At 36.7% G+C, this 231,567-nt stretch overlaps 7 protein-coding genes and 2 long non-coding RNA genes across 12 annotated transcripts in view; 5 read left to right on the top strand and 4 right to left on the bottom strand.

The window, feature by feature from the left end:
- Positions 1-40,527: 40,527 nt before the first annotated feature.
- LOC140137824 (uncharacterized) lies at positions 40,528-97,106 on the top strand. The gene is made up of 15 exons (XM_072159614.1): positions 40,528-40,747; positions 44,513-44,587; positions 48,005-48,124; positions 49,296-49,424; positions 50,075-50,269; positions 52,386-52,577; positions 53,296-53,543; positions 54,698-54,841; positions 55,643-55,779; positions 57,237-57,369; positions 58,265-58,381; positions 59,305-59,448; positions 59,853-59,933; positions 94,315-94,632; positions 94,790-97,106. The coding sequence occupies exons 2-15, from the start codon at positions 44,563-44,565 to the stop codon at positions 94,895-94,897; spliced, it is 2,091 nt and encodes a 696-aa protein (XP_072015715.1). The 5' UTR covers positions 40,528-40,747; positions 44,513-44,562; the 3' UTR covers positions 94,898-97,106.
- Positions 61,230-63,205, top strand: LOC140137826 (uncharacterized). Its single transcript, XR_011856903.1, has 2 exons — positions 61,230-61,856; positions 62,568-63,205. It is a non-coding gene; the product is annotated as an uncharacterized lncRNA (long non-coding RNA).
- On the top strand, positions 75,815-92,130 carry LOC140138262 (uncharacterized). The gene is made up of 12 exons (XM_072160176.1): positions 75,815-75,839; positions 76,589-76,708; positions 77,258-77,359; positions 77,494-77,688; positions 77,880-78,053; positions 78,528-78,784; positions 79,847-79,987; positions 80,976-81,112; positions 83,066-83,198; positions 84,779-84,895; positions 89,186-89,329; positions 92,017-92,130. Exons 1-12 carry the CDS (start codon positions 75,815-75,817, stop codon positions 92,128-92,130), a joined length of 1,659 nt encoding a protein of 552 aa, XP_072016277.1.
- A 4,746-nt stretch (positions 97,107-101,852) lies between the features above and the next one.
- On the top strand, positions 101,853-112,777 carry LOC140137825 (uncharacterized). 2 transcript variants are annotated; one of them, XM_072159615.1, is made up of 15 exons: positions 101,853-102,249; positions 102,650-102,721; positions 103,519-103,638; positions 104,206-104,307; positions 104,547-104,741; positions 104,927-105,118; positions 105,896-106,143; positions 108,437-108,577; positions 109,040-109,176; positions 109,587-109,719; positions 110,581-110,697; positions 111,167-111,310; positions 111,469-111,549; positions 112,184-112,502; positions 112,651-112,777. In XM_072159615.1, exons 2-14 carry the CDS (start codon positions 102,697-102,699, stop codon positions 112,370-112,372), a joined length of 1,824 nt encoding a protein of 607 aa, XP_072015716.1. In that variant the 5' UTR covers positions 101,853-102,249; positions 102,650-102,696; the 3' UTR covers positions 112,373-112,502; positions 112,651-112,777. The 2 variants fall into 2 exon arrangements, with proteins under 2 accessions (XP_072015716.1, XP_072015717.1); XM_072159616.1 differs by lacking the exons at positions 101,853-102,249; positions 103,519-103,638 and having other exon boundaries at positions 102,307-102,721.
- Positions 112,778-117,943: 5,166 nt separating this feature from the next.
- LOC140137827 (integrator complex subunit 5-like) lies at positions 117,944-143,642 on the bottom strand. The gene is made up of 20 exons (XM_072159617.1): positions 143,554-143,642; positions 139,883-140,081; positions 138,455-138,558; positions 137,736-137,844; positions 135,324-135,456; positions 133,737-133,929; positions 132,619-132,733; positions 131,608-131,837; positions 129,963-130,120; positions 129,206-129,314; positions 128,389-128,499; positions 127,179-127,458; positions 126,438-126,556; positions 125,214-125,417; positions 123,819-124,078; positions 123,285-123,355; positions 122,751-122,899; positions 122,194-122,298; positions 120,618-120,690; positions 117,944-119,432 (listed from the first exon to the last, which is right to left on the bottom strand). Exons 1-20 carry the CDS (start codon positions 143,617-143,619, stop codon positions 119,329-119,331), a joined length of 2,892 nt encoding a protein of 963 aa, XP_072015718.1. The 5' UTR covers positions 143,620-143,642; the 3' UTR covers positions 117,944-119,328.
- Positions 143,643-143,825: 183 nt separating this feature from the next.
- On the top strand, positions 143,826-157,687 carry LOC140137828 (uncharacterized). Its single transcript, XM_072159618.1, has 6 exons — positions 143,826-143,983; positions 149,597-150,568; positions 151,801-151,889; positions 152,637-152,828; positions 153,714-153,783; positions 154,805-157,687. Exons 1-6 carry the CDS (start codon positions 143,906-143,908, stop codon positions 154,976-154,978), a joined length of 1,575 nt encoding a protein of 524 aa, XP_072015719.1. The 5' UTR covers positions 143,826-143,905; the 3' UTR covers positions 154,979-157,687.
- Positions 157,688-163,397: 5,710 nt separating this feature from the next.
- On the bottom strand, positions 163,398-201,191 carry LOC140137829 (dual specificity protein phosphatase 12-like). Of its 3 annotated transcripts, none has more exons than XM_072159621.1 (8): positions 201,052-201,191; positions 188,244-188,512; positions 186,913-187,026; positions 178,565-178,683; positions 174,242-174,338; positions 167,940-168,144; positions 166,465-166,513; positions 163,398-164,017 (listed from the first exon to the last, which is right to left on the bottom strand). In XM_072159621.1, exons 2-8 carry the CDS (start codon positions 188,489-188,491, stop codon positions 163,914-163,916), a joined length of 936 nt encoding a protein of 311 aa, XP_072015722.1. In that variant the 5' UTR covers positions 188,492-188,512; positions 201,052-201,191; the 3' UTR covers positions 163,398-163,913. The 3 variants fall into 3 exon arrangements, with proteins under 3 accessions (XP_072015722.1, XP_072015720.1, XP_072015721.1); XM_072159619.1 differs by having other exon boundaries at positions 200,950-201,191; XM_072159620.1 differs by having other exon boundaries at positions 163,399-164,017; positions 201,012-201,191.
- A 1,983-nt stretch (positions 201,192-203,174) lies between these two features.
- Positions 203,175-206,334, bottom strand: LOC140137830 (uncharacterized). Its single transcript, XR_011856904.1, has 2 exons — positions 204,997-206,334; positions 203,175-203,503 (listed from the first exon to the last, which is right to left on the bottom strand). It is a non-coding gene; the product is annotated as an uncharacterized lncRNA (long non-coding RNA).
- A 3,241-nt stretch (positions 206,335-209,575) lies between these two features.
- LOC140137833 (medium-chain specific acyl-CoA dehydrogenase, mitochondrial-like) overlaps positions 209,576-231,567 on the bottom strand; it is a 28,151-nt gene continuing 6,159 nt past the window's right edge. Inside the window, exons 2-11 of the mRNA XM_072159624.1 lie at positions 225,815-225,911; positions 223,905-224,002; positions 223,020-223,089; positions 219,540-219,640; positions 219,165-219,245; positions 218,399-218,638; positions 217,162-217,302; positions 216,205-216,300; positions 214,555-214,803; positions 209,576-210,481 (exon numbers count right to left, since the gene is read on the bottom strand). Coding sequence (XP_072015725.1) covers positions 210,401-210,481; positions 214,555-214,803; positions 216,205-216,300; positions 217,162-217,302; positions 218,399-218,638; positions 219,165-219,245; positions 219,540-219,640; positions 223,020-223,089; positions 223,905-224,002; positions 225,815-225,911 — 1,254 coding nt within the window. The 3' untranslated portion in view covers positions 209,576-210,400. The remainder of the gene's footprint in view (positions 210,482-214,554; positions 214,804-216,204; positions 216,301-217,161; positions 217,303-218,398; positions 218,639-219,164; positions 219,246-219,539; positions 219,641-223,019; positions 223,090-223,904; positions 224,003-225,814; positions 225,912-231,567) is intronic.

Below are 231,567 nucleotides of genomic sequence, written 5' to 3' on the forward strand. Positions count from 1 at the left end.
ATAGCATTAAATTAGTATCACATAGTGACCTCCGTGCAGTGGAAAACCTTAATTCTTTCATCAAAAAGAAATGAAAATGACAAAAAAAACCGGATCCACCTGTACGCCTATAAAATGGGCACAGAAATTTGTCTCAAATATGAATGAATTTTAAGAAACATACGGGATATGATGAACCAATGACCTGACGCCATGATAGTAGGATCTATTAGTCGTTTTATATACAATGTATATACCGTGTTGTCATAATACCAATATTTGACATAATATATAACGAGTAATATTTAGTATTGTAAATATGCAGTTCATATGCACAAACGAACACTGATCTTTATGATATTCAGGTTGTTGTACATCTCATATAACATGTCATATAGGAGGTCATATGTGTTGACCTTCTCCTATTGTATTTGTTCATCTGTGTATGGAGAGGATTAGCGCCATTAAAACTCCATCAGTATTTGGGCGTAGTTCAGTGAACTCACCAGATTGCTATTCCAAGTACTTTGATAAATACAGATAATATGTATTAATGGGTCGAGGCGATTGCATTGAAAAACTAATAAATTATTCATAACAGTTACGTAATCAATCGATAGTGCGGACACTTTTCATTTACAAACCACCAAAATTCGTAATCTTTTAGCGTTGGAAAAGAAACCACGTGAATAGAGTGTCATCCCCCTGGTAACCGTATCAACTTGTTTATTTCCCCATTCAAGCAGTATCATAGATGAACTCCTGGATGGGGCAGCTTTAATTAGCATGAGGCCGCATTGATATGTAAATAGCGTATTGTTATTTAAATTTGCGCCCAGACGTATTGAGGGCGACAGTCATGTTATCTAGACGGAGAATGGCTGTATATGCCGGGCATGTCAATTTGCTGAGTGAAGGCTGATAATCACCTTTCTGTATAGGTAATAAGCTAGTATATTTCGTGTACCAGTTGGTTATAACAAAAAATTAGTATCATATTAAATATATTAAATGTATAAACTTTGAAATTTACATGAATTTGAAGAGCAGAGCTTCGAAATGTAGCTATGTCAGGTGATGTGAAATTCTGCTGCGTGACCCCCTCTGCGTGGTAGAATTATATTCATAAAACATTGAATTTAACAGATATCATGGGTAGCCAACCACGATTTATCAGCATTTAAAATATATGTTAATTAACAAAGATAAATAATAAAGAGTACAAATGGCAATTAACTAGTAAACAAGCCTGAAATCTTAAAATGTTGCCACGTGATTTCCCGAACACATGATATGTTAACATGTGACCACTATTCAGATTTACCGTAAATATTTGGAGTATGCTTGCACATCATGCACATACACTGTGCATTTCTTAACTTCCGTATAAAATCAATAATTCATGCTGGGAGCCAAGTAACATTGTCTGCTCAGAGCAGATTGGTATTTTATTTTACTTGAGAGCATAATAGAAATACATAAAGACGAATAAGGCGCCATGATGGAAGGTCAGGTCGGGTATCAAAGGTTATTATAACTTAAATACTACTTGTATTTCCCACCTTGCCTCTGTCACATATTTCCTTCATATTATTGAAAGCAAGTCCTAATTTTGACTTTGCTATTGCAAAATGTCATTTCATATCAATTAGTAGACTTTCTTTGAAAAAACATATCACTGGTGCCTGATGGGAATACCCGTCCGCCATTTCATTAAACTGGATCGTTTTCGCCTGTTTTGTGCCCAGATGTATTGGGGGCGCTCTATACTCTCATTGAACAGGCAAAGTTCGCAAAACTAACAACGTTGTTATTTGCCAAACTCAATTAACATGATCCAAGGGGTCGAACATGAATTATTCATAACGAGCTATAACGGATCGATAACTGGCCTCACTTTCTAGCTAGTAAACCAGCTGAATTTTCATAGATTTTGCGTTGCTAATAGAACAACCGTGAATTTAGTGTCACCCCCTTGGCAGTATACTAAGTATGGCTTTGCGATGTTTGCCATGATTTGAATATAAGAATGCGTTCCAATAGGGTTCGCTCCACGTCTCAGAATTCGCGACATTTGTCATACATTTCAGAAAACTTGTTAAGCAAGAACGTGGAGGTGACCACAACATGACACGAATATAGCCTATATATCAAGGCCAAAGACCCGGGCCAAAGATTCGTCAGGTCAGTGGTCAGTGCAGGTGAACAAATTCTAATCGACGGAGGGCATTTCAGCTTGACCACAACCACCAATTTAAAGCCAAGATAAAAGAGTTTGTTTGCCCTTTCAAAGTTTCAAGGTACACAAAGGTGACCCTTGGAAGTGTTGTGCTTAGTGCCCCTATTTTTTGTTTAATCACAAAGGCGCACAGCGATATTTCATCTATTGACCACGTACCAAATTATTATTTCTCTACTGGACTCGAACCCAAGACTGCATTGTACTTTATTTCAAGGTTGTACCAAGCACGGCCAGAGCATGTTCAAGAGACAATACCAGGCATTTATCATGAGGGCTACCATGCTAGTTTCATGAATACTCGGATTTACTCTTTTGTTCATATTGCTAACAGAGTATTCTTGTGATGAGTTTATAAAAATCGCTATAGGAACTTTAGAATTTAACTGATACCATGAGGTATAGGCCTATTTACATTGCATGCTATTATTTAATAATAACTTAACTGCAAACTGAAACTCCCTTCTATTAACCTCTACTTTTTCAAGTATGTCTGTGTACTGTAATACATCCGAACGCATGCCGAGGTGTGGAATATGTAGTAAAAGGCAGGGCCGATAAAATCCGAAGATATGACCAAATTGATGGTTGAAGGCGGAAAAATCCGCTAAAAGGCGGAAGATGTCATATGCATGTATGTGTGCATTGTACTTGCATACACCCTAGAAAACTTCCAAAATTCTCAACAAAACTCGAAAAATATTGTTAAGGAATATAAAATGTCATCATCATATTGGTCTTTGATGAAAATTTTATCAAAATAGCCCTTCGGAAATTGCTTGAATCTATTCAAATATCAAATATTTTCTACAATACAGTATGTATTCTTGGGAATATGAGAGTTGTAAAATGATCTTCTACATGAATGGTTTTGTTTTTAAAGTTTTGCATAGTTCAGTTACTCGGGATGTTTCGGAAGGGCCTCAAATATCGCCGTCAAACATATCCGTATATCAAGAGATGGCGCTATTTTTTTGGGTAGGGAAATATCGCTGTGAGGCGTTCTTCAATTGTTTTTTGATTTAAAAAAAAAGATATTCTAAAAACTTTGGTGCACAAAGGAGCGAATGCGTGGAACATTAATTGAATGCAGTATGGAAGATTTGATATACACAATAAGATTTTGTTTCATAGGTTGAGATTACATTGTCAGTACAACTATATAGGCACAATTGGTGATAGCTAAACAAGCATATAAATTATATACCTAAATGGTTTGTAGCATGTATTGCGCCGGGTGAGTGAAGGTGGTGGTGCTGGTAGGGGGGTTGGTATATGAACAGTTCGATACATTAGTACTGATTTACTCACTTTCATGAGAACTACCATAGGACTGTCATGTCAGTGTGGTTTACTTTTGGAACCACAATTTGGTGCACTACCTTCCACCCTTATGGTTACAGGACCAGAAACCAGGTCAGATTTCACGTTAATTTTGTGGAGAGGTACACTAAGTATTTCTAATTCTTTCAATTTAACTGCATCCCCACCGATTTCAGTTTGAACCTCTTTTTTTTCTTGTCCAACAGTGATTCCTCGAAAACCTATTCATGAACCAAAACATCAATCAAGGCATTTTTGATTACATGTTTTCTGTTGGAATGCTTTGTATTCAAGTTGTAATATTTGGCCAATTCCAGTAATGCAGGCTTTTTCAACTCATCAAACTTCTCCCAAGTTAACTTATAGTTTTAAGAAATTCTTCTGCATTAAACACCATACTGTACTTTCACTTTTGAGACTCAGTAAATTAATGTCAACTTTCTTTTTACAGTGAACTCCCGGACGAGCCCCCAATTGTTACGAGTAGTTAATGACTCAAGGCTAAAAAGAAAAAAAAAGGCTTTTACCTAAATTCACTTCAGAATGCACAATTAAACACACTGTTTGATTAAGTTAACAATAATTTTGTGAGTGAACATAAATCATACATACAATCAGTCAGAATCAACCAAAATAATACACTGTATTGTAATGTTACTTAACCAGCAACCTTCTTCTTGTTGGTGATTACAGAGTTTTGATGTATATCGTGATTCACTTGTCCTGCGAAGATCACTGTTCAGCGAAGTCCACTGAAAACTTTTATATCCTTTGCATCTAAAATCTTCCCACAAATCTCCAAAATGGTTCTCTTTTCACCTTTCACACAATTCTAATAGAAAACAGGCTGCCTTGCATCCGCCTATTTCCACTTACATTGTCAGATGGGTTGTTTCATAACCCAGACTTACAGCAAGTCGACCGTATATTCCTTTCTTGGAAGAGGTACGCACTTTGACGTATTCTAGATCTTTTCCGTTATTACTGGAAAGTAGTACTACATAAGGTTATGTCTGGTTCGCAAGTTCTTTTCTTTCATATGGAAAGGTTTGGCTGCTAAACGATTTTCTTATAAACCATCTATGCACCGTTTCCACCTCGATACACTTGAGCACACAATTTCGTCCAAGAGCTTCCAAGCAAGCAGTTAATTGTCTCTACACAGTCTTGATTACACTACACGGCTGAGTGCATAGCATCATAAGAGCTGTGTGAGCTTTGTGACTATTGGAAAATAGGGATCTGTGATTGGTTTTTTTACATCGAACGAAAGCTAACACTTCCCCCTTAAAACACATTTTACCATTACGTCAACAGATAACGCAATTTAATGTTTATAGCAAGGCGACTGTGGTAGGCACAATTTTTAACCAAAATTTAGGTTTTAAAAGTCAAAACCTCAAATGATCATACATAATTTTTCAGATATTATGTCATTAAATGAAAGAGCACGCTTATATTGTCCATATACTAGCTTCATTTCAATGAGCAATGGCCAATTCTCTTAAAATGCAAATCTTGTGCAAAAAGGTACTATTTTCGCCTGTTTTGTCATACGGTTGTAAATTCAATGAACTATGACTTTGCTGAAGAGCGCTTACAAATTGATTCATTTCATTCATTCATTCATTCATTCATTCATTCATTCATTCATTCATTCATTCATTCATTCATTCACTCATTCATTCATTCATTCATTCATTCATTCATTCATAGTATTTTATCAAGTACGTAGGCCTCCAGCCCAGAGTACAAAGCAAACAATAATTACACGATATGGAAGGCATATGGACTGTCAGAACTTAAACTGGCAAAAACACCTTACATTTTCTTATAATACTAAACACCAAAAAAAAACCCCAATTACTTCATTCACAACATGTGATGTAATCTGGAAATTCCCAAGCCTAATTATAAACATTAACCTTTCACATTACATCACTTCCTGGGTGATTTTCAATATGATGTCATATCCAATTTACATTGTAAGTAATTCCCACTCCATAAATAGTCCTGGCTTTGTTTACTGTGATTACATGACAAAGGGGATTCCAATAATGTCATTACATACCAACTCCTGCAACTCTTGCAATGATTGTAAACAAAGATGAATGATCAAATTAAATTACTCATGGCACATCACAATATACCTAATTAAAGGGATAAGATCAACTTTAATGATAAATCCCACAGGAAAATAGCCGAAAACGGCTTTTGCCCCTCCTCCAATTAGGTCCAGTGCCCTCCAATCATGGTCGGTGCCCCAACCCCAACCCCATAGGATAACTCACGCTAGTTACGCCACTGGCTGTGGGCCTACCTCATATTTCAGAAGCGAAGGTAACCGTATCAACCTATTTATATATCCATTTATCAAGCAGCATACTAAGTAGGGCCTTGCGATATTTGCCATGACTGGAATATAAGAATGCGTTCCAATAGGGCTCGATCCACATCTCAGAATTCGCGATATTTGTCATACATTTCAGAAAACTTGTTGAGCAAGATCGCGGAGGTGACCACAACATGACGCGAATGATGTCCGAATTTTCTTTTGCCACGGCCATTATTGTTTGTAGGTATTAGTAGGCCTACTTCTTGATCGATGTGGCATTATATTATCAAGGCAAATTATCAGTCGGGTTGGAACAAAGTCTAATCGACGGAGCGCATAATGTTAAATGTTCGAAACCACCAATTTAAGGCCAAGAAAAAAAAGTTTGTTTGCCTTTTCAAGGTGCACAAAGGTGAGCCCTGAAAATGTTGGCCTTAGTGGGTATGTCACAGTGGCTGCACAATAATTCTGCCACACTGTGCATGCAAGCATAACAGTGAATTGAAAAGCGCGCGCTTCAAAGTTGACCAATTTTAGAAAACATCTATGTCAAAAAATGACTTTCCTCAGATGCTTCATTTATCCAAATTGTTTTAATTTTTAATATATGGTGTAAGAAAATTTCCGAGGCTACCATCGGGTCCGCAAAAATTAAATATTGTTTTGTTTAAGAGCTACTGCCTGTTTTTATGGATTTTTGAAGATCGCTCATAAATCAGTAAATAGAGGCCTATTGAAATAAAGGGACCTACCACCATTTAGCTGAAATATTAATCTTTCTTTGCATGTAAATTATTTCCGTCGACAACGAATGAAACACTTGCCTTGCCTTGAGTAAAACTAATTAAAAACAAAACATTATCAAAGAAATTTTTAGGGAGTAATTTTCCAAACCACAATAGCTCTAAGCCATTGTGTGTGCCCAAGGCCATACTATTTTTGTATACGCGATACAGTAGAATGACTGTTCCTTTTACCATTTGTCTTCCCATGTTAATCCAGATAACAAAATGTTCATTTAAAGTCTCATTGCAAATTAATTTTTATTTTTACTTTTCGGATTTAGCTTTGAGCAATGGTGACACATACCATGTTTACAGAAAAAATTAAAATTCTATTCCAGACATCGTCAAAATGTCAAACTTTGTATTTTGTGTATTATATTTAAGTAATTAACTGCAGTTTCTTTATTCAACATCATAACAGGTTCATACTTGAGAAATTTATGGTGAATGAATAGACTTTCATTAAATATTGAAAAAAACCCAAAATTACTCATGCCTAATTTACATAATAATATCATGAATACATAATTAGCTGTAATTAGCTAATTTGCATAATTAATTACTTTTTGTGTATTTTTTGTTATCAATTGAAATAACTTTGTATACATATGTGTGCAAAAAACCCGCACCCTGATATCATGTACGGTTTTCTATTGGCATCAATTTTGCATATTAATTGAACTTAGTCATTTTTTCACCTTTAATTTGTCTGCAGATTGGCTGAAATAGCTAAAATAGTATATTTGGTTAATATATTATAATTATTCAATGATAGATTTTTAAATTTTGTTTTCTTTAACGAAGTACGGAAAGATAGGCATTTAACCTGTGATACTTAAATTAACGCTGCTTTTTCAAGCAAGGGTCCAAATAAACCTTCAAAATCTCGAAATGTGCCAATTTTGTCATTATAGCCATTTGTGGCAGGTTTTAAATTCCATTTATGAGCATCTTAAAATTGACACTACATCACAATGCATTGACCGATTTCAATTCCGTTTTTTGATTTTTGATACTTTAATAAAGCTCATTCATATAGAAACATTAAATAACGTGTTTCTGCTGCGCTTATTTTTGGGGTGATGCCTACTTTTAATCAAAAAGGCGTTCTTCAATTGCTTTATTAAAATAAAAAACAACAACAAGGTATTCTAAAAAAAATTGATGCATAGAGGAGCTACTGCGGGGAACATGTTATTGTTAATTGAATGCAGTGTGGGAGAATTGATACACAATAGCATTTTGTGAGATAGGTTGAGACTACATTGTCGTTAAAACTATCCTTAAAAATAAAATGTCATACACAATATGATACCTAAACGGCCACCTAAATGGTTAGTAGCATGTATTGTGCCGGGTTGGTGGGATGTGAATGGTGGGATGTTTGAACAGTTGGACACATTAGTGCTGATTTACTTACTTCTGCTGCTTGGGGCTCTTGAACAGTTTGATGCATCTTCTCTGCGGTATATCGATTTACCGAATCCAGCCTTTCCATTGCTTAACGCTGGAGATGGGTTTTGGGAGCTTTGGGAAGAGCAATTTTGTTTGAGGACATCCACAAACAGGAAAGTGTCCTTTGCTCTCACTATTGCCTTCATCACTGTGAGGTGTGTGTGTGTGTGTGTGTGCACTTGTGCGAGCATTCTTCTGGAGTACTGTGGAAGTTGCAGTAATAGCTTGTGGGGTACAATTACTTTGTGGGGTATAAATCATGGATCCCACGAAGAAAAAAATAACTTATAGGACCCTCGGTCTGTGTGAAACTACGATCCCCACAAATAATTTGTTTCGTACCCCACAAGAACAGTGTGATAAGAAATACACTACCCCAGAAAGAACCACTGGCCCATTTTATACACATAATGCTGGAGCGCACAAGAATCTTGGTGTAAGTAGGGGTGCTGGGGTGTACGTGTGTGGGGTTTGTGCATGGGGTGCGTTTGTAAGGCGTTTGGATGTGGACAAGTGTATAGGCATGGGAAAGAGTTTTTGTGTGAGGACATCCATAAACGGGAAAGTCTACTTTGCTATGACTGTTGCTTCCTTCAGTACATGACTGTACCCACATTCATTCTTCTGATATTGTCGTTGGGTCAGAGGGGCGCTTCTTCCCAACGAATACTGTGGGTCTGATGTCAACCAACTTATCAAGATCACTGGCTTATTATTTATGTACCTAATTAAGGGATACGATCAACTTCAATTGGCTCTTTTTGTTTCCCGCAAAAGTATGACAAATGTTCGCCAATTTAATAGGATGTTTTTGTATTGTAGATAAATCTGGGATATTTGCTATCCTCCACAATTTCCCAGCGATCCGCCTCATTTTTCTCCCCCGCACATGCAGAGATTGGAACAACCTGGCTTTTGATCCTGCTGATCTAGCTTCCCTCAACACATTCAAGACTGCGTTGCTGGGGTCAACTACTTAGCCTGCACCAGAGGACCAGGATTTTTACTTGCACCTGTACATATTTAGAAGGAGGAGGAGGAGGAGGAGGAGACGATATTATTTGCAGGTCAGCGCAATATGCTTTTATGTCATTTTTGTGGATTACGTCATTTTCCGCGAAGCTCATTGGACCATGGAGATCAGATGATTTAGTGCGGCTGTTTCATCTGAACTTAGAAACCAAAAATAAAAAATTTATAAGGACAAAAAAAAAATAAGTGTCGAAAGTGCGAAGGATTTTCATTCTCAAATATTACACTTGAAATAAATGATTGATGGATATTCTAAATGGGTAGTGGTTGTATGTTCGGTCATGATAGCATTATCGTACTTCACGGTACTTCAGTAGAATTTGTTTGTTCTTGTATTTTCGGTTAATGATTAATGATCATCATTTCGATAATGCATACAAGCCAGCTTTAGAAAGGACAGTATAGATTTATTAAGATTAATCTTAGTTGTCCACATTTTCAGCTATAGCATTATAAAGCCATAAGTTTTCCGTGATACGGAAAACGGACGAATTTCATGAAATCGGAGGTAGAAAACGGAAAACAGGATTTCATAAACAAAATTGAAATAATTGCAAAAAGTGAATAAAATACAAAGAAAAAATAGCACAAAATATGTGTTTGTTGTCGTTTTCAATAAAATAAACGTGTGAAATGACCCCGGAAATGTCAGGGAAACAAAATAATTTGTTCATCTCTGCATGCATGATTCATGTAATCATGTGCGGTATTTTATTCTGAGATATGAGATGTTCTTTCCCAGAGCTCCAAAGGCAAAGGCCGCATTAAAAAGCTTTTAATAATCGTGAAAATAATACTGTAGGTTAGCCGACACATTTAAGCGTATGCATTTTTCTATTACATCAAAGGTCCGAAACAGTTCTGACTTGAATGTACAATCTTGATAGATTACCTGTTTCACATCACAGCCGTCTGCTTCCGTATCAGCACTGGAATGTACGACATGTTTCGAGTTAATGATTTTGAGGATGTGACTTTGTTTATTAAAACGTAATCAGAAAGAAAATCACAATTTTATATACTTTGTTTTTGTTATCTGTGCTCTTTTCTTTAAACGATGTTATTCCTGTTTTCTCGATTTAAAAAGTAAAATGAACAAAGCAAACACAAAGTGGTTTAAATGTTGTTGCAATTAAGGGATGTATAAAGGGCGGGAACCTGGTTTGGATTCCAGAGGGAGTGTACCATCAGAAAAGGACCAGCTAAGAGCGCGCGCCACATAAGTTAATGTAGCACCCGGGATGTAGCAGTTCAGAAATTGCAATTTTTCCCAGCCTTGAACAAAAATAGGAGCTGGGAATTGAACCCGTGACCTTTCAGTTATTAAATAAATAAATAAATATACATACATACATACATAATGCTGAATGCAGTTAGTATTTTAGTTACAAAATTCCAAACATTCTATTATTTATAATTTTCTGCTATACACGTAAAGGACCTGTGCTTTTAATATCCGCGTCTGATCAATAATGGGTACTTCACTCCATAGTTTAATTACTGTGTTCCCTGTAGGATTATGTATTGACCAGCTGCTAAACCAATCAGTCTTTTATGCTTTATGGCAGATTAAGAGTGTCCAATCACTTCTATAACAAGGTCAGTCATTGGCCGGCTTGCTGATAGGTAGGGCATTATACAAAGAGATGTCTCAAGCATGTGCCAATCACAGCACATGTTTGATAATGGCCAACCAACGTATCCAATTTATATAGGTGTATACCCGGGGTGTATACCCAAGCTTTCATGCGGGAAATATGAAGACACTCTCGCTAGTCGTGCCCTTTTTTGAGATATTGATACGGCACCAAAGACTACAGCTTTTCCAAACGCAGCTACGAACCCTGTATACAGGTAAATTATAATTTTGTTACAATGAATTCAAAGTAATCATATCGTAGAGTAGAGAGACCCACCTAGAGGAATATAACATTCATCGTGAGCCAATCTGCATTATGTTGCCTGCAAAAGCCGACAATCAGACTGAAATTCTAAAAGGAGCATTTCCAGATATCAGCGTTAATTTCATGGTAAGCTTAAAACGCATTGAAAACGATAAATTGCAGTCACAAAATATATTATATTAGTAAATCACCAAAGCAAGTGGTAACGTAGCTTAGTGGAAAAGAACTGTATTAACAATAACAAAGTATATTCCCAAAGATTTGTCTTTGGCATGTCGCTTTTTTTTATTATTACTAAAAATATCAAATTTTGGAAAAACGTCCCAAAATTTTAAACAAACATGAACCTTCCAAAATAAATACATATTCGCACTACCTGCCGCTGTGATCTGGGGTAACTCGTTGCTTCCTCTCTCTCCTGTTATCTGTACTTCAAGTTTGTCCATACCCAGACCTTAAGACAGCATTTAAAGAAAGTCTGACGAGCAATATCCGAATTTAAGCATTGCAATATATATACAAAAGAAGCCACTATAGTTATTTACTTAATTATTATGATTACTAGTATCTAAATTTCATGCGCTGCTGTCATTGGTATATCAAATCTGTCTCTACTAGTACTACCATTTGTTGGCAATTCAAATGACGAAGATTGTTGGACACGAAAACACACGGCGAAAGCTTCTCTATATCGTGGGTTGATGACATTATAAATGATTGGATTAATTGAACTGTTGATAATTGCTGCTATAACTCCAACCCAAAGCAGATTATAATAAGTACAAATATCTATTAAATAATAACCAAGGTGTATTTCCATAATTTGCATAATGTTAATTATATGATAAAATCCATGAAAAATAAAGAACACGACATTGTTGACGATCAACATTTTTGCAACTTGATTTCTGACAACCTTCATTCCAGATTTGGAGGTTAGCCGATGGTTTTCATGGCGTTCCGTGAAAGACATTCTTCGTGTTAACTTTATGATAATCTTGATACCCATGATTGTCGTGACTATCAGTGATGTCCAGTAAACAATGGCTTTCAAGTACATTGCTGCTAGTTCCATCCAAGGACTCATTGCTTCACAACGGCTTACTATTGATGGTAGTACGACGAAGATATCATCATCTGGCCAGTCGATACAGACAGATTTCAAAATGGCTGCCGATGGTGTGTAAAGTGCGGCTGATATGGCGCACAAAAGCCAAGTTGCAGTTACAAGTTTAATAGAATGTTTCTTACCACTTACAAGACGATGTTTAAGTGGTTTACAAATGGCATAATATCTTTCAATCGTTACCAAGGTAACGAAAGAAAAAGAAGAAAACACTGATAAATACACCACAAATGTTGACGTTACGCAACCAAAAGATGACTTGTACGAAACATCAAAATCCACGGCAGAGTTTGCGTAAAACCAAGTGTAGCGCAATGTCATAATTGTAATAAAAGACAAATCGGCAACCGCTAAATTTCCTAGGTAGAAATTGGTAATGCTTCTCATGTATTTTAAACGAATAAGTACGATGAGAAATCCAAGATTACCTACAAATCCTATGATGAATATAATGGGAATGATTACGATGACCAAAAGTTTCTCGTACGTACTATATAATGCTTCCAGAGAAATTTCAAATGGTAGTCGAAGTGATACATTGGAGCCACATGTAAGGAAATTGTCCCTTTGTGCCAAATGAGAAAATTCAGCTGAAGAAATCATCTTGATCTTGTAGTCATGGCTCGTTATTGCGAGCTCAAGTTAAAACAGGCTGGTTCCGTAAACGTTATGCAAGTAAAATAGCTTAAAATGTGTCTATATGATACGATGACTCTTTCAGAATAAGCTATTCATACGGTGAACTGCAAAAACTGTTGCCAAACATGTTCAACTCCGTAAAATCATTCGTTGTGCCCCGGCGTTGTGCCTAGATTCATGAACCTTTTTAACAAATTTCAAGATAAACGTCATATATGCCGCTTTGTGTTCACATTCAAACGCTTTCAGCACAAGTTTTATAATTTCAGGAGACATATTGCTCCCTTTATCTTCAAGTTCTTATTTGCTGCAAATATCGTCACCAGCCAAAGTCATAACAGAATTGCAGCACGTAAGTTCACGCATTTCTAACTCGACATGGTGTTAATCATAAACTCCAATGATTCTTAAAGCAAGTTCATAAGATTTCAAATCACTTTCACGGTTTGCTTTTTCACTTGGCAAATGCGATCAATTGGTATACCATGAATGCGGAGAAATTTATATGGAATGTTTCATGATTGATTGATGATGATGAGATTTTTCTGAGACGTTAGCCATAATTATCGTTTCGTCATCTCTGCATCGTTTATCGGTTGAACTCTCCATACGTGTGTCATCGTTTCCTGTAGTCTTATGGATGGCCAAGAGTATCAAAACGTACTGCAGTTACTGTCCGTTTTCCTATACACAATACACAGTGCTCTCACCATTGACGCGTGACCTCTACAAATGATGTATGTTGGAAGAATGGACACTTGCCTAGTTAACATCACTGTGTGAAAAATAACCAGCCAATATTTTAACTATTCTCCAAACTTCTATGTTTCTCTAACATGACCTAAAATTACAGCTAGGTTAGATGTTCAGAAATGGTCGCACTTTTGTAAAATATGAGTGAGGGCAAAGCATAGCTAGCTCATAGCTAGCCAACTCCCCGTGTTAATTGAATGGAGATTTGACCGAAAATATTGGTAACGGACCGCTCCATTCTGAAGGATGCCACAAAAAAACGGTACAAGCTACATTTAAACTATTCTAAATAGGTTCTAGAAAATATAGTTTTGTAACATGTCCTAAATTTTTAGCTAATTTAGATGTTTGGAGAGGGTCGCACTTTTGTGTTTTAGGAAGGATATGTAAACGACAGATAACACCAAAAATATGAAGAAATTATTTCCAAACCGTGTTAAGTCAACAATCATTATGTTGCTCATTTTCAAGAATGCTGGTTAACAAAAAGCAGGTCTTTGTCTCATTTCGTGAACAAAGGTACACATACCATTGTTTCCTTTCGTTTCCTTTATAATCGGTTACCCAACTGAAGCTATAATACCAGCTTTATTGCGATGTCGCACATTGAAAACAGACACTTGTGCACAACCAGAGAAGATCTGATTTAATCAGTTGAGCTGCTTCAATGAGTGTTATCTTGGTTTAATAGCTTTTAATGGGGTTCAAGTCCTGCAAAGGTCGAGATGAATTCTACTGTAGACATGACTGCATCATGAGACGCCTAAGATCATACGCCTAACCTTGGTTTCTAAGATGCATTCTTTGATAGATGTCCAAGATTGCAAACGTCCAAGGTTGGGCATCATAATCCGTTACTAGGCTTTTGTGATACTGTTGGCCATCTAAAGTCTGCACAAAAAGTAATGCAGCTGTTATAAATACGCCTATAGCTTCAGAACCAATAATTGTTTTCACAATATTTTAACATAAAAAGAAGGACGATTTATTTACGCGCATTTTGATACCCAATTTGACCAATGTTGTTCAATATTAAGAATACAGCAGAAAATACCCGAATATGAAAGTTGCAGCTATTTGTATTGATTTGAAGTAAGTGCGAAGATAATGGCGGGCTTTACGTGCTACAGTGCTGGCATAATAACAATTGATCGCGGTAAACCGCAACTTTTAAATTCGGGTATTTTTCTTTAAAAGCACTACTGTGTTCTTAATATTAACGACATTTAACAAATGGGGTATCAAAATGCGAGTAAATAAATCATCATTCTCTCTATGTTGATATATTGTGAAAACAATTATTAGTTCTGAAGCTATAGGTGTATTTGTTACAGCTGCGTTACTTTTTGTGCAGACTTTATATTCCCGGATCCGTATAACCACATCGCGTGCAGAGTAAATATGAATGTAATTGCAGCAACTAAGCCATGGGTACTGTGATTTGTTTTATATAGGGGAGTCCATTATTCTCACAGTACATGGGACTTAACTTTAAGGGTAGATACGGTTTAATTGCTGGTCGAATTAGCAATCAATTATGTAAATCAATATATTAAAAATAACACTTTGATGTTTTGCAAAAGTTCATTCTTGACCGTTTGAGGGCACATGCCTTCCTCACGGTGGGTGAGTTTTGGGGCCTCCAAATTTTGGCCTGGCCCAGGGCCTCCAAAAAGGTAAATCCGGCCCTGCTTGAAAGGCTTGCTTCGATTTAAACAACATAGCAAACACACCTGCATTTAAGTACACAGAGAGAATAAAGAAAAACAAGCATTAATGTTACAGCTCATTTATATGAACTGAACTTTGGAGCTGGAGGATGTAGGACGAACGTTACAGTATTCATCATATCCATCATCTACAATACATACCAGTTTATGTTTGAAAACAATTTCCTGTCCGTATGTGACGTCAGGCGAGGGTGGGTGGTAGTAAACGGATACACATGTGACATAAACATGAGATATGATAGAAGGACAGGAGCCAGTCTTTGATTTCCTCCAGGCTCCCCGACACAGCGTCAACACCAGGTAAATAATTATTTTTGTACAGGCGGCGAATAGAAATACGTCCTGCAGCGAATCACCTGTGGGTGGTAATAGTAAACGGATACACATTTGACATAAACATGAGATATGATAGAAGGACAGGAGCCAGTCTTTGATTTCCTCCAGGCTCCCCTACACAGCGTCAACACCAGGTAAATAATTATTTTTGTACAGGCGGCGAATAGAAATACGTCCTGCAGCGAATCACCTGTGGGTGGTAATATAATTGAAGACCGAATTGAAAAGACTAGTTTGCGTATGACGTCCTGTCAACCAGACCAAAAATGCCGTACTGCGCAGGTCAGTAACCAATCACGTCGCGCCTTGCCCTGACGTCAGACACAAACTAGTCTTTTTAATTCGGTCTTCAATTATAGTAAACGGATAAACATGTGACATAAACATGAGATATGATAGAAAGACAGGAGCCAGTCTTTGATTTCCTCCAGGCTCCCCGACACAGCGTCAACACCAGGTAAATAATTATTTTTGTACAGGCGGCGAATAGAAATACGTCCTGCAGCGAATCACCTGTGGGTGGTAATATAATTGAAGACCGAATTGAAAAGACTAGTTTGCGTATGACGTCCTGTCAACCATACCAAAATGCCGTACTGCGCAGGTCAGTAACCAATCACGTCGCGCCTTGCCCTGACGTCAGACACAAACTAGTCTTTTTAATTCGGTCTTCAATTATAGTAAACGGATAAACATGTGACATAAACATGAGATATGATAGAAGGACAGGAGCCAGTCTTTGATTTCCTCCAGGCTCCCCGACACAGCGTCAACACCAGGTAAATAATTATTTTTGTACAGGCGGCGAATAGAAATACGTCCTGCAGCAAATCACCTGTGGGTGGTAATAGTAAACGGATACACATGTGACATAAACATGAGATATGATAGAAAGACAGGAGCCAGTCTTTGATTTCCTCCAGGCTCCCCTACACAGCGTCAACACCAGGTAAATAATTATTTTTGTACAGGCGGCGAATAGAAATATGTCCTGCAGCGAATCACCTGTGGGTGGTAATAGTAAACGGATACACATTTGACATAAACATGAGATATGATAGAAGGACAGGAGCCAGTCTTTGATTTCCTCCAGGCTCCCCTACACAGCGTCAACACCGGGTAAATAATTATTTTTGTACAGGCGGCGAATAGAAATATGTCCTGCAGCGAATCACGTCACATTCACGTGTGTATTGTGCCCTGAGTAATTTAATGTTGTTACGAGCCGCAATGACTCAAGACCAAAATTGCCTTTTACCCAAATTCGCACGAATGCACAACAAAAATACACTGTTTGATTTAGTTAACAAAATCTAAGTCTTTAATTGAAAGTAATAATATAATATAATCACACAATCACAGTTTTAACTAATCAGTACTTAACCAGCAGTCTTTTCTTGGTGATCATAGGGTTCTTGCAATGTTCTGGACGGCTAATGTATATATCAATATTCACTTGTCCTGCGAAAATCATCGAAGTCCATTGTACACTTGCATACATGTATCCTTTCGAATAAAAATCCTCGCACAGAAAAAAATGCTGCTTCAGGCCTTGCCGTCTAGATTTTAAAGGCGAGTGGTTAATCACTCGCTAGCATGATGCTAGGCGAGTGGTTGAATTTTTACAATACACTTATTGGGGTATAATCAAGTAGAGCTTCGGTTTTAAAATGGTATTCACGTTCAAATGCGCGCAAAGCGCGCTAAAATTTGTACCTTTCGTCGCTTTGAGGGGTACAAAATCGATTAAACACTGAATTTGCTGATTCGCTGGCTGATTTTGTGAGATTTGCAGCAAAGAAACCGAGTTTGTGCGATCAGTGGCGAGCGAGAGCCATTGCTCGCCTCAAACGGCAACGCCTGTGCTTTCTCCAATTACTTAACTCCTTGTGCAGTTCTCCAAATACTTAACGCCTTGCGCAGAAGGCAATCCAAAAAAGTGGTAAAAAGAATCCTCGATATGAGAAAGTTAAAAGGGGTCATCAGGGGTCAAATAGCATCGCTATCAGTTACTCTCACAGCTACGGGTGAACTAGTGTCTTTAAAGAAAGGTACTTGCGAACCAGACATAATCTTATGTAGTCGATGTACTACTATCCAGTAATAACGGAGAAGATCTAGAATACGTCGAAGTACGTACTTCTGCTCAGAAAGGAATATAATATATTCTTCTGTCGACTTGCTGAAGTCTGGTTTATGAAACAATACATCTGTCAACGTAGGGGGAGACAGGTATGCATGAAGGCAGGCCCTGTTTTCTTGTTTGAAAGGTGAAAATTTGGAAATTATCATTTGTGCGAGGATTTTATACGCAAAGGATATATTCAAGTCAACAGTGGACTTCGCTGAACAGTGATTTTCGCAGGACAAGTGAATCAGGATATGCATCAGTAGTCTAGAAACATGGAGAGTATCAGAACTTTGTAATCTACAACACAAAGAAGGATGCTGGTTGTAACATTCCTAAATCTATCTATGTGTATTTGATTGATTCTAAATGATTGTATGCATTTATGTTCATTTGAAGAATTTTGTTTAAATCATACTTTTTCATTAGATATTCAGATATTGTTAACGTAATCAAACAGTGTGTTTTGTTGTGCATTTTGAAGTGAATTTTGGAAAAAGGTGTTTTTAGCATTGACTCATTTTAACAATTCGTAGCACGTGGCTCTGCAATATACACCGCCAGACGTTACTGAGTTACAAAATAAGCTGAATTTATACTCCGTCGCTAAGCGATTGATATTTAACCAATAAGGTAGCTCGCTGATCCCAACGTAACAAAAGAAGTTCTATCTCATTGGCTAAAAACCAATCGATATCGCTCAGCGATGTAGTATAAATTCAGCTATAGAGTTGTCTTTCCAATTGAATATATGAATACAAAAGCCACCTAAGTCCATACTTTGGCCAAATTGAGTTAAGCATGGGAAATTGTTGCTATACATAGGCCTGTCATATGTATGAAAGAACAACTCAAATTCATTCTCTGTGTCTATTAAGCATGTGAAAAATAGCATGTATGAAAGAATCACCCAATTCCATGATTTGAGTCTTGTAACACATTGATTGAAATCCATTATGTATAAAAGTCCACTTGAAACACATTCATTGCTAGAGAGTGACTTTTGAACAAAAAATGGGTTTAATAAAGGAAAGTGTGTGGTTTATATTACATGGCAGAATGCTTATCAACATTATACATACCTGTGTGCTTTATTTTGTATTATCTTACTAGTGGTAATCTCATTCTAACATTGTTGTCTTTGTATATGATTCAAAAACCACCTAAGTCCAAAATTTAAAATGAACCCCACGAAGTCCCTGAAATGCTAATCGTCATACCTAATACAGGTTAATCCACTCATTTGCACGTAAAACTTACCATATTGACCAGGTAAATCTAACTGAAGGAATTAAAATGATACACAGGTTTTTCTCTCAAAATCACTTCCTATGGACTTAGGTGGCTTTTGTATTCATGTATTCAATTCCAGAGTCAAAATCATATTGTTGCAGAGGACAATATAAAGCTTGTAGTGTCTCATTGTCTTTATAGAATTGACAACTCTTTGACAATAACAGCACATTCCTATGCTGTTACGCTTTTTTATTCTTTACTTTGAAATAAAAATGTAATTGTATAAAAATGTTTGTTACATCCTATTAGAACCTTTAAAATGAGTTCTGCATGACCTTCGTTTAGACTTGGAATCAAGATCTCTGTAGGCTTAATTTGTTTCAAATAATTAATGCACTGAGCTGATGGATCCTGTAATGCGAATGAACCAAAATGGCTTCCGCCCCTGGAAGGTCTACAGCATCACAAATACTGGCCTTGAGAAGAATTATTGAAGAGATAGGGCCCTAAACAACAACAATCAGCAAGCAGCACTGTACTGGTCTTCATTGATTTTAAAAACGCATTTGACACTATCCATCGAAGGAAAATGCTAGACATTCTAAGAGCATATGGAGTACCAGAGAAACTGGTGGCGGCTATTGGAAACACCTATGAGAACACTGTTGCCCATGTTACCACACCAGATGGAATCACCGACGACTTCATAATTCAGGGTGGAGTACTGCAGGGGGACACACTTGCACCATTTCTACTTGTAGCAGTCCTCGACTATACTCTCAGGAAAGCACTACGTGGGAATGAAGATCGTCTAGGGCTCACACTAAAAACAAGGAAAAGTCGGAGGATAGGCCCGCAAACAATTACAGACCTCGACTTCGCTGACGACATAGCACTATTGGCCGACAGTCTCAGAGATGCCGAAGAGCTACTCCATCTTGTTGAGACTGCAGCACTAACAGTCGGTCTCAGCATGAACGCCAAGAAAACCAAGGCAATAGTTTGCAATATGGCCGCATCCCTAATCAAAACACCATGGAAGCGAGCTTGAAGTAGTCGACGACTTCAAATACCTTGGGGCTTGGATTGGCAGCATTGAAAAAGACTTTAACATCAAGAAAGCCCAGTCATGGATGGCTTGCAACGGCATGAGCAAGATATGGAAGAGCAGTCTGCCTAGAAATCTAAAAACCAAGCTTTTCACCACCACAGTCGAATCAGTTATGATGTATGGTTCAGAAACCTGGACAATTACATCAAAGTTTAGGAAGGCGCTTGATGGTTGTTACACTCGACTGCTGAGAAAAGCACTAGACTACTGATATACATTTTGTTTTGTTGGTCACTTGTCGGGTGTTAGTATAGCCGAGTAAAATCTGGTGTCCCATTTTGCCTCTTAGGTGGTCCCGAAATTGTCCCGTTTCCCCCTACATTATGCATCAGTCATCAACATCCTCTCAGACTCGATCGACGGCGGATGTAGCAAGAATCATGGCTTATCATGTAAAATACAAATTTTTGCTCGTATGGTCTCTTTAAAAACAAAACCGGTATATATATAAAAAAAAAATTATGTATGTATGTTTAATCAACTGCAATTGTTTTTCGTCTGTGCCCCCGAAATTTTATTTTGCCCCCCATGACCAAGAAAGCTGGCTACGCCCCATACCGACATCGCCTGGCTAATAATTATTTGGTGCAGCAGAGACATTAAAATGAATACACGGGATCGATACACGTGAATTGCTATGCACGATTTTGATATCAGACGAAAATCTTCGGATACTGGTTTAGAAAATGATGAATATCTCCCGTAAATGAATTTTTCTCAAGAAACCAGATGTGGTCTCATACACTTGAAAATACGTGTTGAACAGATATTATAGTCGTTAGCGTGCGCTTCGAAAATTGGCCGTGCGCTCTGAACTCAAAATTTGACCAAAACTCTCAATTTTATATTGCGTTGGTCCTGTAGGCCTATGGACTACAGCGCGCAGCAGGCTATAGCGGCACTCACTCAAGTGGAGACAGTATATTAACCATTGACCGCAATGTCGTATACAAGCTTGCTCACACAGCGAGAAATCAATTACCCCGTCTATTGTCATAGCCTTAGTCAGGTCACTTCGCTAATAATATGCATCTCATAAGGTCCGAATAAAATAGCCATGTGTGGCTGTGGATTCAACCTACCATGGCGATTTCTACTATGAAGATATCGGGGCGATGTCACTGTGCGCCCCTGATACATCCATGAAATAACTTGTGAGACCTGGTTTGAAAGCAATATATTCTATGATGTCATGAACTTATGGACAATTTAGGCCTATAGACATAAGGCCTGTAGGACTTTGAGTGACACTGATAATGATAAATGTATTGCAGATCTTTTTGTTTTAAAAATTGGTAACAAGGTCGAAACTGCTTTTGTAAATAAGTTTTATCCACTAGTTAGTAAAATAAAGCATTACATAAAGCAGAGTATTGTAAGACCACTTGACATGTGACGTCATTGCCCGGCAGTATGCGAACGCATTATGGTACTTTCCATTGTTATTTGCCCTGCAGTGTGCGTGCGCATCGTAGTCTGCTCAGGGCATGTGTATTTTAAATCTCCCACCACATTTCATATAGTACAAGAAAGCCATTGAACAGTGAAGCGGTTCGTTCGGGCATATCGACAGACCAATCCCTCGCCTTTGTTGATAAACAATGATTATGTTTGCAGGTGTGTGGGGGTGTGGGGGTATGTGGGGGGGGGGGGTACAAATGTTTGGGCGTATACTAAAGGGGGGGGGGGGCAAAAAAGTTTTGAGTCCATAAAGAGGGGTTCTAAAAGTTTAACATACAGACAGGGTGGGGGTCCAAAAGTTTTGAAATACCAAAATCAAAATTTTCCAGCCCTCCCCCCTACCAAAGTATTTATGAACGTTCCTTTATATTTAGATTCCTTGATGTCTTGCCGTTCAAAATGTATACTTTTATACGTCTTGCGTGAATAATTACAAAGTTATGGCACTTACGTGCATGTCTGAGAGTACAGCTTCAACTTTAAAAAAAGTTGAAGTTGAAAAAAGATTAAAATTTTGCATTACCATTTCCTGGAAATATTCCAAAAACAGAACGTGTAAAAAACTTAACTTTTAAGGTATTAGACCTGGGATTGACTTATTTTGGTAACTATAAACATCACATCATTGTTAGGTTATACATATGATGACCATATATATGGAGAAATACATTTGTGCATAGTTTTATGAATATTAATTAGCTAATTTGCATGCTTAATTAGCTGGAAAACCGAGAAACGCCAAAAACGAGGAGCAAGAACTAAACATCGTATGAAGTCATTAAGAGGGTATACACCCCTGCCCAATTTTGTGCCTATTTTTGCATTTTTCTCAAAAATGATAGCACATTGGTGACAAGTAAGATATTATATATGTATATTATAGGGCAAGGACTACAACTACTGCACTGGAAATTTTATTTCAGCACAGACAACAGTTGTGGAGTTACAGTCAAAAATGAGGGAAAACCAATATTTGATCAATAAATCAATAACTACTTGTCTTGAGTTGCTGAATTTTCAGAGCAGTCGTGGTAGTCTTTGCCCTATAATATCCATATCTTACTTGTCACCAATGTGCTATAATGTTTGAGAAAAATGCAAAAATAGGCACAAAATTGGCCAGGGGTGTAGTACCCTGGGGTAGTACCCTTTAAGGTATCAAATTAAAGCTCTCAACGAGATCTGTGCATTGAGCCTATTTGTACAGACTTAGGTGTGTAAGGCTATCAACTGTGTCCAAGAATCATGTCATGTAAAACAATTTTCGTCATGGGCAACTTTCGCATGGCAGACATTTCACATTGAAGTACCTACATGATGCATGCATGTCTACAGTAGAATTCACCACGACCTTTGCAGGACTTAAACCCCATTAAAAGCTATTAAACCAAGATAACACTCATTGAAAACAGCTCAACTGATTAAATCAGATCTTCCCTGGTTGTGCAGTGTGCACATGTGTATGTTTTACATGTGCGGTATCGCAATGAGCTGGTATCATAGTTTCAGTTGGGTAACCGATTATAAAGGAAACGCAAGGTAACATAGGTATGTGAACCTTTGTTCACGAAATGAGACAAAGGTCTGCTTATTGTTAACCAGCATTCTTGAAAATGAGCAACATAATGATTGTTGACTTAACACGGTTTGGAAATAATTTCTTCATATTTTTTGGTGTTATCTGTTGTTTACATATCCTTCCTAAAACACAAAAGTGCGACTATTTCCAAACACCTAAATTAGCTAAAAATTTAGGACATGTTACAAAACTATATTTTCTAGAATTTCATAGAATACTTTAAATGTAGCTTGTACCGTTTTTTTTTTGGCATCCTTCAGAACTGAGCGGTCCGTTACCAATATTTTCGGTCAAATCTCCATTCAATTCAGTATCGAAGTTACGTAATGTTACTATGTCAACGAGATCACGCACTTGAGTAGTGAACCACGATCGAAACAATCACCACGTAAAGTATATGGCACTCGAAGGCATACCAAAATAGCGTGATCCGGTAACCAAGGGAATTACGTAACCACTTCGATGGTGAATTAACACGGGGAGTTGGCTAGCTATGAGCTAGATATGCCTTGCCCTCACTCATATTTTACGAAAGTGCGACTATTTCTGAACATCTAACCTAGCTGTAATTTTAGGTCATGTTAGAGAAATATATTTGCTAGAAGTTTGGAGAATACTAATATTGACCGGTTATTTTTCACACAGTGATGTTAACTTGGCAAATGCATATACTTCTAACATACACTATTTGTAAAGGTCACGCGTCAATGGTGAGAGCACTGTGTATTGTGTATAGGAAAACGGACAGTAACTGCAGTATGATGCAGTTAACATTTTCAAAATTAGGCTCAATGCACAGATCAGGGATTAAGGGTGGTGGTCTGAACCCTGTAATTATGGAAACTATCGGGCCTCATAACTGCTAAATTATTAGTCTAAAGAATATAAAAGTATACATTTTTAGAATGGAAATGACTTGATGAATTCATCTGTGAGGTCCAATTTGGGCTAAAATGCTCATTTTTGGAGAAAATCACAAAAACAGGGTTTTTCTTTATTAATTTTTAAAAACTAGATAAAAATATCTAGGGACAGTTTTCATTTTTTTGAATTTTGACCAACTTCACCAAAAATATTTGAAATTTGGGCGAAAATCAGGCTTTTTTATGATTTTTTGACAATTTTGCATTTTTGACCATTTTGGTGCAAATTTCTCAAAGTTGGTCAAAATTTACAAAAATAAAAAACGGTCCCTAGATATTTTTATCTAGTTTTAAAAATCAATTAAAAATTCTCCAAAATGAGCATTTTGGCCCAAATTGGACCTCACAGATGAATTCATCAAGTCATTTCCAGGGGCGTAGCAAGATCATCAGGGGCCCCATGGACAAGGAGCAGTACGGGCCCTTTTAACCAGGGCGGGATTTAGCCTAACTTTTGGAGAAAATTTGGAGGCCCCGAACTCGTACTCATGTGCATTTAAGTCAGTGGCCAAGTTTTGGTTTAACTAAAGGGGGACAAAGGGGGGGCTAACATTTTTGTTCAATTCAATTTTTTGAATGCGCGCGAAGCGCCGAAAATTTTACAATTTTGCCCTATTTTGACCATAAAACATGCTGTTATTGGGGTTAAAAGAAACATGCATGAGGCAATTTTGGGGCCCCAAAATTGCCTTGACCCGGGCCCATCTGTCCCAATGGTATAAAAATCCGGCCCTGCTCTCCATTATCAGCCCTTATTTAATTTTCGCTTTCGTGCTCAGGGCACCCTGAGCCCTCAGGGGCCCATGGACTTCGTCCACCCTGTCCCCCGGCCCTGTCCCCCCGCTTGCTACGCGCCTGGTCATTTCCATTCTAAAAATGTAGCCTATAGACTACTTTTATATTCTTTAGGCCAATAATTTAGCAGTTATGAAGCCCGAAAGTTTCCATAATTCCAGGGTTAAGACCAGCCTTAAAGCATATTCATTCCAAATTTCAGAGACTTTTCAGGCCAGTATGGGGGGGGGGGTGTATTTTTTTTTTTTTTTCGGCGTTTAATGTCCGGTGTGGCGTGCCATAATACGACTACCACTGCATTTATTATGATGCCCGAGTGCTTGACAACCACACAGTGTCTTCGACCCTATATCTTCATGGCAGGAATCGCCATGGTAGGTTAAATCCACAGCCACGATTAGCCATTTGGTTCAAACCTTTAAAGCTCTTTTAAACTAATAATTAGTCGAGGGACATAACTAAGGCTACTCACAATAGCCGGGTAATCGATCTTGGTTGTGCGTGATTAAGCTTGTATACCCCATTGAGGTCAATGGTCATCGACTTTTATACTGCCTACAGTGAGTGCAGCTGTACTACACGCTGCACGCTGTAGTCCATAACAGGACCAACGCAATATAAAATGGTCAAATTTTGAGTTCAAAGCGCACGGCCAATTTTCAAAGCGCATTCTAGCGACTATCATATCTGTTCAACACGTATTTCCAAGTTTATGAGACCAAATCTGGTTTCTTGAGAAAAAAATCATGACGGGAGATATTCATCATTTTCTAACCCGGTATCAGAAGATTTTCAGGCCCCATGTCACAGGGGAAGTTGCTCAAATTCGTCCGAAATTGTCAAATATGACCAAAGTTGCACAAAGTTGCATTAAGTTGCCTAAATATTTTGCAAAGTTGCGCAAAGTTGCTTTAAGTTGCTTAAATATTTTGCAAAGTTGCGCAAAGTTACATTAAGTTGCCTAAATATTTTGCAAAGTTGCGCAAAGTTGCTTTAAGATGCCTAAATATTTTGCAAAGTTGTCCAAAATAGCATTATGTTGCCTAAACATTTTGCAAAGTTGCATTAAGTTGCCGAAACATTTTACAAAGTTGCGGAAAGTTGCATTAAGTTGCCTAAACATTTTGCAAAGTTGCGCAAAGCTGCCCATAGTTATGCAAAGTTGCCCAAAGTTGTGTAAACTTCTCATAAAATTACGTCAAGTTGCTGCTGGTTTTGCTGACTCACCCCAGAAGATTTTACACCCCTAAAATCAACCCCAAAACACCCCCCCCCCCCCGTACCTGCCTACATATGCAATATAAATATTTCAAATGCTGTCCTCGAAATATATAAATGATTTGACTTGCATCACTGTCACAATTGGAGACTCAACTCACATGTTAATTGCCTTTAGGATGTATATCGATACAGCCTTCCTGTGTTTTCTTTTCCCATGTTTTGGAATTCAGTGCACAAGTCTGATATTGCACCCGTCCAGCTCTTTTTTGCCATTTTAGGTGACTGACCATATGTCTCACCTAGTTTAAATTTGAAAATGGGCCCGGTAAACACATGCGAAATTTAACCTTTATTAATTGTGATAAAATGCTATAGTGTAAAATTGAAAATGGTCCGGTATAATTAACTTTTACAACATTTTTACCTTAGTAGTTCTCTGCCATTGTATGCCCAAGTTTATTTTTAAAATATCTACTACGTATTGTACTTTAATAAGTAATAACTTGCATCTCGGTCTACAGTACATGTGTGAATCTGATATAGTGCTACTAAGTACATGAATTTTAAGTTTGAATTACCCGGCGCCTGTGCCCAGCCCTATGGTTGAACTTGGCGGGGTCAGAGGCTAATGGTATTTTCAGAGTTATTGACACTATGGTAACCATATCACCATGGTAACACTTGGAAATACTTGGGTATAAATGAAATGTAAATTCCCCACTTCATTGTGATCATAGATATATGTGAATCTATGTTGTGTTGGAAGAATATAAACATGTATGAATGAAGGTAGGCCTAGTTGTTGGAAAAAACATTGAGAGAAAAGAAAATATAATAGTCAGTTCCAATGTAATGGGCACTGAAGAAATTAGTTTCTATTTTAAATATTATCTAGCCTGGACCTGATATCAAAATTATCCAGTACTATATACAGGTAATAGTGTGTGCATGAATTTCATCTAGGCCCTTCATAAGTTTATGTGTATGCTCAGAGTATGGATGTCTTTATCCAATTATTTTGTTTTAAAAGGGAACTACATGATCTTTAACATTTTCTGTAACATCTTGGAAGTAGATTGTAAATCCACTTATTGACTTATTGGCACAATTATGCCAAAACAAGTCCCAGTCCCCATAGCTGAGATACAAAGTTCTTTGTACTGATTTCCTGCCCCCCCCCCCCCAATTTTGGTAATCTCTCACAAAATGAGTTTTTTTTGGTCTAAATTTACTATTATGTCATTATTTTTCTTTGTGAACATTTATATTTTGACCAAAGATGTTCCCAGTTTAGTAAGACCCTTTTTTTGGGTAAAATATTCCCCAATGCAGTCTCACATATTAGGCCCCTAACAGTCAATTTTGAGTTTCACGTCACATAATTTCTGAAAACAAGTGAGGTAACTTTTTCATTATTCATTATTCATTATTTGTCTGCCTTTCATTATATGACCAACACGCATAAAATGTGTTATTTGCCGCTCACTCACTTGAAGATGGATGTTTAGCCCAAATGAGATTCAAAAATATATATTACAAAGAGTCTGCAAGGTTGACAGCAAAATGTATGTTTTGATTTTGATTTTTCCACAAAAAATAAAGGGATATTCATATTTTTTGCAAATATAACCAGTTTTTATTGCTATTTTTTTGGAAAATCACAATAATGAATTCATGTGAGGGTCAGAAAATGAAGTGAGGGCGGGTGACGGGAAAAATCGACTTTCCTTGGCCTTATGATATGTAAATGATGATGCAGAGTGAAAATTGAATTGTGCATGAGAAACATTGTATTTTTTAGGGCACACTCACAGGCACACGACTAGTCCCAATGGGGCATTTACTCCAGGTCACACAGTTACACTTGTAGCTGATATTAAAAGCTACTGGCTGTATTATTTTGCTCTAAAGTTCATAGTACTAGTAGCAATGTATTGAACTCATTTTTCTGCAAGTAAACTACACATTTTTTATGTTCAACTATAAAACTGAATTCTCTGACTGGAAACTTTAAAATCCCATTTGCTTCATAATTGTCAGATTTAATAAAAATTCCCCTTAAAAGGGAAAGCCAGCCTCAATGTAGAAGAGGTCTTGTAATTAGTTTTGGTCAATGTGAAAGGCATTTTTAGGATCACGGCTTACATCCATGTTACATGACAGTCCACCAAACCATCAACGATGAGAACTATACACTGAAACAGCAGAAAACATTAACTCCTAATCTCCTGTCAACTCTTTAATTCATTATTGTTCATTATTGTTAATTCATTATTGTTCTCCAAATTGTTCTGTTCTGGTTTTTTTTTCAGCTTTTTACCCACGATATCTCAATTTCCAATTTTTTAATACCATAACTTACGAACTCAATATCTTCGCTTAGGAATGTCTGATTTTTATTAGGGAAAACTGCGTTGTGAAGCAAAATAGCTCTTTATGTAAAAGCCTCAAAATTTATAAGCTGCCCAAAAGATGTCTGTTTTTGACATGATACGCCACATTTCTTAAAGACCCAATTCAGTGATTCCAGCGCAAGAGTAAAAAAATTAAAATTGAAGGATAAGTCATTCAAATTGTCATTTGGTGTTTTTAAAATGCCAACTTTGGCAAAAAGCGAAGAAAACAGCAGTATGACGAAGTTGAAGCACCGCCATTCAAATACATGTAGCTAATTTATACACTGTCAGTATCTAAAAATACAGATTCGTATAATGTCTTATTTTGTCTCAAATAGGCCTATACGGCTTTTGGCTGAACCATTCGCAGGCTATGTTAGCACATCTATGTAATAACAAAGGTACCAAAATTTTGATGAATTTTACGATCGTCCGGATGAGCAAATCACTGAATAGACCTTTAATATTAATAATAGATAAGCTGCCTTTAAAAATATAATTGACAATGTTGAGAGTAGGAATTACCTTGAAAAATGTCTCAAAAATACAAGATGCCATGCAGTTAATATTCCGGTCTGAAACGATCACACAATATTTTAAACATTAATAACATCATAAACCCAAATCGTGAAAAAATCAACCCGGGCAGATTTTTGGCTATTTCTTCATTTACAATGATTTACGATCCTGCCCAAACGTGTCTGCTTTCGATATATTAGTCACAAATACACTGCACTGACTGCAGGTTTTAGTTAATTCGTCATATAACATGATATAAACTCACCTTACATGTACATTTTATTTTAAAATAATTTGATATTAATTCGCAATGTATAGTTTACTATTTGATAGATGGTGGCAAGCACATTTATAAAGAACTGATTACTCACTGCAATCTTCACTCTTGTGTGTTTGAATGTCAGCTTTTTGAATGTAAGTTTATGAATCAAATAAAAAAGACGGTAGCTTCACTTACGTTATGTGTCATTTTATTTATAATAAAGAAGTTATTAAATTAATAAAATAATACAATTTATTTATCTATCAGTGCATGTCAAATGGGGTACATTGTTCAATACTATAGGCCTACATGCATAAGTCATATATTTATAATAAAGAAGTTATTAAATTAATAAAGTAAGACAATTTATTTATCTATAAGTGCATGTCAAATGGGTACATTGTTCAATACTATAGGCCTACATGCATAAATTATGCCTATATTATAGCTAGGCCCTAAAAACTTTATTTTGCATCGGATTTTTCCCGTTGAAAAGACAAAACTAATGTTTATGATAATAACTATTTCATCAATAACATTTTCAGTCATTTTTATCCATAAAACGACACAGGATAGGATAGATAATTACTTTGACGTCAATATGGTTCATATGATGAAGATTTTGATTCTTAGATCTGTTATCAACATGATATCACACTGTTCAGTGGTCGAAGGACCCCGGGGCAAGGACACTGAAATGACATAATTGGTGATGTAATTTTCTTCTGCTGACCATGATGCTGTATATTGACTATTATTGTTACATTTAGGCCTATACCTAGAACTTTTAAAGTCATAATTACTTCAAACATAACTTTGGTAATACTCACTCGTTTTCATTCGTTGAAACGGCAAAACATACTTACTGTTCCTTACAAATCGAATTACGATAATTTAAAAAAAATTCCACCACAAGAAAAAAAAAGTCATTCCAATACCAATAAAAGTTTAATCTCTTGAGCAACCTGACCCCATCCATGAAACAGGTACCAGCCCCGAATGGGCTGGCGAAAATAGCTATAAAGAAATGTAAATTACTCATTGATATTACTGCACACATTGACTATTTAGACAACATGTTCCTACTACATTGGTGATATACATACACAGCTTCAAAAATACAAAAATACAATCAAGTTGAAGTTTACTGGGATTTCAATTAAATTTGATGACGTTTTGGATTCACTATTTAAACAGGGGGAAGTATCACTTCCCTACAGGATCAAGGAACACCTATAAATTTCTATAGATTGGAGATTAAAACTGCATTTTCAATTTAACCACTTGGACCTGCAAAATTGCTTTATCTGTGGAAGATAGCAAATACTTCCATGTAGTTACTATTGAGGATAAATCAAATGTCATGGGTTGAGTCTGAAGAAATTAATTTCTATTTTAATATTATCTAGCCTGGACCCGATATCAAAATTATCCAGTACTATACATGTAATAGTGTATGCATAAATTTCATATAGGCCCTACGTAAGTTATGTGTATGCTCAGAGTATGGATGTCTTTATCCAATTATTTTGTTTTAAAAAGAAACTGCAATCTTGTACATTTTCTGTAACATTTTGGAAGTAGATTGTAAATCCACTTATCGGCACAATTATGCCAAAACAAAATAAAACTCATCTTTCTTGTTCTGCTTGGCCAAGTTTTCAACTTGTTGGTCATTGAGGAATACCCCGGGGAAAAAAGTTCTTTGTATTATATGATGTATCCCCTTTTTTGTTTTACTGTCACCAACACCCCTCATCCTCATTTTTGATAATCTCTCACAAAATGAGTTTTTTGTCTAAATTTACTAAATGTCATTATTTTTCTTTGTGAACTTTTATATTTTGACCAAAGATGTTCTCAGTCTAATAAGACCCTCTTTTGGGGTAAAATATTCCCCATGCAGTCTCACAGAATGACAGGGGGATTTCATCAAATGACTCCTTTTTGGTGTCAAATCTCGCCTAAGTTGGTTTTTGCAGAATATCAATTGTAAATGTCTTATTTTCTCAAAAAAGGAGTCATTTTCATTGTCCTCATAATATTAGCTTGCCAATGATATGATGTTGTCCGAGCAATATCCTTTAAACAGTTAATTTTTTTGTCATGATGAAATTATTACAGTAAAAGTAGAACACATATAACACATCATTTGTGGTTGGCCTTTTGAATGTTGCCACTTTTAAGTATGTTAATCAACATAACCAACTTCTTTCAAGTCCTGTGAACCACATAAAACCTATTCATATCCATTCATACAGTCGTGTCATAAATGATAACAGCTATGGGATATATCCCAACATTCCTTGCCGTAAAAACAACAAACAAGCTGTAGAGTGGATTAATGAAAATGTAGGCAATGTATGCAAATAAGCTCATTAATATTCATAAATATGCTAATAACACTACATAAAACTATACAGCACACCAGGCCACCATATCCAATCACCTAACCACTGAGTTTGAAGTTGATCGGTTATTGAACTGAAGGCCTATAGATAATAACATCACTGCTCTTCTCCATCCGACTCATTAGCTCAGTTGGTAGAGCATCGGTCCGGTGATCTGAAGGTCCCAGGTTCAAATCCTGGATGGTCATTGAATTTTTCACTGGCTGCTGTCATTTATGTATGTTTTAAAAACCTTTTTCATAAGTTGATCGGTTATTGCGTTTAAGCTGCAGAGTGGATTAATGAAAATGTAGGCAAAATCTGCAAATAAGCTCATTAATATTCATAAATATGCAAATAACATTACACAAAACTGTACAGTACATCAAGCCACTATATCCTATCACCGTACCAAGTTTGTAGTTGATCGGATATAGCATTGGAGCTGCACAGCGGATTAACGGAATTTGCTTCTGCCCGGACAGCCAAGCAAACAAAGAACCAAACAAAGAAACAACCAAACAACCATCTGGATGATAACATAAGCCCTACATACGAGGGGGTATCCAAAACTTTTTGACATCACCCAGAAATGAAAGAGCTATATCGATAAAATTTGGTCAGTGTAATCACTGGTCCTTATGTACACCATGGTCCAAATTGGTCTCATAAACTGTATGTTTACTTTCTAACAGGTGGCGCTAGATGGGCAGTAGGCGCATATCCATTTCATGATAAGATCCTCCACTTTCTTGATTTTTTTTCACTGTGGCCGCATCATCCGTAAAGTGATGGACGTCCACTTCTTGATTCATCTGTGAGGGACATGTGACCAGTTTGGAATTTTTTTTCAAAAAGAAACAGTGCCATATGATGGGCAATCATCACCGTAAATAGCTTTCATTTCATCATAGATTTTCTGAGCATTATAGGCTTAACCCTTCAAATGCAGAAACTTAATCATGCTGTGTGCCTCCATTTTCACCATCTTGCAGGTTATGCACCTACTTCCCATCTAGTGCCGCCTGTAAAGAAAGTAAACATACTTATGAGACCATTTTTGGATCATAATGTACATAAGGACCAGTGATTACACTGACAAAATTTCATCGATATAGCTCGTTTCCTTCTGGGTAATGTCAAAAACTTTGGATACCCCCTCGTATGAATGGGGGCCAAAAAGAAGCTCAATGCTTTAAATAAGTTTTCAGAAGCTATCCACATGCCCCAATATCTGAGTCTTAGTTATTTTCAGTTTTGTACGTTTACTCTTCAGATCCACTGCAATGCATGCAGGGATAGCACTTATTGGTGAGAGGATCCTTGTCCCATCTGATCACAAATATATCCTACCTGTCTCAATATGCAAGAGGTGTCAGGCTCAAGGGTAGCGCTAGGTCCAAAAGCTCAGGGGTCCCTTGGGACCCCTGAGCTAACAGAAAATGCAAAAATGGGGGTCCCTAAAGAAATATCGGGGTCCCAACTATTGTCTAGCCAATTCAATTTATTTGTGTGATACCATACTATTTTTTTTTTGGGGGAGCAGGGGTTATTAAATATTATTGTATTTTTTTGTTTGTTCTTTCATTCTTTTTTTTTTCTTTCTTTTCTTTTTTTTTCTTTTCTTTCTTTTTTTTTTTTTTTTTTTTTTTTTTTTTTTTTCTTTTTTTTTTCTTTTTTTTTTTTTTTTTTTTTTTTTTTTTTTTTTTTTTTTTTTTTTTTTTTTTTTTTTTTTTTTTTTTTTTTTTTTTTTTTTTTTTTTTTATTTTTTTTCAATCAAATTAGTATAATTACCTAATATTTCCCGCCCGCCACTGCCTGCCCAATAATACTTTTAATTCTGCCCTCTATTGTCGGTATTTGCCAGTATACAAATATTAACTGTCTATGAGTGTGATGGTCGAAATATAATCACGAGGTGAAAGATGGATTGTTCCATTCCACGAGCCGGAACGGCGAGTGGAATGGAACAATACATCTTTCACCGAGTGATTATATTTCGCCCATTCCACACATTTAAGACAATTTATATTTGTTTTATATCACTCATGCATAAATTCTATTACTAAAATACTATTTAAGGTAGGAAATACATTTTTTTATCAACATAACACCATGTTTTGCCGTGATATATTTCACATTTTGGGGTCCACCCCATAACTAAATCGGCGAGTCCAAGAGTCAGCGCACGGCTTGGCGCAGGCGCACTACGCCAGAGCACATGATGGTAAAGACTATCACACGGAGAGGGTGATAGTAAAAATGGCAAATGGTAATCAACCAATGAACTGTCTAGAATTTATGTATGAGTGATATAATAAACAATGGCAGCCATAGCCAGAGATCTCGCCGTATTTTCGCGATATCACTGCTGTTTTGCTGTCAAAATTTTCACTCACAAAGCAGTATTACTGTGCATAATATTAATTATTGAAGTAAATTAGGCCATAATTTTGTATTTCAGGTGTTCAGTTGCTTCGAAAATGATGTGCATAATGCAAGTTGAGGAAACTTTTGAGCCTAGTTTTATGAAACCTGGATATAGAAAACAACATGTGGGAATTTTTGTTGCGTACGACGGGACGCAATAACTCACTGCTTTTGCAATATTCATGCGTGAGATTCGGATTTTGGTGGGTCCGGGACGCAAAAACGCAGCCTAGCGCGACCCTTGGTCAGGCTAATATAAAATTACTATAGCAAATAGATCTTTTCTGCCCCATAACTTCTTATCTAGGTTGTGCACGCACAAACAGAATATTTTGCTCTATATGGTCAAGTGCATGGTTGTAATGATAAAAAGGAAGGTAGAGAGCCTGCAAGTTTTGGTAACATTGTAGACTCATGTATAATACAAGTGAAGTGAACTTGCTATCTACCCATGATAGCACTCTCCATTGATTGATGGACTGACATAGGTACATGATGAAAGTCTCACCCTGAGATGGGTAGGCCCTATCTAATACCATTATATAGTTTATACTCACAAATACATACACGGAATGGTTCTACCTGGTAGCACATTCAGAAGCAACATAGAAAGTATTTGCTATCTACCACAGATACAGATAGATAACGTTTGCATGTCCAAGTGGTTTAATTTGGGGTCCGTGACTTCTGTGAAATACATTTGACTTCTGTGACATCATATATCTTTATTTTAATCTCCAATCTCTCTAACAACTTATTGGTATTCCTTGGTGTCAAATACAGCTGTATAGTGAATCCAAAATTGCATAAATTTTAATTGAAATGTCTTTTTTGAATTTCAACTCGGTGTAAAATATTTTTGTAGCTTTTATATTTATATAAATGTAAATAAGATATATTTATGTAAATAGGAGCATGTTGTCTATATATATAGTCAATGTTTACAGTGTACATTTCTTTACTTCATAGCTATTTTCAAATCTAACAATATTACTTTCCAGTCAATGAGTCAGTCAATGAGTTCAGTTTAGTCTTGACCTAGAGTAAATGTCCCATTGGGAAATATTGATAGTATTTATACAGCCCAGTCGTGTGCTGGTGTTGTGTTGGTCGTGTGTCACAATTATTGCCCTCAAAATACCATACAGTTTCTTATGCACTCATCAAATTTTCACAGATGAATTCGTGTTGTTCAAACGTGTCATTTTGCTGGAAAAACGGTATCAGGTCTTCCACAAAAAAAGTTTAGGGCTACTTTTGTCATGTTTGCTGTGATGTGCTTACATCAAAGTATTGATTTGATTTTGACCAAAAATTATGTCTCCTGATTGACCTGACAATTATTGATTGACACGATGGTACGATTTCTTCACAGATGTGCGGTTTTCACCTTGGTGACTCCGCTCCCCCCACCTATTATGGAGCTTTATGCCCAAAATATGCACAGTGCACTTGTATTTAGGGGTGGTTCAATAATTATGTATAGGCCTACGCCTAGGATGGTGAATAAGGAGGACAGGAGGCCGATTGTTTGGCAGGCCGAGGGGGGGGGGGTACGCCTATTGCTTAAAATTGTATTGTGGTAATTTAAGATGGGTTCTTATAATTCATATTGTGCTGACTCTGTGTTATTCGCTATACTATTTAATACTATACTACTGCTAAAATATTTGTTTGCTTAAAATTGTATTATGGTCAATAAAGATGGGTTCTTTGTAAATATTTTTTTTTTATGTTTATGTGTATAGGCCTATTCGTAGTTTTAATTAAATTATAATTATTTGTTAGTTAAAAGATACCAGGTCTCGGCTTTGTGATGTATCTACCTTCATCAAATCTTGTTAATACACAATAATTGTATATAATAATGCTATAATGTTTGTATGAGATTGATGAAAATAAAGATTGATTGATTGATTATTTGGCAGGATAAAGGGGGAGGCAAGCGATTTTTGGCATAGATACTTGGCACAATTTCGACATTAAACCTACAAAGATGTAAAACATGTTATGAAATGTTCTGTTTGATGCACTCGCATCACATGATTAAAGATAATTTCAGGTTTTAAATTGGGGTTCCCAAAAATCTAGCATGTGTAAAGAAAGGGCAAAGATGTTTTGGCATGTCAAAAGGGGTGTGGCAACTGAGATCTTTCAGCATGTCAAAAAGAGCAGCAAGGACTTTTTGGCATAATGAAAGGGAGGAGCAAGCAATTTTTAACAGAATCACTCCCTAGTACACATAATCATGCACAGCCCCTAAAATACCTTGCAGAGGATTGTCTTGAAAATTCAAACAGGCTTGTCTTTAATTCATGTCCACTTGAAGACCTAAGCGCAAGAAGACAGTAAGTCCATATTTGGCATAAGAGATATGATCTTTAATTTAAACTTTTTAAAATAAGGTAATTTGAAACCAAAAAGCCATACATGGGTATAGGCAAGAATCATATTGATCGATTTATCATTTTTGGACTCAGGTCTTCACTTTCACATAGCATTCATAAGGTCAATGATACTAATGAGTTTTCTACTAGCTTCTACTAATGCAAACAAAAATCTACATTTTGATGTGGGGAATATATGCTGTGGATTTGATCATCCTCACCAACATATGAACAGGCACTTTCACAGACATACAAACATAAATAGCTATAAATCACCCCAGTACCCCAGTACAGTAAAAATGATAAGGGGTGCCCATGCTGTGGAAGATGACAGAGCCCAAGAATACTTTGGGGATAAGCCCATACATGTATGCATTGACAGGGGTGGTGGTTTGGTTGGAGAACTGTATGAGGGGTAGGAGGAGGAGTTTAGCAAGAATGTAATCATAGAGGAAATTTAAGAAACAAGTTTTTGTGAATAAGCCTTTAATAACACATTATGATACAGGGTGACCAAATGGAAGGATTTGACAGGTTTCGTGTTTTGTTTTTGGTGTTTTTTTATTGTGTTTATATTTTTTGTGTTTATTTTAATAAAAAGAGTTTGGAAGATATGGCGATGTGCACAGACACCAGTTTGACACTAGACGGTCTCGATGAGATACTTGACACCCAAAGATGGAGTCATTAGTATATAAAATATAAAAGTTGACAAAGTTTGGATTTTTTTTTTCAAAAGCCATGGAAAGGTTTAGGAGGAAATATTTGAAGAAAAATACTTTTCTTACAGAGAAAACAGGGTCACTTCATGACAGATTATCAGAAATGAGGGGGGGGGTGTGGTGTGGTGTTTGGCGAGGCCACATAAATTGACAATTTGTTTCACGTCCCAACATTTATTTATTTTTTTGCTAAATAAAAAATACTGCAGTTTCCATGTGATATTGACAGTGCTAGCAGTTTTCGATCAGCATCTAACAAGAATATTGCCCGGGAATATTGTCACGGAGGTATAAGTGTGTTAGTGTTATAGACCTGACGGGGAAGTCCTCTTTTGGTCTATACGCTAGCGCGCTCGCCTCTTAACTCCAGGGTCGTGGGTTCAAGTCCCGGCAGGACCGGAAGTGGCTCGAGGAGGCGCAGGATATTTCTGTGAGGGGTTTGTGCATTGGTGGTCCTGAGGCTGGTGTTTCTTAACACCAGGGGGATCCGTCATCGGAAAGGGTTAGGCGTTAAAAAAAATGGCTGGCCGAGTATTATATCAAGGACGACCAGTCTGGCCGAGTATGCCTTAATTGTATCAAGGACAACCAGTTTAAACAGAGGATGTGCCTTACGAGGAGGGGGAGCATGTCACGGAGGTATAAGCGTGTTAGTGTTAATGTTAGTGTTGTAGACCTGACGGGGAAGTCCTCTTTTGGTCTATACGCTAGCGCGATCGCCTCTTAATCCCAGGGTCGTGGGTTCGAGTCCCGGCAGGACCGGAAGTGGCTCGAGGAGGCGCACGATATTTCTGTGAGGGGTTTGTGACAATATGATGAGGCCCTTTTTATATTTAAGATTATGAAGGATTAGACTCTTTTAGAGTTCCAAAAATACTTGCAAGTGATTCATGGTGAAAATTTAACTTGTTTATCAACATTAGGCCTAGCCTTAGGGGATGGGGTATGAACATTTGGACAGTATTTATTGTAATTTATTTAATGTAATACACATTTTATGGCAATACATATTTTATGGCACTGACGGGGAAGTCCTCTTTTGGTCTATACGCTAGCGCGCTCGCCTCTTAATCCCAGGGTCGTGGGTTCGAGTCCCGGCAGGACCGGAAGTGGCTCGAGGAGGCGCACGATGTTTCTGGGAGGGGTTTGTGACAATATGATGAGGCCCTTTTTATATTTAAGATTATGAAGGATTAGACTCTTTTAGAGTTCCAAAAATACTTGCAAGTGATTCATGGTGAAAATTTAACTTGTTTATCAACATAAGGCCTAGCCTTAGGGGATGGGGTATGAACATTTGGACAGTATTTATTGTAATCTATTTAATGTAATACACATTTTATGGCAAATTAATATTTTTGATATTTAACAGTACTCGAAGTAAACTTTATTAATCTGATGATTTACACTTAAAGTGTATGTAGGTGGGATGAAAAGACGACGATCAATTGAAGATATGGATATGGATTTCCCCAAAACACACAAAAAAAATAGGTCTTTTGGGGAAAAAATCCATATCTTCAATATGAAAGGTCAAAATTTTCAATTGATCGTCGGCTTTTCCTCCCAGCTATATACACTTTAAGAATAATATAGCATTAGATTTATGAAATTTACTTCGAGGACTGTTATAAATCAAAAATGAGAAAAATATCAAATTTTTAATAATTTGTCATAAAATTTGTATTATATCGTGAATTTCAAAAAATGAAAATTATTTAATATCAGAAAGACATTCTTCGTATTCAGTTTCAGATTCGATATGGCTGATGTGCTCCCATATCCCACAAAAAATGCTGTCGAAACGCTCAAAACGATGAAAATTTAGGAAAAAATATGGACTGATCCCAGAAATTGAGGAGTGGACGCGAAATGAATTGATTGAAGGAATCATTTGATGGGAGTCAGTTAATAAAATGGGGGTCAACAAGTTGAAAACTTGGCCCAGAAGAGCAAGTGAGATATTTTGTTTTCAAAAGTTATTTCTTTCATCACACAAAAAGGAAATTTACATTCCATTTATAATATGCTCCAGTATACACATTTTACCATGGTTATGGTTACTCTAGCTCTGAAAATGCTATTAGCCTTTGACCCCTAGCCAGGTTCAGCACAAGGCCGGGTAATTCAAAACCGTCTATACATCTATGTAAGCTGTAGAAAAAGATGAATCAAGTTATGACATCGGTTCTTACTTTATGCAGACTGGCAGACTCAAAATGATGGGAAGGGTAATGTTTTTATTTGGTATTGCAGTGAAATATAAATGTTTTGCCTTTTGCTCTGTAACTTTTTTGTCACAGAGAAACGTCACTTTACATGATAAATTTAATTATACCTGTTTTAGATGAATGGCATTTTCTAAAATGTATTGAAATTATTTGATGAGAATGAAAATGTGTTAAAACATGAGCAAAACTATTTCTAAAATTTATACATAAATTAAATTGCAAAACCAGTATTTGTCCAGGTATTTACTACTATAATTCCAATGTTTACAAGTATTTCCCAGTATATATTCCAGTATCAGAGATACCGCCTTTCCTTCTCATGTCTGAAGTCAAAATGTCTGTACTTTTAATATATTCAGCACATTTTTGGGACTTTTATCCAAATTTACACACTATTCCTATAGCATGTGTAAATAATTTTTCCAAATTGTTATGTTGAATCTTTGTTTTCCATATACCATATATTTCTTAAAAGCTCTTTTGTTACTTTTGGATCCAAAACATAATAATGATAAAATTGGATACTTTATGCCCAATATTTATTGGTCGAGCTATGAGTTTTAACTCGAGTACGCCTCGTCCAATATTTTTAAAACTCATAGCTCGACCAATAAATGTGGGCTCAATCGATCCAATTTTATATCAAAGTTGCACAAAGGTCTGCAAAGTTACGTAAAATTTTGCAAAGTTGCACAGAGTTCCTCAAAGTTGCCTAAACATTTTGCAAAGTTGCACAAAGTTCCGCAAAGTTGCATAAAATTTTGCAAAGTTGCTCAAAGTTTTGCAAAGTTAAATAACATTTTGCAAAGTTGCGTAAAATTTTGCAAATTTTCACAAAATTGTACAAAGTTGCACAAAGTTGCACACAGTTACTCAATGTTAATGCAAAGTTGCACACAGTTACTCAATGTTAATGCAAAGTTGCATAAAGTTGCACAAAGTTCCTCAATGTTAATGCAAAGTTGCACAAAATTGTCAAAAATTTTGCAAAGTCAAATGACAACTTTGAGCGCTTTTGCGCAATTTTTCGCAACTTTGGTTATTTTTGACAATTTTGGACGAATTTGGGCAACTTCCCCTGTGACATGGGGCCTATTTTCGTCTGATATCAAAATCGTGCATAGCAATTCACGTGTATCGATCCCGTGTATTCATTTTAGTGTCCCTTCTGCACCAAATAATTATTAGCCAGGCGGTGTCGGTGTGAACCATGCCAATGACCTTTGCTCAGTAGCAAATGGCGGAAATGATATGTGTGATATATGCCCACTTGCCCAGGTCATAGGTAATATGCTCTTCCAATATTAAGACATCAATTGGGTAAGTCACTCAAATCTAATGTTATTTTTTATGTGAATAGGTTAACATGCTGACACCCGAGTGCTGACACTGGCATGGCCGTGAGACTGTGCTTCTTGATGAGGAGGTTGAGTAAAATCTAAGGATATAAGCTTAAAATACATGAAATACAATATAGCCTACATACAAAATTCATAGCGTTCCGTCGACGGCGATATAGAGATATTTGATTAATGTGACATTCGTTTGTGATAATAATTCCCTTGAATAGTGTAGGCATATAACATGCATGCATGTATTAAAGGGGCACTTCGTGATCCACAGCCTCATCCCCCACTTTTCTCAAAAAAAGTTGAGATTTTTATATCACTGGAAACCTCTGGCTACATAATGTTTATGTACAAAATATTTCTTGCAGATTAATTCGCTTAGCAAAGATATCGTGAAATTTGAATATCGCTCTGGTGCACCAGAACGAAATTACAACGTATTGTCTATGGAGCAGTGTAATACACATATAAATCATGCATAACTCGCAAACGAAATATCGGAATCAACTGAAATTTTGGGAATATGCTTTTTTCGTGGATATGCACTGAAAAATGTCATAAAAAGAGGATGCTAGTATCACGAAATACTCCTTTAAAGGGACTGTGCAATTATGATATGGGATATTGCATTGGGGGGGGGGGGGGTAATTTTTTGACAGAGCTACAGGGGGGGGGGGGGGGATTTTTGGCATAGGCCTACCATTTGGACATTTTACCTCCACTGGGGGCTCATAATTATTGCACAGAGTTTTTAAACCACTGCTTCCAAACAAAACCAATTATATTTCTAATTAACTCTTTTTTGTGACATTAGGGTTCCCTTCTACACCTTGAAGTTGAAAAAGATTTTTAAATAATTTTGTAACGGTGCCCTAGGGCACGGTTCGATTTAGAGGGGTTTTACATGCACAAATACATGTAACTTTGGCTCTGTGCATGTAGAATTTTGCCTGTGCATGCAAAATTTTGTGTTATTTGGCCCATTTTGAGGGAAAAATCGGAGTTGTGCATGTACATTTTATTTTCTAAATCGAACCCTGCCCTAGGGGTTCAAAATGACCTGACCAAAGTTACCCCGCCTTTGGGGCAACTTTGGTCACAGTATTACAATCCACGAAGGAAAAAAAATCAAAAAAATTGATCTACGCTGAATATGGGCAAGTTGTTGTTTTTTTGTGACATTTGACACCTTGCAAAATTAATCAAACACACATCCTTGCTCACAAATATCGATTTTTATTTTTTCTGAAAAAAATGTAAAAAAATGCTGATTTTTGGTCAAAAATCCCACTTTTTTCGTAAATTTCAAGGAAATTACACATGAGCGACTATTATTTCTTCCAAACATATTTCTTAACAAATTGACACCAAATATGACTAAAAACAATGCTGCTGTACGAAAATATGACCAATTAAAAAAACATATTTGACCGACCAAAGTTACCCCTGCTGACCGAAGTTACCCCATTTTACGGTATATCATAGGGGTGGTGCAATAATTATGTGTAGGCCCTTCCCCATAGGATGGTGAATTGTAGGGGTCAAAGATTTTTGGCAGGTCAAAGGGGGGGGGGAAGCAATTTTTGGCAAAAAATATTTTATATTGGCTATTAATACGTTAGAAACACAGGGTTCAATATATGCAAAATTCCCTCCGAGCACATTTAACTTAATTGAGAAGATTAATTTAAGGTTCTGCATGTAAAGGTGGGGGGGGGGGGGCAATGATTTTTTGGCATGCTAAAAGGGGGGCAAAGATTTTTAGCACAGCTGGGGTGGGGGGAGCAAGTGATTTTCAGATCATTTTGAGAAATCACTAAATATTGCACAGCTATTAAGTCAATATTAGCAATTTGCTAATATAATTAATATAGTTATAGAGGTCATTTCTCAACCATGTTATGCATAGATCCCGGATATAGGCCTACATGTAGATAAGATAATTGTCCTGAGTATTAAATTGTGTAGGGTGCCCAGTACCTTGTACCTAAGACACACAGCACATGGCATTTTCATTGAACTTATTATAATTTTAAAATGTGTCATTATTTAGTATTGTTAACATAATTATTATTTTTGGGTGCATGTCATGGCCTGGTGTATATGTGTGTGTGTGGGGGGGGGGAGGGGGTGCTTTAAGGGTATAGTCCATACAAGATCCCATGAATCCGATTTTTCTTAAACTTCGCACCAATTAAATTTCATCGATATACTTGAATATCTAAAATAAAAAGAGGGGTCACGGAGTTAGTTTTCGAGAAATAACCATTTTAAAAATGCTGTTTTTGGGGAAAATTAGTACAGGCGTCTATGGGAAAGTGGCAATTTTACACATGTTTTCGATTATAACAAAAAATGTACCTGAACAATTTTGCTTATTTTTTGATATAATATGCGCACTGATAGGATATTTCATTAAAGCTAATAAAAAATAGGGGTCACAGAGTTACTTTTTTCGTAATTTGAGCAGAAATGGCATATTTTTTGGTTCAAAATACCAGTCCGATATCATAGTGCGTCACTCGCAAAAAACTTGTCGCAGCTCATACGCGCTAAATTGTCCGCGTATACAGGTGATATCGCAAACACCTGCAACATGACAGTGGGGGTGATTTTCTTCGGTTTTATTAACCCTCTTGATTCAAAAGTTCTTTATAAATCGAAAACCAAAAGTGGTTAAGCCATGCGCCAACAAACAAAATGAGATATTTTACATAAATCTGTAATTTCAAATTGAATTGAATTTGACCTTTGTCAATGCTGCCGCTTTTTGGCCTTGTAGGCCTACCTATGACAACTTTATGACTTATTCTTCACTCCTATGCAATTTATAAACAATGTTAATTTTTTTGCAGGCTATCACTGAATAGGCCTTTAATTATTAACTTAAATATTAGCGGATCCCGTTATTTATCATGTTTAGAATGATATTAATATTTTACTCAAATATCATCTCATTTTGGGTATGTACCCAGCAAACACAAAACATTTTCGACATGATTCGCAAAGGTTAGAAAAGGTTGCAAACGTTTAAATTTCGGGTTATTTAAAGGGTTATAAAGGGTATAAAACGTTTTCAAAACACTCAAAAACGTTATACTGCAAACATTCTAACATAATGTTGTTTTAGTGTTGACAAAATATTTGGCAAAAACTATTTGCAAAACATATTTTTTACAATAACACTTGAAAACAATAATTTAGAAATATTATTGTAGTGTGTTTTCATACAAAACGTATTAAAACGTTTTCATAATTTTTATATAACCCGACATTTAATTTACTTAAATCAAAACCCAAATGTTTAAACGTGCTCGATTGAACGACTCGCGCTACGCGCTCGATTCCTCGCGCTACGCGCTCGCTAAGTCCGTGAGGGCCACAGACTGCGGCTATATGTACAGTGTGTCGTTGCATCAAATTAAGATAGGATCTATGTGTCTTTTTGCACGTATGCCTCACGGGCTAATAACATGTAGGAAATCATCAAAGGAAATTAGCGGGAAATGTTAACCTCTAGATAGTGTCATAGGCTCTATTACTTCCGGTGTTCTAACACAATATTTGGCACAAATTGTGTGAATACATCCTACGTAATCATATAGCTTCAATTTGATTCCGTGAGTTGATTGAATTAACTACTGGTACACTGTAACAGTTTAATTTTATATATAATTCACCCAACAAACTATTCATTCATCCTTTAATATACCTGTTATATATCATATATCTACAGCATAACGAGCTATATATAACGTTCATACTGAAGCAACATCCGTCTGGAATATGGCCACCTCCCAAAATGATAAAGGTAAGATACAGTATAAATAATAAACAAATGGAGCTCAGGCAAACTGGCACTATTCACTAAGGAGAGAAAAATTAAAGTTGGTCTCCTGCAATCATAACATTATACCTTATATGTTAGAAAAATAATTATCAAGCACGAATCACAAGAAAAAAACAAACTCATATTGACCATAAAACAAATAAAACAGTCGCCCCCCACACATGTGATATTCAAAAGTGCCGCGCCGAAGTGCAATGACGTAATGCTTGTTTGTGCTCAATTGTCATCAGCCTTCATTGTATTACTGAGACGTCATTGCACTCGACAATTTCGCACACAGGAATTTTGAATATCGCGTGTTGAGAGACGGATGTTTTTATTAGTTTTTATGGTCACTATGAGTTTGTTTTAAATAAAACCACAGGATTCGTGCTTCATAATTATTTTTCTTACATATATTATAAGGCATAATGTTGTGATTGCCAGAGACTCCCTTTAAAAACCAGTGCAGTGCACACTCACTATGTGTCATTGAGTTCATAGCCACAGGCCACAACAACTCATGGTGGATCTGCCATGCCATCGCGCCAGAGAATTAAACATGTAATGATTTTAATATTCTCTCCTTTATTATAGTGCCAGTTTGTCTGAGCTCCATTTCTTATTCATTGTATATTTTCTCAGGCATGTATCCTCTCCTCGCATTTAATATTTATGAATGTCTCACATTGACTGATGTCCTTCTAGGACACCACATAGGCTGTCCCTCTATTTCTAGTGTATAAATAATACATTCAATCATTCTTCTTGTGTTACAAACACATCATTATTCCTTAATTTGTTGCTTTTCACAGCCTAAATTCCTTTTTGTAAAATATTTATTATTTCTTATTCATTCTTATTTCATTGATTAGTAAATGCTGTTTGAAAATAATAATTAAGCACGCTTGTGGTTTCTTTTTTTTTAAAATTATTTTACATCTTATTCTACTCCTAGAAACAAAATTCCAAAGGAGTTGAAAGTGTCCTCATGGGAGAGCCTTCAACTTGAACTCTCAAAAAGTAATCCTGAAAAAAAAAACCTTAAAGAGAACCATTTCAGGTTCTGCAGCTTCTTTAGAGAACCAAAATGTTCCTTGTAGTTTCCAAAGATCCTTTCAAGAACTATCAATTGTTCTTCTGACATGTCTGAGACTAGAGGACAAAACTGTTAAGAAACTATTTGTCTTTCTAAGAATGATCAGCAGTTTGGGTTGTTGATAACCACGGATTGATAACAAGCAACCTGGAACTTTTATTCATTACTTTTGTATTTTCCCAAAATTTCTCTCCTTCCCTGGCATAGATGTCATGGTGTATTAAATCTGTTATTATAAATTGAGCTTCTTTATTCTGTCGGTCGAACATCCGGGCTATCTCTAGTCTCGGGCCCAAACTGCATGTGGCGCACGGTTTGTTGTGAACAACAGAAACCGGCTGTGAAGGAGGCTACATAGCGATGTTGCTGGAGTGGCATTCAATTTCGAAAAAACGACACTCGACCATGGAATTTAATTTTAAGTTTGTTAGTATATAAACGGTAAATCAAGTAAGTTTCTTTCACTCTTAAGACTTAGAAACGGTTGTTTGATTCCACTGACTATTTGCGATCGAAATTTACATAACACCAATGACAGAAATCATCAACAAAAATCAAATCAGGGACTTGTTTTCACTCGTACATCATCAACCGGAAGTGACGTGACACGGACCGACAGAATAGCATTAAGCTGTTGAATTATTTAATTGAAATGTTATCTGCATGGAGGGAAGAGGGAAGTCTACCTTTAATAGTGTCAAGTGCAAGCCATAAAATATTCTTTTTCTTTCTAAATGGTTTGTAGTGTTTGTATGAATATTGAATGAATGCTTGTGTGTATGATACGGAAGAGAGGAGAGAGAGTGAGAGAGAGCGAGAGAGAGATGGTGACTGGGGGAAGATTGTTGGGTTAAACATTTTGAAGAATGTCTTGTGAACAGATAATTGTGATCTACTTTGATTGATTGATTGATTTTATTTGGTTCCATAATACAAAATACATAAAAATATTATATTGCACAGTTTAAAATACATTACATAAATATAACACTTGACAAAATAAGAAATTAAAGATATACAATGTGAAGATAAAAATACACTAGGAACCGGATAACCCATAAAGCCAATGTTTCAGGCTTATTTCCAATGGGGTCCTTGAAAGAAAGATTTTGGCAAAAAAGGCAAGAGTATAAACAAAAGAAGAAAGAAAGCACACAATGGACAACAGACCCCACTGGAAATTAGCCATTACTGAAAAGTTTCCTGATTGCACTCTTGAAATGATTAAGATTGGGGATGTTTTTGATGTCATTTGGAAGCATGTTCCAATCCCGAATTGCACTGTAATAAAAAGTAGTGCCAGCTGAACTTTTGATTTTAGGCACATGGAAATTAAAAAGCCGCCTTCTAGTATTATAGTTGTGAATTTCTGAGGTTTTGGTAAAACACTGGCACAGGTAGGGGGCACTTGACCCATAATAAATTTTGTGCACATGACATAATTTTAAAATTTTACTCGACACTCTACATTTAAAAAATTCAGACTGTTAAGTTCGGTTTGACCAATATGTGACCGGGGTTCTAGATGTAAAATATAGCGCACCATTTTATTTTGAGTGATTTGAAGTTTGTTTTTAAGCCGTTGACTGAGACCAGAATACCATGAAGAAGATGAATAATCAAAGTGGCATTGAATTAAAGCCGAACACAGAATTTTTACAGTTTTGGTTGAGACAGCTGCCATTGCGATACATAAATTTCATCCTGAATTTGCCTTTTGAATAATATTGTTTGCAATTGCTTCCCCAGACACAGATTGGTCAATGTTAATACCCAGATATTTCACAGACTCCTGGCCTTTGATAATCTGGCCAGAGCATTCAACAGAAAAATTGTCAACATTTTTTATTTTCCTTTTGGATCCGAAGATAATACTTTCAGTTTTGCCGAGATGTAAAGACAATTTGTTGTCTACCAGCCAATTGCTGCAAGACTCAAGAACTTGGCCTAATTTTTGTGATATGACACTAGGATCTGTATGAGAAAATAGGATTGTACTGTCATCTGCATACAACATCAATTTACAGTCTGGGTCTATACTAATGATCATATCATTAATGTAACATAAAATAAGAGTGGCCCCAGTATGCTACCCTGGGGCACACCACATGAGATATTAAGGGATTTAGAATTAGCATTGTTAATTTGAACTATTTGTTACTTCAGTTCTCTTGTTTAACTAGGTTCATGCAATGTGTGATCATTGATTCAAAAGTGAGAATTTTATAAAAGTTTAATTTTATAATTAGTCTATGTTGTTTCATAATATTATTCTCTTTATTTTTACATATTGTTTACAGTATCTCCTACCAAACATGTGATGATAAGCTACCAATGGGATTCTCAAAAGAGAATGATTAAACTCAGAGATAAACTAAAAGCAGCCGGATATAATGTTTGGATGGACATTAATCACATGGGTAATTAATTACAATTACATGTAGTATGAATTTTTATCATTGTTGATGTTCTACATTACTTTGTCCCTAATGCCCTTTCACCTTTTTTTTTTCAAAGGGGAAACAAAAGAAGAAAGGAAGAAAGGTTATTTTCTGGTCTGGTTTTGAACCATGGACCCCATGGGTGCAGAGTACAGGACCGTGGATAGCAAGAGTGTTAAGCTGCATGGCCAGCATATTTGGGCATATATACTTACAATTATGTGCTCTTGGATGATTGCACAATTGGATTATGTGTGATGTTTGTGCTTGCTATCCCCGTTGCTATCATTCTGTGCTGTGGTATTTTATGGTATTATTCAAGCTATGATAATCATGATTTTGTGGTTTAATTTTAAAGGTATTCTTTGTTAATACTAAGTTGATCTAAACGCTTGTGACAAAAAAGAGTGGAAATTTGAACTACGTGCACTGTAACTTGTTTTCACTCTATTTTCTTACCAATTCTAACTACTCTGGACAATTGTCAGTGACAAGTCATACTAACTTAAGGAAACAAATCAAACATCTATAATTTCTACATGTACTAGTTGTATGTGTGAATGTATTTATTGTTCCTACTTACCAACTTCAACCAACCTGTCTACTGAAGTACTTTACCTTCAATTGTACCTACATTCCTACCTTATATCTACGTCACTCAGGACCTCACTACCCACATCACTAGCTACTTCATTACCCACCTCTACACATTTGCCTATATGCAGTATCTACTTATAACCTTCCATCTTCATTACCAGGAGCATAGCCAGGGTGACAGGGTGTGGGGGATACACCCCCATTGACAAATATTTTATGTACCAAGAAAGTCTAAATTATGAATTTTTTTATGTTAAACTGTTCAAATTAGCCAGAAAAAGACAATTTTTAGGGGTTAAGACCACTTTGATTTTGCATGTAAGCAAATTTATTTACAAACATGTAGGAAAATAGTTCACTTTATGGAAATGAGAAATTCTGCCCCCTGAAAACAATCCTGGCCATGCCCTTGTTCACTAACTATCCCCCCTATATAACTACCTCAACCACTACATACCTATTACCTACCAACATCACTACCTACCTTTCTATCCATGTGTGTGTGTAATGTGTCTGTCTATGTGTTTGTCTGTTTGTATTATTTAATATTAAGGACATAGTACTCCTGGTGACATTGCAGCTGGTGACACCCTCGCCTGTATGGCAGATGCAGTTGAGAATGCTGATGCAATCCTAATGTGTGTGTCCAAGAGATATCAAGACAGTAAAAGCTGTAAGAAAGGTAAGGGGCTATCATTTTCTTCGAAAGGGGGAGGGGGTCCCAAATATGGGGGGGTGGGTCATAATTTTTGGAAAGAAAAATAGGGGGGTGGGTCCTACAATTTTGATGACCAAAATGTATGGAGTCACAAGATGACCACGGATAGTGTTTATCTTTATTCAAAAAGACTGGTTTTAATACAATTGTAACCTGTTTAGGGGGTAAGGTGTATCGGTGGTGGGGGTCATAAAAAAAATTGTTGCCGAAATAGGGGGGGGTCACAATTTTATTGATGCCAACTGGTTGGTAAATTTGTGACCCCCTTCCAAAGAAAAATGATAGCCCCAGTAATGAAACATTCAGCAGGGGGGTGGCAGAGGGGAAAACTGCTCCTCAAAAATATGTGTGGGTAAATCATGCAGAAAGATTGAAATTTAATATAACATCAGTTCTTTTGGGGTTCCATTTACATTTTTGCATAGTATTGTACAGTGCCATCAATTCTGCAGTATAAAGTGACAATATCAACCATGGCAATGGTGAAGTGGATCAGCACCAGTATTCACAAGATGAATTTTATTTACTTCTGCTATTGAATGATGCAACTATTCAACTTAAAAACTTTGATTTGAACATTTATCATTGGATCTACTTATCTTCTACATTTCCAGAGGCTGAGTATGCATTCCAGAAGGACAAGGTTATCATTCCACTGAAAGTAGAGGAGAATTTCCAGCCTACTGGCTGGTTAGGTTTACTCATGGGTACAGCATTGTACTATCAAGCTCATTCCGATGAAATGCTCGATAAAACCTTCTCTGATGTCCTCAAAGAACTTGGTGATAAAGGCAAAATGGCTAAACAAGGTGAGATTGATTGTCAAACACCATAGTGGTGTACCTAGAATGCCTGTAGTCCTTGGACAAAAGCAAGTGAAGGGGAGATCCAGGATTTGAGAAAAATGGGCTATTACAGTTGAAATCTATCCACCCCCTATGGAAGACATGACCTTTTTTAAAAGGAGATTAAAATCTCACACACACAGCGGGTGTAGGTTTCAAATGGAGTCACCCATTTAGGTAATCCCATATCCTATTTGAAGTTCACACTCCTTAAGATTACGGTACACAGTGTCATCGCCCCGATATCTCCATGGTAGAAATCGCCATGGTAGGTTGAATCCACAGCCACGAAAGGTCATTTTATTCCGACCTTATGAGACGATATAATTAGCCAAGTGACCTGACTAAGGCTACTGACAATAGCCGGGTAATTGATTTCTCGCTGTGTGAGTAAGCTTGTATACGACATTGCGGTCAATTGTCATACTGCCTCCACTGCAATATAAAATTAGCGATTTTGGTCAGATCATATCAAAACGTTTTAGCTGTGAGAGACCCATTACAAACTGCGACTTATAACTTCTTTCCAACACTGCAATCTCTGTGTGTAGTTCAATGCAGTCTCAGATTACCATCTTTAACCTTTGTGAAACCTCAACATACTGAACCGCTCACTGCACGGACTGTGTACAGAATGCGGCAAAGACCAGTATACCTAGTTCAAGCAGAGGTGATTTGGGGTTTTTGCTCGTACCAATTTTTTTCAGATTTTTCGCTGTACGCGATCCGGCGAGTGAGATACTTGACAAATCAGATTCTTTCTTAGATGATAAGCTTGGAAACATCCCAAGCTTCAATTGGATACCTCGACCAGGTATACAATGGTTCCATGTCATTATAACGCTTTGAGATCAATGGTCAAAATACGTAGAAAATCATAGAAAAGTTGAAAACATGGATTTCAGGCAGAAAACGAAACATTTTTAATACAAAGGTGGAGGTGAATAAAAATTATTGGCGAGTAAACAATATCATCTACATTATTTTCGATCACGATCATAAATTGCAGGACATTCTCATGTGTGTTTTGGTATATCGACTGTGATATATGACTAATAATTTCAAAGTTGTGATTTTAGTAATACAAATGTTTTGAGAAAATGTTTGATTTTTGTTGATGTCAGTGGACGGTACGCGCGGTTGTTAATGGAATGAAATAAGAAAATGAGTAATGATGCTTATTAGGGTACCCTAACGTTTTGATATGATTGAGTTCAAGACTCACGGCCGCTTCTCAAAGCGCAAACTAACGACTATCATATCTGTTCAACACATATTTTCAAGTGTATGAGACCAGATCTGGTTTCTTGAGACGAGAGCATTTTTACGGCAGATATTCATCATTTTCTAACCCGGTATCCGAAGATTTTCGCCTGATATCAAAATCGTGCATAGCAATTCACGTGTATCGATCCCGTGTATTCATTTTAGTGTCTCTGCTGCACCAAATAATTATTAGCCAGGCGATGTCGGTGTGCTGTATTGTCTTCCATAGGGCGTGGGTGGATTTTAAGTGGAATAGCCCTAAGCTAAAGAGTTACCTGGAGTGAGAGAGTGGTTTTGGTTTCCCAGAAATATGCTGATTTTGGAGATTTGACAGGGTGGGGTTGGGGGCTTTTACCTGGCACAGTCCCTTGGATCCACCTCTGTTACAGAGTCCGCTTGGTGTGCTTGAGGATTGGAAAAAATTTCAATGTATAGGCCTATTCCACACATCGTACTCTCACACCAGTGGTGTAGCTACTTAATGGGAGGTAAGGGGGAAAGCTTACCCAGATGAGAGGCAACCTGACTTTCAGGGTGGAAAGAGTTGGCAAAATCTGCCTAAATAAAATATCACAGCAGTCAGCATCCCAGGTGGTGGGGTGCATGGGCGAGACAGGTGTAAGTTGTCCTACATGTGGACAGCTTCCCCCTTGCCCCACCCCAAAGGCTATGCCACTGTCTCACACTTAACACTTTTAAAACTGAACTTCCTCCACCTGTCTTCCATTTAAGCTCATTGAATACTAAGCTCTAAAACTAACATCACACAAACTCTTTTACTGATCCCACACATCAACTCATTCTTATTTCACAGAGAAGTGGCTACCAGTTCAGCGAGGAGGCAGCAAAGCTTTGCAATGTCCTATCTGTCTTCTCCCATTCAAGAACCCCAAAATGTTGCCATGTATGCACAGATTCTGTGAAGAATGCCTAGTACCTCTAGCTCCAACTGGGACCAAGTACATATCATGTCCACTATGCAGAAAGGAATCATCTGTGCCTAAAGGTAAGGGTCATAAACATACCGCTATGTCCTATATGTCTTCTCCAACCCCACAAACCCCATAATGCTAGCTGCAATATGTTTGCATAGATTCTGTGAAGAGTGCCTAGTACCTCTAGCTCCAACTGGGACTACGCACATATCATGTCCACTATGCAGAAAGGAGTCATCTGTACCTAAAGGTAAAGAAGCCTGTAAAATTCAAGGACTTTCAAGGTCCAAAAGCATGATTTTCAAGGACTTACCACAACACAAAAATCATGATGCGGCTCTCCATGCGGCACGATACATCTAAAGTGACAGCTCCTCTCCACTCCCCAAATTTTGTCAGAATTATACTTTAGGTAAAATTTCAATTTTCATGGACTTTCAAGGACCTTGTACAAATTTCCAGGACTTTGAAGGCCTTGAAATGGTGTTTTCAAATTCAAGGACTGTGTAAACCCTGTAAAGATCACTAACAAACAAAATAAACAAATACCATAATGCAAGCATTCTTGATTTAGCTAGAGAAGTGCACTACTGAATTTGCCATGTGCAAAGGGGGGGGGGGCACATATTTTTTGGCAGGACAAAAGGGGGAGCAAGTTTTGGCACGTAATTTGGAAATTTCAACCCCGGTGGGCTCAATCTTATTGCACAGCCTCTCCTTACTTGCCACATTTGGTTGTAAAGTGCCCATCTTTATGTATAAAGTTAACTCCATTTTTTCTCCCAAAAGGTGATGTGAGACAGTTTCCTACAGACTTCCACCTCAAGGAATTAGTAGAAGAAGAAGCATCCAAGCAACAGCTTAGTGGAGGAGAGGTGGAGTTCTCTTGCACCTGTTGTGAGATGGGTAAACAGTCTAGGGTGGTAGCTAAGTGCCAAGATTGCAAGCATTATATTTGTGACTCAGGGTTGTCTGCTCATAAGAGTGATGAAAAGTTGTGTCAACACAAACTTTTGCTCTTTGATGTTGCCAAAGGTGTAAGTCTAATATTTTACTTGGTTTTCACGATATTCTAGTTTATGAGTTTATAAGAATGTACATTTTAAATTTTAATATTTTGATTATCTGGTTATATATAAAAATACACAGGATACCAAGTAACAACTTATAATCTAAATCTAATAGTAATACACACAACAAGTTCAACAAATTTAACTCCGAAAGTGCACTTTCGAAGTTAAATTTGTTGAACTTGAATGCTTGTTGAACTTAACTACTACATGTATGGGGTGTGATGTTTGTTGTACATTTGTAAAGACCTGCAAACGATGATGCACGCACACATAAAGCAGAGAAAAACAAGGACACCATGCAACTGAGGATGTCCATGGTTTACTCTACTTACCAGCGATAGCAAACAACATAAATATGCATTATAATACCATGTCTCATTTGCCAGATTAGGGTTAGGTCTCAATTGGATAGTAAAAAGTGTGATAGGTCCACGGTTTGCAGCTTAGCTTCAGGTGTGCAAGGTCCCTGGTTAGATAGGAAAAAGTTGTGGGTCCTCATTTGCTGGTCTTTACAAGTATGGAGGTGTGTGTGGTTTAATTTGGTAATAAAATAAAATGCATGTACTCACATTAGATTAAAATGTATTGTGTAACCAAATACTTGTGTTGAATTATAGACCTCATATACCGTTGGGTGCATCACATAGTGACGGATGTCAAACCCAGGGTGTATTACATAGTGACGGATGTTGATCGCAAATTTATCAAAAAATGGGCATCGAGAAAACGTTGAGTAGGTAAATTGTATTGGGCATAGATTATAAACTTGCCAATAATGTTCAGTAATTTATGATGTGTCTATTAAAAATAGACCCTTGAAAGATATTTTCAAAACTTTAAAATGTAGTAAAATTGTACATCTCACATATGTAATAGATTGCCAAAGTTATCCGTCACTATGTCTTGCGCAGTTATTTGGAGAACACAGCATCTGTCACTATGGATTTTACCGGAAAGTGTAGATCCATCACTATGTAATGCACCCGACAATACATGTATATCAAAGAACAATATTAGACATTGAGATATAAATAACAACATAAAGTTTGGTAGTAAATATAAATATTACTTGATTTTTTTTCAATAATAACATCTTATTTTTTTAATCTTATCAAAAGGAGAATACTGAAACCAAGCAAAAACCTGCAGCAAAAGCTGAGAAACCAGAAATCAAGCTTAATATGGAGACAGAGTGGTGGGGACTATTTGATGCAATGTATGATGATGATCATAGCATTAATCTCCTCAGATTTTGGATACAGGTTTGTTGATATGTTCTTCTGCTTTAAAGTTTTGACAATTAGTTTTTGACTATTAAACTGTTTTGACTCAATAATATAAAAATGCTAACAGCATAGAAGAAAGAAAGTACAGTTTAACCCCAGTTTACCAACCCAAAGGGTTACACAACCCAACTTGAAGAAAATGCAAAGGAATGTGCCGGTGCGGGATTAGAACCCATGACCTTCTTCACAAGAATGTAAAAAGCATATTAAAAATAAATGTTTTTATCCAAAACATTGAGATAAACTTTCTCTTACTTGTTTGAAACTATGTTTGTTGAAGCTGAAGTTATTCAGGAATTTGGAAATTGTAGTTAGTTATTCTGGTTTCCTGGGTGACTCCTTTTTACGGGTCAGACTATGTGGTGAACTAGGCAATAAGAGATGAGGCACCCTCAAATTGATAACATGTTTGTGACTCAGCTCAGTGATTGGAGTGTCGTCTCTCATCAGCACTCAGCTTGCTCTCCATAAAAGTGTATACTATCACATCTTAATTCCAGGCCCGTAACCAGGGGGCTGGGAGGTGAACCCCCCATCCCAAAATGCCCCAAACGTCCCCCTTTTTGACCCAAAAAGTCCCATTTCCAAGCGTAGCGAGTGAACAAATTGGGTTTTTTTATGCCTTTTTGGTCAAAAAAGGTCCAAATTTTGAAAAAAAAAGTCCACTTTTTCAAAATATGCCCCCAGTCCAAAAAGGTCCATTTTTTCAAAATCAGCCTCCCAAATAAATCCTGGTTACAGGCCTGCTTAATTCTTTTATTATTTTTCAATTTCTAGTGCTATAATGGTGAGAGCCAATGGCAGGATATGATGGTTAACCATTACCTGTCCTGCTTAGATGAGCTGAAAACCCAGGGAGGAAAAGACAACCAGGAAACGCTAGCTAAAAGACAGCAACAAATAGCCACTGTTTTGTAAGTATTTAATATTTCATAGATTATATTTCATTGTGGGCATGTGGAGTTTAATCAAAACTATAATATTATTTTGTCAATTTGTCAAATCAAGATTCTTTTAAGAACACTTGAGAACGTTCCTGCAATCTCATTGGTTCTTACCCATGTGATATGACACGATATCACACGGGTCAGCTGTGTGCATCAACGCGATACGCTGCGTGCTCGCTATTTGAACCAATCAGAGGCGCATAGCAACAACGGGACTGATCGATTTTAAGCCCTATATAGGTAGTTCCTTATAAAATGTAGGATTTAATTTGATTAAAATTTGTAATACTTATGATATTTTTATTTGAATTGAAGTGTTTAAGAATGAGAATAAAGGTATTGTTTTTGGCCGCTGGAGTGCATCTATTGTCTCATATAACACGGGCGACATCATTATTTTTGGCGTAAAACAACTCGGCTTCACCTCGTTGTTTTACTTAAAATAATGATGTCGCCCGTGTTATATGAGACGATAGATGCACTCCAGGGGCTAAAACCAAAACCTTTATTCTCTAAATCAAGAATGAAAATGTGACACAATATGATCCAACCAGTCCAAAGTTAGCAATAATGATATTGAGATATGCAGAAAGGAGCAAAAAACAATGAAAATTCTTGACTCAAGAAAATGGACTTATAAAACCAAATACTGTAAAAACTCAATAGTTAGCATATGTGCTTACTATCAAACACTTTTGAAAACATGAAATTGTGCCAAAGTCTGGCGCTTTACCAACTAAGCTAATGAGGTTGAGACCCAAATTTGCAAGTTTACTTGTTCGTATATAATTTATGTGTATTGATGAATTCCTCAAAACCCTTTACACTTTTGTGGATGGGGCACTTCATGTTTGCATGTTTTAAAAGTGCTCGATAGTAAGCACATACGCTAAATATTGAGATTTATGGTATGCCAGAGGCTTACAGATTTCAACACCAACAAGTATAGTATAGGTACAAGGCAATTAAGTTAGTAATGGTAATCATTCTTGTATAAAGTAGGGGTTCAATTTATGTAGACACACTCTTTTAAAGAAAATTAAGAATGACCCACCCTATAACACAATTTTCAGAATGACTTTGGTCACAAAATGACACCTTCAGTAGCCATTATTGTACAAGTGTATAAAAAATGTATATGATTCAGATAATTATTTATCTGTTGGAATTAGTTTTGGGTTTTGTTGTTGAAACCTTCTGTTCTTTCCATTTTTCTTTTGCAACTGCTTAAAAAAACTTTACAGCAATAATATCTTTATATTTATATGCAAGTATAAAGTTCCATTGATTTATTAGTTCATTCATTGGTGGATGTTTGTGCATCATCTAACGAGCAACATGATAGGGACGCATATGGTGTGATACAGAGGTTACGAATACCCTAATATTGACCAGCCAATTTGATTTTTTTGCTTAATTTGCAGCAAACAGGCTGGGCAGTATGATAAGGCAATAGAGCTGATAGAGAAAGCATTGGATCTGGAGGTGAAGGAACTTGGTGGACGACCAGAGAGACTAGGAGATCTCTACTTCCTTATTAGTGATGTATACAGTGAGGTAAGTAAATGTATACAGCAAGGTATATACGGCCTAAAAAATTGTTTAATTGGTGTAACCCGACCTACCCTAAAATTAAGCCCAACCTTTTGCACAAAAATAAATAAATAAATAAATAAAAAATAAATAAATTAAAGAAAAAAGTTCCCAAGGCCTTTATCAAATGCAATTTATAGCATTAGAAGTTTTTTTTAAAAATCCCTATGTACCTACTTCAATTTTTTTATGTTACGCCAATCAAACAATTTTTTAGGAACTTCTGCTATAGTTTACTAGTGGGCTTTTGAAACAGGATTCAGGTGTACTGTATACACTTGGTTTTATGATTTCATATTTCAAAACTAGTAAGAAAGTACAATCTTTATGTATATACATATTTATAACAAGTTTACTCTACAAGTGACTAACTTTGGAATTTACAGGTGAGCTATAGAAACAAATTCAAAGTATAGACCTCTGGCAAGGCAACCGTTACTTAAAGTTTCACGGAATACCCTCACTTACAATCATTGGTTATACCGATCATCAGACGGATAATTTGTCATGATTTTAAATTTACAGAAATGTTTATACGAGTATATACATTCTGTGGTGTCAAAATCATGACAAACCAAGCCAACCAGAACATATATATATATATTTATGTATTTGGCTTCTGTGCATTATGCCCATACTATGAATTTAGATGAAATAACTCTAAACTCAATAATCTATAGTTCTTAAATTCTACAGGATCAATAACTTTCTCAAAATATCTCCTTCTTGAGAATACTAATTTAAAACAGCTTTGAAAATAAGAATTTTTCTCTTCCATCACAATTGGCAAACAACGGCCAAACAGATGCAAAGAAGATAACGCTAGTACACTTAATGATGTTTTTTCTTTGTTCTACAGAGATTAAATAGCATTGCTCTTGCGCGGAATGTTGATCCAGATATGGTGCAACAATATATCAAACATGCTAGAAACTGTCTCAACCTGAGACTCAAAGCGAAAGGAGACGATCAAAAGGTAAACACAATGTAATAATAATGGCAGTTGATCAAGATATGCTAATTAACACTTATGAATGGAGATTTTGATAAAAGCACAACTTCGGGACTTGTACATTCCGGTTGTACATGTATTATAATGTGTATCAGCACACCAAGATCTAATGCTCAATTGGACCTGGCATTGTGGAACCCATAACAATATGTGATGCGATCAAGCAAAATGAGTCGAATGTTGGGAATATTGATTTTGAGATAATAGCCATTATAGTATTCAACTTTCTATGTATTTTATTGTTCTGAGCAACACTAAAATGGCCATATCTCTAGAACCGTAAGTCTAATTACAAAAATGGCTCATGCAATGAAATAGAAAACCAAATTTTGATTTTAATCGACATCAGACTCATTTAGCTTGATCGCATCACATGCTAAATGGTCAAATAATATTAAAATGTGATCAAGTTATAGTAGAATTACCTGGAGATTTGCAGATCGCTCTCTTTAACAGTATCCAACATTCTTGATGCGCATCAAAGTTATCTATGCAACAATAATGGGACTATTGTGTGAATTTTTATATTGCTGTAATTAAAAACAGACATTTTTTGGCCACAGTGGAACTGATTTTTTTTAAGAATTCAGAAAATTTAAAAACATATTTGCAAAAATGTCAGATTTTGTTCAAATTTGCCAAGCTTTCAATGACTTTTAAGGGTCATTAAGAAAAAAAGTTTTTTTGGTCACCATAAGAACAAAATGTGAAAAGAAAACACCAATGTGTCACGCACTAACAAAACAAATTGCTTGATTACATTTTCATAATAACCTATATCCTAGTCATAACCTTACCACTACCAAACCATAAACTGTTGGATAATACAAAGTACATTATATATTATTATTCTCTGTTTTCATTTTACATATTATATGACAACCCAGTTCAAGTTGGCCAGTATATTGAGGTCCTTATCGCATGCCTTGAGGAACTGGATTGATTATGGGGGCGACAAAACCCTATCAGCCCATGATGCTAAAACAGAGTCAATGAAACACATCGAGGAAGCCATCAAACTCTTCACCAAGGTAAGGATTCAAACCCCTATCTGCCCAAGATGCTAAAACAGAGTCAATGAATTTAGATATTCTTTGCTGACAATTGATATATTTCTTTTTAATTTTAACTCCCCCCCCCCCTGGCAGCCTTTGATGTCCATTCACATATTGGCATCAGCCTAAATGCTCAAAAGAGTCGGCTCAGCAAGTGGAGCTATACCTTCATTAACATATACTTGCACAAGACCCAAGTGCGTTATTGCTTTCTTGGCGATACTTTCACCCCTAGTGTTCTTGGAGAAAGTTATACACTTTATCATCAGTAATGCCAACTTTTAAGTATTTTGATGTGTTTGCTTCCACGTTTTGCCTGTATCTACTCTCTAAAGCAAATCACAAGTGCTTGAAATGAAATATATGTTGTTGTTTTTCAGCTGAAAGCCAAGGGGAATGTAGCCAAATGCATTATGAACAAATCATCTCTATTGGAAGCAGGTTCTGAAGAGAAAGAAAAGGTAGGTAACCAATAATTAACTGCTGTATTAGACTTAACTAATACTGTACTCTGGGTGCCTAAGGTAGTCTATTTCAGGGAGGATAAATTACGAAGTGAAAGTTACAAATGGATCTTTACATGCATAAACATTCAAAATACAGTATATCTGAAGTAAAAATCATCATAATCCTCAAATCCTAAAAGGCTTAGAAGATAATTTTAGTCAGACATTTGAAAAAGTAGTTGTACTGGTACATTGAAAAAGAGGTGCTTATACAGTTACTCAAACAAAATTCTGTATGGGCAATGAGTAGGGGAGGAGTGCTAATAGGTACTCCTTGAATACAGTATTCCTTAGATAGTTTATACACTAACATACAAATATAATGTGTCATTATAATTAATCAACAGATAGACAGGCAGTCAACTAAATATTTCAAAGTTCCATTTTTTATTGTAGGGGAGTGTATGGGGGGGGGGGGGTCCGAATGATCTTCACTGTACATAACTCCGTGTATTTTTATTCATGTACAACACACACATCCCCACACATCAAACACATGCACATGTAAAATAGGGTTATAGTCTTTTACTTTAAATAAAGAAGTTGAATTTATGCTCTATTGGTGTACTTTATCAATGTTTTGCTTTTGAATTCACTGATGCAAAAGTGAGATACAGATAAACTGTCACTATCTGTTAACACACTTGTAAGGCAAACTGAATCCAACTTATGAATAGTCTGTCACACAGTTGCAATATTTTAAAATTCTTGCTACTCAGCAACTTATTATAATCACTGATGCTGTAAAATACAGCTGCAACCAGAGGAGAGGGTTACTGGTATAAAAATGGGCCATTTTTTCAAACAATTTTTGAATAATTACTAACTGCAGTCCAAAAATCTGAGCTGCTAGGTAACTAGGTAAAAAAAATGGCTCCAATTTTCTTGGAAAAATGATATAAATTTAACCATGCCAAACTTGAGTACACCCCCAGCTGCTACCATTCTTTAAAAAAGTGTACGGGGAAGTGAGTCGCTTATCTGGGATGCTTCTATGGTGTATGTATGTCTTGTTTCATACCAGGAAAGATTTCTATGAAGCATATAAATGGTTGGAGAAATGCTCTCAAGTTAGAACAAAGGTACATAAAATTTACTTATTGCTTTTGTAATGAAGTGTATGGGGAAGTGAGTCGTTTATCTGGGATGCTTCTATGGTGTATGTATGTCTTGTTTCATACCAGGAAAGATTTCTATGAAGCATATAAATGGTTGGAAAAATGCTCTCAAGTTAGAACAAAGGTACATACATTTACTTATTGCTTTTGCAATGAAGTGTACGGGGAAGTGAGTCGCTTATCTGGGATGCTTCTATGGTGTATGTATGTCTTGTTTCATACCAGGAAAGATTTCTATGAAGCATACAAATGGTTGGAGAAATGCTCTCAAGTTAGAACAAAGGTACATACATTTACTTATTGCTTTTGAAATGAAGTGTACGGGGAAGTGAGTCGCTTATCTGGGATGCTTCTATGGTGTATGTATGTCTTGTTCCATACCAGGAAAGATTTCTATGAAGCATACAAATGGTTGGAGAAATGCTCTCAAGTTAGAACAAAGGTACATACATTTACTTATTGCTTTTGCAATGAAGTGTACGGGGAAGTGAGTCGCTTATCTGGGATGCTTCTATGGTGTATGTATGTCTTGTTCCATACCAGGAAAGATTTCTATGAAGCATACAAATGGTTGGAGAAATGCTCTCAAGTTAGAACAAAGGTACATACATTTACTTATTGCTTTTGTAATGAAGTGTACGGGGAAGTGAGTCGCTTATCTGGGATGCTTCTCTGGTGTATGTATGTCTTGTTCCATACCAGGAAAGATTTCTATGAAGCATACAAATGGTTGGAGAAATGCTCTCAAGTTAGAACAAAGGTACATACATTTACTTATTGCTTTTGTAATGAAGTGTACGGGGAAGTGAGTCGCTTATCTGGGATGCTTCTATGGTGTATGTATGTCTTGTTCCATACCAGGAAAGATTTCTATGAAGCATACAAATGGTTGGAAAAATGCTCTCAAGTAAGAACAAAGGTACGTACATTTACTTATTGCTTTTGTAAAAAAAACTTCCAACAGTCATCCTAGGCTATTTAATAAAAGGCACTTAATTTAATACCCATGTGACCCATAACAAGACCACCAAAGTGATCAGTAGATGTGCTACAATGCTTTTAAGACAAATATCATCAAAATTACTACAAATGTAATAGGCTAATTCATTACACATTGGTGGATTCTGCTTTTCTAATATGTTTTCAAAGAACTAAATTTTGGAAGTTATCGACGGAAACTCTTACAATAATGCTACAAAGTTATTTTTAAAAAAACACCCGCTGTGCCAGAGGTCACTTTTGTTATAATATCAGCGCCCATCTGGTCACATGGGCAAATGTTAAATTAAGTGCCTTTATTTAAATAGCCTAAGATGACTGTTCAAAAAGACAATATTATAAGATAATTTACATTGTTTCATGATTTTTTTTGTAATTTTTACCTTTTTTTGTCACCTTGCTTTTTTTCTTACCACTTTTTTGTCACAGAAAGTATTAAAAAAACTTGTTATCTGATTCTTTTTCTTCACAGTTGTATGGAGAACATCATCTTCACTCTCAGATGGTTTACACAGAGTTGAATAGGTCAATCTACAGGGAGATTGCTAGGAAGACCAAGGAAGCTGAGCAAAAATCATAAGCCATGCTTAATTGTTGAACTACTTTAATATGACTTGAAAAGTTGCTTCTCCTTATCAAGATTTATTGCAGCTGGTATTTGTATATGGTTCTAAATTTTATGCCATTTATGTGTAATTTTAAATACTTGTTTGATGTTTTCTGTGTTGTATCCTGGCAAGCCTTATGTTAAGCAGGCACCCAGGCTTTTTTTACCCCATGGTTGCCAAGTTTTGGCTCCTGGTGTGTCCAATATTTTACACTGTAATCTATAGGACCAAGAGCCATCTTTGGGAACAGGAGCTCTTTTTGGGCGAGAACGGCGGAGCATTTCTCGCCCTTTGCGCTGGGTTTTGACATACATATTGGTCACAGCGTTGCAGAAAATATTCGTGCTGTCTATATACTCGGGAAATTACAGAGGCGAGAGTGTTCATGAAAATTTGTAATTATTACTTCATTTTGATATCTAATCAGTGCTATAAAGTCATTTTAGGCAGCAATGTGTTTGTATTAAAAGAAATAATAAAACATGTTGTTGTAGAACTAGAATTACTTTTATGCAAATCCGAAAGTTGCAACAGATTATTTTCATTTCTTTGTTTGTCAAGCATGATTGCCAGTTTTTACGTAACATTGGGCGCAAGGTACCACTAGGGCGTAAAGAGATTAATTTACCGCGCCTACTGATAGTCGGTCACCGAATCAACTATTCACACACGGATTTATTTGTCAACCTCACTGAGTCAATTAATTTATGTCAACATGTCCAGATAAGAGCTGGCTATCTAATTCGGAGATCGTCTTTGTTTACTAAAGAGATTACTGGGTACTAGCATTGGTTTGAATTACTTTATGGAACTTTTTACGGTGAAAATATATTCGATTTGTAAGAAAACGAGAGTATGTTTGGCCGTTTCAACGAATGAAAACGAGTGAGAATTTCGAAAGTTATGGTTTGAAGAAAATATGACATTAAAAGTTATATGCCAGGCCTATAATTGTTTCCACATCATATTAACGAATAAAATCTATGGTTATAATCAGGCGTTCATACATTTGCAGACCTCCTGGAGACCAGCACAGCATGAGATGCGAGTGTATTGATATTACATGATTAAAACATAGACCCTATTTCCAGGGTCTATGATTAAAACCTTTATGGACGTAAAAGTCAAAGTAACAATATCCTATATCCTGTATCGTTTTATGGATAAAAATGACTCAAAATGTCATTAATGAAATAATTGATTTCTTAAACATCAGTTTTGTTTTTTTTACGTGATAAATTCGATGCAATTTCAGGGCCTATCTATGATATGGGCATAATTTATACATGTAGGCCTATTGAACGATATATTCCCATTTGACATGTATTAAAAATAGGTAGGTAAACAAATGAATTATTGTATTAGTCTATCAATTATAAATAAAATGACTTAAGTGAACCCACCTTTTCTTATTTGATCATGTTGATTATTAAATAATTATTATGGCATTCAACAAAATGATTGAAGAGAAAACACACAATGCAGACTATAGAATTCATAGCTTCGCCGGCGTATCGGACTAACAACCAACACATTCAAAAAAGTTTAAAAGTTAAGATTGGAGCATGGAAATAAGAGACATTCTTACTTCCATGATTGGAGTGACCAGTCTTTATAATTTTATAATGTGCTATAGTAAGTATACATTGCGAATTAATATAAAATTAATGTCATGTATAAGGCAAGTGGCAGTTTTTAGCCAATTAGCTACAAACTGCAGTGTATTTCTTAATATTAATAATGTGCTAAGGGTAGCCTAAAAGGCAGAAAAGCACAAAAAGACAGAACAATTTGGAGTAATGAATTAAAGAGTTGACATGAAGTTATAGGAGTTAATGTTTGGTTTGCTTTTTCTGTGTGCATGTTCTCATCATTGATGGTTTGGTGGACTGTCATGAAACATGATGGATCCTAAAAAAGCGTGATCCTGAAAATGCCTTCCACCCAAACTAATTGCAAGACCTCTTCTGCATTGAAGCTGGCTTTCTCTTTTAAAGTGAATTTTTATTGAGATCGCATGCAAACATTGAACATCTCATTTACATAATAATGAACCCATGTCTGTGAGCCCATTTTAATGGCCATTATCTTATTTACATAATGGTTTTGGATTCAATGTTTAATTGGCATAGTCCTCTAAATATTTTACCGTAAAGTCCTATGGTGGATGGCTTTTTTGTTGTGTAGTCCTACAAAGGTGGGGTGACTGCTGGTACATGTTTTACCGTACAGTCCTATGTGTTTATTTTGTTGTCCTAAATTTGATTGCTCTCCTTGGTCTCTTCGTCATTTAGATAACTTTCAACACCAACCTTCCTAGTTTAAATCTTTCAATCAAAATTTCACTCCTCTGCTAATGATGACAAGTGCAAATCGAAGTAATACTGCAATATCAATATGGAACTACACCTTTATCTTGACAATTAATTTGCTCGCCCTATTCCTTTTAAAGGAATTTTTATTAGCTCCTGGTCCAGGCATACTTAATATAAGGCCTGTATCCTGGGCAGAACAGTGCTGGTCACTGATTGCTTGTCCTAGGTTAAAGAAGAAAGAAATAAATAAATATATAAATAGATGGCTAGTTAATATATTTGCATCATGATTTTATCCCATTCCACAAAGAGTAATCGTACATTCATCAATTTCATCATGCTCATATGGCATTAATTCTTTTATTCCACATCTTGATCTGAACAAATTTGAAATAAGAAAGCAAGGACACTGGTCCAGATCAAATGTTTGCTACTTCAGCTCTTTAAATACTGTAAAAGTGGAAATTTTCGCGAGGTTTTTATTTTCGCGAATTTCGCGAGTGGACATAAAATCACAAAAATAAAAACTCGCGAAAATAACCTTTTGCATTAGGTTTCTATTGTATCAATATCAAAACCGCGAAATTTAATTCTCGCGCAATTGATAAAATCTTCAAAATCGCGAAAATATCTTCTCGCGAAAATATTGACTTTTACAGTAACAAAGCCTTTTATAATTCTGTGTCCCAAAAATATATCCCAAAACACAGGCCCTGTGTATTTTTGTATACCCTGTACAGAGGCTATGAACGGTAATCTATTTGGAAATTCAGGGCTCACATTACGGTAGAGCTGACTCCCGGAGGGGCCACTTGTATTTCAAGGTGGACACCATGCTTGTGTACAAAAACAAGTTAAAAGGGTTGTTTTTCAGCATTGTGCAAGTACAGCGCTGTACCTGTTTAGAGTGTCAAAAACGCCAAAAATCAGGAAAAAGGGTATACTTTTCCAAGCAAAATACTTGCTTAGGGTACCAAAGTTTAATGGCAAAATAAAAAAGGGTAAAAAAGGCTATGTTTGGCTTCTATCAGAATACTATCAATATATACTAATATTAAACAAGAACCTGAACATGAATTTTTACTTTCTTAGTGTTAAAAAAATGGCAAAATACTTGTTTAGGGTATGTTTTGCACGCGCTGAGTAATACTTGTTTAGGGTGTGTTTCAAGAGTCCATACATGAGCATGGTGTCCATCACATAATGTAAGTGCCCCTCCCCCTCCCCGGGAGCTGACTCCTGGGCACCTACTGACCTAACTGGGTTTCTGCCATTTCTATTACTATATTTGTTTGTGATTGTGCCACATGCAGTCTACACTCTAAATTACAGGGATATAAATTCAAATCCAAAAGACTTACTTTCAAAACTTTCAGAGACTGTAGTTAGGGACCAATCAATATAGGATTAAAATAAGTCTTTACAAAGTTTTATAAATTTCAGTCCCACAGGGATTTAAAAATGCAAGTCCATTGGATTTAATATTCAAGTCCTTTAAGATTTACTTTTAAACATATCTGGGATTTATTTCAAAATAATATAAATCTTTATGGGGATTTAAATATCGATATTAAATACAAGTCTGTGTGACTTCTTAACAAGCAATACATCTATTCACAGCAGTAATACCAAGTCAGGACTACTTCTTTCATAAAGTTCAAGCAATAGTCTGCAGTGCCAGTGCTAATTTCAGTGTCACTGCAGTGGCCGAGTGTGATCCTTCATGGAAATAAGCTTACCCATTTATAAATTATATTATGTGTATAGGTAAGCTTATACAGCAGGAGCACAGACTACGACCTCGGCGATTGAAGATAATGTTCACATTTGCCCTTCGTGCACAACAATGTAAGCTTTCTCATGGAAGTTATAGTCACTGACATTGGCAATTACAGCATCTGGGATGCCATTCTGCAAAACAAATTCGTCCATATCACTTCATTCATTCGCTCGCCACCACATGAAACCGCAAAAGAAAGATGGCGGCTGAGCAGTCCAGGAAAACGTTTTGATTTGATCACGTGCACGCACCATCGCGCTGTGATTGGTTTACTGTTTACTGTTTAAGTCTTTCGAAAGATTTAAAAATAGATTTTCTTTTTCCCGATCCCAAAGAAAATTGAAATCAAACCCCGCGTAAAATAAATCTTAAAGACTTAAAAATTTTCAAGTCTCAACTAAGATTTAAATTTTTTTAAATTTAAAAGGCTTTCTAATTTAGAGTGTAGAAATGCGACTAATAGTCTGAAGATTGCATGAGAACAAAATAATAACACAGATTGTTTCTTAGTATGTTTTATAAATTCTCTTACTTACATGCATTGTCTTTTATTAATGAACATGACCCCAGTTCATGGTATCATGCCTCTTTTGGTGTGATCTATGTTTTTCTGTGTTGTTTTGGAGAGCCTCTTTGCAGGGCCGGATTTACATTTTTGGGGGCCCTGGGTCAGGCCGAAATTTGGAGACCCCAAACTCACCGTGAGGAAGGCATGTGTACTCAAGTGGCCAGGTTTTGGGTTATAAATAGAGGGCCCACAATTTAGAGGGTGACAAGCATATTTTGTTCCGATTTGACTAGGACATTTGCATGAGAAAAATTTCAATTTCAGACTATTTTAGCCCAAAAGGAAGGTGAAATTTTGCTATAAAAGGGGCCGCATGCACAATTTTGTAATGTTACAATATTTTGGTCCCAAACATGGTGTTTTCAGGCTAAAAAGGAACATACACAGGGCAATTTTGGGGGCCCCCAAATGTTGGGGGCCCTGGGCCCAAATCCGGCCCTGGTTTGGCTATCCCTGCCAGAGGTTCTCTATGTTTTGTCTCTCGTGTTTTTACACATTGAGGAAGTTTTTTGGATTCCTTGTCATGGACTGGCATCTTTGACTGTAATAATTTATGCTAAATTACTGGTTTATTCTAATTTCCATGAATTTTTTAAAATGTTTTAGACAATCTGTTGTGCAATAATTTCATGTGCTTTTATTGTATGTTCAATGTTTTTTATCTGAAATGAAATAAAATGAAAGAAATCTCTAAACCCCTCAATAAATAATAGAAAACAAAAGGAATTCACTGATCTTACTAAACAAGTGACAATATATCATGTAAAAAATATAAAACACATTGTCATGTTCACCCAGTTACTACAACTCATTATTTATGCCATCATGATTTTTCTTCATACATCGGATCGGACCAAGTATTCAACAATTACAACAAACATTCCAGTTACTAGCCCAAGGATCTTGGAAAGAATGGCCCACAAGTTATGAATCTCACTATATTCTACTATATTTATCAAAGTTGTTTGTGAATGATGTTATCATGTTTGCGTATACATATTGAACATTTTAAAAGTATATCTATATTTGAAATTACCATAAGGATCTGCATAAAATATATTATCTCATCATTTTTATGATTAAACTTTATCCTGGAACCCATCACGTGTGGGTGGGGGTGTGTTTGTGTGTGTGTAGGGGGGGCTCAACAGACTTGATTGTGAGTAGATGTCTCATTTTTAAGACGCAAATGACTATGCAGGTATAGGTATACTCCCGCAATGAGACCACATTTTTGGACAATGCAGTTCTGATCAAATTCCTCTGAAGACCCAGCTCCTAAGTGCTCACCATTTCCAGCTCTTCAGGAAGCATTATATCAGTCCTTAATTATAAAAAAAAAAAAAGCGCAGTGATTTATAGTGCGCTACGCACAGGCACAACGCCATAGACATTGATCCACAAGCCTCAGCACACTTTACAGGTTGTCGCTGACCACTATCATGGCCCACCTCATTCCATAAACCATTTAACAACAAATCAGGGACTTTGCTGCTTCAAGAGTGCACACCCTAGACATTCTACAAATAACCTTCGCAACCAGGATCAGCTCCCCAAGTTTTTGTACAGGTTACAATGAGACAAATTAGCAGTGAGTTCCTTGTCCAGGGGAATTTCAAGCTAATTCAATGCTCACTTATATGCTATGCCATGAATCTTATTATATTCCACCATATCTATTTAAAGTAGTTGTTTATAAATGATTGTTATTTTGAATCTATATGTTGCATATACATTTGTATTTTACTTTTGAAAGTACTTGCTGTATGTTATATGTATCTATATTTGAAATAAATTGCCACAAGGATCTGCATAACATATTATAAAAATAGATAAATAAGCAACTGGTATCTTGGATTTTGTTTAAATCCTGAACATCTGTAATAATTTACATATACATAATATCCTAAATGCTTTCAAACATTTATATATAACCCAGGCCAGTTTCTTTTATTCATTTGCAAACACCAATAATTAGTTTCAATAAGCCAGTTTTTGCTATAATTACTTAGCATAGGCCAGTTATCATTTACTTTGCATAGGCCAGTTTTAAAGCCATAATATATGATTTTGGTCAAATTTTAATTTTGTTATTATTTCCCAAACATGGAAATATTATTAACAATGCCAAACATTATGAAATGTCAGGAAGGTTTTCTGGTCATTATATTAAGCCAAAATAGTGAGGTAAAATGAAAGAAACCCCACTTACTATCTTGGCTACTTAACATTGGCATTCTATAGGGGGATTTAATTCCCCCATATTTAATTTAAATTTAATTTAATTCAAAATTGCCCTATTGTCCTAGCTTGTAAAAGAACAACAAATTTAGCTAATTCCAAATTATTAGGTGTATAAGTTGGGACATGTGAAAAAATCAGGTTTGAAAAAAAAATTATTCAAATTGATTTTAAAAGATCATACATTATGGCTAATAATAGCTATACTAAGGCTTGTTTTATAATAAACAATTTACAAGTTTGTTGCAAAGGCCAATTTCATTACATCTTTGCCAAGGCCAGTTTTTTGTAAGAATTTCTTGGCAGGCCATATTTGTTATTTCTTTGTGCAATTTTATACACCAGTTTATATTAAAATTTCTAGTATTTTGTTGCATTGTAACTCTTTACTTATTGTGTAAGTATTGAAATGTATCACATGTACTAAGAGTTGACAACATAAGTAATAAAACAATCTTTCCAAGAGTGACTTTCATTTTTTTGTATTCTTGTATTCTGACATTATTATATAAAACAAACTTCATTAGAAAAGGTTATCAAAAAGCATTTAAAAGTGGGCTTATAATAAAGGATAAAATGTTTTATATACCTCATATGTGACATGATCTGGCCCATGGGGGCCAAAGGCGGCAAATTTGAAACTGAGATAAAGGTAAAAATATGGAATTAATAAAAATTCCTTTAAAAAAGGAATGGGGCGCCCAATGTGAGCTTGGACGTGATATGGTGAATTCCATGGTGTGTAGATTTGGTATTATAATGATTTTTCTAGGGAAGAGTAGAAGATGATCAAATGCAAGAGAAATGTGTTTGATTGGGGAAGGTGTATGACAGGGCCGTTTTGGATGAAATAAATGGGAATGAAGCTTTTGTGTCAATTTGCGATTATGTGGGTGGGGATTTCTGTTTTGGGACCTATTGTAGTGAGGATATTGCTTTGGATATTGAATATTGTTGAATTTCGTTATGCAGGGGTATATGATGAATAGTGCTTGGACGTGATATGGTGAATTCCATGGTGTGTAGATTTGGTATTATAATGATTTTTCTAGGGAAGAGTAGAAAATGATCAAATGCAAGAGAAATGTGTTTGATTGGGGAAGGTGTATGACAGGACCGTTTTGGATGAAATAAATGGGAATGAAGCTTTACGTGTCAATTTGCGATTATGTGGGGTGGGGGATTTCTGTTTTTGGGACCTATCTATTGTAGTGAGGATATTGCTTTGGATATTGAATATTGTTGAATTTCGTTATGCAGGGGTATATGATGAATAGTATAGAAGACACAAATAAGTAAGCTCCCCTGGCAAAATATGGGGGGGGGGGGTTATCCCCCACCCGGGATCTACGCCTATGTTGACCAATAGAAAACGTTAAGTTTTTATAAATGTATAACGTCTGTGATATATATACATCATCTACTTGCTAATACACTGAAAATCAAATAGAGATGAAGGATAAACAGGAAGAGTCTTTCAAAAAGACACAGTTCACGAATCAGGTGTATAGTCATTTGTTGTAACTTTCCATTTTCATATCTAACCTACTCTGCACTAATCTTACAATAATTCGTGATTTGAGGCATAATGATACCTACATCCTGAATCTGACTTATATAACTCTCCAGCAAACAAACTTTCCAAGTCAATTATACCATGCAAATAATAACCTTTGGCCCACTAGAGCTCTAATTAAGATAACATCTAATTAAGCAAACATTACTGGGTAGCATCAATGTGATTACAACTCATCTAAACACATATGCAGTTCCGATGGCATTTACGTCAATTTTGGTCTTTAGTGTTTTAAAATACAACAATGTAGAACATGTATAATTAGTATGCCGTGTTGTTTGCATACAGTTTGCCGCCCAATTGTGCCACCATATTGCAACTTTGGCAATAACTGCTATATAGATTTTATGGTAATAGCAAACAAAGGCCATTGAGGCCTCGTTAATTGATCTTATCACTATGGACCACAAGAGTCTCATCCCAATGGCATAGTCCAATAACCTCAATTACATAATCATAGTGCAAAATTTGACCTCAAGTTGCAGGGTAGAGTTTGTGTACCCTAATCTTCAAAGGATGAATGTACAAATGTATTAGGGTTTAAGAACTGTTCCCATGATAGATGAGCATGTTGTGGATCCTAGTGTATGGTCAAATGTCACCGTCTATCTGGTTCTAGGACACACGGTAAACTTTGGGTACAAAACTCATACTCTGCAAATTAGGTCAAATTTTGCACTATGATGTTTATTTGAGGTTTTTGGACTATGCCATTGAGATTAGGCTATTGTAGTCCATAGTGTTGGTCACCGTCTATCGGGTTCTAAGAGGCGGTAAACTGGTTAAGCCATACAAAGGTCAAAGGTCTGGATTTATTAGGTGTTTTTATAAGTCCATTAATTTTGTATTTTAAACAAAGAATATACGCTCAACATTTTATCCCGTGAAAACAATAAAATAAAATCCAAGCATATTATGGTTTTATTTCTGAGCAATGGGCATCATTTTAGCAAAACAATTGCGGAGTAAATCTAGCAAGAGTGAAATTAGAAGCTTTTCACAAAATCATGCCTATATGCAGGGCACCCTCCGTAGAGGGCGTCCCAAAAACAATAAGATACACTAAGAAAATATACATCAAAAAACATCATAACTTTAGAACCAAGTATGCTAGACCTTTGGTGTTTTCAGTGATAGCCTATTTTATGTATAATGTAATAATTACAGTGAGTCAATTTTCAAAAATGCCTCCTTTGGCCCCCATATGGACCAGATTGTGTCACATATATAGATTCCTGTCACCTGATTGATAAAAAGTGCAGTCATTGAATTGGCTATGCCCCCTTTTTTTAAGGAATTATGTCAAAATGAACTATTGCCCAGGCAGCAACCTCAATTCCAGTCTACTCTAAATCTTTATTCTGTCATTTTAAAATCTCTTCTTCTCGATTGAAATTGCTGAAATTAACTAAAACGCAGAAAACAAGTCAGAATTTGTGAGTAATTGACAATTTTATGCAATCTGCATTTAAACTTAAATAAAACACATATTTTGTTTTAAACCAAAACATGACACTTAAAAAAAAAAAAAACGACTGTTTTTTTTCTGATTTTTGGGTCGGTCGATAAGGGCAAGTCAACTTTTTTTTTTAAGCCTAAGCATTTATGGATTTTGAAAAGTTCATTTTGATGCCTTATATGGTCAATATCTCAAAAAATAAGGCCAATATAAAAAAATAATAAAAAACGGTTTTTGGAATCGAGCCCCAAGATTAACAAACAAACAAAACATTTTGGAAAGATTGTTTTTTTGTTATAATGTACCAAAAACAAACTGCCACAAATTCAAATGTGGTTTTCTTCATAACTAATTTTTACGCTAAATCTGTATTTATGTTAAGATTCATTGATGTCTTGCCTTTATAGAAATGTAAACGTTTATATGTCTTGCGTGAATAATTACAAAGTGATGGCACTTTTACTACATGCATGTCTGAGAGTACACAGCTGCCTAATAATAGCAAATGAAAAAATTGAGAAAAATTAGAAAGAAAGGACCCATCCATATATCAAAATTGGCCTAGAAAAAGTGGTCATTGATACACCAAAAAGCCGAAAATACTATCCATGTTTACAGCACGTCCCCGTCATGGTCATTTGTACTGGCCCTCCCTCGGTGGCTCTGCATGTATGAACATTCCCAACAAACCATCGCCAATATCCAACTACAAACAAATTCCATTCCTTATGAACAATTTACAATTTCATAATCTTTCTTTGCTGACTATGCTAATGTTACAATTGTTTTAAAGAAGACAATTTTATCCAAACAGGTTATACATTTCAGTACATCACATCAAAGCTCCCATTGGGTGCCCATTCCTTTTTTAAAGGAATTTTTATGTTATAATAGTGCATACAATTAACCTTTAAATGGTCACAGAAACAGTGGATATGATTTACATTTTCAACACTATTTGGAGCCCATGCAGTAACACATCAATTGGTAAATCCCTGGTAAGTCAAGTATAATGTTCATTGGTGTTTTGAAATAGAATATATTGGGTAGGTTGACATGACATGCAGAGACTGATTCTTGTTGAGGTTGGCGTTATTACCCGTAATATTACATTTTGAATACATATATCACTGAAAGCTGGGACTGAAAGCTGATCAAGATGCACCATCACAGCCATAGCTATAAGCTTTAGAAATTTAATAGTATACAAAATTGAAGAGCTGATAAATGTGACAATTCTTTTGAGAAAATAATTTTGTTTTCACTATAACTATACTGCACTATCCAGCAAATTTTAAAATGTTCTTAAAATGTTATAAACGTGTTATGATCTGATGTTTTTGTTTTATTCAAAGCACAGTTTTATAACATTTAAAGCCAGATGTACGATCTTATAATATGAAAGCTTAATATGAAATTGGTTAATTTTTTTCAAACCTGATTTTTTTGCATATTGTAGAGGACTATAATTTGTAATATATACACATGTCCCAACTTGCACCTAAATGGAATCACCCAAATTTGTTGTCTTTGTATGTCAACAGAGCAAAATTTGACATTTTTTTATTATGACTTTATGTCCTCCCATAGAACTGCATGTTTTAACAATTTAAAAATGGCCAAAAATAACCAGTGGGATTTCTTTCACTTAATACCTTGTTATTTCAGCTTAACCCTTCCCGGCAGATATTATTATTTCAACATTTTGAATAAAGAATAACAAAATTGGATGGAAATCGTACATTATGGCTTTAAATATTGGATATAAATGTCATAAAAACAAGTTTTATATGTAAGAACACTAACAACAACATTTTAAAAATATTGCCAAAATGCCATTGTAAAATATTTTTGCAAACCAATTCTTAAATAACACAATGTTAGAATGCTGGGTATATCAATTAAATTAGCACAGAAATTACCCCAATTTCCTGTGTGTGGGGTGGGGTGTGGATGTGGACGGGTGTCATGGAATGTGTGTTCCAATGAGTGGACCAAAATAACATGATTATGTAATGTGTTTAAATGCCACACAACAAACCTTAAAAGGTCAAATCACCCCCCCACTTTTCTCAAAAAAAGTTTAATTCTTATACCACTGGAAACCTGGCTGTGAAATTTGAATTACGTTCTGGTACACCAGAATGAAATTACAACGCATTAATCTATGGAGCAGTGTAGCTCATAGCCCAAGGTACTCACACCTCCGTCACTACGATTTCCACTGGCCTTCTCCGTGCCTTACTGTGAGGAAGGAGCAACGTAGGGTCATGATGTGTCGGGCTATGTAGCTCAGTGTAATACACATTTCATATGCATAACTCGCAGTTATGCAAAATAAAAAATTTTGGGAAAAAGCTTTTGTCGTTGATATCTACTGAAAAATGTCATAAGAAGAGGATGCTAGGATCACAAAATACTACTTTAATTACCTGTGTGTGTGGGGGGGGGGTGTACATATGCCTGTTGGTGGACAGGGTGGTTTCACTACAGTGTGTCTTTCTGCACAGTGAGGGCTGGTTACAACATCTTTTCAACAAAAATATTCAGTGACAATGGCGACCCTTAATAGCTCTTAATAAGGAAATCGTCACAGGAAATGTAGATCTCTATAGTGTCATCTAGGCTCTATTATTTACTGGTGTTCTAATATGAAATCTGGGCACAAATCATGTGAACATCTTCCTTCCCTTCATATACATGCAGACCTGCCAACCTACCGAAGTCAGAAAGAGGGACATTGAGGCCCAAACCTTGTATATGTACGGTACACAAACCAGGTACCGACAAATTTTAAGACTTTAGGGAAGATTTTGCATGTCTAAATTTATCAAAATAAGCTAAAGAGAATGCTATAGCAAAATTCTAAAGTGAAATTTGCATCATTTTCTGATGTTCTTATATTTAAATTTGCCATCACTGAAATTTTCAGAAAAGCAGGACTATCCCTCATTTTCACTTTGGAAAACCCCAAATGAGAGTCAGTCCCTAAAATGAGGGACAGTTGGCAGGTCCGTACATGTAGTTTCAAGTTTGATTATGTGAATGAATCAATGTGATGCTGCATATTTTTAATGTATTCCATAATAATTTACCTGACACACTATTCATGCATTCATCCTTTATGATGCAGCATAACATTTACTTGCAGAAGCAGCCCTTCATCTAACATATGGCCACCTCGCAAAACTATAAAGGTAAGCTACAGCATACAGTGTGTAAATGGGCTATTCCATTTAAAATCCTCACTACCCCTGTGGAAGAATTAGCTAAAGTCTCAGACAGAGGGAGTATCAGTTTTGAATAGAATAGTGAATAGAATAGATAATTAGATAACTTCCATTTAAAATACTCATTCCAGTTGTGGAAGATACAGGTAAAGCTATAATACAGGGGGAGTATGAGTTTCAAAATGATTAACCCTGGCCAATTACATTTGAAAAACATACTCCCTCTGTGGTAGATATTTCCAAAATCGTCCACAGGGGTAGTGTGGATTTTTAAATGGAATAGCCCAATAATATATTCAATCACTACTTTTCTGACATTTAAGTACCTCTGCTGCAGACGCTGAATATTTGACTTAGAATATTTGATGTAACCAGAGAAGATGTAAGAAAGCATCTTCACTGATGTAACATGTCTTTGTTATTTAATCTATTCCCATTCTATTTTCAGAATGTTTAAGTTCTAACAAATGTTTGATGATGTAAAATCAATATGTATGTCTGGTGGAAATATATTATATATATTGTGCAAATAGTTTTTTAATCATTTTAATACATTTATGTGATCTTTTTAAAATTAAAATCAATGCACAATAGCTCATTGTCAATTTTCTTTCACATCAAAACTTGATAAAGTGGGAATATCATAAATTTGACATTATTTTACAATTACTCTTTTTTTTCTTTCTTTTATATTTATTATTAAATATTGTTTACAGCATCTGCTACCAAGCATGTGATGATAAGCTACCAATGGGATTCTCAAAAGAGAATGATTAAACTCAGAGATAAACTAAAAGAAGCCGGCTACAACGTTTGGATGGACATTAATCACATGGGTAATTCATTACAATCAGTATGAATTCTTACCATTGCTGATGTTATACATTACATTCCCAGCAAACACAAAATGTTTTCGACATCATTCGCAAATGGTCGTAAAAGGTTATCAGAAAACGTTTAAATGTCGGGTTATATAAAGGGTATATAAAGGGTATGAAATGTTTTCATAACATTAAAAAACATTTTTTGATAATCTACTGCCCAGCAAGCACAACGTATGCAAAAGTAATGCAAATATAACACCATTATGTTGTGAAAATATGATGAACATTCTTATGCACAGACAATAAAACAATCAAACAAAAGAAATATGAAATAGGGGAGAGGCTACTAGCACATCAACCTGGAATTTTAAAAATATAAACACTAATTAAAACATTGAGTGTTCAGGCGTGATTTGAACATCGGCACAGTTGTTGCTTGGCGAATATCAGTTGGTAAGCGATTCCAAAGAGAAGGTGCGGCATAGGCAAACGTTCTTTCTCTGTATGTGTTCACATGTTTGTTTTACTTAATATTTTTACTACTCCTGGTGACATTTACAGTTGGTGACACTCTCGCCTGTATGGCAGATGCAGTTGAGAATGCTGATGCAATCCTAATGTGTGTCTCCAAGAGATATCAAAACAGCAGAAACTGTAAGAAAGGTAGGAATGCATAATTTGTATAGTAGAATTTAAAGAGGTAAATAGTTCTTCAGAATACAGCCAGTTTTTTGAGAGAAAACCCTTTTTCTTTGCCTTTTTAATATATATGATTGGTTGCCGTTTTTGATTTCCAGAGGCTGAGTATGCATTCCAGAAGGACAAGGTCATCATTCCACTGAAGGTAGAGAAGGATTTCCAACCTACTGGCTGGCTAGGTTTACTCATGGGTACAGCATTGTACTATCAAGCTCATTCTGATGAGATGCTCGATACTATCTTCTCTGATGTTGTCAAGGAACTTGGTGATAAAGGCAAAAGGGCTAAAGAAGGTGAGATTTTCTACCAAACTAAACACAAAACATTTTGAAAACAGTCATAAAATGTAAGAAAAGTATGGCACTATTACCTTGAAATGTCTGGGTTATAACAGGTATAAAAATGTTTAACATTATTTTTTTTTAAAGTTGCTACAAGACATTGAGCTCACACATCAACACATTCTTTATTTCACACTCCAGAGAACAGCGAGGAGGCAGCAAAGCTTTGCAATGTCCTATCTGTCTTCTCCCATTCAAGAACCCTAAAATGCTGCCATGTCTGCATAGATTCTGTGAACAATGCCTACCACTAGCTCCAACTGGGACTAAGCACATATCATGTCCACTATGCAAAAAGGAATCATCTGTACCAACGGGTAAGGATCACTATTAAACAAAGAAACAACCATTGTGTTTTATTCAAGCAGTCTGGCTTTACCTGCATGAATTACTCCCGTATTAAATTTGTGAACACCTTTAGAATTGGTTGCCAGCCCAACCTTAATCTGTAACCCTAATCTTAAGCCTAAGTTTCATCTCTTGGGGGATGGCATTAATTTAAAATATATTCTAACTTACGCTAGAACTAATGAAAACCATAAACAAAGCATTTTTTTAAATGTATAACTTTAATCATGAGAAACCAGGTATCGACTAAATTGATATTGAGGGCATTGGCTCTTTAAGTTGTTCCTTGTTATGAGTCTGTTATGCAAGTGAGACAGTTTACGCTCCGTATCTTTTGATTCCGGTGCTTGCTGTTTGTTTTTCCCTATTTCACATGCTCAAGGCAGACTAAATATCACATTAGTGTACTCAGTAAATGTAATGATCCATTTTTCTCCTAAAAGATGATGTGAGACAGTTTCCAACAGACTTCCATCTCAAGGAATTAGTGGAAGAAGAAGCATCCAAGCAACAGCTTAGTGGAGGAGAGGTGGAGTTCTCTTGCACCTGCTGTGAAATGGGTAAACAGTCTAGGGTGGTAGCTAAGTGTCAGGATTGCAAGCATTATATTTGTGACTCAGGGGTGTCTGCTCATAAGAGTGATGAAAAGTTGCGTCAACACAAACTTTTGCTCTTTGATCATGTTGATGTTGTCAAAGGGGTAAGTCTAATATATAACTTTGTTCTTAAAATCTTACTGTTCTGTTCTATTTTAGTAGTTTGTTGATAAAAAAATAATACATTTTAATATTTAATTAATAAATATTGGTAATATTTATATGAACAAGGCAATATCAACTAAATTTAATCAATGTGTGATGTTTATGTGCAAGTTGGGGTGTGTATATGGTGCTTTAAAATTTGTAATTTACCTTCAAATGGGACGTTAGTGTGATACTTTGCATTCCAACCAGGGACCTCCCAGGAACCGGAGACCTCCTGGGAACCATCCCAACATTATAAATATGTGCAATGGACAGTAAATAACATAATTAACAATTTATAGGAGTGTGTCCCGTACAGGTGATTGAAAAATAAGTCTTATATCAGTGAACTTATCATTTTATATATTCCATCACGTGACCTTAGATCATCGGATAAGTGTCTTCTTTCAGTTTTTCATTGGCGCCCAGGCCTTCTATGCTTGTGCACCTACACTTTGGAACTTGCTTCCTTTGAATCTGCATTTTTGTGATTCACTTGATGTTTTCAAAAGACTTTAAAAACTCATCTGTTAAAGATTGCTTATGACAATTGACTTCTATGTGACTGTATTTATAATTGTGTGTTAATTTTTAAATGTTCAATGTTTGCGCCTCAGAATAGGTTGTCTCAGATGGCGCATTATAAATGCATTATTATTATAAGTCCCTGTTCGATAGGTTAAATGCCATATAGTGTATAATTTGTGTAAAATCCCCATGCAGTGAACCGGTGAAAAGTCAGAAAGTAACTTCACATTTCCATAGTCCTAAACAGTATCCCCGTTTGGGAGGTAATTTTATCTATGGGTGTGTGTGTGTGTATACAAATCAGATTAAATGTCTGTGCAACTTAATCATGTCTTGGAGGCCTCATATTTCGTGAAACTTACACATAATGTTAAATAGACCTCTATATGCCATTGAAACATACAACATGAAGTTTACTAATTTATATAATAAATATTACTTCATTATTTCTATAATAACATTTCACTTTTAATCTCTACCAAAATATCAAGGAGAATACAGAATCACAGCAGAAATCTGCAGCAGCAGTTCAGAAACCAGAAATCAAGATTAATATGGACATTGTGTGGGAACTATTTGATGCCATGTATGATGATGAATATAGCATTAATCTTCTTAGATTTTGGATACAGGTTGGTATATTTTTCACTAGATAATTCAGTTCCTATGCACCTAGCTAGCCTGGGTCCGTTTACAAAGAATTACGTCATATAAGTTACCAAATCTATTTTAAGCCACAGCAGCATAAAATAATTAAACTTCACAAGGAACATATAACAAGAATACTGGGCTATTCCAGTCGAAACCCATACACCTCATATGGAAGACATGACCTTAATCTTCCTTGCGGGGTGTAAAGTTCAAATGGATTCACCCATTTAGATAACCCCATTTGAAGTCATACTGCCTTTATGGAATATTAAGGTCATGTCTTCCATAGGGTGTATATGTGACGTGATCTCCATGGAGGCCAAAGAAGGCATTTTTGAAAATTGAGTTAATGTAATTATTACCTTATATCAAACATTAAGCTATCATAATACTGAAAACACCAAAGGTCTAGCATTCTTGGTTTTAAGGTCTGAAGTTTTGTGATGTCAATTTTCTTATGTGTTTTATTGTTTTTTACTCCATATTTTTGCCTTTTTTTCAATTTCAAATTTGCTGCCTATAGCCTTCATGGACCAGATTGTGTCACATATAGATTTCAACATGAATAGCCCACTGCAAACAGAAGTTTAAGCAGTGGGTGCATGCCGGTGGCATGGTGGCAGGGGTGTCCCACCTTGGTTACAACACGCTATGTAGAAGGATTGGTATGTCAAAAATGTTTGCTATCATTGCATGAATATTGAACCCTAACCATAAACTTAACCCTTACCCTAGCCCTAACCATGCTATCCCTAGTGAACCTTATTTCATATTCGACATAGAAAAACTTATTTGACATATAGCGAACTTTCGACACAGTGGGTGGACACCTCTCTTGAATGTTCTGTCAAGGGTACTGTGCCCTTAGCTGCTCTCTCCCTTTACAATATATAACTACAATCCACTGTGACTACAATCTAACCATCCAAGCTCTCATCACAACTTCTGTTACCATTTTTCAATTTATAGCACTATAATGGTGAGAGCCAATGGCAAGATATGATGGTTAACCATTACCTGACCTGCTTAGATGAGCTGAAAACCCAGGGAGGAAAAGATGATCAGGAAACACTAGCTAATAGACAGGAGCAAATAGCAACAGTTTTGTAAGTAGTTTCATGGAAAACTGGCCTATGGCTGGAGGGGGAATGTTGAAATATTCATATGAGACTAAATTTTAATTTACAAACTTAGTGACCTGAAATGAATTTCAATAGATGAGGGTTCCCATAGTGCAACTATGACCTAAGTTTGGTTGTAATAGGATTTGAAATGTTCATGAGACCATCAAATGACCTTTGATCTCAGTATATGACCTTGAACACCACCCATAAACAAGGAGCCAGAGTTTCTGACCATGACCCACCTATCCTGAAAGTCTGAAGTCAATCCGTCCATCCAGTCACGAGATACAGTATCTGGAGGTACGGAAGCTCAGAAGCACGGAAGGATGGACATTGCAAAAACAGTATATGCCTCACGGTGGAGGCATAAAAATGATACTTTCAGTGTACAGTCAATTGTACTTGGATATTTTATCTATTGGAAATACTTTTGGGTTTTTTGCTGGAAACTTTTTTCTTTTCATGTGCTTTTTAAAAGTAATTAAGGGGTGGGGTATGAACCTTTGGACAGTATTTATTGTGGGACATTAGAGCACATTGGACATATCGAATTGCATGCTGAATACGAAGAATGTCCTTCTGATATCAAACAATTTTGATTTTTTGAAATTCGCAATGTAATACACATTTTATGGTAAATGATTAAAAATTGATATTTTTGATATTTAACAGTACTCGAAGTAAATTTTATAAATCTGATGATTTATACTTAAAGTGTAAGTAGGTGGGATGAAAAGCCGACGATCAATTGAAAATTTTGACATTTCGTATTGAAGATATGGTTTTTCCCAAAACACCACACAAAAATAGGTCTTTTTGGGAAAAAAATCCATATCTTCAATATGAAAGGTCAAAATTTTCAATTGATCATCGGCTTTTCGTCCACCTACTTACTTTAAGAATATATCATTAGATTTATGAAATTACTTTGAGGACTACTATATACCAAAAATGTAAAAATATCAAATTTTAATAATTTGTCATAAAATTTGTATTATATCGTGAATTTCAAAAATGAAATTATTTGATATCAGAAAGGCATTCTTTGTATTCAGAATGCAATTCGATATGTCTGATGTGCTCTCATGTCCCACAAAAAATACTGTCGAAACACTCAAAACGCTCATTCCAGATCCCTTAAGTTCAAAGAAACTTTTGTAACTTTTACTATGCATGCCAACATGGACTGTAGAAATAACAATCCATGGTGCCAAGGAAGCATTGCAATTTTGTCTTCAATATACATTGTTTAGAAGCCCATCACTGGGAAACATTTTGACAGCAATAGTATCTCCAAAAAACTGCAAATATTTATTATACATATGCAGAATATGCTCGGATATATTTAGATATTTTGTCAAAAGAATTTTTTCAATTCTTTTTTTTCTTATCCATAAAACTCCTGACACCAATACCCTAACTGATAGCCAAGATGCAAAATTCTTAAACACTTAAGAAAGTTCCTGTAATCTTATTGGTTCTTAGTTGTGTGATATGACACGATATTACATACTTTAGTGTGTGCGTGTCAATGCGATACTCGTACGCACTATCTGAACCAATCAGGTGTATAGCAACAACGGGACTGATTGATTCTAACTTGGCCCTAGGAAATTCCTTTTAAAATGTAATATTTAATTTGATTAAAATTTGGTATGGTTTATATGATTAATATATTTATTTGCATTGAAGTGTTTAAGAATGAGAATAAAGGTATTGTTTTTAGCCGCTGTCATGCATCTATGGTCTCATATAACATCAATATTTTTAGTGTAATTAAAACAACTCGGCTTTGCCTTGTTGTTTTACTTAAAATTTTAATGATGTTGCCCATGCTATATGAGACGATGCACAACAGCAGCTAAAAACAATACCTTTATTCTCTAAATCAAGTATTTCATTGTCATTATATATATGTATAATTGTTATTAACAGCAAAATGGCTGGGCAGTATGATAAGGCAAAAGAGCTGATAGAGAAAGCATTGGATCTAGAGGTGAAGGAATTAGGTGGGCGACCAGATAGATTAGGAGACTTGTACTTCCTTATATGTACCATATACAGTGAGGTAATAGCTAAAGTATTATTCAGATTTCCTTTTACAAATTAACCATCGCGTATACGTGCGCGACGTCAAGCGTGTGCATTGGACCATGTGCAAAATAACGCGCTGGACGGCTAGCAGTACGCTTAATTTGTAAAAGGAAATCTGAATAATACTTTACTCCTACTAGCCTATTTGTGGTTTTTGAACAGGATACAGATATTATACACTTCATTTTATGAAGTTATACTCATATTTTCATACTCTATATAAGATAAAAAATGTTTCCAGGCACAATTGACATGGATGTCTTTGGCTAAGAAAGTTTCCTATCACTAAAACCTATAAACTTTTATGATAATATGCCTGAAGGAGCAAACTAAGGCCTAAAAATTTTTTTAAATTGCATATGATAAAGGCCTTGGAACTTTTTTTCTTTTTTTAATTTTATTTTTTTTTAAATTTTTTTTTTTTTTGCAAAAAATAAGAAAAAAAAGTCTAGGGTCGGGCCTATTTTTAGGGTCGGTCGGGTTACGCCAATCAAACAATTGTTTTTAGGCCTAACTATGAGGCATAGTGGCACTGCCACCATTCTCTTCTGAATCTATCAAAAACCATGGCCTACTCAAGGAGAGAATAAATTATGTGCATACCATTAACATCAAGCACTAAGTAAATCTTAGCTGCCATGTTTTCTCTAATTAATTTGCTAGAATTGATAAAATATTATTTCTTGTCACTAGAGAAGCAAATGAGATATGATTTGGAACCTTGGGCCTATATAATCTTAATACTAATTACAGAGTGTCCGTCCGTCCGTCCATGCGCTTATCGCGTTCAAGCGTGGTCGCGAGATCGCGTTTGCTGCAGTGCGATATCGCATGCTTTCGCGGTGTGCTATCGCGGAGTATCAACGGTGGTGTGCGCGGGTACCGCATCGCGCATCGGAAAGCATTACAGTGTGAATAACAGGTGCATCTCATCGGACAATAGGCCTATTTTCAAGACATGATTAACATAAAAATCACCAGTTATGGTAAGGCCTATATAACCCGTTTGTGTTCACATTTCTCCCGATTGAATGGACGGCCTAGAATTTCGGGGTATTTTTGGGTCCTCTAATGTGGTAGTAGGACAGGGCTTGGAAGAAGCGATCGATGGCTTCATTGAGAGGCGATATCGTAGTAGTTTGAAAGGTCAGGACAACTTATGGGTAACGGGTGTTGGGTAATTAGAGATATAGGCCTATCACGAGAACCGCCCAACCCGAGAACCGCGAAATCTAGTATACTATAATGCTTAATGTCATTGGCTTCCTTGATAGTCTTAGGTATTGATACCCAGGAGTCCCATGTTCAAATCCTGATTAATTTTCTTCCTTGGCCAACTCAAGGTGAAAGAATAAATTATGTGCGATCAAAAACCTGGTCAATAACAATCTCGTACAGAAATTCTACATCACTCATCACCCCCCCCTGCAGAATAGTGCATGGTGGGCTGTAGGGGGAAGGTCTACAAATCATTTCTCATAAAGGTAGCTGTCTTTTATGCCGATATAACTGGCTTTCATTAACTCACCAAATTATTTATCTTTGTTTTTACAGAGATTAAATAGCATTGCTCTTGCACACAATGTGGATCCAGATATGGTGCAACAATATATCAAACATGCTAGAAACTGCCTCAACCTGAGACGCAAAGCAAAAGAAGATGACCAAAAGGTAAAACTGAGAGCACAGTGGCACAGGGCATTTGGCTTGTGACCATAAGGTTGTGAGTTTGAACTCCATTAGGGTCAATAAAATTGTCAGGAAAATTTGACATATAAAAATTTTCAGAAAAACAAAGAAGATAGATTTGACACAATAAAATTATCAGAAAAATGGCTAAATAAAATTTGACACTCATATCTTTCATTTGGTACATTTGACATAGATTTGACACAGTATAAAATCTAAGTTAAATTTGACATAGTTTTGACATAATTAAAATTGTTTGACACATATTTGATACAATCAAAAATATGTCAAAAACTATTTGACATAGTTTTGACATAATTATCAAATTTATATCAAAATGACATTTGACATATTTTTGATATACTTTTAGTATCTATTTGACATAAAAATTTCTGTGTGGGTTGTATCCTTGGGCAAGGATCTTCCTTGTCTCACTCCACTCAGGTGTACAATGGGGAGCTATAATACTTTGGTGCCTTTATTTTTGTTGGCTGCCAAATGGTGTGATATATCCTAGTGCCAGCAGTATAAGGCACAATGTCAAATTTGGTCCTAAAGCACTATTGGTGCGTAGGTACCGATGCACACCGTCATCATCCCTATATCTTCGTGTTAAAAATTGCCGTGGTAGTACGATGAATCCTCACGTTTTTCAACAACTTTTCATGGTGAATCTGTTCGAGATAGGCCGAGCGGCTCAGGCTAAGCATACAATGTGAGATTTTGAGAGCCGGCCACACTGTTTCTATTCTATGTTTTACGATTTTCGCATGATCAGTATATGGCTGGCGTAACCGCCACAACGATGGAGCTGCTACTGCGTAACTTACTTTTAAACTTCATGGAGCTAAATTGACCAATCATGTTAGATCTTTTCATTACGCGGAGCCAGTTGAGTCATCATCGTTCCAGCGTGAGAAAACTCTTGCCAAAATTAATGTTTACTATGTGGATTTTAAATGAATCGAATGTAAATAAACCACAAACAGTTGTACAGGATCAATACCATTGTTTGATTAGTGTATAGTCAATGTTACCTTGCATGCATGTGTCATGTGAGTGGCGTGTTTGTTTGTTTGTCTACTGTGTCAGGCCAGGATCACTGACACCCACGGTACTGATACTGTCATACTATCACGGTGATCATATTGTTGAATGTTGTTGACTTTAAAATAATCATGATGCAGTCATGTCTACAGTAGAATTCACCACGACCTTTGAAGGACTTAAACCCCATTAAAAGCTATTAAACCAAGATAACACTCAATGAAAACAGCTCAACTATGTTACATCAGATCTTCTCTGGTTAAATACACACTGCACTTGTGTCTGTTTTACCTGTGCAATGAACAATGAGCTGGTATTATAGTTTCAGTTGGGTGAATGATTATAAAGCGAACGCAAGGTAACAATACCGACTGGGCTTTTGTTTACGAAATGAGACAATAGTCTGCTTATTGTTAACCAGCGTTCTTGAAAATGAGAAGCATAATGGTTTGCAGACTTAACACGGTTTAGAAATAATTTGTTCATATTTTTTGGTGTTATCTGTCGTTTACATATCCTTCCTAAAACACAAAAGTACCAATATTTCCAAACACCTAAATTAGCTAAAAATTTAGGAAATGTTACAAAACTATATTTTCTAGAATTTCAGAGAATACTTTAAATATTGGCTGGTTATTTTTTTACACAGTGACGTCATATAGGCAATGGCATAATACTTCTAACATACACTAGGTCACGCGTCAATGGTGAGCGCACTGAGTATTGTGTATAGGAAAACGGGCAGTACCGTAACAGTATGTATGGCCTATACTACTAGTATATAAAGTAAATCCGAACTGGTTTGCTGAAGGTCGAATTCCGCAGGCCACGCCGCGCAAGATGTACAAATCAGCTCCCGGCGATACACTGCAGATCGCAGAATTGTGTGCATGGTTTACCACCACTCTGCCTAGCTGAGAACAGGTTATTGGCGAGTTAAAAAATAGGCGAGTTAGAAAAAGGCGAGTTAAAATGGCGAGTTACCCCCTGCAGTGTTTTCCGGAAAGTCCACCTGGCGAGTTAAAATGGCGAGTTACCCCCTGCAGTGTTTTCCGGAAAGTCCACGAGGCGAAAGTCCACGAGGCGAGTTGTGAATTTCCGGAAAGTCCACGCGGCGAGTTGTGAATTTCCGGAAAGTCCACATGGTGAGTTGTGAATTTCGGAAAGTCCATGTGGCGAAGGCAATTTCCGGAAAGTCCATGTGGCGAGTTGTGAAAAATGCAGTTTTGGTCAAAATTCAAAAAATGATTATTTTAAAAAATTGATACCATTAATGTATTCTTTGACTCATGTCCGTTCCATATTATACTTTATCATATAAATAGATATCAGCCTTGATTTTAAATACTGCAATCAATAGTTATTACAAATACCATTAATACTGTACAAATTTGCCTAGGCATTATGTGTTTTGACTTTGGCACATACAATTTGATTTTTTTTTCTGTGTGTGCAGTATGTCCTAACTAGTTTTGATGGTAAAAACAAAAGGATTTCAGTATCAGTAGAATGCACAGTGACCGCCACTGATGTTGATGAAAATGTATTTGTATGATTTTTTATTTCAAGAGTAGTGAGATATGATTAGGTTTCTTTTATATTAGTGGATGCTTGTATATCCGATTATTCATGGTACATAAAATAGTTGACTGATTATGTGTTGTGCCCCTTTGTGTTGTGTTTTGTTTAAAAAGTGTTAAAAAAGTTTTATGACTTTTATTTGTATAACTTTTTCGGATTTTATTTATACTAGAAGAAGAGGGCAGCCTATGCACAGGCGAGAGTAGCACTGCCTCTATATATTAATTCCCAAGATCATTGCAAGCCCGAGAGAAATATATGATAAATGGAAACTGATTTTGCTGATTTTGGACTAGCAGCTTTAAAAAAAACAGTAGTTAATACACTGTGACATTTTTAATTCACTGTTGGAACTTCATCATAGTCTTGCTGTAACTCGCCACCAGGACTTCATAGTGTTACTGTAACTCGCCACTGGGACTTCAAAGTGTTGCTGTAACTCGCCACTGGGACTTCATAGTGTTACTGTAACTCGCCACTGGGACTTCATAGTGTTGCTGTAACTCGCCACTGGGTCTTCATAGTGTTACTGTAACTCGCCACTGGGACTTCAAATATCTAAAATAGCCTGACTCTGTGGGGGTAACTCGCCTTTACCTAACGCCGCCCATATTGTAACTACTAAAACATGCTCTCTGCACAGCTATATAGTTGTGTACAATACTGTATGAGTTTCTTGTGAGTGCATGTCCATCTTAATAATAAGTCGGTTCGTACTTTTCATAAATTACTTTTTGAATCATAACTATCGTGACCGAGGATATCTTGCAACTACGTGAAGCTCGTCTGGCAAATTCTTAATGACTAAATTCGCTTCACGTAATGAGTAAGTCGTACTTGATTGGTCAGTTTTACCTCCGAGTAATGAAAAACTCTAACATGATTGGTCAATTTGGCTCCACGGAGCAAAAAGTCAGCTACGCTGTAGCAGCTCCACGTTAATGGCGGTTGCGACCTACCATATCAGTATCCCATATGATATTTCTATTGTAAGAAAATTTTATTTGTTGTCACGTAAATCACAGGTTTCGTTTAAATTAACTACCTGGAAATTAAATTAACTAATTAGTGAGGTTACAATTTTGATGTAAAACATTTGAAATCCGCTGTAAAAATTTTGATAATATTCAACTCTTTGAGAAAATTATTTTATAAAGGAATGCTGGTAAAACCAGGTGCAATACAATGTACATTATTGACACACTATCACTCTCTTTATCTTCGTCAATAATAGAATAATCGATTTCAATCGAATTGAATACATGAGTTTGTAGTTGACTACTGAGCGACCTAAGCGATCGATTGCTAGCCAATCAGATAGAACTCCTTTTCTTGCGTTCAGTGAAATACCACTGCCTGTCGCTCACTACCACTTTCGCCCGTCGCTCACCAACGGAGTATTAAATTTATATTTATCGTATAGGGCGTCGACACTGTGCGATGGCTCTTTCTATCATACTGATAGTGATATAGGACCAAATTAATGAAAGACCTCTTAACAAGAACATGTTTGGTAGATTAAAAGTCCATAATTATTCAGAATTGTTGAGTTGTAAGCGCTTAGTGTTTTATCAATGCCTATACATTTATTTTAATATTTGTTCTTAATTCCTTTTTCATTTTACGTATTATGTGACAATCCAGTTCAAGTTGGCTGGTATATTGAGGTCCTTGTCAAATGCTTTGAGGAACTGGAATGACTATGGTGGCGACAAAACACTATCAGCCCAAGATGCTAAAACAGAGTCAATGAAACACATAGAGGAAGCCATCAAACTCTTCACTAAGGTAAGGATACAAAACACTATCAGCCCAAGATGCTAAAGCAGAGTCAATGAAACACATAGAGGAAGCCATCAAACTCTTCACTAAGGTAAGGATACAAAACCCTATCAGCCCAAGATGCTAAAACAGAGTCAATGAAACACATAGAGGAAGTCATCAAACTCTTCACTAAGGTAAGGATACAAAACACTATCAGCCCAAGATGCTAAAGCAGAGTCAATGAAATTAACATATAGAGGAAGCCATTAAACTCTTCACCAAGGTAAGGACTCAAAACCCTATCAGCCCAAGATGCTAAAACAGAGTCAATGAAACAATAGAGGAAGTCATCAAACGCTTCACCAAGGTAAGGACTCAAAACCCTATCAGCCCAAGATGCTAAAACAGAGTCAACGAAACACATAGAGGAAGCCATCAAACTCTTCACCAAGGTAAGGATACAAAACCCTATCAGCCCAAGATGCTAAAGCAGAGTCAATGAAACACATAGCGGAAGTCATCAAACTCTTCACCAAGGTAAGGATACAAAACACTATCAGCCCAAGACGCTAAAACAGAGTCAATGAAACACATAGAGGAAGCCATCAAACTCTTCACCAAGGTAAGGATACAAAACACTATCAGCCCAAGATGCTAAAACAGAGTCAACGAAACACATAGAGGAAGCCATCAAACTCTTCACCAAGGTAAGGATACAAAACCCTATCAGCCCAAGATGCTAAAGCAGAGTCAATGAAACACATAGCGGAAGTCATCAAACTCTTCACCAAGGTAAGGATACAAAACACTATCAGCCCAAGATGCTAAAACAGAGTCAATGAAACACATAGAGGAAGCCATCAAACTCTTCACCAAGGTAAGGATACAAAACACTATCAGCCCAAGATGCTAAAGCAGAGTCAATGAAACACACAGAGGAAGCCATCAAACTCTTCACCAAGGTAAGGATACAAAACACTATCAGCCCAAGATGCTAAAACAGAGTCAATGAAACACATAGAGGAAGCCATCAAACTCTTCACCAAGGTAAGGATACAAAACACTATCAGCCCAAGATGCTAAAGCAGAGTCAATGAAACACACAGAGGAAGCCATCAAACTCTTCACCAAGGTAAGGATACAAAACACTATCAGCCCAAGATGCTAAAACAGAGTCAATGAAACACATAGAGGAAGCCATCAAACTCTTCACCAAGGTAAGGATACAAAACACTATCAGCCCAAGATGCTAAAGCAGAGTCAATGAAACACATAGAGGAAGCCATCAAACTCTTCACCAAGGTAAGTACTCAAACCCCTATCAGCCCAAGATGCTAAAGCAGAGCCAATGAAACACATAGAGGAAGCCATCAAACTCTTCACCAAGGTAAGGATACAAAACACTATCAGCCCAAGATGCTAAAACAGAGTCAATGAAACACATAGAGGAAGCCATCAAACTCTTCACCAAGGTAAGGATACAAAACACTATCAGCCCAAGATGCTAAAACAGAGTCAATGAAACACATAGAGGAAGCCATCAAACTCTTCACCAAGGTAAGGATACAAAACACTATCAGCCCAAGATGCTAAAGCAGAGTCAATGAAACACATAGAGGAAGCCATCAAACTCTTCACCAAGGTAAGTACTCAAACCCCTATCAGCCCAAGATGCTAAAGCAGAGTCAATGAAACACATAGCGGAAGTCATCAAACGCTTCACCAAGGTAAGGACACAAAACACTATCAGCCCAAGATGCTAAAACAGAGTCAATGAAACACATAGAGGAAGCCATCAAACTCTTCACCAAGGTAAGTACTCAAACCCCTATCAGCCCAAGATGCTAAAGCAGAGTCAATGAAACACAGAGAGGAAGCCATCAAACTCTTCACCAAGGTAAGGATACAAAACACTATCAGCCCAAGATGCTAAAGCAGAGTCAATGAAACACATAGAGGAAGCCATCAAACTCTTCACCAAGGTAAGTACTCAAACCCCTATCAGCCCAAGATGCTAAAACAGAGTCAATGAAACACATAGAGGAAGCCATCAAACTCTTCACCAAGGTAAGGATACAAAACACTATCAGCCCAAGATGCTAAAGCAGAGTCAATGAAACACATAGAGGAAGCCATCAAACTCTTCACCAAGGTAAGTACTCAAACCCCTATCAGCTCAAGATGCTAAAGCAGAGCCAATGAAACACAGAGAGGAAGCCATCAAACTCTTCACCAAGGTAAGGACTCAAAACACTATCAGCCCAAGATGCTAAAACAGAGTCAATGAAACACATAGAGGAAGCCATCAAACTCTTCACCAAGGACTCAAAACCCTATCAGCCCAAGATGCTAAAACAGAGTCAATGAAACACATAGAGGAAGCCATCAAACTCTTCACCAAGGTAAGGATACAAAACACTATCAGCCCAAGATGCTAAAACAGGGTCAATGATTGAAACATATACAGAGGAAGCCATTAAACTCTTCACCGTCACATATTACTTGCCACATGTTATACTAGAATGCTGGTCACATTAAACTCAAAGAACAGGGGGGAAGAAATGAAAAGAAATAGACAGGGTTACCTAAGGAACCCAAATCCAAATGCTTCTAATTGGGAGCTGGGTAATCTCCTTTCTTACATTTATTAGAGTTATCCTGATCCATTTAGTCACAAAAATTTAATGAGATATTTGTTGTTTTATTTTCAGCTGAAAGCTAAGGGGAATGTAGCAAAATGCATCCTGAACAAATCATCTTTATTGGAAGCAGGTTCTGGAGAGAAAGAAAAGGTAGATATTAAACAAACACTGCTTCTTTGGTAGTTTGAAACACAATCTTCTTCCTGTAAATTCCAGCTTAACATAATTTACAAACAGTGTGTCACTATAATCAAATATCAAATTGTATCTCCCTTATGCCATATTTTTAACTTGTCTCTGAGTGAAGCTAAATTACCTCAGGAATGACTTGAAGCCAATGTAATACCGGTTTATAAAAAGGCAGACAAACAACAGGTTGGAAATTACAGGCCAGTATCTTTACTTTGTATATGTGGGAAGATCATGGAGAGAGCGATTGTCAATTTGGTTTTCCTCATATAAAGAGAGGCTCTATCATCTTCAACATGGCTTTATAAAAGGCGTTCCACTGTCACTCAGCTGCTTGAAGTTTTTCATGAAGTCAGTGCAGCCTTGGACAACGCTGGGCAGGTCGATATGGTTTATCTTGATTTTTCCAAAGCGTTCGACAGTGTTAGTCATAAATTACTCTTATACAAACTCCGGTCTTTTGGTTTTCATTCTGGTCTACTTAATTGGTTTCAAGCTTATCTTACAAATCGCCGCCAACGTGTTGTTGTTGATGGCTTCCAATCTGATTGGCTTCCAGTGGTTTCCGTGGTTCCACAGGGCTCTATCCTTGGGCCCCTTCTTTTTGTTTTATACATAAAAGACCTGCCCAGTGTTGCCCAACATTCTAAGATTGCTTTATTTGCCGGCGATGCCAAGTGTTTTATTAATGTAAAAAAACCTTCAGATTGTGAGCAGCTTCAGTCAGACTTAAATGCACTAGTCAATTGGAGTAATACCTGGGAGCTTAATTTTCACCCTTCCAAATGCCAGGTCATTTCCTTGACAAGATGCAGGAAACCCGTCCTGTTTGATTACAATATGAATGGCACAACTCTCAGTAAAATTGATACCATCAAAGATTTGGGTGTCGACATATCAACTAAACTTGTCTGGGATACCCATATTAATAGAAAAAGTCAAAAAATGCAATCGTAAGATGGGCATGATCATGCGTACAGTAGGGTTCAATGCCCCAGTAAAAGTTACCAGAACTCTTTATAGTTCCCTGATCAGGAGTGATCTTGAGTATGGTAGCTGTCTTTGGAGCGGTACATCCAAACATAACATCCAAATGTTGGAAGGAGTCCAAAGACGAGCTACCAAATTCATTTTACATTATCCTGATCAGGATTATAAGGAGAGGCTTACCAATTTGGACTTACTCAGGAGAGACAAAAGTGATCTCTTGTTTTTTTACAGATGTAGGGAGGGTCACTATTATATTAATGTCAATAATTATGTTAAATTCAGCCAAGGGAATGGGAAGGACCATCCCACCACTAGATTATCTTCCGATCCATTTAAACTAAAAATTCAACGTTGCAAAACCGAAGCGCACATGACTTTTTATGTTAATCGCATTGTGCAGCTTTGGAATCAGCTGCCTTTGTCTACAAGGACAGCCGGTTCCTTTTCTTCCTTCAAATCCGGGGTGGTTGAATTTTTGAATTCTCATTTTACTCAAAATTTTGTTCTTTGAAAACATGCTCTTGGAGCTCTTACTGCAGATGCTCGAATTGCAGGCTTATTTAATTTGGGATGGGGCTGTGATGGGGTTGTTTTTTTCCCAATAATTTGTTTTCAAAAATCGAAAGGTGGGATGGTCCTAGAGGTGATTTTGCACCTGTTTGTCCCATTCTTTTCGCTGGCATTTTATTCTTTACTTTGTCTTGATTATTAGTATGTGCAATATTTATATAATATATTTATCTTTGTAATTGTATATGAGCCAGTGATGAAGCATAATAAATAAATAAATAAATAAATAAATAATCAGGGATATGAGACATTTTATAAATCCCCGTGAAGTAAACCACACAGACGACACGGAAGCATCGTTGTTAAACGGTGATGAACAACAGTGAAACATGATTGAATCCCTAATGTACACATCCCATCAAACACAAAAAATCTTTCTAAAACATTATAAACATTATATAATTGTACGTGTTTTGTTTTTAGGTCAAAACATGTTAGTAACATTGAAATGCTGGGATCTATTAAGGTCATGAAAAAAGGTATATGGAAAAAAACACTACAAAAACATTTTTTGGCGAACATTCAGTTTGCCAAATATTTTGTCATTAACACTTTTAACATTATGTTAGAATGTTTTGCAGCAAGTTTTGACAAATGCTTTTTTTTCTTACTTTGCAGCTGCTCCGAAAGGCTCTTGAAATGTGTGATGAAGTGTACGGTGAAGTGAGTCGCTTATCTGGGATGCTTCTATGGTGTATGTATGTCTTGTTCCATACCAGGAAAGACTTCTATGAAGCATATAAATGGTTGGAAAAATGCTCGCAAGTTAGAACAAAGGTACATACATTTACTTATTGCTTTTGTAATGAAGTGTACGGGGAAGTGAGTCGTTTATCTGGGATGCTTCTATGGTGTATGTATGTCTTGTTCCATACCAGGAAAGATTTCTATGAAGCATACAAATGGTTGGAGAAATGCTCTCAAGTTAGAACAAAGGTACATAAAATTTACTTATTGCTTTTGTAAAAATAACTTTAAAAAACATATTTACACCTTCTATAATTTACACCGTTTCATGACATTTCTGTTTACCTTTCTTTGTTACAGAAAGTATTAAAAAACTCGTAATTTTATTATTTTTCTTCACTCACAGTTGTATGGAGAACATCATCCTCATACTCAGATGGTTTACAATGAGTTACATAGATCAATCTATAGGGAAATAGCTAAGAAGACCAAGGAAGCTGAGCAGAAATCATAAGCCTTGTTTAAAGACCCATTCAGTGATCCCAGCGCAAGTGTAAAAAAATTAAAATTGTTTATAAATTGCTTAAAAGTGAAGGATAAGTTATTCAAATTGTCATTTGGTATTTTTGATAGTATATGGTGGCCTGATGTGAGGAATAGTTTTGTGTCATGTTACTTGCATATTTATGAATATTAATGAGCTTATTTGCATATTGAATATTATTTGTATTTACAAACCTTTGTTATTTACACACCTTTATGTGGGGGCCACCTTAATTACGAACCGCGTAATTCTACATGAAATTACAAGTTTGGCAAAAAACGAAGAAAACAGCAGTACTGACGAAGTTGAAGCCCCATTCAAATACATGAAGCTAATTTAGATACTGTCAGTATCTAAATTACAGATACATGTAAAATGTCTTACTTTGACTTAAATACACAGCTTTCGGCTGAACCATTCGCAGGCTATGTTAGCACATCTATGACAATGACAAAGGTAACAAAATCTGAATTTTGATGATTTTTACGATCGTTCGGATGAGCAAATCACTGAATGGGCCTTTAATCGTTGAACTATTTCAATTTGACTTGAAAAGTTGCTTCACCTCACAAAGATGGCCAGTTATTATACATGCATCATGACTTTATTCCACAATGAGTAAACATACTTTCATCATGCTCATCGCATGAATAGTTTTCATTCCACAAATTTGATCTAAATTTGAACTAAGAAAGCAAGGATGCTGGTGCGGTTCAAATGTTTGGTAACTCAGCTCTTTAAATAACAAATTAAGTGTTCTGCAATAGGACTATCAAGCAAATTCGGGCTCACAATAGGAACCTGTCAATCTAATTTGGAATTGAACAATAGGAGTTACAAAATATTTTATTCAATACTTTCAAGCTTTTCAATGGAACCTGTCTGGCAAGTTTACAAAATGTTTCAAAAACTACTGTGATTTGAACAGAGACACTGGAAACAAAAGTCAGGCTATTCCAGTTGAAATCCATACACCCCCTATGGAAGACATGACCTTAATCTTCCACACAGGGAGTGTGAATTTCAAATGGGGTTACTTGAATGGTTGACTCCATTTGAAATCAACACCCCCTAGATCCGCTACTGTATACCCTATGCAGTTTGGTTACAATGGGCCATTCCAGTCGAAATCCATACACCACCTATGGAAGATATGACCTTAATCTTCCACACAGGGAGTGTGAATTTCAAATGGGGTTACCTGAATGGTTGACTCCATTTAAATCTACACCTTCTAGATCCGCTACTGTATGACCCTATGAAGTTTGGTTGCAATGGGCCATTCCAGTCGAAATCCATACACCACCTATGGAAGACATGACCTTAATCTTCCACACAGGGAGTGTGAATTTACCTGAATGTGTGACTCCATTTGAAATTTAAATTTACAATACAATACCAATTTCAAGATATTTGTGCATTGTTATAATTCATCAACTTTAGTTTGGTAAATGATCAAAGATATTCCTGCATTGTTTTTTCGTCAGCCTGAAGGTAGTGTTATTTAAAGAATATATCATCAGCTTTAGTTTGGTAAATGATAAAAGAAATGTCTGCATTATTTAAAGAATATATCATCCACTTTATTTTTGTAACTGATAAAAGATATTTCTGCATTGTTATTTAAAGAACATATCATCAGCCTTAGTTTAGTAAATGATAAAATAAATTTTTGCAGTGTTATTCAAAGAATATATCGTCAGCTTTAGTTTGGTAACTGATCAGATATTTCTGCAGTGTTATTTGAAGAACATATCATCAGCCTTAGTTTGGTAAATGACGGGGTAATTGATCAAAGATATTTGTGCAGTGTTATTTAAAGAACATATCATCAGCTTTATTTTGGTAAATAATCATATGATATATATGTATAGTCTTTCTATTTTCTATATTTTCCTCAGTGTATTGCTCTATGATGTTTTTGTTGTAATGTGCAACCTAATGATATAACATTTTAAATGCTGTATTGCTCTTTGATGTTTTTGTTGTGGTATTATGTGCAATCTAATTGATATAGGCCTAATGTTTTAAATTCCATTTTTATTGTGTATTATTATGTGTGGCCTTTGTGACACCTGGTAACCAAGGCCCTGTCCCCGCACTCCGTGCATCCATGGGTATTCATGCTCGTCGAAAATTTCGCGAAATAGGGGGTGTTACCAGATGAAGAAATGCGATTCATGAAACACACAAAAAGGGTGTTTTTCAAACCACGTGTTCGCGAAATTGAAAAAAAAAGGGTATTTTCATGGAGCAGCCTACGTGTTTCTGTCAGAAAAGGGTATGTTAGAAATATCGTTCGCGTTTTAGCGAAAATAGGGTATTGTCGAAGGGCAAACAATTGCGAAATCGCTAAAAAAGGGTGTTTTTCCCTAAAAACTTGCGAAATGAGATGCAAAAGGGGTGTTTTAAAGTTCACCGACAAGCATGAATACCCACGGATGCACGGAGTGCAGGGACCGGGAACCAAGGGAGAACAGTTCCAGTGGTCACCCCAGGTTAAATAAGTAGATTAGCAGATTATGTGATGTGTAAAACATAGACATTCCAGATGAACTTCTCAAAAGAAGTTGAAATTGCTTTGTATAGAATCAAAGGGACAGAAAGCAATGTGTAAAACTGGTTTTTTCCTTAAATTTTTGTTGTCATGACTTTTTTATAGGCCAGTTTTTTGCTATCATTTCTTTGTTTTTGTTATAATATAATCTACCAAAAAAACGTTGACACCGTAAAGAAATAAAAAAAAAAAAAAAAACCCACCTCGGCTCACTTTTTGAAACTTGGTCCCATTTGTAAAAGGTATTGATTTAAATTTCATCATATTTATATAAATTTAAAACATTTCCAGAAGTGTAGTAGGCTTGTAATCTTGTAGGAAACGCTGTATTATGTTGAAATAAAATAAAAACACTGATTTGCTGTTGGTATTCAAAATGGGACCAAGTTTCAAAAAGTGAGCCGAGGTGGTTTTTTAAACTTGCTGATTTCTTTACGTTGTCAACGTTTTTTTGGTAGATTTCTTTTCTTTTTATGAATGTAACCAAGCAGCTCCAAGCTTGGAAAGTCATCAGGTTACAAAGTGCTCCATAAAACGAAAAATAGATGTTTGAAGTTGCTGTTCATGATTTATGACAATAAATAATTAAACAAAACTTTATCAGTCGTTTATTTTTAAAACTTGCTCGTCACGCGTGACTGAGGCGTACACAATGATCAATATATATTTTAATATACTTTAATTATTCAAGGCAACGTAAATATGTACAGAAAATGTAAATATGAACAACACACACCCAATGTTGACAATGCCACAGAGATACGGAGAGTAAGTCCGATTTACTTCCAAGTTGGAACTGGTAAATGCGCATATATTTAAGCCTATACTACGGAAGCGTCTAAATGCCCCGACTGGGCAAGATAATCGTGTTTGAATGTTTGTGGTTCTTTATAGCCCTGCGGGGCAATCTACGTGGCTATCCAAATTTCGCGGTATGTGGTTCTTTGTAGCCCTGCGGGCCAACCTAGTTGGATATGCCTATTAAGCGGCGGTTATCTGCGATCTTTCGTGGTTTGTGGTTTTAATTTCCCTTATCAAGCACTGCCATCTATCGGGAGCTAATTCATAGTTTAAGCTTGTTGGATATCCATATTTAAGTGGTTTGTGGTTCTTTGTAGCCCTGTGGGCAATCTAGTTGCAAATACAAATTTCGCGGTTTGTGGCTCTTCATTTCATTTCATTTCATTTTATCGCGGTTTGTGGTCTTAATTTGTTGGATATCCATATTTCGCGGTTTGTGGTTCTTTATAATCTATAGGCCTGTGGGCAATCTAGTTGGATATCCAAATTTCGCGGTTTGTGGTTCTTTGTAGCCCTGCGGGGCAATCTAGTTGGATATCCCTATTAAGCGGAGGTTGTCGGCGATCTTTCGCGGTTTGTGATTTTAATTTCCTTATCAAGCCCTCTATCGGCAGTTAATTTATAGTTTAAGCTTGTTGGATATCCAAATTTCGCAGTTTGTGGTTCTTTATAGCCCTGCGAGGCAATCTAGTTGGATATCCAAATTTAACGACAGTTGTTGGCGATCTTTCGCGGTTTGCGGTTTGTGGTTCTTTATAATCGATAAGCCTGCGGGCAATCTTGTTGGATGTGCAAATTTCGCGGTTTGTGGTTCGTTGTTGCCCTGCGGTTGTCAGCGATCTTTCGCGGTTTGTGATTTTAATTTCCTTATCAGGCCCTGCCCTCTATCGGGAGCTAATTTATAGTTTAAGCCTGTTGGATATCCATATTTTGTGGTGTGTGATTCTTTGTAGCCCTGCTGGGCTATCTAGTTGGATATCCAAATGTCGCGGTTTGTGGTTCTTTACAGCCCTGCAGTGAAATCTAGTTGGATATCAATATTCAGCGGCAGTTGTTGGCGATCTTTCGCGGTTTGTGATTTTAATTTGTCACAATTTATAATATTTATTGCAAATATAATTTCAGATTGAACTGTGAACAGAGCCAATGATAAATGTGTTTTAAATGACGAAGATGTCATGATAGTCAGGCATGGTGAAAGCATCTGGATGGTGAAAGTAGGCCTAGGCCTAAATGAGAATAAAAAATCAAACATGTTTGTTTGATGAAAAAAATAATAATATCATAATAGCAATGGATGTTCGAGATGGTGTTATTCTTGATTTATGACAATAAATTGGTTAATAAAACATTAAGAAAAAAAAAAGTGGTGGGAAGTTTTGAACTTGAGCAAAAATTCATAAATGGATTAGAAGTCCAGGACCTTAACCGCTTAGCCCGGGGGCGACCGATATAACGACGTGTGAAAGTGGAGTATTTATTAATATGAATGTATGCTGTGGTCCGGAAAGAATAAAAGAATTGCGATAAACTTGATTTTTTGGCGAATGGGATCCAGAATTTGTATGTAGGGTATCCAGGAATATACTAGGGTATATTTGAAAGTGAATCTCAAAAGGTAGTGCGACAGTGACAGCCATGTATGGCTGTAGCAGTGATGAAAGATTGTGGATATCAGTATGATTAGCTATGATTTTCCACTAATTTTGGCTATGAAATACCGCGTGAAATAAAGCAAGAATGTTTATTTATTATCAAACAATCGGATTGACTGTATGATTGGTGTAACTTTTTGAATTAATGAGTTATTAAAATATTACACTTTGGATAGTAAATACGATTTAGCATGGTTTTAGATATATTTTGTACCCAGCGAAAAAATATCATAGAACAATAGCGTTTTTGTTTCGTAAATATAGTCCCATGATGCATCTTCTTATTCTTCTTTATCAGTCGTTTTTTTAAAAACTTGCTGGTCATGCTACCGCGTGACTCTAATTTGCATAGACCAGTTTCATAATATTTTGACATTTTGGTATTTTCATATGGGCTGATAACAAATCTAAAATAAATAAAAGAAATGTTTAGGAGTCAGATTTTTAAGCAAAATAATTCCAAAAAGGATGATTTTCCCCAATTTTACTACAGACTACATGCAAAAAAAAAAAAACTTGAAACATCGTTCATAGAATTTTTTGTTTTCACATTATGTTCAAGTGGTTGTTTTCTTTAAAATGGTAAAATGAATATGGTAAAAAATATGGTTTCCGGACTACTTTTTGTTGGTAAAAAAATCCGAAAAACTATGCACATTTGACACAATTTCACTCAAAACACCCTGGCTACTGCGTTGGTGTTCACTCGCCTGGTAAAGCCACTAAGTATGTCTGTATGTCCTTTGTGAATGGGGGCGCAATGGGCCAATCACAAATGATAATACTACTGGCTTGTACAGGTGGCAGCAAACAAAGAACATCAACTTAGTCAGACCAAATATCTCGAAATTACCAACTCAACAAAATGAGCATAAAGTCGCGGCGACTTTACGCTGATTTCGTGGTAGCAGGTCACATTTGCATAATGTGCATAACGATGCAGGTTGATGCGAATCAAGAACATGCTTACTTGGTGCTCAGAAATATCTTACAACAAAGTCTGTGTTGCAGGAAAACGCAAGACCTAAAGTTTGTTCGGCTTATAAGGCGGAAAATATAAGACTCATAACACTGTGTATTGATATAGAATGGCGTGCACGCTGTTGGACGCAGTGCTTACGCTAGGTGTGCGTTGCGGAATGCGTGACTAGCTCAGGCTTATGTGAATTTACGTGAGCATGAGTTGGGACTTTATTGAGACGTGCAGTAACAAAAGGCGAATAATTTCCGCCTTATATAAACCAAACAAACTTTAGTATTACATCTTTGCCAAGGCCAGTTTTTGTTACAATTTCTTTGCAGGCCATTTTTCGGAGGATATGATTTCAATTGAGCCATTTGTTACAAGTATGAATTAAATGTATAGACCTATTTAGCACACATTTTTCAATTCAGCTTTCAACATGAAAATTTTGAGTATTTCCTAGTATGTCATTGGTGGTATTTACCAATAAATGCCAATATTTCGCACCCGGTTAGTTGTGCAAAACATTCAAATTTACTAAGTAGGCCTACTTGCAATGCAAAATTATGAAACATGATCTTCATCCATGGCGTTGTCTTTTTAAAGACATTTCTTGTTGTTATTTCTTTGTGTATGCCAGTTTTTGTTAGCACTTCTTTTTAAAACTAAGTATTTTTGTTACATTTGCACTCTTTATTAATTGTGTAGTATTGAAATGAGTATGTACTGAGAGTATATAATAGAAATAAAAACAATCTTTCCAAGAATTACTTTTATTTTGTCATGCTTCTTGTTGTCTGACATATTATATTTAACAAACCTCATTAGAAAAGATGAGAAAACATTTTTAAATGTCAGGTTATAATAAATGGTATAAAACATTCAGTTTGATAACATTTTTGAAGTGTACGGGGAAGTGAGTCCAAGTGATAACAAATATGCCAGTGTATTGATTTGAATGTGTACATCAAAAAAGGCAATCATGACAACTTCCTGAACCCAATTCCTGTGTACGGGGTGAGGACATGGAAGTGGATGGAGTGTTTATGTGTCATGGAATGTGTGTCCCAAAGAGTGGACCAAAATGACATGCATGACTATGTGACCTGCTAGAGTCGCAAGTTGGTAGTTTCGAGATGCCCTGGCTATTGCGTTGGTGTTCTTTATTTCACACGCACCTGTTCAAACCAGTAGTATGCCTGTATATCCTTTGTGAATGTTGCACAATGTGCCATTCACGAATGACATACTACTGGCTTGTACAGGTGTGCGGCAAACAAAAAACATCAACTCAGTCAGCCAGAATGTCTCGAAACTATACTTGCGACTTTATGCTCATTTCATTGTAGGTCACATATGGTATTTTTTAAATGCCACACAACAAGCCTTAAGTGTACTATGATATGTGTACATGTAGTTGCATAAAAGAATGATTTGTTTGTCTTTCTGTACAGTGAGGGACTGGTTACAAAATCTTTTGTACAAAAATATTCAGTGACCATTGCGACCCATATAAGGAAATCATCACAGGATATGTCAACCTCTATTATAATAGTGTCATAGGCTCTATTACTTCCTGCGTTCTAACACAAAATCTGGTCACAAATCATACTTTCCTTCATCTACATGTAGCTTCAACTTGATTCCATGAGCCAACTGAACTGCCTTGGTGCTGCATGATTTTTTGTTATTTCTAATGTACTTTATAATACTATTCATCCATTAGTCCTTTATTTATGATACAGCATAACATTTTACTTAAGCAGAAGCACTGAGCCCTTCATCTAGAATCATGGCCACCTCGCAAGATGATAAAGGTAAGATCCTTCAGTGTTTTTGTTTTTTACAGCCTTCAGTGTGTAAATAATATATTCAATAACTATGTTTAGTTCTCCTTAACTCACTATGTTTGACTAACACATATTTTGGTGAACTTCTTTTGTTTTTGTTTCTTCTTCTGTATTCCTTTTTCTTAAAATATCTTTTTTTGAGGTTTTATTTACTCAGGAATACAATCATATGTCTGATATCTGCATGGCTCATTAGAAAAGTAAACCATACAACGTATGCACCAGCGCAAGTTGTTAAATGGTGGTGAATGCTGAAACAAGCTAAAGATCATCTAATTCACATGATTATTTCATGAGGATTGTCAGCCAATATGACAAAAAGATTGATGATTTCTCTGTTGAAATCAACAATATAACCAAAATAAAACAGCAATATTTAGCTGCTTTTTGTAACAAATTCAATGTGTAAGCATGGAACACGTACACACAAGTTCAAGGCATGACAAATTTTTATGTGTAATGCATTTGCGCACTTCCTTTAACTTAAGTTTACATATACACTACTGTAAAGGTGTGGATTCATCCCTGATTAACAACGTTATACAAAGAAGCTCATTCTGATGAAATGCATGATGTTGTCAAAGAACTAGGTGATAAAGGCAAAAGGGCTAAACAAGGTGAAATTTTCCTCCAAACACAATAGCTCATGATCATTGTCAATTTTCTTTCACATCAAAACTTATGATAAAGTAGGAATATCATAAAATTTTACATTATTTTACCAATCACTCTTTCTTTTTCTAATTTATTAATATTGTTTACAGCATCTGCTACCAAGCATGTGATGATAAGCTACCAATGGGATTCTCAAAAGAGAATGATTAAACTCAGAGATAAACTAAAAGAAGCCGGATATAATATCTGGATGGACATTAATCACATGGGTAATTAATCATGTTTGACTTAAAAACTTTTTAGGGGCCCCTGCTACAGCGGTGCCCCTATATTGGCTTGACTTTGCAAAATGCTTCAAATTTCGGTCTTTCTAGATTTACTCTGCATCTTTTTTGTTTAAAAGTATGTGCTTAGAATAAATTTAAAAAGTAGAGTAAAGTAAAGTAAAGTAAAGTAGTTCTATATACAGCATGTATTAACGCTTGAAATACAAAATTAATAAAAATGCCTTTTAGGTCTTCTGAAACACTTTTCAAGAGATGGCGCTATTAGGAACACAGAGTACAATCCAGGTGAAGAGTGGCTTGATTTACTGGAATAAACAGAGACAGCATAACTGCACATTCGTATGACACATAGTTTTTCAAATAAAAGAGAAAGATTGTCAGGTGATGCTGAAACTTTGACTGCTTGAACATGCTCTGTTAATCTCTTTCACCCATGGTGCCAACACATTTTTCCATAATTGTAGCTGCCTATCTATATGCACACCTGTATATCAGTGTGATTTGGTATATATATATTACCTATGTTTACTAATCCTGGTAACATTACAGCTGGTGACACCCTAGCCTGTATGGCAGATGCAGTTGAGAATGCTGATGCAATCCTAATGTGTGTGTCCAAGAGATATCAAGACAGTAGATGCTGTAAGAAAGGTACGAATGCATATGTATTGTAGTTTTTAAAGAGGTAATAATTTTTCAGAATACAGTCAGGCTTGTTGATCTTCATTGATATTTTCCCTTATCTGATGAAGAACTCCTGAAAGTTTGAATAAAAAGTACAATATATAAAGACACACATAAAAAAATAAATTAAACTAAACTAAACTAAAACTAAACAAAAATAATTACACTTATTCTAAGAAGAAAATGCTTTCTATTTCAATTTCCAGAGGCTGAGTATGCATTCCAGAAGGACAAGGTTATCATTCCACTGAAAGTAGAGGAGAATTTCCAGCCTACTGGCTGGCTAGGTATACTCATGGGTACAGCTTTGTACTATCAAGCTCATTCTGATGAGATGCTTGATAAAGTCTTCTCTGATGTTGTCAAGGAACTTGGTGATAAAGGCAAAAGGGCTAAACAAGGTGAGCTTTCCACCAAAAACTATATATATTCACATAAAGGTTAGAAGAGGATGGTAACCTTTAAATACTGGGTTATATGAAAGGTATACAAAAACCCTTAGAGGTATAAAAATGTTTCATAACATCTTTTTTAAAGTTGCTGCAAAATATTTAGTTCAAAGATCAACTCATTCTTTATTTCACAGAGAAGTGGCTACCAGTTAATCGAGGAGGTAGCAAAGCCTTGCAATGTCCTATCTGTCTTCTCCCATTCAAGAACCCCAAAATGTTGCCATGTATGCATAGATTCTGTGAAGAATGCCTAGTACCTCTAGCTCCAACTGGGACCAAGCATATATCATGTCCACTATGCAGAAAGGAGTCATCTGTACCTAAAGGTAAGGATTACTAACAAACAAATAAACAAACACTGCAAAGTCCCAGTTGTCTTCTCCAATTTATGAACCCCAAAATGCTATCCTGCATTTCTGCAATATAATGCTATTTCACTCCTGAATATTGATTTTAATTCCAACCAATTCAATTCGTCTTTGCTCATAATTATTTTCAAATTCAATTCATGTCTAAGCGAAATCATTTTTATTCCAATTCAATTCCAATGCATTGAAATGAAAATTGTGTGAAATCACAAATACCCCTTGGTAACCATCAGTGACACAAATTCAGTTCAAATTTCAATACATTTAGTTAACATCAGATTCTGCATAGATTCTTTGAAGAATCTTCCTCTCTTAAAGGAAGGTTTTATTTCAAACTCTAATGGTGACCCGCAGTTCAAATTGCTAGAATTGTACATTAAACACAACTAAACAGACACAATGCAATTTGCAGGCAGCAGCTTAATCAGCGCCAATATTGCAACATTGAAACAAACAACTATACAAACATCCAATCCAACCCAACCCAACCCCATCCCCAGTAGGCAATGAGGATAAAGTGCCTTGCCCAAGGACACAACACGTTGGCACGAGCGGGGCTCGAACTCGCAACCTATGTATTATGAGTCGGGCGCCTTATCCACTCGGCCACACATGCTCCCACTTGTGGTTAAGGCATTAATTTAAAATCTATCCTCAACTTAAGCTAGAACTAACCAAAATCAAAAGCAAAACATTATTTTAATGTTCAAGTTTACTCCATTTTTCTCCCCAAAGGCGGTGTCAGACAATTTCCAACTGACTTCCACCTCAAGGAATTAGTAGAAGAAGAAGCATCCAAACAACAGCTTACTGGAGGAGAGGTGGAGTTCTCTTGCACTTGTTGTGAAATGGGTAAACAGTCTAGGGCAGTAGCTAAGTGTCAGGATTGCAAGCATTATATTTGTGACACCGGACTGTCTGCTCATAAGAGTGATGAAAAGTTGCGTCAACACAAACTTTTGCTCTTTGATGTTGCCAAAGGTGTAAGTCTAATATTTAACTTTGTTTTAAAATCCTACTGTTCTGTCTATTTTAAAGTTTCTTGATAATACATTATTAATATTAATGGGCATTTGTGATCCACAGCATCATCCCCCTTCTCTGGCTACATAATGTTTATGTAAAAATTTTTCCTGCAGATTGATTTGTTTAGCAAAAACATTTGAATTTTGAATTACGTTCTGGTACACCAGAAATTACAACACATTGTCTATGGAGCAGTGTAATACACATAATCATGCATAACTCCAAACCCAAAATTGGAATCAACTGAAATTTTGGGAATAAGCCTTTTTCGTGGATATCTTCTGAAAAATGACATAAAAGGAGGGTGCTAGGATCACGAAATACTCCTTTAATTGGTAATATTTAAATGAACAAAACAATATCAAATAACAAAGTTAATTTAAATGCTCATCATCTACAAAATATCTGAGGTCAATTTGTTGAATTTTTCATCTAACCCTAACACTGACCCATGCTTTTTGGTATCGGAAGTCAGAGAAGATCCGAATTTTTCAAGAAGAAGAAGAATTTTTGACTTGGCCCCCCCGGGATTCGAACCTTTGACCCCTCGCATGCCAGCTTAACGAGCGCGACCGGTAGCTGCTCGGGTTATTGCTGCCCGCCAGCAATTCGGTGAGCATATCACACTTCGGTGATTGCGTCATCATGAACCCTGGGATGCATGCATGTTATGAATTTTTCATCGTGGTATTTTGTGGTTTTTACTGGTGTTAGGGTTAAAGGACACTCTAATCTGGAAAAATACATCTTTTCTAACCCTAACACTGACCCATGCTTTTTGGTATCGGAAGTCAGAGAAGATCCGAATTTTCAAGAAGAAGAAGAATTTTGACTTGGCACCCCGGGATTCGAACCTTTGACCCCTCGCATGCCAAGCGAACGAACGCGGACCGGTAGCTGCTCGGGTTATTGCTGCCCGGCCAGCAATTCGGTGAGCATATCACACTTCGGGTGATTGCGTCATCGCAGACCCTGGGATGTATGCATGTTATGAATTTTTCATCGTGGTATTTTGTGGTTTTTACTGGTGTTAGGGTTATATGCTTTTTGATGTGCACTTAATATTTTGTGTGTGTGTGTGTGGTGCGTTTGTAATGTAATCACCTTTGAACAGGGACGTTAAGGGTAGACGAGGTATTGTTGGTCGAAGCAACCTAAAAATCGATTTTCATTATCTAGATCAATATATTATTGAAAATTAACACCTTGATACTTTGCAAAAGTACATTCTACAAATCGTATACTTTGCAAACTTGCTTAATTTATTCTTGTTAATGAGTTATGTACGTTTTACAAAAGTGTTGTTGTTTCAGACCTCTTTACAACGTAACTCAAGAACCGCAGCACCTATAAAAGTATATCTGTGATATTTTAATTCTTCTACGCTTCGCTATGAATTGAGCAATGCAGTTTTTGCCAAAGCTCACTACCATTCGTAAGATGCTGTGAACTACCAAATCACAACAGTTAAAAATAATTAATAACCTTAAGGTGATACTTTGCATTCCAATCAGGGACCTCCTTTGAACCCATACACACATTATAAATATGTGCAATGGGCTGCAAATGATGTAAATAACAATTTAGGAATGCATCCTCTATAGGTGCATAGCTGTAAATGTACACCAGGCACAAAAAGAAACTCGTCAGTTATATTCATCCTTGCTGTTCAAAAACATGATAATTTTGGATTATTCTGAAATATACATTTTGTTAATTGGACCTTGTTTTCTCATTTGACACCCTGTTAAGTGAAAAGCGAACAAGAATTGACTAAGATATGCGCCTCCAAAGCCTCAAACCCCAAAATCAAAAGTTGCATTTTCAACGATTTTCAATGGGAGCGGGTTGGTTGTATTACACACGCACCACGGGCCAATCAACATGATCAATAAAGCACACAGTGTAACAGGCACAATTGAATCGTTAAAATTGCAACTTTTCATTTTGGGGTTTGAGAGTTTGAGGCGCATATCTAGGTCAATTCTTGCTCAATGTTCACGAACAGGGTGTTAAATGAGAAAGAAAAGTCCAATTAACAAAATGTATATTTCAGAATAATCCTAAATTATCAAGTTATTGAACAGCAAGGATGAATATAACTGACGAGTTTCTTTTTGTGCCTGGTGTATATCAAAGAACATGCTATAAAGACATACAACATAAAGTTTACAAGTATATATGTAATAAATATGACTTCACTTTTTTCTATAGTAACATTTCATTTTTAATCTCTATCAAAATATCAAGGAGAATACTAAAACCCAGCAGCAATCTGCAGCAGCAGTTGAGAAACCACAAATCAAGCTTAATATGGAGACAGAGTGGGGACTATTTGATGCAATGTATGATGATGAATATAGCATTAATCTCCTAAGATTCTGGATACAGGTATGTCGATATATTTCATTTTTCACTAGATAATTCAGTTCAGTTTGATGTTACAAATACGAGGCACCTAGCCAGCCTGGGTGCATTTACAAAGAGTTACATGTCATATTAGTTGCCAAATCTATTTTAAGTCACGATACATCATCAAATAAATTTCAATATAAAGGTTTACCATTGGTTAATGAAACAGGGATATATATAACAGGAATTCCCACTCTTGAATCAAAAATAAGGTTTGCTATGTTGAATATGAAATAAGATTCACTTTGTTGAATCTAGCCCTAACCTTAACCCTAAATCTAGCCCTAACCCTAGTAAACTTTGACATGGACACCTCCCAACTTTACTTGAACATTCCTTCATGGTTACAGAGCCCCTGGCTGCTCTCTCCCTTTACAATGTAGCTACAATCCAACATTCAAGTTCTCATCACATTTTCTTTTATTATTTTTCAATTTCTAGCGCTATAATGGTGAGAGCCAATGGCAGGATATGATGGTTAACCATTACCTGACCTGCTTAGATGAGCTTAAAACCCAGGGAGGAAAAGATGATCAGGAAACACTAGCTAATAGACAGGAACAAATAGCCACTGTTTTGTAAGTATTGTCATTGAATACAGGCCCATAGCTAGGGGGAAGGCTTTTTTTATGTGCTTTTGCAACTAACATTGTGTTTAAAATTAAGGTTCCAATATATAAGCATCTTTTACTATGCATGCCAACGAAGCAATCTTGTCTTTAATATACATTGTTAAAAAGCCCTTTCCTGGGAAACATTTTGACAGCAAGATTATCTTATATGAAAAAAACTTCAAATATTTGAATGATGCAAGTCAAGTTCATTTGATTTATTGCACACATGCAGAACATGCTCGGACATACTTAAATATTGGCAAAAGAACTTTGATTTATTTTTGATGTCAGGCAGTCAGTAAGACTCCAATACCAAAACTGATAACCAATTTGAGATGCAAGAATCAAGTATATAATTTTTATTTCATTGACAGCAAACAGGCTGGGCAGTATGATAAGGCAATAGAGCTGATAGAGAAAGCATTGGATCTTGAGGTGAAGGAATTAGGTGGGCGTCAAGATATATTAGGAGACCTGTACTTCCTTATATGTGACGTATACAGTGAGGTAATACCAACTTCCATTAATGGTATTTTGTGAACAGGATACAGATATATACTTTTAAAGGCATACTCACAGACTACTACAGACCAGGTATCAACAGTCAAAGTCCCCTTAATTGTATGCTGTGAATTCTTGCATATTCATGAGGGCCGATCGTACCGTGTCTAACAGTCACACCAGCATTGCGTGCCTTCACATATACACAATAGAGCATTGCGTGCCTTCGCGATTATGCAGTAGATTACGCGATAAACCGTAAAAATACGAGATAAGTGTGTAGCAGGCTTGCCCGACGTATTTCATGGAACAATCGGCCTTCATTATCAGGTGATGCTAAAACTTCAGTTTGACTGCTTTATATGCTGTGAATGTGTAGACCAACTGGGCTATTCCAGTTGAAATCCATACACCCTTATGGAAGAAATGACCTTAACTCCCACACAGCAGGTGTAGATTTAAAATAGATCTCTTTCCAGTGACCCCATTTGATGAACTAATGCCATACGCTCTGGGATAGTACATGATGGGATGTGGGGAAGCTGGTCTATAAATCATTTCACACAAGGTAGCAGCTACCAATCTTTTATACAGATACCGTAAAGATTTGCCTAATGGCGCACTTGGGCTCCTTTGCCTTGGGGTAAATTTCATGTGCAAATTAATAGAGAGCTCCCTCTTCTAAAATGCAAACAAGAATTAAGGTTCTGTGCCCTAATTTGCTGGTGGGAATTTTACTTTTAATTTTAGGCTGTGCCTAAAATTCCACTTATGTCAAGGGAGCCCATAGCGCCATTAGACAAATATTTACGGTATAACTGTCTATCATTAACGCACCAAATGATTGATCTTCTATGTTTTCTTCAGAGATTGGATAGCATTGCTCTTGCACGTAATGTTGATCCAGATATGGTGCAACAATATATCAAACATGCTAGAAACTGCCTCAACCTGAGACGCAAAGCAAAAGGAGATGATCAAAAGGTAAGCTCAACTTTGGTAGTGACGGCAATGCAAGCGTGCTGACGAAGCACCCTTGTACATGTGCATGTACGTAATGTGCGAATCACTTTACACTCGCAAAGTTTGCTGGTTACAAACCCTGGAAGTTTTGTACTATTCTATGAGTCATTTTGATACACTATTTTGCTTCCAGAATCCAAAACACTTGTACAATTTCACTCAGAACTTGGAATAACAATATTTTGGATAATGAGTCTCAATGTGATGTAGAAAACACTATGTGCTACCCACATTTAAATCAAAATAAAAAATTGAAGAAATGCAAACAAATAAATATGCAATACTAGTGCTTTTTCAAAACTAACATTTTGTGGAAAAAAAATTCAAATATTGTTTACGAAAATATTACAGTATTGTTTTAACAGTAAGGCTCATTCGGTAATTTTTTTATTAATCCCTGTTTCATTTTACATATTATATGACAACTCAGTTCAAGTTGGCCAGTATATTGAGGTCCTTGTCTCATGCTTTGAGGAACTGGATTGAATATGGTGGCGACAAAACACTATCAGCCCAAGATGCTAAAACAGAGTCAATGAAACATGTAGAGGAAGCCATCAAACTCTTTACCAAGGTAAGAAACCTCTTTGGATTAATAATTGTGCTTTAGACGGTAATATATTTGGCACCCTTCTAAATGACACTTATAAGCTACTTCATTATTATGTGAGATTTATACCCAAACCAAATCACAAAAATTGGTGAAATGAGATATTTGTTGTTAATTTTCAGCTCAAAGCCAAGGGGAATGTAGCTTATTGCATCATGAACAAATCATCTTTATTGGATGCAGGTTCTGAAGAGAAAGAAAAGGTAGGTAACTTGAATCACTGTGGAACATGGTAGCATAATGGTTAGGGTGCTAGACCCATTTTCAAACCCTGGTATTGCCAATGAGTTGCGTCCTTGGACAAGACACTTTACCCTGCTTGTCTCACTCCACTCAGGTTTAAATGGGGAGCTGTTAAAGGTTGTCATTTATACTGTGCACCATTATGAGATGATGCATCCGACTGATGAGACATTCTAGTGGAAGCAACATGATAAATAAACAATTTAAAGGTGCAATATAAATGCCTGCATTTAGTGATTTATTATGCTTCCCAGCTTATCATCAATTAAAATTTATACAGATAGGTAAGGTAAAGGAGACAAACCTGTATACAAACAGTGAACGGTGTGCCCATCTCTCTTTCATTGGTGATTGGCCAGACTCATCCATGTAATGTTGCTGTGGGGGGATCGCTACACCTCCTCCACAGCGAGTCTGTTACCTTCCCAGCATTTAAGAATGCCGGTACCCATTTATACTCCTGGGTAGAGAGGAGTAATCGAGATACTTACTCAAGGGCACAACAGATAGAGCAATCAACCAAATTGGCAACAGCTGAAGAACCTTGCCGAATACTATAATAATCCGTTTCAAATATATTTTCTTATTTTTCAGCTGTTCAGAAAGGCTCTTGAAATGTGTGACAAAGTGTACGGGGAAGTGAGTCGTCTATCTGGGATGCTTCTATGGTGTATGTATGTCTTGTTCCATACCAGGAAAGATTTCTATGAAGCATATACATGGTTGGAGAAATGCTCTCAAGTTAGAACAAAGGTACATAAAATTTACTTATTGCTTTTGTAATGAAGTGTACGGGGAAGTGAGTCGCTTATCTGGGATGCTTCTATGGTGTATGTATGTCTTGTTCCATACCAGGAAAGATTTCTATGAAGCATATAAATGGTTGGAGAAATGCTCTCAAGTTAGAACAAAGGTACATACATTTAATTATTGCTTTTGTAAAAATAACTTTCAAAAAGACAACATTATAAGATAATTTGCACTGTTTCATGTTCAGCGTTATACCTTTCTTTGTCACAGAGAGCATTAAAAACTTGCTATCTGATTCTTTTTCTTTACAGATGTCTGGTGAACATCATCCCCATACTCAGATGGTTTATGAACAGTTGAATAGATCAATCTATAGGGAGATTGCTAGGAAGACCAAGGAAGCTGAGCAAAAATCATAGAGCATAATTATGATAAATTAAAGGCAGCGATTTGCTGAACCAGAACACATTAAATTTAATCAAAATTCAGATTTGTGTATTTTTGGAGCAAGCATAGGTGTGCTACTGAAACGGACAAATGGCAAACATGAATGCAATCTGATAAAAGACAAAATTGAACATGAAAATGAAGGTAGAATAAAGTATATCCGTACTTTTATTACTCTCTTCTTATTGCACAATAAAAGTCCGTTCATACTACGCTCCATTGCGATGTGATGCGTTGCCGGCTTGCCGCACTGCAGCACACCTCAAAATACTGCATTGTGGTATCGCAATAAAGTTAAATACATTTTAACTTGGAAATGCGATGAGTTGCGGCAAAAAGTAATTGATATATCTGCAACGCACCAAATCGCAAAGCAATTGCAGCGTATAAGAACGGACCTTTAAGACTGTCAAATTTGTCATGGTATAGTGCCAGCAGTAAATACCAGGGATAGCAATTTACACTTTCAGACCCAATAAAGCATGGACATTTTAGACAAAAGTAAATTGTTAGATTGATACATTAATTTGATAAGGAATGCTTTATCATCTATGTTTTGGTAAATTATCATTAAAATGTGACATGAAATTCCTATGATATATCCAACTAAGGACCAATATAGTCCAATGAAAACCACACCCCACTGTGGAAGACTCTTGAATTCCAATCAGATCCAACCATATTCATCCATAAAAAGTAAAAGATTTTGGAATTCCAAACAAAATTGTGCAAAATTTAACCGGATTTGATAACTTTTCAGCTGGAATTTCAGTCTGATTGACCATAAGATATATCTGGAATTGAGATGACATGAAATCTTCCACAGGGGGTGTGTGGATTTCAAATAGAATAGCCCATTATTTTATGCTGCAAGAAGAGCTGCATTTTGTATTTTCCCTTGAGATTTTAACGATAGAATGTCATGTTTTAAAACAAATGTAAAGACTCATTTATATAAGATTAAGGGTGCCTATTATTTGAACTAATTGCATTACTACACCTCACTGGCGGCCATAGCTGGGGGCCTTCCATCCATTTTACGCGATGCCAGTATCACAGGAGTGCAGCGTTTACCGCTCCCGTGATACGCTGATGCGCATCGTCTTGGATCGCAATCCAAACAAACTGAGCTAGTTTGGCGCGGATGGCCCCCCCCAGCTATGGCCGACTTAATCCTGACCATCACTTGGCTCGTCGGATTTGTCTATAATTTTATAATGTAAATATAAGTATTTTTGTATTTTGTACAGTGCATAATAAACCTGGGGTGGGAGCATTCTATTGTTGGATGGTATGGGTATATGCTGCGGTGATGATCCCTCTTAGATCCCTATTTCAGCTAGCTTCAGTTCTTATGCCGTCTACATGAACTAATAATATAAAGACCATTCACCAACTGGCAAAGCCCCAGCGGGGGGGCCGGCCAAGATTGACTGAATTTTGACGTCGTCATTGGTTTTACACGTAAACACAAAAATGTCTCAAATAATTCCAAAAGTGTATGCATGTTATCAAGCACTATTTTATCAGTCTAAATCCGTTGAGGTTCGACAATGAACCTCATTGTAAGTACTGTTTTTTAAAAATTTTTTGTATGAATAACGCACAATATGTTACGATATATACTGAAAATTCCCCCACGTATACCAATGCGACCTCATGGTGTAATAGTTAAGAGTCTCGCCTCCCACGCAGAGGGTCCCGAGATCGATTCCCACCTCCGGCAATGATTAAAAATTTTTCTTCTTCTTTTTTCTTTGAATCTAAAATTATTTATTTTCATGTGAAAATGTATACATTGCACTGGGAAATATATTTTGTGCATTTTTTTTCTGTAATGGGGCCAATAGCTATAAACGCATCTTGGCTCGGGAAAAAATAACTGCGTCCAACGTGCAGGCAGTGTTGCCGTCATATTGTCTGTTTTGTTTACGCTTTTGGATGTTGCCACATTGAATAATGTCGTCCACCGTCGTCTGAGTCCCAGCATCATATCTGTATATGAGGGCTAATCATTCCAAGGAGTGCAACATACAAAAATGCTAGTTGTTAGACTCACATGATTGAGTGATTGATCCTCATGAATAAGCAAAAATTATCAGGATACAAAGCACAAAGACTTTGCCTGTTGGTTAATGATCTGTATCTCTTTAGTCTATGGCCCTCTATTTTGCACATTCCCAAAATTTTGACACTTTTTTAGGCTAGCTCTATTTGCACTGAACTTAGACAGCTTTGGCACCAACTTATAAAACAAATCAGTTTGCAAGACCCTGCCTTTGAGAATCTGCGCGACACATACCTACTCAAAAAAACCCTTAAATTTGAGTCAATCACAAAACATAGTTTTTAGAATATATAATTTGAGCTGCTAGTCAACTTTGGCTTGAGCACCTGGAACAATTGACCTACAGGCTGTGTAATGGAACTCATTATATTCCATTATATTTAAAACATTTGTGACTGGTATGTGTTATTTTGATCCAAATGCTGGTGTATACAACTGCATTTTACTCTTGAAAGTACCAATTAAAGAGTTTAACTTCAACACTACACTAATTTTTGCTCACCTGGAACGTTTTCGCTAGGTCAACTAGCATCTTCAGCAGATGGCTATGCTGTTATAATATAATTTTGGTCTACAATTGGGATAGTCCTTTTTGATGAAGTCATGTGATTAACAGTATGTTGTCATAGGATGTTACGATGTTGTGCCGCTCCATTGGGCATCAGTACAGCATCACCATCTGCTGAGACGCTAGTCGACCTAGCGAAAACATTAAGGTGAGCGAAAAATAGTGTAGTGTTGGAGTTTAACTCTTTAATCATTTTAATCTACCACTATGTAATAATATAACTTGAGACCTTTAGTTGTTGCCTAAACATTAAAAACATTCTTTAAAATAACTTCATTTCTTGTATTCTTTAGATGGGAAATATACTTGAAATTCTTGCATTCAGAAAACTTAATACCATCAGGTCCAACTTTAATTAGGCAAAAAAAAAAGGTTTGTCTCAAAGCTCACGAGAAATTTAAAAACAAATGCGAAATGCGATTTTTTATTTTTATTTTTTTTATTCCCGACTTTTTTTCATGGTATTTTGAAAAAAAAGTCTGATTTTCTCCGATTTTTTCTGGAAAAAACTATAAAAATTTTTTTTTTTTTGAAATAAAAAAAATTTCCGCATTTGTTTTTTGTCAAATCGTGGGATTTTACAAACGCATACGCAAGCTTTGAGATCTAACCTTTTTTTTTTTTTTGGCCTTAGGTAAATAAAACTTTATACTATAGGGGCAACTGCCAAATGATTTGTATTTTAGTTTAAAAGTATTTTGTAATGTCTACAATTTGTATGTAAATAAATGCTTTCTAATATTTATATAACCGTAGCAATTTGTTGTTATCAGTTTTGTTTTGTTTTGACACAAGTCTGTCAATACTGTTACTTACGGCCAGAGATCTTTTTCATATTTAGCACCAGAATTGTGGAATCAACTCCCAATTCATGTCAGGAACTCCAAGTTTGACTGTGTTTATTTTTACATTTGACTGTGTTTATTTTGTATCTTTGCATATATTTTGAGTTTAAGTTGTAGTGTAAGATTTTGTACAGCGCATTGGGGTCATTTGACGAAATGCGCTTTATAAGCATGCCTTTTCATTTCATTTCATTGTTATAAACCTTGTGTAAGGGAGCAAAAACCATCAGTGATCATGTCTGCCATAACTTGTGAAATTGTTGACCACAAATTTTATACACCCATGCTGAAAATCTGACAAGGGGAGGCTCAAACAGACAAAAATTTAGATTTTCTTGGTTAACAAATTCCTAGTACAAATGTGCTCAATATTGCGGCTCTTTATTTTTACGGACCATCAAAGCCTAGGATCTGGGGTTTACGTGTTTGGCATTAGCTGGCATAGTAGTTTAATAGCTTCCATAGCAATGTATATATGATTGTTTTTAAACTATAAAATACACTCTTTTCAAAAATGATCTCATTCAAATATATGGATTTATTCAAAGATTGTTACTTTGTCACACCATGGAGGTATATAAATAAATGGAGAATGATCGCCAGAATTCTAATCTCTTAAGTGGAGATTATCCGATTACCTCTATTCAATGAGTCACCAAACTTGAATGACTAGCCACTTCAGCCAAGCTATTGATCTCCACGATGGTTATGAGACTCTACCATGGTTCATTGATCGTCACTCCCAAAATTTCCTCATAGGAATTGACCCTACATTGACCCGTGCGGAAGGCTTGTAAAAGAGACTGTATAATGGCGTCAGCTAGTCAATTAGCTGTTCAAAGTCGCCAGTTTTGATAGCTTATAGTTTCAATGTATGATTGTGCGAAAACCCGATGAAATTTGGATGTTCTGTTCTCAAGTTATGAAACTGTTTTCAACACTAGTTGTGCCGTAACTTGACAAATATACTTAGTTTTCATGTTCATATATTAAGCTTTTAAGGGGGTCTGAGGGAGTTCAAATATAGTGCAAATGAAAGCAAAACGTTTTTACCAAAAAAAAAAAAAAAAATTATGTTGGGCCAATTTGGGCCAATTGAGTAAAGAGCGAGTAAAATTTACGGAAGTACTTGAATTCAGCTAAAATCTTTTCATTATCATTAAACTTCTCATTTTATAATAAATAATTATCAGTATTTAGGCCTAAATGATTATTAATATTATTAGGGGCCATCATTTTCTTTGGAGGGGGGTTCCAAATAGGCCTATACTGGGGTCATAACTTTTGGAAAGAAAAATAGGGGTCATAGCCTAATTTAATTTTTCATGAATCATGACCAAAATGTAGGGGGTCACAATATGACCACAGATATAGGCCTACAGATAGGGTGTTTATTTTATTCAAAAAGACTGATTTCAATGCAATTTTGGCGAAAATGACATTTTGATATTAAATTTTCTGAAACATGAGCACTTTCCAATAAACATTATAAGTAACTGCATTTAGCACCCCATTGAAATAAATGACCAGTGAAACAGACTTAACAATGTAATCAGCTTAGCATAATCAATATCCCCTGAAATTGCCTATTCAACAATAATTGGTCATAACCAACGTAGTACAAAAGATGCTTGGCTAGATCATTCTCCATTTATTTATATACCTCCATGGTCACACTAATTAATTGTAGTTTGACAGTATATAAAAAAAAATTCATGATAAACAAAATAGAATTTTATCTAGTAATGTAGATTTTAAAATTCAAATTTAATTTAAATTTTGTCAACCAGACATACCTATGTTTTTACAGATGAACCAACGTTGTGACTGAAACCTTCAGTCTTCAGCTGGGTTGTGATGTAAATGACCTTGAGTATCAGTAACATCTGTTATAGATGACAATCGATAAGGAATGTAATTATGATTCTGTCCCAGCCGTGAGAAAGTTTTGCTCGGACTCCTCCGCCAGTTATGGGACAGTTGCTCAGCCCTCATCCAGAACCTCAATGTTGGTTCATCCATCAAAACATAGGTATGTCTGGTTGACCAGATTTAAATTAAATCTTAATTACAACATACCCAGATGAATGAAAGTCTACAGTTAGATTTCAAAATGTCTTGCAAGTGTGTACACTGTACACATCAGTCTAGTGAAAATTTAACAATATGTTCACAGCTTTTGTAGATTCATTTTGAAATGAGCCTGGGGCAAGTGTTGTTATATTTGGAGTCGTCTGCATTCTGTTGTTTCAGATGCATTTTCATTCTATCTTAGACATATTTGACAATGTTGTGAACAAACTTATGACTTGATCCACTATCAACAGTTCTTGGGGGAAATTCAATTATGAACTATTTTTAACTTCATAAAAGTAATTTCCATCCAAAGTGAAGAATAACAAAAGAAACGTCACTATGAGATCTTGGATTCTGTATAACCCATGACTCTCTATGGTGTGTCTTGTCTCAAGTTGAGAGTAATGCCATGTTGGATTTTGCAGTGGCAGATTCAAAATCAGTGTGTTACATGTCTTCCCTAGAGGGTGTATGGATTTCAACTGGAATAGCACAATGCAGTTTATAATATATCGATCGCTCCATCACTTTGCCCAAAATGGCAAATTGATTGGTTACTTTAATTCAATTTGTAAGCGATGCTGTTGTGACATAAATTATGAGAACAGGATACAACTTTTGGGCAATAAGCACAGAGCGGTAACATTGGCTATCAGAGTCATGCCGCTTGCTGCTTAGCGCTAAGTGATTGTTATTTGCAGAAAAATGCAAGCAGCCCGATGAAGCGGCATGCCGCTCGGTGGCAAGCGGCAGAAAGTATGAAACCAGCATTAAGATCTGTGACTCTGCTTGGCACACAATATGTTGATGACAAGTGCCTGGTAAAGACAACTTGTCTCCCTACCTCCAACCTCCCATCAGTCAACAGTTTCTTCTTCACATTTCTCCCCTATACGGCACTTGCTTACTGTCCCTACCCTCCCACACACTAGTTACACCACCAGCCTTGCCTATTTTTGTACCTCTGTGATGATAATAATTGTTCTCATGCTTCTTTAGGTGGAAAAAGGAGCTTGAAGATGTTGCCAAACTTGGCGATATTCTTATGTACGATGGTATGGACCAGTTCTGATTGTCTCTCTACAGCAGCTGCAATTAATGAAAAAGAAAACAAGTACACAGTTGCTTAATGTGTTCAAGAATTCATTCATAAAATTAAATTAAAAACTATAATCTCTCATTACCTACGTAAATTAGTATGTTTGGAAGTAAGGAACACCTTACGCTATTAGGCAATGGAGGCAAATTTATTTGATCCTTATAATTTATGAAATATCAATTTATTGACTTGTAATTTAATCTTTGTATGTAATGTATTGACCGATGACAATCTACTATTAATTTTCATCGGTCAATAGCTCATGAATAACAAGTATGGAAGCAGCACCAATGCCTTATAGACAGACCCTTAAAATCAAATAACAACTTTTCTCAAATTGGATGTTTTGTAGATGACACATGGTATTCACAAAAATGAGACATTTTTCCAGTTGAGGTGAAAGTGGACAAAATAAACACACACAAAGAAGTCAACTGACCCACTGATCAACACAACAACAAGACCTTCTTACTTGTAATGTATCCATCAACAAAATAAATCTATAGAAAGCTAATAACATATGTCTTTACAGGTAATCCAGCACACATTTGATATCCTGCTGTATTTGTCAGTAAAGGCCAATCACTCCATAAAATGTTTAAAACATAATGCTATGTTCCCTCTGCCTGCCTCTGACACAGCATAATTTCCTAGACGCAATCATAATATTTACCCATAAATGGGGGGTCACACATACATGTGTGTAATTTGTTACGAATGTTTAATAGAACAGCGAGCTTTATCAATAAGACAGAAAAGGGCATTGATATACAGGTCCTGGGATACACTGGCATTATCTTCATGCAAGCATCAGGGCTGTAGCCAGCAGTTTATTGAGTGCTGGGTGGCATTTCAAAACTAAAGGTTTCATTGACCATAAAGTGGTTGAACTTTTGAGTGTTCAGTACTGTACATATCATTTGAACATAGTTTTCCACTGCCGCCCACTGTAACTGCAACCCTAGTAAGCATATTCAGAGTCCACCTAGTATCAACCCCAGGATTATACAGTTTACAGAATAAAGATATCTAATCCCTCAATGAAGTCTTGACAATAGGCCAGTTTGTTTATGCTTACATGAGGGTAGACCGATATACACCATGGAGATTTGTTAAATGGTGTGGTGCCTTTGTTCTGTAATTAATCTAAGCCTCAACATATTTTCTCCTCTTACCTTCAGGTAATGCTCTCGCAGGTTGCCCATTCTCATCTTTCTCTGTGAAGGATTCTGTCTTTGGTGGGTTCTCCTACAAATGGATAACAATACAAATAAATATTATATTACTATGGATATCATTCATACAGCATATGTGATACAATCAGCAAACTAAGTTATTTGTCGAGCAAGACAAAATTAATATTTCAATGTTATTATATGTGCCATAGAGCTCCATTTCAATACAAATGCCATCACAATTGGACTTATAGTTCGTTCCAGGGATATGGTCATTTTAGTGTTGCTCAGAGCTCATTTAGCTTGATCACATCACATATGCAATTCAATGCATGATTACTATTCAATGCTTTTACCATCAGCCATTCCGCTCTAAAAATAATTAGATGCTAGTTGCGCAATTTGTGTGTGCATCATTGTGTGTACATTATTGTAGAGTCCGAAGTTTTCGGAAGAAAATCACGAAATCGGAGGTACAACACGGAAAATGACATTTTTATATGATGTGACAAAAATTGTTAAAAGATAAGAGAAATAAATGTTAAAAACAATCATGAGTTGTGTATATCAATTTTTATGATAAAAATACTGTTTAATAATTAAGAAATAAAGGGTAATGCATGATCCTTTACACGAAAATAATGTGTCCAAGGCAGTAAAAGCGTAAATAATGGGTGAGGCGCAGCCGAACCCATTATTTAAACGCTTTTACTGCCGAGGACACATATTATTTGCGTGTAAAGGATAATGCTGTACCCTTTATTTCTATTCTATTACCACAAAATAGTGTGATTTAAAGAGAAAATGTCAATTTTTTTCCCAAATATTTCAAGTTGTTTACCTCAAGGTGGAGCGCATACGCGGCCAAAGCGTATGCACATTCCAATAACACAACCTAACATTCCATTCTCCCCTATAAGCAGGTATGCACATACAATAACACACCCCTGACATTCCATTCTCCCCTACATAAGCAAGTGTGCTGTGCGCTGTGATGATAGAAGAACATAAAGTTCGTTGCCCTTGACACTTTATCGCCAATTAATGGTCTGTCACGTGACGCGCTTTCAACAAATCACAGTGCGCGATTTTGAATAATGGGTCGTGGGGTAATAGAATACCGAAATAAAGGTATATTACCAAGGCATGAACCCCTATATCCCTCCAAACATCGTAATAGTCGGCCTATTATCGTGAGAATATGCCAATCAGAGCATATTGATCGCGATATATTGAACAATTTATTGTAACATTAATATTATTGTTCATACATTTTGGGCTTTATTCATGACATGGATTTACAAATTTTACAACATGGATTACAACACGGAAAATGGATTTTAGAAAACGGTAAACTTCGGACTCTACATTATTGCACTGACATGACATGTATTAAGAATGAAGGTTACATAGGGCCTATATAAGTGTATTGCTGTGTTCTGTGATGAAATGATATACTATCCTCTATGGCCTGATAGATGATACCCAAAATCATGTGAAGTCCAACCAGATTCTGTGTTTACAAGCTAGACCACCATGCCCACTGGATAAGGATAATTGATGTTCAAACACTTACCTTCAAAAAGCCCCAAATAGAGGCTAATAAGACATAGACTTCATGCGGAGTGAGCTCTGAGAGTAAATGATGACTATGGCAGATAGGAGGAGGAAGCCAGCCAGCCTGGTGAATAGAAACGGATAATAAATAATATTAGATAGGCAAATTATCTACTCTGAGTATACATGTGATGACATTATTCTGCATCTCACACTTTAAAACATAATAAAAAAAGAAAAAATGGGTTCTTAGATATTTATATCTAGTTTTTGAAAATTAATGAAAAAAATTTACTGAAGATTTTTGTTGTTAAAAAAATAAAGGTCAAAATGTGTTTTTTAAACATTTTTCCAAAATGAGCATTTTTTAAAATGACGTCACAGATGGATTTGTCAATTGTTTACCATTCTAAATATGTATACATTTATAAACTTCAGACCAACAATTTTTAGCAGTTATGAGGCTAAAAAGTTTCCACAATTTCCAATAGGCAGATGCTTTGAATAAAGCAGTGCACTACTTCAAGAAATGGTTAATTACAAGAAATCATTACAACACACATAGGCAACACTTACCATTCCAATACACTGTAGTAATCTATAGGAAGATGCAAGTGCCTGTGGTGTATGTGATGCTTTGGTAAGTCGACAGCTTTCCCAATGCCCTAGCAGTGTAGTTAGAATACTGTAAACAATGACTACACAGTCACATAGAGCTGGCTTGGCTGCAAGAACAAAACAAGTGAATGATACATTATCATTATTAAGTCCTCTTTAACCAGGGTTGTCAGGTACATTTATTCCGTTCTTTTTCTTAGCGTGTGAAGGAGGCTGTTGAATTCGGCGCTAACAATAGACACCAGGGATCTTATAATTGTAAATCATTTGGTGGTGAAGTTAGATAAAATATGTGTTTAATCAGGGAACAATCCAAAAGTTTCATGATGTCCTATAAATGAAAGTGCTTTCATTAGGAGGCTTACCCCCCATTACTGAAGTAAAATATTGAAGATTCAAACCATAAAAGATCAACTTTGACTGATATTTAACTATTTTTGTTTTGTTTATAGGACTTCTAATTTTGGATTGTTGGTTTGTTCCCTAACTTACCTCTACTAATCATTTCCAGGACATCCCACAGAACAGGATTATCATCAAACATCCTTTTAATTGCTAAATCCCTACAAAGATAAACAAAGAAAAACATTAAAAAATAGTAACCAATGTATTTATATCAAGGTTTGCTACAGTGGCAGAGGAAGCATTAAAATTTAGGTATGATTTTAAGTTTTTTAAATAATGAAAAGTGATGGTTATGAATAAGGTTATGAAGGACTTTACATCTGTTATTTTTCATGATGGTAGACAAAGATTCCCGGCAATTTTATCATTTGACAGCACTGGGCAGTGTGATGCTTGAATATATGGATAAATGGACCACATCCATTTTGGTGGTCCTTTACAATGGGCATAGTTCTTGGCAACAGCATCGAGTGAGTTAATATGCCTGTCGCCCAGGGCAATGGGAATATGTCAAAACTATATGGTGTCCCCATATGACAATTCAATATGGTGGACTTCCCCTAGATTTACATATCACCTAATCCCTTTATCTAATTATTATGGTTCTATAAAATCACATACCTTTCTATTGTTCCTTTGATGTGTTCTTCCTCTGGCCACAGTATACCTACATGCGTCACATCAGGACATACAATCTCCTCCATCATCCGAGCCAGTAGCCGAGCTGTGCTCACATCAACAGAGTGAGTAAGATCTGGTCTGAGAATGCCACTGACTATTGAGTCAGTTTCCATGGGCTGAGTTGATGATCGATCTGATTTGACGGAGGCACATGCTAGGATTGTAGCAACTAATGCTTGAGAGTTGACCCAGGATTCATCCTAGAATACGAAGAAGTGAAATGATAGCAATATATGAGTACTTCATGAGAATATAACAGAACCTTAACATCACATAGCATGATTTAATAGAATCATTTTACTCTTTATTCTAGAGACCAAAGTTGTCAGTTTTCTAAAAGGCAAATTCCATTTTGTGAATTGCAATACTAATTTCCAACAGTTTTCAAATTGCACACTCAACATAGACAGACCATTATTGTTAGCATGAATTTGGAGTGTTTAAGGGCTGGGGTATGAACGTTTGGACAGTATTTATTTTGGGACATTAGAGCACATCAGACATATCAAATTGCATTCTGAATATGAAGAATGTCATTCTGATATCAAATAATTTTGATTTTTTAAATTATAAATTAATACACATTTTATGGCAAATCATTAAAATTGATATTTTTGATATTTAACAGTACTTGAAGTAAACTTTATAAATCTGATGATTTATACTTAAAGTGTATGTAGGTGGGATGAAAAAGCGACGATCAATTGAAAATTTTGACCTTTCGTATTGAAGATATGGATTTTTTTTTCCCAAAACACCAAAAAATTAGGTCTTTTGGGAAAATCCATATCTTCAATATGAAAGGTCAAAATTTTCAATTGACCGTCGGCTTTTCCTCCCTGCTACATACACTTTAAGAATATATCATTAGATTTATATAATTTACTTCGAGGACTGTTATATATCAAAATTTGAAAAATATCAAATTTTTATAATTTGTCATAAAATTTGTATTATATTGTGATTTTTAAAAATTAAAATTATTTGATATCAGAAAGACATGCTTCAGATTCAGAATGCAATTGATAGGTCTGAGGTGCTCTCATGTCCTACAAAAAATACTGTCGAAAACGCAATAAATGCTCATTTTGGATCCCTTAAGGCAAAGCAAAGCTTAAAATGACATTAATTAGTCTGACAAAGTCTTCTCCAAGAAGTTATGACAAAAACTGGTTTCCACCAAAACAATGAATTCCGTTTTCTTTATCAGTAAATAAAGAAATGAAGCTCAAACAAACTGGCATTATAATAAAGGAGAGAAAAAACCTTTACCAGTAAAACTTTTGTCTTTACTATAGTCTAACAAACAAGACAAAATGAACACCAGCAACCAACCTGTGTTATTTTTGGCCCCTCATTTCTAGGCTTCAATCCTTGTCCTATAGTGCCTGCATAAAACACTGAGTGTCCGCTGGCAGGTGGAATGAAGCATGCACCTAGTTTGTTGTTAGCATTCATCAGTGATGTCTGCTGTTGTATCTTGGCATTGGATGTCTTGGGTGCTTGGGCTGATCTTCCACTGAATAACCACCTGTTATCCTGAGATGATAATAACAAACAAAGTATGTATTACTACACCCTTGATCAGACATAATAGGTATTACCCTGTTTAGGAGAATGACGCTAGTCCTCATTGCACAACTGTTTAATGCACACCAGCTAGCTAAGAGCACAGATGCCAGACACTGTAGTAATGGTCACTCAATTCTTGGATATGAGATTTGAGATCATCAAAGGCCTATCATTTATCAACCATGCCCCAAATATAAAGCAGTCAATATTTGTTTTATATGTGACCCGATCTCTCCATGGGGGCCAAAGGCGGAAAATTTGAAACCGAAATTTGAAATTTGAAAGGCGACGAAAAAAAGAAACCTAACCCTAGGCGGACGGACCTTTCAAGTAGGGTCAGTTGGTCGGCCTTTTCTTTCTTTCTTTTTTTTTTGGAAATGACCCAAAAAATCACTAAAATCTGTAAATAATTTGCAATTTGAGAAAGTACAAAAAAAAAAATTGGTTCCTGAAATTTCCTAAATTTGGGTCGGCATTCATTTGTACAGGAAATTTTTTTCCCCAATTTGTTCAAAATCTGGGTCGGTCGGGCCCGTAGTACAGGGTTTTCTTTTTTCGTCGCCTAAAGGAAACAATATGGAGTAAAAAACAAAAAATACATCACAAGACCTCATAACTTTAGAAGCAAGTATGCTTTGGCCTTTGGCCCCCATGGAGCAGATCGTGTCACATATACCGTACCAGTTGTCATGGTGGTAGACAAAGATTCCTGACAATTTTTTTCATTTGACAGCGCAGTGACACTGGGCAGTGTGATGCTTAAATAAATGGATACACACAGATCCACCATGTCCATCACGGTGGCCTTTTGCAATGAGCATGGTCCTTGGCAACGGGCACTGACCGAGTTAATTATGCTGTTGCCCAGCAATTGGAATAGTCCAAAATATGCCTGCACTTTTAGCCAATCAGATCACTGGAATCTATATAATAGGTATAATAATGTGCACTCAATCCTATATTATAGTCATTGTTTGTACTACTTACTTTATAAGTGAGATTTTCCAGTAGCGCCCTCAACACCATGGGCTGGCCAATAGGATGCAGACTCAGCTGGCGTAGGTAAAGACGACAAGTTTCTACTACTTCAGCTTTCCATGATGGATCTATGAAAACACAGGAAAATTAACAACAATTTTTGAATTCATAATATCTGATGACAAGGATATTCTCCTGTCAAATTGGGGCGACCTGCAGTGTGGTGAATTAGGTCAAGGAGCCAAGTTATAAATTAAAGATGACTCTAAGGTATAAGAATTTTAGTTTTTAGGTAGCTAAGCATGACAATTTGTTGCTTTAAAACACTGAAGTGTCATTTGGTTCTACATTAATACATTTCTTAGAGAGTGAATGGCAAAAAATATGAGTTATTACATTTGAGATCCATCCACAACATAATAAGATATGACCTTAATCTCCTACACAGGGAGTGTAGATTTCAAATGCAGTCACCCATTCAGGTAAACCCATTTGAAATTCACACTCCCTGTGTGGAAGATACAGGAAGATAGGGGGTGGAAGATAGAGGTGTATGGATTCAATGGCCGATTCATATTGAATATAGCCTACTAGACCTATAAGTATCCCCAGAACTTGTCATGTAAACAATCTAAATATGATTAAAATAAGTGTCATTTGAAGTGGTTCAAATTGCCGTATCGGTGTTATAATATCCAAATGTTTAATAGACTGTAACAATTGAAACTAGAAAAATCATTATACACCTACCTGTACTATGAAATGCCATCATGAAAAATTCCACCGTTGATTGGCTAACAGCTTGCATCATCACCATGGTAACATCATCAGGTAGACCAATCAGCTGCAAGAGTTTCATGGTGTGTGCTGCTATAACAAGGTCTGTGTGGTGAAGCTGAGTAGCAACCAAATGAAGGCGAGGTAAGAGACACTTGCTGAATGTGCCCCGTGGTTTGTGTTTGGTACCGCTGTTGACCTCTGACCTCTCCCATTGGGCAAGGTAGGTGAGATTCATCATGAGCTGTCTTGTCTAAAGAATATGAGAGTTGAGACATTAGAATCAAGGAAAATAGCTATGATATGGTAATTATTAAAGAATCTAAAAACTACACAAAATTAACCAATTTTCACTGTACCAATCTAATAGGTGGTTTTGTTGAACTGCACGCTCTGCAATGGCTGATATTGATTGTTCGTTTCATTGGAACAACTCAAAAATCCTTAGTATGTGTAACACAAATATAGGACACATCAAGGAGTCCATTTGGATTTGAAGATGAGGACCCAACATCTTGAATAGGGACGACAGGGCCCACTAAGTTACATATATGATCCTCTACCGAGTGAGAGTTCTACACCCTCTGTGGTCGGGATTCGTCTAACCGGAAGAAGTGATCATCAATCACTATTCTGATAATGTTTTTTGACCATGAAAAGCAAAATTGTCAAACTAGTGAGTAATTTTTTTTTGTTAAGAAGAAATTAAATATAGTGGTTTATCCATTTGTCGTTGTTTTTTTTTTCTTCCAAAAATGTGTTATAATTCCAAAACTTCATTTCCTTATCTTTGTTACTTAAAAGATATGGCAGCAATTAAGTCAAATATTTTTCTGGTAAACACAAACCTATGTGCATCCTTAAGCCTTACCTTGGTTTTGAGTAACAAAGCTTTCGACACAAAAGTTTTTATCAATAGGACTATAGTTTGATCAACTCGTAATCGGCGGGCCTTATAACATCGCGGATTAATATCAATATATTTTATTTGTCTTGTGACATCTCGCCAAAAGTATTACAAATTATTATTTAAAGTCCTATACTTTGTCTACTTTCTTTAACACACAAAATATAGACCAGACAGATTAATTATATCCTTCTTAACATGGGTCTACTTTTCGGCGTAGTGGTAAAAGCCTAATAATTCCCACCGATTACGAGCTGATCAAAGTATAGTACTCACCTGCTTAGTTTCAATACGCTGTAATTGGTTAACTGCTTTCTGTACTGTAACTTCTAGTACCGATGGAAATGAAGCCTCTATCTCAGCTTGAAGTGTAATGAATAAGCCAATCTATATGGACAAAAATATATGGCAAATAAATTGCCTTGTCAGGTTACAGTCCGCTATGTCAAAGATTGTCTAATATTTGCCCTTTTGCACGGAATCGCCATCTTGCTACAGAACAAGGTTCTCCCTGCAAACACATGCGCAAAATGTGCATTCTTGTTTCTCACACTTTTCTAATAACATGCCAGAATGCTATTGCAAAGCGTACAGGGTATTTAAAGCATGTTTGACAGGCGTACTCACACACAGCACACATTTTGCGGGTAGAACCTTGTTTTGAGATAACCGTGCAATCGGCGAATACTGTAAGATTCACAATGTCGAATATGATATAGGTTCGCTATGTCGAAGGAAGGTTCGCTTTGTAGAATATGACATAAGCATAGCTATGACGAATATAATACATATATTTAACATAGCGAACCTTATTTCATAGTGAACCATCGACATTGTGGGTATACACCAACTACCCTGTAACACTTATAATAAAAGAGTGCTTTTTCCAAAAATCACACAGTCCATCCCCGCACCTCATTTATTGATTTTGATTACAATTAAACAGCCAATTGATATTTTCTCCAGACAGGATGTGATCACATCACATATGCTTGACTGCCTCGTGTTTTAAGACTTCATCAGTTATGAAAAAGATCACGTGTTAGCATCTAATTATCGACATGAATAATACTGATTTTAATGCTAAATTTACCTTTTCAGGACGTGGTTCATTGATAAGTATATATGTTAGAATATCTGATGCACAACCTTCTCCACAGTACACAGCAATCAGTGCCAGAAGTCTCTGCAACCAATCAGCTCTATGTAAACAAATGTTAAAACAATTCATCATTCAAAATATAGAAGTATAGGAGCAAAGTAGAATTCATTCATTTTGGGGCCCTTGTAACTTTGTTTAGAAGGAAAACATGGCTTTGAGTTTGATATGCACAAATGTAAAATCTACATCAAAGAGACCCCAGGTAACAATGCTGCTCTTTCAAACTTTTAATAGAAGAGAGCTTTTTCCAAAAATCACAAAGTACATCACCCCTAGTTGGGGAAAATAACACCCTAAAATCCCAACTTTTGGGCAAAGATGCATTTTCAAGACAGCCTCCTAAAGTCCAATTGCAGCTGTGAGAAAATGAAATGGAGGCTCTTGATTTTCAAGATTTTAATTTCTTATTGATTAAGAAAACAGTCCATGAGGTATGGTTTGCACTCCCTATATAATCCATTTGGCTTCCTTGGGAGAGTGACATCAGTACTTTGATGCAATTACTTCACACGTGTACAGATGTACCACCTTTGACCTCGTGTGTAAACATGGTAAACACGCCAGTTCTTCGAGTCAACACATGCAAATATGCGCACTGGAACACACACTGAGGTCACTCTCTCGAGGAGGCCAAATGGACTCTAGTCATTTGGCATGGAATGACCCTTGTGTGTTTTACATCACTCACCTTTTCACCTTTGCATGTATAATATTCACACACAGGGTATTTGTGTGTTTCTGTAGCTCAGCAAGGAATGGTATATCTGAGGAATCTTGACTACCCATCTGTGAGATATTTTTGGCTTTTGTATACACAGAACGTTGCAAATCCAGAAGTAATAAATCCTGGTTGATAAAACAAAGAGAAACATAACATTATCTACAAGGGGTTGATTCACTTAGACCTACATGTAACCCAAGTAAAAAATCCTAGCATTTAGAGAATAAAGGTATTGGTTTTAGCCACTGTCGTGCATCTATCGTCTCATATAACACAGGCGACATCATTATTTTAAGTCAAAAATTATGATGTCGCCCGTGTTGTATGAGACGATAGATGCACGACAGCGGCTAAAAACAATACCTTTATTCTCATTCTTAAATACTTCAAGTATTACAAATTAGTTCAAATAGCGAGTATGCGTATCGCGTTGATGCACACGCGCTGACCCGTGTGATATTGTGTCATATCACACGGGTAACCAATAAGATTGCAGGAACGTTCTCAAATGTTTAAGAATGGCTAAAATTGTCACATTCTTAAACACTAGAAAATTTTTTTGCAATCTTGTTGGTTCTTGCCATGTTATATGATACAATATAACACAGTTCTGTGCGCGTGTGCGCATCAACTTAATGTGCGTACCCACTATTTGAACCAATCGGAGGCGCAGAGAAACAACAGTACTGATCAATTCTAAGCCCTAGGCAACTCCTTGCAAAATGTAGGATTTAATTTGATTACAATTCTATATACTTACGATTAACATCTTTATTTGAGAATGAGAATAAAGGTATAACACAGGCGACACCATTTTTGGGGGTAAAACAATAATGATGTTGCCTGTGTTATATGAAATGACAGATGCACAACAGCGGCTAAAACAATACCTTTATTCTTTAATTTGAGGAAGTTTTGAAAACACAGCTTGTCTACCTACTACACTATTTTTCAGAGAAGAACAGCACTCTCATCTGTGTTGAGTGAACACAGTGTAAATACTTAAGTGAGGTTCTGATTGATTTAATCATCCCACAATCATAACAGACTATTAACCGGTATGGACGCATCAAAGATTTGATCGGCGCTAATGAAGGGAATACAGAGCCCCACATATGTTGCTCATTAACAGAACTCATGCTTGCCATCAATTTGAGCAATAGAGTGCTATTCTTTTTTGAAAGCTGGAGTAATTGCAAATCAATCTTCATGATGAAATTCAAGTGTTATCTTTTGTATTGAGCTTTTCATTATTTCTGCAGTCAAAAATATGATATTTTGTTAACCACTGCATCAAAAATTAAAATCATAAAGTGTGCCTCTGTCCTAATGCAATATGTCAGTGAACAGAACTGGAATTCCTTACTGTCTCTAATCTAATTCTAGTGATTTCAATTACAAACCAAACCAAATCAGTGGACTTCCCAACCACGCATTTCTTACCAGGGTGGTGTTTTAAGGGGTCTTGGGGTCCAGGACTCCTTGATTTGGCAGGTCCCGTGATTTGGACCCCTTAATTTTGTACGTCTGTGTAGAATTAGATGCCTGGACCCTTTTATTTGCCAATTTGGACCCCTGGACTCAGCAGGTCAACGCTAACCCTGTTTCTTACCAGTATCAGTGCACATGTCTGCTGCACTAAATCATTGACTTTGTTCTCGTCACCATGGAAGCCTTCACCAGAGGCAGTTTCTAAGAGGAATGAGAGGAGTTTGAATGCTCCACTACCAGATCTACAAATGAGATGGATAACCAGGGACAGCAGGTTGTCTTTTTCTTCCATGAACACGGCTGATGACTGCTTGAATTGAACGGACAGCTTGTTTAGGACATCTGGAGTTACTGAAATGAGAAGTTAATATGATAAGGGAAAAAATATTTTGATTACAATAGTTTGGAATTAAAAAGTGCATAAGATATGATTATCTTTCTTCTAAGTAAAACATGAGCATTCTTGCAGCACTGATATTTACACAAAACAAATATAGTTCAGGGGTGCACAACATCTGATCCAGGGCCAGACCTTGATTTAAGCTGTATCACATCTCTATTTGCACTCCAATCAATAAGTATTCTATAGTATTTCATCCTTTCACCTACAATGTTGCGACACATGTTAGGAAAGTTATTTTAAGGCATGCCCAGGGCCACCTTCAACAATATTATACAATCATCCATTTCAAATTCTTATTCAGTGGGAGTAGTCTATAGTCCATATGCCTACTTCGAGTCAGTAAAGTAAAATCAAATTTTGTTGTGATTTTCTCAAAAAACTGCTCATTTATGTAGATTGTTGGATTCCTTGTGTAATTTCCTTTCTGAAAAAGTACACTTTTATATACACATCATCACTATTTTTAGAGATACAAGGGGAGAAAAGGCTTTAATAACGTTAAATGTTGAGTTATATAAAGTCATGAAAATGTATTTAAAAAAAACGTTTTAAAAGAAGAAAACATTTTAAAATGTTGTCAAAACATATTATACACTTTATATAACCCGACATTTTCAAACGTTTTCTGGCAACCTTTTTAATCTCTTGTTAATGTTTTCAAATAATTATGTTTTGTGTTTGCTGGGTAGTTATACTAGTTTGTTTTTAAGAAGTCTGCTTCATACTTACATGCCTCTACAAAATCAGTTGTGATGACTCTTAGCAGCATGGGAGACATTGTGGCAAGTTGAAGAAGGAATGGAACTGTGAACAGGTGCTGTTGCTCCTTACTACCAAGACTCTCCTAAAAATAGCATAGAAAATAAACATGAAACAATAAGAATAATAAATGTTTCAAATGAAACGTGACTTGATTCATCATACAGTTTGTCCACTCTGAAGTACAAAGTGACAATGCGCTACAGATACAGCGCATTAACAGTCGTGAGTGCTGCGTCTCTGCTGCAGGTATGCATGCCTTCAAAGTCGGCACAATGTGTGCGTCCGCGTCGGTACTTTGTATTTCAGAGTAGACTGACTGTAGAGAACCATTTTTAAGTATGAGCAGCATGTCCCGTCCCATAAGTCACTTTGCCTTGCTTGTTTGAAAATTCATACTCGAGAAGAGCTAGAGTTCATAAAATAATGAAACTGAAAGAATACACTTATAGTTATAGTCTGTAATTGCATCAACCAGGACCTTTTGACCATAACCCCACTGGTACTACAAAATATGGCACAAAACGAATGCAAACCCAAGCATCCCATGTGATGCGATTGTGCATCAATCTGAGCATACACAGTGCCGTTCCTAGGGATTTTGCCGCCCTAGGCAAAGCCTCTCCCTGCCGCCCCACCAAAGCATAAAAGGTGTCCTTCTGTTTTTCACCGCCCATTTAAATGTTTCCTTTTCTCCGCTCGCTTCTTCGTTCTTTTTCTCCGCCCCATTTCTTTTTTCTTTTTCTCCGCCCGTGTCTTCTTTCCTTTTCTCTTCCCGTTTCTTTTCCTTTTCTCAGGTCCCCTTTTCCTTTTCCGCCCTGTTTTCCGTTTCTCTTTTTCTCCATTCCTGTTTTTTCTTTTTTCGCCTTTTTTGCGCCCTTCTGCTTGCCGCCCTAGGCGACCACCTTATCTGGCCTAATGGTCGGAATGGCCCTGAGCATACATACATACCAGGCCTGCTTAACACTAATGGATTGATATACCCTATCTTGTCATCCGCAACCAAGTCTGTGGCCTACTTAACTTTAAACAGGCATTTATCCTAAACAAGTATAATCATAATGATACACCATGATGGCCTTCCTTACCTGAAATAGCTCCAATAGTGCTTTGCGTATATCTTGTGAATGTTGTCCAGCCAGGTGACCCAATATTCCTACTACGGAGGCCATCTTGGGAACCTCATTTTCTGTAGTAATGAGACCCTTTGATTGGCTATGGCAAAAATCCTTCAGTCCACAAGACAAGACTCTTGTAATTATTGTATTAGGAAAGCATGATCTAAAAAGGAAATCAGCAAAAGAGTAGCTTTACAGACTGATAAAAACAACATTCCTTTACTTCTCATTCCACATATTTCTCTGGAAACAGATCATGTCCAACAGATCACATACTTCCTTCTTTTCCTTTCTTTGAATGTGACAGTCTTGACTATATAATCCATCTTCTAAGTTCAATTTTCTTTCATGTGCACAATTTAGATTTAGTTCTCTATTTATATCATATATTGAGTCAACCCACTGCTGCAAAGATGTAATTATACATACATGCAACATGTGTAACATTTGGTGAAACTTGGGTACCATTTTACTATATCACAAGGTTTATAATTACTGTAAAACACTTTAATTTCACAGCAACTTAATTTGGCGAATAGGCATGAAGTCATCATTCTGTGGCAATTCATGAATTTGCCTCCTCTTGCTATGTAAAACCATTATACATGAACTATTTCGCAGCAATTTAATTTAGCGATTGAAGGCATAAGCGAAATTAGCAAAATTAAATTGCTAGCAAAATAAAGTTGTTTTACAGTATATGGGACATGATGCAGTCATGTCTACAGTAGAATTCACCACGACCTTTGCAGGACTTAAATCCCATTAAAAGATATTAAACCAAGATAACACTCATTGAAAACAGCTCAACTATGTTAAATCAGATCTTCTCTGGTTAAATCCACACTACACATGTTTCTGTTTTACCTGTGCAATGAGCAATGAGCTGGTATTATAGTTTCAGTTGGGTGAAGATTATAAAGCAAACGCAAGGTAACAATACTGTGTAGGCCTTTGTTTACAAAATGAGACAATAGTCTGCATATTGTTAACCAGCATTCTTGAAAATGAGAAACATAATGGTTGCAGACTTAACACGGTTTAGAAATAATTTCTTCATATTTTTTGGTATTATCTGTCATTTACATATCCTTCCTAAAACACCAAAGTACGAATATTTCCAAACACCTAAATTAGCTAAAAATTTAGGACATGTTACAAAACTAAATTTTCTAGAATTTCAGAGAGTACTTTAAATATTGGCCGGTTATTTTTCACACAGTGATGTTAACTAGGCAATGCCCATATACCTATAACATACACTATTTGTAAAGGTCACGCGTCAATGGTGAGAGTACTGTGTATTATGTATAGGAAAATGGACAGTAACTGCAGTATGAGACAGGTGGATACCCTAATTTCCTTCTGAATATGGATACTGTAATTTTGCCACTTACTTTGAAAGTGTGCACTGCAACAGGTGTACTTTATATATTACATATAATGATTTAATATGATCTGGATACCTGCTATACACTAGATGGTTATTACTTTTAAAAGGACCTAAAATTGACCCTTGTGGAACACCACCACAGCCAATTCATATGAAAATCTTACCCTATGTGAGCTACAACCCAGTCAAAATGTGGCGAATGCTGGACAGATGTGTCTAGTAAGGCATCCACACAGAGATCAGGACTCACCATGCCAGCTATACACTGGCTGGCTATGTCCATTAGAGTCCGAGTAGCTGGAAAACACACAAACAAACATATCATGATTAGGCCAAAAAAAAAGTTGTTTGCTTGTCCTCACCCGACCGACCGTATCAGCAGTCCCGACAGTAGAACTTTTTTTGAAAAAGTTTTTTTTTTTACAATTTTCTTGAAAATGTCATGAACTTTTCGTTTGACAAACTGCAGATTTAAAAGAAATGTTGTAAAAAAACATTTCCTGCATGTTTCTCCTGTCCAGTCGTACCTCATATTATCATTCTCAGCGTCTACACACCATTATCTGATGTTATATTATGGTTTTCAGAGGTTGAAATATTCAAAAATTACAAACTTAGAATTAACCTAATTATAATGAAACATTACCACTACTATTTATAATATTGTTCCTGGGCAGGAAAAGCCTCCACTGTAAATTTTCACTGTTACTCAGAATAATTTGTCAAATTTAAATTGTCATTTTGCAGGAGATACAAAAACTGCCTATAAATGTTCAAAGATAGATTTTTATCTGTTAAGTGTGTTTGATGTCCCATGCAAAATGAAAACACTTTCAAACTTGACAATTTGTACTGTTGTGTTTTGCCAAATGAGTAACAGTGATAATTTACATAAGGGGTTCTTCCTGCCCAGTTACTATGAAAATCATAATTTCTGCTCTGGGTCAGGTCTGGGTGGGGCAGGGGGGTCATTGAAGGTCTTAAGTCTCCAACTCCCGTCAAAACATTTGTATTTTACAATTAGGAAAAAGAACATTTGGACAAGAACTGTCAGTATATATATTTCATTGCCCATACATTATCATCATATCTAGCAAAGTTCAATGCAACATTTTGCAAAGACAGTCAACCCTATCATACATATCTCGCAGAATGAATCAATTACTGATAAAGCCCTGTAAATGTAATAAAACTGACCCCTTCTCTTTGTAACAACAACATTGGGTATTCCAGATGAAGTCCATACACCCCATGACATGACCTTTATAGTCCACACAGGGAGTGTGAATTTCAAATGGAGTTACCTGAATGGGTGACTCCATTTGAAATCTACACCCCCTGTGAGGGACATGAAGGTCATATCTTCCATAGGGGTGGATGATTTCATCTGGGATAGCCAATGTGTAATCAACACTTCTAACCCCTCCCTTCTCATCACAAAACATAAAACAACCATCAAGAAAAAAACCAGTTGTCACACTGTGTATTTTCTTTCCAAATGAGTACCATATCATAATTCTGCAGTCAAGTTACACAAGTTTGCGGTGTATTTCAAGCAGACACTCCCCCTTTATGCTACACTTCCCCACCCCTATCAATCAATGTTGAGGGGTCTTGCAGGTTTGCTGCCGACATGACCTTGCTTAACATTGTATATAAAGTAATTGGCATTAGTAACAGTGTCTTAGGGAGGACAGTTTTTATGGTCTACTTAGCTCAGCAATGCTTTGCTGTCTTCGATAATTGTTCATGTACGCTAGAGCGTTCGATAGGAACAAGCGAACAGTATACGAGTTTGCTGATAACTATCGGAGCGTTCAGCAGAGCAGCAGGATTATAAACACGGTCGATGGTAAAACCAAAATCATAACGACCCACTCATCAACTACTCAAGTGGTCATTAAATAAGCATGTCTCTGGTCGTGTCTGCGCTCAATAGAAAGTAAATAATATGTGTAAGTTTATGTTTATATAAAGTGGTGTAATTAGGTTTCAAGGGGTTGTTAATTCAAGCATGGTTGTAAAATTGATTCGATCGATATTTTGGTCAATGCGTTGTATCGGAGCAGAGTTGTCAATTGAGCGGAGCCTAAAAGAGTATGCTACAGGCTTTAATGGGTTTGGGCTTTGATAAAAGCCAGGTACCTCTCCGATACAATGCGCTATCAAAGACAGCAAAGCATTGCTGAGCTCAGTAGACCATAAAAACTGTCCTCCCTTAGCTAGCTACCCGTCTGGCCATCATTTTAGATGGGGAGTTTGCTCCTGGGACGGGCAAAATTAATGCCTTTGACAGATGATGCATTATAATTATAATTGCAGGTATTGACAACGGCTGTTGACCTTTTTGGTAGACCAGCTTTGCAAAACAAGACCATAGCAAGACATATTTGAACCCTTTGAACCTCCAATGGGCTGTAGAGTTCTGGTAAATGTTGTGAAGGTCAAATTAGGACAGGCATTTTTATTCAAATGACCGGTAAACCTCAATTTCTAGCTAAGACCCTGATTGATAACAACTTGAAAGTGTTCCAGCATGTAATTTTGTTGATCAATGTTATGCTTTGATCCCTTACCTCTACATGTCATCCATAGTTGCAATAATTCATTAAGATTAGATGAATGAGGGACGCCTCTCCTTCCTGCATATGTGCTGCTGATCTTCCCTAACAAGTCAATGGACCACTAAAGCACACAAAGAAAAAAAAATAATGAAAAAGATAATAATATGAAATTTGTTGTTCGAGTTAAAGATCACAAATTACATTTTTGCTGGTAACTGGGTCAGCCCGTAATCTTGAACTCTTTCAATCAATCAATCAATCAAATTTATTTCCATCAAAATTAAAACATACAAATAACAAAACTTTCTTAGAGCCTTTTGTTGAATGGGAATCTTCCTTTCCTTGCAGCATGTTTTGAAATAGTCAGTGTTTGTCATATGTTGATGAAGAACCAAGAAGGGTTGTTAACTCAATGCAGTAGCAAAAAAACTTAAATTGTGTTTACATGCCCATGTTGCATACTGGCATGTTGATGTAAAGACTTAATTTGACTTACCGGTACTGTAAATATTTGCCTAATGGGTACTTGGGCTCCTTTTTGCCTTGGGGTAAATTTCACATGCAAACAGAGAGCCCCCTACTCTGAAATCCCAACAAGAAATGAGGTTCTGTGCCTTTATTTGCTGGTGAAAATTTTACTGGAGGGCACTTTTAGGATATGCCTAAAATTGCACTTATGTCAAGGGAGCCCATAGCGCCATTAGACGAATCTTTACTGTATTGCAACTTACAGCTGATAAGAGTGGAGCCCAAGCCTCTGAATTACTCTTCAAGAATTGAGACAGCACTTGGTGGATGTTCTTGATCACATCATCAAGGTTTATTCCAGTAGTAGCTGGTATATAACAAAGATAATCAAAAACAAAACACTTATCATCATCATGAAGCTAAAAGTACTTACACATCATAATTAATGGATTCATAATGTATACCTTATCACCAAATAAACTGAAATCAAGGCACAGCTGTGGAGCACAATTTAATGCAGTTACAACACATTACACATCAGTAAACAAGGCAGTTCTTGGACCATTGTCCCTATTGAATTATGTGACTGGAAAAGGTGACTTTGTGAAGAATGAATATTTTTTTTAATGACTCCTAATGACATTTGACCTCACAGCATGCACATCGTTGTACCCAAGGGTCATTGTGTCCATGTCCCAATGAAATCCATCAGAAAAAGTGGGAGAAATGATCAAATGTTAAACTTTGATGCACTAATATCAACTTTGATGCACTAATATCAACTTTGATGCACTAAAATCAACAATGACCCCACTTGAACCCTGAATGACATTTGACCCCTGGTAGTGAACTCGCTCTCATTGAGCGAAGGCACAACTTATTTTGCTCTGAGTTTGCTGTCTTGTTTGCTACTTAGTTCAATTTGAACTTGCCTTCAATTTTTGACTTGAATTTGTTTTTAAACTACAGCATGTAGTTCTTGTTGTTTGCTTTATATTTTGTCTGTCCCTCAAGAAGAGCAGTTTATCTGCTCGAAACGTCGGTTGTTTTTCTGTTTGGTTTTGTTTGACTGCTATGTGCACAGTGATTTTCATCACTTCCAGTGTACTTTTGTACTGTTTTCCCGACTCTTTTGTGGGCTCTGAAATTGGCAATTTTTGGCCATCGAACTTGCTTGCCTGTTTTTGTGCATACACTGGTTGTTTGGTTTAGCGTGTCTGTTTATATGCACGTTCTAGTGCACTTTTGTATTCCCATTGATCCTTATTGTTTTGCAGGTTTAGCACTTCTGTGGGCCTTGGAACTGGTAATTTTTGGCTATCTAACTTTGCCTACTTCAAATGCCTACATTTGCTGTTTTTGTCCCCCTGCATACTTCTAGTCTGCAATTTACTTGTTTCCCCACATCAAGTTGGTGTACCTTGCTTTTTTCTTTCCATTTGACCCCTGCTTTACAATTGTCAAAATTTTGTAAAACATCAGTTCCTCACCACGCAAATCAAGAATATCATGAAGGAATACTAAATATGTCATTAATTAGAGTGATTTTACTGTTGAATTTTAAAAAAAAGGTCATAATTCAAAATAATTTTTAAAAATAATTAAAAACTAATTTTAGAAAGTACATGATTTCCATTACCCTTAAACCAACATGACCAACAATATAGGTGAACCCAATACTGGTACTATACCTTCTCCTTCCAATTCAAATAGATACAGATTGACACTCTCATCAAAGACATGACACAGGTGCTCAAGTACAGCATTACGGGCAGCTGGTAATGTCTGGAGTAATCGTATGGCACACCTTGCATGTTCTTCACTAGTCAACTTATGACCTGACCTCGGATGGGCACCTTTAATGAAAGTACGCAGTTCTAGCAGTAGATCCTGTATGGTAGGAAAATGGCAAGATACAGAATGTGATAATTACAACTATGTCTCAAAGCCCATGGCAGTTTCACAAACGAATAAGGAATGCGTCTTTCTTGGAAACGGATAAGGACCAACCTGATCAGGTGACATCACACTTGATGACGTCACCGAAGTCGGAAGTTTCCTGCCCCTGGTACCGCTGGGTTTGATCAGGTTGTCCCACACAGGATCTAGTTCCAATCCTGTGTCTCGTTTCCAAGAAAACATCAGAGCTAACAACATCGGCTGATGACGAGGAAGTTCCTCGAAAGCGCTCCCGGTAAGCGAAATAAACAAGTAGTGTTGAAGTTTAAATTAATAATTTTCATTGTTATTACCACTACGTATGAATCTGCAATTCTATAAACTGAATGCACTTTGAGACTTATTCTCAGACTAAACTTAGTCCATTACCTGCGGGAAGGTTCTTTTAATTGCATTATGAATATACTTCTATTATTAACTGGCTTATAAAAGTAGCAACCTTATTTTAAAGGAGGATTTCGTGATCCTAGCATCCTCTTTTTATGACATTTTTCAGTAGATATCCACGAAAAAAGCTTATTCCCAGAATTTCAGTTGATTCCGATTTTTCGTTTGCGAATTATGCATGATTATGTGTATTACACTGGTCCATAGACAATGTGTTGTAATTTCGTATACCAGAACGAAATTCAAATTTGGTGATATTTTTGCTAAACGAATTAATCTGCAAGAAATATTTGGAACATAAACATTATGTAGCCAGAGGTATCCAGTGGTATAAAAATCTCAACTTTTTTTGGGAAAAGAGGGGGGATGAGGCTGTGGATCACGAAATGCCCTTTTAAGCATTCTGCATTAATATGGTACCAGAAAATATGATTTTTGAAGGGGGGCCTGTTTTACCCCATTCCAATGGGGCAAAACAGGCTACATGAGTTCATTAATTAATGCTAATTACATTATGCAATTTAGAACACCCATGTTTTATTTTACCTATTGGGTAATTAGGCACTTAAATAAAGTTAACAACTGATACATAGTTACTTGTCTTCTGCTTTGAATTAAAAATATATTGCATGATATCTGAAAAAGGGGGCCTGTTTAGCCCCTCCCTACAAACCAAATTTGTGGCATCGAGGTATACGTCGAACAACTGAATACATGCACAACGTGTGGACCAATATATTTTTGTAAACATTTTAGGCCTATAACAAAATGTATATTTTGTACAATTGTACAACTATCGTTTCTACCCTATGACCTATAAAAGTTGCCTGTTATCAAAGTGTCCGCAAAAAAATGGTCATCACAAGTATCTTTGATGCTGAAAACTAAGGATATTCACGCAGGGACAGGCCGAAAAACCTCGGTCATAAAATCAAGCCCATGCATGTCATAAATAATTCATTATTTCATTGTGTAAATGTCAGTGATTGTGTCCATGTATTGTTATTCCACCTGCGGGAGCAGTTGTCATGCTGAATTTATACTCGATCGCTGGATCACCACGTGAATTTGCCTCTTGAAAACCTCTACGAGGTTGTTAAGCATCGCTGACTAGCTTAGCAATTATCAAAGTAGTGGCTTACGATTGCAATGAATGGTTTTTCAACCAATCACAAAACGGGTTATAAATAAATAAGGCGCCCGTCGGAAATTTTGCACACATCCATGATGACGTCATGCCTCAGTGCCACGAGGTAGCCGGCCGGAGGCTTCGCTTTTCTGCGAAAGCGAGCGAGTGGTATAAAGTCAGTTTCACACCTGTGATTTAATGAAGCGTATCATAAAATCTCTGAGCACATCCACCACGCATTTGACAGATAAAAATGACATTTGCAATTCTGAGCAACGGGATTCCACGAATTTGACGATTATGTAAGTTATTACAGGATCAGTAATAATTAACAGCTGGTCTGCTGTATTTGAAGTGCATATTGAAGTTTGCAAGTTTGTGAGCTTAAATTGGCATGCTTTCCTGCAATTTGTCTGTCGCTTCCGAAAATTATTTGGAGTTCTGGGCACGTCACACCGTAGACTGCGGAACTCAGTCTTCCATGATAATCGTCATTTATCATTTGGTCGTTATATGACTATCAGGGAGAGACTGAGTGGTTAGGCAATATACACGGAGGTGCATCCTTTATCGTGTTGGTTACCGGTTCTTAATTCATCTTCGTTAGCAATTACGCACACTTACTATTGTACTGAAATTGTCTCTTGTTGCATATGAGGTGATTACGGTTTCTTCTTCTTGATTCCATATTGAAATCAGATGATTATTTATTACACATTTACATGAAATCGGTGAACACGCCAAATTTTTCACTCGCAGCAGTCGTCCATGTTTATCGCGCAATGCAATGGGAAGGAGGGGGAAGTCAGGATTAGCATATTCATGATATTACTAATTCCACTCGGCTATAGGGGAGGTAACTGACTTGATTGACAAATCACCCAGACGGCGTAGGGCGATCCCAGCCCCCATTGCCGCAAAAGCATTTAGCATACCTATTATAAGAAGTGGTAGAGTCCACAGAGACCGGATTGAACAACGTCATCACATGGCCATCAGTGTTGAATTATTTGGCAGCTTCGCCGAACACTGCGATCACGGCAAAAATATGAAACTGCAAATTCGTGTTTGAACAGAAAGGATTCCGCAGATAATGGTAAATTTAGAATCATTGTAGACTATGAAGTCATTAGATAGTCGATCTTTATGTTTTGGTGTGTTACATGTTGTTACAAAATAGGAATATGCTCAATAAAACTCACAAACAATGTCAACAACTTCCACGTGGAGTAATTCGTGTTGTTTATCAGGGTCATAGGTCATACGACACCAATTTGGTGTCTTTCCGCACCTCCGAAAATGGCGTTTATAGTTTATGACTAGTCACACCGGAAGTGTGACGTGACGTACCTCGCTGGGCATAGCATCGAGGGGTCGATGCCTTGCATCAAACGCACTGCGTGTTAAAAAAATGTGACGCGTAAAGATCGTGGTGCGCTCAGCAAGTACAAATCGTGCAGCAGTTGGCGCGCCAAAGAAGCATTTACACATGCATTGCACTGAAATAATTATTCAGGCTTCAGCAAGTTGAAAATAAAAAATCTGAAATTTAAAAAAAATCTGTCAAAATCAATCACTTGATTAGTCAACTGACACCTTTGGTGACATTTCAGCTAGTTCCAAACCGGTTGTTTTAATTTCATATCGCTATTAAAGCAATTTTAAGCAAATGATAATGTGAAATTAAAATGCTTTGATGAAAACATGAAAAGGTGGCGAATTTGGCACCGTGAGAACTACGGCTAAGCTTACTCGAGATTTACAATACTAAAGCTGCAATTTTGTTTCTTATAACAACAACATGGTAATAAACTGATACCAATTTACATAAATCTTGCGGGTCATAGACATTAAGAACGTAAATTTTCTTCAAAACAGCAAAATTACCTCCGAATTCAGAGAGCTATTTTCTTCGCTGGTAGTCGCCATTTTGATTGTTTTGCCAGTGACCATGGTCAAAGGTTTCGAAATTTTAACCTGATCATCAGGTTTTAGTATTTGCTTAAAAATATATTTGCCGATTTTTAAAGTATTTCAATGCTTAAATAATATATATTCAACCATAATCATAAAATAAATATACTTTTATGTGAATCAATATGGTTGGCAAACACCAGTATGCGATCGAGGATGACTACAAATGTGTCAAAGGTCAGGTGTGTTTTGGTAATTTTCAGGGGCGTGAAATTGCTGTGTTTTCTCGGTTAAAGTGTGTTTAAAATGAAGATTTGACTTGAAAATGGCTTGGCATTTGCACACCTTCAAGCGCAAACTAATCCTCGCCACTCTAATAAGGCGACACGTGTATGCATCAGTGGTAAGAACAAATAAAAATGATATAAATAAAGTAGATTTATCTGGCATGTCTGGCTCACTCACTCACCATGCTCACCACCATCATGGTCCATGCATGCATGACCATGCTGTCCATGCATCTTCATCTTCATCTTCATTATGTTACACGGCTACAGAACGTTTGGTTCCATGACGCTGATGCTCACCATGCATGATGATGCTCACAGTTACATGTACATGATTAATGATGCATCGCATGCTTAACATACAACAACTGATGATCATAAAACGCCCATGGTACCTGATGACACACATGACATGAATATATAAACATGTTGTAGGTATGCTAGGTGAATTCAAATTTGCCATCAAACTGCATCATTTTATATATCAAATTAAAGCCCTTGAGTAAACAAAGCCAAAACTGAAAACCCTTTTTTCATAGCACTTTCCGTAGCAAAGTTACATCTTGTCAAAGATTGACTTTCATCAGAAAATGTCAAAAAGATTCAGCTAGTAAAATTCCCCAAAACGGCATTTCGGGGGTGTTTCTAGATCTTTTGTCTCATTATGATAGCAGCTTTTTTTAATGGAACTGCTATCAAAATCCCTCTAAAATTCCATGAGCGAGTGTCTTATACACATGTCACTTGTATGACCCACCCTATGACCCCCGGGAGTGGTGAGTCACTTTACATAGGTGCGTCGGATTTAACTATACCATGACCCACATGTGCGTCTAAACAATGACTGACATTTGCTGACAATGACTGAGCCCCTGGTCAAAATTGTGACGCACATGTTAAGGATTATGACTGTCCTCATGACGCAAATTTGACTCACCATTAGGTATTTTGACTGACACTGATGCGCCTAACCATTGGCGCACCTAGGTAAAGTGACTGACACTGACGCACCCCTCGGGGTATGTTGTAACACACATATTGAGTAAATGACCGTACCCTGCGTCACTAATTGGTTGGTAAATGACCCAACCATGACGCACATCCCCCGGGGGTCCTAGGGTGGGTCATACAAGTGACATGTGTATTATCACCATAAAAATCATATATTTGGGTCAAGTGAAGTATAGAAAACATATTTATGTAGGTTTCCTTCTTGCCAGTTGTATTAAATTTCTATGTAAAAATGCATTGACATTTTCGGCGAATTTGGCTGACTAGCAAATGTGTTTGCCTGGCATACCTACATGTTGCATGTTTGAGAAGTTTTAAGGGGGTACTACACCCTGTGCTGTGGTAAATTTGTGACTATTTTTGCATTTTTCTCAAAAAATAACACACTGGTAACAAAAGTTATACATATGTATATTATTGGGGCAAGGAATCCAATGACTACACTGAAATTTCAGTGACTCAAGACAAGCGGTTCAGGATATATGATAGGAAATGAGGTACATCGTAGCTGTACCTAATTTCTTATCATAAATAACGAACCACTTGTCTTGGGTCACTCAAATTCCAGTGTAGTAATTGGACTCCTTGCCCCAATAATATACATATGTATAACTTTTGTTACCACGGTGTTATTAGTTTTTGAGAAAAATGCAAAAATAGACACAAATTTACCACAGGGGTGTAGTACCCCTTAAAGAAAGCTTCAAATTTGTACACGATTATTATGTACGTCCCAGACAACCCAAGCTAGTCAGCCTAAACTCAAAAAAGTAGACGAGCGTACACACAGAAGAATTAAACAGTCATGCTGATTGGCTGATCAAAGCACTTTACAACCCCGGAGGCACTGCCAGTGTTCGATTTAGGGGTTTTACATGCACAGGTTTTACATCAGGGCTGTCAACTCTCACGCTCACGCAAAAAGCTGGAAAATGAGTAAAATCTCACGCATCGTCATGAATAATTTGTTGCTCCTACCCCCCGCATTCTCGAGCGCCGTGGCTCAAATAATCATGGTACAAAATGAACATTGGAGTCGGCAAATCCCGGTACGTCTCTGTCTCACGCCAAGCAATTCCAAAAAGTTGACAGCCCTGTTTTACATGCACAATGCATGTAACTTTGGCTCTGTGCATGTAGAATTTTGCCTGTGCATGCAAAATTTTGTGTTATTCAGCCCATTTTGAGGAAAAAATCAGAGTTGTGCATGTAAATTTTATTTTCTAAATCGAACCCTGGCCACTGCCCACTGGACTGGTCATTGACAAAGGGAGTAGGGAGATTGGGGTTAGTTGGAACACTGGGTAAGTTGAAACATTGTATTTTTTTCTGACACAAAAAATAATTTGGTAAAATACTGGCACCTAGTAATAGATATTAGTAAGGGTCATCCACCAAATTAGCAACAGCACTGATGCCCCACCAGTGTTGGCTTGGGAAAGGAATATCTGTTTTTTGACTTACTGACTAATTTTTATACCCCTCAGAAAAGATGCGTTATCTCCATGTTGTTTGAAGATTCAGGGATTATTTTTGAGTATCATAAGCACTAGTAGTAAGTCCCAGAATAATGTTAAATAAAAGTTTTATTGTATTTCTTCTTTTGTGTAATGAACTTTGAAATGTAAAAATAGGCATCGGGGTTAGTTGAAACTTTTGAGGTGGGGTTAGTTGAAACGTGAAAATCGCATAGAAAAATATGGTTAAAAATTTGACTTTTTAAAAATTTGTAACATGTTTACCATTTCTTCAATATTGCTTTAATATGGTTAAAAAGCAATAATACAAGCAAAAAAGTGCACACAGAAAGTACATTTTATAATATTTTAGGCTTCTCATATTTTGGTCCATGGTGACACTCGTTCACCTTGTGTCCAAAGTATTGAACCGCACTCCCACATATATATTTATTCATTTTTTCACACTGATTGTATGTTAAAGGGTGCCTTCAAGGGAAGTATAACCCTAACAACACAATAATAATTATTTTGAAATTTTTACAAGCCATGTTTCAACTAACCCATTCTATGTTTCAACTTACCCCAGGGGTGGGGTTAGTTGAAACTACCCCTTCAAATTTTCAAATTGGATTATATGAATAATCATAAGCAGGTCCAATAAAGTTTAAGGCTGTATTTGTAGCATGTATGTATATGTTTATACTGATATGGTTAGTGTTTCTTGAAAGTAATCGGTTTGCGTTAAAAAGACGATTTTGTGAAAAATGTTTCAACTAACCCCAATCTCCCCTATCATGCATGGCCATGGAGTTTCAAAAAGCACCCTAAACAAGTACCGTAACCACTCGGGTATAAGCCCACTCCCCTAGATGGCAGATTTCACTTCAAAAATGGGGTGGGCTTATAACCGAGGAAGGGCTAGTGCTTGAATTTAAAAATAAGAACAATCACCCCCATTTGTATATGCCCACTGTACCAGTAATTTCTAACTTCTTTGTCAATTTTTTAAAATTATAAGTGTGGAATGTTAATTATCAACTGATATTTTTTATATTTGTTCTTAAATATGAGAGCAAAGCATTGATTTGATTAAAGAACTTGGCCAAAATTTAGTACTGGGCTTATACCTGAGTGCACACTTGTCCCCAGAATGTTTCGAAAAATAGGGGGTGGGCTTATAGCCGAAGGTGGGCTTATACCCGGGTGGTTACGGTATATGCAAGGACTGAAAATACACCCCTTAACAAGTGTAATTTACTACCGTAAACAAGTATTGGCATTTTTTTACCCCTAAGCAAGTAAAACATTTATTTTGAAGACCCATAAGCAAGTATTTCCTTAAAATACTACTTGAAAGTTGAAACCACATTGTCATTGTTTTCTTTATTTACAACTCAGAATGGCTCGCATTGTTTTCTTTATTTATAACTCAGAATGGCTCGGAAATTGAAACGGCACGATGCTACCAGAATAGGAGCCATTTTAAAATTCCATAATAAACGTTATGCTGATAATAGTGATAAAGGCCTATAAATGTAGGACCAGAGAGCCTAGCTAGGAGTAGGAGGGTAATGAAATGAATTATGACAAAACTGTAAGAAAAAACAGCAAACAATGAAGAAAAGAAAATAGAGAAAAAGAAGTCAAGAAATGATTTTACAACTTTTTTGAAGGCCATATTTAACTTAAGTTTCTACGATTTATTCTCCAACCTCTAAATATTATTATAGTCCTACAAATCATGTTTCAAAGTGACACGAAAATCATAAAATAGTGGTCAGATTTTTTATATTTTTAAGGCCTAGGCTATATTAGGCCTATGTTGTGAAAAGATGAATAAATCAATTTATTTTGAAAGCTTAAAATGACAACGAGTACTTCTGGAAGGAATCAGGTGAATAGTGGTATCATTTCATAAGTTGAATTAAAGTATTTGGATGAAAATCAGTCAGTAGGCCTAAATAGCGACTGATGCATGGTGCTCAATCAGTTCAGCCAAGATTGCAGGATTCATGTAAAAGTATGACTGCAGAATTTTGATACCAATCCTAAAACGTATTTTGTGTCAATTCTGCACCATATCCATCTTACCTTTTATATTCATTTGATGTTTTCATAATTTATCTAAAAGTATAAAAATAAAGTTTAAATAAAATCAAGATCGGGATATCACTTGTTGTGACAAAAATCTGATGTTTTTGACAATAATAAATGCATGTTTTTTTATGGGCACAGGCATTTTGGATATAAGGTCACAGGTTAGATCGATCCTCATCCGTATATTTGTGATTAAATAATTGTATAGGTCTACAACATGAAAATTAGCTTGAAAAATCTGTATTTTTATCCATAAATACAAGATAGAAAATTAAAATAATAATAACCATTTTAAAATGAAATGAGAAACACTTAAGGGGGTACTACACCCCTGTGGTAAATTTGTGACTATTTTTGCATTTTGCTCAAAAAATAATAACACACTGGTAACAAAAGTTATGTATATTATTGGGGCAAGGAATCCAATTACTACACTGAAATTTCAGTGACTCAAGACAAGCGGTTATTTTCAGTCATTGCACATACTTGTTTAGGGTCCTTTTTGAAACTCCATGGCCACGCATGATACCCCCTTGTCAATGACCAGTGCCCCCCGGGTCAGTGGGATTACTGTACAATGCTATTTTCCCCTTTGGCAGAAGGGGAAAATAGCAAAGTACGGTGTGGTAATGCCATTTTTCCTGGCAAATGTGTGCTCTGTTGTTTGCTATTTTCCCCCTTTACCTGGTAAATGTGTACTCTGCTTTCAACAGTCATTCCAATTTCAATTCATTCACTTTTATTTTATTTCAATAATCATAAAAACAGACGTCACGTAAACACATTATCAAGCAAACTATACAACAAATCTATCAAATGAAAAGAGTATTGAGGGAATGGTTGAAAAGCCAATAATGCCAGCAGCCCAGCACTGAATATCTCTTTTATGAGGCGAAAAAAATACTGATAAACAAAAAATGACTGTCACACAGATGCAAAAACAGGCAGGTATATAGCACTTGAGATCTTTTCAACTGCATGGGCAACAACAATGGAGCTACCCACCTACAGATGAAAAGAATTTAGCTTGTTATTTACCTCCCTGCCCTGAAATTCACTTTGACACCCCCCCCCCCCAAAAAAAACCCAAAACAATCCAGACATAATTTTATTTGGTGCTACCACTGATATCTTTACTATATTTTTCTTCATATTTCACAGGAATTTGGCTGCCTAGCCAGGAATGGTTACACAAACTCGTACCAATGTAATTGTCTACACCACAAATATCAGGCAGCCACAGCCTTTCTGTTACATCCCTCTAACAACCAGCTACATACTGGAAACCAATCCAAAAATCATGGAGTACCACGTCCATGTGGTAAGGCTTCATATGCGCAGTGGCTATGGGAGTGTCAGCAGATAGCCAATCAGTGTACAAAGGAAGAGCATAGACATGAAAGCAAAGAGCTGAAAACAGAAAGTTCTCCAAGTAGTACAGATTTTCAGCCATCGGAAAATTTCCAGCATTCTCGTAGATCTCGATCCATTCACTGGGATCGTAGGGAAACAAAGCTCATGTGCATTAATGATAAACATGGTATCTTTGTTAGACATGATGATGTTTTTGATGCAGCTGAGAATAGTAGAGGCTCCTGTTCTTCTGAAACAAGTAGTGAATGTGCTGAAGAAACAAAAGACATGGACCCACCACTTGTTTTCCTTCTGGATTCTAAAGGGAAACAAGAAGTGCTGGATCTCTTAGCAGAGCATAAGCAAAGTTCAGATCAGAGTGCTTTGGATAAGCTCAATCGGCTTGTTGATATCATACAACAAAGAGAGAACATTGGTCATTACTTTAATCAAGATTCCAAAAACATTGCAAAAGAGAAAATCACAAGGCACAATACTAGCAGCTTTGAAATGTATAGCACTGCAAAGAGCTCAACATATGAAGAGTATCTACGAGCTGTTAATAACAGACGGCTACCATTTGACGGACGTCATCATGGTACAAATATTGTGTCAATGAGAGCTTGTAGACAAGGTAAACTGCAGGGCACTTTGGTTGTCAACAATCACGTAAGTCTCTGTAGCGGGAATGGCAGCACATCTGTACCGTCATCCAATAGAGGGCGAGGTGAACCAAGTAAAGAGCAACTAGCTGTGATGTATCAGAGGCTATATGAGCAAGTGAGTTGGGAAGACAATGTTTTAGAGGTGGGTGGTCTGTCACCCAAACATTTTATTCCAAGTTTTGAGCTAAGTACGCCAGTGGTGTGGATGTGTACATCACAGTTGGCAATAGAACAGTACATGACTTATGGGGGTAGTGTACCACTAAACTGCCCAAACAAAACACATTTCAGGCCTGAACTTCCACTGGAGTTATGAGAAAAATAGCTTTCACCTGATAACCTGATTTTGATGGGAGCAAACCTTTAAATAACATGGAAATGACACTTTAAAGTAACATTCAAAATATTCAAATTCTTTCTTATTCTACCACCCTCATCCACCCCTAATACTATCATGCCACTGCCAGAACTCACTACCCCACACCCTACCCCAGCACTCCACCATCCTACCCCACCCATCTACCCCACCACCCTATCCCGTACCCCACCACCCTATCCACTGCTCCACTACCATCACCCTATCCACTACCTCTACCACCATGATACCTTTTCTTATACCCTACCACCCTGGATCCCACTACCCCAACACCCTACCCTGCCTACCTACTTCCCTACCACCCAGAACCCTACCCCAACCACCCTTACCCCACCACATCCTACTCCACCTCTTCTTGTACTGAAGAGCCTGATGAACGTTGTCAAGAAATCAGATTTTAATCAGTTATAATGGTATGAATTACCCTGACATGTTTCTATTGTTTTTTTAAACTCACTGGGTGTCCCTTTTCCCTCCATGCAGGGGTAAAAATGCAAGTACCCTCCTTCAAAGTTGTACTTTCCTCATCAAGACCAGTGCTGTCCCTATTGACCCCAAGTCGGGGTCAATAGGGACACCAAACTTTATTAAAAAATATATACCCCCACATATATTCAATTTTTATAATGGTGGATTAAAGACATCATGGGTGGACATAATATGCCCACAAAAGTTTAGCTCATGTGGCTACAGGAAAAAAACTACAATCCAGAGAGTGCCAAAACTGTCCCTATTCACCCCATTCTACGGGTGTATTTTGTTGAGAACCCACCTTATTTCGATGTTTGACTTCAGTGATTTGGTCACCATGGGGCACAACCTTGTGGTATAATGCTATATTAAAAATTTTGTCGTTTTAGCAATTGCTCCCATTCAACTTTTTGCCCACCTGTCTCAAAAAGCTGACTTCCCCTCTCAAGTATAAAGTTCAAACTAACTGAACAAAAAGTATGAATTTTTTTTTTTTTCAGATTCCCAACTTCTATAGCCAGTCTCATGATTACACCATGTATGCTAATGATGTTGTGTTTGACAACAGAATCTTGAATGTGAAAACTACGTAAGTATAACTGAAGACTAGATCGAGTGAAATTGTTGTGTCAGTGCAAGAACATAGTAATTGACATTTTGGATGAAGTGGAGTTGTTATTCCTAATGCCAAACACTGCTTTTTGCTATCGAAACTAAAGAAGAAACAAAAAAGGAGAGAAGATGAACAAAAAAGTCACTTGGTACCCCCGGGATTCGACCGCCTGGCGTGCCAAGCACACAATCACCGACCGGTAGCCACTGGCCCCCCGGCTAGTGATTACCAGAGCATAGCACTTAGAGTAATTCCGTAATCGCATCACCCAGGATTCATGCATGCGCGGTGGTTATCCTTGTGGTATTTTGTGGTACCTAGCTGTGTTAGGTTTAATGGAGTATGAAAATATAATGGGAAAATGCGCAGATTTTAATATTTTACCAATCTTAGAAGCAAATAATTAAATTTTAATTATATAATAAGTAAAAAAATAAAACTCAAAAATGCTTTCACAGTAAAATGACAAAAATGCAGATCATACAACATTCTTGCACTGACACGCCAAAATAAGGGTTCTTGTTTATTTGTTTACTGTTTTGTTTTTGTTACTAATGAAAATTAGTTTTTTACACTTCATCCTCAAAAACTATTCACCCATGTGATTGGAAACTCCAATATGTTTTGTTCAATGACATTAGAAATATCTGAGCAAACTGTAGAGGTTTAATCTGTTTTTTAGAGTCGTTATGATTCTATAATCTCTCTCTCCCTCTCAATCAGGGGTCTACCGGCATACAAAGCCACTGTGCAGTCATTGAAGTACCTAAGCACTGCCTGTCTATATAATGTGAACCTAGAGGTCCTGAATCTGACCATCAATACTGAAATGAACTGCATTCAAGCCAGATGGAGGGTCATAGGGGTGCCACTACATCGTCTTATCCTGCTACCATGGAGGAAAGGTGCTAAAAAGTAAGTTGATAATGAGTGCTTGTAATATTTTCACCTAATAAAGTTTATATAATTATGTTTTAGGTGTGTGGGTATGTGTGCAAGTGGGTAGGCAGCCCCCAAACGTGACAGCACAACTCCACCTTGCTATCCAATTGTGGACACCGCAGAGAACACATAATGTCCACAGTTTACTTGCAAAAAAAGCAATTTACACTGATAGTTTAATTTAAAAAGCATGTTTAAATCAATGGTAAGTAGTCCGTCCATGGTGATGTGTTAATAGGCATATTTATAAACAATGATACACAAAATCTGTGTTTGCATAGTTCTGTACATGGTCCACATTTGGCGGCAATTACAGGTATATATGTTTACTGTTTTGTGTGGATATAGGTCAATGTCATTTTGAACCACTTCCAGTGACAGATTTTGGCTTTCTTTTCACTGCTAGTTTAATTCATTCATTCATCTTTTTATTTGTTCGTTTGCAAATTCATAATAGGAAGAAATCATAAAAAATAATTTCTTGAAATATCACATGGCATTCAGGTCAATAAGCAAAAGCAAATTTAATCCATAGGCATAATTTCCAAAAAGTGGACCTTTTTCCCAAGTAAATTTGCCTAAATATGCAAAAAGTAGACTTACGATTGAACTTGAAAAAGTTTTCTCTTTGTTAATATTTTGTTCATATAATTTGGACCTTGAGGCTTCTTGTGTATTTGTGTACAGTTCCCCTGAAAGGTGGCCCTTTTTGTCAATGGGTGCCCTCTGGCTATGCTCATGATGGAATATATATCCACAAAACTTGGATCTGCTGTATAATGAATATGGATGCATTATGTTTATCTGTCATATAACACTCATTTTAATCAGCCTTTCTTTTTTGTCATCTTTCTTTAGATACTTTGATGCATTTTCTACATTTGATGTTGGTTCTGATGGGCTTATTCATACACACGTTGTAGACAAGGTATGTTGAAATTGGATATTCAAACGGAACTATTGTTAGACACATACTAGTGCCCAATGTACTATACTTTGTTTCACCTCAAGGTTGGTAGTGATTTCAGTGCTTTTACACGGTTGTGCAGATAAAATGCACTTTTACGCATATATATATATGCTCTGCGTGATTAAGTTCAACTTATTCAACTTTCAGACAATGTCCTTCTATGATGCCCAGAGCAGGGTGTACAAACAGCCAGGTATTAGCCAGATAGGAATTTGCCATGCACAGTGGCGTATCAAGGAGGGGCACATGCCCTGGGCGCAGGGTTCGATTTACTTTGAAAAATTGGGTAGCAATTTTTAGCGAAAACCTTATTTAGGCGATGTTCTTATAATATTAGCATATTTTTACATTGTAAAAAATTGCTCTGCAAGCTGAACTTTGTGTAGTAGGTTGTCCAAAATGGGGAGCATTTTGCTCCACGACACCAGTTAAATCGAACCCTGCCTGGGCGCCATATTTAGGGGGCGCCGAAAGCATGATGGTAAAAAAAAGGGGGTCAACGAAAAGTCCCCACGAAAAGTAGAACTCTGCATGAAAAAAATGAAATCAGCATTATTTAGTGCAGTGTGTCAGCAATCAGCATACCATTATCTATGTTCAGCTATTTATGTTTAAAATTTTGGAAAATTTTTGATCCCCCCCCCCCCACTTTTTAGATTCATGAGCGCCCTGGGCAAAAACAATTTAGGGTCAGCAATTAATTATTTCCATTTGGGGCACTGCCATTTTATATCCTTGCCCTGGGCACCATAACTCCTAGCTACACTACTGGCCATGCATTCTTTATCATCCAGTGCATCTGCCTCAAAATTCAAATGCAATAAATAACATGGAAAGAGTAGACATTTGTTAATATTTGCTCCTCTTGCTGCTTATTAACTTAGTTTGGTTGCCCATCAGTTAGGATTAGGGTCAAACCTGACAGTATATATAGGGTTTTCTTTACTAATTGAAATTTATTCTCCCTTTTGTTTTTCAGGTCATGCCTAACCCTGGAGACAAAGTCACCGCACCATCGTTGGCCACTCGTATCGGTATCGCATTAGGTATAGTACGCCCTCAAGCACCAGCAGTACAGGGCAACTGCACAGGCAATATGAATTTGTCATTTGTGAAACCAAAGTGGTGGTATTCAAAACAACAAAATATATAAAACTATATCAAGTTCTTTATGTACAATATATGCATAAATTGTAACTTAATATGTGCCAGTGTATGTGTGTATACATGTATATGTAGGAAAAATATCACAGTAATATTTGGTCTGTATGCACAATACAAGTTAGACCAGGTTCCGCTTTAGACCTGGTCTAACTATGGAGATTAGTTTTACAAGAAGGAACTTTTTGGTATTTTACATACCTTATTCTACATTAGTATATATCCGTCTATAGGCAAATACATGCAGCTTAATATTAGATAGCTGTAGTTCAACTTTTGGACTTTGCTAGGAGTAATTGAGGAAAAGAAAAGAATCACAGGATCCCTCCCTAATTCTAACCTCCATGGTTAGAGCAGGTCTAAAGTTAAACCTGGTCAAACTTATTTTGTGCATACAGACCAAAGAGAATAATGGCTATTACCTTCATGTAAGCCTACACAGCAGTCACCAGGTACCTCCAAAATAGGTAGGAGCCCGATATGGAGAATGATGTCATTCCTCATAGCACTGCCAACTATACTATGTCTTGTGTCGCCAGCGTATGGACAAACTGCACTTTTTACATGGGTGTATATGCCACGTGGGATTAGGTTAGCGCAGGTGATTCGAAACATGGCATTTCTCTCAAGTTGAGATGAGACCACAATTAAAACCAGAGAATGTGTACTCAACTGCCATCCATCTTGATACACAAATGGGGCAAAAATTGGGGGTATTTGTGTTTTGCTTGAAATGCACCCGAAACTAATCGGTGCTTGTGCACAATACTAGACATGCTCCATGGCGCGACACACTGACTGCGTTTGAGGAGTGACACAATGCGTTATAGTGTGATTGTCACACACAATCTTTTTGTTCGTTTCTGCATACCATTGGCAAAGACCCGAATACCCCACATTTTTTTCTCCATAATTGACTGTGCTATATTTGTACATGGTGGAATAGGGATTCCTGGTTTTAATTCTGTGGATGATACTCTCTAGAGCGAAGGGGCCATGCAGGGAAAGACACTTTCGCTCTATACTCATAATGGTCAGCTGAAACATCCCAAAGAATTAATTTGATCAAATGCATCACCAAAATAATATAGTGATATAACTACAATTTGTAGTGATACTGAGTATCACTTTGTAAAAATACTAAGTATTCTTGACATTTAAAATTCACATTGTAGGCTCGATGTTTGAAAATTTATTTCACAAAAAGCTCTGGGTAGATTTTGAAATTGCCCGGTCAGAATGTAGTTTCCCATTCAAATGCATGGTCAGTTAGGGCTTTGTGGCTAATATGGCAGCAGTGTCTTAGCTAGCCACCCGCCTGGCCGTCATTTTAGACTGGGAGTTTGCTGCTGGGACAGGCAAAATTAATGCCTTTGACAGATGCTACATTATAATTGTAGGTATTGACAAGGGCTGCCTACCTTTTTAGTAGACCAGCTTTGCAAAAGAAGGCCATAGCAAGACATATTTGAACTCTTTGAACTCCCAGTGGGCTGTAGAGGTCTGGTAAATGTTTTAAAGGTCAAATTAGGACAGGCATTTTTATTCAAATGACGGGCAAACCTCAGACCCTGTATGGCATTGTCCTTGTATAGTGAGTAGTGATGTCATTCTCCTAAAATGGGCAATGGAGATGCCTGGTGACTGCACAGAGTTAGCCTAGTTATCAAGACAGGTATTCTACAGCTTACGAAATAAAGCTTGATGATCTTGACAATGGGCTAATTCTGTGAAGGCCTACATGTAGGATAGACCAAATAATGGGCTATTCAAGTTGAAATCCATACCCCTTATGAAAGATCTCCCACCCAGGAGTTGTAGATTGCAAATGGAGCCACTCATTCAGGTAACAACATTTGAAATTCACACGCCCTGTGTGAAAGGTTAAAGTCAGGTCATCCATAGGAGGGTGATGGATTTCAACTGGAATAGCCCAATATTCCTAATATATGACACAGTCTGGTCCATGGGGGCCAAAGGCGGCAAATTTGAAACTGAGATAAGACAAAATATATGGAGTGAAAAAAAAATACATACGAAAATAGACATCACAAAACTTCAGAACTTTTGAAACAAGGCAGCTAGACCTTTGGTGATCTTTATTATGATAGCTTAATGTTTGTATACGGTAATAATTATAGTAACTCCATTTTCAAAAATACCTCCTTTGGCCTCCATGGACAAGATCGTGTCACAAATCCTATATCCTTGCAGCAGTGTGTAAGTTGGCAATATTGAAACAATATACTAAGATATACTCAATGTAAAATGTACATTTCAAGTCTTAGATTTGGAAAACAAATGTTAATGTTTATTTTATTTGAAGAATTTATGCTGCATATCATAGTGCTCTATTTATCAGGCGAAGAGTGAGGTGAGTATTGGAATATTATCATGTGCAAAGTATTAAACCAGGGCCTTGACACTCGTATTCATTAATCCCTGTACTATACAAAACATGAAGTCACCGTCACCGGCAGCTGGGGAGCTTTTAGTATAAAATTCACATATGTGTGCACTTGGTAGTATCAGACTGACTGGAAAAAGTACAACACACTGATTTGTGTACAACATTTTGTTATCCCATTTAGTTGACTCTTTGGCACATATGTGACCCCTCAGCACAACTGAGCCCGGATGTCGCCAGTGCCACTATTGAGATATGCTCCATTGAACTTAACAATAAACAATAGGAAACAAAGGATTTATTGACTGTTTTATTGATTTTTCACTACTTAAATGTCAAGTACTATAAACATGATATATATCATTTTAAAGCTAATTTCAAGCAGAATATTTTGGTTGAATATCTCAAAAATGATGATTGGCGACTTCCGGGCTCAGTTGTGCTGAGGGGTCACATATGTGTATTATGGTTATTTTATGTCCATGTGTTGATCAGAAGAGACTGAACATTGGATGTTAACCAAAACCAGAAATGGGTGGTATTTTGGATTCTTCTTCCCCTTTTCCACTAAGTTGTCTTGTCCCTCCATGATGCATGGGTTCTCTATGGCCCTGATTCTCATTATGTCAGTAGGCATGGGTTTAGGTTTTTTGTGGCCATTCTGGAGGCGCTAAGGATCCCCTTGGTCAGAAAATGTTGCAAATAAGGGAGTAAAAAGCTCCCATTTTCTCTGTATCTGAACAAATTCTTAATGTGCTGGTGCCTTTTTTTTCTTTTTTTCCAAGTGAAGATGGAGGCAAAAAAACACAATTTCTAGCTTTTCTAACTTTTCAGTTCTTAATTTCTTCAGTCAACAGAATTTTGTATCAAAGTTGGTTATATTCGCTTCATTTTGGTTTTTAGTAGCTTTACTTTTAAGAATACATGCTTATTATTTTTGTTGCATCACCATTCAAAATGTACCGGTACTTGTTTTCATACAGTTTCATTTGACGTTATCTAATTAATATTTCATGATGGCATCATAAAAATGTTGTTAAAAAGTGAGGGAAAATAAACAACAAAAAAAACACATTAAATCAATATACTATACCACATCTTGATAGATTTATTTAATAATTCAATCATTATAATATAAGAAAATAGATATTGTATTCATTTTCCACTTGTTACGTAGACCTGTTGACTTTGGAAGGAGCAGAATTAATACAAATGTGATCCAATCAAAGATGAGATGGAAAGTTGGCCAAGGTAGTTTAAAAATACAGGGTGCAATGTCTTCTCAGTATTAAAGTACATAAAGGCAGGAGAAAACAACCGAGTAAAAAAAATGAATGCCTATGAAATACCTCGCAAATCATTTTGCCAACTTTCCATCCCATTCTTTATATTTTGCACATTTTAATCCACAAAGTCTTAAGGTGCATGTACCTTTTGCTAGAAAAGGTCACACATTGTAAGTCCCTATGTTTAAAAAATACATTTACAACACATTGCAAGTCCCTGAAACCATCATTGTAACATATATCCTATGAATAGTTTTGATGGGTTTAGGACTTACGATGTAGTGTAATGTTAGTGTTAAGGCTCTTATGCAAGTCCTGATTTCTTGAAGAGGTGCTTATTGAAATTATATCATGGAAGCATTCTTTGCTCAACAATATGGTACAACACATTATCCTGGTAATAGTAACAGTGCAGTGATTGTAAACCAAAGATCAAAACCATTGAATTGGAAAATTGACAATTTTCCTTTGGTTTTGTTTTGTTTTGACCGTGAGTCATACTTTGTTGCAATAGTTACAAACTTAGAAGCACTTGGATTTAAGCTGGGAGACACTAATTTGTGCCATGAAATGCAGTATTATACATATTTCTAAAATCACCAGGATCATATAAATTTTGGGTTTCCTTACTCATTAAAATTTAATGTAGTGATTTTAGAGATGTTGGCTTTTGAATGTGTTGACCTTACATGTATGCTGTTATGCAATTCAATATCCAGTTTTGATCAACCACGACTGAATTGACCATTTACCCATTACCCTCCCATAATGCATTGCATTAGGATTGAACCTATACCATTTATTATCCACTTATCTTATTTGCAATAACACTGTATATTCAATCCTAGTGTGGTGCATTATGGGATATGGACAGGTTTGCACCTGTCAGTATTTTCCATATATTATTATAAAGGCCAGTATAATTAATAGTCCAACATTTTTCCAGGTATTAACTTGTTGGCTGTGACAAATGTTGCATTGTAGTTTCTCTGCAGTAATTTTTGCTTCTTTGCAGCAATTTTCAGTGCTATAATGCAAGAATTAATTGACATTTTCGGTAAATCCCATAATTTCTTGCGGTATGTTAGACCCCAGATGTCGTCATCTGACGTCACGCTGATGCACACAGCATCGTTTAGCGAACATCGCTACTGCACATTGCAAGTCGGCGTGACGTCAAATGAAGACACCACAAGGAGTTATGGGATTTACCGAAAAGGTCACTTCTTTACAGTGATTTACCACTCAAATGAAATAGCATTAGCAGGTGGTATTTTCTTGGACTTTTTCAGGAGCTGAAGATGGTGCTCTGAATTTTTGTTGCTATGTAAGCCCAAAGAGCAAATTTGATGCTTCACAAAAACTCGCATAAGACGTCTAGAAAGACAAAATTAGGTTGCTCTACCTTAGTGTTATATAGATGATATATTTCACAATGTTTAAACATTGTTTCCCATCATAAAGTCTCCATTTTTCCGTGAATTACATTATCTGACTAAACATAACAAGATCATGCATGCATGCATGCATGCATGCCTGATTTCAAACATCAAAATGCAAATTGGTGTATATCTTTTTTATGAGAACACCTGGAAATGTAATATTTAATGCTTCTTGGTACAGAGTTGGAGCATATTTGATAGAGGATGGATCTTACAATTGACATAAGCAATAAATACACTCATGATACAATGTAACATTAGATGGTTTGTAGTCAGAACTAGGTGTATAGCTGTCACTCTGTCAATAGCCCAATATGTGATGCAGAACATCAAAAGGGGGAGTTTGTGGCAAAATAAGATCAAAATAGACAGAAAAAAGAAAGGAATATTAAGAATTTGGGATGCTTTGTCACTTATAAAATATGAATGCTTTGATCAATTTTAGCAAATGAGGCGTCATTTTAAAGCTTGCAACCTGCAAAGTCCCCCACCTCTTTTGATGTCCTGCATCACATAGAAGTAGAATTTAATAGTTCTCTGGAATAGTCTATATCTTGTGAGCCGAATTTTCTATACTGTAAGTAGTGTCATCTTCAGAGCTAGCTGTAAAGACAACACTTCCTTATAATATTTTGCAGATTTCCTTTTACAAATTAAGCGTACTGGTAACAATCCAGTGCATATTATTTTGCACAAGGTCCTATGGACACGCTTGACGTTGAGTGCGTATATGCAATCGTTCACGCTTTAAGGAACCTTCAAGCATGAGAATGATCATCCATGAAAAAACCCGCAAAGTTTGAAAAAGCGTGTGAAATGAGGCTAAAAAGGCCCAAAATGGGTTGAAATTAAAAGAAAGTGAGGAAATTTGGACCACAAAAAAGCAGGAAATCCTGCAAAAGTAGGGAAATTCTCATGACTGAATGCAGATTTTGACTTCTCCAAGAAAAGAAAAGATTAGGTCAGTAACATCAAGTAGAATTTAGAGCATCTAGTAGTTTCACATTTATGAGTATATTTATCCCTCAACATTATGAACAGTTAAGATAAGAAATAGCTGATGAGCAGGCAGGATTTCGTGAAGGAAGGGGTACTAGGGACCAAATTGTCAATATCAGGAATGTGATTGAGAAATGCAGAGAGCATAGACTTCCTCTTTACATGTGCTTCATAGATTACAGTAAAGCTTTTGACTGTGTTAGCCACCCTCAGATGTGGGAAACTATGAAAAAGATGGGTTTCCCAAGTCATCTTGTGGATCTGATCAGCTGCTTATATGAAGACCAAGAATCGGCAGTCAGAACAAGTAGTGGAGACACAGATTGGTTCAAGATTGGAAGAGGCTTACGACAGGGCTGTGTGCTATCACCAAACCTATTTAACATCTACTCTGAAGACATAATGAGAACAGCTTTGGAGGGGTTTGAAGGTGGAGTGAAGTTTGGCGGTACAAGAATTACTAACCTGAGGTACGCCGATGATACCACTCTTATTTGTAGCAGCAGAGTAGAGCTGATTGAACTTTTGAAGCGCATCAAAGAGGCCAGCGAAGAAAAACACCTTCTCCTGAACACAAAGAAGACAAAAATAATGGTTGTAGACAGAGAGCGGAAAAGTGATGAGTTTGTGATAGATGGACAGCAGATTGAGGAGGTGAAGCAATTTGAATATCTGGGTTCAATGATTAACAACAGTGGTGACAGCACAACTGAAATTAAGAGAAGACTGGCTATTGCAAGGACAACTGTGCAGGGCATGTCAAGCATATGGAAAAGCAGAGGCCTATCCATTGACCTCAAGGTACGCCTACTTCGTGCAACTGTGTTTTCCATTGCCACTTATGGATGCGAGTCTTGGGCTATGACCAAGAATGATAGGAAAAGAGTAGATGCTTTTGAGATGTGGTGTTACAGGAGGCTTCTACGAGTGACATGGAAAGACAGGAGAACAAATTCCTGGATCCTCGACAAGATTGGTACAAGTCTAACCATCAGAAGCGGCATAATGGAGAGAAAGCTGAAGTACTTTGGCCATATTGTCAGGAAACATGGAGGTGTAGAAAACAGATTTTGCAAGGGGCTATGGAAGGCAACGAGGAAGAGGACGCCCACCAACATCTTGGACTAATGACGTGAAGCTGGTTTCTAACCAGGGAATGCAAGGTGCAACGCACTTGGCATCAGATCGAGTGAGATGGCGTACTCTTGTGAAGACCACAGCAGCGCTACACAGCGCCACCTGACACAGAGAGAGAGAAGATATAAATGCCATTTCAAACTCTTTAAAGTTAAGCCCACCAATATCTGTCCTACAATGCTGGCTTTAAATTAACACACTTCTTTCAAAATGCCAAGGTTATTTTATGAGACTAATCAAATTTACTTATTATTTTCCTTATACTGGACTAGTTATATTTTCCTATATCTAAAATTGAGAACATTTTCATGTATCACCATGCTATGGATCATCTTATACAACTAGAATTTTAATTTAATTTCAAATTATGTCTGCAATATCAATTACCCTCTATAGTATGTTTCGTCTAAAGTTGAGAGTTACACTAGATTGCATTTCGCAATGGCAGATTCAAATCATGTGCGCTAACCTAATCCCGCAGGGCTTACACACATACGCGTAAAAGGGCGATTTGTCTGTACGCTATCAACGAAACTGCGTAAACAGCAACACACTAGTACTAATTTAAATCTGCCACTGCAAATTCCAACATGGTGTTACTCTCAACTTTAAGGCAAGACACACTCTAGTTGAGATGTACAACTAGTGTGAACTTGCAGAATTCTCTTAAAAACAATAGAGGTTATCCGCATTTTATAAGCTGCATATCCTATCAGTCCTTGTTTAGGACTTTCAAAAGAAGTACCTGCATGTGCAACCATAACTGTTTCAAAACAGCCTGCCAAAGTCATGCAGGTTGTGCACTGAATTGGTTTAAATGAGGAATACTACGGGAACCAGCACCTTTTGTTAAAAGTCACACATGAGTAAAGTGGATAACCTCTATTCCTGAAGCTTGTGAAAAATTGGTGAATAGTAACACAAAGTGAGATATCTCATATACAGTCTGATATTAATGCTGAATATATTATGAATAAAGATTATATTCTAAAAAGTAAATCTGTGTAGCATTTGTCTTAATTTTGGTAATTAGTCATTAATTTTACTTTATAATCAGAATCAGAATGTGCATTTTACTAGCAGATTACAAAGATATCAAAGATCACAGGAATGGAATATTGGAAAGAGATATGGTAAGATACAGCAGAAGTCCAAATAATGACAGATAGTGAATATGGCAAATATTACCAAAATAAGGTAAGGTAGACACAAACACATTCCACTATTTTGGACAAACATCACTTGTTACATTCCAGCACTATTTAGACAATGGTGATACATGCAGGTTGCTGCCAATATTATTTTAAAGCCAGATATAGTTTCATGTTTTTGAGTCCATTTTCTTCTTTCATTTGTTTCACACCACCTCACCCAGGTGTACATAAAGGAGCTTTCAGATATGATCAATCTGAAGTGCTTGGAAGACTTGTATCCGTAAAAGTTAAATGAATGTGTATTTCTCAATGACAGCAATAATTTCTCCCGAGTCATGCTGCTTCGTTCGGGTGATGCACATCATCAATTACCATGGCAACTGCTGTATTCAGCAATGTTTTGGGTTTTTTTCTAAAACAAATTCTATATGTACCCAGGCACTGACCAACATTCAGCAGTTGCACCAAAATGACAATGTTTTTCATTGAAAAAACACCTCTATCATCTTGGGAGCTGAGGTGGCATCCTATGTACTGACTTGTCCACTCTGTTCTCATGAATTTGGATGGCAGGTGTTATCCATGCTCCACAGGAACACTGCTGGCCTGAAATAATGCAAACATACAAATATATATAAATACAAGAGCACCACTGGTGCTGTAGCTCATTTGTTATGGGTTATGGTCAGGAATACCATGCGTAGCTATGTATAGCCATACATAGATATGTATAGCCATGCATAGCTATGTATAGCCATGCATAGCTATGTATAGCCATGCATAGCTATGTATAGCCATGCATAGCTATGTATAGCCATGCATAGTAAAGCCATGCATAGTTATGTATAGCCATGCATAGCTATGTATAGCCATGCATAGCTATGTATAGCCATGCATAGCTATGTATAGCCATGGATAGCTATGTATAGCCATGGATAGCTATGTATAGCCATGGATAGCTATGTATGGCCATGTATAGCCATATGTAACCATGTCATGGCCATGTATAGCCATGTATAGCTATGTATACAGGGCTGCCAACTTTTCAGTATTCTCAAAATCACCATAGTGCTGTGATCAAGCACAAATCAGCATTTTGAAAATATACTTACGGTTCTCAAGATATTTATTTATTCAAGGCATTTATTTATTTGTACCTTTTGCTTGTCGAGTATCCTTTGATTTGATTTTGTTTAATACAGTTTTGTTTGTATATTTAATGTCTTGGATGCACCATCGGATAGATGAGTGCCACTGATGTAAAAGCAATTTCCAAATAAAAACTTGAAACTTAAAAACTACAACACTTTCATGGTAAATGGCATGCATAGCTATGTATAGCCATGCATAGTTATGTATAGTCATGCATAGCTATGTATAGCCATGCATAGCTATGTATAGCCATGCATAGCTATGTATAGCCATGCATAGCTATGTATAGCCATGCATAGCTATGTATAGCCATGGATAGCTATGTATGGCCATGTATAGCCATATGTAACCATGTCATAGCCATGTATAGCTATATATAGCTATGTATAGCCATGTATAACTATGTATACAGGGCTGCCAACTTTGAAAAAACACATTTCAGTATTCTCAAACCTCAAAATCACCATAGTGCTGTGATCAAGCACAAATCAGCATTTTGAAAATATACTTATGGTTCTCAAGATATTTATTTATTCAAGGCATTTATTTATTTGTACCTTTTGCTTGTCGAGTATCCTTTGATTTTATTTTGTTTAATACAGTTTTGTTCACAAGTATATTTAATGTCTTGGATGCACCATCGGATAGATGAGTGCCACTGATGTAAAAGCAATTTCCAAATAAAAACTTGAAACTTAAAAACTACAACACTTTCATGGTAAATGAAATAAATAAATAAATAAAATTTTGCACACACATCTAATTTTCCTGACTTCATATTTCAAACAAGTGCTCCCTTCAATCTTCAGAACAGGGAAAAGCCTCTAGCCTAGTGTTTACCCCAGCACTTCCCTGTTCAGACTTTCTGTTTGTCTGTTTTGTAATGTCAGAGAGGGGTTGTCATGGTCCCATATACTGATATACTAGGCCAGTGCCAGTCAAAAGGACATTTCACCTGTGTCCTTGAGTAAATGTTTACATAACTAATTGGGTCAAGATGTGTGATATAAAGTGTAAATGAGTGAGATGTTTGTTCATAGTCAGGGTTGCCAACCAACAATTTGGTAGCCCAATTAGTTCTGATTTGGGAGAATTTGAGACACTATTTGCTCATGGCTTGTGCACAGAAGTAAGGGCCTATAGACTGCACAAGCCCAATTGGTGCTAAAAGCAACACTGAAAAGCAGACATTGTAGCCGCACTGAAACAGTAAAGTTCAACTATCTCTTTTACAAATTCGCACGATCAAGGAGTTTGTACAGTGTTTGTAATATGAAAAGCACCACAAACAGTCTGCATAGGAGACTATTCCATGAAACTAGGTAAAACTTTTTGTAAGAAAATGCTCCAAAAATGATACTTTCCGTCCAATTTTTTAGCTAAATAAGTAACAATCATGAACCATCATGCAAAGATCGCCACCTCAAATTACCAGATCCATTGCTCAAACGATGTAGCAAGAGAAAGAAAAAAACATACAGAAAAATGGATCATGCCTAGAGTTCATTGTGCTAACACAATGAGCTAAAAATGGAAACAAAACAAAGAATAACATATTGCGCTTATCTTTACAAGCTCAATGATGTCAAACTAACTTGAACATTGTTGGTGGTGACAAATTGCAATATACTGTTGCTTGTACCACCATTATTTAAGTTTATAGTTTGGCATTATTGAATTTGTAAATTATACACTTGTATCCATCCTGATCAATTTTGAATCATGACAGTTAGAATTGCTAGGAGGAGGGGAATTCTGGGTATCAAGCAATCCATAGCAAAATATGTTTCATGTGTATTTTAATTTACCTTGCACAAATTTGAGTTAAAAGGCAATGTATGTGTAGCAGATTGGCAAAAGTTGAAACTGACTTTCATTTATTATAAAATAAAAAAGCTTACCTGCCCAGTTGAAAGAACCCAGTCTTGCATCACATTTTGGACACAGAAGCTGTAAGAATATATCAGAAAGAAATAAACTCTACTGCTTTATAACAAGTAAACAGGTTAGATGCAATGCTATTTTTAGATTATATGTGACACGATCTGGTCCATGGAGGCCAAATGCAACCAATTTGAAATTGGGATAAAGGCAAAGATGGAGTTACAAAAAGCAATAAAATACATAAGCAAATAGATATCCCAAAACTTCGTAACTTTAGTACCAATATTTGGTGTTTTCAGTATGACAGCACATTGTTTGTATAAGGTAGTGATTATAACGCAATTTTCAAAAATGCCTGTTTTGGCCTCCATGGACCAGATTGTGTCACATAATTATGCACTCCACTGAGTACAATTGAGGTGATTTTGAATTGAAGCTAAAGGGTTCTTAAGTTCTAAGTGCTTCCCGATTTTATTTAAAATAAACAGTTTTTTTTACAAAATTAAAAAAATTGTTAAATTTATCAGCAGCCTATTTGTTTTACACACCTGGTCCAATTTACAATGCCACACATTGCGTTTGGTCACATGACCCATTACGTTAGAAAATATGCAATTTGAAAGTTGCACTTTGGTCCATTCCATTCTCAGTTCCTGTGTATACGTCAGGCCTACTGCATTGTTTGAAAGTGGAATGGACTATTTAAATGCAACTTTCAAAACTTCATCTTTTCTTACATAAGGAGTCATTATGACCGAACACAACAATGTGTGTCATTGTAAATTACACCAGTCCTGTCAAACAAAATGGGCTACTAGTACTAATAACTTTAATAAACTTGTTGTTTAATAACTTGCAAACCATTGATGAGAAAACTGCCATAATGGATTGTACTTGTATAAGAGTATTAAAAGCAAATAACAGTTAAAGTGTTTTATCATATTAAGTACATTACAGGGGGATTGCAAACATAGCACTTAGTGAACAACAGATCAAAATTTGCCAGGCCAACCCAAAGGTGAAACAACTTCCACCCAATGGACCATTCCAGTTGAAATCCATACACCCCCTGTGGAAGACATGACCTTAATCTTCTACATAGAGAGTGTGAATTTCAAATGGGGTTACCTAAATGGGTGAGTCCATTTGAAAGCTACACCCCCTGTGGGAGATTAAGGCCATGCGTGTCTTCCATAGGGGTGTAAGGATTTCAACTGGAATAACCCAATGAGCAACACACACATGCACTATGGACCACAATTAATGGCCTCATCCCCATGACATAGTTCAATAACCTCAATTAAACAATCATAGTGCAAAATTTGACCTCAAGTTTCAGAGTATGAGTTTTTGTATCCAAATTTTCAAAGGTCATTCAATGAATGGGCAAATGTATTGGGGTTAAAGAATGGTGCCTTGATAGATGAGCATGTTGTGGATCCTAGTGATGGCAGAACCAAGCATCATTGGTCCAGTTAATCAGGCAACTTACCTTTCCACTTGTCTCTCCTATTAGTAATGGTTCCATCCATGCCACTGGCTCTGTGAAGATAGAAGTACATGTGGATGTGAGAGTCCCAGTAGCTCCTGTAGACGGGGATGAAGGTTTGCCTACTGTCTGCTTGTGCCACCTGAAGCTTGCTTGTCCCTTGCCAACATCATGATTAAGTATACTGGTATCTAGAAATACTGCTCTTCTGTAAAAGAAAAGATATGGAAGAAAAGAAAGTGTTTGGTATATTCCTATTATGCACTCCTACCCCCCATTCCAGTTGTAGAAATTGAAATACACAGGGCATGAGGGGCAAATGGAGTTGTAGAAGGGCAAATCAGGACCTCCTCCATGATGGCCGTAATATGACAACAGGGGCTTAAACCATGAGATAAATCACCATGCTAAATGCACTAAGTTAATCAATATGTGACTTATTTTAATCCCAATTTGTTGAGTATCCATGACCAATACAAATATTCCATGAATTTCTGTAATCTAAGGTTTCTCCAGATTTTAATACAATTTTGCAGGAACTACTTCTGACAGTAATAATAACAAAATATTGTGTTGCCACATGAAACTTATAACATAATTTTTTTTTTCTTATTTTGTTTGGTTTAAAAAAATTAATTCTGTGTTAATTTGGAACAGTGGTGTTAAGGGGAGAAGGCAAGGGGACAGCTGCACCATGTGAGAAGTATTGCCCTCTCTGTGGGATGCTGGTTGCCCTGATATTTAAGATCTTTAGGCTTTTTTGTATTTTTTAGCCCATTTAAGACAATAATCATCAAATCCCCACCATCCCCCTTAAAAGATACCTCCCCCTCTGAAACTAGAATTACGCGGTTCGTAATTAAGGTGGCCCCCACATAACTATACACCACATGAGGCCACCATATAGTATACTATCACAATATCAAGTTTGATATAATATTGGAGGGCTGAGCATGATACCATAACATATCGGATGAGTCATAAAAATATCGGACGAGCCAACGGCGAGTTCGATATTTGTATGACGAATCCGATATGTTATGGTATCATGCGAAATAAGCCATCCAATATTATCATTATTAGGTTTTCTTAACTCCTAATAACCCTGAAAACATAATAATGAAGTTGATCGGTGATTGCGTTTAAGCTGGAGAGTGGATTAATGGAAATGAAGGCAAAATATGCAAATGAGCTCATTAATATTCATAAATATGCAAATAACATGACACAAAAAGTATACAGCACATGAGGCTACCATAGACTATCACCGTAGAAGTTTGATATAAAATTGGACGGATTGAGTGTGATACCTGAATTTATCGAATGAGCTAGAGTTTTCAAATATCATGCGAGACGAAGTCGAGCGTGATATTTGAAAACTCTAGCGAGACTGATAAATTCAGGTATCATGCTAAATTATCCGTCAATTTTATCATTATTATGTCTTCAGAATCTTTTTTGGTCAAAAACATGATTTTTAGTAAAAAAAACATGATTTTTGGTCAAAAATGCGACTCTTGGTCAAAAATGATTTTTGACATGATTTTTAGTCAATTAAGGTGATTTTTTGTCAAAAATGTGATTTTTGGTCAAAAATGTGATTTTGGGTCAAAAATGTGATTTTGGGTCAAAAATGTGATTTTTGGTCAAAAAATGTGATTTTTTGGTAAAAAATGTGATTTTTGGTAAAAATGTGATTATTGTAGTAGACTTGCTAAGAGGTTGAACACTGCATTTTTTAGAACAAAGGTCCCACTTGGCATGGATGTTCCTTGGGGCAAGAGAAAAAGATTCATCCAAAGAGACACTCTGTCTCTATGCATAAACCCCCCTAATTAGCATAAATTATGCTAATTAGTACCCAAAATAAGGTATTTCCTAACTTTTGGACCATTTCACCTAAAAAAACTATAAATAGTTGAATTTGGTCTACTTTAGGGTGAGGAATTCATTTTTGGGGGTGTTTTGGGAATCCGTGCCCATTTTGACCCTCAAATTCAAGATGGCTGCTGGCCACCATCTTTAAAATAGGCGTTTTACAACTTTTGAACCATTTGAGCTACAAACTTGTGTGACATATCAATTTGTACTAATTTGGGGTTGGAAAACTCATTTCTGTCACTGTTTATGTGATACGAGGTATTTTGATAAGGGTACCAGGGCTTTTAAATGTGAATTCCTAGGTACCTGTCCTTGGCTATATGGTAGAACGATGAACATCAAACTTACTTATGAATATGTATACCTTAATTTTAAGCACCTTTGAGAACACACTCTCTACTGCACATTTTTACACAATTTTACTATTATTTTCAAATAATTCTATTGATAGCAACAAGCGTTATTTGATTTAAAATGATCAGTATGGATACATAGACTGAAATTTGTGTTTTATTTGTCAGTTTGTCAGAGATGAACCAATCACAGATCCCGCATCGGTAAAATTATGTGGCCGAACTAAAAAAAATAGAAGCTTGTTACACAAAACGGCAGAAAAATATCTCAAATCTCAGTGAGTATGGCGATTTGCCAAGCTTTGTAGTAGTAGATGGTATTTGGTTGTGGCGGTGGTGCGAGTAGTGTAGTATTAGAGCTATTGCAGAGGCGCTGTCAACCAACAGAAGGTGGGTCAGACAAAGCTGATAAAGGCTGAGAGGAGTACACACCGAAACAGCCCGGTGAAAACAAGGTGAATGAGCTGTGGCACGGTTTATGAATCCCACATTGCATACCTTTATAGAAAGGCAGATATAGTTTGTGAAACCCACACTGCCAAAATTATAAAAGCCTAAGGTTTCAAGAAACTTGAACCTGATCATCTGGCACTCCTTTGATCACGGGTAAATTCCTCTTCGACAGGATATGGTCAATTTGATCCCTGACATCAAGGAAGTACAAAGGTCATCTGGTTGTTGGGATCTGGTGTTTCATGAAGATCTCAGTCAAGCAGATGTTTTCAGGCTCTTTCTCAAATACCTCAGAAGCAGACTCTCTTGTTCCAACATTGAGATCTTTACTATTATGTTGTTAGATGGCCCTTGCATCGATGTCAGATCTTGTGTTATCATTGGCTTAAACTACCCGATGGTTTAAGCCGATGGACTGGCATCAGCATGTACCAAAAGACTGCGATCAATCCCAGTGGATGTATCTTTGCCTAAGGATGACATGTTTCATGTTCCATCACTGCTTGACATTAACAGTCATCCAATACCTGCATCCAGATCACTGCAGCAGGTCCTCCAAGATGGCTATCAGTGGTTGAATTATGTAAATGATCACTTGGAAACGCAGCTGACCAGTGACGACTGGGGTTCTTGGGCTCCCTACCACGCAGAGCGTTCATCCAGGTCCCCCCTTATTCATTTCAAAGCCCTCTATTCTCCCACTGCTGACAGAGTCAGCAAACAGTCCTATTACAATATGCTTCACTGTATGAGTACCTCAATCCAGGACAGACACTCGTTGTGGTAGCTGATCAGCTACTGTACACACTTGCAAAGCGCTTACAGTGGAAGTTTTCAGATACAGACATTACTGAAGTTACGTACCTTGTCTTGTTTGAGGCCATGCACACTTTAAAAGATGTTGTGGTAAGTTTTAGGTGACAGGTTGGAGGGCAGTGGGGGAACCACACCTATGAATAAATAGTCCTTCCTTAGTGCATCTCACATCTTCAGGAATATAGATATGTGCACCAAGTATCAGGCACAGCTGTTCATTCTGATGTACCCAATATGTTGAGTTGAGGCAAACTACTGCTACAGGCCTTGCTCCTGACTTGCCGCTCGTCAACCCTTGAAAGAGTGGGGTCAATCCTTTCCCATCCCGAAGCAGACTTCTGGTTTAAGTCTTCGTTCTGCCAGCATGTCATCAAGATTCTCCTTTATAACCGTTTTCATACGCACCTTCATAACCATTATAAGATATAATGGAGCCTGTCGTTGACGCAGATGACGTGGCACACTCTGGGATTCGATGATTTTTTGCATACGGAGGTGTACATACTGGTTTGTGCCAGTGATAACACAATCTTCTGTGAAGAAGCAGGACGTATAGCGACATCGATGCAAGTTCAATCTAACAGCATATGTAGGAAAGATTTCAATGTTGGAACAACAAAGTCTGCTTCTGAGGAATTTGAGAAAGAGTCTGAAAACATCTGTTTTTATCAAGAATATCCCTTCACAGAATCTTGCCTGCTTGTGCCAAATAAGAAGATTTTCTAAAGTTCTTCTTGTCTCCAGACTCCCATCAATAGAAGCACCTTGTTTCAGAAGAGTCCTTATTTGCAGTTGTTGTCCCTTGGGATTCACAAACCATACCAGAGCTCATTCGCCTGATATCGCTGTGTATGCTCATTTGGTTGGTAGATTAACAAGCAAAGTAGATTTAAACTGTCATTCAACACAAATATATTGAGATATTTACCTCAATATTTCGATGTGTACAACACACATCTTCATCAGGAGGGATCTGATGATGAACTGATGGAGTTGAATGTCCTGCTCTCGACCTTTGATGTCCTTTCTATTGATCGGATTAGGGCATTATATAATGAAGGAAGCTCATTCAGCTATGCTGTTGGTATGTAGTCCTCTCAGCCTTTCTCCTTGGCTTGCCCGGTTCACCTTCTGTTGTTTGACAGCGCTTCTGCAGTTTTTTATGTCATACGGTATGCTTAGTTTTCCTTGGCTCTATCTACTACTGCACTGCACTGCTCGGGCTCGCACCATCACCACAACCAGGAATATCATCTACTAGTACAAAGCTGGGCAAATGTCATACTCACAGATATCCAATATATATTTCAGCAGTTCTGTGTAACAAGCTTCTATTTTTTTTAGGTTGCCCACATAATTTTACAGATGATGCTGGATCCTTAATTGGTTCATCTCTGACCAACGGAGAATTAAAACGAATTCCAGTCATATGTATCCATACTGGTCATTTTAAATCAAATAACGCTTGCTACTATCAATAGAGTGGACTGAAAATTAAAAAAACCAAACATGCATTATAAAGTGTGTCCCCAATGGTGCTAAAAATTAAGTTTGATGTTCATCCTTCTACAATGACAGGTACCATAGAATTCACATTTAAAAACCCTTGTACCTTTTTCAAATTACCTCCTATCACATAAACAGTGCCAGAAGTGAGTTTCCCAGCCAAAATTAGTACAAATTGATATGTCACTTAAGTTTGTAGCTCAAATGGTTCAAAAGTTGTAAAAACGCCAATTTTAAAGATGGCGGACAGCGGCCATCTTGGATTTGAGGGTCAAAATGGCTACGGATTCCCAAAACAATCCCAAAAATGAATTTCTTACCCTAAATTAAGCCAATTTCAAATGTTTACACATGTCTATAGGTGAAATGGTCAAAAAGGTAGAGAATACCATATTTTAGGGTCTAATTAGCATAATTTATGCTAATTAGGGGGTTTTATGCATAGATACAGAGTGTCTCTTTGGATGAATCTTTTGGCGGACAGCGGCCGTCTTGGCTTAGAAAGTCAAAATGGCTACGGATTCCCAAAACAATCCCAAAAATGAATTTCTCTACCCTAAATTAAGCCCATTTCAAATGTTTACACATGTCTATAGGTGAAATGGTCAAAAAGGTAGAGAATACCATATTTTAGGGTCTAATTAGCATAATTTATGCTAATTAGGGGGTTTTATGCATAGATACAGAGTGTCTCTTTGGATGAATCTTTTCCTCTTACCCCAAGGAACATCCATACCAAGTGGGACCTTTGTTCTCAAAAATGCAGCGTTCACCCTATTTTCACCCCTTAACAAGTCTACTATGGTCAAAAAATGTGATTTTTGGTCAAAAATGTGATTTTTGGTCAAAAATGTGATTTTTGGTCAAAAATGCGATTTTGGGAAATGGCTTGTCACATTTACAAGAAAAAATCACACCAAAAGAGACTTTTACACATGAAGTATATGAACTATGCACTCTTATGAAGAGGCTACAGATATGAAAAAACCCTGTAGCTCCAGGTGACCGATACACAAATTTATCAGACAGCAAGGTTATGTACAAAGTATAGGAGCCAAGATTCTGAAGACATAATAATGAAGTTGATCGGCCATGGCGTTTGAGCTGCAGAGTGGATTAATGAATTTGCTTCCGCCCGGACAAACAAAGATACAAAGAAAGAAACAAACAGGCAAGGGAACAAACAACCATCTGGATGATAACATAAGCCCCACATACATGTGGGGGCCAAAAATGCTGGCTATGCCACTGATTTGGAATAGGGATTACATGTACATACAGCTAAAGTCCACATACCTGCACTTTCTACATCTATAAATGGTCTGTTGGTTGGTAGCAGCACTCATCTGAGGATCTGAAGCTAACAATTCAACTGGAAGTTTACCTCCACTACCTGGTAACAAAAGACAAGAAATGTCTTTAAAAAAGACAATGCCTCCAAGATACCAGTGGGCACCTTTTGTTATTAGTTAAGGAGACACTTATAATGCTAGCTTTAAGGTAACGCTATTGGATATAGATTTTTGTCTGATTGAAATATGTGAGTCCATTCTCTCCTGATTACAAGACTGAAAATTTTATTTTAATCGGATATTCGGTTACCAAAATATATGGCCTGTCAAAATGGCGCGAAACCAAGAAGTTGGCAACAAATTTCTTTTATTTTTGTTATGCAATGTTGTCAGGTAGGCCTTATTTTCTAATTAGGGCCTACATATGCAAGAATTGTACAAAGTAAAATGTTCAGATCGGCTACAAAATAAGATATAAAACCCATGGATGCCTTTTTCCATGCAAATTTCCATTTGCATAATTAATTATGGCCCTAATCAACTTTTCTAATAAGTGGCCCTAATTAATTATGCAAATTGAAATTTGCCAAAACGCAACCGTAATTTTGTAGTAGGTCTACAGTGTGTGTTCTACCCATGTACCATGCCTCAGTAGGCCTACTATAGCTCTTTTAATTGTATCTGAAATCTTTACTTTGCATAATTCATGCATGTAATTAGAAAATCATCTGGCAACTGGACTTGTCAAAAATATAGAAAATAAAACGAAAGTTGTTGCCAATTTTTTGTTTTGGGTTCGCACCATTTTGACAGGCCATATCTCAAGAACCTAATGTAATCTACAGGGCATATAGCTTTAACATATTATTTAAATAGAAAGAAAATCTAAATTTGTGCATTAGCCAATAGGGCCAGAGTCACCTAAAGCCATCTTGCAATCTTGCAGATAATTCTGATGTATGAAATAAGACCTTCAAACTTTCAGATATGAAGAGTTCCAGATGCAGGCAGCCGTTTCTGTTTTTTAAATGCATATATGCCCAAGTTGTATCAAGAGTCATTTCTCGTGGATTTTTGACTGAAAATTACGATTGTAATGTTTCAGAGTAACACATTTTCGTATCAGATTTTTTTATGTTTGTTTATTATATTTTGTATTCAGGACTAAAATAATATTAATATTATTATATTTAGGGGGGTCTTTTTTATAGGCCAATACTCTTTTGTATGTGTAATTGAATAAAAAATCAAAAACATTATTGTTTTGTTTTGTTTCCTTCATTTGTGCTTTGTCTTGCATAGAAAGGGCCAATATCAACACCTTGTTTGTAAGAAGTATGATTCTTGCATTTTATTTTTATTTTTATCTTAACAAACAAAAAGCAAATTTCTCAGTCAAAGTCTTGAAACGGTCATGGGTATGCATGCAAAAATATTGCAACAGTACTCAGTAGAACATAAAAACTGATACATGACCAACCACGCATGGGAATTGGGGAAGCAAATACTTTAAAACGAATTATTCGAATTATATCAACGCAATAAAATTGCAATACTTTAGTACATGTATTTGAACAGCAATGAAGCCGGCTATAGGCGCGGCTAGGCGTATCATACCATACATTGCAGTTCAAATGCATCATGATCATGATTGTGGCCTAGTCGAGCCTAGCATGCATGCCAGTCGGTCTGCTGACTCGCCATGGCACAAAAATACCTCAATTTTGCACAAAACAATCCATGATGTCAAATTATCACATCCAAAGTGTCGCCATGAACGTCAGCTTCAACTTCTTCAGCCAAAGTTTTTGCATTGATAATCAGGTTTCATGTAATCATGAAATTAAACCTTGTTTGATGTGTATTCCCATTGCCACAGTAGAACGGTTTTCCAACTTGTCTTCTACGATAAAGCTGCTGATCGCTGAGGCTACACCCTGTAATTAAAGACCGAATTAAAAAAAGACTAGTTTGCGTCTGACGTCATGACAAAGGCGCGCCATGATTGGTTGCTGACCTGCGCAGTATGGCATTTTTGGTCTGGTTTACAGGACGGCATACGCAAGCTAGTCTTAAATTTTAATTTGGTCTTCAATTATACAACCTATGAGTTTGAAAATATTCTAATGCATAATTCATTAACTTGATAGACCCACGCCATTGGCGCCACGTGCTATGTGTTTCTAGAATCCCTATAGAATAAGATTAATTTTAATGCTAATTTATTGCACATGCTGAGGAAGCGTGATTACCTTTTTGAACATTCGGAAATGGCGATAGGCGAATTTATGTATGGCGCAGAGAGGTGGGGGTATATATTGTGCTCTCAATATTGGGCGGAAATTAGAGTACTTGTCAGAATATAAATTTGTACAATCGGCCTACATGCCGCGCAATGTGCGGCATTTTAGGTGTCAATTTCAAAGCAAACTACCTCCTGCGGAGGCAGAATAAATAGGAAATGGTTTAGTTACAGTAGCTCAGTAAATCAAACCTCTTCAAATGCATTTATAGCCTTTGTTGAACGTAGGGTAATTTGTAGATTTTGTATATTTTTTTCAAAGAAAAGGTGCTTAAGCAATCTGGTAGACGACAGAAAAAACATTGAAACAAGTGAAAATCGTACCATGCAGCACACTCAAGATTTTCAGTCTAGAGCTCCTCCAGCTGATACAGCAGATATATATAAGTTCTGAGTTTTTAATCTTTCCTTTAAAGGTCCGTAACCCGATCATCCCCCCGATTTTTGTCATTGTTAATGAGTTTTTGGTATCACAAAATAGATCGTATTTTTCTTATTCCTATTCTGAAATTTGACGCTCCAAGTCGATGTATTTCCGGAGAAATCGGAGAATTCATGCCAATATACCTCCCTTGCTGGCTACCAATTTCTGGAATTCTGGACAGGCTTATCGTAGATAATTATAGTCTCCTCAACAGCTAGTTTGGTTTCGCGTCATTCACATTGTATGAAAAGAGCGAACCGCAATAACTGCTGAAGAGACTTCAGATCGACGATGTTACTATATAAAGCTTTCAAATTTCCTTCCGAAATTAGAAGCTGCCTGCGTGGCGCAGTTGGTTAGAGCATCGTATTTTTGTACCATTTTCTGCTCCATTTTTTAAACCCAAAATTATTTACATTCATTTGAAATGGGAAATATATTTGGTTTCTTTTTTTTCTGAATCGGTACGAAAAAGAGTTTTTAAAAATCTAAATTTTCCGTTCAATACGGACATTTCCAGCATTGTCGTCGGGGCATTTCTGTTTTGCTTTGAGCTCTATTGCCATTATGCCATAATTTATATACAAAAATCATCATGAACGATATACAGACGAACACGAAAAGACTGGTTGTGGGGAAATGTCACCGTAGTATTGGAATATATGTGTACCTAGTACAGTGGAGCTTGGTTCAGTGCAACCACAGACGCATGGCACATGACGAACGGGAGTATACGGCACATGTTATTGCTTGCCTTCCCAGAATGCAATTCAAGCATACCAAATATTGGGTTGGAAATTTTGCTATTTATTCACATTTACGCAGAAAATGCTCTCGTTTTTTTCACAAAGCTGCATAAAGGGGACAATATTTGATATTATGTGTAATTTTAAAGACAATCCATATTCAAAACCAATAGGGTTACCCCCTTTAAATTTATCTTATACCAGATCACTTGAGATCCCTTTTCAGTTTAAAATATTCTTCTGGTCTGTTTTCTGTATTTGCAAAACTTTGTATAACTTGTGTTGCGCACCAAGTTACACACTGCTAGAGTGATGTATTTTTTCTGTCTGCTTAATTTAAGTCATATTTAGTAGTTCATCCAGCAAATTTATGCTAGAAATTTCCATGCAGTCTGGATTAAAGCCATAATGTACGATCTTATAATACCATAATAATACTTATAATAATTGGTTCATTTTTTTCAAACCTGATTTTTTTGCATATTTGTAATGTTTACACATGTCCCAACTTGCACCTAAATGGAATTGGCCAAATTTTGACATATTATCATAATTTTAAAAATTATGATAATATGTCCTCCCATAGAACTGCATGTTAAATGGCCAAAATAACCAGTGGGGTTTCTTTCACTTTACCTTGTTATTTAAACTTAAAATGGACAGCAACCCTTCCCGGCAGTTATTACTAATATTATTTCAACATGTTAAATATAGAATAACAAAATTAAAATTTGACGGAAATCGTACATTACGGTAAGGCTTTAAGCAGAGCAGCCTGCCAGGAATAAGCAGGAGGTAACAAGTTTTGACATAGAACAGTGAATATACAATTATAGATAATGCCAAGTGATTTACCTTTCATATCATATGACAGTTGTTCAAGTCTGTGTTGTTTGAATTGTTGGTTGCTTGTATCCAGCTGACATCCCATAGCTTCAAACAATGCAAGCTGCGCCATAAAACCATCATTAGGACTACAGGTATACAGAAAACAAGACAAGAAGGAAGTCTATTAATTAGAGTGTGTGGGATGGCAGGGCTGTAGTGGGATGGCAGGAGCCATATTTTTCCAGTTTCATCCTTTTAATTAAAAAACTGCTATGTACTTCTTAATGCTCTGCGTGCTAGCCATGCGCTTCAATGGAAAAAGTTTAAAGTTTTGAAATATTTTCTCAAAATATCAAGAGCTATCTTAAGAACTACTGAATCAATACCAGGCTTGTTTGTACTCATTTTAATGGATTTTTCATGCTAATTCCAAATATGGTCATGAAAATGTACATTTCTGAAATTTTTTAATTTTTTAAAAACTTGTCGTCTGCAGTCTACACGCGCGTGAAGAGAGTTAATATTAATACATACAGTGATCTTATAGGTAATGAGTCAAGATACCCAGGGTTTTTAAAAAAAGTTTTAAAAAATTGAGCAGTGTGATAAATAGCACTCCTCAAACTTGTGAGGAGTGCTATTTTGTGAATGAGGAGTGTCATTACAGAAAACAAGACAAGAAGGAAGTCTATTAATTAGAGTGTGTGGGATGGCAGGGCTGTAGTGGGATGGCAGGAGCCATATTTTTCCAGTTTCATCCTTTTAATTAAAAAACTGCTATGTACTTCTTAATGCTCTGCGTGCTAGCCATGCGCTTCAATGGAAAAAGTTTAAAGTTTTGAAATATTTTCTCAAAATATCAAGAGCTATCTTAAGAACTACTGAATCAATACCAGGCTTGTTTGTACTCATTTTAATGGATTTTTCATGCTAATTCCAAATATGGTCATGAAAATGTACATTTCTGAAATTTTTTAATTTTTTAAAAACTTGTCGTCTGCAGTCTACACGCGCGTGAAGAGAGTTAATATTAATACATACAGTGATCTTATAGGTAATGAGTCAAGATACCCAGGGTTTTTAAAAAAAGTTTTAAAAAATTGAGCAGTGTGATAAATAGCACTCCTCAAACTTGTGAGGAGTGCTATTTTGTGAATGAGGAGTGTCATTACACTTAAATGTGATGTAAGTTTACAGATTAAGGAGTGCTTTAAATCGCACTCCTTATAATGATCATTTAAGAAGTGCGGAGTAGTGTGATAGCACTCACACTCCTCAAAACTCAAAGCCTGGAAACCAATAATCACATTAATACTTGCAGTTCTTGAATTAAGGCCAATAATATTTTCAACCTCCCAAGAAAGATCTTCTTGAAATATCCCATACGAGTGCACACCAGTAAATACAAGTCTCCTACACCCTGGGAGAAAAAAATCAGTGTTTCAAACGAGGAAACGTGCAAGAAGACTAAATTAAATACATTAGAAAAGGCTTAAAACCCAACTATTAGGCCCTGATTCATATTTAATCCTCATTTAGGCCTGGGAAATAGATTGTCTGTGAAAAATGAGCAGGATCTGACTTTTTATTACAATTTGGCTAAACTTTCAAAATGTGTTACATTTCAGAAACACCAAGCTATTTGTAAGGTGGCGTACGCTGTATGGGCTATAAGGTGATCTAGTCGGCATTTTTCTGGAAAAAATGCTGGACTCAGATATAATTTCTACAATAGATGACTTCATCTGACCTTCGACTTGCAGAAAGGGTAAGTTTTGAAGAACTGAGTCGCTCTGGAGTCAAGAAAATGACGGTTTTCCTGGGCCCTGTTTGTACAGAAAGTCAATGGGAGCTATTTACTGGTGTGCACCCTGTACAATTTTGACCTTTTGACCTCGGTCACATTGTTTTCCTTCGAGTTTTAAATTGTTATCGATAAAATCCTTCAAAGCGAAGCTACAAATGACTGTGTAGCATATCAATTAAGTGGTTTCTAGCTTGTTTAGCAAACTACCTGCAGATTTTTGACTATTGAAGGAGTATAAAGGTAAGATTTTTGTACAAATAAGGCCTAAATCAGTGGAAATGCATACTCGGATCAGTCAGATCACTAACATAGCATTGTAAGACGATGCATGATCATGCATCACTGTGCATCGCGAGACTTCCAAATTTGGCACTGCTGTCATTCTCTATCATATAGAACTGCAAAAGCTTAAGAAAATCATTCCCACCATGGTTCGAGCATGCATTTAGAAGGCTGTGATAGGCTGAATGGAACCTGCATTGAACACAATGTTGGTAAGCTTAAAAATTACACTGACCATTTTAACATGTTTTAGGCAAGCTAATTTTCATCACTGTACCCAGGCTCTACTCCCGGGGCTTATGTTATATAGTTACTAGCCATGTACAGTGGTGTAGCATGAGATATCCTGGGGTGGTGGGGGGGGGGGTGGTACAGACCACTATGGGGGAGGGAGGGAGGGAGAATCACCAGGCCCTAGGGGCACCCAAGCACCTTTTCTGCAATTTTCCTCAGGGATTTTCAAAATTTTAAATCGATTGACAGGGGACATGATGCCCTTTCACCCCCCACACACACACACCCCTGCAACCACCCCACCCCCACCCCACCCTTATGATGCTACACCACTGGCCATGTATTTTCTCCTCATTTGCTTTTGCAATTTGCTTATCTTCATGTTTGCTTGCTCTTATTTAGAGAGATTAAAATGGGAAATTATGAAATTAGAATTTTTGTCATTGCTATCAGCAGTAGATAGCAAAATATTCTAAAAATAGTACCATGTCAATTAGCTGATTTGCATAGTAAAAACCCCTTCAAACTGAAAGAAACCAGTCTATTTAAGTTTACCAATGTCCAAATTTATGATTTACTAAATAAACATAAAAACATAAAAATTCTTTAGAGTGCACACCAGTAAATACAAGTCTCCTACACCCTGGGAGAAAAAAATCAGTGTTTCAAACGAGGAAACGTGCAAGAAGACTAAATTAAATTAAATGCGCCATAAAACCATCATTAGGACTACAAGTATACAGAAAACAAGACAAGAAGGAAGTCTATTAATTAGGGCGTGTGAGATGGCAGGAGCCATATTTTTCCAGTTTCATCCTTTTAACTAAAAAATTGCTAAAAAAGAAAGTGGATCCCAATGGTCATTCTGAAGAAGCCATCAGCCAAGATGGCAAAAGTCTAAAACTAGTGAGTATTTTTGGATTTGTCAATCATAAAATCTAATCAAGTTTAATGCTATGTACTTCTTAATATTAATACATGTACATACAGTTATCTTATAGGTAATGAGTCAAGATACCCAGGGTTTTTAAAAAAAGTTTAAAAAATTGAGCAGTGTGATAAATAGCACTCCTCAAACTTGTGAGGAGTGCTATTTTGTGAATGAGGAGTGTCATTACACTTAAATGTGATGTAAGTTTAAAGATTAAGGAGTGCTTTAAATCGCACTCCTTATAAAGATCATTTAAGAAGTGCGGAGTAGTGTGATAGCACTCACACTCCTCAAAACTCAAAGCCTGGAAACCAATAATCACATTAATACTTGCAGTTCTTGAATTAAGGCCAATAATATTTTCAACCTCCCAAGAAAGATCTTCTTGAAATATCCCATACGAGTGCACACCAGTAAATACAAGTCTCCTACACCCTGGGAGAAACAAGAGCACCAATGGCGCTGTGGCTCTACGCTTTTTTTGTGGGAAAGCAATTGTTCTTGGAGTCGAATGCGCAACAGGTTGGTAGGTCGGTCAATTTTTTAAACCTTCAGTTTGAAAAAATTCCCCACAAATATTCAATACGGTCCTTGAAACTCGATCACGGTGGTCAATCTTCCTCCTCCGCATTATTATTTTTTGCCGCATTACTATTAGTTGCAAAATCTGAAAATAATTCATTATTGTGCAAATTACTACTGAACCAGCAAGAATAATTTGTTCTGCAAAATTTTAAAATCCCCTTTTTTTTGTATTTGAAGCTTTCAACAACTATAGAAAGCCTTGGCAACTATTAGAATTCATCTAAATTGACCTCAGACGGCCCGAAATGACCTCCCAAAAATTTTGCTCTAAATGGTGACCTCAGATGACCCCGAAATGACCTTCTAAAAATTTGACTTCAAATGTTGACTGTACCCACCAAGTTTCATGCCCATACGACAGTTTTAGTAATTTGACCTCAGGTGACCCCTGCATGCCGCCAAAGTACCTTCCAAAAATTTGGTTCTAAATGTTGACTGTACCCACCAAGTTTCATGCCCATACGACAGTTTTTGCTAATTTGACTTCAGATGACCCCTGGATGACCTCTGGTGACCGTGACCCACTATCCAATACAAACTTGTTCTGTGCGACCCTACAAAATTAGGCTCCAAATGTTGGCCGTGCCCACCAATGCCCATACGACATTTTTAGCAATTTTACCTCAGATGACCCCTGGGTGACACCGGTTGACCCTGAAATGACCTTCCAAAAATTTGACTCCAAATGTTGACTGTACCCACCAAGTTTCATGCCCATATGACAGTTTTTGCTAATTTGACCTCAGATGACCCTGGATGACCTCAGGTGACCTTGAACCACTAACCAATACAAACTTGTTCTGCCTGGGGTCAAGATGCACCCACCAAGTTCGAGGAACATGCGACCCCACAAAATTTGGCTCCAAATGTTGACTGTATCCAGTTTCATGTTCATACAACAGTTTTTTAGTAATATGACCTCAGATGACCCCTGGGTGACCCCAAAATGACCTTCCCAAAATGTTGATTCCAAATGTTGACTGTACCCACCAAGTTTCATGTCCATACGACAGTTTTAGTAATTTGACCTCAGGTGACCCCGGATGACCTCAAAATGACCTTCCCAAAATTTGACTCCAAATGTTGACTGTACCCACCTAGTTTCATGCCCATACGACAATTTTAGTATCTTCCCAAAATTTGACTTTAAATGTTGACTGTACCCACCAAGTTTCATGCCCATACGAGTTTTTAGTAATTTGACCTCAGATGACCCCTGGGTGACCCCGGATGACCTTCCCGAAATTTGACTCCAAATGTTGACTGTACCCACGGTTTCATGCCCCTACAACAGTTTTTGCAAATTTGACCTCAGATGACCCTGGATGACCTCAGGTGACCTTGACCCACTAACCAATACAAACTTATGCTGGGGTCAAGATGCACCTAGTACCAGGGATCTATCGATGATTTTGTTTTTGGGTGGATCACCGCGCCGCATAGGCATTTTACACATAAAATACACATAACCCACACACAACGCAATTGAATAACAGACCGGTACTGCACAGTGCCGCTGGTTACCAGTTGTTCTCATTTATGTAATCAGCAATTGGAGCCTACAAAATGTGGTGCATTTATAGTGTACGGTACTATTATGTGATATCGGGAATTGACACAAATTTTACGGTAACAAAATCAGTCATACCCAGAAAGGATAAAATTCGAATTGAGAAAATATTGTATGTGTGACTTGTTGTACTAAAGATGCATCCACCCACCAAGTTTGAGGAACATGCTTCCCCTACTATGCTAGTGCTCTGACGATAACACTCCGATCGCCATGCAATCTAAGTTTTGTAGGCCAGTGGGACAACGGAATCACTACGTGAACGAGCTACTACTACACTAGTCTCTGAGAGAAGAGGCAGACACAGACAAACAAACAGATTCTAGTGAATTAAATAGTGATGATCAGTTGTAGCAGCTACAAATTTCGAACGTTTGTCAGGGGGTCAAACCCCCTCCATTTATATTTCCTTCACACTTTTTAGACAGACGCCCTTTTATCAAAAATTGAACCCCCACCCTTATGCAGTGTTTGTGACCAAAGCTTACAGCATTACTTTATCAAATTCGGAAGACTGAACATCGGCGCTATCGCCGTTTTATACAGTCACTTCCGGGTCCATTTTATCACTATCTGCGCCATCAATCCATTTCAGAATCCAAATTGATGCAGAATTTATCCTCATCTATCAAACACTCATGATTTTCTTATTCATCTGAAACATTTGCGACATAATATTGGCAAAACTGCAATCATCTTTCGAAAAGATACGACTTTAGATTGTTTACAGCATTACTTTATCAAATTCGGAAGACTGAACATCGGCGTTTCATACAGTCACTTCCGGGTCCATTTTATCATTATCTGCGCCATCAATCCATTTCAGAATCCGAATTGATGCAGAATTTATCCTCATCTATCAAACACTCATGATTTTCTTATTCATCTGAAACATTTGCGACATATTAAATGTTGGCAAAACTGCATCACTGCAACTGCATCGAAAAGATACGACTTTAGATTGTTTATCATAAAGTAACACATGGGCAAATGGGCAAAAGGCTGAGATACCTGTGAGATCCTGAATACATGAATACGTCAGTCTATACTCTCTACACGGCCGCTGTGGTTCGGATCGCTCCACTTCTAGTGTGAGCGAGCGGGCCAAAGCGGCTGATGTAGAGACTGAAAATTATATTCATTCATAAAACTCACGGCGCGTCGATTCTACTACAGGTGACGTCGTATGAATTGAAAACATCAGCAAATTAATTTTTGACATTTTCTTTCCAGATTTATGAAGAAAATATGAATGTTTTTCAACAGATCATCAAATTACTTTATTATATTTTTTTTTTCAATTGGTAGCGTTACCCCTACGCTTTATAATTATATATTGCTCACACGCTTTTTAGAAACCCACCCTATATTCCGCAAAATTGTAATTTTTACAGATTTTCAGAATTCCCAACCCACGCTGTAGAAAGCGTGCCAGACAAACAATGATAATGAATAGCCAGATGTGACCTTCGCTGTCGAGACGTTGTTTTCAGGGTTGTCAAACCCGCGATTTGGTAACCCAATTAGGCGACTTTTGAAGATTTTCCCAGGGACAATTTCCTGCCCCATAGAATACAAAGGGTAAAGAAAAAAATTGGGCGACTTTTCGATTATTTGACCTGCGATTCGGGCTGAATTTTTTTGGCAACCCTGGTTATTTAGCGTTCATTTAATTAAATTACTACGCCGCTGGTCTCTAAATATTTTGAAGTGTTGTCCCATGGTAACAAAACTCCCGAGAACTCAATAAACAATCTGGACAAAGGAATCATCCAATCACGTTTCTATCCATGTGAGATCACCGCAAAAATTCATGATAAAAGGTCACTTTCCCAAAGAAAAATAGTGCAATCCGTCAATTCCCGCCATGATCTCACAACTTAAATTACTCAGACCAAAATAATCTCTAGCGCATACAGGGAACCAAGCAAAACGATAGAAATGACTTGTTTCTCATGACGACTTTTGACTTTTCTCACTTCAAAATAAGTACTTTCCCCACCCCAAATTCACTTCTAAAGGAGTGCAATCGATTGCTAAATAACTAAGCAAACCTTGGAATGTAATTTCAAAGCCAAATATCATTAACAAAAGAAACCTTAGCATAAAAAGCAAGAACGCAAGTGGCCAAAATTTGTAGCAAAAATACAGTCCTCACTGACTACAATGACTAAGGCTCACTAGCTCCGCTAAGAGCCAAAAAATCAGTGTTTCAAACGAGAAAACGTGCAAGAAGACTAAATTAAATACATTAGAAAAGGCTTAAAACCCAACTATTAGGCCCTGATTCATATTTAATCCTCATTTAGGCCTGGGAAATAGATTGTCTGTGAAAAATGAGCAGGATCTGACTTTTTATTACAATTTGGCTAAACTTTCAAAATGTGTTACATTTCAGAAACACCAAGCTATTGGTAAGGTGGCGTACGCTGTATGGGCTATAGGGTGATCTAGTCGGCATTTTTCTGGAAAAAAATGCTGGACTCCGTATATCTACAATAGATGACTTCATCTGACCTTCGACTTGCAGAAAGGGTAAGTTTTGAAGAACTGAGTCGCTCTGGAGTCAAGAAAATGACGTTTTCCTGGGCCCTGTTTGTACAGAAAGTCAATGGGAGCTATTTACTGGTGTGCACCCATACCATCCATTCTTCTTGTGTGTTAGCTTCATTTGTCTCAATATTTGAGTGTAAACACCGCTAGATCATGTCCCCCCACGACCCACCTTGGGTTTAAGTGTAATCTGAAGAGTACTGTCACGGAGGAATAAGTGCATTAGTGTTATAGACCTGACGGGGAAGTCCTCTTCTGTGAGCAGTTTGTGACAGTACATCATTGCAGAGGAGCAAGCATTAGTCCCATTTTAATTTTATAAGTGTATATGGGGCAAGGGTTCAAATAGGGGGGGGGCACCCCTGCCCCTGCTAGTTACGCCACTGCTCAGTTAGAAAGAGTAAATTACTTACCGGGCATAAGGTCTTGTTTCCTTGATTAAGTCTAACGCTTTGTCCCTGGTTATCTTGTCACGATACATCAGGAATGCAGTTGCTACAGAAGTACTCCGAGATATTCCCATCACGCTATATCACAACAAGCAAACAAATAAATATCTTTAAAGGTAATTTAATACCAAACAGAAACCTTGATTCCAAACAAAAGTGGAATTCAGAAACTTAAATCAACATCAGATATGTTGATTAATTTCATCTGTGACATATAATTATGTAAAAAACATGGTTGGATTTGAACATCAGATGTACAGTCACAGTACCGGCACAATATTTGTAGTGAGTAGCATCATAAGAACAAGTAATGACTCTTGTCTCACACATGTTAAGACTCCACTCAAGCTAAAAATGAGTCCAAATGACTTGACGTAACCTAATTTAGTGACTCATTACAACTTACATTTGTATGGTCCCAACAAATTAAAAGCTAAACATGCAAATATTAATGGAGTATTTAGTGATCCTAGCATCCTCTATTTACAATGTATGTCATTTTTCATTAGATATCCACGAAAAAACCTATTCCCAAAATTTCAGTTGATTCCGATTCTGCGTTCGCAAGTTATGCATGATTATGTGTATTACACTGCTCCATAGACAATGCGTTGTAATTTCATTCTGGTGCACCAGAACGAAATTCAAATTTCACGATATCTTTGCTAAACGAATTAATCTGCAAGAAATATTTTGTACATGTAGCCAGAGGTTTCCAGTGATATAAAAATCTCAACTTTTTTGAGAAAAGTGGGGGGATGAGGCTGTGGATCACGAAAAGCCCTTTTAACATACTTTTGATTCATTGCACTATGCTCTGTAACTGATTAAGCATAATAGAAAGTACAATTTCATCATAATTTAACTCCATTGATACCATTGGTGCCCAAAAAATTCACAAAGGTTAATTTTTTGCTATTTTTTCAACAAAAAGGTCCAAACTACAAAATGTCCACTTTGTGGTGATAAGTCATTCATAAAGTCTAAAAGGACAATATTAGGGGGTCAACTTTTTACAAAAGTCTGCATAATGTGCTTTCCATTTGACCAAAATATGGTTGAGCATCAAATTGGTCGAATACAGTATGTATATGGTTCAAACACCAGTGTGGAAGTTTAAAATGTTAACAAGTAGAGTACCTACAGATTCTGAATCAGTTGGCAAGCTCACAAAGTGGGGTCATGATGACCTAGGGCAGGATTTGTGGAACAATTTTGACTGGTCAAACTTTAAAAATAAATTGGAGTATTTTCAGAAAAGGTTATGAAAAATTGATATAGAGAATTACACTTACCAGTGTATTAATACTTTGCCTTCTTTCAGACCATCTTCAATAAACTTGAAGCACTCTCCTAGATGTCCAAGCAAATCTTTGTCTGGTTGATCATACATCTTCACAAATTTATGTTGGATCTTTGAATCTACTGTAGGTTTCTCCAACTCAACACTCAGGACATGTGTGATACCACAAGATTCCAACTGTGGAGTGTCTTCTGCATTTTGGCTGTCACCAATGTATATTCCTACACTAACTTCATTCATGATTCCAAGTGAGTTATTTCACTAAAGGAAGAGATGAAATATTTATTCTGGTTTAATATATTTAAAGTTGTTATTTTTGCATACTGATATTTTCGCGATCCCCAACACAGTACAGGTTGATATTTTCGTGAAATTCATGCCTTACCAATGTGAATCATATGACAAAATTTTATAATTTGTGTGTTGTTCGATATACCGGTAACCTCTATTCACATAATTCATGAAAATAAAATCCTCATGAAAATGACTACTTATTACAGTATTTTGCAAAGACCCTTTGCACTGCCTGAATCGGCACTGTTTGCACTCACCAGGGTAAGCATCGGTACCTCGATCATGCGCCACGCAAACTCTATATCATGTATATAGCATTGCTTGATGCAGGCATGACACATTGACCAGAAGCAAGCTAATTTAAAAAAAATTACTTGGGGCGGTTTCTTTATGAGAGCGCATTCATGTTATAAATACAAATTCAAACTTTGATCACATGAATGAACATGGCGAATAGAAATGATGGACATCAAGGTCGCCGCTCTCATGCTCTGCACCGACCAATGCTTTTGTAACGAGATGTTATAGTATATGGATTTATGTAATACCGCCCAGCCATATACACCGCGATGTTACTTAGCTAATAAAGTACCGCCCATCCGGCTTCTACAACATGGCCGATTTAGATAAAACCACGTTGACTTTATAGCCTGATTATTCTTATATATTATGCGACTCATAGCCTCCTGATTACTCTAATATGTTATGCATTAGAGCGGACATATTACATGGTGTCATCAGATCGAACTCATTCGCCAAGATCAGAGTTATAATCGCTAATTTGGGTGTGTATGAGCTCTCGCGATTTTCAGCGACTCGAATTCGCACACTCGACCACTCGACGCTCAGTCATTCACGCGATAAATTATAAATGCTAGTTGATCGAAACGACTATCAAGATCGTTGATCTGTTTGCATAGGCTAGTGTATGCGTCCAAGGGTAGTGTAGTTTAGGAACTATAAGCTTTGTAACTTGTATTAAAGTGTTCAAAGATCGTTCAAAAGTTTGGATCAGGCAAAAATGTGAACAGGTAAAAGCGCCCTAATATTGGAAGTTTATGCAATTTGGTGATTTTCAAGGCCTTAAATTTTAGTGTGTTGTATTTAATATTAGCAAGGTAACCAAATTTGTGGAACATGCCACCACCAGAAAATCAAGAGCAAGCTCAAGCTGCTCGTATTTAGCTACCATTGCCAAAAATCTCAACATACAGGGTGATTTGAAAAATAACTGGAAAAAATTTCACCAACTTTGGACAAGCTATGAAATCTTGACTGGGTTAAAGAATAAACAGCAAGAGTACAGGGTTGCTACCTTTATCACAGCCATAGGGCTGGAAGCCCTTGATATTCATAATAACCTCCCATACCAGAATGAGGGGGATAGAAAAGACTTGGATAAAATACTAAAACTGTGGCAGGACTACTGTGTGGGAAAGACTAATCCAATATATGAGAGATACAAATTTAATAGCTCCATTCAAGGAGATGATTCCTTTGATGCATATCTTGTCAAATTACGAGCCCTAGCAGCGACATGTGAATATGGTGAGTTACTAAACGAGCTCATTAGGGACCGTATAGTATGCGGTATCAAAGACAACACCCTACGAAAGCGCCTATTACAAGAGGCCGACCTCACGTTAGACAAAACCGTCACAATGTGTCAGGCTGCAGAGGCCACAAGTGACCAGATGAAAGTCATGAAAGGGCATCAACAAGAGCCACAAGCAGAGGTACATGCTACCTTTCACAATAAGAGCAAGCATAGGCAACGCGCTGCACCACGTGCATCCGAAATTGACAACTGCAAATGGTGTGGGCGTAAACACGAATTGCAAAGAGCAAAGTGCCCTGCTTATGGCAAGACTTGTACTAGTTGTGGTAGGTTGAATCACTTCAAAGAAAAGTGCACCAACACTGAAAGACACAACTATAAAGGTCAAAAACCCCGTAGGTCATACCACAGGAAAAAGAAGCATACTGCGCATGCTTTAGATAGTGCTTCAGATCAGAGTAGTGACAGTGACTCTGAATATGATTATGTTGAGGCCCTCAGTATAGATGAAGTTGATGTACATTTCGTCTCTCAGGATAGCTCAGACAAAATAATGGCCACTTTTAAGGTCAAAGGGGGCACAGAAATCCAAGCCCAAGTGGATTGCGGGGCTACGTGTAATGTAATCCCAAAGAAATTCATCCCCAGGAGAGTAAAAATCAAAAAGTGCAAAACAAAACTCTCCATGTATAATAAGACGGTGGTACCCGTATTGGGAAAATGTCGGTTGCCCATAACAAATGTAAAGAATGGACGCAAATATTTGCTTAGATTCTTAGTGGTCAAAGAATCTAGATTCATACCATTGATTGGTAAACGAAACGCGGAGCAAATGAAGCTCATCACTGTCCATTATGAGAACATTGCAACAGTTGGAATCTCTGGTACAAATCTAGATTCAAAACAAAATGTAAAAACAGCCTATGCAGACGTTTTCACCTGCAGTATTGGTAAAATGCCAGGTAAAATACATCTGGAAACAGATAGTGAGGTAACACCTGTAGTAACACCACCACGCAGGGTCCCTATTGCCGTAAAACCCAAGCTCAAAGCCGAGCTAGACCGACTGACTGAACAACAGGTAATACAGAAAGTCACGGACCCAACGGGATAGGTCTCCGCACTAGTTTGCGTGGAGAAGCCAAACGGAAAAATTCGCTTGTGCATAGACCCCAAACCACTTAACACAGCGTTAAAGCGCCCTTACTACCCTATGTCAACCATAGAGGAAATATTACCAGAACTAAACGATGTCAAAATCTTCACAAAAGCGGATCTGAAGGAAGGGTTTCTACAATGTGAGCTAGACGACGAGTCGTCAGTATTAACCACATTTCAGACCCCATGGGGTAGATATAAATGGAACCGCCTACCCTTTGGTGTAAGCCCAGCTCCAGAGGTATTCCAACAAACTTTAGACCAAAATCTTGAAGGCCTACAGGGTCTGTACAAGATCGCCGATGACATTCTAATCACAGGCAAAGGGGAGACACTAGAACAAGCTCAGAGAGATCATGACGCCAACCTTGAGTGTTTCCTAAATCGCTGTCGCGAACGCCACATAACTCTGAACTATGACAAACTTGAACTTAGATGCCAAGAGGTCAGCTTCATGGGTCATATCCTGACAAGCAACGGACTTAAGCCAGACCCCAAAAAGCTGACTGCCATAAATGAGATGCCAAAGCCACAAGATGTGCCCGGGGTACAACGGTTCATAGGCATGGTGAAATATCTTGCCAAATTTGTACCGGACTTATCAAACATTAGTGCTCCCATTAGGGAACTTACCCACAAAGACACCCCTTGGAACTGGACTTCAGAGCATGACGCAGCCTTCGAGCAGATCAAACGACTTGTGACAGAAGCACCGGTTCTTAGTTACTTCGACCGACAGTCGCTACAGAAGCACAAGGTGATGCTTCTGAAAAAGGACTAGGCTTCGTTCTTCTGCAAAATGGACACCCAGTTTCTTATGCCAGTCGCTACTCACTGATGCTGAAACCAGATACTCACAGATAGAAAAAGAGCTGCTAGCACAGGTATTCGGACTGGAAAGAAATAACCAATATACATATGGACGCCACATCATACTCTGGACTGACCACAAGCCCCTTGTATCCATAACAAAGAAACCATTGACCGCTGCACCCAAATGCCTACAGAATCTTCTGCTGAGAATGAACAAGTATGACTTTGAAATCCGCTACATGCCAGGAAAAGAGCTCATACTCGCAGACACCCTCTCGCGTGCATATTTGGAGAACACTGACCGCTCACAAACAGAGACTAATATTGAGAGTATTCATACCGCTGACTATCTACACTTGACAGAGAGCACACGCAAGGAACTGCAAGATGCCACCGCACAGGATACAGAACTCTCGCATGTAATCAGATACATCCAGCACGGTTGGCCTGAGAAACCTCATGAATGCACTCCGGAAGCAAGACCGTATTTCAATATTCGTGATGAGCTGTCATATCACGAGGAGATCATTGTCAAAGGACTACGCTGCTTCATTCCTACATCCATGAGACCCAAGATTCGCAACAAGCTCCACGCTGCACATACAGGGATTCAGAGCACCATCAGATACGCAAGAGAGACTGTATACTGGCCAGGGATGACTAGTGAACTCAAAGACATAGTCAGCAAATGCGAGACATGTAACACTTACCCCCAAAATCAGCAGAAAGAACCTATGATAAGACATAAAATCCCAGAGTATCCATGGGAAGAAATTGCTTGTGATATATTCACCCTCAACGGACAAGACTATCTCTGCACCGTAGATTACTTCTCCGACTACTTTGAGATAGACAGATTGACAGGCAAGAAAGACGCAACAGCCATCATAAGACTCTTAAAGAAACATTTCGCAAGCCATGGTATTCCGGCGCGATTCTTTAGTGACAATGGTCCTCCATTTAATTCCCAACAGTTTGCTGAGTTTGCTTCAGAATACGGGTTTTCACATTCTACCAGCTCACCGACATATGCCCAAAGTAATGGTAAAGCAGAAAACGCGGTGAAGATCGCTAAGCAGCTACTCAAGAAAGCGAAGAAGGACAATGGAGATATCTACTTAAGTCTACTAATTTGGAGGAATACTCCATCTGAAGGGCTAGAAAGCTCGCCTACCCAGAGACTTTTTGGTCGCCAGTGCTAAAACAAACCTACCCACACGCAAAGAACTTTTGCAACCCATAATAGTGGAGAATGTAGTAGACAAGAAAGCTAAGCAGAAAGCCAAGCAAGAACACTACTACAATAGAGGTAGCAAAGAATTAGCACCTCTTAAAGCAGGTGATACAGTGAGAATCAGACCCACTACTGGAAATACTGAGTGGGAGAAAGCCAAAGTACAATCCCAAGTGAATATCAGGTCATACGAGGTCATCACAGAAGACAGTCGCAGATACCGCAGAAACCGCAAGCATCTGAAAAAAGCAAGAATCATTCTGTAAAGCCCCAGAACCTGACTTCCCATTCAGCAACGCGCATGATTCGCTAGACAACGCTCAAGGTAACCCAGCTGAAACGCAAGCTAAACCTACAGTGAAAATGAAACAACCATCAGAACCACTGAGGCGTAGTAGCAGAACGCATAGAGCACCTAAGCATCTAGAGGAGTATGTGTGCAACTAAAAAGGAGAGACAAGGACATTATAGACAATTAAAAGCACACTTGTTAGTTTGTTAAACTTTGTTTATTGTTAACTGTTGAACAGTTTATTGTTGCTAAAAAAACAATTGGTCAAAAAATGACACAGGTCTAGAATTCACACTGGTTCATAATATCAAGTGCCATAATACCTTTTGTGTATTACACTCTTCCAGTATTATAATATTACTAGGCGGTTACCCATATTTGGCGGTTCTCGGCTGGGCGATTACCTGGCTGATGGTGACTGTACCCACCAAGTTTCATGCCCATATGACAGTTTTTACTAATTTGACCTCAGATGACCCTTGGTGACCCCAAAATGACCTTCCAAACATTTGGCTCTAAATGTTGACTGTATCCACCAAGTTCCATGCCCATGCAACAGTTTTTACTAATTTGACCTCAGATGACCCGTGGGTGACCTCGGATGACCCCAAAATGACCTTCCAAAATTTTGGCTCTAAATGTTGTCTGTACCCACCAAGTTTCATGCCCATACGACAGTTTTTAGGTGTTTGACCTCAGATGACCCAGATGACCCCTGGGAGGGGGCCCGGGGTCACATGACTTAACGAACATACACTTCTTCTTGCCAGGACAGAACTACACCCACCCACCAAGTTTGAGCCCTGTGCGACCTACCACGGCCTCACATTAGCAGTCACAGACAAACAGACAAACAGACAAACAGAGAATAGCGTATTATAATATAGATGATTTTGATACTGAGAACACAGGAGGATTCTCTTCTTTTCATTATGAAAGGAAAGGTGTAACGAGATGTTATAGTATATGGATTTATGTAATACCGCCCAGCCATATACACCGCGATGTTACTTAGCTAATAAAGTACCGCCCATCCGGGCTTCTACAACATGGCCGATTTAGATAAAACCACGTTGACTTTATAGCCTGATTATTCTTATATATTATGCGACTCATAGCCTCCTGATTACTCTAATATGTTATGCATTAGAGCGGACATATTACAGCTTTGATGCGTAATTGGCCAATCAGATTGTTGGTTTGTTGTTATGATTGTCAGATGATTGAATCAGCCAATCAGAACCCCACTTCCACGTTAATGTGTTTACGCTCTGGCCGCACGCTCTCAAAATGTTTGCAAGTCACACAAGTGCTGTTCTTCTCTGCCAGACTGTCATGTAGTAATGTTATCAATGCGCGATTAATTGCAATATGCGCTCAAACTAGTACGCGGCGTGGCGCGCTATGTCCGCAGATTTGCGTAGCGCCATGATTGCGAATGTATTTGATTATTGTAATTCACTTTTGAATGTAATGTCCGACCGTGATGTCGTAAAACTATGGAATGGGAAAAAAAGAGGAGAGAGAGAGGATGGAGAGAGGAATAAAAGGACTCTAACTAGTCTAAGAATTATGGTAAAACTTCGCCTGATGGTGTGATTTCATAGTTTTATTAAGAAGATAAGCCGGCAGTGAACGTAACATGGTGGCAGCGAACGTAACATGGTGGCAGTGAACGTAACATGGTGGCAGCGGAAAAAGTAAATCTACAGGTACGCCATTTCCAAGAAATAGCCTAAGAAAGACTCAAAGAAATCACAAAGAAAACATCAACGAAGTTTTCGAAGAAAGAAACTGGAAGAAAGAAACTGGAAAATCGCCAAAGAAAACATCAACAAAGTTTTTGAATAACGATACTTGAAAATCGACAAAGATGGTATCAAAGTCGATAAAGAAGCTTAAAGACTAGTTCAGCTTTGAAGAAGAAACCTTCAGTGAGCTAGCCATAAGAAGAAAGAAGAGGACGCAGAACTGATTAACTGTTGTATTGGAAGCCCGGATTGGAAGAAAGAAGAGAAGAAAACAGATAGCTTCGTGACTGTATCATCATCAATTCCGTTCAAATACCAGAATTGTGAGATTTGATGCATTTTCATCGTTGGAATATATTGCTGATTTGTGTTCTTCTGGAAAAAGACAGGTGAATCGTGTGTTTTCATCAGTGGCAGTGTTGTCTACATGATCTATGCATCGGTGTGGCAGATTGATGTGGAAAATGGATTACGAGAGGCTGTCTTCAGGTTCTAGCCTGCTTGGATTCCTTGCTAAATGACCAGACATTTGGTATGATATTTTGACTGTTGGCCTTTTTACTTGAAGACAATCAAGAGATGTTTATATTTTCACAGATGAAAATGATCAGTAATATATTATAAAATTTAAACGAGGATTGTGCGATAGTGAAGCAAGTATTATAAATATTGCAAATGTAATGTGCACAAATGAAAGGTACGTTACAACGAAATGTGTATGCACATATCAAAATTAAATGTTGTATACATCATGCGTCATGTGCGTAGTAGAAATGTAGGCCTAAGCTTACATAATGCACGTCAATCTTTGTGGCATTCAAAAATGTTTTGTTGTGTAAAGCATAATTGCGTTTAAAAACAAAGATAAACAGCAATGAAACATTATATTGTTTTAATGTAGTATTATCATGCACATGGACAAATGTGTGCATTATTTCACATGCAAAAACTCCAGCCAGAGTACAAAAATGTGTGTAAGATTTTTATTGGATTGTTGTAATAAGCGGCGGCGTTTGGGATTGCAGCAGTAGTGCGCAAGTAAATCGAGTCGAAATTTCTTTTAAAATTGAAATGAAGGGATAAAGTATTATTATATGGTCGTCAAAAAACTGTTGTGTTTAAAATAAGATTTTATCACAAAATGTGCGTATTGATCAGGATTTCATGATGAATTTAAATTTCTGGACAAGCGTTTGGTATTGCAGCTATAGTGCGCCAATTAGTCAAGCGACATTTCCATATAAACATGGACATGTATAACTTAATTCATTATGTTCTGGAGAAATGGAAACTAGTGTGAGATTATCATTGGAGAAGAAATTTATCACATAAATTTTATTTGTATTTATGGCAAATGTACGTTTGGAGAATATTTTATATAATGAATTAAAACTTGCATTAAAAACAAATTGCATGAAATTATATTTATGCACACAAAAAGATGTAAATTTAACGCGATTTAAATGTGCATTTTTGAGATGATTGACACAATCATATAGGAGTTCGGGAGTGTCATGTAGTAATGTTATCAATGCGCGATTAATTGCAATATGCGCTCAAACTAGTATGCGTGGCGTGCTGCTATGTCCGCAGATTTTGCGTAGCGCCATGATTGCGTAATGTATTTGATTATTGTAATTCACTTTTGAATGTAATGTCCGACCGTGATGTCGTGAAAACTATGGAATGGGAAAAAAGAGGAGAGAGAGAGGATGGAGAGAGGAATAAAAGGACTCTAACTAGTCTAAGAATTATGGTAAAACTTCGCCTGATGGTGTGATTTCATAGTTTTATTAAGAAGATAAGCCGGCAGTGAACGTAACATGGTGGCAGCGAACGTAACATGGTGGCAGTGAACGTAACACAGACACTTTAGTTCTTAATTTTATCATCTGACGAACACCACAAGCGGCCTGCCAGTGCAAAAGGCCGGACCAAATCATATAAGTCACCCACCTTAAATTAATTCTCGCTATTCGCAATAAGGGCGCCGCCAGCGGTTTGCGATGTAATCGTGATGTATCATGGGAAAATCGTGATGTATCATGGGAAAAATTCGACATCCAAGTCCGCATAATCTGAATATTACCATGCTATTACATAGGAACACGTGACAATATTTTTAGTTTGTCAATATAACGGTATTACACGCAAATCGATAGAGAAAAAATTAATTGTGCACATTTCAAATCACATTATTAAGTATTCTATTACCCCTACGACCCATTATTCAAAATCGCGCACTGTGATTTGTTCAAACGCGTCACATGTAAGACCATTAATTAGCAAAGTGGCCAGGGCAACGAACTTTATGTTCTTCTATCACAGCGCACAGGAAAGCGCGATGCAATATATTAGCGTCGTTACGCATTCTACGCAAAGCATTACGCTTGGTAACGCGTTCTGCAGTACTCGCTATCACTTAAGCTTTAGCTACGCGTAGCCACTCCACTTTGAGGTAAACAACTTGAAAAATAAAAGAAAAAAATGTGATATTTTCTCTCTAAATCGCATTTATTTTGGGCAGTAAAACGTTTAAATAATGGGTTCGGCTACGCCTCACCCATTATTTACGCTTTTACTGCCTCGACACATTATTTATGCGTGTAAAGGATAATGCATTACCCTTTATTTCTTAATTATTGAGTATCGATTTGTGTGTAACACCTTTATTTTGACAAACTAAAAAAATATTGTCACATGTTCCTATGTAATAGCATGGTAATATTCGTATTGCGCGGACTTGGATGTCGACCTTTTCCCATGATATAAGTGATATATAGGCACGGTTTCATTGGCCAGCTAGCCGAAGCCCAAGACCCGTGGCAAAGTGTCGCCGATCGAGTGCTTGGCATGCGAGGGGTCTCGGTTCAATCCCACCCAGAGCAAACAACTTCTTTCCTTCTTTTCTCTCTTTATTCTTTCCTTCTTTCCCTTCCCGTCGCCAAAAAGCCCCTAGGCGGTTAGGGTTAATAAGGTAATTTAATATAAAGTTTACCCACTAATGAGTTTTTGGGCTAGTAAAAATGAAAAAATGTACCCTTTTGGACTCCTAATTTACCAAAAATTTGAAAAGGTACCCTAAACAAGTTGTTCAGTTTCAGAAAACTACCCTTATTCTTGAAAATCAGTGTTTTTTAGACCCTAAATGCGTCACTCGCGTAACTTGCCTTGCCTAAAAAAACACCACCTTTTCCTTGTTTTTTTGGTCACGCATGCGTACAGACCAGTTTATGGTGTATATGAATTGATGTTGATGTTGATATGGAAGTGGGGTTCTGATTGGCAAATTCAAAATTGTCTTGAGTCACGTTTATCATCACATTCACATCAGCACCTCATTTGCTGGTCACATGGTCAAGCTGCATAGCATCACATGCCCTACTTCTTTTTACGCGATAATCAGACAAAGCAGACAGACACCACTGAAGGAATTAGCTATAAATTATAGTAGTTTAGGGATTCAATCATGTTTCACCGTTGTTCATCACCGATTAACAATGATGCGTCCACGTCGTCTGCGTAGTTTATTTCGTATGGGCAGCTTTAGCTGCCCGAGTGAAGTAAACCACGCAGACGCACCGGACGCGAGTTGTTATCGGTGATGAACAACGGTGAAATATGATTGAATCCCTTTCAACAACGAAAACAAGCTAAAGATCGTCTAATTCACATGATTCTTTCATGCGGAATATCCGATTGCCACTCAACCTTACAAGAAGATCAAGGATTTCTCTGTTGATATCAGCAATAAAACTAAAGAATAATGTTAAGCTGTTAATTTAATAAGGCACTTGAAACTTGATTCTCAGTTTAGCGTCCACCGCCCGCGTTATGAATTTTGTGCCGCGTTTGAGATGCAAAATCTGAAAATAATTAATTATTTTGCAAATTACTACTAAACCAGAAAGAAAATTTGTACCGGGTACTGCAAAATTTTTTAACCCCTTTTTTGTATTTGAACCCTTCAAAAACTATAGAAAGCCTTGAGAACTATTAGATGAATCCATCTAAATATTTTAGCATTAAAAATATACAGGTTTTTGACCCTTAATTGCTCTATCCAATTATTTCAAATACCTTTGGGATACCAGGGTAGACTAGAACTAATTAGAAAAGAAATCAACCTAGCCAAAATGTTTTTACCAGATGGACATTGTTGATGTTGTAAATAATTGAACTAGGAAAGACCTAGTTTTGACAAATTGGTGCCAAAAATTTATTTCATGTTCTGCACGATTGTTATTTTTGTATAAATGAGTCTATTCCCCCCCCCCCCATGTCCTCAAATGTATACGGAGAGGTTTACACATTGGAGTGAAGAAGACTGGCATGGTATAGGTATATGCTAGGTGAATTCAAATTTGCCATCAAACTGCATCATTTTATATATCAAATTAAAGCCCTTGAGTAAACAAAGCCAAAACTGAAAACCTTTTTTTCATAGCACTTTCCGTAGCAAAGTTACATCTTGTCAAAGATTGACTTTCATCAAAAAGATTCAGCTAGCAAAATTCGCAAAAGCGGCATTTCGGGGTGTTTCTAGACCTTAGTCTTATTATGATAGCAGCTATTTTTAATGGAACTGCTATCAAAATCCCTCTAAAATTCCATGTGCGATTGTCTTATCACCATAAAAAATCATATATTTGGGTCAAGTGAAGTATAGAAAACATATAAAATTTATGTAGGTTTCCTTCTTCGGCCAGTTGTTTTAAATGTCTATGTAAATATGCATTGACATTGTCGGCGAATTCCTGACTGACTAGCAAATGTGTTAACTAAGGTTTGCCTGGCATACCTACATGTTATACTTCGGAATACATTTAGTTTGTTTTAAAACTTGAAAAACAAAAAGCAAGATAATTATACATTTATAAATGTTTATGTGTGTTTGTGACATTATATTGCGACTGGTGATACCCAATTAGAATGAACAAAAGCGCATAAGCATTGGTAAAAGGCCACTGATAATGAAACCTTGAAAATAATGAATAATGAAAAATGAAAGAGTTGCCTCATGAGGGACGCTAAACTCAACATCAAGTTTCAATAGCCTAACATTATTAAGAAAGTGTATATGCATAGTTCCAGGTAGTGCCGTACTATTACACTGACTTTCGTATTCGGTGAGGAGGACGATTTCAACCACCGGGGTCGTTTACCAACAGAGAGGTAGACAAAAACCGTTCCGCATGTCCAAACACTCAAGTATCAGAAGGATGGTCCACAATAGCGTGATTCACGTAACCTGAATAGGGATTAAAAAGCTGTCACGTAGAACCATGTGCTTCTATTGTCCAATTTGCCATCAAGATTTCATATGGAAACAGTTCAGACCCAGTACAAGATCATGTCAGAAATTAATATTTTGTTCTGGGTCTGATTATTCGGACTAAGTTCCAGGCATGACGAATTTTACGCGCTGACGCGTAACACGTACACGTTACCTTGCAGTCGCGTATACGCTACTGGAAAAGTGTGGATTAATCACAGATTAAAAACGGTTGGCTCCTGTACAAAGGTATAGGAAGAGTTGTTGAGAGTACTTTCATATAGTGTATCATGTATAAAAATTTTAATTTATTTTAAGCTTACCAAAATTAAGAATTTGATAGGCCTATTTTTACGTTGTACACCACTGACATTTACTCCCTTACCGATGCATATACTTTGAACTACTGCAGCTTTATAATTCACCATGTACAATCTCTAAATCGCCGTAATTGAGCTTTTTGAACGGTATTTCCCAACAAAATGCAACAAACATGCGACAATTTCCGTACGACTAGCTTTGTTGACATAGGCACACGAGCTGCATTTAGGTTTAAGGGCGCACATCACCATAAACATTACCATAAACAGCAGTAAAATACGTACAGTATTTTCTTCTTGGTTTCAGGGATGTCATTTTCTTTGGAAGGGGTGAGTCCCAAACATGTCGGTGACCGGAGTCAATTTTTTATGACCCCCCCTATCGTGGGCTTAATTTTTTTACAACCGATTTTTGGCAGGTCGAAAGGGGGGGGGGGCATGTGATTTTTGGCACAGATATTTTGGGCACCGTTTCTATATATTACACCCTAAAAAGGTGTAGGAAAACATTAGGAACACGTTCAAATATGCAAAATTTCCTGCTCGCTGCACTCGCATATGCAGTTTTTTAAGGATTTTAAGCGCTAGCGCCCTAAAAGCAACCTTTTTTCCAATTTTTTAATGCTTTTTCAATTTTTTGCGCCTTTTGTATTTCCTAATTGCTTTGTCACCCCATTCATTTTTGCCGCCCTGTTTTTGCCGCCTTCTTCTTCCGCCGCCTTCGCTTTTTGCCGCCTTACTTTGACCCGGGTGCTGGCGCCCCAAAGCCCCCCAAATACGCGCATGCATATGATAAGACAATTTAAGGTTTTAAATTTGGTGTGTAATCTTGGTGTGTAAAGGGGGGGGGCAAAGCTTTTTTGGCACGTCAAAAGGGGGGGGGGCAAAGGGTTTTTGGCACAGCCAAACGGGGGGGGGGCCAGTGATTTTGGCAGACCACTTTGAGAATTCACCACCCAGGGGTACACATAATTATTGCACAAAATATGGTCTGGATATATAAATGCAAGTTTGCAAGCAGGCAATCCCCATGAGGAAATCATTGCATATTTGAATGATTCTGTATTGTTTTCCCAAGCCTTTTTAGCATTTCATTTGAAATTTGCCCTGTATGCTAAAATGGCTTCCCCCTTTTTAACCCAGGTTTCAACATGCCATAAATATCCTTTTGGATTGGCGAGTATTCTTGCCTACTACGCCCCCCAATCCAATTTTACCATCCCCAGGTCTCATAATTTATTGCACAGCCCTTAGCTTAGGGAATAATTTTTTAACTTTGGTCAACAAATATTAAAGGAGTATTTTGTGATCCTAGCATCCTCTTTTTATGACATTTTTCAGTAGATATCCACGAAAAAAGCTTATTCCTATAATTTCAGTTGATTCCTATTTTGCGTTTGCGAGTTATGCATGATTATGTGTATTACACTGCTCCATAGGCCACTGTTGCAATTTCGTCCTGGTATACCAGAACAAAATTCAAATTTGACGATATTTTTGCTAAACGAATTAATCTGCAAGAAATTTTTGGTACATAAACATTATGTAGCCAGAGGTTTCCCAGTGGTGTAAAAATCTCAACTTTTTTTTGAGAAAAGTGGGTAGATGAGGATATGGATCACAAAATGCCGTTTTAAGACTTGCTACACCACTGGCCTCCTAGTATCAGAGGGGATATGGCACATTTTTTCTTGTTTTTTCTATGGGATGGAAAATTTAAGGTCGGCTTTGGAGCAAAGCTAGCCAGATGTGTAAAAATATGAACATGAGATATAATATGTGGAAAAATGATTGATCTTGCGGAAAATTGGAACCTGAAAGTTCTTTCCAATCGCCCACACTCCTCTGCTTTACACTAAGTTTTAAAATGGACACAAAAGCTCCCCCACATCATCATCTCAGAAGATGAAGATGTGGCATCAAAGGTATGTCTATTTTAGCTGGTGTCTTTAGAAATGGTACCTTTTTTGTGGAATGACTCTTGGAAATGGGTACTGTAAGAATTTTATAGTAGAATTATTTTGAATAGCTTTGAAAGATGGATCAATGAGTGTTACCAAGTGATGTCAAAAAAATCATGTCCCCTCCTTTACAGCATTATTCTATCTGCAATTTTCCTCCCCGTTTTGTTTCTTTGTGCTTCCAACTTCACCTTGTGCAGGTGTGTATGACATTCATAAATTTAAGTAGTAGAACAATACACAAAAGATGAGAAATAACACAATTCATTTGAAATTTGATGTGTCTGTCTGCAGGGGACACTTTTATTTCAAACAATTACTACATACCCGAGATACCTCCCACCAAAATCTGTTACGTTTTTGCATGCAGTTTTGTTCTATTTCAGCAAAGTGCAGCATATTAAATTGTTTTGAGGAAATATTTAATGAGTTTCTTTGTTGAATACAATCTTGTGTTAAAACATGAAATTATATGTAAAATCTCACAAGGAATTCTACCATCCTGTTTTATAAAATAATTATTTGCCAGATCAACCGGTTCATGCTATCTGTTTTCGGAACCACAATCAAAATGATCACAAGTAGTCAATAAGTTGCTAATGGCCATGCGTTTTGAATTGGGCCGGTAATGCGTTACATGTTTTCGCAAGATGAAAATTGCATGTTTTTCGTTTAGATATGAATATCTTTCACAAATTATACCCAACATATATAAAAGTATACATTTTCTGGCTGCAAATGAACCAAGGAATCCAAAAATGCGCTTTAAAATGACACAGAGTGTAACACTAAGGAGTTATGAAACTGAAAATACCAAATATTTTAGGGAAAAAATGTAAAATTTGACAAATTAAAAAAAACGTTAGCTTCACCCCACATATTTAAAAGTTCCATATTTGAATTCCTCTCAGTCAGAGCTTTAAATACATATATAACATCATAGGGTTCAATAAAATAAAATAATTTTATAGCTTCTTTCAAGGCATATTTTCCCATTGACTTCAATGTGTAACCCGAACGGAAAATAAAATATGCAAAATTGCTTCTCAAAGCAAATTAAGGGCTGGGGTATGAACGTTTGGACAGTATTTATTTTAGGACATTAGAGCACATCAGACATATCGAATTGCATTCTGAATACGGAGAATGTCTTTCTGATATCAAATAATTTTGATTTTTTGAAATTGCAATTTAATACACATTTTATGGCAAATCATTAAAATTGATATTTTTGATATTTAACAGTACTCGGTAAACTTTATAAATCTGATGATTTATACTTAAAGAGTATGTAGGTGGGATGAAAAGCCGACGATCAATTGAAAAGTTTGACCTTTCGTATTGAAGATATGGATTTCTTTTCCCCCTAAAAAAATTAGGTCTTTTTGGGAAAAGAATCCATATCTTCAATATGAAATGTCAAAATTTTCAATTGACCGTCGGCTTTTCCTTCCAGCTACATACACTTTAAGAATATATCATTAGATTTATATAATTTACTTCGAGGACTTTTATATATCAAAATTTGAAAAATATCAAATTTTTATAATTTGTCATAAAATTTGTATTATATTGTGATTTTCAAAAATGAAAATTATTTGATATCAGAAAGACATGCTTCAGATTCAGAATGCAATTCGATAGGTCTGAGGTGCTCTCATGTCCCACAAAAATACTGTCGAAACGCAATAAACGCCATTCTAGATCCCTTAAATTACCTGGAATATGATTGTATGGTGTTATAGTATGCAGTTTAAAGTGAATTGTAAAATGTGAAAAAGAAACGGACCTCTTGCATCATATGACCCACGGGGGTCACTTTTATTAAATTTGCTCCTCCTGATCCTCCTCCTCCTGATCCTCCTCCACCCCGCACATTATGCTAATTATATGCAAATTATTCAAATGTTAATAACTTTTTACAACTTTTTTAAGGTTTACTGTATTGGTCTCATCACAAGCTTTAATTTGACACCAAATATAACTACATAGCTACATATTAACTGAGAAAATTAAAAAGATGATCCCTAAAATGCCGCGCGCATGTAACATCTCCACCTATTTACTGGCCCAACTCAAAACGCATGGCCTAATAGGTGTGCAAACCAAGCGTGAATAACTAAGGTATGATGTATTCACTACGATGGCGAATAACATTCCCCTCTTACCAAACGTTAAGACTGGTATACCTACATATTACTAGGTATACTAATCTCACACCAAAAGAAAACCTGTATTTTTGGGTAATATATTATATACTAGTAGTAATTTTAATTTAACCAAAATGCTTTCAGAACAATTTTTGGATTAAAAGGCATTGTTACATTAACAATACCTTTGACTTATAATAATTAAGATATATGCATAAAATGGTATGCATGTTGCCAAGTATTCAACAATTATTATCAATTACTACAAGGTACAACACCGACATCTGACATTTCTTGTTTGGTAGAGATGGGTTTGCCTGTTTGATTGATTCTGCATTATCTTTTACCAAGCAACAGATAAGAGCTGCTGTTATAAAAGGCTGGTTGATGTGGGCTCAAATTTGCTACAGTTTGCACAGTTGCTACACACCTATGGCGGAAGAGCTGTTAGAACCCAACAATTGCCAAAGTGGGCTGATTTTGCCAAAAAATATGAGGGGGGCTGGGGCACCCCCTAAAACACCCCTGGATCCACTACTGGAGTAGAAAGCAAATTGGTATTACAATCATGCAAAATAAAATGTACAACAAAATGCATTGAAGTGCTTATATAAATACAATATTTACCAAAACATTGGACCTTTTACAAATCTCTTAACATAACCCTATTGCTGTGAAGTAAATACCAGAGATACTAAAAAGGTAAAATTGAACATCTCTTATGTTTAAAACTGCATAATATTGTTAATTTCCAGTTTATTTATTGGTTGGTTAGTTTATTCTTTCCCAGGTACGGTTATTAATTATTCCCATGTAGCTGGGGCTACCTTGGTACATAAAGCAAATTTGACGTTAATCCTATATTGAACCTTTTAAATGAACTACCCTCCTATACTTCCTAAATTACTAATTTTTGTTGTGCTAGCTGTTTGCATTATTTTCATCCGTGTCCTTTAACTTTTATTAAAGTGCAGTTTAGTAGCTTGTATATTCTAAGTGAAAACCTTTCACCAAAACAGTGTGCAATATTCATGTATCATTATAAAATTCAATCAATATGAAAGGTTTTTTTTGTGCAATAATTGAGCTCCCTACCAGTGCACTACTCTTACCTCTTTGACTTTTTATGAATTTGATTTAAATTGTGTTTTTATAATTCCTTTTTCTTTTAAGGCCAGAGTAATGGAAGACACATTCATCCACGACCGAATTTGAGATTTCTTGATATTTATCAACACTAAGATGTATTCTTTCACTTGAAACTGATAAAATACAACTTGCTTATATTTATTCAGTATTTTTGCTTGATTTATTTCACTCTTTTCAACTCTAAAAAGTCACGTGGCTCAAGACAGCTTAGTAAATTGGCGGAAATAATGAGTCAGAAATGCGCTGAATGCGAAATATTGTGATTACGCCATTAGCGATTCGCGTCAGGTGATCGCTGCGCAAGTCTGCGTGTATGTCAAACGCAGTCAAGGCGCATTCGGTATGTTGTTAACGCCAGCAAATGTGGTGTAAACAAAACAAAAATTTGCAGTCAAAATGCCACTTAGATTTTTTAATTATTTTGAATTTTGGGCGCACTGAAAGCAGATATTATAGATTCATTGGTGCAAAAAGATGCATATTTAGACCATGCACCATATACAGCTTTTACAAGTGTGAAAGTCTTACCGCTTTTAAAATTTAAGGACGTTTTGTGCATAATTTTGACATTTTTTACTAAAACGTCGATTTCTCAGAGTTCACTTTTGACAATATTATGCGATTTTTGTGACAAGATAACTTGAAAAATATGCAAGCAAAGGGTAAACTTTTTGCACTATCCTTTAGAGTTCATCAAAGTCTAGGGAAGGTTTTTTCATTTTTTCAAAATATTTGTTTTAAACAAAAATATACACCATTATGTGCAATTTTTAGCTTAATAGAGTGACAAAATGGCTTTTTTCACATGTTTTTTTCAATATTTCGAAAAAAGAGACGAATTTCAAAAAAATAAAAAAACCTTCCCCAAGTTCATGTCTCTTCTTCATGAAAAGCTAACTGATTTTTTTTTACTCCGCACGGATTTTTTTCTAAGTTGTCACAAAAAAATTGGGGTAAAAAAGTGAATTTTGTGATTTTTTCAAAAACTTGAGATTTTTGAACAAATCTGACGTCACCATGGGATTCCTTGACTCATTTCCTTTCCAAAAATGTATAGTTTTATACTTTGGACATACAATTCAGAAATAATGAAGCTCGAAAAGGTCCATGTTCTCTCCCATTACTCTGCCCTTAAATATGTTTTTTGATGTAGTAATATATTACTTTGAAATTGTACATAGATATATATTTTTATGTTGTATTAATTAATGTGTAAATTTTGATGTTTATAAATTGTAAATTGTGTCGCAATTCAGTGTTTTAATACTGCTATGGCATTTAATAAAATATACCTGAAATATAAATATATATTGACATTTGTCTCAAAAATATAATATTTTAACTTGAACATTGGGCCTGTCATATCAGGTTCAAGTTGAAGACATTATACAATATACATGCTCCATATATTCCTTTTATGCTTAGTGTTAACATACATTTTATTGATGGCAACAATCAATATAATGTATCCATAAAATGATGACCTTCTTGAATCCACAATTCACATACATACACGGTTGTTTGGTGTATATAGAATTAGCTTCTTTATTAACTAAATGCAAACTATAGATGGCGCTATTTATCCTAAATCATATTCCTTTCTTTGCAAGAGGTAGGTGATTATCTGCTATTAAAATACCTGGAATAGGTGAAACAAGCAACAAGGAAATTTTATAAACATATTTTATCAAACAATAAAAGGAATTATTTGTATTAAAAGCTTGAAAGAGTAATTTTCAGGAACTAAAATAGCGCCACCAATTTTGTCATTAATGGCCACATTTTATATCCGAAAAAGCTTTAAAAATTGCTATAAAAGTGAATAATTGTGTAAAAGAGGGGAAATTAAAGTTGTGAATGACTCAAAAGCATCTGTATACATTAGCATGATGTCGCTTTTAGCTGTTTAAGCCTAGAATTTAGGTGTACATTATGTTTTGTTTGAAAAACTAATAAATGATCCCATCAAACAACCGTGCATAACAGCCATGTTTGTACCATAATTTATAACATGCATCACATTGGCCCAGGCGTGCAATGTATTATAGATTGTGAAAGAAGGGTCCATATATGAGCCAGTATAAAGTTTATCATCTGTACATCCATATATACATGCATTAATCTACACAATATGCTTATTTTTATTTTTACTTTGTTATAAATATATATAATTTAATTTATTGAAATTAAAAGTTATTTCACACACATTGATCACATACCAAGTCCAGATTTTTTTTAATGATGGATTTCAACACACATGTATATATGACCCCAAGTTATCTCTGCATACTGACAAATAACAAGATTACTGTAAACCGTACCTATAAACCCTGTCAAGCAATTTGCTGTCCTTCGGTAGTGACCATGGCAAGATGACTTTGTACTGCAAGAAATGCCATAACACTGTCTTTCCTATAATCCTTTGCAATATAATACATCTCATTACATCAATGACACTCCCATTACATTTGTACAGGTTCCCTTTGTTTTCAATTTGAGAATATACTGGGTCGATAGTCAAGAAATAAACACATGTTGCAAGATGTGGATGTACTCTGTTGACTGTTCACTGAGGTACATTTCTTCACTATTGACCCATTTTGCACTAAATTGCAAATCAGTACAGGATATTGAAATGAAAGAAATGCATTATGGGCAGTGCAAGATATCTTCTTCGGCCCTCTACAGACAATATAATACAAAGGAATGGTTTACAGTTACACTACAGGATTCTCATGAGAGTAGCAGCGCTGCTACTCTCGAGTACCTACGTCGGCCACCAGACCCTTGTGGCCCAGCAAGCCGGCTGCAACTCGCGAATACCTCGTGGCGTAGGTACTTTGAAGGTACTCCGAGTACCGACACTGGTACTCACCTGCCAGGTACTCTGCAGCTGAGTACCGACGTGGGTACTCTGGCAAAAAAAAATGAGGCAAGCGGGTTGCCATTTCTTATTTGTTTCTGTTGCCATATTGTTTTATATTGATTAATATGTTCTTGATTTATCTTTCTTTTTATTCTTTGGGCATTTTTAAGCGGATAAGTTAAGTAGGCCTATTAGTAAATGAGTAAATAAATAAGTAAATAAGTAAGTAAATAACTAACTAAAGGAGTAAGTAAATAAATAAGGAAATAGGTAAACAAGTAAATAAATTATTAAATAAATAATTACCCAAAGAAGTAAATAAATAAATAAATAAATAAATAAATAAATAAATAAATAAATAGACAGGTAAAATAACTAATTATATAAATAATTCAACAACTCTTCTTATACCGTTGTACAGGAGCCAACCGTTGTTAAACCGTGATGAACCCACACTTTTACTGTAGCGTATCTGCTGAACGCTTGAGTGGGACTTCACGCGTTCTGCGAGAGCGCGTAAAATTCGTCATGCCTGGAACATTTGTGCGTATGCCAGCTTACAAGTTGAATTCAGTATTTTTCAGGTAGCGGCTAAACATTGCCGTTTTATTCTGTAGTTTTATTGCTGATATCAAAAGAGAAATCATCAAAGTTTTTGTAAGGCTGAGTGGCAATGATTAACTGACATTCCTCGTAAAATAATCGTGAATTATACAATATTTAGCTTCTTTTCGTTGTTGAAAGGGATTCAATCATGTTTCACCGTTGTTCATCACCGTTTAACAACTCGCGTCCGGCGCGTCTGCGTGGTTTACTTGAACGCGTAGTTGAACGCGCAGTCGGCCGCGTAGTTGTACCACGGGCGCGCGCGCCTTGAAGTCAATCAAAGGACTTTGGCGACGGAGTACCTCGCGGGTGAGTACCTTCACTGCTACTTCACTGCTGACACATGGGTACACCATGGATGCGGTTACTGTGCAGGTACTTCCGCTGAAGGGCCATCGGTACCCCGACCATGGTCTGCCTATAAGTCACCTACTCGGTACATCGCAGTTGACTCTTAGGTGACGCATGGTGGAGTATCGATGTAAGTACTTTGCTACGGGGGTATCTACAGTATGGTGGCCGACACTGGTACATTGGTGTAGTACCAACGTCGGCCACAAAGGGCTTGGGTACTCGGTAGTAGCAGTGGTAGTAGCCACAAAGTAGCATTGCAGCAGAGGTACTCCGTCGCCAGGAATCTTGTAGTGTATCTGTGATTCTACAGTACGCATATGAGAAAATCACAATGGTATAATAATTATAGTCTATATTTGAGTCGTTGATTACATTGCCATCTGTTTAGCTTTGGTGAGCAGCTCCCTGGATATAATCACCCTTTGGATTTGGGCTGAGCCTTCATAGATCTGTGGAGGAAAGAAAACAAACAAACAAACAATATATTAGAGGGTACATGCCACAAAATAGCTTTCCATAGACTTTACGTGCAAAATAGGGGTCACGTTTTAGGCTAAGTCGAGTTACGTCTTACTTTGAAATATATATTTGATATCATCTTAATCGGAACAAAATTCTGCATAACATATCTGAAAATGACACCATATTTTAGGTCTACTTTTTGAGAAAAATAGCGCTATATAAAAAGACCCGATTTTCCCGTGTTTACGTCCGACTGCTAACCGCGCTTTTGACCTCGTGTGTTCATGCGCTCATCATCGTAAACATCACTCAAATTTTCGCGTTTTCTGTTCAAATTAGTAGAGATCACATTCACAAGTTCTAGCAAAACACGATTTGCAACACTAAAATTGTTAATATTGTACTGATTTTGCACATTTTTTATGCAAAGTTGGGACTATAGTCGTGATAAACTTTTACTGGAAACCGCTTCACAGGCGGATTTAGTGGTATGAACCCTTGAAGAGGCTAAAACATCGTTTTTAGGCCTTGAAAATGATTTTGTTATCTTTTTCACTACATTTTGAATTAATTGTAAGAAATTTTGGGTTATTTTCTTTCATACTTTAGACAGGATGTCGATTTCAAGCACAAGCATGCTAGCCGACAATTGCCATTTTTCGTCATTTTGATGCACATGAATGCACAATGGTTGCTGATTTGCTATTTTCATGAAGATATTAATTGATGTTAAGAGTAAACGTTCTTTGAACATCTTTTACAAGTGCATAACTTCAAAATTAAAACATTCTCAGTACCTGCAGAATATTTAACTCTCTCCACGCGGGTGTCGACTGCAGACGACAAGTTTCAAATTTTATTTGAATTTTTCAAAATTTCAGAATTGTAAATTTTCATGACCATATTTGAAATCAGCATGAAAAATGCATTAAAATGAGTACAAACAAGCCTAGTATTGGTTCAGTGGTTCTTCAGATAGCTCTTGATATTTTGAGAAAATTGCTCAAAACTTGGACTTTTTATGTTGAAGCTTATGACTAGCACGCAAAGCATTAAAAAGACAAGAAATGTCAATCAAGTAGGCCTACCCCCCCCCCCTCCAGCGTCACTTTTAACCTGTTTTGTCCAAAAAGCAAATGTAATGAATGGCTATTTGAAATTAAATATTAATATAAATTAAACTTTGAATGTTATAACAATTTAAAATACTGGACAGTGGTATAAATAAAGCAAACTAGAAACTTAAATATCTTAAATCTAATATTTTATGTAATTTTATTAAAATTGAAGGCCAAAACTTGAGTTTAAATGACCAAAAATTGGTTAAAAAATAACAATGAAATTGAAAAACTTCTTTGTAATTTAAACACCAATAAACAATGTGATCAATATTGTGAAACTCTTCTTTATTCATATCAAGAGGCTTCAAACTTCTACCAAAATCGAACTTTTATTAAATTGGAAATAAAAGCAGGCCTATTCGCTGCAAACGCACATACAGCGAAAAACCTGGCGGCCCATGAACGCGCTTGTTGATGTCCTCCTCTTTTCTTCGGCGTGCATTTTAAATAGATAAACACGCCTGAAAACGCATGGAATTGCTCCTTAAAGGGTACATGCCACAAAATAGCTTTCCATAGACTTTACGTGCAAAATAGGGGTCACCTTTTAGGCTATAAGTCGAGTTACGTCTTACTTTGAAATATATATTTGATATCATCTTAATCGGAACAAAATTCTGCATAACATATCTGAAAATGACACCATATTTTAGGTCTACTTTTTGAGAAAATAGCGCTATATAAAAAGACCCGATTTTCCCGTGTTTACGTCCGACTGCTAACCGCGTTTTGACCTCGTGTGTTCATGCGCTCATCATCGTAAACATCACTCAAATTTTCGTGTTTTCTGTTCAAATTAGTAGAGATCACATTCACAAGTTCTAGCAAAACACAATTTGCAACACTAAAATTGTTAATATTGTACCGATTTTGCACATTTTTTATGCAAAGTTGGGACTATAGTCGTGATAAACTTTTACCAGAAACCGCTTCACAGGCGGATTTAGTGGTATGAACCCTAGAATTGGAGAGTGGAGAGTTGTCTGTTATTGACTCATTCTTTTCAATCATGGTAATCCTCACAAACTGTTAATTGAAATAATTTCCATTTTACATTTGACTCATTTATAGGATTACAACTGAAAGCCAATCTGGAAAGGGATAAATCCTGTCAATTCCTGTACCAGAAGTAAAGGATGACCACATATTAAGGGCAGAGTAATGGGAGAGAACATGGACCGTTTCGAGCTTCATTATTTCTGAATTGTATGTCCAAAGTATATAAAACTATACATTTTTGGAAAGGAAAAGAGTCAAGGAATCCCATGGTGACGTCAGATTTGTTCAAAAATCTCAAGTTTTTGAAAAAATCACAAAAATTCACTTTTTTACCCCAATTTTTTTGTGACAATAAAAAAAATTAAGTTAGCTTTTCATGAAGAAGAGACATGAACTTAGGGAAGGTTTTTTTATTTTTTTGAAATTTGTCTCTTTTTTTTATTTTTTTAAAAAAACATGTGAAAAAAGCCATTTTGTCCCTCTATTAAGCTAAAAATTGCACATAATGGTGTATATTTTTGTTTAAAACAAATATTTTGAAAAAATTAAAAAACCTTCCCTAGACTTTGATGTACTCTAAAGGATAGTGCAAAAAGTTTACCCTTTGCTTGCATATTTTTCGAGTTATCTTGTCACAAAATCGCGTAATATTGTCAAAAGTGAACTCTGAGAAATCGATGTTTTAGTAAAAAATGTCAAAATTATGCACAAAACGTCCTTAAATTTTAAAACGGTAAGACTTTCACACTTGTAAAAGCTGTATCTGGTGCATGGTCTAAATATGCATCTTTTTGCACCAATGAATCTATAATGTCTGTTTTCACTTCAGTGCGCTAAAATTCAAAATAATTAAAAAATCTAAGTGGCATTTTGACTGCAAATTTTTGTTTTGTTTACATCACATTTAGCTGGCGTTAACAACATACCGGATGCGCCTTGACTGCGTTGGACATACACGCAGAGTTGCGCCACGATCACGCGATGCGAATCGCAGCGTAATCACAATATTTCGCGCATTCGCGCATGTCTTACTCATTATTTCCGCCAATTTACTAAGCTGTCTTGAGCCATGTGACTTTTAGAGTTGAAAAGAGTGAAATAAATCAAGCAAAAATACGAATAAATATTAGCAAGTTGTATTTTATCAGTTTCCAGTAAAAGAATACATCTTAGTGTTGATAAATATCAAAAAATCTCAAATTCGGTCGTGGACGAATATGTCTTCCATTACTCTGGCCTTAAGGGAACTGATAGCAATGTTTCTTGTGGGACATGAGAGCATATCAGACACATCGAATTGCATATATCGAATAGTCCTGATATCAAACAATCAAGTCAAGATTTTTTTTAATGATGGATTCCAACACACATGTATACTGGGACTGAATATTTCCGCATATTGACAAGTAACAGATTTTTGAAATTTGTGATATAATACCAATTTTATAGCAAATTATTAAAAATTTATATTTTTGACATTCAACAGGCTTCAAAGTAAACTTTATCAATCTATCAATACTAAACATGTATGTAGCTGGGAGGAAAAGCCGACTATTATTGAAAATTTTGACATTTCGTATTGAAGATATACAATTTTTCCCCAAAAGACCTAAAAGTTCGAGGTATTTTGGGGGAAAACATTTATCTTCAATACAAAATGATAGACTTACGGATGTAATTTTGTTGCATTTATCGCGAAAATATCATGTTCCATGGGGTTCTGTGTGTGCCGCCATCTTGAATTTGAACCCGAAAGTGACTGATTCTTCTGAAGTTGGTCGCCACTTTTAAAGCTTTTTTCACTGAAAATTCACTTCTAATAAATGCCCCCTTTTTTTTTTTTTGCAACGCCAACAGGGTGTTTATTACAAACAATACGGTAAGTTCAAATTTCCCTCTGTTTTAGTGACAAACATTATGATCATAGAATGTCCCATTACCTGATAAATCTTGGCATCTCTCATTAGTTTCTCCACTGGATAATCTGAATTGAATCCATTGCCACCAAATATTTGCACAGCATCTGTAGCAGATTTGTTGGCCACGTCAGCAGCCATGGCTTTGGCTAGGGAGGCAAAATAGGTGTTACGACGTCCTTGGTCAATCTCCCAGGCGCTACGCATTGTCAACAAGTGTGATGCCTCGATACCGATAGCCATGTCTGCTAGCATGAAGGCTACACCTTGGTGCTGGGGAAACAAACACAAATAAACAACTCAGTATCTTACACATACAAATTAAAGCAAATATTGTAAGATTTCTGACAAATATTACTTTTTTTTGTCACAATATACCGTAAAGGTTCGACTAATAGTGCTATGGGCTTCCTTGACATAAGTGGAATTTTAGGCACAACCTAAAAACGCCTCCTGTAAAATTCCCACCAGCAAAAGTGCACGGAAGCTTAATGAATTCATGTTGGAATTTCAGAGGAGGGAGCTCTCTATTTGCACATTAAATTTACCTTACGGCAAAGGAGCCCAAGTGCGCCATTAAGCGAATCTTTACGGTATACATCTATTATCCTGGATGTTCCTAAATGAACTGTATCATCGGAAACTGAATATTTTGGGTATTTCAACCCATAGAGAAAACATAACTAAAGAACCGATGTGGTTGAGGAATCAGCTATCACATACTTTTTACATTTTGACAATTGACCGCTCCGTTTTTTAAATAAAAGAACTTTACGAAACTACATCATTTTCAATCCGTTCCACAGAGTCAATAAATATCAAGGACAATAGACTCCTCATGCACTGATGATGAGCAGTGATTGACACTCGAATACAGATCATCGATTGATATTTGAATCTGTAGAAAGGTTTGAAAATGAGGAAGTTTCGTATAATTCTAATATTTCATGAACTGTGTTTTCATTTGTCAAAATTCAAAAGGTGAGTGATAGCTGATTAATTTGTCAACCACACCAGTTAGTTATGTTTAGTTGTGGCATTAAAATAACCAAACAATTAAGTTTCTGACAATACATTTCTTTCAGGGACACCATGCATTCAGTAAAACAGATTTTTTTGAAAAAATTGAGGTCTTCCTCCTCAGCAAATCTTCTAGTACTGCTTTAAGGTTGGCTCATTAACTATGGACCATTATGAACTCCCGGTATGAACTCCTCCCTTATCAGATGTTTTTGTATGTCAAGTACTCAACTCTGACTGTATCCACTGTTACACATAATAGCTCTTTAACACCAGCAATGCAAAGGCAGGTTTTCTAAATATTTTCACAATATTGGTTTATTAGCTGAGAGACATTTGTAATCTTTAGAATCTTTGCAATAATAAAGATCCTTAAAACTACCACCTTAGCAACATATGAACCATTCAAGCAATGTTCCAGGCTATGGAATATATAAGACTGTGCTCAAAATAGGCTCAAAATAACATGATTTACACGCTCTAAACTTGAGTTCAACTTGGATCTGCACCTTTTGATGACCCAATTCCCTCCTCGCTCTATATATGGAAATAGGTTGACTGCACTTTGCAACAGCTTTAGAACACATCTGTAAAAATTGAAAAATCTATATGCTGTCAAGTTATTTAAAATAAACAAGTAACCAAACTACCTACCTCACAAATGTACCTGCCAAATGTTTTTCTTTCCATGGAATATTTAGTGGCCTCATCCAAAGCTCTCCTTGCTAAACCTACTGCTCCTGCTCCAACCTATGGGAGGAAAATCCAATTAAATAAACAAAAAATATTTTTAAAAAGCCGTTAAGAGGTACTACACCCCTGACCAATTTTGTGCCTATTTTTGCATTTTTCTCAAAAATTATAGCACATTGGTGACAAGTAAGATATGTGTATTATAGGGGCAATGACTACAACTACTACACTGAAAATTCAGCAACTCAAGGCAAGTAGTTATTGATTTATTGATCAAATATTGGTTTTCCCTCATTTTTGACTGTAACTCCACAACTGTTGTCTGTGCTGAAATAAAATTTCCAGTGCAGTAGTTGTTGTCCTTGCCCCTATAATATACATATCTTATTTGTCACCAATGCGCTATAATTTTTGAGAAAAATGCAAAAATAGGCACAAAATTGGGCAGGGGTGCAGTACCCCCTTAACATCCAAAACAAAGAAATAAGATGGGAGATGTCATAATCCATTATAATTATATTCAAGCATAATGATATGGGAATTTTCCCATATTGGATTGTCTCTTGTGGAGACCAAATTCATGGCTGGCCTTATTTGGTAACAGCTAATCCCATCCCATATAAATAAGGTTTTAAGTTGTATGATGCGGTGCACATGTCTACACCTTTTTCCAATATCCATTACTTCAAAGTTATAATTTGGTTCACCTCAAGTTTGGTAGTGACGTCAATGCTTCTTCGCGGTTGCACTGCAAGCGTGCTAACAAAACGCTCATGTACGCGTGCATGCACACTTAGGGCGTTTAACTTTACATGTGCGATTTGATACTGCGGCACAGGAAATATGTACATACGTTACTATCAAACTTGAGATGAACCAAATTATAGTAAATACATTCCTCATATACTACCAACTTACAAGTGGTCTTGTCTGGTCGAATGCTCCCATGGCAATCTTGAATCCAGCACCTTCACCAAGGAGGACATTTTCTTTGGGTACGACGACATCTTCAAATGTGATCCCTCGTGTGTCTGATGCACGCTGACCCATGTTCCATTCCTTGAGGTACAATAATAGATGAAAAAGATAAAGTTGAATTGGTAATATCTAGTGTCAAGCTATTCCTATCTACCCAAGCAACAATTCATTAGTTGGTACCATACTTGATAATGAATTAAGTCAAATCTTCCAAATCTGTGAGAAGATTCAATGTTTCATCAATACTAACAAAACACAGGCATGTAATGTGTTACTTCATTGCCACAATGGCACATGAATTATCACACGATTTAGTAATATAAAGCCAATTTCAGACCTCAATTCAGGCGTTTGAAAGGGCTGCTTGCATCAAGAATGCAATTTATGTTAGGGATGACACCGTTCAAGTAAGGAAGGCTGCCTGTTATAAACTAAAGAAATTTGTTAGTACTTCCATGATCCAGGTACGCGCTGGTTAAGTTCTCCTCCCCTTCTACGCACCCATGACCTATGGATCAACCGTCTTGTTATCAAGACCGTTGATCAACCAATTGGCATGATTCTTTATCACTTATGTGTTTACACCCGTGTACCACACAATCAACACAAAAATCATTGATCATCTTGTAATGTTAAGTGGCAATGATTAAACTGGACATCCCTCATGAAATGATCCTGTGAATTAGATGATCTTTAACTTGTTTTCATTGTTGAGAGGGATTCAATCATGTTTCACCGTTGTTCATCACCAATTAATAACTCGCGTCTGAGCTCCAAGCTCGGGAAGCGTGAGGTAAACCATGTAGACAATGCGGACGTATTGTTGTTAATTGGTGATGAACAACGGTGAAACATGATTGAATCCCTACATGGCCAATAGCATCCAGTGGTATAGGAGTGGAGTGGTATTCACAGCCATAGATACTTGTATTTGCTAGAATACAGTTCTACTCTGCCTAGTTAAACCTCTTCTATACCATTTTTCACCCTGATGTGACAGTGACGTCAACGCGTTGAAGCAGCTTTTTCAAGCGCACATCCATGTGGCGTCTTTAAGTGTGTGGCGGCGTACACCATCCCTTTGAGCGAACACTTGCTATTCTAAGCTGCGCCAAATGAAATGAGAGTGAAAAATGGTATACCCATTATGATAATGACAATCTGGGCTCCACTGTACCTTTCTCCCTGGAGTCAACCCGGGAGTGTCTCTGTCCACAATGAAGCCAGTGAAAGCCTTGGTAGCAGGTGCCTTAGGGTCAGGATCTGTTCTTGCTAACACAAAATACCAGCTGGCTTTTCCTCCATTAGTAATCCACATCTTGTTACCATTCAGGACATAGTCATCACCTTTCTTCACTGCCGTTGTCTTGAGACCAGCAACATCTGATCCGGCTCCTGGTTCTGTGACACAGTAGGCCTGGAATAGGATAACGTTTATTTGTTTTAATGCCTTAATTTAATATATTTGATGCAGACATGATATATAGTATAAGAAAGTTTTAACATGATATAGTTTAGCGCTTCTCAATAGGCGGCCTGAAGTCAGGTATGGCAGGTGCTAATATGACAGACACTTAAATACTAACTAAGCCCAAGTGCCTAAACAAGTGATTTTGTTTCTAGGATGCAGTATGTCTCTGTGAATAAAATTTCTGTGAAAATAATCATTGGCCTGACTTGAGAGGATTTACAAAAGTAATGTATGGTATTTTTTCACTTCACCTGTGATTTCCATTGCATATCTCATGTTATCTAATCAGTGATTTGGCAGACCATAGTTGTGACAATGAAGAGAACAAATGACAAACTTGCTAGCAATCTCCAATCTCATAAAGACACAATTTGACATTAAAATTACGATAGAATAAAAGTACTTTTATATATACATTTTTATTGTCAAATTTGACATGAGATTTTATGATTAATTGGAATACATTACTTACACACATGATAGGTTCCTCCATATGCCACCCTAGGTACTTCTTCTTCTGCTCTGTATTTCCAGCAAGGATCACTGGCATTTGCTACAATGCAAAATTACAAGCAAGCAATTTTTGAAACAACTGAAATCTTTATATCAACATAAAGGGGAACAAGCAGGAAAATGTAGGCATGCGTTTTTATGGTTCTTTTGAGGTTGGATATATTTCTATTATACTTGCTTCAAACATTTTGCTGCAGATTTTCACATTTCTTACTTTTAGGACCCATTAACAAAAAGAAAATATCACACATTAAAAAAAACCACAATTTAATGTAATTATCTTTTTTTTGATTCAAGCAGAAAAACCAGGAGTAGAGACAGAATACTAGCTTACCCCTAATGAGTTAGACTCCATTGCCGTACCAATACCAGTACAGCCATAGGCAATCTCTTCTGTCACCAAACATGCATCCATGATTCCTAGATCAAGGCCACCTGCGATGACAAGAAGTAAGGAAAATTCAATAACAATCAATCAGGTATAACTAGAACTACCTATCACACCCTGGGATTAGGGTTAGGGTTAGAGTCAGGGGTCAAGGTTAGAGTTAGGGTACATGTTAGGGTATGCTATAGTTCTTCCCACAATCAAAATTCTTTAACCTGGTCTCACCAGCTTTAAACATGCACTGTATATTACATGTACCAGGCACCTGCAATTGGTCGCTATATATAGATGCGATCGCTGTTGCAGACTCACTGAATGACAGGTCGACATTGGTTCACCCATTATCCATATGATTTCAGGAAGGGTTTAATATACCCTGATGCTGAACATGTCATGAGTTTGAGCTGAGCTTAGCATCTAACATTAATGTCTGACATTGAAATATCATGACACAATACAAGGGATGTTTTACAGCTTCATTAGCACTTCAAGTTAGTGACTTGATTCTATTAAGAGATCTGAGCGATTTTGGAGTACCAACCCTATAAATGGTTTGTGTGCTTTAATGCACTTAGACCAGCAGTCAAAAGCTGTATAGCCAAGTTCATGGTATGATGAATACCTGGTTCTAATATCATTTTTCAAAGGAAGCTGCAGCCATAGCCATAGCCCCCTTTTATAATTATTACGTGCTATAAAGGACTTAAACACCTTCAAAAAGGACTTAAAGACGCACCTGTTTAGTTCATGTTAGCTACACACACCATACTTTTGGCGCTGCTATTGCATCGCTATGGAGTTTCTCTGTGCTAATAATTTTGTTTCTGCAATTTTGTGTTTTTAAAGTTGTTCATAAATAATTTGTATATCATTGACTTTTATTGATTCTTAACGGGTTAGGCTATTTTAAATCGACTTTCGAAAAGTTTTTTGATACATTCATTGATTTCTCAAAAAGTAAAAATCGCAGTTTAACAAATAACGGTTCAAATGAAAGCCATTATTGGGGACTAATTGTTGTATCACTATGAAAGGCCTGACACCAATATAAACACTTGTTTCGGTGACCCAAGTTCATGGTCATTTCTGCTCACGCACTTTTTTACAGATGGCCTGGAATTTCATATTTCGGTTTCAGCGATTGCCCTAAAAAGGTATGTTTTTGACAAGCATTCCCGCTTGGAATGTAGATAGTTATTGTTGCTATTACTCTTCACGATTTTAATTTATGCCCTCTTTAGCCGACAATTTTCAATGCATTTTACACAATAGATACGCCGCTTGCATAAATACCGCTATTTTTAACAGTATCGTTTTTGTTAACCAACTTACCATCCAAATTAGTTCTCAAGACTTTGATGAAACCATAGATACCAAATCGGACTGCATGTGATGAACAGATTTTAAACTAGAATCAAAAGAACCAGCGTAGGCCCTCTCAAAATGTACTTTTTTAAAATATCGCGTTGTGATAAAAATGACTGCCTTTTCCTTGTTTTTTATAACAAGGAAAAGCTTTACTTACCTCAAACTTCACACGTAGTGTTGTCTCAGTGTCCGTTACTGGTTGGTATTATTCAGATTAAGCGATTTTCATGATTTACATTTGACCAACTATTTGCCCACACCGTGTACGAATATATTCCAAATATGGCGCTGCATTCAGTATCACACTAACAACAAGGTTATACTAAGGTGTGTAAGACTTTCTGACACTATATTCACGGTTTTTCTAATGGCTATTCAAACTAATGACAAATTTGGCTGGTTTGCGTTGTTCAATACCATTTCACCCTGATGTGACAGTGACGTCACATCCGGGGTCACGTCGGTATAAAGCTGGTTTCATACTACCCTGCCGCTTGCAATGAGCGGCGTGGCGCACACGCATTGCAGACAATCGGACACAGACAAGGCTTGTCATTGGTTGAAACGCTCTGCCGGGCGGCATTATACAAATTTTATTAGGCGCAGCATCACTCGCTGGAGTTCGATGGCGCTGGTGTACATACGCACGCGCTTAAAGACACCGCAAAGATGCGAGAGCGAAATAGCTGTTCACAACGCGTTGACATCACTGCCACATCCGGGTGAAAAATGGTATAGGTAATAGATGACTATGAAACGTCAAACTCGCCCCTCGATAAAGGTTGGCAATTGAAGCAGGCCTCAGTTTAGCGAACTTTGTCTAGTTTAATGCGATGCGAGTGCAAGCGCCGCTCGGACTGTGAAGGTTTCTGGATACCGAATATGGGTTTAGATTAGGCCTATATCATGTCCTCTAGGCCATATAATTTATTTTTGGAAAGGAAAGTCTAATCTCGGAGCCTATTCAATTGAGAAGGGACTGGATTTTGTCATAATAATATAAAAATTAATACTTGTCGTCCAAAACAAGAAAGAATGCCTCGCGATTTTTTTGATATCCTGCCATAGTATTTTAATTGATTAAACTGAACATGAAGCTATATCTTTACTAGCTTCATGCACTAATTTGCAGACCCGCCTGCCTTCTACATGTAGTGAGTACCACATTAGATTGTGTTTACAAGAAATAATAAGCGCTGCCTCCTCGAAATTTCTTATGCCAGCAGCTTTGATGATTAAATATTATCTACAACCCCGCACTCTGTGTTCAAGGCCTTTCTTTTATCTATTGACCTCAAAAGAAAGGATTAGAATGATCAGAATACCGTCCCTGACCCCTTTCCACACATTAATAATGAGTCGGTAAGGTAACGTGCTACCGTTATACTTCAACGAGTACGTATGGCCACTACACAGTTCAATGGCCTTATTGTGATCTGGCGGGCGTTTTAAAAGCACGGTCCCTGACTGCGTGGGCATATTTCCGGGCAAGGAACAATAGAGACCAATTGCCTGGCAATGACGTCACATGTAATCCCAGTCTATAGTGTGATTAGAACATTATAGGCTGGTGGTCACTATATATGCGATCAGTACGAAAAGTCCAATGCGATTATTAATGTATTTTCTAAAATTAAAAGAACCACTTTTTAGCGGAATTTTTGTAAGTTACACAGCTGAAGTTGTGAAAGGGTTGAAAGACTACAATATTACGGCATAAACAAGAATTTCTTTGTTTGGTCGTTATTCCTATAGGCTCATCCCTTAACATAATGTTTCATTCGTAAACCAATTTAAGTGTATATTTAGTGCATTTTAATCTTGTAGTTGACTTTTAATTTTGTTTAATATGTCGTTCTCATGTAAATCTAAGGTATATTTTAATAGTTTTTTAACATGTTTAAGCTTGTTCAGCGCTTTGAGTTTGTTTTACATTATAAGGCGCTTTATACATTTTTTTATTTATTATTATTATAAGGTTTTGAAAATTACAAACTTGGCTTAATCACATTGCATATATGCACCAATTATCACCGATATTGAACATATTTAACATACCAAATTCCTGTGGAATATGTGCGTTAATGAGACCAATATCCCATGCCTTTTTGATGATATCCGCTGGGAACTGTCAAGAAAATCATATGACAAAGATGTTATTGATGGTAATATATTGAACTGATGTAGCTGCCAGATTATAACATTTGTTACATACATATTCTTGAAACTATTTAAAGAACTGCACATAAAGTTTACAATTGCACAACACCTCAAGTTAAATCTTGCACAGACCCAATAATCAGGGCAGCCCTCGAATTAAGGATCTGAAGGGGCACGGCAACTTTCTTAGGGCAAGTTGAAAATTGCCTTGGATTTTCACTGAAAAGGCAAGGCAGCACGGCAGTTTGTAATATTTCAAGAGGGCATCATGGCAACTGTTGAAAATTTGAGAAGGGCACCAAGGCAAGTGAAGATAACACACACAAACATAGATAGATGATTTTATAATGAAGGGGCAGGGCTGGGGCACAGACGGCAACTTCATTAGAGGTCATGGCAAGTGACTGCCTTGGGTAAAGGACATATTTTCAGGGCATTACGGCAGTGGGGATGGGCACCCACGGCAAAATGCCATGGGTGCCGTGGGTTAATTCGAGGGCTGAATCAGGGTATGTCATGTCATTTGTAACATTGAAAAGGGATTATGATTTTTGGGATGCAGGAAATATGTTTTTTCTTTTTGACACAAAAATGGCTTGGTGGCTTGAGAGAGAAATTATAGCTGCTGATTTTGTACCATTGTATCAAGTAATCAAAGCTAACACAATTTGAGTTCTAATAACAAAGCAGCAGTACTTAGGTTAAAAAGAATTTGTGCCAATCCAGAAAGAATAGTCTTACAAATCTGCACCATTTCAATGAACACTGCCCTGTAACACCCACCTCTCCAGATTTATCATACTCAGCAGCCTTGGGAATAATTTCTTCTCTGGCAAACTTCCTGGCTACGTCCACATACTCTTGCTGTTCAGATGTTATCTCTGCCGTAAGCAAAACAACACACAATATTATATGATAACATAATAATATTAATGTAAATTTGTTTTTTAACCCTTTGAACCCTGGCCTACCACATAGTCCCGTACATCCAACCCTGAGCTTCCTAATGACCTTGAAAATTGCCTCAGCATTGTGCCCGTCACGCCAAAACAAAAGGTCTCCGACCCCTGAATCCCGGTCTCCCAGATAGCCAAAGGATTCCGATGTAAACAAAACATATCGCAATTGATGTTACGTGAGCCGCTTTAGCGACTCTTGGGTTTTGACACACCATGGTAGAAGCCTCTATAGTGGCTCGTCGGGACTACGGTACAGGTTACCGTGAGCCACTATGGCGGCTCGTCGGGTTCAAAGGGTTAAGAATCTTATAAGGATTTTTATGCGAATCAAAGTTGATTCCTGCTTAATTGCAAAGTTAACGCAGTAGATAAATTGCTAAGAAACACCTTTACAAGAATCTTGCAGTGTGCAAACATCCCATATGGATAAGCTACAAAGGCTGTGGCACTGGCACTCTCATGTTTGCTGGCCCAGTGATGACTTTTCCAGCCCATTTGTACACTCTGAAGTCAAGCCAAGACTTGATTGGTTGAATCTTAGAAGTGCATTGCTACTATAACCATGAAAGTACAGTATAATACATGAACAATGTGTTTACAGTAAACATAATTGAATTAGACCAAGGGCACAGTGGTTACTTTCTAAACATGATGACAGACAGTCATCAAAAGGAGCTACCATTTCAGTTGAAGGTACTAAATTCCAACTAGTTAGAACTCATATAATAACAATTCAATCTTTTTCAAGTCAGTTAGGGAGCGCTACCATCCAGCATCCACTACGTTCTGAAATAATGTATAATGTTTAGAGAATAAAGGTATTATATTTAGCCCCTGGAGTGCATCTTATCGTCTCATATAACACGGGCGACATTATTATTTTACGTCAAAAATAATGATGTTGCGTGTCATTCTCATTCTTAAACACTTCAATTCAAATAAATATATGAAGTATACCAAATTTTAATCAAATTAAATCCTACATTTTACAAGGAATTATCTAGGGCTTAGAATTGATCAGTCCGTTGTTGTTATGCACCTCCGATTGGTTCAAATAAGCGCGTACGAGTATATCGCTTTGACACACATGTGCTAAAGTGTGTGCTATCTTGTCATATTACATAGGTAAGAAGTTAGAACCAATAGATTGCAAGAATATTCTCAAGTGTTTAAGAATGCAGACAGTATTTTGTGGGACCTGAGAGCACATCAGACACACCAGATTGCATTCTGAATATGAGGAATGTCCTTCTGATATCGAATTTAAATTGAAAAAACAAAACAAAATTGACATTCCTTTTACCATGCAATTGTCTGGTGCTTTCAGGTCCCACAAAAATACTGTGCAAATGTTGCTATCCGATCCCTTAATAGTTAAAAACAAACATGAAAAATGTTTGGCAAACAATGTTATTAATTACCGTATCCTTTCCATTAACTGCTCAGGGCGCTTAACAACATCCTTTTGGGTGGGCGCTTAGATTTGACATTGTTTACATAATTGCAAACATAAACAATGGCCCAAAATATTGATTTTAATTGTACAGATGGTTCCATGCTTGATGTGTGTAGTTAGTTCCTGCACATAATGATGGGGGATCACAGTAAAGTAACCTTTGAGCCAATGAAGTGATTTTCAGAAATCTATAAAAAACAAGTAAATCAGCTTTTTCATTTTAATTGAAGAATCCCTAGTGCGAGCAGGTGATATGAAACTCAGAATTGATAACTTACCAAAGTTGAAGCCCCCATTGGCAGCACCAGCAGCTGCTGTCTCTGCACTTGTTGCTTTACATCTCACGCCACTCCTGCTTACTGGGCTGGCTAATGCCTGAAAATCAAGCAATTAATGAAGAAATAATAATAATATGGCAGTCAAAGCAATTTATAAAACACCATCTCAAATCAATACGGTATCTCTCTTTACTAGGATGCCAACAATTGAAACGAGCGGAACCTGAAAAAGGCACTTGGTTGAGGTGGTACTACACCCCCTGATCAATTTTGTGACTAATTTTGCATTTTTCTCAAAAAATAACTACACACTGGTAACAAAAGTTATGAATATTAGGGCAAGGAATCCAATTACTTCACTGAAATTTCAGTGATTCAAGACAAGTGGTTCATTATATATGTTAATAAATGAGGTACATTCAAGGTAATGTACCTCTTTTCTTATCATAAATGACGTACCGGTACCGCTTGTCTCCAGTCACTGAAATTCCAGTGTAGTAACTGGATTCCTTGCCCCTATAATATACATAAATTTGTTACCATTTTATTATTTTTGAGAAAAATGCAAAAATAGTCACAAATTTATCAAGGGGTGTACTGTAGTACCACCTTAAAACAGGCAGAGAAATACATAAAAATAATATGATTATCTAAACAAAAAATAAAGTATATGGTCGAATCCAACCAAAAGTGTCCACAAGCCAAAAATAAAAGTCCGAAATAAAAATGTCTCCACAATTTTTCCTTTTGCCCATTGATTGATGACATATTGGCCTTATAGGAACCAAAAGTGCCATTACTAATCTTGAAAAATAAATCCAGGACGTGTGATAGTAAATGTGATATCAAAACCCAATGTTACCTACAAATACCACTAGGATGCTTTCACTATCGCAATACTAATCAACCTAAAACAAATGGAATATTCCCATTAACGCTTTTTTTAGTGTAATGTAGAGTTGTAGACCACAGGGTGTCAGGAAAATGCTAGCTCAACCAGAAAATATTTGTTTTTATTTTTATAACACGATCAATATGATCTTAGTCAATTTATGCTAGTTTATTTTTGAAAATGAAGTTAATGTCAGTTTCTGTATTTTATTTATCAAATGAGTATGAATCAATTTACACATTGTATAAGAACGAGTAGGATATATGTTTTCAAGAATATTAGGAATTATACGCATACATGTACACCTAATGCTTTATACAATGAAAAGGTGAAGAAACCGGGGTATTCGTAGGTAACATGAGCGATTTAACAATATCTATATTGAGTTTAGAGGTTTAAATTTGGCTATTATGGTAATGAATTAATAAAATGGTAGTTTTTAGATCTCTTTCAGATGGTACGTCCAAATGAATAAATGCTATTCTTCTTCTTCCTTATATGTATGAGTATTGTCGCACTGCGTACAGACAAGCTGTACTTATTTTTTACTCTGGAACCTAGAGTAGATGAGTGTATTTTGAAGTACAGTCAACATGACCTGGATGATCCCCTGCTCTTTTCGAATAGCCTGTGACGTTCTTTAACGTGCACACTACATTAATGTTAGAAAATATGCATGTACACGGGACCGACAGCTTAAAGTGCCCTCCGAAGCACTAAGCAAGTAGAGTGAAGTGTCTTGCTCAAGGACACAAAGAGCCGGACCTTGACCCTTGGGTTCACAGTCCTATGCCTTAACCGCTAGGCCACGCTCTCCTCTCCTTACCTTAGAACCGCTAGGCCACGCTCGCTCTCCTTACCTTAGATCAAAAAATTTTTGATGCTTTTAGCAAGATTTTGACCACTTCATTTTGATATACAAGTAGTTAATCAGCAATTTTACATAATAAATAATTGTTGAATGAATCCGTATATGGGTAATAATAGTGTCCTGGGGTACCGCTTAAAGTTTTTGACAATTAATTTCCATTGGTAGGAACACTTCATTACACATGTCATGTATTATGCTGTATTCGTAAGTAACATTTCAGTATTTGTAGGTAAGAATTAGACTTTTGGTGGATATCGCAATCAAAACTTCATTTTATAAATCACTTTGAATGTATTATTTTCTTTATGTGCGTTTATTGATACTTTAGACCCTATCATGTATTAATAATGTCGGTTCACAGCGGTTGAAAGAGGATTGAAGTAAGAAACAAAGGCAATAAAGTGACTTTAATTTGCTTAATTGCACACAAATCGCTTAAAACCGTTATTGCAGACTTGTGAAGTCCATCTTGGAGTCAGTTACGCCTATGTGCAGCACAAAAGTGGCACTTTGACCGGCAATAAAAATGTGCGCCAACAAGATCCCATCTTACTTTTTGGATGTTTGGCTACAGGGGCGTATGAATAACTAAAAGCAAGTAAATAAAAAGTGGGATCATGTGGGCGCACTAATTCAATAGTGGTCAAAGTTCATACTATGTTGAATTGACATATTTTGCCCATGTGCAGCACGAAAGTGGAAGTTTGACCAGCAATATAAATGTGCGCCAACAAGATCCCATCATACTTTTTGGATGATTAGCTAGAGGGTCTTATGTATAACTGATAGCAAGTTAAGAAAAAAGTGGGATCATATGAGGGCACTAATTCAATAGAGGTCAAAGTTCATACTGTGCTGCATTGACATATTTTTGCCCATGTGCAGCACAAAAGTGGAAGTTTAACCAGCAATAAAAATGTGCGCCAACAAGATCCCATCTTACTTTTTAGATGATTAGCTAGAGGGGCTTAGTATAACTAATAGCAAGTAACAAAAAAGTGGGATCATGTGGGCGCACTAACTCAATAGAGGTCAAAGTTCATACTTTGTGCCGAATTCATATTTTGCCCATATGCAGCACAAAGTATGAACTTTGACCTCTATTAAGCTACTTGCAGTTCATATTATGCACTATGTGCGGGAGAGCCTCGAACTGGCAGCATACATGAATGGGAATTGAACTAGTCATAACGTTCTGTGTAAGGTTACATAATTCTTCCTTTCATGTATGCTGCCAGTTCGAGGCTCTCCCCATATAGTGCATAATGGCGAACCTGCAAGTAGTAGATTGATTAGTGCGCCACATGATCCCACTTTTTCTTTACTTACAATCAGTTGTACATAAGCTCCTTTAGCCAATCATCCAAAAAATAAGATGGGATCATGTTGGCGCACATTTTTATTATGGGTCAAAGTTCCACTTTTGTGCTGCACGTCGCACATAGGCAAATAATGTGTTACTTTGGCACAAAGCTTGACCTTTGACCTCTTTTATATTAGTGCGCCCACTTGATCCCAAGTAGCTGTTACTTTTTTTTGTCTACCAGTTGCCAAAGAAGCTAGACGATGAAAAATAAAATTGGGATCTTGTTGGCGCATCTTTTTGTGATGCAGTAAAAATCCCGCATTGTGCTACGCATCATTATGAGGGGAAAATAGGGCAATTATTGACCTCCACAATGAGGTCCATTTTCACAAGTCCATTTTCAAAAAATCAGAAAAATATGAAGATCAAGAGATCCCAAGCTAATTTTTTCAGTACTTACAGAGTGAGAGAATAACCTCCTCTTTGACGAAATGCTATTCGGAGAGTCGGGTGACATTGGCGCGCAATAATACAGGCATGTAAAAATGTGCGAAAATAGGAATTTTTGACCTTTGACCTCTGTTAACTATGTGCGCCATCGAAATCCCAAAAACTTTTTGTTTTAAAATGAAACTTACCATTGAGGTCTTTAATTTCAAACTTGTTCGGACTTGGGATCTTGATGGCGCAGCCCGTTATGATGCTTTGAAGTTTGCACGAGGGCGCTTTTCATCAAATCATTGGATTTGCTGATTTTGTGCGCCATCAAGATCCCAACTTATTTTCTTGGTTTTTGTAATGTAACCATTTGGTACTTCAAAAAATGCCAAATGCAGGTTGGGATAATGATGGCGCATGATGTTACACACCTCCAAAGTTTACCATTTGCAAGTAAGGCTCAGAGAGGCTGAAATTTCAAGAATTTTTTAAAGCTGAACGAGGGCGCTGTGCACGCTCATATTTTAGTGTTGTTGGTGTTAATATGTACCAAAATTATTTTTTAGAGAAAATTCTATTTTTTTTGTATCACAACCCCCCTGATTTGGGTACATAATAAGGGAGACTGGCTCTTAAGCATATTAAACCAGTTGTTTACCATCATTATTATGTTCCCAAATACTGAATTGGGCCTGAAACCAACGAACCGTAGCTCAATATACACCCTGACCCAAACCAGCAGATCTTCTGAGTAAGATAAATTAGCATAATAGGTCTATTATGTCAAGATTTAGGAATTTTAGCCTTTTGAATTTGGTCATTCTTGTACAAACATTGGCCAACTCTGATGAAAAGAGAGTGGAGTTTGAAAGGAGGATTTGCATTTAAGAGTTTTACTGTACTTCTCTATGGGAAGAGATAGTCATGTCCCTTACAATAATAATTCAGAAAGAGAAATTGATTAAACTAAAAGGGAAATTATATGTGTTATGCAGATTAAAAATAATGTTATTGTTTTGAATATTTTCACTTTTCCAAACAACTCATTTTTAGAACTGGACTAATTATCAAACAAACTAAATATATTGTCAACATTACAAATTAGGATTTATCCTTGCTGTTTAACAAATAATGAACATTTGTCTACTATGAGTTTGAGTTAATTGGTTTAAACATTGAAAAGTATCACTACAACATTGTTTTTAAAGCATAATCTACTTAATTTGTATTCATTTGTTTGATCTGTTTTACAGGGTTTTTGTTTTGTTTTGTTGTAACCACCACCGCATCAATAAAGAACAACCAACGTGTGAAATATAAAATGGATACGATTCTGTGTACTAATTTCGCCCGTTACATAATAATAATGAAAAATCGTCACAATGTTATAAATAATGATGATAATAATAACTTTTATGTTAAATCATTGACCTTTTATAATATAAAGCTAAGTATTAAGTAATTTACATTTTAATGTGAAGGTCTGAAAGGCCATCCCGGCAAACACAAAACGTTTTTAAAACGTTTTAGGTTAGGCCTATATTTTTGGGTTTGGGTTTTGGAAAAAACGTTTTAATAATATTAAATGTCGGGTTAAAGGGGCATTTCGTGATCCACAGCCTCATCCCCCCACTTTTCTCAAAAAAAGTTGAGATTTTTATATCACTGGAAACCTTTGGCTACATAATGTTTTTGTACAAAATATTTCTTGCAGATTAATTCGTTCAGCAAAGATATCGTGAAATTTGAATTTCGTTCTGGTGCACCAGAACGAAATTACAACGCATTGTCTATGGAGCAGTGTAATACACATAATCATGCATAACTTCATGAACGCAAAATCGGAATCAACTGAAATTTTGGGAATAGGTTTTTTTCGAGGATATCTAATGAAAAATGACATAAATAGAGGATGCTAGGATCACGAAATACTCCTTTAAGTCTATGGTTAAATAAATGTCATGAAAACATTTTAAAACGTTTTGTATGGAAACACACTACCGGTACTAAAATATTTTTTAAATGTTTTCAAAATGTTATTGAAAAATATTTTCTGCAAACATTTTTTGCCAAATATTTTGTCACATACAAGATCCCGCCGAACTATTTTTATCGATATACATCGATCACTTATCGGATTAAATATTGGACACAATAGATGAAGTATTTGATTGACAAGGTTACCTAGTTCGCATAGCGCAAACTTAAAAAAAGCGGGCAAAACAGACACGTCATTTATCGGTATG

Source organism: Amphiura filiformis, chromosome 17 (assembly GCF_039555335.1).
Source record: "Amphiura filiformis chromosome 17, Afil_fr2py, whole genome shotgun sequence".
Lineage (NCBI taxonomy): Eukaryota > Metazoa > Echinodermata > Ophiuroidea > Amphilepidida > Amphiuridae > Amphiura > Amphiura filiformis.

What these genes read in the sequence shown, in the direction of transcription:
- LOC140137829 (XM_072159621.1), bottom strand. Translation starts at nt 188,491, where the DNA reads ATGAATGAAGTTAGTGTAGGAATATACATTGGTGACAGCCAAAATGCA. An exon ending in GGCAAAGTATTAATACACTG is followed by an intron (nt 187,027 to 188,243) that starts GTAAGTGTAATT and finishes GTTGTGATATAG; the next exon opens with CGTGATGGGAATATCTCGGA. An exon ending in TAGGAGAGACAAGTGGAAAG is followed by an intron (nt 166,514 to 167,939) that starts GTAAGTTGCCTG and finishes ATATTCTTACAG; the next exon opens with CTTCTGTGTCCAAAATGTGA.
- LOC140137827 (XM_072159617.1), bottom strand. Translation starts at nt 143,619, where the DNA reads ATGGTCACTGGCAAAACAATCAAAATGGCGACTACCAGCGAAGAAAAT. An exon ending in ATTTGAATTGGAAGGAGAAG is followed by an intron (nt 138,559 to 139,882) that starts GTATAGTACCAG and finishes GTTATATACCAG; the next exon opens with CTACTACTGGAATAAACCTT. An exon ending in CTATTTGGGGCTTTTTGAAG is followed by an intron (nt 120,691 to 122,193) that starts GTAAGTGTTTGA and finishes ATCCATTTGTAG; the next exon opens with GAGAACCCACCAAAGACAGA.
- LOC140137825 (XM_072159615.1), top strand. Translation starts at nt 102,697, where the DNA reads ATGGCCACCTCGCAAGATGATAAAG. An exon ending in TATGTGACGTATACAGTGAG is followed by an intron (nt 109,720 to 110,580) that starts GTAATACCAACT and finishes TGTTTTCTTCAG; the next exon opens with AGATTGGATAGCATTGCTCT. An exon ending in CCATCAAACTCTTTACCAAG is followed by an intron (nt 111,311 to 111,468) that starts GTAAGAAACCTC and finishes GTTAATTTTCAG; the next exon opens with CTCAAAGCCAAGGGGAATGT.
- LOC140137828 (XM_072159618.1), top strand. Translation starts at nt 143,906, where the DNA reads ATGGCTTGGCATTTGCACACCTTCAAGCGCAAACTAATCCTCGCCACT. An exon ending in GACACGTGTATGCATCAGTG is followed by an intron (nt 143,984 to 149,596) that starts GTAAGAACAAAT and finishes CATATTTCACAG; the next exon opens with GAATTTGGCTGCCTAGCCAG. An exon ending in ATACACACGTTGTAGACAAG is followed by an intron (nt 153,784 to 154,804) that starts GTATGTTGAAAT and finishes TTTGTTTTTCAG; the next exon opens with GTCATGCCTAACCCTGGAGA.
- LOC140138262 (XM_072160176.1), top strand. Translation starts at nt 75,815, where the DNA reads ATGGCCACCTCGCAAAACTATAAAG. An exon ending in GAGCAAATAGCAACAGTTTT is followed by an intron (nt 81,113 to 83,065) that starts GTAAGTAGTTTC and finishes TGTTATTAACAG; the next exon opens with CAAAATGGCTGGGCAGTATG. An exon ending in CAAAAGAAGATGACCAAAAG is followed by an intron (nt 84,896 to 89,185) that starts GTAAAACTGAGA and finishes GTGACAATCCAG; the next exon opens with TTCAAGTTGGCTGGTATATT.
- LOC140137824 (XM_072159614.1), top strand. Translation starts at nt 44,563, where the DNA reads ATGGCCACCTCCCAAAATGATAAAG. An exon ending in TTAGTGATGTATACAGTGAG is followed by an intron (nt 57,370 to 58,264) that starts GTAAGTAAATGT and finishes TTTGTTCTACAG; the next exon opens with AGATTAAATAGCATTGCTCT. An exon ending in CGAAAGGAGACGATCAAAAG is followed by an intron (nt 58,382 to 59,304) that starts GTAAACACAATG and finishes ATGACAACCCAG; the next exon opens with TTCAAGTTGGCCAGTATATT.